Raw genomic sequence first — 288,358 nt, forward strand, 5'->3', positions numbered from 1 at the left:
TGAAGTTTGTTGTCTTCTGCTGGAGTGTCAGCTGCCCAGGAACAGGAAGCTTCATCTCTTTGTCCGCTGATGTCTCCCAAGCCCCTGGAATAATGACTGGCACATGGTAGGCATTCACTCAACCAACAGCTGAAGAATCAGTTAAAGGAAGGCCCCCCTAGCTTCGAGCTAGCAAGAAGCAGACCTGGATTCAAACTCCCAAACTGGTCATCTTGCTTTCCTATCTCAGAACCCGTGGCCTGTCCTGGTGGACAGCACATTATTGGCTGCTCAAGAGATGCCTGTTAATTAGATTTCCCCATCCGACGGCTCTTTTGTAGTAAGGAGACCAGACTTAGTCTGTGAACACAGGGCTTTGCTTTGTTTTTCCTGGGCGACAGGCTTGTTGGCAGCCTGCGTGTTCTGATGAAGTGGCATGCTCCTGGTCATAGGGCACCAAGCTCTGCGGTCCTTGGCAGTGTCCTGAATGGGCTTTCTGGAAACAGCACAAGCTGTTGGGCCCACGCTGAGTGCTCAAGAAACATGCTTGAGATCTCTCCAAGTCAGACACCTGTCAAATCCAGAATTGGCTCCTGGCCTTGCTTGAAGGATTTGCTCTCTAGGAATATGATGGAGGGAAGCAGCTGGGGCTTGTAAGGCATGAGCTGGAGGTGCCGGGGCAGGACAGGGCCTGAGAGGGTGCAAGGAAGAGCCAGGGGAGCAGGGACACCAGGCATTATCTAGGTGGCTGTTCTCTGGGCAGAAAAGCAGCTGAGGCCCTGAGTGTTGGGTTGCTTTGGTGATTTTGTCTTTTAATTAGGGTCTAGGGATGGAGGTGGTTTACTATGAAGAAACTCTGTAATGTCAAGGCAGAACTGGGCCAACCCTTCATCAGTTTCCTTAGAACAGATCCTCTCCTGAACTCCCATTCACCTGATCCTTATACTTGTTATGCTTAGGATTCTGGTTTCCATTTTGTTTTTCTTGTTTTTGTTCCTGTTGTTATTATGTTGGTATTAAGGACAATTTTCATCATAATCTCAATAGCTTGGCAATAAAAAGCTACACATGGTATGGATTCTGGGTGAAAGGAAACATCTATATTTATTTTCCTACTTAGCGGCTCAGCGTTAGTGTTTCTAGGATAGCCCAGGAATTAATGTTTTAATGAACACCCCTACTGCTCAGGAATCCCATTCTGGAACATATTAATCCAGGCAGAGAGCAGCCAGTTAGGCTGGTATTTGGTCAACAACAAGCATTTCTTTCCCACAAAAGAGAGTAATGGGATTAATTTAGCATTTCCTAGCTTGTGGCATCTATTTTGACATAAATCTCTATATAGAGATCGATTGCACATATAACTATAAAACAGAGTATTTGGGGAAATATTATGAGGAAAATTGGAACACAAACACAAATCAGGCCTTGGCTTATGATGCACAGGAAACCAATGCACGTTCTCAGGAACAGCACTTAGAAAATGGACATAATGAAAATAAATCACTTCTATATAATTTCCCATTGCAGGAAGTTGACATGTGTAGCTATCTCAGTATTTGGAATGACCGTGGCATTGTTTTAATTAATTCTGGATGATGCTGGCTGATTCGGTTTTGCTCCCAGTGGATGTACATTGTCTCCCCATGAGTTGCTTTGTAACAGAATTTTTCAAAGTCTGTCTCAGGATTTAGATCGTCACTTTTTGATTACCTAACAAATGAATAAAACACATCTTTTAAAGAGCACCCCAGTGACTTGAGAGACCATACTTGGCTTTCCAAAGTGTATCAGGATGCACTTTGCCCCTGGCCGAGCTTACCTGGTCTAGCAGAAAATACATAGAGTGTCACACACAGTGGCAACTTCCTTTTCCACATGTGCATCTCTTCCTTGGTATTCTAATAGAAGCTCCCAAATGGATAAAAAAAAAAAAAAAGGCTCACCTTCTTCACCATATGTTAACCAGAATCATGGAAGAGAAATGGGCAACTTCAGTAAAATTCTCCAGGTACAAATAAGGCAAAGAACCTACATTTGGGGAGCTCCTGGGTTAACTGGACCAACTATATTTACTTGGTGACTATAGCATCCATCTAGAATAGCGGTTTCCAACATTTCTCATCTTCTTTCCCCTTTGAGGGTCTGATTAAAATTTCAGATCCACATCCCTGAAAAATGCGCATACCCTCACAGGCCCCATCCGTGCATGGACTCTAGGTCAAAAACTGCTCATCTGACACCATACTAGCAGTTTCTTGTCTTTATGCTCTTTGGTGTGTACCCTGGATATGTGCCAAAATGTGCTGTTTACATTGAAACTTGTATACATACTACATACATACATGAATGACATTTTCTCCATTAAAATGATTAAAGGAAATAATGTATGTGAAGGTATGCCATAAAAAGCCAAATATGAGAATGTTGATATTATTATTATTATTGTTTGCATTGGGCATTTAAAAATTCAGCACTAAACCTGAGCGTTGATGTTGCAGCAAATAATTTATTTTATGGAAACTGCTCTGAAATATGACCTTTCCGTTCTCATAATCCAAATGCCTCATTCTTCTTCTTCTTCTTTTAAGATTTTATTTATTTATTTGACAGAGACAGCGCAGGAGAGCACAAGCAGGGAGAGTGGCAGGCAGAGGGAGAGGGAGAAGCAGGCTCCCTGTGGAACAAGGAGCCCGAGGCAGGGCTCGATCTCAGGACCCCCGGGATCATGACCTGAGCTGAAGGCAGACGCTTAACCCACTGAGCCATCCAGGAGCCCCCAAATGCCCCATTATTCTTGTTTCATTTTAGCGCTTCATTTAAGAAAAAAACAAAAAAAACGCAGCATGCCTATTCCCCACCGTTTGTGGGATGGGTACTTTTGGGTGCATACCATATGTAAGGCCGTTTGTGTTCTGTAAAAAGACCACTTCTCTGCAGTACTCTGATGGGCTTGCAACTTAATGTAAGTCCAACAAAAGTCTTGCCCAAAGCAATTAAATCCTGACCTGAATTAGTAATTTTATTAGTTATATTTTAAGCAAGCTAATTACTTCTTTAACTGATTTCTTGTTATAAACTGATTATAGACCATTAATGTTCATTAATATACCACATTAGATTTCACATCTCCTGTATCATAAACTGGAAATAAAACCAGTCAACACTTTGCTAGGATCGGTTATAAAGGATGTCTGTGGTAATCACCCTCTCGTTCAGGCTTTGGAAGCAGATAACCACTCAAAAACAATTTATGAGCTTTCTAATTCTCTTTTTCCCCCTGTGCCTTTAGCGGTAATAAACTCTGTTATGGAGAGCCCTCAGGAGTGTGGTCTAAATGAAATTCTTAGAGTTGGGTGGAAAATAACTTATGAAAGGAATAACTTTGTCCCAGCATATGGTTTATGGATAGTGAGACTTTTGCTTAACATTTGGGGAGGAGGAGTAAGGAATGGAGAAGCTGGGAATGAGAGAAACAGACTGTCTGAGGGAAGAGTAGGGAGAGAAACAATGTTTATTCCCCATTTCAAAAAATAGCATCTTAACTCAGTAGAATCACATTTGAAGGAGCGCATTCGTGCAAAATCTGATAAAGAAAGACCTTTGAATATACACATATTTATTGAATGCCTGAAAGAATGAGTGCCATCTATTGATATGGATTGAACTCAGAGAAAAAAGAAGAAGAATTATATCCATGCTGTTTTAGTCCGTTCAGCTTGCTATAACAAAGTACCATAGACTGGGTGGCTTATAAATATTTATTTCTCACAGTTCTGGAGGCTGGGAAGTCTGAGATCAGGGTGCCAGAAGATTTGTGTGAGGTGTCGTGTGAGGGCCTGATTCCTGGTTCCTCATGTGGTGAAGGGGGTGAAAGAGCTCTCTGGGTTCTCTTTCATAAGGGAACTCCTCCCATTCATGAGGGCTCCATTCTCATGACCTATCACCTCCCAAAAGCTACACCTCCAAATACCATCACACTGAGAATTAGTTTTCAACATGTGACTCTTGGAGGAACACATTTAGTCTAAAGCACACACTCATTTATTAGGCACTTATTATATACTATGAGCTAGTGTCAAGGATGAATAGGCATCATTATAATATTTTTCTATATTTTTCTTACACACTGTCTTCTAGCCAATCGATTTTGGACTTTGAAGTTGTTCCAGTTTGGCTCCTAATACTGCAGATTTGTTTCAACCAATCTCCTAAATTGGATATTTTGGTTGTTTCAACTTTTACAAATAACACAGAGTAGCAACAACTAGCTGAAAATACATTAGCAAAAATAAGAAAAGCTCCAGTCCTGGTTCTGAAAAAAATGACAAAAAAATGCTTAAATTCGGGACACACAAAGCATTACCCAAAACAACCCCATTCTGCAACAAAATGATCAAGCTTGGCAACAGAGACTGGGGGTTTTAATTTTTGACCAAATTATAGTGCAAACTGGACTTGTATTTGTCCAATTTGTGAAGTTAAATTGCTTTTGACAGGTTGTTTTGATCTAAATTACTGGTAGAGAGAGTTAGACAGGCAACAAATACTTCCAATATAATATTATAAGTACAACCATTTAGGCTTGTACAAGGTGCTATCAGAACAAAAAGGAGCAAGACAGAGAAAGGTTCAGAGGTGACATTTAAACTGGGTTTGGAAGAGAAGGTATTGCCATCGAAACCAAGTGAGGAATGCAGAACAGAATGCTCCAAAGCGTCTTTTCTTTAAGTACTTTTTTTTTTTTTAAAATCACAGGATTCTGTGCTCGTGAGTACTATTAAACTAATGGAGTCAGTGTCTTAAAAAAAAAAAAATCTAAGTTCTCTCTCTTGCATGATCATTTAGCTTTCATCATTTTTATGCTCCAGTAAGTAGGATATAAAACTAGACTGATGTATTTGGTTTGGCAGATAAAGGCTTAAAAAAGTGTTACAATCAGTCATATGAAAATTTGGAGTTAAGATCAATTGTGATCCAAAGCAGGGTGGCCAAAGTTTAATCACTGACTCCTTAGACAATCATTTTGATGGCCATGCTTTCTGCAGGTTTTATTTTAAGCCAATCTGCTCTTCTATTCTCTGAGAACAAACACTTCATGGATTCACAGATTTTCTTCCCTGAGTCTGTTCTTGGACTGAAAGCACTTGTTAAACTTTTTTGAACTTTCATGGATGGGCAGATGTGGCCATTAACTAGCAAATTGACTAGTGAGATATGAAGACTCGAAAATATGTCCAATATTTTTGTTGTGTAGCTCAGGGAGGATGCATGGGTACGTAGATCATTGTAATCAAAGCTCTCAATCTATCAGTTTCTAGCAGCTGGAAGTCGTGGGTTTTTTGTTGTTGTTGTTTTGTTTTGTTTTGTTTTTTGAGGGGGTGCAGGGGAAGAGGCAGAGGGAGAGGGAGAGAAGGAATCTTAAGCAGGCTCCATGCCCAGCATGGAGCTGGGTGGAGGGCGTCTTCTATCTTACAACCCTGAGTCATGACCTGAGCCAAAATCAAGTCAGAGGCTTAACCAACTGAGCCACCCAGGAGCCTCATCTAGCAGCTGGTAGTATTAAGGCTTGTTTTTTCAATGAAGACTCCTTAAGCTAAACAGAGATCCCAAATGGTGAGTCTAGCTATAGTCATTTTTGCCAGACATTTACCTGTTTTCTCTCATATCTATTTCCCAAACATCCTCAGTTTGGCTCTGCATTTCAGTGAACTACATTTCCCAGATTCCCTTGCTCTATTTTCCTAGTAGTTTTGACCAATGGAAGGCATTAGTAGAGACTGGAAGGTAGGAGACAGGGAGAAGCCAGGGTATTTGTTCCATTCATTGCATTTCTAGTGGTGTCTTAGCAGTTGCTAAGTCACCTTCATGATTCTAATTCCTGTTGGGACTGTTGTTTCCCTCTACAGTTTCAGTTCCTGCTGGAAAGTCCTCCGTTGTGGGTCTAGCTCATGCTTTGACCATTTCTGATCTTTGATGACATCACCTCCACCTTGTGTCTTTCCATTTCCTGCCCAAGATAGTGGCATCCTGCCACTGCTAATTCCTGACTTGAAATTAGAATTCATCATCCCATTTGGCTTCTCAGCTCTCCTATTATCTATGCAACTAATTCCCTGTGTTAAATTTCTTCTTTTTGAAGAAAAGACAGAGTGGTTTCTGTTTTCCTAGCTGATACACCACTTGTAATAATTACAGAGATAACGACCATAAAAGAACACTGGAGGAATTCTCACTTTAAATGATCTCTCAACAATGTGATGTCTGCTCCTGAGATTTCTCTCTAGGAATTTTGTATCTTAAGCATCAGAATCACAGAAGATGGAAGTTCTCCCTGACGCCTACTGAGGTGTGGGGCACATCAGTAGTTTAACCAAAGGTCTTAGGGCATTTCCTAATGTGTAGTGGGGAGCCACTTGCCACGTGACTTCTGCCCAGTAGAGTAGTAATTAGCACTTGATCTTGGATTTTTCTCATCGTCAAATGGATTTTTTTTCCTTCTGCCTCTAGCTTTTTATAGAAATATCATGGGCAAAAATGTGAAGTAACGAATATTTGCAGGGCGGGGAAGGGCACATATGTCTCATTTTTCCCTTTACACCTTTTACTCCAAAATAGAGTAACACTTATTTTAGAGAGTATTCAAGATTCATTTTAAACAGAATATCCTCTACAGTTAATCAATAGATAAAGACTCAGGAGAAGTCTTTTCTCCTGCCTGGACGTGCTGAAACTCCTATTTAAAGATTGAGCTGTGTACAGGAGCCAAGAATGCTTTTTGGTTTGGCAGCCTTTATCTGATCTTTGGGAGAGGTTAAAAGCCCAGATATACAATGTGGAAATTTTGAAACTTCTCCTTAATGTAATCATCATTGTATGAAGGAGACCAAAGGAAAAAACCTATCTATCCTATCCTTTCTTAAAGTGGCAAAATAAATCCAAGATCTTGTTAAAGTCATCATATTTATTTACCTTCTAATCATGGTTTTGACATATGGTTTTTTATCCAGCATTTAAAGAGATCCTGCATATTGATTTATAATAGTGACAAAAGTCGCTTTCAGATTTTCAGGGATCGATTAATCTCTCTAAGATCCTTTGTTTTTTTTTTCCCCCTCTCTGTTATTTCCTCATTTATATTAACACCTCCCCTAGAAGTGAGAGACAAGAAGATAAGGTGGATGAGGGTGAAAATTCTAATCAGTTAGTCACTGTTAGAACCATTGATGAAAAGACCAGCTTGGGAAAAAGGAGCTGAACTTGTTAGAAAAAATATGATCATATAATTATTAATGGATATACTTTAGACCTAGAATCCTTTGTCCTATTATTAAAGAGGACTACAAAAAGGCTGCAGACACTAGCGAGGGAGTTCTTTATCGTTGACATCACTGCTAGCGCCTCTCGAGTGTTTCACTGACCTGAGGAAGCCGGCCCCAGATGTGTGGGCATGCCGTTGAGCAGCCTTTATCTATGATGACTGAAATGACAAACAGCCCCTTAGCTCCAAAACAAACCAAACAAGCCAAACCCTAGTGGAATTGAGACTATGTGATGTGTCTGCTCATCTTAATGACAGCGAGTATTCCAGAAGCAATTGAAATGGAGAAACACAGCTTGGACTCCTATGGATTTTCCCTGAGACAACTGATATAATATGAACATACTAAAAGATGAGAAACTGTCCTATTTTTGGTGAGTTTGCTTTTGCAAGTACAATGATGCAAATTTTCTAATGACAGCTTATAATTAGGTATCTCACAGTTAAGGTAAACACTAGATTATCTGCTAAAAATAGAATCTGCATTCAACTTTGAGTTAGTAGGGCCCAGCAGGAGCTGTGTTCTGTTGGAGGCAAAACTTGAGATGAAAAATTATGCTTATATTTTTTTAACAGAAGTTTGAGACTTATTATCCATTTCTTAACAATTTTTTCATTCTTTACCAAGTGCTCTTTTAGCTTCTCCTTTGTGCAGGAAGGATGGGGGCAGTTGGATTGAGAACAAGTATGTGCCAAATGCCATATTAAGTCCTGCATTTATGTTAATGAATAAGCCCTGGCATCTTCCTTTTTAAGTTTTATTAATTTCTTGTGCATATTTGCCTTTTTTCTAGTCTTCATCTCCATGAAAACAAGAAGCAATTCTAACTTGCTCCCTGCTGAATCCCTAGGACCTAGGGTAGTGTCTGGAACATTCTTGGTGCTTACTATTTGTGGAATGAATGAGTGAAAACAAATAATGATACTATAGTATGATGCATGTGAATAGAAGTATGGCAAGAGTGTGGCATGCCAGGAGAGGTAAGGGGAAATTTGAGTACTTTCCTAAGCAGAATCTGGAAGCCCCTCTCTAAAAGCTAACAGTCTTGGGGGCACCTGGGTGGCTCAGTCGGTTGGGTGTCTGCCTCTTGATTTTAGTTCATTTTCTCAGGGCTGTGAGATTGAGCCCCATGTCAGGCTCTGCACTGGGCATGGAGCCAGCTTAAGATTCTCTCTCTTTCTCTTAAAAAAAAAAATCTGGGGTGCCTGGATTGCTCAGTCAGTTTAGTGTCCGACTTTTGGTTTTGGCTCACGTCATGATCTCATGGGTCATGGGATCGAGCTCAGCAGGGGAGTCTGCTTGAAGGTTCTCTCCCTCTGTCCCTCCCCTGATGTGAGTGTGCACTCTCTCTCAAATAAATAATCTTAAAAAAAAAAAGGTAACAGTCTTATGTTCTTGTCGTGGGATGTAGCAGAAGCAGAGGGAAGGGTACTCTCACATAATTCATGTTCTCAGTGCTGTAGAAACTAAGGCCTGTCCTTCTTTTTTCTTCCTTTCCTTCCTTCCTTCCTTCCTTCCTTCCTTCCTTCCTTCCTTCCTTCCTTCCTTCCTTCCTTCCTTCCTTCCCTCTTTCCTCCCTTTTCTTTCTTCTTTCTTTCTTTCTTTCTTTCTTTCTTTCTTTCTTTCTTTCTTTCTTTCCTTCTTTCTTTCTTTCTTTCTCTCTCTTTTTTTTTTTTGGTGGAGTGAGCAGACAAATTGACTATCAATCAAAATCACTATGTGCTTTGGATGGGATTTTGGATGGGATTAGTTTTAAGTCACTATCAGTGATTTTCAAACATATAAACTGATTTTGGGAGCAATACTGGTTCTTTCAGAAGAGTTATTTCAGCAATCCTTCCTAGTTCATAAAATTGAGTTTGTTGGTTTTCAAAGCTTCTCTGGGATGAAAATAAAACTACAGTTCAGTTTAAAAGGAGTTCTTAAGTTGTAGCCACTGTTCTATTTTCAAGGGTTTAATGAATACATCAATGATACAATTGATATAATGTTCTTACCAGTGCAACAATCATGCAAGGTGATCTCTATTTTTTTTCTTCTATAAATGTTAATATAACACTCTTGTGGGACACCTAGGTGGCTTAGTCGGTTAAACATCTGCCTTCAGCTGAGGTCATGACCCCTGGGATCGAGCCCCGCATCGGGCTCCCTGCTCCGTGGGGAACCTGCTTCTCCCTCTCCCTCTGCCTGCCACTCCCCCTGCTTGCCCTCTCTCTCTCTCAATCTGTCAAATAAATAAATAAAATCTTTGGGGAAAAAAAAGAACACCTCTTATTTTTCAATAAAAAAATAAGTGGAAAGGTCTTCAATTAGTGCATGATACAAGTGAAGAAAGAGCTGGATTATCTGTCTTCTCATGTCAGAAAATAAGTGCTAAATTCTGACCTTGGAAGATGAGCAATAACATGTGTTTGACACAGTCTGATTGAAGAATGGCATCCAAAAAAGCCTAGGGTAGTTGGAAACAGCAGGCAAAATAATAGCAAATGTGTTGTCATAATAAAACAAGCTGGAGGCTTCCTAAGGGAGAGGAGAGGTGATTCTTTCATAGGAAGTAAGAGCTGAAAATAGGGGCTGGAACTTATGGATTGAAGGTATAATCCTGCCAGGTATAGAGCCAAACATTGTACATTTATTAGCTATTTTAATTCTCAGGAAGTAGGTCTTATTACTCCCATTGTATAGATGAGGAAACTAAGGTTTGGATCCTTATATTTGGGTATAGTGGTCTCTAGTCCATACATGAAATGTTCCTACTGTTTCCTGTTCCAGCATTCACAACAGACATCATTCAGGGCATAACCTAGTTGCTACACATGGGCTAATCGCTCCTCTCCCTTTATAGATGAGGAAACTGAGATGTGAAGACTTTGATGCTTGTCCCAAATCACACAGGAAGTTAATAAAGAGCTAAGTTTGGAATTCAATTGTCTCAATTCCTAGCGAAGTCAATTTCCTATTGGCCCAACAGCAACTACTTTCTGTCCTTTCTATATTGCATCATATAAAGAAAAGAGACTAGAGGGACTTCATTTGTTAAATGGCAGATCCTAAAATGTATATAATTTTGCAGCTCTGGTTAGGACCACATAAGACACAAAGTTATCAGTTTGGCGATAGCAAGACAGAAGAGGAATGTGAATAGCAGTAAAATGTACTTAGGGTTATTTACTCCGGGACTTTAAAGTGTGTATGGAATAGAATGGTGATGAGATTTTGCACAAAGAAGGAAGAGCATTTGTTTTTCTGTCACTAAATAGAGGTCTTGGGTTACAGTAAGACAAAGTGGTCGTGTCCATGAAATTGGACCCAAAGCACTGTGTCTGCCTTAAGAAGTTGATCGGTGGTTTCTCATCCTGCTTTTAAGAGGTGATTCTAAGCCATGGGCTTCTACCATCCACAAAGAACTACAAAGGAGTGGCAAAGTCAGGAACAGAGTTCCAATGATTCTGTGAAGGAGGATCATTCACTTGGTCCTCCTGGGAGAGTCAAAAAGCAAAGCAAAGCAAAGCAAAACAAAACAAAACAGAACTCTCTGGTGCCAGTGGTTTTGGAAAATGCTGTTTGAAAGCAGTACATTTTATGGCCCTATTTACAGAATTGTGAATTAATATGTGCTCATAGCCTAAGGCCAAAATACCCCAGTATGTGGAGTTTTCTTTAAAAAAGCTACACATCTATTACTGTTTTCTAAAGTTTCATGGTAATTGGCATTCACTGGGGAATTAAATGGATCTGTGACACAAATTTACATTAATTTATTCAGTAAGTAATGGCATGTTTTAGGGGGTTCAAAGTGATCATAATAATGGCAAGTCAACAAATCTGATGATTAGCATTGTAATGAATGCAAAACCACAAGGCACGGGGTGGATAGAAATGAAGGTGCTCTTCGGAGGTCGTTTCCAAGAACATCTTATATATTTACATGACACACGGCCAAACTAGGAATTCTGTGTCGTTTGTGCAAGTGACAGTCATGTTCAAACTCAACCATATCAGAGGAAACAATTTGAGAACCGACTTTAGAAGCAGCTATTGGGAAAGGAAGAAAACAGTCACTGAATAAAACAGCAGGGATTGAAGTTAATACTTTTGAGAGTCCCTCAATAAGAATTAGGTTTGAAAATCCAATGTGAATCTGTTTCTAAAATGTTTAGGTGTATGGCTTCTTGTAAAAGGACAAATCTATGTTCCCAAAGTGATCCAAAATATGTTTCAAGTTGTTGTGCTTAAATCTCGAAGCAGACACAAAGTATGCTTGTCATGACTTGCTAACTTATTCATTATTTCTTCTGCTAGTTTTGGGACTTGCACCTCCCTGTAACTTCCAGTTGTGATTTCCAACTTCAGCGTGCCTGGGGAGAACAAAAAGTCTAGTTCAACATGGATATTCCAGGCCCCACCACAATTTTGATTTGCTAAATTTGGGGTAAGGCTGTAAAATCTGCATTTCAATAGGACTTGCAAGAGACTCTGATATAGGTGGATAGTCATACCTTGGGAAAGAGCCTTAGACCAATTTTCAAGGGTGAGCTCTGAATTTACACCTTTATTTTGGAGTGGCTGGATGGATACAACGTATGCTCTCCTATATTGTTCTTTTCTTATTAGCATAAATCTTACCAAATCCCTGTGTCTGGAAGCACAGAGCAGGACAGAAAGCAGTTCCTGTCCTTGGGAAAATCCCTGTTTTCTCATATTTCAAATAAGAGAGTTAGACTAAATGCTGTCTAGATTCCTATATAGTTCTGATACTTTATACACATATCTGATGCCTGGCAAATATTTCCTGAAGCTTATGACTCATGTGTTGGCCAGTGTGGATGGAATGAGCAGGAAAAAACAGAAATCAGTCTTTGGGCCATTAAATCAGTAAGATACCCCTCCCCAGTCTCACATTTCAGCCACAACGGAGGGAGCTGGAATGGCCATTAGATATACGAACTCTATGCTCAAATGAGAAAAGATGTGTCTGGTTTTGATAAAATTTTTAGCAACTGTCTACATATAATTATCAGAAATTAGATATTGACTGCCAAGCTGCCATATCTGTGTGGATGGTTGATGATTAGTATAAAGAAGAATCACATTTAGAATACCTTTTAATAATTCTGTCAGCAACAAGTAGACATCTTCTGTGCTACAAATGACTAAATTCAGAAGGTTTCCATTTGAGTAGCTATATGTTAAGCGAAAAACCAATTCCTTTACTTGAGACTGCAGAAACAGTTTTCTCATGAGACAGGGACTATGAGATTAAATCATAGAATCAACAGTAGGCTATTCAAATAATAACAGCGAAAAGCTCTATATTAGAAAAATTATGACTTACATTTTTCTGATAATGTATTTTACACAGGCCATTTATGATATAAGTGGTTTAAAAAAATCTGTTGGTTCAGAGTTGAATTTAGCCACAAACACATATTTACTCCATATTTCCGTAAAACGACTATAGGTAGTAAGAAAAAAAATGTTCATCCTTATGATTATTTAAAATAACAGCATGTTATATAATACTAATACCTAGTATTTTTAAAAAAATGACTGCTTTTTAGAAAACATTTGCAAATAGCCACAGCAAAACTTATGAATATAAGGTCCATTCATTCATTCAGTCAGTCACCCATTCACCAGACATTTCACTGTGTGTCACCAAGTGCTAAATGCTACTCGAGACACTGGAGATGGGCCACGTGGTGAGGAGGAGAGCCAAACAAAGCAACTTTCTGTTCTCATGGGGGTTAAGTTCTAAGGGGCTAGACAGACAATAAGCAAATCAGGAAATAAATATGTAACCCACACCTTGAGAAAGAGCCTGAGACCAGTTTTCAAGGATGAGCTCTTACATGCTAAGTGGAAAATAAAATAGAGCAAGGAACGAAGGGTGATGGGGAATTTTGTATTAATTTGTCAAGGAAGCCATTCTGATAAGGTGGTAAGTGAGCAGAGACCCAAATGAGGTGAGGAATGTGGCACAAAAACATTGGGGAAAGAGATGGACCTGGGGGGTATTTCGCTAAGTGAAGCAAGACAGATAAAGACAAATACCATATGATTTCATTCACATGTGGAATCTAAAAAATAAAACAAATGAACAAAGAAACAGAGCAGGAACAGACCCATCAACACAGAACAAACTGGCGGTTGCCAGCCTGGAGGAGGGTGGAGGGATGGGGGAAATGGGTGAAGTGGCGTAAGAGCTACAGACTTCCAGTTATGGGAGGAATAAATCACAGGAATGAAAGGTACAGCCCAGGGAATAGAGAGTTAGTCAGTGGTACTGTAATGACGTTATATGGTGAGGGACGGTGGCTACAGTTGTGGTGAGCATAGTGTGATGTATAGACTTGTCCAATCACTATGTTAGACACCTGAAACTAACACCACATGGTATTAACTATACTTCAATTTAAGAAAATTAAAAACAAACAAGCAAAAAAATCATCAGGGAAAGATTTCTAGGCAGAGAGAACAGCAACCAGAAAGTCTGAAACATTCTAAAAAGTCCCAACATGAATTTGAAAAAACCTAGGCTTTTTCAAAAATATTGGAGGCTCTCCTGTAGCTGAAGTTCTCTCTTTTCTAAGCTTCTTTGAACACTCAATCCTAGTGACTGCCTGCTCCCCTGGACTTCTATAGCAGAATTTAACCGGTAACTGAACACTTTTTTTTGGTGGTGGGCCGAGTCTGATCTCCTTGACTGGACTGTAAATTTAAGAACAAGGATCATACTTAATGCTATTCCTGCCATCAACTCCCCATCTCTACCCTACATGCCCTGCTGTTTAACATATATTGGAATTTTTTTTTTTTTTTTTACAAATTTATCTTTTGAGAGAGAAGGAGAGAGAGTTGAGGGGGGCAGGAGGAGAGGGAGAGAGAGAGAGTCTCCAGCAGACTGCCCATTCAGCATGGAGTCAGACTCGGGGCTTGATCTCAGGACCCTGAGATCATGACTTAAGCCAAAATCTAGAGTTTGGGCGCTTAACCAACCGAGTCACCCAGGTGCCCCTGTGTTGGAATCTTAATAAGATATTTGAGTAATCAAAAATGTATATGCAAAATTTTTTGCAATTTAAAGTTTTTAATGAGAATTGTTTCCTTGTCAAGATTCTCTGGGTATGGTATGGATTCACTACTAGGATTAATAATAATCACTATTATTTCAGTTTCCACCCCACATATACAAAAGCTTACTTAAAAGGAGAAAAACGTAACAAATGAGGAGATATATTAAAAGGCTTTATTCACAATAGAGAAATTTTACAAATATAGTTTTTAAAAATTATGTGTCAATCTATTATGTTTTCCATAACATTAGAGATTTATAGAAAGTTGGAAATGACAGAATAGACTTATGTACAAATTTAAAACAATCAATGAAAAGAATGGGTACTATATATGAAGGAGTCATGACAAACATCATTGAGTTCTATAAATTTTATACAACTTATATGTGTAATATTAATTGTGCACAGTATACCAAAAACATATGCAGAAACACAAACTTAAGTGCTATTTTAATTATTCGCCTTTCAGGATGTGAATACATATGTAAACTTAACTGCACAGTTTTGCTGAAAATGAAATGAAAGACAGTGCCTACCTAAGGACTTCAGTTGTTTAAAATAATTAACACAAAATATAAATTTAATTAAATTACATCACCATAATATTCTCTTATTTTGTATACATTTTTGGTGTTTTGGGACGTAGGTTAAAAAATCCGTGTTCTGGAATTGAAAAATTTTGATCTTGCCATTGGCAGAACAAAATGTAGTACAATCATCTTGCCTATTTATATCAGGACACAAAAGGTACATTATAGAGCAGTGTGTACACATGACCTGATTTTAATATCCTATCTGCTGCAGAAATATGCATCAGCTTTGTGCTCTTTCAAATCAAATTGAAAATCAAAGAAAATAAAGCAATTTAAATTGCTAGTCCAAGGACATTCATGTGAAAATTATCATCTAAATACATATGGCCCAATTTTTGCAATAATCTCACACGTTGCTTTTAAGTCCTGGGGAAAAAAAAGGACTCTCAACTATCCATTCATTTCATAAGGTGAGCTGAAGATAGGAGTGGAAGGAGTTATTCTGGGTCACAGGAAGTCATTAACATTGCAATAATGATGCACTAAAGGATCTTTTTCATTTACTAATTTTATTAATTTTTTCTTCGACATAAACCAATGTACAATATTGAAAAAAGAGCAGGTCACACAGATGGTCCTTTCAGACAAAGGAAATCTTTTGAAACACTTTCAAAAGGTGAAACAGCTAAAAACAATTGAGTCTTTTGAGATCTAAGAAAATAATTAAAAAACATTATGTTGAAGCATATGAAATTGCTGATATCAGACAGTTTCTCAACTACAAGCACAGCAATTCCATATGCTTCAGCCTGATTCGCAGGGTTGCACTGAGCTATCTGACCACTCTAGGTTGAAAATGCAGGTGTTCCAAGTCTCTGTTCCTCAGTATATGCATCATCACATTAGCCCTTTCTAGGAATATATATATATTTCACATATATGAAATATGAACTAATATGAGAAAGCACAAGGTGCCACCAAATGTATTCTTGAGAAAGCCACTCATATCTCAAAATAATGCTTATTCTTAATGAAGAATCATATAATTATTTTGATCTGCTATACAACTGTGGGGGATTAGGAATGTCTATTCCCATATATTGCTTTTAAGCTGGAATCTCTGTGTTGAGTTTGACCAGACAAAATGTACTATATTCTTATTTGGCCTGAAAGTTTATTAGATTTTCTTCAATTGACCATGAATAGACACATTAGCAAAGCTTCTTTCAGAGTTAAATCCTGCTTTCACAAATTGAAATGAAATAATTTCCTACATTTGAGAAAGGGCCCTTTTCAAATCTGAAAAAAAAATGTGGACCAAATGTAATGCTTTTTTTGAGAACAAGAAAAAAACCTTAAAGATGAAATACAAACTAAAAACCATGTTAAATACTCACCCTTTCTTTAGAGAGACTCAATTTCTTCAAATACTCCGTTAAAAGCAAAAGCTAACACATGAAAAGTTATACTGTTTTCTTTCAAAAAATATAATTCAGTAATAGCGGAGCTCTGCAAAACTTGAAAGCTCCATTCATGTGGTAGGGGATGGAAGAAATTAACCAGGACATGATCCAGAAATGACACAGGGCATTTAAAGTAAAATTTGAGAACTAATTCACAAATTAGGAAACACTAATATAATTAACCAACAAAAATATACTGTGGTTCCAATGAAATGAGGTCAACATGAGATGATCCTTTTGGGAATGACATTCTAATTTGAATTACAATATGAGTGAAGTATTTTAGAAGACATTCTATCAAATAATGATAGACCCGCATAAAGAGGCTGTCTGTCACAGTTATAAGATCTGTCTCTGGTGGATAGACAAACCAGATTAACATAAAATTGAAAAGGAAATAGCTTTTTTAATATTTAATTTATTATTATGGCTTTTTGCAACATGGCAAAACATTACAGCTTAAAGCAGACGTCATCTCCTCATAGAGGAGGAAAAAGTTTTGCAGTCAAATCAAAATTGTAATTAAGAGGTCACTGGTATACCATTTTATTTGGTGTAATAAAAATGATATACCTTCATGAACTCCAGAGATTACTTAAAAAAAGTAAAAACCTGTGATCCACTGACTGAATAATAAAGGATATGATAAGGAATTTAGGTCCATCTGTGCTTATGAAAATAAACATAAAAGACTGCAAAACAATTTTAGAACTTAGAATAATCACAGACCTACTGATAAAAATTCATCATGTGCCTGAATACCAGAAAAGGAATTATTAAGGTATGCAGTGAAGGGAATGGAGCAGAGTAAAATATAAAATGTCTTTTTATTTTTCATTGACTTCGACTTCCTTTTTATTCGTACAGAGTACAGGGAGAAGATGTGCCTCGGTATTGAAGATCCAGTGTTCCAGTGGAAGTAGATCATCATCAGAAAATATTAAGTACAAATATCTGGAGAGAGAAACATGAGTATATGAGGCCCAAGAGACCGTCAGGCAGTGAGAGCATAAAGACAGCAACGTCTCCATTCATCTTATGGAGAATCACGGACAAGGGCCAAGCATTGCAAAACCCTGAGGCGATACAGTCACGAGCGTGGAATAAAGAAGCTGCTTTGTGCTCGGGTGTTGGTGTAGGAAAACCTACTAAGCAGTCCCCAGGCATCAGACTTATATAATGACTGGAAACACAGGTGCAAACATGTGCCACGCATGGAGAGTGACCTTTGGAAGCAGGCACACTTGCTCTTATTTATTAGGTGTTCGTGATAAAGTCATCTGCAAAGAAGATCTGACCAGGTACCTCAGCCCCATACTTTTGGGATACATTTTACTTACTTGAGTGTCTCTGCCAGGAAGAAACTCTGCTGCACGTCGTCGTAACTCTCGTGTCTGAGGTAAACATCCCTTAGGCCTGAATAGCCTCCGTTCACTCGGCAGTGATTTTCCAGGGCCTAAGTTACCGGAAGAGGGAAAAAATGGTCACATTTCAATAAATTGCTTGTCACCAATTTTTATTATGAAATTGCCAAATTGAAATAAAATAAGGATTCAAATTGAATGATACATGTGGAAGAGTTTCAGGCAAAAATTAAAAAATAACACAAAATGCAAATGCATATAAAGCATGAAAAGTTGGGGCGGCTCAGTCGGTTAAGCGTCTGCCTTCGGGTCAGGTCATGGTTTCAGGGTCCTGGGATCGAGGCCCGCATCGAGCTCTCTGCTCAGCGGGGAGTCTGCTTCTCCCTCTGTGCTCTCCCCCCCCTCAAAGAAATAAATAAAATCTTTTAAAAAAATAAAGTATGAAAAGTTAAAGGGTATATAGACAATATATCTCATCAAATTAGAAATACTTCTACATTTAGTTCTGAAATAATTTTTCAGTGTTTTTTTTTTTTTTTTTTTTTTTTTTTTACCATTTCCTCCTGTGGTCTAGAGCAGGGTTCGTCAAACTATGGGTCATAGGCTAAACCCAGTCTGCTATTGATTTTGTAAATAAAGTGTTACTGAACCACAGCCATGCTCATCTGTTCACATATTGTCTGTGGCTGTTTTTTCATTACAATTGCAGAGTTGAGTACAGGCAAACCTCGGAGACATTGTGGGTTTGGTTCCAGACCACTACAATAAGTGAATATTGTGATAAAGTGAGTCAAGTGAATTTTTTGGTTTCTCAGTGCATAGAAAAGTTATGTATAGTGTCTAGTATAGTCTAGACTATACTAGAGTCCGTTAAGTGTGTGGTAGCATTATGTCTGGAAAACAATGTACATACCTTAATTAAAAAATACCATTGCTACAAAATGCTAAGCATCATGAGTGTTCAGTGGGTTGTACTCCTTTTGCTGGTGGAGGGTCTTTCTCTGATGTTGATGGCTGCTGGCTGATCAGGGGGGTGGCTGTCGAAAGTTGGGGTGGCCATGCCAATTTCTTAAAATAAGACAACAGTGAAGTCTGCCAAAGCAGTTGACAGTTTCTTTAACAAATGATTTCTCTGCAGCACACAATGCCGTTTGATAGCATTTTACCCATGGTAGCACCTCTTTCAAAATTGGAGTCAATCCTCTCAAACCTTGCAGCTGCTTTCTCAACTAAGTTTATGTAATATTCTAAATTCTTGGTGGTCATTTCAACAATCTTCACAGCATCTTTACCAGCAGTAGATTCCATCTCAAGAAACCATTCTTTGCTCATCCATAAGAAGCAACTCTCCATCTGTTCAAGTTTTATCATTGGATTTGGCAATTTAGTCACATCCTCAGGCTCCACTTCTAATTCTAGTTCTCTTGCTATTTCCACCACATCTGCAGTTACTTCCTCTACTGAAGTCTTGAACTCCTCAGAGTCGCCCGTGAGGGTAGATATCAACTTTTTTCAAAGCCCTGTTAATGTTGATACTTTGGCCTCCTCCATAAGTGATGAATATTCTTAATGGTATCTAGAATGGTGAATTCTTACCAGAAGGTTTTCACTGACTTTGCCCAGATCCATCAGAGGAATCACTGTCTAGGGCAGCTATAGCCTTATGAAATGTATTTCTTAAATACTTAAAGTCAAAATGCTCCTTGAACCGTGGGCTGCAGAGTGGATGCTCTGTTAGCAGGCATGAAAAATCCATCTCATTGTCCATCTCCATCAGAGCTCTTGGGCGACCAGGTACACTGTCAATGAGCAGTCATATTTTGAAAGGAATCTTTTTTTGCTGAGCAGTAGGTCTCAACAGTGGGCTTAAAATATTCAGGAAACCATACTGTAAACATGTGAGCTCTTATCCAGGCTTCGTTGTTCCATTTATAGAGCACAGGCAGAGTAGATTTAGCATCATTCTTAGAGCCCCCAAGATTTTTTGAAATGATAAGAGAGCACTGGCTTCAACTTCAAGTCACCAGCTGCATCAGCCCCTAACAAGTGAGTCAGCCTGTCCTTTGAAGCTTGGAAGGCAGGCATTGACTTCTCCTCTCCAGTTATGAAAGTCCTAGATGGCATCTTCCTCTAAAAGAGGGCATTTCATCTACACCAAAAATCTGTTGTGTAGTGCAGCCATTTCATTAATGATCTTCGCTAGATCTCCTGGAGAACTTGCTGTAGCTTCTACCTCAGCACTTGCTGCTTCACCTTGCCCTTTGATGTTATGGAGATGGCTTCCTTCCTTAAACGTCACGAACCAACATCTTTTGTTCTGCAGATTCCTCACCTCTCTCAGCCTTCACAAAATTGGAGAGAGTCAGGGCCTTGCTCCGGATTACGCTGTGGCTTAAGGGAATGTTGTGGCTGGTTTGATCTTCTATCCGGACCACTAAACTTTCTCCCTATCAGCATACTACTTTCCTATCATTCCTGTGTTCACTGAGGTAGCACTTTTAATTTCCTTCAAGAACTTCTCCTTTGCACTTACAATGTGGCTGCTTGGCACAGGAGACCTAGTTCTTTGGCCTTTCTTGGCTTTTTTTTGGCTTTTGACATGCCTTCCTCACTAAACGTAATCATTTGTAGCTTTTGATTGAAATTGAGAGATGTGTGACTCTTCCTTTCACCTGAACACTTCGAGGCCACTGTGGGGCTAGTAACTGGCCTGATGCCAGGATTGTCATACCTCAGGAAATAGAACGGCCCGAGGAGAGAGAGAGAAATGAGGGAATGGCGAGTCAGTGGGGCCATCAGAACACACAACATTCCTCAATAAAGTTCTCTGTCTTATTAGGGTGCTGTTCGTGGCACCCCAAAACAATTACAGTAATAACATCAAAGATCACTGATCACACATCACCCTAACAAATATAATAGCAATGAAAAGTCTGAAATATTGTGAGAAGTATCAAAATGTGACAGAGATATGAAGCAAGCAAACGCTGTTGGAAAAATGGCGCCGACTAGCCTTGCTCGACACAGGGTTGTCACAAACCTTCAATCTGTAAAAAACACAGTGTCTGCACAGCACAGTAAAGCAGAGCACAGTAAAAGGAGGTCTGCCTGCAGTTGCCTATGGCCCCCAAGCCTACTTCCCTCTGGCTCTTCCAGAAGATGCTTGCTGACCCCTGATCTAGAGAGACTGTTAATGTCAACTGGGATTATAAACCCAATAACTGAGAAAGTGTAGTGGACCAAAACCAGCTGCTGCTACACCCAGAACATCTTATTTTGTAAACACTGATGGTGGAGTACTAATTAGTGATATTGGTCACAGATATCAAAGAAGAAAATGGAAAGCGGTGAAAAAAAAATGTGGCTGATACCTATTTCTAAAATATGTTTTTCCTTTCTTTAGTATGGGATGGAAGAAAATGGGATGAGTCAATTTCTTAACTGTCTGGAGAGAAATGACCCTACATTCCTGAAGTTTCTCTGACTATAATGAGTATTTGGAAAAGAGATGAGTTGGGCAGTGTGGGAATGAAAATTTAGGTAACAACCGAACAACTTGCAGGCTACATGAACAAAGAAAATACCTCATGATTTGGTACTTTTTAAAAGCCACTGGGAAAATAAGATCAACTTAAAAACTGCTTTGATTATATTCTCTGTTGTAGACAACAAATCAAGCCGGGGGAAAGCTTGCAGAAAGGAAATTTCAGGTCCTATTATTTTTTTTCCTTCCTTCCTTTTTTGATAGAAGTTCTTTTTGATTAAAAAGTCAAATACCAGATACATTGGAGTAGGCCAAAGATTATTTGTAAAAAAGTTAAAAAAAAAACCCAAACAAACCAGGATTTAGAAGAAATGGACAAATTTGTTGTTATGGAACATAATTAAATCCTACTTCCAGACATTTCCTAAAAAAGATTTTAACAACAAAACTTTTTCTTATTTTCTTCCCTTGAAGTTCTTTGGTGATAAGCTAATGAGAGGACAAGGCAGGCACGATAAACTGCTAAATCCTCTCTCCCACAGAAATTTCTATAAGCTCCTTCTTTCAATTATAGGGAAAGAGTTGTTCTGTGGTATGGACAATGCCCAACCGTTTTTCCTCTCTTCAGTTCACCCTCATTCTTCTTCTCACTCAGTCTTAATGTGGTGAGTCAGAGTTGTCTAGCACGCGTTCTAACATCTCAGAAGAAGGGGCTGAATCCTGGCCCTGGACTCCTTAACCGGGGCCTCCGACATGCCTGGACCCAGGCAGTGTTCCTTGGTTCAACATGGGGTTGTTATGAGAATAAAACAAGATGAAGACATGCTTTGCAGAGTGACAGGGATCTCTCAGAGGTTTAGAGAGGCCTAGCTACTTTTATTTTTTGAGGCTTTTGGCAAATTTAAAAAAAAAAGGGAAAAATGCCAGAGGCTTTTTTTTTTTTTTAACTTTTAAAAAATGAAAAGCCATCATGTCAAATATAAATTTTAAAACTTTAGGAATATGAAGCTGGGGATAAGCAGCCCTCCTGGGCACCCATCACAGGCCCTGGCTTTACTGTATCTCAACAATGGAAGCAGTCATGTATTTATGCTGCATAGTCTGATGAGAACATCATTTTACTGCAATCTGTTCTTGGGACTCTCAGACTCTAGGCATAGGACCACCTCGATTTTACGTAAATGCTTACATTATTAGTGACCATATGTGGCTGGGATGCGCTAAGAGCAGAGAAAAGAAAAACAGGAAAATGTTTACAGTTACTGGAACTCTAAACAAACCCAGACCCCAAGGGACTGTACCTCTTTAGGGGGGAGAAAGGTAAGAGAATAGCGAGCAGCATGAGTTAAATCGTTAAGTCAGAAAGGGAGAGAAAAGAATTCTCTTATCTTTAGGTTAAAAGTGTTAGAATAATGGCTGATCCATGGAGATTTCCAAGAGTGGACTCTAGGGAACAATGCTCATAATAAGGCTGAATGGTTGAGTTTGGTCTGAGTTCATACGTAGAACCTAGCAAAACAGACATATCAAAGAGTCTGGAAACAGGGATCAAGCCTGGGGAGGGAGAAGCAGGAACTGGGAAGACAAATCACTTTCTGAGAGCCAGAATGTCCATATGGCAAAGGTCAGATTTAGGAGACCAGAAAAAATTGTCTGTGTGGAAAAGAAGGACAAAAAATCCCTATATAAGGCTTATCTGCTACTGTGGACCAGGGGAGACATCATATAATCCATACATACCTTTATAGACATTGTATAATCTATAACTACCAAGACACATATGAATACATAGGTATAATTTAGAGTAGAGCTTTATCAGAATATTATCCGTAATAGGGAGGAGTTTAATGAAGTTTTCATGACATTATTGAGAAAAACAAAAGAACTATGAGGTAAATGTTATTTTTGCTACATAGATTCACAAGTGTGTAAACATCTGTGATTAATGGATTGTTGGTAACCTGCGGAGAAGTTTCTAGTACCCTATGCTGGATTATATAATTTCATGTCTTGTTTGACATTATTATTGTGTTCAGCGTTACTATTCAGAAATTCAGCTAAGACACGGAAAGTAGGTTTATCGTATGAGTGCAAGAAGTCTGGAAAGGGAGTGCTTCGTTAGAAGATGGGAAGATGGCTGACAAATACTTTACAAATAGCAAATGTGGTTGAACACAAGGGTGAACAAAAGAGATGTCTCGACAGGAACTAATACAGTAGCTAATATCATTTGACCACAACTTCGATGTAAGCCAGGGGTTTTACAATCCACCAAAAAACCAAGTTGGACCATCAGCTGTGGGAAATAACACTCAGAAGAGAGGTTATTGGGTCACACTGCTCAGCCCTGAGAGACCACACACGTCATGAGGAGGTGGAGGGAAATGGTGGATGAGGATGGACCAGTGGGCAGAACGTGCTGTCTTCAGATAACTGAGGAGCTGAAGTGTAGAAGACAGAAGGGATTTTCCCCCAGTACCTCCAGAGCACAAAACACTGTAAATTCTGGTTTCAAAAGGAGTAAGTTTCTAACACTTTCAGCCATTAAAAAATGGAATTACTTTATTAGTAGTATATTCTTTTTTTAAAACTACAAAGTCCTTGAATTGATGAGGAATAGCCATCTGGCAAAGATGACAAGGTCTTTTCTTTGAGGGGAAGGCTAGTCTATGTGTTTTAGTTTGGGTTCCCCTAAAAATGGAGCATGAGGACAAGGGCCAGATGCAACAAGTTTTTTTTTTTTTTTTTTTAAAGATTTTATTTATTTATTTGACAGAGAGAGACACAGCGAGAGAGAGGGAACACAAGCAGGGGGAGTGGGAGAGAGAGAAGCAGGCTTCCCGCAGAGCAGGGAGCCCGATGCAGGGCTGATCCCAGGACCCTGAGATCATGACCTGAGCCGAAGGCAGACGCCCAACGACTGAGCCACCCAGGCGCCCCATGCAACAAGTTTTTAAGGGAGGTGACATCAGGAAGGGAATGCGCAGGGCAAGTGAACCGGGGGAGGGAGAAGAGCCCGTGAAATGTGCTGAGCAGGTGACAGCTGTGGGCCGTGAAGGCTCCCTCCCACTGGAAACCCTCTGAGGAATCATGCAGAATGCATCTCAGAGTTATTCTGCAAAGGGGGAAGACTGGGCTAGCTGTTCATCAACTCTGAGACCTCACTGGTTCAGGATTGCCCCTGCGGACTTTACCTCTCCCACCTCCCGGACCACAGCCAGCTACCTGGGAAGCAGCTCAGAGCCGGGGCAGCTGGGAAGCACAGGGGTGGGGTGGGGGTGGGGGGGCGTCTGGGGGGGTGGGGAGGTGCAGGGATGTGGTCCCTGCAGCTGTAGCTGAAACAAAGGAGGGCTGAGGGGATGCCACGCAAGGGAAAAGAGTGCCCCCACACTATCTCTGTTGATGATTCTGTGCTTTAAAGAAGGCAAGCGTCCCAGCACTCCCCCCTCCCCGCTCTACCTCAAGTTCTAGCAGAAGCACTAGTGGCAGAAAGCAAGGGCAGGGGGCGGGGCTTGGTTCGAGGGTTCAGACTGTGCACAGGGAGACAATCTTACATCATATGCTACAGTAGAAGTTAACAATAGACAAAAATCCTAACCCTTAAAACCAAGTTATTACCCACAAACATGCTCCCCTGAAGAACCAAGCAAACCAAAGCTTCCCATTCACACGGCTTATCTCCATTCTTGTATCAGTTCTCTCTCAGACATTTTTCACATTTTAACAACTCTAAAATTGGCATGTCATAACTTAATTGGTGGTGTGGTACTTTCTCAGTGGTGTACAAAATAATGGTGTTTCTTATCAATTAGGGTGTTTTACATTTGATGAAATACGTTATTCCTGATATTTGCAAGGTGACTATTAGCCTTAAATTCTTTTGCTGGCCTAGTGAAAACCGAAATAATTTCCTATCACCAAAGCTTAGATGAACCTCAATTTCTATACATTTTTTCCAGAGGAAAAAACATAAATTTAAAGAAATTGGAATTACCACCGACTAAACATAATTAGAAAACTTTGCAAGAAGCAAAAGACAAAAAGAGGCCTAAAGAATCGTTATTACTTAAAATGACTAATGACTAGGGATAAGGCACACACTACACGAAGAGGGTAATAAGCAAGATTCATCAACGGCTTCCTAAGATATTGGTCATAACTTACACAAAGGCAATATATTCATTTTAGATTTCCTGAGAGAAGTTATTTCTAACAGTCAGGTTTTAAAGACAGCTAACTTTGTAACAGCGAGTGTAATTAAAGTGTTGGCTTGTTCTTATCTCGTTGATGCTCCACCACAACTCCTTCCAGAATAATAGCTCTTAAAATTAACATTATTTGATGCAGAATCTGGAGAGAGTGGCTGCTAATTCTAGCACACAGTGTTCACCAGATTAGTTTGGGAAGATGACACGCCATGTTCTGTAGGAAGAGACCCAAGGGGTGACGAAGACAATTCAAACAGTGCATGGGATAGATGGAAAGCTCATAGATACTCAGAGAAACCTGAGGTCGGTGAACGAATATTGTTGCACAAGGTAGTTCTTCTAGAAGTCCTTTCTAAAAGTTAGATCTAAGTAGCTAATCTACTCTGTGGAAGAATTTCAAGCTAAAATGGAACTGGAACCGGAAGACAGAAAACAGAAAATCTTACGCATGTACCCTTAGGAAAACAAAACTTAAGGACCGTGAGACTGATTTCCTGTACATGCCAGATTTACAGAAAACTGATAATACTGGGATGATAGGGAGTTGGCCAGAGGTTGCCTTATATCAACCCCTTGGGAAGTTTTACTTATGGAATGAACAAGAACTGACCCAGGTCAGGCTGGTCTCACAAAATAGCTCAGTTGTGCTTTATTTGTATGACTCGACTGGTTTTGTCCAGTCAGGGAATTCTCAAAGCTGGTGCCTATTTGTTTTTTATTTTAACAGACTCTATCTGAAATCTCTCTTCTCTACATACAGCCCACCTTGAAACTTCAAATGACTCACTTGTGTTTGCTGAATTGCAATGCCTCTGCTGTCCCTGAATAAACTCTTTTTTATGGACAATTTTGAGTTTGTCTCGTTTACCTTTTTATTTAGGTTGAAACTAAGTAGAAGCACGTATTTTCATTTCAATGCCCAAAGACTCATAAAAACCAACCAACCAACCAACCAATGTAGCGGCTTCTCAAAACAGACAACAGGCAGAGGTCATTATCCCCAAATTGTCAGTAACTGTGGAATTAAGTGACCATTATTTCTATGGCTGTGGGAACTTAGTTTTATAATATGCCTTTCTAGAGATCTCTTTTAGTATCAAAGTAGGTCTATTACTAGCACCATATTACATAAAGCAAAGCTGAAGCCAGGGATATAGGATGACAACTGAAAACACTCATTCTTGAATTGGGAAAAATTCTAATTAAACCTTTAAAAATCAGGGGGCCCAGGTAGCTCAGTCGGAGGAGCGGCTGACTCTTGATTTTGGCTCAGGTCGCGAGATGGAGCCCCCACTGGGCTCTGTGATGGGCATGGAGCCTGCTGAAGATTCTCTCTTTCCCCCCTCTCCCTCTGTACCCACCCCTCAAAGCTTTAAAAATCCTAGAAAAGTTGATCAGCTAGATTTAAAGAAATCACTGAGCATTTTTCCCTGAGACATTTATGTATAAGAAATATAAGCGAATTAAAACATCACCTCTACGGCTTCCCAGGCCCATTTCCTGTACTTTGGATCATGAGTCAGTCGCCACATGTACATGTAAGTCTCAACAACCTCTGGCCGTAGGATGTAGTACTTTTCATTCTGCCTGGTGGCAATGGCTTCGACACCACCATCGAACCTGAAAGCTTCCGGTCCCAGCTTCATATCTAAAGGGCATGCAAGGGTGAGAAGGGTTATCGTCTGGATGCTGCTCAGTCCTATAACCTCAGTGAAATGAGAAAGGACTTTACACCATTCAAGAGAGATGTCAAAGCAATTGCTTTAAGGAATGGTTATAAACATCCTAGAATAAACAATACTCGATATACTTTTAAAATACAGTCATCTGAGAGTCCTTTTTAAAGCACCGCAAAGATCCGCTATTTTCTTTCATTTAACCAGCACTTGCTGAGTGCCCCCCAGGCAGGCACAAGGCACTACAGCACCCCTTATTAGTCAGCTGGAAAACCAGTGGTTGAGAATTCCAAGTCATTATGTCATGAGAGGTTACTTAATCTTTGGGCTTCAAACTCCTGTTTTATAAGAAGGGAGCCAGACTCTTATTTCACGGAGATACGGAAAAGGTTAATAATGGCACAAAAAACTAAGTTTCTTTTGCACCTGGGGCAGAGATTCTTAACCAGTGTCATTTACCTAAAGCAGGGTCAATAAATCAGCCTGGCTTAACCCTGTATGGGCTTCAATTCTTATCCCTTGGGAAAGCGAAGGGTAGATACTGTTATGTAGAAAAGCAGTGCTTCTTAAAGCAAAAAATATAACTTCCTTTAAAATAGTCATCACGAGCTTCCAGCTTCAGGAGACACACGGGATATTCTCTTGGTGGCAGCAGTGACAGTGGTCCTTACTGAACAAAATAAAAGCCGGTGGGAAGAGATCGAAAATGAAGAATCACAGGTACTCACAGGTGCGATTGTAAGATTCATAACAGGTTCGGGCAATTTCAGCCCCGAGCTGAAGGTGGTGCTGGGTCAGGCCCGGGGGAGCGTCGTCGGCCCCAAGCGCAAACATGCCTCCGGCAAAGCAGGTCAGGTGACCCATCTTGTGTTCCAGGAGGCCCCCTTTCCACTCGGCGATGTAAGTCAGCCCCGTACTAGACTTGCGGATCAAGTGAGCCTCAATTGCCTGCAAATCAGACTTATTTTCAGCATTTTTAAATCCCTTCCAAATTTATACTAAAAACATTCTCCACGCTAAGAGAGAAAAAGAATAAAACATCACTTGCAGTTTTGAATTTGGTGCCCTCAGTCTGACTCCACCTGGAATTTTGTTAATGCTTTCTGTATTCCTCCTCTAGTCTCTGCCTTATTAGTCTGGTTAGTTAGGATTATCGCTGCTGGGCCAGCCCAGTTGGTTTTGCCTGGTTCCACGACCACACATTTGTAGTCCTCAGACCTCAAAAGCTGTCCCCTTCTCAAAGAGAGGCCACAGGCGTAGAGGTTAATGGTTAATGCATTTCCATTTTCACAATGGAGAAATGACACAAAGTACAAGCCCATTATGGATGAAGAATAGAGTGTATTTGTGTATAAAGTCCAGGCGGGGAGTGTTACCCTGCCTTTGGCTCTCTTAGGCTCAGAGGGCGGTAAACTGAGGGGGAAAGGTGTGCCGTTCTTGAGTCAGATTGCTTGGCCTCAAATTCCAACTCTGACACTGTCTGTGAACTTGGTGGGTAATTTGCTTGCTGTATCCCTAAATCTCAGTATCCTCAACCATAAAAAGGGAATAGTAGTATCTTCTGAGAAAACTCTGCAACATTTAGTGTATGAAGCCGTCAATGCTGTGACTAGCACTTGATAAGTTTTACTTATCATCATCACTCACATCCCCACTGTGGTAACACTTGAATTAAATTCCTCCCTAATAATTCTATTAAAAAGCACATTAGTATATAATAAAAAAAGACATATAAAAAGATGCTCATCATCACTTATCATCTAGGGAATGCACAAACAAAACTACAATGAGTTATCACCTCACACCTGTCAGAATGGCTAAAATCAGCAACACAAAGAACAGGTTTTGGTGAGGATGTAGAGAAAAAGGAACCCTCTTGCAGTATTGGTGGGAATGCAAACTGGTGCAGCCACTGTGGAAAACAGTATGGAAGTTTCTCAAAAAGTTAAAAGTAGAACTACCCTGTGATCCAGCAATCACACTACTGGGTATTTACCTGAAGAATACAAGACCACAGGGCGCCTGGGTGGCTCAGTCGGTTAAGCGACTGCCTTCGGCTCAGGTCATGATCCTGGAGTCCCTGGATCGAGTCCCGCATGGGGCTCCCTGCTCGGCGGGGAGCCTGCTTCTCCCTCTGACCCTCCCCCCTCTCATGAGCTCTCTCTCTCTCTCTCATTCTGTCTCAAATAAATAAATAAAATCTTTAAAAAAAAAAAAAAAGAATACAAGACCACAACCTGCCTCCCAGCTCCACTGCTTGGGCACTCTACAGGCTCAGGCACCCCCATTCGCTCTGTGACTACTCTGGTTCTGAGACCACAAACTGAGGGTTACAGATGGGTGGGGGGTGGGACGATGTGATAGCTGGCTGATGGGTATTAAGAAGGGCACGTGATGTGATGAGCACTGTTATATGCAACTAATGAATCATTGAACACTACATCAAAAATTAATGATGTACGTTGGCTAACTGAAGATAAAAAAAAAGATTATAAAACCATTAATTCAAAGGGATACAGGCATCCCTATGTTTATAGCAGCACTATTTACAATAGCCAAGACATGGAAGCAGCCCAAGTGCCCACTGATTGATGAATAAAGAAGATGTGGCAATAATGGAATCATTCAGCCACAAAAAAGAATGAAATCTTGCCATCACAACGATGGATGAAGCTAGAGAGTATAATACTAAGTGAAATACGTCAGTTGGAGAAAGACAAATACCATATGATTTCACTCATATGTGAAATTTAAGAAACAAAACAAGTACAGGGAAAAAAAACGAGAGAAACAAATCAAGAAACAAGCTCTTAATTATAGAGAACAAGCTGATGGTTACCAGAGGGGAGGGAGGATGGGTGAAATAGGTGATGGGGATTAAGGAGTGCACATGTGATGAGCATAGGGTGATGTATGGAAGTGTTGAATCACTCTATTGTACACCTGAGCCTAATATAATGCTGTATGTTAACTAACTGGAGTTAAAATAAAAACTTAAAAAAAAAGAATAGAGGTCTGTAAACTGGGGAGAAATGATGTTTACAAGAATGATTTGCAAAATACCTTTTATTTTTGCCCTAGGACTGTTGATATTCTTTTATAATAGATAGAAAACATAAAATAAGCCTTACATTTTAAAAAGCAAAAATGAGGTATAACGGTTTGTAATTGCTAACTGTAGCTGCTGCTGTAACAGGAAATGTGTTTTTCCCCCTCCCAACTACTCCATAGAAGACAAAGAGCTCTGACTACATCCAAACACCAAGATGGTAAGAAATAAAGGAACACACTACTGTGCTCATTAACTGCGGTTAGCTAATTTTATAGATGGTCTAGTTATTATATTAATATTTCATTCTTATTTAACTGAACATCTTAACTATTTACATTTCTCATAGCACAAACTGCAATAAAGTTCTTCAAGCAGACACTTGTTCATCACCCAAGAAATCATTCTTTTTATATGGCAAAAGTTATAGCTTTTGAGCATGGACTAGAGAAATACTATTATCCTGTTATGGATCCTGAATAAAGTACTATATTATTTTTGGCATGATTCTGACCAAGATGCTACCTCTCAAACTACAATGAAGTTCTAAGACCTTCAAAGCGATGTTTGTGTGACTGTGGGAAAGTGTAAATAAATATAAAGGAGGAAAAAATAGTCTTTAGTGGTTCTAAAAATATGTGTTAAATCTGCAGGGAATTGATTAGGAATAAAGAATATCATGTATTTTGTGATATCAGTCCTCCATATTTGAAAAAAAGATGAGTTTGATGAAACCTTTAGAAACCTAAATGTCTAATACATCATGTGCCCAGGTACCATTCACTCCAGTGGACCCTTGGTACAATGAACATCTACCACAGTGGATTCTTAGTGTGGTCTCCAGAGAAGAACATAACAGCCAGCTGAAAGCCCAAAGTATTTTGTAATTAAAACAATCAAAGAAAACAGACCATGCTGGGATTAAAGGCTTTCCAAAATCTACTTGAAGCTAAAACTGAAGAACTGTATCTCCAGGAACTCAACTGTTCAGGATGATAATTATGGGATCTTCTCTTTAATGTTTTTTTTAGAGTACAGCTTAGCAGAAAGAAACTTTGTTATATAAGACATGGTTACTTCTCCAATCAGAAAGTTAAGTGTTCTAGCTTTCCTTTCTAAGTTGAAAACACAATGGATTGAAAATGTTTTTACTACTAAGAGAAATCGGTGTTCTTAATGGATTTTCCTGTCAATGGTTTATCTAAATACAATATATTAAAAGCTGTGTGGGTATAGTTCTAGAAACTGGGGGAAAATATTTCAAAGAACATTTTAAAATTGTCTTTCCTAGAACATCAAGATCTTAGGGGGCCACTTTAAGATTAGAATAATTAAAATATCTGCTAGGATAGTAATGAAAAAACGACATAACACAAACCATATTGTTTGGAGAATTCCCTAGCTTAAAACTTGAAACCTCATAGGAATGAAGAAAAACAAACCTGGCAGAGGCCATGTGGGCTATACCCTAGTTTGCTTTTCATGTTCATCATGTGCCTTAATTAAGGCTGTGCTAAATGAAAGCCAGTGTACTAACTAAGACGTTCTGGTTCCTATTTGTGAAACAGTAAAGAGTCTTATCTGCTGTACTTAGTGATGCTTCTTATTGACTGTGGGAGGGAACCACAGTAATAGTCAATCTGGCCCAACCAGAGCAAAGCAAGCTGCATTTATATTTAAATGAATAAATTGGATTATTATGTCTAAATTACCCAGACCTCCTCTCGGGGAGACTAACTTTAAAACAGTAGCTACATTACTGAGGAGTTACAAATTTCCATCCTCCCCACCTAAGAATTAATACTCTCAATTATAAAAAAAATTCTAAACAGTCAATAAAAAAGACATTTTTCTGATTTAGCCATACTTTTATAACATTATCTGAGATGCCTTGATAATATTAAAAAAATATGAGTTACCATACAAAATACTTATCAATCACAAAGGCACTTGGCTCTGCTAAAAAATTTGTTTCTGAAAAGTTGGGTGTGAGTTCAAGTATTTTACATGAAATAATATCCTTCTTTTGCATTATTTACTTTCAAATTTTATTTTCATTTTTGATTGAGGCTTACATTTGCTTGAGGCTTAGTTTACTCTTACACTGGCCACCTCCTATATATTTTGCTAAACAATTTCTAACTTATTTTTACGAACTTACTGCATGTAAAGAACACTTAAATGTAGTATGGAAATTCTTATTCACAAATAAATCCATAGTGGTGAGGTAAAAAGAGACAAGTGTTGACACAAATTTTAGTTTGAATTTTGGTTCCACACTCCTACTCCTTGAAGAAAAGTATTTCTTTTTTGGATATGTGAATCTTTACTGAGGTGGGATTACTATTGTTATAATTATATTAGCAGACACTGAGCTCAGCCTAACTGGAAATATTTTGTAACCCACTTGTGTAGTATTCCATTTCCCATTAAAGGCTGATTAATATGCAAATTATGTTACCTTAGTGTAAAGGCGATTAAATATTGGTTTACCTGAACAGCATCAAAATACATCTTCTTAGCTTCTAGATCCGTCTTGTCAGACATTAACCACGCCTTTAGCAAATATTCATAAAAGCTGTCTCCGAGTCCTCCAACTGATACATGATCTGCAAAGAGAGGAAAATGAATTTCAGAGTGATTCAGGCTTTAATTCAGATAATGCAGCAAAATCACATTAGTAACTAGGATGCAAAACCCTACGTCAACTGCAACTCAATGTTACATTTAAATTCCGACAAATCTCTTGTTTTCAGGAAGATATTCTGAAAAGAGCAGATGTGCTGTTAACTAATGTGATATACTCTAAATAATTACCAGGGTAGTTTTGTAAACACGGAGATAAAAAATATATAATCAACCCTAATTCCAAAAATCAGTTTCTCTAGTTAAAACCACCAAATTAGGGGCACCTGGGTGGCTCAGTCGTTAAGCGTCTGCTTTCGGCTCAGGTCATGATCCCAGGGTCCAGCCAGTCCCAGGGATGCGGGGCTCCCTGCTCAGTGGGAAGCCTGCTTCTCCCTCTCCCACTCCCCCTGCTTGTGTTCCCTCTTTCGCTGTGTCTCTCTCTGTCAAATAAATAAATAAAATCTTAAAAAACACCAAATTAAAATGTTTCACACCATATATTCAAATAAATTTTGATTGCTTTAGCGCTCAGTAACGTAGACTATGTCAAATACTATGAGTATTAGCAAACCTTAAAAAGAACTGGTTTGCAATAGAACAAGAAGCTCCTCAGCTTCTTGTGATTATTATTATTATTTGATGGGTTTTCCAGTGTTATCAATCTGCACGGTCAACATCCTTTGGGGGAGGCCAGTAAGAAAGACGACAGGGCAGGAGACATCTTCCTAATTCTCCATTCCTGCAATCCTCCCCCACTGCCATTTATTATACCCGATCCACCACATATACTGTCAACCACATGGCACGTAATTTATAGGGTAGGTATCCTCATTAAAAGTGAAAAATATTAAGACTAAGTGAGGCTAAAGGAGATCACAACGCTGGCAGAGGCCATCTGCCCCCACAGCCCCGCAGGATCTCGCACTTGGAATTGCTTGCTCTCTACCATGTAACACTAAATGTATTCTTCTGCCTACTGCTTGAATTAATTCTTTAATTTCCCAAGCATATCTACCTACAAAAACAGAGATATAATCTATTTGAAGTATCATTCTTAGAATTCAAAGAGAGTTCGCACACTAATGAGACAGCCTGATTTTGGAAATCTGCATTTTAAGTTTCATAACTCAAAACGAATTTTACGTATCTGTTTTTTAAAAATAAGACCTTTGTTGACTCTGTCACGTGAAAGTAAATCTGTTTTTGTACAACTATCGAGACAATTTTCTCCCGACAACTCCCCGACAACTCCACTTGGAGGTTTACATGGGGGCCTAAAACTGAACAGTTAAAACTGAATTCATTCTCAGGCACCTGGGTGGCTCAGATGGTTAAGTGTCTGCCTTCGGCTCAGGTCATGATCTCAGGGTCCTGGGATCGAGCCCTGCGTTGGGCTCCCTGCTCCTTGGGAGCCTGCTTCTCCCTCTGCCCCCCCCTCTCCTGTCTCCCATGAATGAATAAATAAAATCTTAAAAACAAAACAAAACTGAATTCATTCTCTTTTCCTTCTCAACCTTACCTTCTGCCATGGGTCCCTGTCTCAGTAAGTGGCCCCACCACCCTTCCAACTGTGCAAGTTAGACATTGGAGAGTCATTCTTTACTTCTTCGCTCCCTGGTCCCCAAATGAGCTACTGAGCTCTACTAATTTCACCTCTTATATATCTCATGAATCTATCCACTCCTCTTCCTCACCAATACGATCCTGGCTGAAGCTACCAGTATCTCCTGCTTCTGAGTCTGCAGTGGCCAATTATGTAGCCTTCTGCACTCTGATAGCATGTAGCTATTTACATTTAAGTTAACTAAAAAAAAAATAAAAACAATTCAGTCCTCGGCCATCGGCCATCTAGTGCCCACTAGCTACATGTGGCCCCGGGTTACTGTACCGGTCAGGGAAGATCCCGAACATTGTCGTCATCATCACAGAAAGTTCGAATAGCAAGGCCACTGCAGTCTACTCCCTCAGTAAGACCAGCGTAACCCCTTTAACATGTGAACTGGATCATCCCAACTGGAGGCCTTCAATGACAAAGACTCAAATGCTGGGTCTTTGGAGACCTGGATGCCTGCGTGGCCTCCATCTTCCCCATGTCACCATCAGTTCCTCTCTACTTGCTCTCTATCCTTCTGCCATATGACTCTTTCTCTGGCCCCTCAAAACCAGAGGCTTCCTTACCACCACAGGTGCTCTAAAGGTGTTGTTCTCTGTCCCATGTGCGTTCCCTGCCTCCTTTCCCCTTCACTGAGTAATTCTCACCAAACTTCCTGTGTAGGATTAAATATCACTTCCTTTCTCTGACTCCCTCATTATGCACTTTTTTTTAAAAAAGATTTTATGTATTTATTTGACAGAGAGAGACACAGCGAGAGAGGGAACACAAGCAGGGGAAGCGGGAGAGGGAGAAGCAGGCTTCCCGCTGAGCAGGGAGCCCGATGCGGGGCTCGATCCCAGGACCCTGGGACCATGACCTGAGCCGAGGGTAGACGCTTAATGACTGAGCCACCCAGGCACCCCCATTATACACTTTCTGATAGCACATGTCTACTACACTAATTTCCTAAACTACACTAACTACTACTACGCAACTTCTAAAATGGTAGAATTTTTTCTCTGTCTTCTCTACAAGATCACGATATAAGAGGACAGGGACTAGACCTATCATGCTTCCTGGTCCACATCAACCCCTGAAAGTAGCTTGCATATAGCAGGTGCTTAGTAAACAACTGATGAACAAGGAAAAATTCTTGTAAGTAAGTAAGAATAAGGACTATTCCCATTCAAGCTAGGAGGGCTATATTTTTAAGTAGTGAAATATGTGATTTTTGTTATGGCAGAAAGTCCGGTTCTAATTTTAATGTAAAATTAGTGTTTTACAATTGTAAGGCTGATTCTTAAAACAGCAGTGTTTGAAGTGACCTTTGCAATTTCCTAAATAAATTACCACAGAAACCTCTGACATTTACAAACTAAATACACTAAGTACTATCTCATCAATAACAAGCCCTGTTGTTATAAACATGATTGCAGGAGACAAATGCAAGTGATGCATGGTAACGCAAATCACTGTCCGGTTACTGTCAAAACAACAAGGACTAAATGAAGTAATAGGAAATGATGGCCGTGATCCAGACATGTCCTTCAGAGTTAAAGCAATGAGAACTGAAAGCTAACAGCCAGAAGCAGCTTCATTTTCTTCCCCTCTTGGGTTATGATTCTATAATGGATGGAAGAAGCAAGTTTGGGCATTTGGTGATTTTTAAAAAAGGAAAAAGGGTTACATAATAATACATTTGCTTGAATTAATTTTGGTAAATGCCAGTTAATTTTCTATATTTTTATTTCCTGCCTATAAATTTGTCATATTTGGAAAGAATGAAAATAAAGGAACATAGAGGAGAAACAAGAACAAGCCTTTTTGACAACTTAGCATATCACTCACTGTGCTTCCCCATATCTGGAGGACTATTTGTGTTGGCAACAGAATCCTGTGTAAATATTTAGTGGGTGTGGGAGAGAACATGCCTGATTTTATCAGCAGGAAGGAACCTCCCACTTCTACAAGAACATATATGGTATTTTTATTCCCAAATGTTCTAAAGGTAACGTGTACTATAATCACTCAAATATTATGCTCTTCTCTATAGAAGACAATTTACTCTTTCTTTCCCAAGAGGAATAGGTCCCATAAAAGGATTCCTAATACTTAAGAGAGAAAACAAGTAGCAAAATAAGACAAAAAGGATTAAATACTCAGAATCTTTATTTTTTATTATTTTGCATATTTCATCTGAACCTGAACTTCTCAAAGCATTCCCCCAATGATGCTAGTGACACTATATGTATGTTAATGTTGTTATATTAATCAAAGAAGAATGGGCGCCTGGGGGGCTCAGGCGGTTAAGCGTCTGCCTTCAGCTCAGGTCATGATCCCAGGGTCCTGGGATCGAGCCCCGCATCAGGCTTCCCTGCTCGGCGGGGAGTCTGCTTCTCCCTCTGCCCCTCACCCTGCTCATGCTCCCCCCCTCAAATAAATAAATAAATAAATAAATAAATAAATAAATAAATAAAATCTTAAAAAGAAGAATGATAATTGTTCTGTCTATAGACATGGAGTCCCACATCTGGCCTCAACAGTTGCAAGATCTCTTTATATTATCAGTGACTAGGACCTGATGCTGCCTCTCAGCCACAACTGAGGAGCAGAGAATAAATACAACCATTATTAAAAGCAGAGGCAGAAAGACAGACTGGAAACAGAGTGCATGAATACTCACAAAATTCACCTACTAGTAAGTAACACCTACTAGTGTAAGATACGGTGCGCTGGGTTAACAAATATCCACAAGACAATGTCACTGGCCTCAAAAGTTTTGGATCCCTGGGAAGATGGGGATGTATATGAATCATTTTGAAAAAGATAATGATAGATAAATCCGAAGTACTGGTGCAGGGGAGGAAGGGGTAAGTAGAGGATGAGTGGGTACTAACAAATCCCAACCAGGGTCTTGTAGAAGAAGGTCCCCCCAGAAGAAAGGGCAATTGGGCTGGAGTAGTCAGAAGAGAGGTAATAGACCTTGGTAGAGTCAGAAGAGAGGTAAAAGGGCTGAGGAAACAGCACAAACCAAGACCTGGATATGACCAAGCGGGCCTTGATTAAAGAACGAAAAAATAAGTGTGTCTCCATTGTGGCTGGAACGCAGGGTAGGGGTGGGGAGGGAGCGCAGACATGAGAGTCATCAACCCTATTTGTTTGCCATCAAGAAATTGGTCCATGAGCAATCCAAATATAACGGGCCCTTCGTACCAGGAAACATGGCCAAATACACAAGATACTGGTAACCAGAAGCTAAAACTGGGATGTTCCAGTACAATTGATACTTTTTGTCCCTCTTCACAGTGACTTTTTTTTTTTAAAGATTTTATTTATTTATTTGAGAGAGAGAGAATGAGATAGAGAGAGCATGAGATGGGGGAGGGTCAGAGGGAGAAGCAGACCCCCCGCCGAGCAGGGAGCCCGATGCGGGACTCAATCCCGGGACTCCAGGATCATGACCTGAGCCGAAGGCAGTCGCTTAACCAACTGAGCCACCCAGGCGCCCAGAGAATTTTTTTCAATTTTTAAAATCATTCAGGAGAAGGAAAATGCTAAAAACGCCTGTCCTTTTAGAGAGAATCTTATCTGGTCCTTGTACTCAGAAAGCTACTCAAGTTCTATTTTATCTCAAATACTCTTAATGGTTCTCAAGCTTTTAGTCTCAGCACGCTTTACACTCTTAACAACAAATAAATGCCCTAAATAACTTGTTTATGTAATTTCTATAAGTATTTACCATATTGGAAATGAAATTTAAAATATTTAAATTAAGTTAAAATATTTTATTAATTTAAAATAATAATACAACCATTATGATAACGTATCTTTCATAAAAACATTATATTTTACAACATAAAAAATTAGCTAAAAGACTGACACTGATTTATATTTTTGCAAATATTTTAAATTTTTGCTGTACTAGAAGACAGCTGGATTTTTGTATCTGCTGTATATTCAACCTGTTGCTATCTGTCATTTTGGTGGAAATAACATGAAGAAAATTCAGCCTCACACAGTTACAGTTACACAGTTGGAAAAGAAAGTATTTTACGAGTCTTTTCAGATAATTGTGGATATTTTTCTTTGACACTAAAACAAAACTTGACAAGTAGTTTTTTAAAGGTTAACATTTTTTAAAGGTTGGTTTTAATGTGGAATTAGAAATCCCATCAATGAATTTTTGTACTATTACATTAAAATCCATTGGTCTATCTTGTACTTTGAATGGATCTTTTTTCTCACATGATTTTGTAATAGCATGTATTGGTCATTTGGAAAATACTGGTTCACTTAATTATGCAGATCTTCCAAATGTTGACATAGTTCATTATATGATATAAAAAACCACCACTACTCTCAACAGAAAAGTTTTTTTTAGAGAGGGTGGGGAGTGGCAGAGGGAGTAGGAGAGAGAGAAAATCTTAAGCAGGCTCCATGCTCAGTGTGGAGCCCAACGTGGGGCTCGATCTTACGCCCCTGAGGTCATAACCTGAGCCGAAATCAAGAGTCAGATGCTTAACCAACTGAGCCACTCAGGTGCCCCGGAAAAGTCTTTCAGTATTGGTTAAAGGTGTTAAGGTCATGGTGGAATGGTAGAATTTCTTAAAATTCTAATTTTCATTTAGAAATTCAAATTCTATCATTGGCACAGATGCTGTCAGTTTTCTTTGAAGTGACAGGCCTGTTTTTGAGAACGTGGTTACCAATTACCCAAGTCCGAACAACCAAAGTTTGTCTTCAGTTGTTCTTTCAAGCAAAAATGGTAATCCATGCAGCAATAAGTGGCTGGTTCAGCTTGTGACTCAATCACACAAGTGCTTTTCTCTGAGGCAGGCGCTATCTTTTATTACACAGCAAAGAAGTATACTCGATGGCTGAGATTTACTAGACTCAATTAATTTTTTTTCATTAAAAATATTCACAAGTGGGGCGCCTGGGTGGCTCAGTTGTTAAGCGTCTGCCTTCGGTTCAGGTCATGATCCTAGGGTTCTGGGATCAAGCCCCGCATCGGGCTCCCTGCTCGCCGGGAAGCCTGCTTCTCCCTCTGCCACTCTCCCTGCTTGTCTTCCTTCTCTCGCTGTGTCTCTCTCTGTCAAATAAATAAATAAAATCTTAAAAAAAAAAATAAAAGTTCTCAGATCCTAAGACAAGTCTTCTACTGATGGAGCCATTAATTTATTTTTCAAGTAACTAGCACATCAGCCAATTTGGTAGTAAGGAGGGGAACTGGAGAGCTGGCAGACAGGAGGAGCTGTGTAAAGGGCTTGTGTTTCTCTTGATGGATTCTGCAACTGAATCCTCCATTGCTGGGGGAAGGGGACTGAGGATTAAAAACCATGGGACTGGGGCTCCTGGGTGGCTCAGTCGTTAAGCATCTGCCTTCGGCTCTGGTCATGATCCCAGGGTCCTGGGATCGGGCCCCACATCGGGCTCCCTGCTCGGCGGGAAGCCTGCTTCTCCCTCTCCCACTCCCCCTGCTTGGGTTCCCTCTCTCGCTGTGTATCTCTCTGTCAAAATAAATAAATAAAATCTTAAAAAAAAAAATATTCGTAAGTGAAATTGGCATCTTTTTATTTCTTATTGTCAGTGAAGAATACGATTATCAGTACTGTCTGGCTCCTCTGCCGTGGTTCCCCCTGTGGCCTCAATAGTTTTACCCACCACTGCTTTTGCAACTCAAGTGCAAATGTCAACACAGTAAAAAGGCAGAAAGCCTTAGTAGTATTATTATTTTTTTTTAAGATTTTATTTATTTATTTGAGAGAGAGAATGAGATAGAGAGCACATGAGAGGGGGGAGGGCCAGAGGGAGAAGCAGACTCCCTGCCGAGCCGGGAGCCCGATGCGGGACTCGATCCCGGGACTCCAGGATCATGACCTGAGCCGAAGGCAGTCGCTTAACCAACTGAGCCACCCAGGCGCCCCAGCCTTAGTAGTATTATAAAAATAGCTTTGACCTTCGGGACCCCGTGAACGGTCTCAGCGACAGGCAGTGATCTGCAGACCACGCTTGGCTAAGTGGCAACCTTCTGGTCTTACAGTCTCAACGGCTAGGCCTTCCATAGCCACTACAGACAGAGATTTTAGCACAATTTTTATTCTACGAAATTATTCTTTAAGAGAAGTACTTCTACAGTAACAGTGGGGCATATTCATCTAAGAATATAATTTGAAATATAAAGAAAATACTCAAATTAGAATTGTAAGGCACTGCTAACAGCCCCAGCACCGTGAGGCAGCTCACTTAGTATTCTGTACTCGCTCTCAGTTGTGGTGTTAATCTACCACTGTTTTTCCAAATCAGCTTGAGAACATTTCTTTCAACTACTCTGAATCTTCATACCAGAGTCAAAGTCCCTAAAGGATCTGAAGTGAGGGCTTCTTGCATAATGCTTTCTCCTAATCTGAAGATAATTCTACTGGGAAGAAACCATTATCTGCTGGCTTAAAATTAAGTAGAGAAAATACCCTGTATGCTCTTTCAATTTCCTAACCCTTAAAGATTCAGGTTCCTCTCTCATCTTGGAGCCAAGAAGAAAAAGAGAAAATGCTATACAGTAGAATGATCTAGCTGCTCTGTGCAAAACCCTGATTGCCTATAATAGCACAAAGGAACAATTTTCCCTTCCATCCACACGACCGGCTTGTTATGGGCTAACATCCCCACACAACCCGACCAGATCTTCCCTTCCTGATTAATAATTTAAATGTGCTTACATGTCATCATACTCACAGTTATGCACGAAAAACAAACAATCTAGATCCCTGGTAACATTTATAGTCTCTCTTACGAGAAGCCTATTTAGTAAAGGAACCATGCCCACTTTCCCCTTTTTGAAACATTCCCCAAAAAGATTTGTGCTTTTTTGTACTCCTTCTCTCTGTTACTAGAACAGTGCTGGGTATCATAAAGAGCTAAAACAATGCTAATGTTTTGACTTACATTGACCCCACTGTCCACTACTGGGATTCAGATAGTTAGGATAAAGGCCTTGTGGTTTTTCCAGGTTGTTCAGTACTGTTCGAATATTCATTACCTACAACAGAAAATGAGATGTTACTATGAAAATCTAAAACACAATTTTGGTGCCATTCCTCTCTTTCTCCATTATATTTTTCCATGTTAGGGAAGAAGACTGATTTAAAAGAATTAGAACAAAGAGAGTCGCCCCCAGCTTACAAAAATAATCGCAGTAAGTGAATACAGTCACACTCATCTGCCAGATGCCAAAGAAGGAACCAGGGATCTATCAGTGGATAAACAAAGTCATTACCCTCTTGGAATTTGCAGTCTAGTGGGAGGAGACAGATAATAAGCACATAAATATGTCAGGTGGTGACAGATGCTATGAAAAAGTTATAGAGAACAATGGGACAGAGTGATGTGAGGTCGTGAGGCTGCACGCTTAGTCAGGGAGGTCTGGGGAGCCTGATGGGAGAGGGTCTGAGCCAAAACTTAAAGTAGCAAAGGAATAACCATGCAGAAAGTTGGAGGAAGAGCAACCGGGGCAGAGGGAGGTGCAAGCACAAATACCCTGAGAAGAGAGTGGGTTTGGCAAGACCACTGAGGCTGGAGGTGAGGAAGCAAAGGGGAGAATGTCAAAGAGAGAGGAGAGGGAGAGTCAGGGCCCACATCATGCAAGCCTCACGGGCCAAAATGAAGGCTTATTTTATTCCAAGTGTCATGGGAAGCCATTGAAGTTTCGTGTGGTTGAGGGGACAAGAGAGGAAGCAGTATTCAGGTGAGTACTGCAGAGTCCAGGTGAGAGATGTTAGGGTCCCAGGAAAGGGTGGGAGCAGAGAAATAGGATAGAGCCAAAACATCTCCTGATGGATTCAACCTAAGGTTTCCCCAAAAGAGAGGAACCAGATGACCTCAAGATCCATGGTCTGAGCCACTGGGTAAACTGAGGTGGCATTTATCAAGACAGTGAAGACTCCAGTAGAAACAGGTCTGCGGGTTGAGTCTGAGGCATTTGGAGTAGCAGGTGTCTTTTAGACCTCTTAGTGGAAATGTCGGATATAGAGTGTGGGACAGGTTGGGACTGGAATGATCAATTTGGAGTCAACAACAGCACATAGACCGTATGTGGAGCCATGAGACTGGATGAAATCATGTAGACAGTGAACATAAAAAGAAGAGGTCCAGGTTTGAGTCCTGAGGCTTTCTGATATTTAGAGGTTGGGACATTGGGGAAGATCCAACAAAGAAGGCTGAGAAGGAGCACTCTACTGAGGAAGGAGGCAAACCAGGGTAGTACCATATGCCTGAAGCCCCGTGCAGGGTCTCGGAGAAGGAAGTGACCAAGTGTGTCAGCTGCTGAGAGGGTGAGGAAGACGAGGGCTGAGAATGATCACCAGACCTGGCAACACAGAGCTCACCGGTCACTGAGACAGGTGTGGCGGAGAAAAAAGCCCGACTGGAAAGTGTTCAAGAGCGGGGGGCACAAGAGGGAGGGTAACAGAGACAATTCTCTCAAGAAATTTTGCTATAAAGGGGAGTTACAAATGGGGTGAAAGCTAAGGGCAGAGTGGTGGGGTGAATATAAATTTACTCAAATATCTATGGGTTTGTTTCTTGAAAATTAGAAACAGATTCAATTTGTATTATACTCGAAGTTGTATTATACTTTGAGTTTAAAAGGTCTTTCCCATACTTGCTTCATATAGTCCAGACATTATCTATTTTTAGATAAGGAAAAAAATTCAGAGAGGTAAAGTGACTTGCTTGAGGTGTAGAGAATCTGACGTGTACACCATGCTGTCTCACACAGAGTTAGATGATGCCATGGAAAGACTGTGGGTTTACAGTTTGGTAAAATGAAATGCTGCACGTAATAAAACTTCATAAGGAACTGTATTAAACTTCGTTGTTCTTTTCCACGTCTAATTTTACTAAATCTTCAAGGAGAGGATACTGTTTCTCACAAGTACAGCCCTGCAATGCAAGGTGTATTGGAGAATCTCACCTTTTCAGCAAAAATGGGGTTTCCTGATAAGTGGCTCAGGTGTAGAAACTCCAAATGCAGAGTTCCAAATTCTGCCAAAATACTGCTGCCTCCTGAGGCCCAGGGCCAGTTCCTTCCAATCCCACTAAAGAAGAGAAGAGATTGAACAGTTATGGGTCAGACTAATTCCAATTCTTGCAGCTCTAAATAGTAGAAGTGAAAGAGACAGCTTTTGAATAATAGCACCTCAGCTAATTATCTGGATATCTTTGGCTGCTGGTTTCAGGCTTTGACTCTTATCTACAAATTGAAAATCAGTGTTGACTTAAGTCAGAAAAAAAGTTGCTATGTGCTTGCTGTTGATTAACAGACAAATATTTTGGAAGGTACAGGTGTCATATAGAGATGCACACCCATTCCAAATAGAATACAAAACACCCCCCCAACATACCCCAAATCCCACATAAAGCCCTCCAACATTTTAATTAATTTCAGCCTCAGAGTCCATGGACTATTATAGATATTCACATTATATTTAAAAGTTTTCTTTGATATAAGATAAATTTCAAAGATTCATTGATTATATATACACTCCACCTCTCCCCAAACCCTCCCTCCACTTACTAGACTTTGTTTTGTTTTCCCCCACACTATTTTCCCTATTTCTAAGTATATTTCCCAGGGCACTCACTTATTCCCTGACACATTTAATCTATGTTCAAGAATTTCAACACAATTAATGTAATTCAAATCTGAAAGGGGTCAAAAGGCATGAGCTTCAAAAATTACTGCCTCATGCCTCATCTTGGAGAAATGGTTTTGAGTCCTACACATCCACACACACACACACACACACACAAAGTGGCTTTTGAGACATGGTCATACTCTCTTGGGTACAGTTTATTTTTGGAGAGCCACTTAAAATGTCAAGACTTAATGTGATAATTGAAATAAAGAATAAAGTCAGGGATTTGACCAGTAAATTGCCTTGCAGAAAGCTGAAAACCCATATTTTGGTTTTAGTTTAGATGCACATTTATTGCATGCCTACCACTTGCCAGGGACTCTGCATGGCATTGGGTTACAAAGATGATTATAATGAATAAATCACCTTTCTCTTAAAGACCTTATAGTGGAATGTGAGAGAATGACCTAAGCATAGATAATTCCAATTAAATATGGTAAGTGCCAGGATAAGTGTGTGAAAAATTCTCTGAGCACCTAGCCCAGGGCATGCAATCCTTTATGGTGGGGGCACAGAAGGCTTCTTCAAGGAGGAGACTCCTGAGTTGATTGCTGAAAAATGAATATGAATTAGTGAGGAAAGAATGGTGAGAGGGAGCATCTGGACACTGAGAGCACACAGAAGGGCTAGCCAGAACTAAAAGAAGCTCCTGATGCTGTTGAATGGAGGGAAGGGAAGGTGGCCCAAGAGAAGGCTATGAGGTTCAATTGGGGCCAGGTCTTGGCGGCTTGTGGATTTCTCACTTTCTTCCATTTCCAAGTTGGCTCCATTTGAATACTGCTCTTGGTGTCCCCTAGATTTCCTTCCCTGTTTTTTTGCTTTAGATCATTCACAACTCTGGGTAAACCCTTCCAGCTGTCTTAACTTCTGCTCAGGAATGTTTAAGGAAAGGAAAACAATAAGGACAACTGGTATCTAAATTCTAGGCTGGCCTCACTCTTATTCCATGTCTTTTTAGAGCAAAACCTAGATTTTATCTTCAAACATAGATTTATAGTAAACATAATAAAAATGTAAACAGAAATAAAAGAGATCTAAAAATCACATATTCATTTATTTTAAAAAATGCCTTATATTTATTCAGTTCTGGGAATGTAAATCAGTTTTTCTTTTCATGGTTGGCTTAGATGAAAGGAATAGCCAACCATCCAAATAGGATGAACAACTACTTTCAAATTTTATTAACATATGGCAAGTACACACAGTAATTGGTCATTAATTTGTTGTCATGACATTTTTTTTATTCCAAACATTTTATCACTGACCAAAGTCAATAAACCAAATTAAGCAAAACTAAAAATTTCTATGTTCTAGAGAAACTATTAAAATCAAAGCCACAATATCAGAGTTAAGAGGGAATGAGGACTTTGTCATGGAGAAAGAAGAGGATAGTATACTAGGAACCCAGCCTAGTTTCCAAATCTTCAAAGACTGGTTCTTTTCAGTTCAGGGTATGAGGGTGCGTTGGCACACTCAGATGAGAAACTCAAGTAATATATATGTACAAAAATAAAATGCAAATTACTTTTGTATTCATGCATTTGTTCCCTGCTATTAATGTGGTTAATTAAGAGAAAACCAGTGATATACTGAAAAAAGTTCAATAGATTAAAAAAAATTAAGATTGAAAAAGGGTTATATATATATTCCCTCTTCCTCCTCGGCACACATTCAGATCTGAAGGAAAACAGCACACTTTTTTATCACTGTTTAATTATATAGGGAGCAAGCACAGTAAAAGCACTAGCAAAGGATATGTCAGGCTAACAGAAAGAAAGCTGGGTTTAGAATACAGGTATATTTATATGAGAGAATGGCTTTGGTTACCATTCTTTCAACCTACAGAATTAATGTATTTCAGTAAAATTGTAAGATAGATAGTTGTGCTAGCTCTTAAATATAAATGAAAGCAGGGTTTCAAGAAGTCAGAGAGGGCATCATTATATCTAGATATTTAATAAGGTCATTTGCCTTTTCTTAGGCAAAGCTGCAATGACTGGAGATTGGTCTCGGGGAGAGTATGGGGCACACACCATAGGCCATCACAGCTAAAATACGTGTGTAATAGGGGAAATGGCTGCCTGTTTGCACAGCACATGTGTACTGAATCAGAACCAGTTTTGGACACTCACAGAATGATTTCTAAGGTCTTTTGTCTCTAACTTCTAAAAGTCTATTGAGGAACCTATATACTTGTATGGCTCTAATTTCTAAAGTGATATATATAGACATTGGGCATTTGACATCAAAATGATGGGTTTATGACAGGAAAGTGAGTGCAGAGCGAGCTTTGCTCGTTTGGTCTGGGGCCCTGGGCATCCCATGATACCAAATGCTAAAGCTTTCTAGACCTCTGGGTTGAGATCAATCTCATCTGAGAAAGTAGGGGATTTAAAATGTCTTCAACTTTAGTTCCCTTATCACAATATTTTAAAGGCAGTCATGGTGTTCTTTATTTTATCTTTATCTATTTTACAAACACTAATAATATTTTAGAAAAATATTTCAAAAATAAAATAAGTTTGTGTTCAGAAACTATTAGTTCCATCAGGCAGGCATAAAAGGGAAGAATATTTAAATATTCCCAATCTTGTTACAATGATTGCAGCTTAAGCCAAAGCGATGAGTCAGCATATGGAAATGTATACACAAAAAGGCAATTAACATGATTTGGGAAACTGCCGAGTGGTTCAAAGAATCCTGGAGTCGAACTTCAAACTTCTGTATCAGTCTAATTTCACTTATGTCTGTTTCCTCCAGTCCCCAGTTCTTCCATTTTAAATTGGAGTACTATTTAATACATATTTTTCAATTTTTAATTTAAATTTTCAGTAGTCTACAAAGGTAATAATTCTTTGAAGATAAAACATCACAACAAGAAATAACTGATTTTGTCAAATGCAACTAGAAACGTGTCTTTAAAAAAAAAATGAGTCACTATGATTCTTTTGAAAATGTGAAATACTATTCTGTTGCTTTAGAGAGTATAAGTTGAATGTAGTTTATTAGCAGTGGTAATATACTTCCACATCCTACTGCACTTAAAAACAAGAAGGTATAATTATTTACTGACCTCATAGCTCTGATAAGCAGTGGGCATTATGCTTGTTTTCTTTTCCTAGGAATGGTTAATAACACCAGAGAAAGGAACTACCTTACTAGTATTGCTATTCTATTCACGTTTGAATCCCATGGGAGAGCTGCTAACTCCTCCTAGAGCTTGTAATGAATCAAGTAGCTGGAGGGTTGTTCTGGATTGATGGTATATCCCTTCAAAATAATCTTAAATTGAGGTACCCAAAGTGGTAGGTTATAGTCACTGCCCAGACACAATTTAGATCATCAAAAAATACATTTGGCTGCTTAGTATAATCAAACTCAACAAGTAAAGAATTTACAGAACTGAAACAATTCTAAAAAATTGCCAGATGAATATATAAACAAAGCACTAAATAGTTATACAGTCTTGATTAGCTATGACTTTCAATTTATTCTTCCTTGCTGCTTGCTATTTTATGCCAAATGGGAAATGGCCCAATAAACAATTTTCTTGAGGATTCTTGTCTGAATAATTTCTGATTAGCTGATCAGTAAACAAATGCCCTTCAAGCTAAAAGTCCAGGACACAGGTTACTCCTTGTGGCTATGGAGTTAACAAGTTGTGGAAGAAAAAAATTCCCCACATTCTTTCTATTATGGGAAAGCCTTACTTACATATGCAAATAGAGGGGCACACAGGGATATTTAATTCAAAAGAGCAGATAATCCAATATTATTCCTTTTGGATTTTAGCACAAATTAGGAAAGAATAATTAGAAAGTTCATGAACGATTGTTTCATTTAACTGTATTCCCAAAGCTAATTGATTTTGAGATTAAGCCATTTCAGCTTCACTTATTACAAATGCCTCCTTCCTGAACAGATTCACACAGTGCTGATCTTCCAAGTTTGTAGTCTAAGACTTCACTGAGAGTTGGACTAATAATTCCAGGGAATGGAATTTTAGGACTAGTCAAGATTCTATTATAGCTCGACCACAGAAAATTCCACTGGGGAGGACTACTTCCCCAAGAGCTATCCACAGGGAAATGGTGGCTAATAAAGGGCAGCCGTATGATTGAATTAATTCACAATTCATGGTTTACTGCTCCTGAACAGCAGCATGTGGGTTAGATCTCTAAAGAATCTCCACACTTAATTTTTTTAACCAAAGGCCAAAATAATGTTTTAAAATTAGCTAGCTTGCTTATGGGTAGTTATTTTAAAGTTTTTTTTTTATTTATTTATCTGAGAGAGAGAATGGGAGACAGAGAGCATGAGAGGGGGAGGATCAGAGGGAGAAGCAGACTCCCCGCTGAGCAGGGAGTCCGATGCGGGACTCGATCCTGGAACTCCAGGATCATGACCTGAGCTGAAGGCAGTTGCTTAACCAACTGAGCCACCCAGGCGCCCATGGGTAGTTATTTTAAACAGAATTGAAACTAAATACTTATTATTTTAGTTTATTCTGACAATACTGCTGTCCTTGTACTTGACAATCTAGTATTAGAGGAGAAGTTGGAGTTTGCAAAAATATAAATGGTGAGAAGCCCTCTTTAATTCCATAAATAATCTGCTCCACAGGTACAAAGATGCTAAAATTCTGTTTTCCAGCTGTCCTTTGGGTAAGATCTCCTTGCTAACCACAATCAACAGACTGCAAATAAGTTGAATGTAGTTTCTGCCCAGTTATTGGGCAAACTGGGATACCCTATCATTAGGTTTGGGGAACACTCCAAAAAGGCTAGTAGTACTGAATAGAAAGCATTATAACACATTTAAAATGTGTGGGCATGCATGCACATTTACTTTATTGTACTTAAAAAGAAAGAATTATATTCTACATGTTCTTTTAAACATACATCACATTTTTCATGGATATTTCCCATACTGATCAATGTACATCACTGCTATTGAGTGAACAGTACCTGATTGAATGGATATACAGTTGACCTTCAAATAATACAGGGGTCGGGGACACTGACTTCCTTTGCAGTTGAAAATCCACGTATAACTTTTGACTCCTGCAAAACTTACTAATAATAGCCTACTATTGACTGGAAGCCTTATCAATAACATAAACAGTTTATTAACACATATTTTGCGTGTTACATGTATTATATATCGTATTCTTATGGTAAAGTAAGCTAGAGAAAAGAAAATGTTAAGAAAATCATTAGGAGGAGAAAATACATTTACAGTACTGTCCTGTATTTACTGGAAAAAGATCCACATATACATAGACCCACGCAGTTCAAACCCATGTTGTTCAAGGGTCAACTGTATTCTAATTTATTTTAATGTATACTTATTGATAGACATTGAAGCCAATTTATTTTTTATTTTATTTTTTGTCACTGCAAACAATTTGGTGGTAGGTCTAGTTCTTTTTTAAAACTAACTATTTTTCATGTAAAAATGTCTACATAGATTTTAGCTGGAAGATGTTAATTTATCTAAACTGATAATGAGGATGGATTTGGGAATATGTATTGGAGGCATAAATGTCTATTTTTTACAGAGTTATTTCTTAACCGTGTGGGCCTATTACATCTTGCCACATTTGGTAGCCTCTAGAATTCTTGGGATAGCTCAAATTCATCTGCTGTAAATCATGGCATCAAGTCCTTTAAAACCGGGGAAAGAGGAGCTACAAACAAGCATTTATATCCAGACACTTTCCTAATAAACCTCAGGATGGAATAGGAGCATACTACATTTCACCTTCAGAAATGGTAACTCACTAATATTATTTTGTCAGACATTTAGAAACATTGTTTCATTACTTTAACACATATCTTTCTAAGATGTTACTTAAGATCCAAGATTGCAGTGAAATTTGGCTGTTTATTTATCTCTTTGCCTTTCATTCTATGGGTCCATGGGTCATCTATGAATCAAGATAAATGAAATCAGTACAGATTCCAGGTTTTTAATCCTTCAAATTCTGCTCTTCAGCTCTTTCTGTAACCAGAATGGCCAGGATTGCTCCCTTCTAGATCCTCAGGGACAACGACTCTGCTTTATACACCCAAAGTCTAGTCCCAAAGTCTAAGCCAGTACGAAGAAACAAAGGTGTTTAATACATGCTTCATTTAATAAAATTTAAAAAATAATGAAACGTCTGTTATTGGCTCCTACCCCTAACTTATATCTAAATGATAGAATCCTGTATTTAGCATTACCACACGCAAGTCCCTTTATAGCCAATTTAAGAAAAACTTCTTTTCTAGGCTAACTAGCTTTCTATCACAAACTTGAAGTATTCTGAAGTTGTGATTTCTGAGAGTTGAGATATGGTGAAGTGAGGAAAAGAAGGACAGGGTGGTAAATAATTATGAAGGCTAGATTTTATTCAATTTAAATGATTGTCTTTTATTCCAATTTATGTCTTTCCTAGTTTGTGACGTTAAGCTTTTCCTTGTTAAATAAAATGATTATGATAATAGGTAGGGTTTTGTTCTGTTTTGGTATGCTTTTCTTGATGAAAACACTGGCAATCTAAAGCCAGCCTCTCAATAATTATGGCAATTTTATGTGGTCCATGAAAGCTAAAAGTCTGGCACCATTGATCTCCCCATCCCCCCATGTCTGTCTTTCTTTTTTTTTAAATTTTATTTTATTATGTTAATCACCATACATTACATCATTAGTTTTTGCTGTAGTGTTCCATGATTCATTGTTTGCATATAACACCCAGTGCTCCATTCAATACGTGCCCTCTTTAATACCCATCACCAGGCTAACCCATTCCCCCACCGCCTCCCCTCTAGAAACTTCAGTTTGTTTCTCAGAGTCCATTGTCTCTCATGGTTCATCTCCCCCTCTGACTACCCCCCCTTCATTTTTCCCTTCCTACTATCTTCTCTCTCTCTCTCTTTTTTTTTTTTTTAACATATAATGTATTATTTGTTTCAGAGGTACAGGTCTGTGATTCATCAGTCTTACACAATTCACTGCGCTCACCGCAGCACACACCCTCCCCAGTGTCTATCACCCAGCCACCCCATCCCTCCCACCCCCCACCATTCCAGCAATCCTCAGTTTGTTTCCTGAGATTAAGAATTCCTCATATCAGTGAGATCATATGATACATGTCTTTTTCTGATTGACTTATTTTGCTTAGCATAATACCCTCTAGTTCCATCCACGTCATTGCAAATGGCAAGATTTCGTTGTTTTTTTTTTTTTTTTTATATTGCTGAACACCAATATGCCACTTTATTACTTGGATTTTTTTTTTTCCCATTTGTCACATACCTATCAATGTTTACACAATGAGGAAAATAAGATTTTGGGTTTTTTTGATGGCTGCATAATATTCCATTGTGTATATATATATATATATATATATATATATATATATATCACATCTTCTTTATCCATTCATCTGTTGATGGACATCTTGGCTCTTTCCATAGTTTGGCTATTGTGGACATTGCTGCTATAAACACTGGGGTGCAGGTGCCCCTTCAGACCACTACATTTGTATCTTTGGGCTAAATACCCAGTAGTGCAATTGCTGAGTCATAGGGTAGCTCTATTTTCAACTTTTTGAGGAACCTCCATACTGTTTTCCAGAGTGGCTGCACCAGTTGCATTCCCACCAAGGGTGTAGGAAGGTTCCCCTTTCTCTGCATCCTCGCCAACATCTGTCGTTTCCTGACTTAATTTTAGCCATTCTGACTGGTGTGAGGTGGTATCTCATTGAGGTTTTGATTTGGATTTCCCTGATGCCGAGCGATGTTGAACACTTTTTCATGTGTCTTTGGCCATTTGGATGTCTTCTTTGGAAAAATGTCTGTTCATGTCATCCTGGCACCCTTGATCTTAAGACCCAGACATGGCTGAAGGTGTGGAAGAGTTACAGTTCACTATCAATTATGCCAAAACTAATGTTAGTTTCTATTCTGAGGTATAAGAGGATAATAGTAAATGATTTTGTCCAACAGGTTAAAACATAAGTACTTTGGGGGTACATCTTGCCAAAGTCAAGTCAGATGGAGCCAGTCAGTCAACCATAATTTACTTACTGCATTCCACGTGCCAGATACTGTGCAATGCCAACATCAAACACTATAGGAAACACTCTAAGGTTTCTTCTTTTTTAGATGTCAATACTTTATTGAACTCAATTAATAAAGGAACCAGTAAGATAATAAAACAGAGAAATTGGTTGTTTTTAGGAAATGCTAGGAATATCCCTCTAGCCTAGCGACAACACTAAGTCATGTCCAAGAGAGTCACAAATTGTTACTCTTGGATTATCTTTTCCACCAAATTATTTGCACCTCTACAAAATCTATATTTCATCAAAATTCTACAACTTGACATGTTACCTCATTAGCTCTAGACCTTCAATCAACATATACTGATTTGAATTAAATACAATTCCCTGGATAATCTTTTACCCTAACATGACATGATAGCATACCCACCTTTTTGCCTTATTATCAAATTTCAGGTAACTTTTCTCTGAAAGCATAGCATATATATAAGAAGAGTTTTGGGAGTGATAATGATTTCATCTGGAATACAGGCTTAGAAAAGGAACACTGAAATAATAATCCTCAGTTTACTAAAGAACCACCTGACTTTGGAGTTGAAATAATTAATGAGATTTCTCAGTGAGCATGTGTGGAGGGTCTGGCTTTACCTATCCTTGCAGCATCTTACTGGCCAAGGTGGCTTGCTCTGAAATTTTGGAGGGTTGGGATATCAATTGCAACTCAATTAAATTTTTGTTCATGCACCTGAGTAGAAGCAAAACAATTTTTGGTGAACCATTTCTGTTTTTCCTTTGGGCATTCTTCAAAGAGGTCTTTGGCAAAGAAATCAAGTGGGTCTAATTAAACTTTTATGAAAGGAAGTGAGCTTCATCTGACTGGTATATGAAATACATTGATATTTCATTACCAAGTTCAACAGATCCTCACTGTAGGTCTTTTCCAGATATTAAACTAGTTGGGAGTAACTAGGAAAGATTTGTTCCCTGATGTATACTTAATAAATTAGTTATCACTATACTTCAGAGTGGGCAATAGATTCTTTTTAGGTCAAGATAAGTAAAATAAATGCTAAATTAAGGAACCTGTAGTGGGAAAATGTAGCTAAATGCTACAAATGCTATTCAAATTCCCAAGGATGAATTGATAGTGAGAAAGTTGAAGAAAACAGATAATGCCCAAGTGATCAGGGCCAATAATTAGTGTGTTCTTTTAAGCTGCATTATGTAAATTCAGATAGTCCTTTTAACATGTAATGCAACTCTAGCCAACCAAAAGAAACTCTGTGGTTAATTAAACCACCTTACAATTTAAAATGGTAGCTTTTCTTGGTTTTGAATTTTACGTAAGAAGTATGGCACAAACAAAAATATGTGCATAGCTTGTGGTAAGAACAAACACATTCAGGGATTACTCTAAACAGATGCTGGAGAATAAAGCTATCAAACTACTTCATTCTCATTTTCCTGCCTTCTGCCTACAACTTATGGTTTAGAGGCTCTGGAATAGGTGTTATGAAACAGTTTGGCAACTAAAGTCTTAAGAACATAAAGATAAGAAAAAATCATGACAAGAGAATGAAGAGGCCAGTGAGAATAAAGAGGAAGAGTACTTGGTTGAGGGAGACCAAACAGTAAAGACAGGTATCTTTCTCAACAGAACCACCGCAGTTGAAATCAGTGTCTGTTCTGTTTGGCTGTCAGTGACATCCTTATATAAATATAGTCAGTGCTAAAGGATCATCTGTGTATAATTAGCTGTCTGCTGCCTTGTGACATCTTCTCTGTTATTTAACTTTTTACATGCTTTAGCTTATCTCCCTAACTGGAGAGTAAGAACTAAAGGCAGAGATACAATTCAATTTCTTTACTGCCTCCCCCACCCACATAGATAGTCACACAAATATCATAATTTGATGTTTGTTGCATTTATAGATCTCAGCAACAAATCCATTTCTAACATTACTGTAATCCAAATGTTTTCTATAAAATTCAGTTATTACTCTAAGCAAGGTTTATTACTCATAGTTAAAATATTTTGTATGTATTCACTTTTAATTTATGCTTAACTTTAACTAACATGTTTATATGTCTTCAGCAATTAAGATTCTTTATATTATAGGAAAAAGATACTGAAAAATGTAACTAAACTGAGAAACAAACAGGGTTTTAGAGGGGAGGGGGTGGGGGAATGGGTTAGCCCGGTGATGGGTATTAAGGTGGGCACATACTGCATGGAGCACTGGGTGTTATACAAAAACAACGGATCATGGATCACCACATCAAAAACTAATGATGTATTGTATGGTGACTAACATAACATAATAAAATAAAATTAAAAAAAGTAACTAAACTAACTTTACAAAGTGAGAATAATCAAAACGGATAGTTTACATAATCTGAACTTTGTGGTAGCCTCCTAATGCTGATATTAAAATTTAAAAATGTTTCAAAATATTAAATAAATGGTTGGAGGAATTTCAACAGTAAAACTACCTGTTATCCAGAAGAAATATTCAAAATATATGAGTGTTGGCAGATACAATCATGGCTTTTAAAAATCTTTATTTAATGTGTGTTAGCTAGGTAAAATGCAAAAATTAAAACATCAAAATAGTACTTTGAAATTGGAAATGATAATCATCCATTTTACCTATAAGAAAAAAGAGAAAAAAAACCCTTTCTTTACCTTCTGGCTAATGGACCCTGGGCTTTACATTGCAGTGGGTACAGTGTTGGCCCAGAAAATTTTGTGTAGTAATTGGGCCCCAAACACTAGTTCTTAACTCACTGAGGATGTTTGGTGATGTCATTAAAAGAATCTCTGTGAGATAATGCAATCTGGAATGGAAGGGGAGAAGCTTCACTTAGGACGAATTAGTCTAGGACTAAGTAAAACCAGACTTCCAGGTAGATCTGGTCTGAAATGAATTGTTGTGAAATAAAGCAATGAACTAGAAGGTCCAGGTTTTTATGGATTGAGACCACTCTTGGTATAAAATAAATCTTACAGCTTTGATGAGTGCCTTCTTGTTCCATGAATGCCAATTTAAGAACAATAACAATATTTATGGGCTATGCCCACCTCTCTATTCAAAATGAAAATGTTCTCTTGTATCCCATGGGGAAAATGTACATTCTTGGAATTTAAGATTACCTACTTCAGTTAATAGTAGAATGCCAGTGTGAAAAATGGCACGATTATCCTGTAATGTGAAGCGCTAAGAAGAAAATAAAACAGTATGATGTGACAGAGTGACACAGAGCTGCTTTAGACGGGCTCATTGGAAAGACCAAGGGGAGATTTTTAAGCTCAGACCAACAAGATGAAAGTGAACCTATCAGTAAGGACCTGGGAGTGGCTCCTGAAAGTGACTGAAGGTAGGCAGGACTCTGCCAAGTATGCAAACAAGGGGCTGACTGTATGGCAGAGGGACAATCAGTGAGGGGACTCTAGTGACAGGGACACTAACTAGTAAGACGATAAGGCATCTGTAAGGCCAGGGCAAGCATCTGGATTTATTTTAAGGGCAATGGGAAGTCCCTCTAGGGTTTTACGTGGGAGGTGATGGTATCTGATTCACATTTTTAGAGTTCACTCTGGACACCACGAGAAGAATAAACTATGAGAGCAAGAGCGGAAGCAAGCAAGCAAACAGGTATTCAGGCAAGAAATGGATGGTGGTGGAATAGGTGCTAATAGATGGACAGATGTGGAGGGATTTAAGCTCTGTCTGGAGGTAAGCGTTGCCAGAAGAATTGGATTTGGGGATGAGGGAAGACAGGAATCAAGGATGATTTCTAGTTTTTTTGGTTTTAGCAGCTGGGTGGGTACTGGTGCCATTTAAGAAGATGAGAAAGACTGAGGCAGGAGAGGGCATGGCAAAGAAAAGCTGTACTGTTTTTTCTGATTTGGCTATTAACAACCACCATTCACAATTAAAGGAAAAATTTTCCTTTTTTTTAGCTTTTTATAAAAAGGATCAATTTATTCAATGTGAGAAACTTTTCTTTTGCTACGGCTTTTCTGAAATTATTTAAAAATTATGAAAATAACATGTATACAGCAAAAAATGTGAAAAAACACAAAAGATTATGCAATGAAAATGAATCTGCCTTTTCTTCCAGATCCTATTACTTCTGAATGAACTTCATTAATAATTTCCTGGAATCTCTCCCAAAACTTCCTAGCACATGGTCACTAGATGAAATTTTTAAAAATATAAATAGAAGTATACTGTACATGTTACCATAGCCTGTGTTTCATGAAAACGTGAAGTATTTAGTTGTTCTGCCTCATTATAGTGGCCCAGTATCCCAGTGTGTGGGTGTACAGTACCTTAACCACTTTTTTGGTCTCAAGTTAACAATGGTGCACATTCATGAGCAGGTCTCCAGAATAAGATCCTACAAGTGGAATTTCCAGGTGATAAAGTATGTATTCAAATTTAATAAACATCTCCCAATTACCTTCTACAGGGTTTGCCCCAATACATATATGGGAATATTCTAGCTGCTAACTCAGGGCATTTATCAAATTTTAAAACTTGGGGTGGGAGGATGAGTGAAATAGATAAAGGGGATTAAGAGATACAAACTCCCACTTACAAAATAAATAAGTCATGGAGATGAAAAGTGCAGCACAGGGAATATAGTCAATAAGACTGTAAAAACACTGGTGACAGATGATGATTACACTGATAAGGATGAGCACTGAGAAATGTATAGAATTTTTGAATCATTATATTGTATACCTAAAACTAATCTAACATTGTATGTTCATTATACCTCAATAAAAAATAATATGTAACATATAAAGAAAAAATTTTTAAAAACTTGATCAAATGTGCTAGGTAAAAAATAACATCTCAATGCTATTTTAATTTGCATTTTTCTTTTTGAGCTTCTGATGTTCAATGGCCAGTGCATATCTTTTTCTGCAAAGTATATGTTTATGAACTTGTCTTTTTTATGTATTGGGTGTTATCGTCTCTCCCACTCTATTTTTTATAAATTAAAAAAATACACAATTGAAAAATCATACAAATTTAAAAATGAATTTTAAAAAATACATACCATTATGAGTGAAACAATAGAAAGATGAAGTGAGAAAAATGTCTCCCACCTATAATGTCTCCCACCTGCCAATCCTAGTTAGCCAATGTTCTCATCTACATGCATACAAACCTATGGGTGTGTACATGTATCAAGGATTTGTTCTTTTCAATAAAATAGGATTATGTTATGTACTTTACTTTGCAAGGTACTTGCCTCAATTAGTAGCTCATCAAAGAAACCTTTCTAGGATAATAATTTTTAACAGCTGCATAATAATTTTCCATAAAATGGATAATCACATTTAATTAAACCAGTCCTCTAATGACAAACAGGTAGACCTCTCTAATTTTCAAATACTGAAATCATGCTACATTAACCAACCTTAGTTATATTAAAGCTCTTAGAGTTATTATTTTTTTATTATTATGTTCAATTAGCCAACATATAGAAATCATTAGTTTTTTATGTAAAGAAAGAGGTTTTTCTACATTAAGAAAGCTTGCCTTTTGGGGCGCCTGAGTGCTCAGTCGGTTAAGCGGCTGCCATCGGCTCAGGTCATGATCCCAGAGTCCTGGGATCGAGGCCCATGTCAGGATCCCTGCTCAGTGGGGAGCCTGCTTCTCTCTCTCCCTCTGCCTGCTCTGCCTACTTGTGCTCTCTATCTCTCTGTCAAATAAATAAATAAAATCTTAAAAAAAAAAAAAAGAAAACCTAAATTAAAAAAAAAGAAAACTTGTCTTTTATCTACCGTGTGTTTTGCAATTTTTTCCCCAAGTTGCTGTCTTTTAATTTTAGTCATTTTTTTCCTATACTAATTTTTATTTGGTAGACATTTCCATTTTCCCTATATATGTCCTGGGTTCTGTGTTCTATTTCCAAATACAGCAAAGTCTTCTTCTCCCCTTACCCAAGATTATGTTTTAAAAATTGTGAAAATCTGAGCAATATCTTCTTTAAATTGATTTAACAGTGAGCATCACAGTATTATTGTATTTAAGTATTGTGTATTTTTAAACCATAAATATTTTTGTTTCTCACATCATTTATCACTTTTTAAAAAAATTATATAGGCTCTCCTATTCAGTAGCTTAGCTCATTTCAGCTAATGAATATCTAAGTATTCTAAAGTTAAGTTCTCTTAGCATTTCTCTTTTTTTTAAAAAAGATTTTATTTTCAAGTAACCTCTACACCCAACATGGGGCTTGAACTCACAACCCTGAGATCCAGAGTTGCATGATCTACTGAGCCAGCCAGGCACTCCATTAGCATTTCTCTCTCTCTCTCTCTTTTTCATCTTACTGCAAAACTAGAGACTTAGTAGTTTCATTAATATTTCCCAACTGAAAAAAAAAAAGGTTTAATTTAGTCAACAATGGAGAACATTTTGAAAAATTTAGACAACAGAGAAGCTACAAGTAAATGAGAGAATGGGCCAGATCATTTTTGAGTATTATTTATATATTTAGAGATTTTTAAGGTGTGACCTTGGGCAAGTCTCTTAAACTCTCTAAGGCAGCAATCTCCTGACCTTTAAAAGAAGGTAATACCTGTACAACCCACCTCGTAGGATTGTCGCAGGATCAAATGGGATAATACACATGAAAGTGCTTTGAAACTATAAAGAGTTTAGCCCAAGAAAGTATTTTTATCTTTTGCATTAAGCAACTGACATTTAGCTAACCAAAAGAAATATGGTTTTGGGTTTTTCTCTTCAATTTTAGAGATGTCTACTCAATAAAAATAAATTCACCAAATGTTCACTTGGAGATAGAAATTATAACACAAGTAATAATGAAACAACGTAAGGCATTCCCAAGAGTTAAAAATGTAACAAATTGCTACTGTTAACAGCCAACTTTTTTACAGCAATTTAATTGCTGTTCAACTATCAAATATGTAGCACTTCAAGAAACCTCTTACATGTCTTACAAGTATTCTAGAAAAAGGTAATTTAAAAAGTATTTCTAGTGGTAAGAGACAGCTACACAGACCAATGACATTTTATATGCATTAATTAGGAAGAGTACAAAAATCCTGTCCAGTGATTTTTTTTTTTTCCTGTCCAAAGGTACAAAATTTTAATCCGTTTTGGACAAGTGCAGTATATCCTTTTGGCAAGGTAGCTAAATAATTAATTATGAGTCTTTAATGAATCATTATTTAAAAAAAAATCCATCTACTTATGAATATTCATATACTTAGGAAGTTAGGAAAGATTATTCTCTCAAATTATCTCCTGCCAAAAGAGGACTTTTGCCACAACATTCATTCTAGAATGATTTTTAAAAGCCTACCAACAGAAATCTTTCTTGGGCCAGACTTGCTCATTATGCCAACGACTTTATTATAGATAATATGTAATGCTTATAAAGGACATCGTGATTTCCATAGCCGCTGATCCAATCAACTGTGCGTCAATGGGTTAAACCCAAAGAAAGTTTAAAGCTTTATTCTAAAGGGTAAAGACTTGATGACTCAGAAATTTATTTTACTTGGCAAGTTTGAAGAGTCATGTAAAATAATTTTTTAAAAGTTAATCTAAACTTTGGGGCACATGGGTGGCTCAGTTGGTTAAGCGACCGACTCTTGGTTTTGGCTCAGGTCATGCATGATCTCTTGGTTGTGAGATCCAGCCCATGATGGTCTCCCTCTGAGCAAGGAGACTGCTTCAGATTCTCTCTCTCCTCTCCCTCCACCCCACCCAGTACACTTGGGCAAAGGCACGTGTGTGCACACTCTCTCTCAAAAAAAATTAATCTAAACTTTAAATTTAATTAAAATTACTTTCATATAATGTCTTGTTTGCATGTAAAATGGTTTAAATTTCTTTTTTAAGATTTTTTTTTTTTATTTGACAGAGAGAGAGACAGAGAGAGAGGGAACACAAGCAGGGGGGGTGGGAGAGGGAGAAGCAGGCCTCCCGCCGAGCAGGGAGCCCGATGTGGGGCTCGATCCCAGGACCCTGAGATCATGACCTGAGCTAAAGACAGACGCTTAACAACTGAGCCACCCAGGCACACCAAAATGGTTTAAATTTCATTATTGTTAGAATTACCTGTAAATAAATGAAGCAATGAAACCAATGTCAAAAATAATAGTTCTTCGTACTTTAAAAATACACATGGAGGGGTGCCTGGGTGGCTCAGTCACTTGGGTGACTGACTCTTGGTTTTGGCTCAGGTCATGGTCTCATGGGTTGTGAGATCAAGCCCCATGTCAGGCTTCTGCTCAGTGGGGAGTCTGCTTGAGATTCTCTCCCTCTGCCCCTCCCCTCATGCACACTCTCTCATAAATAAATAAATCTTATAAAAAATATCCATTGGGTACCTCCTTTAAATGAGGGCATGACAGGTAGGATATTGTTTATATAATTAAATTAATCTTTACAATAACCAGGTGGGTAGTATTATCTTACTGTTTACCAGAAGAAACTGACACTCAGCAAAGTTCAGTGACTTGCCTAACGTTTTCAGTTAAGTGACAGAAACAGGATGGGATTTCATATTAGGTCTGATTATTTTTACAGTGTACGGGTCACTCTTCATATAACACATCATGTTATTTTTCATGCTCTTATGTAAGTTAGGGGTTAATTAGCTAATTTCCAGAATCTAGGAGACTAGGAGAGCAAAAGGAATTTTTAGTAGTGAAACTGAGGTACTAACAATCAGTATTTATTTGAAACAATATATATTAAAACAGAATAATATATAAAGATTAGACTCATAATATACTTTTTTCTTTAAGATAAAACTCCTCAGTGCAAACAGGCTATAAAGAGATAAAAAGAAAAAAAATTGATATGTTGTAACTAAATAAAACAAGTTCTGTTTTTTAATACCCCAACAATGAACTCTAAATGTCCAAGTCAACAGTAGTTACTAGATCCATAAGCCCAGTATTTTATCAAAACGACCTGAAAGTCTTTTGAAATGAAAACATTATTTTTCTACTTTTTAAGGATCTGATTCTTAAAGGCTATATTCTTTCTCCCTCAATATGTATTTTTATTAGATACAAAACATTTCAAAATATTAAAAAACATTAAAAAAATAAAGTTTTACTCCAATTCTTGTCCTATCCACCTTGTCCTATTCTTTCTTTTTCACAAATAATTAGCATCATTTGTTTCTTGATTCATTCCAAAGATAATTTTTTGTGTGTACCACAAATGTGAATAAATATCATAGAAAGTCTCTTTACATACATAGTAGCAGACTAAACACTGTTAAAACCACATTCTTGTTTCATGTCTAGAATGTTCACAGACTCATCTTTTAAAACTTTATTTTTAATAGAAAAATTCAAACATGTAAACTAAAGCAAAAGTTCAATAGGCATCTAGATTTACTCATATACCCGCCACATAGGTTTAACCACTAATAATATTTATATTGCCATATTTACTTCACGTATCTATTTGTAAGCCTATTAGTATTCTTTTGGGGAATTATTTTAAAGAAATCGTAGACATCAAGCTATTAAATATTTCAGCATTCATCTCCAAAAAGTAGAGATATTTTCCTACGTGAACATAATATCATATGGTACCAAAGAACATTAATAATTTCTTCAAATCATCTAATGCCTACTCTTTGGTCATTTCACCAACCTCAAAATGTGAAGAACCATTACTTTTACAGAGCTCTTTTGGCTACAGTATTGCTAGCATAAGAGAAATACTATAGCTTTTATCTAACATGGAAAGTTTACAGTATTTATTTTTAAGTTGTGGTGGTTGTTGTCATTTTATTTTTATTAGTGCCTTTCACCTCTATCCAAAAGCAAAAACAAGGAAGAGATACCACTGTCTGAACTTCATTCTGACATTCGCCTAGGAAACTTTTTTCACCATGAATAGCCTTCCATAGTTTTACATGCACAAAATTGCCAGGATTCTATCCTCATCTTATTATTCAAAAGGAAGGGAAATCAGTTGTGATGGTTGCACAACTCTGTGAATATACCAAGACCACTGAATTGTACACTTTAAGTGGGTGAACTTTATGCTATGTGAATTATATCTCACTAAGGCAGTTTTTTAAAAAACAGAAGGGAGGGAATACCTCCTTCTAAAATATTATCTGAACAAAATTAGTTCTCTAAAGTAGAATTTAAAAGTTTTCTTCGTATTCTTATTAATAAAATAAAAGCCTAATAATTAAATTAAATAAACTACTTCTCACTCCTACTCACTCTACTCTTTTGATTATGTAACCATATTACAATTTTGACTTTTGCTAAAGTAAGCACAGTATGTGGACGCAGTTTAAACAAAAAAGGATACATGAGAAATAACTTTATAACCCTTTTAGCAAAAAGAAAATCTCATAATACATTTAAACTTATGTGACTTGAAGGGAAATAAGTAATCTTGTTTCATAGGTGGCACTGACAACTAGCACAAGCATTCTGTGGGGAAGTTTGGCAAAATGTATCAAAAGTATTAATAATATTCACACACATGAATTTAAAAATTCCAATCCCAGAAATTTACCCTAAAGAAATAATTATAATTTTATCCCCAAGTATAAATATTTATATCCCCAAGTAAATACATGGGTTGTACATTCAAGTACTATTTATACTAATGTAAGACTGAAAAGAACTTGGCTATCTAACAAGAGAAAGGTTGAAAACTTACAGTCCATTTAGAAGACCCAATAGTATGCAGCCATTAAGATCATGTAAGAAAGTGCTTAATAACATGAAGAATTTCTTTATAACATTTTTGTAAAAATGGATGGACTTCTGGCTTCCAGTAATGATGAAGGATATTGGCTGACAAATACTCCAGTAAGTTAGGATTATAAAATCTGGCTGCCCCCTGTGTGTGTGTGTGTGTGTGTAATGCAAGTGTTTTAAAGGCACTAGAGAGTGACCAAAGGCAAGCATAAACTAAAGGAGTGTTGACCACTGAAAGACAGTGACTGCAATGGGTTAGAATTTGAGTTAGTGCCTTTTTTCCATAATCTCAGAAAACTGCAGGCTTGTTTACAGTTAAAGTTGGCAGAGCAGCTGACAATTTAGTGAGGAGGAGGGAGGTGGAGTGAGGGTAGTCCTAGAAACTTATGAGCCATAGAGGGGTGGTACCAAAAATCCGAGTATAACCTCTGCCCAAATCCCTGGAGGACCACTAAATAAGATACCAGTGGATCACCAGGAAAACAGTTGGCAGAAACCAGAAAAACCTTGTGAGTTTACTGCTTTTTCTGACTCAGGTACTCCTATATCTGTGCCTAACTCAGGAGACAGAAAGCAAAAGCCTTAATGATTTCGTGTATCAGAGGACAGAGCTTGGTGATGGTTTGCCACAAACATTACCCAAATCCTTGACCAAATGCTGAATTGCACAGGTACAGGGAAGACCCCCAGGAGCCCAGATTTAAAAAACAACAACAGGTGGAAGTGAGAAACTGCACAGAAATCTCAGCTGTTGCACACCGTAGGGGAGACAGAGTTTATGGTTTGAATCTAAGAGAGTTAGCAGCCTGATAAGCAACAACAAAATAATTTTCAGGATAACACATCAAGGTTGCTAAACATATCAATAATATCTAGTTTTTAGCTAAAAATTACTAGATATGCAAAGAAACAGGAAACCGTGACCCATATTCAGGAAGGACAGTTAAAAGAAACTGACTCTGAGTAGGTCTAGATGCTGGATTTAGCAATGTCTTCAAAACAACTATTTAAATGCATTCAAATAATTAAAGGGCAACTTGCCAAAGAAATGGGCAGAAGGAATAGCATACTTGAAGATATCAATAAAATGATCATATCTGAAGAACAGAGCAAAAATAGACTAAATAAAAACGAGCAGAGCTTTGGAGACTTGTAGAATAACATTTAGAAGTCAAACAGAATGTAACTGTAGTTCTAGAAAGAGGGAAGGAGAAAAGAGACAGAAAGAAAATCAGAAGAAGTAACAGGTGAAAACTTCCCAAATTTTGTGAAAAGCAGGAAGGTACAATCTAAAAAACTCAGTTAACTCAAGCAGGATAAATACAAAGAGAACTACTCCTGACTAGGTACATCAGAGTGAAACTTCTGCTAGCCAAAGACCATGAGAAAATTTTGAAAGCAGGCAGAAAACAAACAGCAAATTACATACAGGGCAACAATGATAACATAATGGCTGACTTCTTAGAGAAACAATGGAAGCCATGACTTACAGGAATTACATATTCAAAATGTTGATAAAAAAATCTGAAACTTAAAAATTCCATATCTGATGAAACCTCCCTCCAAAGATGAAAGGGAGATAGGTATTTTTGGATAAGCAAAAGACTGAGTTTTTACAGCAGACTTGCAGTAAAAGAAATACTAGAAGAATATACTTAGCTGAAGGGAATGACTGTGGATGGAAACTCAGATCTAGAGGAAGGAATTAAGGGCACTGGAAATGGCAAATTACGGAGATAAATATAAGGTTTGTCTATCTATGTATGTCTAATTATCTCTGTTTGTCTCTCTATCTGAATTTTTTCTTTTCCAAAGGATAGGGAGGTTAAAAGACCAATACTGTTAAAAGGTTCCTGTATTTTACCTGAAATGCAATATAAATTCTAAGTAGGTTATAATCCCTAGCACAAATCTATACATCTATATACATACCTAAGTATATAAAATATACATATAGATATATATGCAACACCGTATTATACACCTGAAACTAATATGACACTGTATGTTAACTGGACTGAAATTAAAAGAAAATTTAAAAATATAATAATGCAGAAAAGGAGAAAAAGAGGAACAGTGGGTAGCTTGAGCTCCGTATGTGCATCAGTTCCCTCGCCCCCATATCACACAGGGGGAAGCAAAGTGGCCTGTGTAGACGCTGCACATGTAGTTGAGGAAACCTTAATCTTTTAAAGGAACTGTGGACAAACTTGCCCAACTGTTGCTCCAGAAGGGGATATTATCTTTATTACCTTGGACAGCAACAAAACAAAACAAAATAATACAAAACAAAGACAGATTAGATATTTTATCTTCTGAGGCTGTATAAAACATCTTTGGAAAGACAAGAAAAAAGTTGACAAGATCCAACAATTCTACCTCTAAGTATTTACCTAAGAGAAATGAATACATAAGATGTTCACATAAAGACCTGAATGTGAACTTTCATAAGCAGCTTTATTCATGATCACCAAAAACTGGAAAGAACACAAATGTCCATAAACAAGAGAATGGAAAAACTATGGCACAGCTATACAATAAAATACTATCCAGCAATAAAAAGGAATGAACTATTATATACAGAATAATATTAATGAACCTCAAACACTGTGCCGTATGAAAGAAACCAGGCAGAAAAAAGCACATACGGTATGACTCCCTTTGTATAAAATTCTCGAAAGGGCCAAACTCATTCATAGTGTCAGCAACATACCAGTGATTGCCTGGGGGGTCAGATGAAGGGGACTGAATGATTGCAAGAGTCACATGGAAAGTTCTGTGAATGATGAAATGTTGTATATCTTGATTGTTGTAGTGGTTACCATAGGTGTATGTTTGTCAAAATTCACTGAAATTTACCTTTAAAATTGATGCATTTTTGTATGTAAATTATACCTCAATAAACTCGATGAAAGAAAAAAATGGCACAAAAGTGTATTTCATTGTTGTCTCTTTAAAAATGAGAACTGAGTCTTTATACTGGATTAGAATTCTATAATCAGAAAAAATGAAAATTTATTTAAAATAATATTTTAAAAAATTTAGAAAAAATAAAGATTAATTTATTCATCAAAATTATAAGAAAATTTGTCATTATAGGGAAATACGCCTGTAGTATTCATTGCTCCATATTTTTAAATCCTTACAAAACCAAAATTTTTCTAGATATGTGAAAATACCTATTGGAGTGAAAAGGAGACTAGAAAAGTGCTTGATTTTCTAGCTCTTAGTTTAACACATTCAATGGAAAGTTAAGCAATGTTGGAATATTAAACTTATCAGACTTGTGAATGGTTTAAAGAGACCCTTGAAATATACCTTTCTGGTAAGTATGTACTGATTCTTTACTAGCATATTTATTCCTTGATAACTTCATCAGAGAAAGTTTTATCTTTAGTTCAAGATCAAATAATCTGATTAACCCTATTCTAACCCTATAGGTGGTTTCATGTGTTTACAACGTATCCAAAGCTTTGGTCAAAAAAAAGTCACACTAAAAATATCATGATATTGTCATATTGACTTAGGGTTTTCTTTAATATAATACCTGACCCTTGGGGCCGGCTGGGTAGCTCAGTTCCGTTAAGTGGCTGCCTTTGGCTCAGGTCATGATCCCAGAGTCCTGGGATCGAGCCCCACATCAGGCTCCCTGCTCAGGGGGGAGACTACTTCTCCTTCTGACCCTCCTCCACTCTTGTACTCTCTCTCACTCTCAAATAAATGAATAAAATATTTAAAAATATATATATAGCTGACCCTTGAACGACGTGGGGGTTAGGAGTGCTGACCTCCCAACACAGTTGAAAATCCTCATATAACTTTTGACTCCTCAAAAACTTAACCTACTGCTGACCAGAAGCCTTACTGATAACATAAAGAGTTGATTAAAACATATTTTGTATGTTTATGTATTATATACTGTATTCTTACAATAAAGCAAGCTAGAGAAAATGTTAAGAAAATCTAAGAGAAAATATACTTACAGTACTGTACTGTATTTATAAAAAAAATCCACATATAAGTGGACTTGCACAGTTCAAACCTGTGTTGTTCAAGGGTCAACTGTATGTTAATAATTCTTAAACATCTTTTAATGATTCCTTGAACAAATTTTCTTACTGAGAAAAACCATCTAGACTTGCCACTCAAATATGCATCTTTGCCTTACCTTCCTCTTTCCCCACACAGAATTTCCCCTACATGTTCCTCACTGCCTGGATGGGCCACTCCTCTTTACCTCGATCTCATCTACACATCTGCTTGGTCTCAGCCTGAAACCACTTCTTCAGGAGAGCTGTCTCTGACCCCCCTGCAATTTGAAAACATTTTTGTGATTGATTAATGTCTGCTCCCATAGACTATAAATTCCCTGAGAATTTGTTGATTTGTTTGTTTTTACCAGTTTCTGCCCTGCCCCTGGCACAGGAAGGGTGTTCAGAAGAATGGTGGTTATCTGATGTTTGCTGAATAAATGAAGAGGTTCCTTTAATAAGTGAGCCGGTTTCCTTAGCTTGTCCCAATCAGAGCACTGGTCTAGCTCACCAACTAACGGACTCCTCTCCCTGAGCAGCTCCTCTGTGTCGGTGGCACACCCACATTTAATATAACTATAGCAACTACAGTTGGATATAAAATATAAAACTGGACCTCAGGTAATAATCGCAAGAACGTATCTTGGGCCACTTGGTCTTTCTGCTGATTATACCATTCTATGCTCGCTCTACACATGAGCATGCTGCTTTCTTGTCTTGCCAAAACTTATTTTACCCTGTCATTAACCCTTGAAACTGCTTATCAAAATGCTAAGGAAAACTAGACTATGATTGGGTAAAGTTCCCCGAGTGTTAGAACTATATTCCTGAGTCTTAAAAAAATTTCACACAAAAGGTATTTCCCTAGAGTTTAAAAGGCAAAGCCAAGAGAACTGCACTGCTGGGCTACAGTCTGGGCAGCTGGTCAGTGATTCATGGGGAATATTTGCCACACTGCGCTGTAATAGTCCACTTTTATCATTCCAGACTCACTGGACTAAAGATCATGTGTATGCATTCTTTTTTTTTTTTTTTTAAAGATTTTATTTATTTATTTGACAGAGAAAGACACAGCGAGAGAGGGGACACAAACGGGGAGCGGGAGAGGGAGAAGCAGACTCCCTGCCGAGCAGGGAGCCCGATGCGGGACTCGATCCTGGGACTCCAGGATCATGACCTGAGCCGGAGGCAGTCGCTTAACCAACTGAGCCACCCAGGCGCCCCATGTGTATGCATTCTTAATAGGACTTACTTTCTACCTCATCATCTAATTACAATGCTTTCATACTAGAAAATTATGAAGAATGTTTTCCCAAAGTGGTATCTCTACTTTAAAAATCAGCCTACCTGAACAAAACATCCTCTTCCATCTCTTAGAGTATCCAGACGTAATTTAAATCTTTCTTATGATTCATATCTTTGGGAGTCTTGTTTTCTTATCATGCCAGAATAAGAGAATCTAAACAGTATTTAGATAAATCATGGGACCTGGTACATCCAATTTTAAGGTTTAGATAATGGGGAAGCCTTAATCTCTTATCTAGCAATGGAAAACAGAAAAATAGCAAATACCGAAATATCAATTTATAAAAAGATGCCTACATTATTTTCACTAACGAATTAAAGCCTTATTTACAGAATAGAGATTTGCCAAAAAGATACTTTTTCCACTTATACCTCAATGCACTGTTTTTTGTTGTAGGGGAAAAATAATTGATCATCTTACTTTTTAATTCACCCAGAGACTTTCATCTCCATGCATTCAACACACACTTATGTGGAACTTTTTGAAATCTCACAACTTAATGAAATAGCTTTTATCTGCAGGAGGAAACGGAGTGTTCGGAGAACAAGGAAAGGAAGATGATTAAACTTGTCCAGGGTGGGAAAGGAACAAGGTAGAGAGAAAGAAATTGAAGGACTCTTTGAGAATGGGTGACATAACTGGACCTTTAAACATAGCAGAAGTTTCTGGGGGCTAAAGGGTCTGCTTCGGCCAAGGGCCTCTCTAGGCATGAACACGGGGGTTTGAGAGCAGAGAGCCTACTTGAAGAAGAGCACTACAGCTTTGGGGAAGCTATTAAAGACTCTTGGTTAAAGGGAGAATGTGTGAGAGCAGAAGGGTAATATGTTTTAAGGAGGTGACTATATATATCTCACAACTATATCTGTAGCTATATCTATATCTATAGTTATATAAATACAGTAGAATTGGGGGGAAGAGAAATTGGCAGCAGGGAAACTATTTCCAAAGCTACTGTTCTAGCTCAGGACGGAACTGAGGGGTGCCTAGACCTGGGTGATGAATGAGAATGGGAAAGAAGCCTGGCTGTGAGAGGTGTCAAAAGTACTATGGAAATGAAGTAGACAGGATCTGATGACAGACTAGCTGTCAGGGAGAAGCATTTAAAGACCTCAGGATGTTTGAACTGAGGTTATTGGTATAACAAAAGGTCAATCTGGAAGGGAAACTCATTTGGGGGTTAAAATACCGCAGATGATTTTTGACAGATGAAGTTGAGGTGCTATCTGGCACTCAGCGGGATATAGGGATTAAATTCTGGAGTGAGGGCTGGGCTGCGGATCTGGATTAAGGGGTGGCTACTGCCTTTTAAAATCTAGGGGGCCTCTGGATGTGCTTTCATGCAAAGGGTTTGAAAGACAGCCACAGTTGTTGATTCGCTCATACATACCTACACCCACCTTTGTGCAGACAGTGAAGACTAGAAGGCAGAGGTGAAACAGCTACTCCCCACCTGAACTGTCTGTGTCATGGAGTCAGGATCACACCAAAATGTATGTCTAGCACCCCTGCCTTGCTCACAGCCACAGTCTTTACTGCTTACCTAAAGGTGACTGTTTCCTAGCATCTTTTGGGCCTCTTCATCTGTGCCCTGAAGAAGGACCTGGAAACCTGCCACTCATTGTCACTGCAAGAGCATTCCCAGCCTGGGAGGACAGAGACAAGTCAGACCACTCCATCAGGGCAGTATGGGATGCTGGGCACACTAGGGCAGGACCGCAGATGCAGGAAGAAATGAGGAAAGCTTCTTGGAAGTGGTGCTGCCTATGCTGTGTCTTTCGGGGGATGGGGAAAGGGGGACTGTTCCAGACAGAGATAATGTAAATAGACAGAGACAAGAGAAACCAGGACATAATTGAGAAATTACACAGCTTCGTATGACAGAAATAGAGACTACAGAGCATCTTTTTGCCTGACTAATTTTGATTTTTATTTAAGGTAATGAGTAACCACAAAAGAAGAAGACACAAGGAAGTGAGATGATAAACATTTGAAAAACATTTCCATTTAAAAAACATTTCAACAGGGCGCCTGGGTGGCTCAGTTGGTTAAGCGACTGCCTTCAGCTCAGGTCATGATCCTGGAGTCCCGGGATCGAGTCTCGAATCGGGGGTCCCTGCTCAGCGGGGGGTCTGCTTCTCCGTCTGACCCTCTTCCCTCTCGTGCTCTCTGTCTCTCATTCTCTCTCTCAAATAAATAAATAAAATCTTTAAAAAAAAAAACATTTCAACAGTGTGGAACTTTGGAAAATGTCTTGGGAAACTGGTGCAGGAAGATCCGTTAAAGGTAACTGCAGTGGTTGAAATAAGTGATGATGAGGGCCTGAGTGGAACAGAAGGAAGACAAGACCAGAAATAAATAGACAAAAGAACTGAAGTGAAACATTATGGACAATGTATCAGCAAGAAAGAAAAAGGATGGAGGGGTTGGGGTGGGGGGGAAGGGGCCCAGAAAACAAGCTCCTGGAGGAAGGAAAAGGGGGTACATTCAGGAGTACAAGTGATGGTATCAGATACTCTTTTTTGAGGAAAGAGGAAAGAATGGGATTCAAGTGATTCAGGTACAAATTTAGGACTTAGTAACAGAACACCCAGATATTCTTATCTGGAGAAGGCTCATAGGAGACTATCTGAACCTCTCCACAAAGTAGGGAGAATAAGGTGTTAATGAGTAGGTGTGTGAAAGAAGAAGAAGAGAGAGGGACTGATGCCTCCAAGAGTCAAGACAAGGTGGGAGAGGGGACCAAAGACCTTCTTCACTCACCAAGGGCCTGGTCAATGTACTAAAAGAAGCATGAGTGACTGAACTGTAGAGAAACACTTTTGCTCTTCCTGTATCCTAAGACTCTTCTTAGATCCAGTCTCAAACTTTGACCCCATTATCACAAAGATGGGGAGAAAGTACAGAAGTAGAAGAATCACTAAGATGGCAGGAAGAAAGAAAAATTGGTTCTATCAAAAAAGGTTTGAAACAATTCAGGTTCTTTATTCTTTCTTTATTCTAGAAGAGAAGATGAAGGGGAGATTTCCATAATCTTAGCTTGTATATCCAGATAAGAAAGATGCTATGCATATAATTTCCCATTTTTAACTCTTGGGAGAGGAGATTCTATTTGTTTACATTTCTTTTTATCTTTAAATAGTGGAAGTGAGCTTAACAAAGGGTTCTTGTATATATATCAAACCCTACAGTTTTTGGTGAAATTCAGTTCTGGGAGGTATGTGGAATTCAATCAGACACACCAAAAACTTTTTTAATAACCTGAAAGTGCTTAGTCATCAACGTAGTACAAATAGACAAGCATCATGCTAGCCTATTTGGCAGTAAAATAGCAAGACATCTCCCCCTGGTTTTCCACCAGGTATCAGGAAATTGAAAAGCATAAAACTATTATTATTATTATTTTTTAGTTCAAATAATTCCAAATGCTTTCGAAAGGAAATTCAAATGACAGAATTGGATATTTATGTCTGTGCCAGACTAGATTCAATCAAATTAATGAAACTTTAAAAATATACATATAGGGGCGCCTGGGTGGCTCAGTTGGTTAAGCAACTGCCTTTGGCTCAGGTCATGATCCTGGAGTCCCGGGATCGAGTCCCACATCGGGTTCCCTGCTCAGCGGGGAGTCTGCTTCTCCCTCTGATCCTCCCCCTCTCATGCTCTCTGTCTCCCATTCTCTCTCTCAGATAAATAAATAAAATCTTTAAAAAAAAAATAAAAAAATATATATATTTGGAACTCCTCTGGAGACTACAGAGAATGGCAGAAGCATAAGGCATTAATAATAGCTTGTCTGGCTGCCTATAGCTTATACACTCATAATTCCTCTTGCTTCCCATTTCCTCCTCTTTACACTCTTTTCTTTTGGGATAAACATAATAATAAATAAATTTTGTAGCACCTTTTGTTTGAAAAGAGACCAAGGTTTTACTGTCTTTAGAAAAACTCAAAAAGTAAATGTAATCTTTACAGATTATTCTATATAGAGCCTACACTTTACAAATTCCAGTTTTTGAAACTTCTTTCTCAAATATAAATATGAAATCATTACTCTCTTGATTATAGGCCTCAGAAACTCAGATTAGCAAATTCTGTAATTTGAAACCCTTTGAATTTAGCAAAAGTTTTGGATACTCAAACCAAATATGCTGTTCATTTTATTTTATTATTATTTTTAAAGATTTTATTTATTTATTTGAGAGAGAATGAGAGAGAGCACATGAGAGGGGGGAGAGTCAGAGGGAGAAGCAGACTCCCTGCCGAGCAGGGAGCCCGATGCGGGACTCGATCCCGGGACTCCAGGATCATGACCTGAGCCGAAGGCAGTCGCTTAACCAACTGAGCCACCCAGGCGCCTGCTGTTCATTTTAAAATATCACTCTTCCAGGATAAAATGACACTCACAGCCATTTTAGTGCTTACCCAATCAATATTAAATATTAGTGTCTTTAAGCACTTTCTACCTATTTCATATGAAAATCAATATCTCACTTTTGAAAAGTTCTTGATCTAATTAGCAATCTTTTCACAGCTAACCCACTTTAAAGTGGTGAAAATTAATACAAATAACGGAGAGTGTGCCACAAGGTTATCCAGTCTTATAATATTTAGAGCTGGTTAAAAGTAATTTAGAACTTCCCTTGAAACCAATTTAAAAAATATTCTCAAGAATAATCTAAACAGGATCAAAGTCCACTTAATATAACGAGACAATATGCCTATTTTAAACCGCCACATGATAAGACATTGGTCTGCCTGACAAAGGTAAATGACATTTAGATGTTTATTGTGTATGGCAGTAGACTTTGAAGCAGAATGCAAGAGTCTTAATTAGAGCACAGGAAAAAACTATCAAAGCTGCTATTTCTAAATTTTTTATCTGGAAGGAAAAAAAAGCTTTATCAAATTAAATATTCAGATATCCACTGCTCCCCTCCCTTGGTACTTATGTAAAAGGTTTCATACAAGATACCCCCACGATGTTCCTGCTGAGACTACACTGTGAGAAGAGATCAGCAGGGGACCTCACTTGTTCCACTGCTGTCAGCGACTCTCGAGGCATCATGGCTTATGAGCTGTAGAATGTCATCAATGCAGTTGATTTGAAAATCTAAGACCTTTCACAGTAATTATGATATTACAAATACTTTGTAAAGAGATGGACTGTGACCATGAATGTATTTTTCAACAAACAGATTTTCTCATTGTCTTGAGGCAAAGTATTTAATCAAGAGTTGACATTTCAGAAAAAAAAAATGTGCTTATATGCTGACATTTTCTGAGACAAGTGGTAGTCAGAAGAATGCTACCTACCAGATAATTCAGAAGAAGGAGGAGGAGGACGAGGAGGAGGAGAAGAAGAAATAAGAAGAAAATAACACTTGTTACTTAATCTACAACTTGAAAAAAAAGTCACAATTTAACATGGATAAAAGAATCTAAATTTGGAAAGAACTCTAAGGAAAGGCCACTTAGAAATTGGACATTTATGAAAATATTTATGAAAGTGGTTCACCTTCTAACTCATATTTGTATCAAACTTAAGAATGAAAGTTTTTATTCTGCTTTAAAATCTTCTAAAGGAAGAGTTCCAGAGGTTTTTCTATCTTTCTATTAGTTTGTAAGAACAAAGGATGGTATCAGGAAAGACTGACATTTCCTGACAGAATTACAAGAATATTCTTTGCATAACCAAAGGATGGGATTTTAAAACAAACACCATGGTTAGGAAGGCCAGCCAGTATTACACTTCTCGCAACAACGCAACTTTGTTATCTTTTCCTCCTGGACAGAGTTAGAACCAAGTTTTGAAGTAAGTAACAGAATAAGACCTTTGACTACTCATTGTATCACAAGCCTTAAACTGAAATGAAAAGACCAAACCAAACCAAAACAAAACAAATCACACTGTTCTGACTAAAATGATCAATTACTCTTAACAAAATATTTTATTTCCTCATCTATTTCTTATCCTTTACAATTTTATTTTTTGAGTGTTTTTAAATATATAGGACATATTAATAGAGTGGTGCATGTATACATAATTTACAAATAAAAGTACATGTTCTAGGGTGAGTGCTCAAAAATATTTTACTGATAAGAGGGCAAAAAAGCTGAAAAACCATGGGCTTACGGTCCCGATGTAAGAGTGGGGTGCAAATTCCATCATGTAGCTAGCTATAATAAATGCATGTAAATTAAGTGGCTAAAGTGCTGCCTTTAAACAGTGTTAACATGAATTTTTCAAGAACCACAATTTTAATGCCTCACAATTAATGAAATCACCATAATTTTAGTCCTTATTGCAGTCCTTATTTTAGGTTATTCCAATAATTTAAAAATAACTCTTCTTCAGCTGGGCAGTTAGATCGTGTACTTTACTTCCCTTTGTTGTTCCAGATGACAATTACTATGAGGACTCTACACTGCTTCCCTTGTTTGAGGAAGACTGAGTTATAAACTGAACGCCCGGGCGGCTTGATAGAATTACAGATGTATGTACACCTATTATACACACACACTTCTTTACATTAAAATCCATGCTTTATGCTAAGGTCTAACTTAAACACAGGTGGTAGGGACGGACAGTATGGATGGCTACCATGATGATGTCAGGATCCTAAAATTCCACAGTGATCCACACTTTCAGATCTAAAAGACCCCCAGCTTCTTGAATTCTAGGGTTCTGTTATAAACATTTCCCCAGTAAACCTGATACACCTCATTAATCCCACTTCAACAAATGAGAAAACCAAAGCTTAGAGAAAGAAGATATGCGATCATGTTATTTTTTTATAGAGTTATATTCAGTGAAACACAACATCTTAAACACATAGTTTGATATGGTTTAAGAAATATTTATATTTGTCACACTGTTCTTAAAGTAGGGGAAGCAGGACTTATATTCCTGTTCTTTCTGCTGCCATTTTCTTAAACACAATCAGCAAAGTTATAGAAATTGGCACTGTCAGATATTAAAAGATTATGACAAATCTGTAATTCATAATTCATTTATTTCCCAAAGTCCATTTGCAGAGTGCCAATGAGGTATAAAAAGGCACTATGCCGACAGCTCTTTGGGACGGAGAGTGGGACAGGACATTCTACAGCCTCTGAGGAAAGAGGGTACCAACCCCAAGGGCATGGGCAAAGAAAAACAGAGATGAGAGAACCTTAGAATGCATCTGAATCATTTTGTCCAAGCCATATAGAAAATTTCTTATAAAATACACCTTAGGGTGCAGAAAGTAGATTCACTGACCTTTGAAATAAATGTAGTCATATTTAAAAAGAAAGAAACACACAACAAATCCAAGGTATTTGTATGATGTACTCACACACAACTATTAGAAATGATATCCACCCTAAAATGGTTTATGTAACTTTTATTGTACTTCCGGGGGTAGAATAGATTTATGCTTAAATTTTGGAAAACTGCTCACTGATAGAACCATTATAGTAATTGCACTGGATCTGTTTATTAATTTGTCACAATTAAGTCAATAAGAGCTTTACTAATGTCCTATTACTTGATTAGTTTTGAAAGTGATTATCTTAAGAACTCGACTTAATTGGAAGCCTCTCAATTTACAAGGTACATTAAACTCTCAGTACCATCTTAAGATTATTCAACATATGCAGGTCAATTACCAGTAATCACTGTTTTGTACAAATGTTCCATAAAAACTATAGCATGACATGACAAAGAGGGAAAGTAAGATCTAATTAATAATGCTAAACTCCAATTGACATTTCCAGGATAAAAGGGCAACATGAGCATTCATATATAGTCTGCCTAAAACTAGGTCTGTTACTAAAAATCAAATAAAGAAAAGCTAGCAACTCTCTACCTTACATATGAAGATAATTTGTCATGATTGCTAAATCACCAAATTGCATTGCCTGTACTCATGCCCAGCTGCACATTAATTTCCAAATTAGTAAATTACAATTAATTCTTATTATTGCTCCATCACTTTTCTCTTTCTAGTTAATAAAAGGGACTGCAATCAATTATTGTTCACCCCATTTTTTAGAGCAGATCAACTACAACTATTACTGCACGAGCAGGAAATATGGAGTGGTTAATGTACCCACTGAGATTGGAAAGCCTTTAAAAACTATTGGCTGTAGTATAAATACTTTATATTGACCTTCCAATTCCCAAAGATTCAATGTAGTTAGTTGAATATTTATAATGATTAACAATAATAAGGGTTGAGAAAGGGTTTTGACACCTAGGCTGATTTCCAAACATCTAATCAAACGATTTCATAAACTTTCAAATTAAACTTTATTAATCAAATATTTGAAAGGTTTGCCCCACACTAGAAACATGAGCCTGGTCTTGAGATTAATCACAGAAAAAATTGATTGCTGCTTCATTAAAAACCCAGGATAGCAAGCTCCTTGAACAGATTATTCCACTGCTGACCTGTAAAGGCACTGTATGTGTTCTGACTTGTTCCTAATTTAAGTCCCGTACACAGAATACATTTCAAATTGCCACGTCTGATTTGCCACTGATTGTGTGAATACAGTGAACAAAGCTGAATCTGTAAAATACTAGTTCTGCGCCTTTGAAAAACTTGAGATGAAAGCCATTTTGAGTTTGTTGCATTCAAATAACTACAATTGTCCTTAAAATTGTCCTGGTGAGTTAACTGCTTAACCAGTGGGGATGCTGTGGGGGAAAGCAGTGGTCATATTTAACAATCCAGTATGTGGGTTTTGTACCAAGGATCTATCTGCCGAAAACTGAAGAGTGAAGAAGGCCTCTTAATGGACTTCCCACACACCACAAATCATTTTTTAAGGGATTTAAGCAGTCCTCTTGGGATAGATTGTCTCTCAGTTGCCTCCATGTCACCTTTGATAAATTTCTGCACTTTAATTACTCATATGCTGTAATTCAGCCTTAAATGTAGGTACTTAAGGAAATACAGAAAAGAAAAAAAAAAAACATTTTTCAGCATCGAATCCATGGTTGAATAGAACCATGCCACTTTACTGCATTCACATGTCAATTTTCTGCCATCGCCCTACCAGAAGCCCAGCTGAAGTGGTCTGTGGCAGACGGGAATTCATGAAGCAGGAGGGTGGGGTGGTGCACAGAAGTCATGAGGATTGTGCAAGCCTGTGTTCAAAGACAGATGTAGTCTGCTCCTTCCCCCAGGGAATAAAAGACACTGAAAACCTCATTCACTTGGGTATGAACTTCAGTTATGGCCAGAGGAGTGGGAAGAAATGGAAGAGTTCAGGCACCATGAGGTTCTTCAAATTCTTACTGCCTCACAATGCATGACTAAGAAGCAGCAAAGCATCCTTTGTTCAGAACTGCTTGTCTCTTAAGTCTCAATAAAGGAGGACATACACAAAGTATATTTAAATTAAGTGCTGCTATCCTTATTGTCCACTGGGAATACATAAAGACCATTAGTTTGGTCAAGCGCCTGCATGCTTGGCATAGATGTAATAATCTGAAGCTTGGTAAGAGAATTAAATGATCCAGAAGAAGCCTAGGTTCCCTCCTCCTCTCCCGATGGGAGGATGATCACAGCCTCTTTTCTCTGGCTCTTGAATGCCCTCAGGTACGGGCCAGGTCACCAGCAGCTTAAAATAAAGTGCTTTGCCTGAGCCACAGGAATGGCTTTTACAGAAATGGCTCTCCTTTCTAAGTTACCCCGAAGTCCTTAATTAAGAATGCCTTTTTTTCCTCTCCCCCTATGCTAAAATGGACCAACATTTGCTTTCTAGTCTTACTGCATTAAAAAAATAATAGTGCAAGGGGAAAAGAGAACACGTAAACTCTTGTTGGGTACTTAATGTCTGGAATTAGCTGCTTTTCAGAAGAAGCAACAAACTGCTTAGAGTTAAGTGAAAATGTTGGATAACTATTAACAAAAGTAAATTAGTCAGAGAAACAGAAACCTTCACAGTCCTCCTCCCTCCCTCTCCCCAAGGATGTTTGGAGTTGGGGGCCTCACTGAGCAGCTCTGAGATTTAAGATTCTACATGGTTCTGATGGCTCATTTCTTATATTACAATGGTCTCAAGGTGTGGTCCTTGGACCAGGAGCATCAGCTTCTGCATCAGCTGGGATCCAGTGAGAAATGCAGATTATCGAGCCGTACCAAAAACCTGTCCAATCAGGAACTCTGTGGACGGAGCCCAGCAATATGTGTTTTTAACAAACCCTCTAGGCAATTCTTACATACTCTAAAATTTGAGAACTACTGTTCTATTAAAGCTGGATATTTTCAAACCAGTTTTCTAATATTTTTATATTTCAATGTTAAATTGAGCATCAGTGGACAGGGAAATGTTTTCAAAGGTAATTGAGAAGAGAAATGAAGCTGGAATCCTCAGGATATACATACTAGACTTAGAGCAGTGAGTCTCAACCCCAGCTGAATATTGGAATGGCTGAAGAGGCTTGAAATGTGCCAGGACCTTATTCCAAGCCAAATGAAACAGATTGGGGGAGAGGGAGGCAGCGATAATACACACTTTTAAATGCCCTAGTTATTCTAAGCACTGGAAAGATTGAGAATCACTGACAGAAAGTAACCACAGCAGTTGGACCCTCAATAGAAGTTGGGCAGCCTAAGAATTAGGAAAGAGGGCTCTGTGGATGTTTACAGCAAAAATATACACATATTTTCACAGACAAGGTTTGTGCCATATTAATTGAACACGAGCTAATATGTGGGACTTGGGAAAAGAACAATGCATTTTATTGCCTCGCACTCCTCTTAAATCTTATGGATGGAGCAGTCCTTATTTCTAGAGGAGATAATTCACCAATAAACATAATTTTAGAGAGAAAACTGGGTTTTGACCCTATAGGCTAATTCAAAACTAATCTAAAAAATAATAAATGTTTGAGTATGGAGCCACCAGAATCCTACATGTACTACATTGAGACATTTTCTCCACACTTCCAGCTGATTCTACCAATACCCATTTCTCTTCCTGACCTGGAAAATGGGACTTGAAAATGGGTTAGAAGCATTGAATGGCATAAAAACTGCCATAAAGAGGCATTAAAACCAAATTAGTTTTAACTACACATTATTTTATCATATATGTGTATATGATATGTACACATACACACCCCCACATAATTTTATAATGAAAATTGAGAACAAGACCATAAATAAATAATAATTTCAATTTACATTTATTTCATATCACTTTAAAACGATAAATCTCCTCTTACAATTAATTCATTAGATTTCCACAAAACCTTCTGAGATCATCAGTATAAGTACGATTATTGCTATTATTTTAGTTTAATTTATCAGAAGACAAACTCAGTTTAATGAAATTATCCAAGATCAAGAGCTATACTGACAATGTTAATAAATAGCAGCTTTAAGTATGGTACTAATATTCTAATGTCTGATATTAATAACTTTGTACATGTCTGTATTAAAACCTTAAAATACGGTTATTACTATTTCCAGAAATGTGTAAGTGGCCAAAGGAATTAAAACAGATAAAAGAGGGAAACCCAATTTAATAAAATATTCAGTCAGAAAAAATAAAAACAGAGTAGGTTAGCTTAAGATGCTTGGAGAGACTGGAACTTCTTTCTTTCCTAGAGTTGGTTGGACTTCTCTTTGAATCCCTAACAGGTCCATACAACGTATAAATAAAAGACAGTATAAGACACAGCCCTGATTTTACACTCAGGCCGTATCACTTCTGCAGAACCTTTTTTAGTATAACTAACTGCTTCAGAGTATGAGCAAATCATTAAATGAGTTTGCTCATGCTAAAAAATGTGTTTCTTGGTTTTTTAAATCTTACTCTTATGATGTTAAAGTATGAAATTGTACCCTGCATTATCTTAAGATTTGATAAATTTAATAATGTGGACATCTATATTTCAACTGGCAAATAAAACACAGGGAGATATATGGAAGACATTTAAAAAATATTTATCCTAATTAGACTGTCTTTCATAATTTGTGTCTATTAAAACCAACTATAATTAATATTTAAGCATTTTACACCACCAACATAAAATGCAATAGAGGGGCTACTGCTTTTTGTTATAATATACACAGTACATGCTTCACACAGGATGATCTTTCACTATTAGAAAAACTTAAGCTATGTACTATTCTTAATTAAGGTCCCATTTCAGTTAAAGTAAAGCAATTTGCAACTTAATTATAATAATAATACAAATCGCAATGTAACTAATGATGTAGTATGCATTTGTGTTGGTAATTAGACTAGTCAGTAAATAAAGCTTTACAAAGCAGGAAATAAAAACAGGTGAGGGAGTTGTGCTCATTCATCACCTTGCGGACTAATGAGAGCTGGAACGGAGATCAGTCACTTCCGGCACATTCCTTGATGTGCGCCACAAAAACGCACGCTGTAGACAGTTCCACTAACCTAATAAAACCACCAGGCAAGTGTCACCAAGTGTCAGTTTAGAAAAATCCACAAAGAGAAACAAGTGATAAAACAGAATATAGCTAAAACTAACTCATTTATCAAAAAGGCAGAATAATTATTAGGAATGCCCAGACTGTATGCCCTGTGATAGAAATGAATAATGGGAACATTAACTATATTATTTTAAATTAAGAACACACTGGAGAAAACTCCAAATCTAATAAGTTAACTCTACCTAGGCTTGAATTACACCCAGGAATATGGAAATGGTAAAATGCTTGATTTTACAAACCACAGAGGTGATTTTTCTTCTGTAGCGTACAGGAAAAGAATGCAGAGGGCCTCCTGTTCACAGTAATAGTAAGATCAGACATCAAATTTTGATATTTTCACATTAGAGAAATTGAGTTCCACCAAAATTCTAATCTATAAAAAGGCAATGCTTTCCTTTTAGCAGAGGTGTGATATAACTTACGCATCTTCATTCTACTATCGTATTGGTGAAGCCGGTATGTTAGTCGAGTCAGGTCCCATGTGTAACACTAGGTATCTGTTTAAATTACCACTTGCTATTAAATCACAATTCCGATCAACTTACAACTTACTACAGCAGCTCTCGAATTAAGATTACAGATGTAGCGAAAGAGATAATTATATATATTTTTTTCTGAACAGATTTTGGGACAGAGTTCCTAATGTAGCATACGAGTAAATTATTTAGATTCTCTGCTATTCTCAGTTTGTACAAATGCTGAAATCCAATTTGGCTTATTGGTGTTTTGGCTCCAAATGCATCAACCTCCCCAACTCCAACTACTGCTTGCTTTAAATTCAACTCGGGGAGTACTTATTATCTCTCCTTGGCACAGACCATCTTACATTGTCAATTACATGAGTGAGTGTATAATATAGTAACATATAAAATATACATTCTGCTTTACCAACCAGGATGTGAATACCCTGAGGGAAAGACCATGTCTGTTATCTTTTTAAATAAAGTGGAGAGAAACAGAAAATCTTTCCCAGGACCTAGCACAGAAACTTCATCACAGCAGGGACTAAAATAAATGTTTATTTCTTACAAAGAAAAGGTAAAGAAACAGTTATCTTCAGGCAATAATCTGAATACTAGGCAGATGTGAATAGATGACACCCACAAAGTTCACATTTTTTGTTAACATATAGGTGTTGGCAAAGAGCAGCATCCATATTTTCAAAATTGAGAGGGAAGAGAACTATGTTATTACCGACAGCATATTCTATACTTCTCCCATTATAATTATTGCCAAAATTGTCAAAGCCAGTCAACAGTGAGTATGTAGCTCTTCTAAAAAGCATCCTCAAGCACTTTATTCTTATGGGCATCATTCCACAGACACTCCCTTATTCTGAGAAGATAATTAAGAAAATATGCTTTTGTCAGACATATTTTTTCTCCTCTCTTTGGAAAATTCTACTGGTGACAGTCTTCAAAAAATGAGAAAAGAAGCTCCATGCCCACTGTCCCTTATCTTCTGGCCCAGACTGTAAAAATACAGATATTCAGAGGAAACAGCATGGATGTACATGTTGACAGGAATAGCACATCCTGAAATGCTGTTATTGCAGATCAAATAGGAAACTCTGTCTTCTTCTCCTAAAGGATATTCTTTAAGGTGATAAATAAATCTCACAGCTGGAGGGAGAATGGATTCAAAGGGATATAAGGAATGTTAGTGGATTGATAGTACTATTAATTTTGCCATGGCTTTTTCTCTGAATTTGGGTAAGTCACTGTGATTTAGTAAGTGGGCCTGAGAATGGATAAAATATATAATAAAAAATTCATTCAGATCACCAGGAAGAAATTAAAAGTGTTCCCATCAGTTGTCAAAGGGTCACCTAATTTCCTCTAGTTTGACATGAAAACATTAGAGAATACATAAATAAAATGGCACATTAGTTTTTACCATATACAATTGCCCTGCAATTCTTGGAATTAAAAAATTCTAATGTAAAATACCGTAAATCCAAATAAGGTTTTATAAAAAAACATAATGCCCCACCTAATGAGTTTCCAAGAGGTATAGATATGAAAGATAACAGGATTCAGTATTTAAGAGTTTTGAGAAGTATTCCTTTATGTACTGAAACATATCTCCCCTGTACACTAAGGATAGATTTAACTAAGGAAAAGTCCTCTTGGCTGTTAGAAGTAAACACTAAGTAAAATTAAATAGGCTTTAGAATAATCTGATTTCTTACGCTTATTTTAAGAGAGGCTAGAACTAACTGGATGATATCAACACCTTACAATAATTGGCTGAACTTTTGCAAAGATGTAGGTGTACACGTCTCTCTGCTAGTTTTAGTAGGGCCTTATTTAATTTCATTAGCTTCCAGGAAGCAATAGGCGCTAGCTCCACAGAATCTTAGAGTAGAAAGTTGCAGTGATCGTTCACTCCAGTATTTTAAACTTGGGGTTCTCAGGTTCTAGGTGGGCTCCGAAAGTACTGTCAGCTTTGGGAAACTGTGTAAAAATATGCATACTCAGGAATGTGCATTTTATGAGGAGAGGGCCATGTTTCATCAGAATTTCAAAGTGGCCTATAAGCCTGTAAAGGTTCACAAAATAACTACTGAAGTAGACTAACTGCACTTACAAATAATCCTGGGGGTGGAGATGATCTCTGAAGACACCCAGAGTAGCTGTAAAATACCTAGAACCAGGTCTCCTGTTAACCACCTAGCTCAGTGTATTATTGTGCCCATATTATTCTTCTCAGAGGGTAAGGAGGAAGAAAAAGAGTGTTAAACGTGCACAGTGTTTTCATAAGCAGGTCTTATTTCAGGTAGCAGAGTTGCTTCTAGGTCAGAATACTATCTATAAATACAAAGTCCAAAGATATGGAAGGTTATTATAGGTGATATACCTGAGCCAAATAAAAAACTCGTGGATCTCAAACAAACACCATACCGCCTCCAGGCCTAGCACAGACCAACTCTTGCTTTAAGTCCCTGCAGCGTATGTTACTACCTTCAGGGTGACAGAGAAAACCATAGGACCCCAACAGGGAAAAACGGATCCTGAGATATCACATCATATAATAGAGAACTACCTCAAGTTAACATGGCCTAGTTATGTGGTCTCTCCCTGTCTCACTGCTCAACGACACCCCTGCCCCAAACCCAAACACACACACACACACACACACACACACACTTACTATATACAGTACACAGGTATGGGGTGATTTCAAGGTATAGATATGTAACATACAAATGAAAATAAAGCATGACATTTAACTGATTTATTAACCAAATAAGTAATTTCATGATTATTTAAGATTAATTTTAGGAAAGAAAGTCACTAAAATAAATAATTAAGAATAAATGTGCATTAATCCTGCCAAACCACCCTGTACATCCTCTTGGCATTTCTAAACCAAGAAAGCTGTTAAATTTGTGTCTATGCATCAATGTGTGTATAAATGTGTAAGTACATATTCTATCTCTACCACTTACATACAGTATGCTGTTAGGCAAATTACTTAATTTCTCTGCAACACAAGTTCCTTATTAGTTTCCATTAGTAAAATGGAGATAACAACAGTATCAACCTTATTGGGTTATTGTGGGATTGAATGTGGTAATACAGGCACAGAGCCTAGAACAAAGCTTCATATTTTATGATGATAAATCATCATCATCATCATCATCATCATCATCATCACCACAAGGAGGTACGTAAGCAATTGATTACTTACGGGGAAGAAGGAGTTAAAAAGGAGGCTTAAGATAAAACTGTTTATTGACAAAATGTTCAAGCTATCATGAAAATTCAAACTACTCCCTAGGAAAATACCAGAAACTCTGTTTAGCCTAGGTTTACTTGAAGCAAAATTCCCATGGACGTGGCTTAACAGGTTCTCCACCCCAATGGCATGGAAGGTCAGGTTGATCTGGGTCAGCAGGGCAGTTCCCTTCCCTTCCTTTACAACTGTGGGCAGGGCAGGCCAGGTGCTCCCTGTGTCTGTCACACCAGCTCCGTACATGGGAGGTCTGGTTAGTCCAAGGTTCTAGCTCTGCAATATCTCTGCCAGCAGCTTAACCAAACGAAGTAAGTGCTCTTAGGAATTGGATTCTTTGGAAGTGAAATGTTTTGATGACAATTTTAAAGACAATGGGATGTTCTTGGTATCTTTAGAGAAAAAAAATGCAACATCACCACGAAATAGTGAAAACCTCAAATCACGTTTGGCTTGGATGACTCTGTTGGGGTCATGCTAGCCTATGACAGGGACCCATCTAAGGCTGAGGAACTCTGGAAAACGTATAGCTTCCAACACAAGGACAGATGCCAAGACTGCCAATGGTACTGGTCACTGACATCGTGCAAGAAACCATCCATCCAGTTAAACCACAATATTGCATATTCCAACTTCAAAAATATGTTGTTAAAATGAAGAGTTTTACCTTTTTAAATTCAGCAATGCCCAAGGTATTCCAGAGGGAGTATGAAATGCAGGTAGCAATTTTACCCCAAGTTCCACTGCTTTCTTTCGAAATATCTGAAAAGTTAAACAGTTACGTAAGCTACTATTGTAAGCAAAACAAATGGTGTTATACTACCATCTCACATTTGGCACTTATCTACTTTAAAATTTTCTTCATATGAAAAAAATAAAAGTTTCTCAAATTAACAGAATTACCTAGCAAAGAAAGAATGGTCTAGGGGCCATGTTGCTGTGGGGAATTCATTACCAATCTTGGTTGCACAATTAGAATCATGTTGGGAGATCTGAATAATGCTGATGTCTGGGTTGCACCCCTGAGATTCTAAATTCTATGGGTTGGGGCTTCCAGATTAGAATTTTCTAAAGCACCACAGGTGATGTCAGGTGATTCCAAAATGCAAGCCAGGGGGAGAACCACTGCTGTTGGAGGTAAGTCCTGGGCTGAAAATTGGGAGAACTGGTCCTGTTCCAACTTCACTTATTTACTAAGGTACAGAGAAAGGAGAAGTTTTAAGAAGACATTATTACAAGTAACCTGTATGTTCCCTCAGCTCTTTGCGGTTTTAACTTCCTCTGATGTTAAGCGTAGGTGAAATGGAAGATACAAAGTTAAATTAGGTACAAATTACACCCAGAATGTATAAGGAAGATAATATATGCACATAAATATCTAGAATGTAGAAAAATGAGAACTGGCAATAAAATCACCTGGGAGTCCTGATGAGCTCAGTAAGGCTGCGCGGTGGAGAGCACATTTGGACGAGGACTGTGTGCAGTATGTCAGGGGCTAGTGATACTAGAGATTGGAGTGGGAAGTGGGGGAGGCATCCCTGGAGGCATCAGTGTAGACACAGACAGGCAAGAGGGGGCACGTAGGAGCAATGGAATGGGTCAGCTTGCCTGACCAAAAAGGGAAGGATTACTGGTAACAAAGTCGGACACACATAGCATGGGCCCGAGTCATGGAAGGTCATAAATCTAAGGCTAAGAATTTTACTCCGTTCAAATGGGAAAGATTGAAGGTTTTTAAGCAGCCAGTTCACTTGAGCAGATTGCGCTTCAAGAAGAGTAATTAGATGACACCCATTCACAGTCCCCTTGAAGGAAGACCTGCTACAGCTTTCCCTGTGACAGTTGAGGCAGCAAGCAGGTGCCTTGCCCCTTCTCCTTCTTCTACTGTAGGACTGAGCATGGTGCGCTGGGAACTCAACTATTTCCACTTGCCTCTTCCTTAAATAATGGAGATGTGAGAAAGGCTGGGGAGACCCTGAGAAGCATGGAAAATGAAAACAAAGTCCTCTCCCAGCCAATGGGAAAGCATCCCTTAAACCCACTGTCAAAGAAGTCTTGTGTAGCTTCTCTAGAGGAAAGGGTTCTAGTCCGTAACTCCTGCTCTAAGTCCTGAGACTCCCCACAGACAAATCCAGGCACTTGGGCTCCCAGACTGAATACACTACAGTAATGCCAATGTTGATGCTATTTCAGAAACCCTACTCTTTTACATTCTCTCATCTATTAATGAAAGTTAAGAAAGTAATGAGTTTGCATGTAAATTTTTGGTTGACAATTTAGATAAACTAACATTCCTGGTATACAAATAAGAAACAGACATTTATAGTATAGAGAAAGCACTAGAAAACAGAGGTACCATTTTTTCCATTCTCTTTAAACTGGACAATTTTCCCATTTCAACAACAGTATATGGAAGGAGAGAAGAAAGAAAAAAATAGATCAAAAGATATATTCTTCCCTTTCCCTCCCTTTCCCTAGAGAATTCCAAGTTCTCTTCTACTGAAAGGGACTATCCAATCACAGCCCAGCCATCTGTTGACTTCCTAGTTTCCACTTTTTAAACTGTTAATTAATTAACTCCTTTTCAAGAAACTTACATAAGATGGAAGTCAAACGATGCAATTAAAATACCATCGTGGATATTATAACCATATGGCGTGGGAGGTTAAGGATGCAGGCTTTGAAAAACACAATGCCTATGTTTGAATCTCAGTTCCAACTTTTTCAGATTGGGTAATCTTGGACAAATTGCTTACTCTCTGTGCTAAGCTTCCTCATCTATAAAGTGGGGATAACAACAGCATTTGCTATTTTAAAGGTTGTGGAGGGGAATGCGTTTTTATATTGAAAGACCTTAGGACATGTAGTCATCACATTAAAAGGCTAGTTGTATCATGGGGATAATGATAGCAGTATTTCCCTAAGAACTTTTCCTATTTACTGCCTGAAATTATTGTCTTGGCTTTTATCCCACTGCTGTTTTGGTACCTTCTACTCAGGTTGTGGTGTGTGTGTGTGTGTGTGTGTGTTTGTGTACTGTGACCCCATTACACATATTCTTATCACAAGCATTCATTCTCAAGAGCTAACTCCTCAGTTCTCATCACCTGTTTGCATTTCTTAATTTGACTTTCCATGTTAGCGCTAGTCTGTACTTCTACTTGTGTGCTCACATCACAATTTGGGTGTCCTGTTGTCATCTGAAACTTAACATGTCCAAGATGAAATAATCACTTAATATTCCAGGCAAACTTCCCCAGTTCCATCACTGACACTGTTTGGCCAGTCCCTGGGGCTCGAGAGAGAGCAGGCATTTTGACTACTGATTTATCACTCTTTATTCATCAAGTGTCAATATTCATTTCCCCCAAAAGTCTCATATACAGCTCATTCCCTGATATGAGCTAGTCCATGATATGAGTGTAGTCCTCATTTCCATCACTGGGTATGACGAAATGGCATGATAAAAAAAAAAAAAAAAAGAAGGTCCTCCTCCTACCTAGTCTCCCATTCTCCAGGATTTTCCCTCCTGTCTCTATTCATCTGTATCTATATTACTAAATTGTTCTTTTTACCATACAATTTTCTTGTTCAAGAAACATGATTCCCTCTTGTCTAAAATACCAGGTTAAAAACTGATATACTGACTTTTCAATGACTTCTATGAATCAGACCAATCTATTATCTTCCATTCTCTCAAAGACCACTCTGGCTCCAGCTTGAGCTGTCATGGTCTCAAGCACTCATTCAAGTTCAGTCCACTTTAGTTATCTTTTTTTAAAAAAATGATTTTCCTCCCACCTTTCTTGAGATATAATTGACACGTAACATTATGTACAACATGATGATTTGATTCATGTATAGACTGTGAAATGATTTTACCAGAATAAGCTTAGTTCACATCTCGTTCTGCATAATTACTTTTTTTTTTTTTGGTGGTGCCACCTTAGTATACTTATTTATATAGTTCTCTCACCCTGAAGCACCCTTTACTGCCCCTGCTGGCCAATCCAAATTCACCCACTCCTCAAGGCTGAAGCCAAGTCCCAACTCCAGGCCTGGAGGAACTCCTACACTGACAACTGGTGTCACACAATGCAGCATTTGATTACAGAAAGCAAGATACAGGTCTCTAAATGCTTCCTGGTGTGACTCTCTTGTACACCCAAGTAATTTTTTCTTTCTAAAAGTAGAGAAAAAGACTTCCATCTCTCCTTCATTGCTTATTATACATATCCAACCCAGATTAGGCCTTTTTTTTTTTTTTTTTTCAGATCAGGCCACTTTGTATTTAAATTTATTGATATCACCACAGCATTCCTATGAATAGGGTATGGGAGAATATTCATATTCTCAGTTAACAGATAGGAAACAGCTTGAGGTTCCCTAGTCGGCCTTTGCTGGTTCCCTAGATCTCTGTATGCTTAGTTCATTCTTAGCTTCAGGAATCTGCTTCCATGTCCCTTTTTATGAGAGGTCTTTCTTAACAACCCCATGTAAAGTTTGCCATTTTCATTTACTGTTCATCATGTCATCTTGTTTATTGCTGTTCCACTATTTATCACATCCTTAATTAACTTATTGTTTATTGTTTGACAATTCCACTAGATGTAAGCTTCATGAGGGCATGGACTATCTTCTTTCTTGCTGTATATATCTATCTAGTATCCAAGGAGAGTAGCTGGTACTCATTAAATGTTCATTTCATAAATGAATGAATCAGTTGAATATTAATAAATATACTTGGGGCACTGTATTGAGAAACCACTGAATATTCTAGTGCTTGTAAAGTACTCCATCCTATTCTCTTAGTTTCTATTGTTGGCAAATAATTAATTATGTCAAATATTATGGAGTCTCAACCTTGGGCACAATTACAAAATAGTTGTGGGTGAAACCATTAAATAACATGTTGATGCTTTAAATGAAATCATATGTGAGCCTGAGTCAATCCCCATTCTTAATGTTTGATTTGTTATCTGCTCCTGAGATATGAAGAGAGGTTACTTGGAGGACGAATCCAGATTCTCAAAGAGAACATCTTTCTACCTAAAATGGTGAGTATGTAATAAAATTGAAAAGTAGCTTGTAAAGTTAATACTGTTAAAAGAATGAAGGAGAAATGTCGTCAATCATTCTCAAGAACAGTTAAGTTTTAACACCCTGGACATTGTGCTGAAAAGCAAATGATCATAAAAAGCATACTTAAATGGTATTTCGGTGTTCCTTCAAATGGGACAGGCAAGCTGGAGATAGTCCTGGACCCAGCCTGCACTTGGACACCAGCGAGGGCCCTGCTATGGTTTTAGTGCGGGACCTGGGTGCATCACTTAACTTTTCTGGTTCTTGGTTTCCCTAAGAAAATGGGAGATGAGGGCTGGTAATTTCTATTTTTGATTTACAGAAAAACTAGTACTCAGAAGTCACAGAGCTAGTACTAAAATGAGACTGAAAAAACCCAAAACTATTATCATTTTTACAAAGAGAGGAAGTGTTAATTTGCCACCAAATTCTTAGTCTTGGTTTCTAGGGTTTACTGGTACTTGTATTTGGTGGGGAGGATTTTACAAAGAGAGCAAGAAGAAAAATGACAGTTAATAAAATGCAATCCATGATGCTAATAGAAGATATTTTCTTTTTAAAAAAAATGACCATTAAAATTAAATAGTTTTTTTTTTTTTTTTTGGTGCAACTTGCACCAATCAATTTGAGATGGGCAGACATCTTAGGACCCAAAGGAATCTTCAAAAAGATCCTGCATCAGAGAGATTCTGATTATATCCATAGCAAAAAAATCAAAACTAATATAATTTGCTGAAAGAAGGGTGGTAAAATATGATGGCATAGCTTCTAAAATAATCTTTCAAGCATGAAGCTAACAAACAGGTTTACGTAAAAAAACTTTTATGATCTCAAGTTAGGAATTTCAAAATAACTGCACCAAAACTGTATCTTTTCATTACATTTAAAGAACATCATCACAGTCTTATTGCTGTTTTTGATCAATGTTTAAAAAACTTCAGATTTTACAATCTATCAAATAAAAACATTTCTCTTTTTACTTTACCCTGACAGATAGGATTAGACAAGGGTGTAAACAAGATGTATGGCTTTTTTTTTTTTTTTTTTGCTTTTCTAGTTTGCAGATCCCTGAAGAACTATACAGGAATATTTACATGTCAGAGCAAAGAGTAAGGAAAGAGGAAAGGAGTAAGAACAGACAGCTCTGGCTCTGGAAAGAACCCGTTTCAGTTCAGACATGCTTCAGTTTGAAGAGCACAATCAATATCAAAGCCTTTCTTCAAATGCTTATGCTGAAAACCTCACTGTTAAAAGATCAAACACTAATTCCCCATTAGTAGAAGGAGCGTGTACCTATTACTCATTTTTGTTACATAAAGCTTTCAGCACAAGATGCCATAGATATGATAAATATCTTTGGCTGAAAATAACTGAAATAACCTATATATTGTTAGCTGAGTTGATTAACACACATTATATGGGCCAGATTTAATCATTCAACCAATAAGTACTTATTGAGCTACTCTGGCTTTTTAATATAGAGTGGAACTGCTAAAGGTTTAAATATTCGAATAAGGATGTATAAAAATTTAGAGGTAGAGGGGAAATCAGGGGTCATCCAGATCCATAATCTTGGTATAGAGATGAAACTCAGGTTCACAGAGGCCCTGTTCACCTAATTAAATGCTCTGATGTGGGATAGTTCCGTGCTAGCTGTAGCCAAGGGAATGCCAGCTTCATGCCACCCCAGACGCAAGTAATTCTTCTGATCCAGAGAGACTCTCCTCTCTGAGTTTCTTATATGTATGAGCACACATCTTTCACTGCCTTTTTCTAATCTTTGCATTCTCTCTCTAATTCATTAAAACCCAAACTGAGGTTTTTCTAAATAATATGAATTATTTGTTGTATTTGTCAAATTACATTATGAACTTCATTTTTTGAATTTATAAATTAGATGAATACTTTTGTCAACTGTTTTGTTTTTCTTCTCTATGATTCAGTATAATTCAATTTTTAGTCTTTAGGCAGTTAGATGAAGAGAGTGTTCTTCATTTTCCTGAAAAATTATCTCCCCAACTGGATTATTCAAAATACAAAGGATATGCATGCTCATCTGCCAGGAACCATGAGTCACAGTGAAGAAGAATCAATGTAACTGTACCTTAGACTGGATTTTCTAATGCATGAAAGCACACAGTTTAAGTGAAATGAAAAAAAAATTCCGGTAAGTATAATTTTAAAATCTGGATATAGAATGACCTAGTGAATAAGCATTTTTGACCTAGCTAGCTTTTTAAAAATATTTATTCTCATGAAAAAATTAACCATGAATTTTTTTTAAAAGTTTGCTTTTATAGTGTCCCCTAGTCAAAATGAATGAATGTTGATAAATGAATTAATAAAATTGCATCTTGGTACTAATTTTTTCCTGAGGGCTCCAATTTCATTCCCAAGCTCCCGAATAGGGAAGATATTATAAAGTTAAGAGAGCAAGATGAAAAATAGGGAGAAATCCTAAGGAGAATTTTAGGCTGTTGTTTAAGGTAGACATTATCAGTATCCATGTGGGCAGAAACCACTGCTGCCTACTGCTGGAATTGGTCCTACGCTTTCCCAGAGCATAAGCCAGAGTCAAAGTCGCCTGGTAACAGGCAGGCTGAACAGGGTCTGTTTTAGTTCAGGGTCTGCTACTTTTCGGTTCTGTCACAATGAAGATGGGTCATTTCACTTCTCTAATTTTCTGTTATGTACAATGCGGGCAGTAGACAAGACACTTTCTGAGGTACTTTTCTGCTCCATAGGATCTGGTTTTAAGACTTAAGGGGCACTTACTACATATTTCCCAATGAGATAAAAGCTATAAGAGAGACACACAAGAAGAAAAAAAAAAAAAAGATCCTTGATCTCAAGGAGATTACAACCAGGAAGGCAAGCCAGGCATATAAAACTATATAAACATAAAATATAGACCATAAAACAGTAATATGAACTAACATATAAGTAGAGGCTAAGTTGAGTGATACAGGCCGTAACTATGGGAGTAAGACAAAGCAAGAGATTGAGTTAGGTCCCAGGGATAAGGTAAGATTGGAGAGGTGGCAGGTGGGTGTTTATTTGGGGGTAGGTATGCACTTGTTTGTGCACACCCTGCATTAATGTGGTGGAGGACAGGAGATAAAGCAGAAGGGGAGAGGAAGGAGGCTGACAGAGAACAGGGTAGAGAGGTAGATTAATAGGATCTAGAAAATGGTAAGAAAGAACAGATGAAATAAGACAAGTTCATTAATCTTAAATATCAGGGACAGATGTTGAAGGGTTGGGTAAAAGAGCACCTCCTTTGGTCAAGGAAGTCCCAACACTTACCACCTTAGTGCCTCCTATTTACAACAAGTGTAAGAATTTCTGAATTAGGGTCCTGCAGAATGGGGCAGGGAGAATGGCAGTAGTTCTCACTGCTTATGGAACTTTTCTGAGTTGTAAGGGGCAAAGATACATAAATGACATCACCAATAAACATTATACTGGCTGTGTGATAGAGGAAAGATCCTGAGAAATGATTAGGGTCCTTTAAAAAACTGTTTCTCAAGAAGAAAGTACATTTATTGTACAGATAAATGGTGCAGTATGGGGGCTGGAGAAAGTAGTATGATGACAGAAAGTTATAGGTCCCTCTTCTAACATACATTCAACATGCAAGTTCTAACAGCTCTTGCACTTAGAATTACCCTTAGGTGTACCATATATCGTGTTACCTTAGATATCTAACTTCTAAAACATCGATGAACAATAAATAACAGCATAATAGTCCACGCCATTATACAGTGCTCAGAGATGAGCTATTCAGCTGCTCATTCTACCTCAATTTAGGTTTAAAAAATGGGCAATTCACCTACATGAAGTTTTGAAAAATACGCAGTATATTGCTAATAATACTTAATATTAGTTAAGTGTGCCACATACTGTGTGAACACACATTTCACATAAAAAAGAAAACACCTTTTTAAAGAAAACATAGTGCTTGCTAAAGAGACAGGAAATTATAAAAACATCTACCCTACCTGGCTATGAATTCTAATAGAATCTATGGAACCCATAAAGGTTGTTGGTATGTGTTATCATAGTGTTAAAACAGGACCGTTCTGTTTACTATTACATTTGCAGGTAAATATCACAAATCATTTAAAATATACAAAATCCCAGCTTGGTAACCTTTGCCCAATAGAAAGATGAGAATTAGAAAATGACAGCCTCATCTATCCAAGTATATAGTGATTCCTTGGCATTTTTGAGTTATAAGACATCCTATGGTAGGGATTTTTCCAGATACCGAATCTCACCTCTAAAACACATCAAAATATTTATAGTTTAAACTTTTTATTTGTATTGGCTTTAAAAACATGATGATCTGTTCTTTTGATTTAGTGAAATGTAGAGAGCTCCTGTCTTGCTGACTCAGCATCTGCATCACATGCAGACACTGAGTTGGGACTAAGAGATCTAGTTCCCCTGCCATCTGCTGACAGAGCTATAAGATCTTGAGCACTCAACCCACTCTGTGCCTCAGTTTCTAAATATGTGAACAGGGAATCATTTTCCCAAATCACAAGATGATTAAATGTGATTAAATGCACACATGCTTTTTAAAGAGCAATAATAGTTACCATCATGATTGTTCTTTGCTCTAAGATAGTGGTTCCTTCAGGAATAACTGAAGGATATTAGATTTTTTTGTCCATACACTAAATGGTCCAAAAACTGCTGAGCTTTTATGTCTGCTTTCTATAGTCATATGTTTCCTTCTGTTTTTAGCTATCAGTTCATTACAGTGAAGACTTCTCAATGTTGTAGTGTATTTGCTCTCCTTCTAAATTGGTGACTAATTTTGTAAATAGTTGTCTGTACCAGAGCCTGAGGATAAGTCAAATGTCTCTTCTGTGTTTCTCTTATGGTGAAGGGCATGAGCTTCTGGAAATGTGCTCTTTTTGTCTCAGGTGACTGAATTTGAACTATTAACTCTATAGGTGTGAAAAAGCAGTGATAGTTTGCAAATTTGCAAAGTGAACTAAATACCTACGTCTACATAGGTTTTGTTTGCTTTTTAAAAAAAAAATGCAAAATGTAAGCTACTCTGTTTTCCTTCTAAGCAAATGTAAACCCATCTAGTTCTACATCTAATCCCATTAATCTGGTGGTTTTGATTTCTGCATAACCCTCCTGTATCATATGAAGGATACCTCTGGATTGCCTTTGGGCACAGAGTTCATAATTAACTATGTCAGCTGATGGATGAACATTTTAAGTTATCAAATGCTGATGTTGCTGAACAAAAAGTTTGGCAGCATGGGCGCCTGGGTGGCTCAGTCGTTAAGCGTCTGCCTTCGGCTCAGGTCATGGTCCCAGGGTCCTGGGATCGAGTCCCCACATCGGGCTCCCTGCTCGGCAGGAAGCCTGCTTCTCCCTCTCCCACTCCCCCTGCTTGTGTTCCTGCTCTCGCTGTCTCTCTCTGTCAAATAAATAAATAAAAAAATCTTTAAAAAAAAAAAAGTTTGGCAGCAGTGCTATTTTTGTTTTACGTTTGTGCCCCCCTAAGCAAGGTGATTTAATTTCTTAGCCTCAGCAGCCTCATCTGTAAAATGGATAACCATACCTTTGCACCTGAGAACTCAACAGTTCCTTCTTGTTCCCCATTCTTTTTACCTAACACCAAAATTAAATTTTTAATTTTTCTTATTTATGACACAACAAATATATTTTCATTATTGAAAAATCATAAACAGACAAAAGAGTCCCATTAATCCTAGCCACCTAGATACAATGATTGTTAACATCTTAAATATCTATCCTTCTAAATGGTTTTATTTTTGAAAAATGGCATTATTCCATATATAATATTTTATAATGTGTTAAATCCATCCACAGCAACTTATTCTACATCAAACACAACATTCTATATCAGAGGTCAGCAAACATTTTCTGCAAAGGGTCAGATAGTAAGTGCCAGCTACATACTCTCTCTCTCAGGGGTTTTGATTATTTTCTTTTCTAATCCTTTAAAATGTAAAAACCATTTTTAGCTCTGGTAGTAAAAAACAGGTCTCAGGAGCAATTTGGCCAGAGTGCTGTCTTTTGCTGATCCCTGTTTGATATAAATATATACATTTCTATAACATCTTCTTAAAAAAGCTACATAGTATCCCAGTGTGTAGAGATGCCAGAACTTAGTCAGCCAGACTCCTATTCTTTGACATTTAGTTTCCATTGTCTTGATATTATAAACAGCAGTGGAATGAACATCCCTGTACATACTTATTTGTATACATGACTTACTTCCTCAGGGTAAACGTTTGAAAGCAGAATTTCTGCTCAGAGGGCTTTCACTCATTCATTCACTCACTAAGGAGAGATGTGGAATCAGAGCAGTCATAGACAAAATGTAAATGAATGGGTGTGTCTGAGTTTGCCACCCCTGTGATACGTTAACATTACTGAGAGCACCTTAAATGTTTTTAAAAATTTTTTTTTATTATGTTATGTTAATCGCCATACATTACATCATTAGTTTTTGATGTAGTGTTCCATGATTCATGGTTTGCATATAACACCCAGTGCTCCATGCAGACCGTGCCCTCTTTAATACCCATCACAGGCTAACCCATCCCCCCACCCCCCTCCCCTCTAGAACCCTCAGTTTGTTTCTCAGAGTCCATAGTCTCTCATGGCTCATCTCCCCCTCCGATTTCCCCCCTTCATTTCATTTACAGTAAGAGGTTTTAAAATATTTTCATATATCCTATTACATGACAATGCTACATGTTTTAATAGACTCGTGTTATATTCTTACACGACCATAATTCAATGCCTGTATTAATAACAATCATCATCAGAATATCAAAATGTTACATAATTCAATACTTTTCTATTAGAAGAGCTTAAAAAATCTCAAACTGAAATAATCTGGGAGTCATTTCCTCTTTAAAATACAAACATAGTAACTAACAGGAAACATAATTTATCTTGTCCATTGTGGCCACTCTTGCACTATCGAATGCTATTTAAAGCTATTACATGCACACACACACTTCAACATAGTTGAAACTTTCTAAATTATAAACTTTCAGAAAGAAACCTCTTTTATAATTCTGACCTTTAAAAAATGTCAATTCATTTATTCAACAAATATTTATTGAGTGCCTTGTAGTACATGCCAAGTTGCACAAGGCACTTGGAATACATAAGTAAATGAGACAGCTGTGGGGGCGCCTGGGTGGCTCAGTCGTTAAGCATCTGCCTTCGGCTCAGGTCATGGTCCCAGGGTCCTGGGATCGAGCCCCGCATCGGGCTCCCTGCTCGGCGGGAAGCCTGCTTCTCCCTCTCCCACTCCCCCTGCTTGTGCTCCCTCTCTCGCTGTCTCTCTCTCTGTCAAATAAATAAATTAAAAAAAAAATCTTTAAAAAAAAAAAAGACACAGCTGTGGTCAGTGATTCATAATAACACTTGTTTTTGAAGTGTAACTCTGGAAAAATGTCCACAGAGTACAGTAGGATTTGATGATACACAGGAAAGGATCAAGTAATAACTTCCATTTCTTCTCCAAAAAGAAAATGAAGAAGAAAATAATATTGTTGTGAGTACTGCACAAGATAGTAGACAAATCCTTGCCATCAGCCTGACCATTAAAATCAGTGAAAGTATCAGAGATATGTAGATAGACAACTATATAAAACTATAGAGAAAATCATCATTGAGGTGTTTTTAAAGATCTTACATTCAGCTTGAGCCAAAGCAGACTTCCCCCAGTATGATCTATCTATGTATAGTATATATACATCTTTTCTTTTGTGACTGGTCAACATCTTGAAGGTGATCATTCAGATGGGAATCACCCTTCGTAGCAAAGGAACTGATTAGACCTGTTCAGAAGAACTAGGTCTAACACAAAGACCAAGATAGTAGCACTTTGTGTTTAAAAAATAAAACTCACAAGGAAAAATAAGTACTATGTGATATCATTATATGTGGAATCTATAAAGGCTGAACTCAGAGAAACAGCAGAGTGGTGGCTGGCCTGGGGGCTAAGAGGGGAAAAGGGGTCCAGAAAATGGGGAGATGGTGGTCAAATGGTACATACATACTTCCAGTTATAAGATGAATAAGTTCTGGCTACCTAATGCACAGCATGGTGATTGTAGTTAACAATGGTATATTATACACTTGAAAGCTGCTAAAAGAGTAGATCTCAAATGCTCCCCCCCCACAAAAAAGAAATGGTAACTATGTGAGTTGATGGAGGTGCCAACCAATGCTACTGTGGTACTCATTTCACAATACGTAAGTGCACCCTCGTGTCATAAATCTTACTTAATGCTGTAAATCAATCACATCACAATAAAGCTGGGTGGGGGGAGGCAGAAAGCATGACTCAAAGATCTGAGGTAAAGCACGGTCGGTGGAGAAAACATGGCATTCAAGGATAAAAGAGGAGTAAAACAGAAGTGATAGAAGACGCCTTGTAGTTCTAAGTCCAGTCTAAGGGCCAGGCAGTAGACCCACAGGATCAAGGTGAAAAAGAAATGGAGTCAAGCTCTTCTAATATAAAACGAGGAGTGATGCGCTAGATTAAAACTTGAGATGAACGCTGAAAATTTCATCTGTTAACAAAATAGAGTGAGAGTGGAGTGCTGTAACTTTGACCCTAATTTTAGTCACTCCAAGGCAGTACTGTTGAAGATAAATGATGAATGCCATTATCAAAATACCTCTTCAGCACTTTAAGACATGTAGAATATTTACATATACTTTATATTTCAATTCTGCTTGTTTTATATCTGAAGTATAATCTACAATTTATATGTGTCAAGCTAACTCAAAAAAATTAAACATTCTTTTAGAGAGAGAAAAAGACCCAAAATAGATTCCAAGATCCAAAACTGACTATCCTTCTGGGCAATTTTTTGGTTATTAATTTATTTAAAAACTTAAATTCTAAAAACACACAGAGATACAGACACCCTCCGCACACACACGTACAAAATGTATATAGCCTAGTGTAATATCATAAGACACACATCCTAGTAATTACCATCCAGGTCAAGACACAGGATTTTGCCAGCCCCACAAGAGGCTCTCTGTATGTTCCATCTCAGCCACAGCTCCTTCCTTCTCTCCAAAAGTAACCACATCCTGGTACTTGTTCTCTTCTATTTCTTTATCAACCAAGTGTTCATCCTTAGACTTAAAAAAAAAAAGCTACAATTTTAAGCCTCTTTTATTTTTATTTATTTTTAAAGATTTATTTTTTTAGAGAGAGAGTGCATGCAGGCACAAGTCAGAATGAGCATGGTGGGGATGGTGCAGAGGGAGAGGGAGAGAGAGAATCCCCAAGCAGACTCCCAGCTGAGTGTGGAGCCTGACACGGAGCTCGATCCCAGGACCCCAGAATCATGACCTGAGTCGAAGTCCAGAGCCAGCTGCCCAACTGACTGAGCCACCCAGGTGTCCCTTAAACCTCTTTTAAACCGCAGACTCTCCCTTTTCCCTTTTCTTTTCCTTCTAATTTATTGGGACAAATTTCAGTTATTTGAACAATAGGAATCACATTGTCACATGCATGTGTAGTATAGTTCAACATATTCTTTTCTCTGTGTTTTTGACAAACTGGAAGCTGGATCCAGAGACTTGATCTCTTTGGCAAGACTCAAGGTGATATATTCTTTTATCAGGAGGCACATATGTGGTTTGCTCTCTTTTTGAGAAATTAGCAGCTGTTGAAAATCATGGCCTAGATCCATTAATTCCTCAGGGGTTGTAAAAATGGGTGATTTTCTACTTTGATCATTTTAGTTTTATTAACAGAAATAATTTTATTAAGAGACGCTTTGCTTATCTACTACTTGGTTGCCAGTGATACAGTTCATACAGAAAGGGCAAGATAAATACTTTCTTTTCCTTTATCAATTTTCAAGGTCATAAGTTGCCTCTGTCATTGTTTTAAAGGTGATCAACTGTTTTTGCTTTTTTTAAAAAAAAGATCTTTTGTTTATTCATTTGAGAGAGAAAGCAAGCAAGAGCATGAGCAGGGGGGAAGGGCAGAGGGAGAAGCGATGTGGGGCTCGATCCCAGGACACCGGGATCATGACCTGAGCCGAAGGCAGACGCTTAACCGACTGAGCCACCCAGGTGCCCCTGTTTTTGCTTTTTAATATCAGTATGAACTTATTCATTTAAACACACTTAATGGGCTTTAATCTGTTACATTTGTTATTTTTACTAAAACAAAATTCTCATATTTGCCAGGGGAAGCCTCTTTTAAGTTTTAAGGCTCTTGAGCCCTTTTGACATTATTGTAGTAGTTTTTGTTATCTGGTTTAATTAGATGTTTCAAACTAGTCTTGCACATTTTCTATTTTAGCCATTTCTGCAAGAAGCCCTGGTTAGTAAGAAATAGGAATTTAAGACGCAGTCTGGGTGCTCATGACCACTAAATTCATCATTATTTTTAGGCTTCTTCAGGCCTTAAAAAAATGTGTGTTATACAGGTACACATACACCTACATAAATGCGTATTTATGTATTTTAAGACAAAAATATCTCGTAAGTTCATACTAACATTTCCAATTAAAATTCAGAACTACAATGTTTTTCTTTTTAACACTTTCATCATACAATTTGCCTATTTAAAGTGTACGTTTCAGTGGTTTTAGTATAGTCACACTAAATTGATCCACCCCAATAAATTTTAGAACATTTTTATCACCCCTAATAAAGAAACGCCATATCCATTAGCAGTCACTCCCCATTTCCCCCCAATCTCTTCAGTCCTAGGCAACCTCTAATCTACTTTCTGTCTCTAAAGATTTGCCTATTTAGGACATTTCATACAAATGGAATCATACTATGTGGTAGTTTGGTTGACTCAAACTCATTCTACAGTGGAGTCACCAGGAAGGGCTTCTGGAAACAATATTCTCTAATTTCTTGCATGTTGATAATAATTCACCTATATCCTCTGCACCTGAAAGTCGGTTTTACAAAATATCAAATCCTTCTTTCTGATTCTGGCTACACCTGCCAGAATTCCCCTTGAGTTTGCCATTAAAATGGGATATCTGTTTATAATGGAAAGTAATCTGCATTCGAATTTTGGGTAAGGAAGGAGTTAAGACTGTAACTATTCCATAAGAATCATGTCCTAATTGCCTCTCTGTCTATAGCAGTTCATTGTTTTCTTTGCAGTGCTTCTCTGCTTTTTAGCATTTCTCTTTCACAGAACACAAGGTTTTTCCAGGGCATGAAGATGTCCAACTTTCCTACTACTTCTTCATTCTCAGGGATTTACATATCCGGACTGCCTAAGCATTGTATAACAGAAAGCATAAACATATTACACCAGAAGCAGTCATTGTGTTTACACTCAAAAAGGAGTTAAGAACATCTGAGATATGGGGAGAAAACTTCCACCACACCTCTATTCCAATTTACACATTCTGTAAACTTGAAAATCAATGTATCATAGTTCTAGAACACTGGATTTAGAGAATGTTTAAAAGACATTACCCATTTATTTTAAATCAATGAAAAAATCTGAAAGTGATAAAAGGGCTTGCTCAAGGTAAAGTCAATATGCAAACAGGATTTCAGATTCTAAAAACAACGTTCTTTCTACTCCCTAAGAGCTACTTCTTAAGTTTATTAGATGGACAACTCCAGTACAATGAATATTTCAAGTAGCTCATTTACAAATTGTTTATCTAAAGGCAATTTCCCTTACAAATACAATTTTAAGTAGTGAGAGGCTCAGGATCACTACAGAAAAGTCTACTCCCATTACAGACAAGTAAATAGCCCATAGCTGGAAGGAAAGGCAGAGTTTTCAGGTTAGGAGAGAATCAAGTGAGAAAAGACACTTTTGGCTTTTTATCATATCTGCAGATACCTCAAACATTTTTTAAAAATTTTATTTCAAAAATATAGAAATTTCTAGTACTTATGTGCCTATAACCAAGCTCTATCGATTCATATCATATAGTCATATAATCACAATTGTTTTGGATTTTAAAAAATTAAGCAAAATAGTTCAAGTTTTAAAAATATGTTTGTTAATCACCTTGGGTTTCCATCATAAAGTGAATCTAGATTTTGATTTGAGAAGCCTCAGAGTGTCTGGTAGACTGAATGCTCCCCTCTTTATAGTCACCTTCCTTATCTCTCAGAAAAGGTTTTCTTTTTCCCCTGGCTCATTACTGAACAGCTTTTCTCTTTCTTCTTCCTCAAACAAGTATGCATGGCTTTTGAAGTTTCTTAAGGGATATCTACTGCTGTAACAACAGGAGAAAGGCTCTCTGCTATGTCTTCCCTAATACCTTCTTTCAATTAGACCCTGTAGAGAAAAACAAACTCACAGATTGTGCCAAGTGCCTCAGTGTTCCCAGAATTCTATGTTAGTAATGAACACAAACTTTATTAATGAATCTATCTATACACTCCACAAAAATAATTCTGTTTTGTCTTGTAAATGGCTGATGATGGAAAATGCAGAGAGCTCCCATTCACATATATATATTTTTTGAATATGGAATAGTCTGCACACTATTTTATATCACACATTAGGTTGATTTGTGTGTGTGTGTGTGTGTGTGTGTAACAAAAAAATCTTGTTACTATAATTAGCCTTTTTCTTTTTATACTGCTTTGGTAATTCAAAGACTAGGAAGTTGGATCTGAGACTGCAAGAGTTTATGACCAATCTGTTTACTTAAGCTTTGAGTCACCTCTATCTCCGTGTGAACTGAGGATACTATTAACATCCAATAGATGTTGTTGTAAATAAACCACTACCTGAAATGGAAATCTATAAATTGACTATAAAGAGGGAAATTCAATTATCACTGAGTAAAGTCATTTTCTTTATGAAACAGATGTCAGAATGGGAAAAAGGTGACTTTCAAGACTCTACAGGCTGGATTCTTGTAAGAAAAGTAAAAAAAAAATTAAATCTAAAGAGAGGCAAGAACAACTGAATCCTGAGTAAGTTTAGAGGCAAAGATTTGGTAATGATTTTATTTCCCCAAGTCTATTGCAATTTTTAATATTTTTCTGATCATAAGATTATTACTAACTAGTTCATCATCGAAAATCTGGTAAGTACAGAAAAACAAAAGGGCAGAAGAAAGATCATATACCAATCAGAAGCAAATATTATTTATATTTAGGAAGTTTCTTATGTAATCATTCTCTGTTCTCCATAGCTGAACTCATATCATACACGAAATTTTGTATTTTGCTTTATTTATGATATCAATAATTGTCCATGCCATTAAATAAATGAACAAGAATAAAGTGTAATGGCTGCAAGGTATGCATTCGTGTGGGCATTTCACAATCCGTTCCATCATTCTCTTACTACTGGATATTTGAGATGTCTCCTATTTAATGAGTACATAAAATATATCCATTAATTGCTTCAGACATAATAAGATTATGTTTTGGATTATTTCCTTTGGATAGATTCCCCAATGTGGAATAATTGAAGCTAAATAAGTACCTTTATTAAGGATCTTCTTATATGCATATACTTGATAGCTTTTCAGAGCAATTATATCAAAGTACATTCCCTTCGGCAATGCCTGAGTGAATTTTTGCCCTACTCTCACCAAACTGAGTATTAACATAGTTTTTAGTTTTCGCTAATTTGATAGCAAAAAGGGGAGGGGACAGGGGAGTTGAAGTGTTGGTATTTTACTTTGAGTATTTATAGAGTAAATTATTATTCTGCATCTGTCTGAACATGGAGGAAAAGCACTGAAGTCAAACTAGTGGAAAGTGTAACTCCAGGCACTGGTGAAATGAGATTGGCAACACTTGAAAGTGTGAGAACTGCTCATTTATCTGCATACTAATTAAACTCTATTATATGAGGTGGCACCTTGAAATTCCACAATGGATGGACCCCCAGGAAAAACCCTTAGCGGAATGCCAGGTCACTGGATGTAATCGCAGTTAAACTGTAGGGGCCTCCGTTTTGAGTCTCGTCTTTTGACAATAGTTAACAGAATTAAAGGACAACATTCTATTAAATGCTGGTTCACTGCAAATCTTTAATGATTTCTTAAGTAGATATCTTAGTCATTTTTTTGCAGTTACGTTTATGATATATGACAATAAATCTGAGTTTTCCTTCCTCTGTTTAGTGAATACAATAAAAAAAGAAAATAGACAACAGGACTCCAAATTTTTATTCATAGTCAGGAGAAATTTATTGAAGTGCTGCCAACATATGGTAGACTTATGAGCTATTTTAAAATTCTTTTTGGAATTCTCTAATTACATAAAACCATTCCAGTTTTATTGGTAAACCTTCACAATTTATGTCTGTTATTAAAGCCAGAATATTTTAGTTTCATTTGAAATGATTAGGTACTACTTTTCTCCTTCCTATTTATCAGAAAATATGATTCAAAATTGAAAATATGATTCCTTTTTCTAAATTATGTAGATGTACATTATTCAGTGCTCTCAAATATTGCCATCCTCAATACATGCCTTACTAAAGAAAAAGTTGAATGTACACCTTAATCATTACAGTGTCACACTGAAATACAGACATAAATTTTATCAACATTTTGAACTGTATTTGATGCTAATTCAGAGTAAAAAGAGAGATTGATGCTAAAAATCATATTTTTTTTATATATTGCAAGGTTTGGGCTTCATGTAGTCACTGGACAATGAGAAGTGTTTTATTCTACTGATGAAGAAGGTGAGGGAATGAAAACGTGGAGAAGGAAAATAAGAATGCAACTAAAGAACTATTTGGAAAAAAATTCAAGAACTTTTGTGTCTGGTTTCAGAAAATGACATGAATGCAATGAATAAATAATTTCAAACATAACTTGAATAAAAATCTGTTATAATCTCACAAGTGTTAGGAATGTATCACACAATTTGGTTTTCATGCCTTAATTATTTTTTGTTGTTCAGGAAGTGAAAGATTTCACAGATTATAGAAGATTGCTGCTGGCTCATTATATGAAGTTTAGATGTTGAAAAAATGAGCAATTTTACATTTTTCTTACTTATACAAAAAATGAGTAAGAAAAAAAGATTGTGGTACGAACCCTGGCAACTCTGGTTTTGGGAATACTATGTGGGCAGGGTCACGAAGCAGAGAGAGCTGGATCTAATCCCAGTTTTATCACCTCCTGTATGACTCAGGAATCAGGTGCTCAGAGCTTCAGTGTATCTACAACGTGGAGATTATGCAATTTCTCCAGTACTGATGTTGGCACATGATAAACCCTCAAAAAACAGTCTTATTACCACCATTATCATCACCAACACCGTCTTCCTCCTCTTCTTCTTCATCCCAAAGTTAAGAGAAAAATCTATCATAAACTCAACTCTCAAGTTCCTCTAGAATGTTCTTTTCTCCAAATATTCAGTGGTGTCACTTAGATCCTGGCTCCAATTCAACCTAAAGTAGACCTCATCATCCTGCCCCTCTCTCTACCACTTTTTATCCCATAACTGTCTTGCATTTTCTTCACAGCACTTATTGCTATCTGAAATTATCCCGTGAACCAAATTATCATATCAGTAATACGTCCATTTCATGAGAGCCAGAATTTTGTTGAATTTGTTCCTCGCTGAATCCTCCAGAGACAAGAACATGGCCTGGCACATAACAGATGCTCAAAATAATCATAGATGGCACATAATATTTGCTGGATAAAGATGTAAATCATAAGTGACTAAATGTGTTAATAGCTGTGTGCCTGATGAGATGACAGAGCTTTAAGGTCCACATAACCGAGTTAAACTCTGGGTTAGTATTCTTCTAAGCCTAAGTCATAAAGCATTAGATAGTCATAAAGATTAGATAGCAGAAACTCAACATAAATGCTACAGTTGTTATCTCTATTAGCAGTTTAAGCCTAAATTGAGTGATAGGTGTACTTTCTAGTCAACCAGAGGAAGTCTGTGAAAGAAGACTAAAGTCAGAAGCCCCTATTTAATAATTACATACCAGGTTAGCCATAAGAATTGAGACACAGAAGTTAACTGATTTATAAATCAGAACTGTGGCTATTATTATATCAATAACTTAAAAAAACCTATTAAAATAAGATCAAACAAGTAAATGCCTCAACCACATGGAATTTAAGGGAACAATGTGACAATCTACTCTGCTTATCTGGTCTAACCCTGACCTTCTACCTAATGGCAAAAATGAAAAACAGAACAAAAATGCTTAGAATAATGAGCTGGGAAAAAACTCTTGTATTCTATGCCCATACCATAAAGCTCTTAGATTTCCTCATTTTTCAGGACCCTGGAATTAATCGCTATTTGTACTGTTTTAGAGGAATTGGATACCTCAAATTAAAATAAAGATCAATTATTAAGTTAAAAACAAACATTACCCTCAAGCCTTACATTTATTTTATCATCAATGTAAAAGAACTTTCAGTAAAGTTATAAGATGATCTGTTTGCTTTCAAATGTACAATTAATGGTAGCATATTCAGATATATCAGCAGATCTCTCTTAGAGGCACTTCATAATGTAATAGAAATGGATTCAGTTACTGCAATGGTTAACTCTACAATTTGTCAGTGTTTCTAAACTGTTTTAAGGATAAAAACTTAAAAAAGAATACATAAACTATAAATCTACATTATAAAAAGGTAACACAAGAAAGCCTTGTAAATGAAATCTTTAGAGGACTTAAAGAAGGCACCTGCTACGAACCGAATGTTTGTGCCCCCCCCAAATTCATTTGATAAGTCCTAATACCCAATGTGATGGTATTTAGAAGTAGGGACCTGGGAGATGATTAGGTTATGAGGATGGAGCCCTCATGAATGGGATTAGTGGCCTTATAAAAGAGACCTCCCAAGGGCTCCTTCACCCCTTCTGCTATGTGAGGACACATGGAGAAAATGGCTCCCCATGAACCTGAAAATTGGTTCTCACCAGACAGTAAATCTTCCAGAACCTTGATCTGGACTTCCCAGCCTCCAGAACTTGGAGAAATAAATGTTTGTTGTTTGTAAGCCATCTTCTCTGGTATTCTGTTGTAGCAGCCCAAATGGACTATGATAATACCTAAATCCCCAAACCATAACAATTTTGCCAAAGCAAATTTTTGTAAATAAAATAGTTTCATACACTAGGTAAGATATAATTTTTAAAGAAAATCCAAAATAAATTCACCTCACCATGATCAAATTTACTGTATTTATCATAGATAAAATTTCACCTAGTTGTAGTTTAAAAGAAACAACTCTGCATAGGTATATAATAGGTGCATTAGATCCAACTAATTAGCTAATATGTGTTGTTTATAGATCTACTGCCAACTGCAATCATCTGTACTAACTTCTTAAGACTCTAGAGTCATGAATGTTTGTCCAACAATCTTACATTTAAATTTCATATTCTGTGAATACTTCCCTCTTTTTTGTTTAAACAGCAACCTTTGTTCAGTACATATTTTCACACACATTTATGAATAGAATGTAAACAGTGTTTATATCTTATCAAATTTAAAAATAAGTTCACTGATGCTTGGCAGTTTTCTTTAAAAGGCCGATTTTTACACTGGATTTTTTTCAATTAAAATGTATTACACAGTTAGCCATGCAGATAGATTCCGGCAAATTCCTCCTTAACCACTTAGTCTCGTGATGTTATCCTGGATCATGATATCACTCAAAACTCCCTCACTGTTAAAATCTCTTATTCATACATCCCCCTATATAGCCTTTACTTCCAGAGCTTCTAGCCACCTGTAAATTACTACCTGCCCCGGGACTACTTTAACTAAGCTTCAGGCAATTTAACCAGTCCATTTTCTACCCATCTCTCACCTGCTGTTCTTCATACTGTTTTATACTCATTTTGGACACTGTAGTCTGTAATTTCAGTAAGATTTTTGCCAATACCCCCAAACCTATACATTTCTTTGTCTCTGTCACATCTGGCTAGCAAAACCCAACTAAAACCAACCACCTACCTTCTCCATACTTGCATATGAACTGCTGAGCAATAGACACCTGGGAGGACTGATACCACCATGTATTCATGGTCACCAACCTAGACACCGTCCAGAAACTCTACCATGTTTCTCTAGTCATCCCTCTCTAGAATGACAGTTCTATATTACACACACTCATCTCAGTGTCTGTTTTCTCTCTGAGTCTAGGTAGATGTCCTTGTCTTCTATTTCTTCATATAGCTAACAGGAGCCATCAGATGATAATTATCTCACTTCTCCACCACCAAATCTACCAAGTCACTGACATGTGCCAATTTTCTCCTCCACTCTCATTCTGCAATGGAAGAAGGACCGCTTCCTGAGGCCATCTGTCCTCTGAATCCCATCTTCCTTCACTGTCTTAAAAACCTTCTCCTCTCCAATCAAAACCAATTTCGATTCTGTGCTATTACTCTATCAAAAGTATTTTTGGTAAAGTCACCTATGACCTCTGTATTGCAATGTCCCAAAGATACTTTTCAGTCCTTGTAACAACTTGCCCTAGCAGAAGCCTTTGACACAGCTGAATACTTCATTTTTCAAAATACGATTTTCTCTTGGCTAATCACATTCTACTGGTTCTCCTCCTACTTTTGGGACCACCACATCTCAGGCTCTTTTTCTAGTCCCCTCTTCTCACTAATGCTTACATGTTAAGGCCCTCTTCTCAGTCTGGTATGTGCTCTGGGTAACCCCATTCCCTTCCACCCCTTCAGTTGTCATTTAGCTGTCGATGACTCATGAGTTCAGGCTACAGCCTACTACATCATCTCTTGTGTATGTCTGACATCCCTCATGTCTAGCTGTTACTTGCTATCTTGTATCTAAAATGCCTGAGTTTAAAGCCCAGCCACTTTGCAGGCCTTTGAGCAAGTTACTTAATAATCGGCTCTGTTTCTTCCTCCATAAAATGAGGATAAAAATACCTATTCTTATTTTATAGGGTTGTTGCAAAATCTACATGAATTAATATTTGTCAGTGGAGATGGTCTTTCATTTGTTTCTTCAGCACCAACTGCAGTGCCTCAAAACAGGTATTCTGTAAACATCTGCTGATTCACTAAGTAAGTGAATTCACCAGATGGCAAATTATCACAACTCTGAAGAATTTGCTTCTAGCCCTATTACATTTTAAATTCCTTGCTATAGCTACCTCTTGGTACCCTTTTAAAGGACACCACAATTTCAAAGAAAAAGAACACACGGGAATATTCCTGGAAAAATACAACTTGTTTAAAATACACACACACACACACATCTAGTACTAGAAATCCATGTCGATAGGATTCAGGCAGTAAAAAATGATTTGGAGTATTGGTTTTAACAAACATTGTGAATTATGAAATGATTCGACATAAATCTAAATATATTACCTCATCTCTTTCATTAGACTTTTGTAAAACAAGAAATGACTGGCCTGGGAAACACTTAAATCAAAGAGAAAGTGGTTGAAGGAGAAGCACCAGGTCCTCAATGTCTGATCAACACAGCAGGGTGCTGCCAACAAGCAATGATTAACTCCCACATCAGACAACAGCAATGGGGGCAACAGCATTCTTTTTGTATAGGGTAGTGTAGGTCTGTCAACATTACTGTTTAAAATTTGGAAAATTAGGGGAGAAGTCTAGAATGGAAGATATTTCTTGGAGAAGCAGATCTTAGCAGGCAAGTGCTAGAGGAGTAGCCTTTTACTTGAAAAGTTACTGAAGACTAGTATTTCTATCCCGAGGCACAACACTGCACTTACTATCTTCGTGCCACGGGGAGGAAGTCTTGTCCTAGTGCTACAGACGGATTTCCTAGTGCTACAGACGGATTCCAATTTGGAGATTGTTGGAAAATTTCCTCTCTCCTCACGAATTCCTATCTTCTGCTGCTCCCGGTGGTTGGGAAGGCTATACATTTAAACCCAAGTCAGTGGCCACTGTGGCAGTCATTAACACTGTCCACTAAATTTTCCTCCCAGGGATAAGGTGGTACAATGCAGCCCCTCCCCCAACCTTTAAAGTTACAGTGGCCATGTGACTTGCTGTGGCCAATGAGACATGGGTTGAAGTAACTAGGGTCTTTCTGACATATGCATTATAAGCCAGTGTGCATTTACTAGATTCTCTTTTGCCACCCCCACCCTCCAACTCCCTGACTCCCATTTTGGCAAACGGAAATGGTTCAGATGGCAGCTGCTCCATCAGCTGGGCTCTGGATGCAGGATGATGAAAAGCAGTCATGGGCAGAGCATGTGGCGTGGGCAGAACATAAACAATGTACAGAGCATATTGTCTTAAATCACTGAGATTTTTGAGGTTGTCACTATATCCTAACCTAGGTCTACACTTACTGATGTGAATTTGTAGTTTGCTTACTATGTGCAAGGCACTGTGCTAAACTAAAAGGGATACAAATATTTCATTAGGAAACAAATTCGGGGCGCCTGGCTGGCTCAGTCGGTAGAGCATGCAACTCTTGATCTTGGGGTTGTGAGTTCAAGCCCCATGCTGGAGTCAGAGTTTACTTAAAAGAAAAGAAAAGAAAAGAAAGAAACAAGCTAATTTTCTTACTTTCCCTTTCCTTTGGGGGCCAAGCAGTCTTGTTTGGTTTATAATCAGATAGAAATCAGACCACCAGCTTCCGCCATTTATACATTAGCATGAAAAAGTTTTAGAGCTGGAATTATTAACAAACTGTAGAATTGCTTTTGTGAATTGTAGAGATGAAGTTCTTACAATTGATAAAATTCTATGCTTTTGAAAACAATTATAAATACAGGATAGATTTGTTATAAATAGAGAAACACATACAGCAAACCTGAGTTAAGGAATAGATACGATTTTAGTAATTCACTCTAGGACAAAAAAAAAACATAGTCATTTCATTTGACTAAAATATATATTATTTATAGTCAATCCCATATACTCCTAGATCTCTTTTAAAGTACAAATGAAACTTCTAATTGTATATTCAATGAGAGACAGTTGGAACTCATTAACCATGGAAATTTAATAAGCAAAATTACTATAATCTAGTATGACTTTGAACCTTAAGTGAAAATACTTATTCAGTATATCATATTCCTTTCTTTTATAAAATTTCAATAATAATAAATGCTAAATAGTAAATTTAATACCTAAAGTATATGTAAGGATCAATCTAAACTTCTAAGAAATCACAGGGTCAAACACATCAGTACAAAATAACATAAGGAGACAATACCATTTAGTAAATATGATTAAAATTGTTCTTTTTCAGGAAAGTAGCATAAGGGTACCATTAAATGGTTAAGAAAGTTGTAGCTGAATAGTTTCCTCAAACTAGAGCAAATATACATTGTATAATCCCTTTCTCATTCACTTTTATAATTTCTTCTTAGATTTACAATTTCACAAAATGCTTTAATGTCAATTCTATTTAAAAGGTCCACCAAAGGGGCACCTGGGTGGCTCAGTCCGTTGAGCGGCCGAGTCTTGATTTTGGCTCAGGTCCTGATCTCAGGGTGGTGAGATCAGAGCCCAATGCTGGGTGTGGAGCCTGCTTAAGATTCTCTCTCTCTTTCTGGGTGCCTGGGTGGCTCAGTTGTTAAGCATCTGCCTTCGGCTCAGGTCATGATCCCAGGGTCCTGGGATCAAGTGCTCAGCGGGAAGCCTGCTTCTCCCTCTCCCACTCCCCCTGCTTGTATTCCCTCTCTGGCTGTCTCTCTCTCTCTGTCAAATAAATAAATAAAATCTTAAAAAAAAAAAAAAAAGATTTTCTCTCTCTCTCTCTCTCCCCCTCTGCCCCTCCCTCCGTCTAAAAAAAAAAAGGTCCACTATAAATGACCAATAATATCTGGTAATTAATTAAATTTTGGTATTGCCTCTAGGCTCACTGGTTTTCAAAACTTTCTCTTTCACAGAACCAGCATTTCTAGAATAGATTAAAAAAAGTAGATGTTCCTCTGGGGTTAGTAGGAGAGGTTGAGGTAGGGAGTGGGGTGGAGTTGTAAGGGGTTTACACACGGGATTAGAGATTGTGCATATTTTTAGTCACCTTATTATATTTTTGTCTCCGCACACTACCTCAATCTCCCAGGCCACTTGCTTATTTGTGTTATCAATGTACAGATTTTGCTTTAAAAGTTAGGAGACTTTTCTGCTGGGGTTTTAAAAAACAAAGGTCACAGAAAGCTTAATAAAGGTTTAGGCACAAACATTTACTAAATATTTTCTAGCGCTAGGCACACAGTGCTAAGCAAAGGGCTATAAAAACAGCAGAAACAGAATCCTTATTTCTGAACTGTACAAATTCTCCCGGGGAAAGGGGTGATGAAGAAGTAACAGGGCCATAAACAAAGCATGATAACAGCATATGCAGAGAATGCAGAGAAGGAAGTCCCTGGCTCCCCCTTGCAAGAGTGGAGCTGGCCTGACCACGGCAGTCAGGGAGGGCTTCACTGCAGGGTGATATCTGGGTTGGGGCAGGTGGAAGGAGCAGGTGAAAGCCATTCTAGGGAGAGCAAATGTGGATATAAAACCACACAGATGTGCCTGGAGTATTGTAGGGGGAAAAATGCACGTTGTTGTTAGAGAGGAAGGGGTGTGAGCGGCATAAGGAACAAAACCAGAAAAGGTAAGCTGAGTCTGGGCTATAAAGGCTTTCTTTGTAGGCCAAATCAAAAGACTCAATTTATGAAGGCACAGGGACCAGTGGAGGTTGGCAAGAAGGGTTGTGTGGCACGATTACAAGCCTATTTGCTGTTAAGGTGCAGAACTGGCTGAAGAGCTAAGAAGCTGGAGACATGGTCGGGTCATGTGGATATCCTTAAGTCAGTTTTCTGCCTTCTCATCCTATCACAGCAAAAACAAAACTAACAAACCAAAACACAAACCTTTTTTCTTACAGGTCTGTCCAAGTTTCCCAGTTTGGGTTTATGAGAGTTACATTTCCTCAGCAGAAACTAAAATCCACAGGGCAGGGATTTGAGGTGCTTTTATTTTCAGGTATGTCCCAGTGCAAAGGACACTGCATCACGTGGCCCGAATGCATCACTGAAGAGCTACTTCTCTCAGGTTGTGACTCAGTGTTTTATTTGCACGGCTGTCCAATCTCACCGCCATGTCAGTGTGCTACGCTGCCCAAACACACACACACACACCCATGGGAGCTTTCCTGCTGATGGAGCCCCTCTAACCACCTCATCCAATATGGTTCTTTCCCGGACAATTATTCTCAGTAAGAATACTGATGCTTGCCTGGGTGGTTCAGTCGGTTAAGCTTCTGACTCTTGATTTAGGCTCAGGTCATGATCTCGGAGTCTTGAGATTGAGCCCCCCACTGCACTAAGCAGGGAGTCTGCTTGAGATTCTTTCTCTTCCTCTCTCTCTGACCCTCCCCCTCTCTCTCTAAAAAAAAAAAAAAAGAGAATATTGATGAAAAGGAGTGAGAAAAAGCTTTGTAAATCCAGCCCTTTTCTCATTTTACAATGTATTTAATGTTCTTAATTTTATTTCCCTTTCTTCTTGATTCTTTTCCTCTAATAGAGACTCAGTTAACCATATAGTAATTTTTTCATAACATAAACATTTAAAATGTATTTCTCTAGAAAAACATGGGCTACTTTCCACAGAATTTAAAGGGATGCTTATACTTTAGTTGTTTGCTGAGTAGTCTACCTTAATATTATAGATTCACTCCCGATCCAGTTAAGAGATGATTTTTAAAATTTCAAGTAGTTTCACAATTTTAAATATGTGTATCATTATGCCCAGTGTTATATTTTGATTGTGGCATTATACATAAATTTTACTAAAAAATTTTCATTGTCTATCACATATAATAAATATTGATCAAGAATTTGGTTACCTAATTTTTCTATTTCATTATGCCATTATTTCAAGCCTTCTTTTTAATGCATTGCTCAGATCTGTCATTTATTCATTATACAGGCTTAATTTTTTTAAAGATTTTATTTATTTATTTATTTTAAAGAGAGAGAGAGAAAGCATTAGTGGGGGGAGGGGCAGAGGGAGAGGATCTCAAAAGCAGACTCCACACTGAGTGTGGAGGCTGAGATGGGGCTCGATCCCATAATGCTGAGATCATGACCTCAGCCCAAGTCAAGAGTCCCACACTTAATTGACTGAGCACCCAGGTACCCCTAGGCTTAATATATTTTGCTGTTAGGGTATTATGATCATGTTTTTTAAATCTTTGTGTGTGTGTGTGTGTTTGCAAGTACGCCCTCTATTGATATCTTTGCTTCCTGGATTCCAATCAGCTTTATTAGAGACCATGATTAAACTACTATCCAGACAGGATAAATCTGAGCCCAATTTTTACAGGCAGGATTTGGGGAATGTTAATGTATTTCTGGTGGATCTGTTTGTTTTTTTTTCTCCTTCCTGTTTATACCAGATAGTTCTACATTTTATGGAAAATTTAGTATGTATAAGGTGATATTATTTGTGGGTAATTTTATGTTATCCAATTTTTAGTGTTCATAAAAAAAGGAAAACCAAATTACTATTAATTTTCTCCCCTTTTTTGCTCTGGCTGCTAGGAAACCCAAAGACAAATTTCTGCCCAAAGCCTACTTGGCTGTACCAGCTGTTTATTAATCTTACCTGCAACTTTAATATTCTCTGACTTTATCAGTCAGACAAAGACAAATACCACATGATTTCACTCATATGTGGAATTTAAGAAACAAACAAAAAAAAGGGAAAAAAACAGAAAGACAGAAAGAGAAAGAGAGAGAGAGACAAAGTAAGAAACAGACTCTTAATTATAGGAAACAAAGTGATGGTTACTAGAGGGGCGGTGGGTGGGGGGATGGGTGAAATAGATGGTGGGGATAAAGGAGTGCACTTGTCTTACTGAGCACAGACTGATGTATGGAACTGTTCAATTACTATATTGTACACCTGAAACTATTCTAACATTGTATGCTAACTAACTGGAATTAAAATAAAAACTTAAATTAAAAAATATAGTCTGACTTTATTCTCTGTTTTCTACAGCTCTGTGCGTGTTATGCACATTTCTTATAAGTCACTTTAATTTCTTTGCAGAATAAGGCAGGAGGCGGATGGTCTGGAAGATGACTTTATCCTCATGGACTGTGGCAGACACAGTTTGAAAGGCAACACCATCAATACATCCTGATTTTCTAAGAGATTTCTAAACACTTTTATAATTATTCATCACTAAATACACTCTACAAAATCAAGGGCTAGCCCCCTAGATAGCCCAAATATCTGAATCCTATTACGTGAAAACAGTAAATCCTTCTACCAATAAACTCACATTCTCCATCTTATTTCTCTCTTCCCCACTCCAAAATCCTACCCCCCTCCTATATGTTTTCTCCCTTGACATTCCTAAACTTAGTGGCATTAGCTACTTCTCTTTGCAGGAAGCCCTTTAGCAATCTTTTGTACGGGTGTATGGAGCACTGGATTTCTTTTGGTGAATTTGGGGAAAAATACTTTTGCTCCCTTTGAAATGAAGGATATCCTGGCAGAGTAAACTGATCTAATGTAAGAATCCATTATGTGTGTTACCCCAGTGTTAGATCAGATGTCTCTGTTATCTTTTTTTTTCATTGAAAGCTAGTTCTTCAGTCGTTTTAGCATCCAGGAGTTGGTGTTTTGTCTTTCTAGTTCACATACATAAAGCATACTAGTCAAATGTCTCCTCTGAGGAGTAATACCTTCGTAGTTCCAAATGTTCTCTCTTAATTTACAGAATAAAGTAGTTTTGCAAATCAGGAAGAGTGTTTTCAAGCATATCATTAAATTATCAGTTTCCATATGGCTTGTTTGTTTCCTCTGACACCCTTACTCACCAAGTCTTTTTTTTGGCTTCCAAACATTTATTCTTCCCACCCTTCTAATAAGGCTTCAATTTCATGTTCAGGAATTATCTATACTCAGTGTTCAAAGGATACTGAATTCAAACCCTATAGACGACTTCTATCATATCCTCTCTTTCTTTCCCCAAGATCCTTAAGGGGCCACATGTAAACCAAACTGTCAGTTGATCTCTTTCTCTTGGGCCTTTGTGTCTTGACAAGGGTAGAAAAAATAGGGCATGTTTATTAATTCTAGGATGCCCCAGAGTGATTACTGAGCCACAGAGATTCTCTGTGGCCACTTGAGACTTACTTCCAACTTGTTTTTCAGCCCTTACTAGGAGGCTGTGGCATCACTGTATCCTGTTAAATTCACTTCCTGCTTAATAAAGCCATTGGTTTCTACTGTAAAACAAATAATATGTGGTATATTCATACATGCTACTTTGCACATATATCAATTGCTCTTGTAATGTCTTGTTTCGCATTTGCCAATTTTCAATATCATTTTTGCTTAGGTTACTCTTATTCCACATTGGGGTTTCTCAAAATTTGTTCTGGGAAACAGTATTTGTAACTCAGGATTAGCAAATGTTAAATTAAGAAAAAAGGAGGAAGGTTACAGTTAAGGAAGTATGTTAAACACGGGGATAAATAAATTCAATTAGTTTCTTTTTCTGTACATGGTGAATTTCTAAGACAGAATATAAGATGTAGCTTTTTCTGAACTTATTTTTAGTATGTATACAGATACAGACTTATCCTCACATATCTAAAGAAACTAGTGCTCTGTAGAACATATTTTGGGTAATGATATTCTAGATACTGCTATTTACTGTCTCCAATGAGGACTTTGGTTTCCCTTGAGCTTATAATAGAGCAATACTATCTCTTTTATTTCTATTTAATACTGATCATTCCTATTTGGTATTCATTTTATCTCCATCCTAACTGTAATTCTTGAGATTGTTTGCATTTCTTATATAGACTGAAAATCTTGTGGCTGATTATTTTTTGGCGTCCCGTGGCTGACTGTTTTTAAGGCACTACAAAATATTTTAAATGAGCTAGGGTGTTTTAAAATTTTTTGAATATGTCCCTATAGTCAAACTACTTATCAACAGGTATGTCATGTTACCATTGTAATTTTGGTTGGGTTTACAGTTCCACTGGCATTATTGATTACTATTGAGTGTTTCTAATTATAGTTTTCCTGGAGCATGTAACACAAACCAGTGGTACTTCCTCTTCTGTTTTTGCAATATAAATTTAAGAATTTTGCGCTTATATCAATGTGGGGCTATCTGGTTCTGATGGTGATTTATATGATGTTCTCAAAATACTCCTGAGCCTCAGCAATGAAATGAGAATGTCAAATTACAGTAATTTAGTAGCCCCACTATAAGGTAATCTTGGAAGATGAATTTGCCTAGACTATCTTAGTAAATACCTTGATTTACATAAAAATGTATAGTACAGAACTTTATCAACAATCTGAAACCAAGTAATTCATAATTTGGCTATGTTGATGTTTTTCTCTATTAATGAATTCTCCCCCCCCTTTTTTTTTTCATTTGGATATGGAGATAAATAGCTCAAGTACAGACTTGGAGTAAAATAGTTTTTCTTGACCACATTCCTAATAGCCAACTCCTCTGAGCGCACTGGTCAGAAATTGTCAGTGATGAGGTAGCTGAGAGGAAAAAAGATGAAACGATGTTAAAACAGTCTAGTACTAACCACTTCTTATCCAGCAATCCCACTTTAGAGAATAAATATTTATCAACTGATTATAGCTACCTTGTACAAAATACAGGAATACTGGAAACAAGCCAACATTTAGGGATGGGTTATGCAAAAACTATGCTGAGTAGATGAATCCTTATGAAGTAAAGTGTATTCTATAGAAACAGAAAAGTATATAATGTAAGAAGGGAAATACCTTTAGTAATTTTTATAAAATTACAATACAGAAAATCAAGGCGTAATAAAAACTATGTTTTGCGTGGGATTAAGGACAAAGCAAATACATTAAAAGAACAATTATTTTCAATGGAGGTGTTCTTTGTAGTACTTTCTTTACTAAAGTTAGCTAAATACGGAATAAAAAAAGTACCTTTACAAGATCTGAGGCAAATGATTTTATCTATAGGCAAAATATCTGTGGGTATATTTATATAGTTTATATAAACTCACAGATAATCATGTTTAATTAGGATATTTTTTCACTTGCAACGGATGTATATAAACTTAAGACACCATTACAAGTGAAAAAATATCCTAATTAAACATGATGCATATTTAAAAGAAATGTTATTTGTTTCGCTTTGTATGCTCAGTTATCCTATGTGAGCACCGGTAAAGAAGGATGCAGTTCTTATTTCCTCCAAATTATCTCACTGCCACATAAATGATGAGAAAGTTAAAACCAAGTTCATCCTAAGTATGTCATGTCAAAAAGAAGGAGAATACAGGCACTGGATACTCAAAGACAAATATTCTTTTTTTTTTTTTTTCAAAGAAAAATATTCTAAGAGCAGAAACTTTCTAGCTAAAATAATATTAATTTTCAGTATGACTTTTTAAAAATATGGCTTCCCTGGCTTAAGGCTTGGAACATCCTAAACCAAACTGAACAAATGAAGTGATGTGGGCCTGGAAAAAGAGAAATAATGTGCCAAGTCTCTTTACCCTGGCTGATAAGGTGACAGGGTCCATAATGAAGAAAAGAACTTAACACTTAAACAGGACAGATATAGAGTCATTTATATTCTTTCAAAATATCTATGGTAGAGAATAAAATCTCAAGAAAGAGAGAACGTTCAGATTGTGCAGGCTGTTTTGTTATGGCTAGGAAAGTACCTGGGAGACAGGAACAAAATAAAGCAGCTTTTCTTATTAAACATTTATTGCTCTGCTTAAATCTGTTTTGAAGGAGCATAGAAATACATGAAATACTATACTGGGTAAGATCCATTCTTTCCCCAGCCAGAATGCTGAGGCTCACACAAATCTGATTGACATGCAATTGAAATATGTGACTGTTTTTCCTTGACGTCAGCTTTTAATACTGTCCACATTAAAGGTGAAGTCCATTCCAACAACTCTTAGTGGACACTTAGGATACTCATAAAGTTGTCCAAACCCTTTCAAGAAAATAGCATCTGCGCTCTTATAAGGATGATACAAAAATCCTTTCTTAATCTATCAATAAAAGGCAGCTAAATTAAAAATTGCTGCTTTCCTCCGAGCAGATAATTAATTAAGTCTCACTCTAGGAAGAGCTCCAAAGCACTTTACACACGGACACTGGCCTACAGGACTTCTCACTGGAAGGCTGAGTACCTCACTTACCTCCTCAGTTTCTTAAATACTGTAATTTTCAGACCGTACTTGTCAAACCTTCTCCACCTTCAAAAGGTTTTAATTAAACTAACATTATGCTAACATTAAAATAATTTTTAAAGAAAACAAATTCATCCACAAGCCTGTCACTGCACTAAACCTCTTTAATTTGTCCACAGGCATATCTAATTTATAGCTGGAATCACCTCACGCCTAACAGAACAGAGCCAGGCTTTTTAAAAGGCATTGCTTACCGTATCCTCAGAACATGTTGTGCCCAACTTTCCCAGTGTGCTCGTTTAATGAGTATATATTATAGGAAATTCAGTGTATGCTAGAGGTCCATCAAAATATGAGAATAGATGCCACAAAAAGCAAATTTTACCACCAAAACATAATTTTAACAGTTTCATCTTACCTCTTCACCAGACAGATAGTAAGCTGAGAGTAGTCCACCAACAAAGCGTATATTTACTTCAAAAACAGAAACCTCAGCATTCTGTGGAAACAAAATAAAGGAGGTTCATACATAAACGATAGTACACAATTGAGAAAAATACCATCATGATAAAGTAGACTAAATATTTAAATTTTGCTCACTCTTACATGCTTGCCCAGAGCAATTTATAAACAAGAGAAAAAGTTCTGTCTTTTAACAGTGTCAAAATACATGTAAATAGATGAAATTATTTTGACTATTAAAATAACAATTATAGGGCACCTGGGTGGCTCAGTCGTTAAGCGTCTGCCTTCGGCTCAGGTCATGATCCCAGGGTCTGGGATCGAGCCCCGCATCGGGCTCTCTGCTCGGCCGGGAGCCTGCCTGCTTCTCTCTCTCCCACTCCCCCTGCTTGTTTCCTCTCTAGCTGTCTCTCTCTCTGTGTGTCAAATAAATAAAATAAAATCTTGAAAAAAAAAACAATTATAAAATATTTGTAAAATTATTTCCTCCCTCTGTTCAACAACAAGATATGTAGTACTTAGTATTCTCTATTTGTGCAGATGACACAGGGCCAGGACATTTTATTTTTCTATTCTGTGTTCTCCTTTTATTTTATTCATTTGCCTGCTTTTTCTTCCTGAAAGGCCATTCAGACCCTTTGTATTTTGGCTGGTAGTTGAACATCATTCTAGCATTCTTCTCATATCATGTTAAAGCAGCACAGCTAGAATGCAAATAGAATTTGGAGTTGGAGGGACCTGGGTTCGAGGGGCTGGTTCCCAAATTCCTGCCTGTGGCGTAGGATGGTCACATCTTTCTGAGAAGAAATTTCATCTGCATAAAGGAGTTTGCCTTTATTATTCACATTTATTATTCCTGTGCTAATCTCTTTATGTGGACTGTGTCCTTTAATCCTTGCACCAACCCTGTGAAATAATTACTAGTCTTATGTCCATTGTACAAATGGAGAAACTGAGAGCGTGGTTACTGTGACATCAGACAACTAATAAGAGTAGTTGCATCAGAATTTGACTGGAGTCCTCTGATCCATAGCTCTGTTATCCTGACTCCTATATCTCCTCACATAATAATGCACCAAGTCTCTTTATTAGTGGTCATATAATTGTGGCATATAATTAGTAACTACTACCAATACTTGTATTATTTTACAATACTTGACATGCTGTTACTAGAAAATTTAACATAGCTAACCTACAATAGGTGTAAGATACACGTCAATCTGCAGTTAGCTTCTTTTCATGTTGACTGGCCTACTGAGTAGTTGTTCACTTTTGCATAAGGTCAAACCATTCACTGATAATCATAGGGGCTAAGAGCAAACTATACTATATGGAGTCAATATCTGACAGATGAGCTTAGTTAAAATCATCCAAGATATTATTTCTTTTAAAAAATATTTATCAAGCAACTACCATGTGCCAGGCACTGTCGTAGGCTCGACGGTCATGGTAATGAAGACTGACAGGGTCCTCAAACTCAGGGAATCTATACTTTAGTAGGAGGAAACAACCGCAGAAAAGAAAAATGGACATATATTTTCATTTAATTCCCACATGCTCTCTCTAAAAAGTTGTAAGGATCTAACAATAAAGGTAAAATATTTTTCAAAAAGTTTCCTGCAAAAGGAAGATTATGAAAACAACTTAGGAGAAAGAATTACAGGGAACCTGGATGGCTCAGTCTGTTAAGCGGCTCTTATTTTTTGCTCAGGTCATGATCTCAGGGTCCTGGGATTGAACATCTCCCTCTGCCTCTCACCCGCCCCCCTCTCTCTCAAATAAATAAATAAATCTTAAAAAAAAGGAAAGAGAATTACTGGGCCAGAGTTAAACAAAAGCATCATAATATAAGACTCTGGTGAGTTTAACAGTATTTCATAATTTGCAACATGCACCTGATATAATTTGACTACAAACACTCTATATAGGTGCAATTTATCAATGAGGTGTATCATTCTGAATGAGCATTGTATAAATATTGGTAAAAGTTTTTATATTCCACAAGATTACTGATAAGGAAAAAGGAAGGGAATTCGTTAATTTTTGTTCACACAGCTATATTTCTTATGTCTAAAGATAACAATGTCTTATAATAAAATCTAATGAATTCAAACCCTCAAATCATATCACTCTATTTTTACTTGTGTTTTTCAGTTTGTTTTTTTAAGATTTTATTTATTTGAAAGAGAGAGAGCACACGAACACAAGCAGTGGGGGTAGCAGAGGTAGAGGGAGAAGCAGGCTTCCTGCTAAGCAGATAGCCTGATGTAGGGCTCAATCCCTGGGATCATGATCTGAGCTGAAGGCAGCTGCTCAACCGACTGAGTCACCCAGGTGCCCCTGTTTTTCAGTTTCTAAACCTGAGAACAGTCTTCCACATTTCTGCCTATTAAACCCTGTAAAAGTGATTTTATATTCTGATTCTGGCTATGGGTTCATTAGATATGCATTCTCTTCCTCCTACAAAAATTTTGGATAATCAGGACTTTTATAGACACCTGATAAAAATTATTGCAAGGTGGAAGACTGAGCCATGTCAAATACCATCAGAAATATATCTTCAGCTAGACATCAGTCACCTATTGGGTACAGTTATTCAACCAGTTATTGATCTAGCAATGTATTCCTGAACCTAAATTCTGTTTATCTTGCTCTGTCTGTAAAATATTGAGAAATGACCTTGCAAAGTACCATGCTCAAGGTCAGTTGCTTTGCCTTTTGAATTTCATGGATCTAACAGTCTGGAGAGCCTGTCCAAGAAGCAAATCTGGCTTGTTAGTGAATCCATGAAGCTTTCCAGTGATTGCTGTGTCTTTGTCTTTAAAAGTCTTCCTGAGAAATGTCACATCACCATTAGCAGTACTCAAGAGGCATCATATTTTCTCCTTTTGAAAACCGGAATGACGTTATAATTCCCATTATTTTTCCTACTTCTTTTCATCAAAGTTAAATCTAAATTATTTTGAAACCTTGATTTGAGAGATCTTTCAACATTCTGGGCTGCATTATGTTATAGGTCAGAAGATTGAGATTTAGACACTTTTGGTCACTCTTTACAGATCCTTATATGAAAAGGACTAAGAAAATAAAAGTTATCCCACCATAGCAAATTGGTTTTCTATATTGGAAACAACAGACCATAAAAACACTACCCTAGAGTCAGAAAGACCTGGGACTGAAGGCTGCTTCTAGAACTAGCTGAGCGTGAGATCCCAGGCAAGTCACTTACTCTCTTCGAGTCTCTGTTTTCTCATCTGTAAAAAGGGACGAGGCATTCTTTACAAGGCACTATGAGTCCATGAATATAAAACACTGCGCATGGCACATGGTGGAAAGCACTCAGCAGAGAGCTGCTGTTGCCCACTGCACAGTAACTCAGCCTCAATCAACTAAGGCCTAGCTTAGCTTATTTCTGCAGGGGTTACTCGAAAATCAGAAACTCCAGAATCCTAATATTCTAAATTCTAGAATGCAAACTGACGCATCTACTCTGACCCTCACCGGAATCCTATTTCTTAATGGCTAAAAATCCTCTTTTGAAATATAGTATCCCAACCAAACTTCCTTTTGGGTTTGATCTACTTTATAGGATATCTGGATTTTCAAGAGGGAATTTCAACAATCAGGGTTTTAGGTTATTTTTATACATTTCTGATTATGATTTCCATTAAAATAATCTTACTAAATCTAAAGTGAATATATTCATCCCATCAATATTCATGCAGTGTCTTCTAAGATGTTCTGGAACTTTTCCAGTGACTTAGCCTAAAGACAGAGAGGGGTTAGAGCAGGGAGAGGACAGTATGTCAAGAAAGGGAGCCCCAAACAGCCTATAACACTAAAATCTTCTGTGATTTTTTTCTAAGAATTAATGTGAATTTTGCAGGTTCCTTAATCTTGTGTTTATTTTAAAATAGAATTTCCTTCCTTAAATCTGTAAGTCAGGTTACGTTGCAAGAATATACTCCATGTATTCTAGGGCTAATCCACTGTTATATGTGAGTGCCAGTTTGAGAAGAATATCCAGGCTTCTGGCTAAATTGTATGCACCTATTCGTTAATATCACACTTGATAAACAAGTGGAAGTTGGAAATTTTGGCTGAAGGCCTAATCACAAAAAAAAAATCTGGATTGGAGAAAATGCTCTTTCACTTTGACTTTCTGTCCCCAAAAGCCTTTGAATCGAAGGACACACCTAACCACATTCATATATAAATTTAATAAAATATATGGTATAAATAAGGACACATCTAGAACCAAGAAGGGAGTATGACAAATCATGGAGAAATTAGCCCTCAGTACTAATCTCATATTGTCTTGGGTGTCTGAGACTTATAATTTCTGTAAGTTTATCCCTGCATATTTCTGGCCTCTGGTTCACTACACATAAAAGTGAATTATGTGATAAACTGATGAAAAATGCTAAAATGGATAAAAGTTTAATCAATAAACCATTTTATAAATCTCCTTCTCCCAATCCTTAACATTATATTCCATATCTCTATTGGGAAAGGCTTCCTTCAGTCAACAGATTTGATTCATGAGCACAAAGAACCTAATTCTCTCTGGGCAAGAGGGAAAGTGAACACTTCAAAATTCTTGTTTCAAAACCAATGCCTAAAAGACTAACTTTCTCCCACCAGACAAGACAGCATTTTAAACAACTCGGAAAAATTTATTAGGTATTTATCAGATATTTTTATAGGCAATTTATTCACCAAAATTTTCTGTAAAATGATAGATTTTAATAGATCTCAGTAAGTGAAATAATGGGCCTGGCCATTAGAATAACAAATTTATCTTATAGCAGAGATTTAGCCATAGTTTTCTTTTGATGGAGCAGTTACAGAGGCAGAAACTTCCCCTGAAGAACTTTTATTTCTTTGCACAAGACTTACAATTATTTGGAATCAAACTTATACCAAGTTTAAGGAATACTTAGTTCTTATGATTCCACAGGGCATGACAGATCTGATTGCACTAAATTGAAAAAGACCTCTTGGAAGAGGACTTTTATTTTCAGAAGTATTTTAATAATATTCTGAGTATTTGGTCCCAATTCTTAGACTTTTTTAAGGATAATTCTCTGAGCCCTCAAATCAGAGACTACTTCTTTGCTAGCTATTCTTCCAAACTCCCTGCCAGTTCATTTTACTCAGTGAACTATAAGCGAGAAACAAGCAAACATTAGTAACTGCCCTACAACAATGCAGTAACTATGTTTAATAATAACTGCTCTGCTACTAACATATATGATTTTATTTATTTATTTGAGAGAGAGAGAAAGAGAGAGTGAGCAGGAGGGAGGGGAAAAGAGAATCTAAAACAGACTCCAAGCTGAGCCCAGAGCCCAAAGTGGGGCTTGATCCCACGACTGTGAGATCATGACCTAAGTTGAAACCAAGAGTCCACGGATGCTTAACTGACTGAGCCACCTAGGCGCCCCAAGATGAGACTTTCCAAGCCACTGATTAAGAGTGGTTAACGGCCTATACACCTTGCCTATGTTTAAGCTTTAGCAGACACCTTTATTTATAAATAGTATTTCAAGGTGCATGTTGCATTAATATTTCAAGGATTAAAAGCATAAACTCCTTTTTAACAGATTAAATTGCAATATTAAACAATGTAATTTAGTGTAACATATGTCCTAGTAGCTTTTAGTTTCATATTTAAGTAACATGATATACCCTTAAGATGAACAAAGTGCAAGTTCTTTAGGCAAATAACCATCTCTATGTGAATAGGTTGGTTTTGCTATGCAGGCCCAGAAGAACCCTTGAGTAGCAGTCCAATCTAACCCTAATTACTGTCAGAGAGAACAGCTCAGTATCCTTTTAAAGTCAAAACGCAAATCATCACCCCTGGCAGGCGCTGATTAGCATTCAGATAGAAAATACTGAATAACTCCATTCAACAAGATAATTAACTTATCTGCACCCATAAGGATATAATGCTGCTCTAAAACAGACCAAGGCAAATACCAAGATAAAAGTCACTTCTTTTATGGTCTATGGCATAGAACTCTGGACCTAAGTCAAGTATTCATCCAGGCATTTGAGAAGATCCAAAATTGCTTTTTGAGGTCAATTTATTTACATCCTTCCAAAAGGGAACCTTATTAACTTATCTTCCTGAAAAATAGGGTGGCATTCTGTCTGGATAAAAGAACAGTCTGGAACATTAAACTGTTGGTGGGAATATAAATTGGTGCAGCCACTGTGGAAAACTGTATGTTGGTTCCTCAAAAAAATTAAAAACAAAATATCATACGATCCAGTAATTCCACTTTTGGGTATTTACTGAAAGAAAATGAAAACGCTAATCCAAAAAAGACCTTTGGTATGCACACACACACACACACACAAATACTACTCAGCAATGTGAAAAAGGATAAATCTTGCCATTTGTGACATGAATGGACATAGAAGGTATGATGTTAAGTGAAATAATTCAGATGAATACCAAATATTTTTACAAATACCATTTGATTTCATTTATATGTGGAATCTAAAAGACAAAACAAATGAACAAACAAGAACAGAAACAGATTCATAAATACAGAGAATAATCTGGTCATTGCCAGAGGTGAAGGGGATTAAGAAGTATAAACTTCCAGTTATAAAATAAATAAGTCACGGGAATGAAAAGTACAGCATAGGGAATATAGTCAATAATACAGCAATAATGCTGTATGGTGAGAGAGGGTGCCTATACTTAATGTTGTAAGCATTGCATAATGAATAGAATTGTGAAATCACTGTATTTGAAACTAATATAATATTGTATGTCAACTATGCTTCAAATAAAAAGGGGGAAAGAGATAAAGTTACTTTTGCTACCAGTGCCTCTGTTATCTTAAACATACAGTATTCATTACAGTCAAAGATACAACGCAGGTGGCTTGTCAAAGCCCCGCCATCTCAATGTGTTGCTAGGTAAGTGTTTGGGATAGGCTAATCATCTATCCTTTGTCATTCTCAAAGCTCGGCCACTCATACAGAGGTCTCACTTCACCTCAATGAAGAAAAATGCTTTTTAATAGTAATTTTAATATAACTTTGGCATTCACTGAGGTTTTATATATGAAGTTATTATCTGGAGAAAATTTCTAATATTCTATAAAATTCATACTGAAGACAGTTTTCAATAGTTCCCATCCAAGGATGTAGATAAACAATACTTCTTTGAGGTAACAGTAAAGAATGGGAAGCTCAAAACTGAATTTAGAAATGCCCAAGTATGAAACTCTTGATCACTTGTCCTTATGTTAATGATTTTCCTATACCAGGAGCCACCACAAATCCCTTCTGGAAGTAGGCTAGATAAAAACAAGTAGATCAACTGCACATGAACTCCAGATCTTTCCCAACTATTTCAAAATATGACACAGTACAATTACCTGTGCACCCTGTCAGCTTGTCTTTAGCTGAGTCTAGCACAGTCTATTGGGAAGAAGGACAAGATAGCTTACCTTCTCATTCATTTAATTAGAATTTATTGAATACCTATGGAAAAATGCACTCTAATGAGTACTGTGATATTAAGATTACATGCCAAACCTTGGAGGATTCATTGTCTGGATGCCTATATATTTCTCAACTCTTTGTATTTCCTCTCCAAAAACAGGGTCACTGAGTTAGACAGACCCTGTTCACCCACAGCTCTTACTTGCTGCACGATTTGGGGCTGATTAAATAACCACTCTTCATCTATAAAAACAGGGAAAATACCCCTATGGTTGTCACAAACACTAAACAAGATAACCTATGGAAAAAAATCACCTAGCATGTCCCCATACTCTTTATCTCTGTACTCTTTAAATGGTGGTTTCCTCTTTCCTTTCTTCCTTCCTAAGAGAACCTGGCCCCAGCTAAGTACTCTGTTTTTCCTTCTAGACTATAAGCTCCATGAGGGTAAGTAACTGACCCTTAAAGGGTATTTGGTAAATAATACATGAATGAAATAATGAATAATCAGTAACCAAGAATTTGTCTTATATTCTTTGTTTTAGGATTACTTCGAATTAAAACCACAAAACTCACCCATTGGAGTCTACCCTTAGAGGTCTGCCCAGATCTTTGTGCCTCTACAGATACTTGAATGGAATACAAAGCTCCACCTGGGAAGCCCTTGCTCCTACATATTATCCCAGTGATTTATTTTAAGCCAGTTATTAAAGCCATTTGAACTCTGTGCTACCAAGTATGCAAATTGAATCAACTTGCTATGCCTTAATTAAAGAAAATGAGTTTTAGTTAATGACCATATAAACCAATAAAAAACATTTACTTTACACCTTTAAGTGATGCAAATTGAATATTTCACATACAAACAAATTTATTCTTGACTGAAAGACTGGTTTATACTCAGGAGCATCACAGGATAAACCAACTCTCAACAGCAGTGTTCCTGTTTCAGTTTCCTTCTTATTTTTCCCTTGTAATAAATTTGGATGCATTAACTTTTTTTTGCAATACCCTCACTTTGCCAATTATAATACTTTATCAGGAAAAAGTGTTAATTTAAAAGCAAGCAAAAATTTATGCAAGCTGGAATAATATTACATGTTATCCCTAAAAATAAAAGAAATTTTCTCTTTGCTTAAGCTTTTCCAATCTCTCCACCCATCAAATAAATGGAAAAAGTTTGTGTTTTCACAAAGAAAGCTGCATAATTGTTGATATAGTCACCTGAATCTATGGGTAAATTGAACGAATATAAAACAAATTCTCATAAAAGACATATTAAAACCAACTACAAAACTGTAAGCTGAAGAACTTTATAAAACAATGATTAGGAGAGTAAAACAATATAACTTTCCTCAACTTTATTTACTAATTTTAATATAAAAAGTACTATCACTTAGATGTTATTGATGAACTTTTTTTAAAGGAAAATATGACAATACCCAAAGAGAGAACTATTAACAAATATGTCTGAAGACCTCTCACATTAGCAATAGTATTATATAATAAGCAGAAGCTTGAGACCTGTGGCTATGATTTTTAAAGTATATTTTGAACGCTACAAACCAAGATTATCAATAACAGTTCTAAAATGGCATTTCCACAAGTCTGTCAATTAATTGGATAAAACTCTTATTAAAAAAGTAAAAATACAATTTTGAATAAACAACATTAAAGGTCAGTAGCTTAGCAATCACTCAGCAATAGTCCATTCACTTTATCTTGTAAGTAAGGAAGCAAAAAAATTGGCTCTTCTCCACAGTCTGATATCCCCTATCAGATTCACTCTGCTTCCTCACAGGTCCCCATAGTCCCCAGAACACATTCATGTCACCTAGTAGTGGTCTGAGGTCAGCCAACTGCCTTCTGTTACCTTGTCTGTTAGCTCGAGAGGCCTTTGTGCTTTAGTTCTTTTAAATAAATGATCCCAAAGTTTCTCAGACTACTGCTGGGTCATGAAAGCAAAGAACTGTTGCAGTATTTGGGGAGGTTTGGGGAAGCCATTCTTTAATTATCAGACTAGGGACCTGGATACTATTCAGGTCCAGTAGCACTAACATCTACTTTCTTGTCTTCAATCATACAACTTTAGATAAATGAGTTCAATAAAGATGCAGGATACAAATTAATATATAGAAATCTGTTGCATTTTATACATTAACAATGAAGCAGCAGAAAGAGAAATTAAGAAAACAATCCCATTTACAATAGCACTAAAAATAATAAAATACCTAGGAATAAACTTAGCCAAGGAGGTGAAAGACCTATCTATACTCTGAAAACTAAAACAGTGGTCCAAGAAACTGAAGATGACACAAACAAATGGAAAGATATTCTATGCTCATGGATTGGAAGAGCCAATACTGCTAAAATGTCCATACTACCCAAAACAATCTATAGATTTAATGCAAGCCCTATCAAAATATCAACATTTTTCATAGAACTAGCACAAATAATCCTAAAATTTGCATGGAACCACAAAGGCCCCCAAAGAGCCAAAGCGATCTTGAAAAGGAACAAAGCTGGCAGCCTAACAATCCCAGATTTCAAGACATACTACAAAGCTGTAGTAATCAAAACAGTATGATCCTGGCACAGAAACACACACAAAGATCAATAGAACAGAATAGAGAGCCCAGAAATAAACACATGCTTATTTGGTCAATTAATCTATGATGAGGCAAGAATATGCAATGGGGAAAAGACAGTCTCTTCAACTCATGGTTTTGGGAAAACTGGACAGCTATATGCAAAAGAATGAAACTGGACCACTTTCTTATACCATACACAAAAATAAACTCAAAATGGATTAAAGACCTACATGTGAGACCTGAAACCATAAAATTCCTAGAAAACATAGGCAGTAATTTCTTCGACATTGGCTGTAGAAACATTCCCTTAGACAAGGGAAACAAAAGCAAAGTGAAAGGATTGGGACTACACTAAAATAAAAAACTTCTGCACAGCAAATGAAACCATCAACAAAACGAAAAGGCAACCTACCGAATAGGAGAAGATATTTGCAAGTGACATATCTCATAAGGGGTTAATATCCAAAATATATAAAGAACTTTTATAATTTAAGACCAAAACACCAATCTGATTAAAAATGGGCAGAGGATCTGAATAGACATTTTTCCAAAAAAGACATACAGATGGCCAAAGGACACATGAAAAGATGTTCAACATCACTCGTCTTCAGGGAAATGCAAATGAAAATTACATGAGATATCACTTTACACCTGTCAGAATGGCACAATACACAAGAAATAACAAGTGCTGGCAAGGATGTGGAGAAAAAGGAACACTTGTGCACTGTCGGTGGGAATGCAAATTGGTGCAGCCACTGTGGAAAACAGTATGACGGTTCCTCTAAAACTTAAAAATACAATTACCATATGATCCAATAATCTCACTACTGGGTATTTACCCAAAGAAAATGATAACACTGATTTGAAGATATGTGTACCCCTATGTTTATTGCAGCATTATTTACAATAGTCAAGACATGGAAACAACCCAAGTGACCATTGATAGATGAAGAGATGTAGAAGATGTGATGTTTACACTTGGTATATTACCCAGTCATAAAAAAATGAAATCTTGCCATTTGCAACAACATGGATGGACCTAGAGGGTAAAATGCTAAGTGAAATAAGTCAGTCAGAGGAAGACTAATACCATACGATCTCACTCATATGTGGAAATTTAAGAAACAAAAGAAAAAAAAAGAGAAAAGAAACCCCCCTCCCCCAAAAAACCAGACTCTTAAATACAGGAAACTGGTATTAACACAAGGGAAAGGGGTGGGAGGATGAAATAGTAAAGGGGATTAAGAATATATTTATCTTGATGAGCACTGAGAAATATATAGAATTGTTCAATCACTATATTGTACACTCAAAACTAATATAACCCTGTTAATTGTATTTGAATTAAAGAAACAAAGAAACAAACAAATACTGGTTAACAATAGAAAAAAAATTATTTGATTTAGGAGGACTCCAGTTCCTATTCCCCCAACCTTTTTTGAAAAGGCTATGGGGAGGGAACCCACTACCCATTTTCTCTCCCACAGACAGCTGAAGACAAGCCCTATTTAAAGGTAGGTAGCTGAATTTACTTATACTTAACAAGGTGGGACAGAAATATTAGTAAGAGACAACAAATTCTCAAAAAGAAACAGAATTTCTTTTTTCATTGCTTTAATTTTTCATACTCCATTCTATTGATAATATTAGAGCTACCACAAGTCATTCCAATCAAATAGCTATAGAACCTTGAGGAAACCACCAGCTCCCTGGGTCTGTTTTCTCGTTTTTAAAATAAAAGAGCTGAACACATTGATCTCCAAGGTCCGTTTATATTGGAATATGTCTTATTTATATTCTCAATTGAATTATAAGGCAGATTAAACATAGACTTATCTAATTGTCCTTTAAGGCAATGATCTCCAAAATGGGGCATATAAGGCAATTAATAAGAGGGCTGGGACAAAATATTCAAACTTTTAATTTATACAGGTTTCTAATGCACAGAGTTAGGAAAAACATTTAGTTTTACTGATCTTTAATATTCTGACACTGGTATCCTCACTGGGCCTGTGGGAGATCAGAGCTCCACAAACTGGGGGTGTTGACAGCGAAACACTCTCTTTTTGTCCATTCTCAACATACAGCATGTTGCTTGTGTCTGGTTATGGGGATTTACAGGTATTGGATGCATACCAGATGGACAAGAGGCTTACAATGCTTTCTTTGAAAGGATCTCAGATTAAAAATAATACCAATTATGCAAAATTAGTGAATGAGTAAAAAACAGCTGGGCCAACACTCTTCCTTTTCTTAAAACAAGTTTTTTGGTCAGCCTCATTATATGAGGTAAAACAGTGACTATGGAATTAGATTAGCTCTGACATGACGTTGTCCTCCCAAATCAAAATTATCAAGAAGTACTGCGAGTGTCCAGTCTCCTTAATTCTGAACCTTTTCCTTAGTGTATAATGGGTTTTGAAGTATTTGTTAAGAATGATAGCACACATACAAAGATTTTTTAAAAGACTTCAAATACACAGTGACGGAATTTTATACAGCTAAGGGTATACAGTGAACAAAGGTGGAAGCCGTGTATGTGCGAGAGTGGACGCTACTGCTGTTGGATGCGTATTGAGAGTTTAGCGGAGTGCCTCCATGGTATTGCTGCATCAGCGTTCAAGTGGCCTGTGGGGCCCTCCAACAACGCTAGCCCCTTCCTCATGCAAGCGCATGTCCTGCAGAAGAGCCCGCAGAAGCGCAAGCAAATGCAAGTCCCTGATGTGATTCCCCGCCCCCCCATTTGCCCTTGTGATCAACAGTCTCCCTCGCCTCCCAGGGCCTTTCTCCCTTGTGCACTCCTTAGAAAAGACCCCTGTGGCGCTCAACCAAAACCTCCGCTCTTTTTGGTTTGATTTGACCATTCTGGCCTTAGCCTAGGGCCTCAAAGGACTACACCCGCCCTAAGGAGGGCAGGTACCCCAGGTCCCCTCTGCCTGGACGTCTCTGTGTGGCCCCAAGAGGCTGCTGCGTACCTCCTCATGACCTGTGACTAATAAATTTCTCTATTTTAATTTCTCTGTGGTCTTTTGTTGAACTGTAGCTCATCACCTGGCACCTTGTGCTCCGTTGAACAAAATCAAAACAATGTGCCATGGCACAGTGCAAAACAGGATCTGTGTGGAACCACACAGATCTGTGCCGGACTCACAGCCCTACCACACAACTAGCTGTCATCTGGCTAAGTCTCTGAAGCTCCGGTTTCTAAACTGTGCAGGCAGGAAAACAATGCCCATCTCATAGGATGGTTGTGAGACTTGAACAGGAAGGTCTCGATAAATTTTAATTCCTTTTTCCTTACTCTTAATTATGCCAAAAAAACAAAACAAAACAAAGACGTACTTGTGTAGTAATGGAGGGCAAGAATTTAGTGTGGTACTATTTAAAATTGCATTATTTGTTTCTGTTCGGTCATATAACACAGGAATTGGCCCCACAACAGAGTTTGTCCGTGTTAAGCTGAGATTTAAGAACTGAATTGGCAGCTTTTGTTAAACTCACCACATTAAAATCTAGATTTTCTTCAACCCATGATTTTGCCTCTTCAAATTCCTCTTTCATTTCCATTATAAAAAGTGTATCCAGGGCATCTACTATTGTTGCTCCTTTAATACTACCTGAAAATATCAGAAAAATATTTATTGATTAAAATATTTGACAGAGACATACAAACAAATTGACCATACTTGGAAAGGGAGAGGAAGAGGATAATACTGAATTTATTAATAAACATAATACTGAACACAGTCTAAGATTCTTTCACTGAAAGAAAATTTAAAAGCTGCATTAAAACCCAGCTAATAATTATCACAGGCTATGGATTGATACACTAATCTTTAAAGTTTCTTCTGAGCTGTAGAAAATATCCCTTAGAAATTTCATTTGTGACTGCATTCTCTAGCAAGAAAAAAAGGATCTGAAACAAAGGAGCAATGCACATATTAATTTTAATGTAATCACATCCAAGTGCACCTGTGCAAAACTTTTAACTATAATTAGATCTAAAATTATGATAGCTCTAATAAGTCATTATTCAAAAATGGAATTCACCCCCTCTTTGAAAACCTGACTGATCCTAACCTCCCCTCCTACCCACCCAGCCCGTCTTGACTCTATGATTCATTTCCTCCGAACCCCCTTGACGTCAAGATTTTACACTGGTCTTGCACTTATCACTTTCTGCCTTTCAGTGTAATTACTTGTGTGCATCTCTTTTAGTCTGCAAACTTCCTCAGAATGGAGAAGTCATGTCTTCTTCATCTGCACATTCCATACTAAGAGTCTTAGTATGTTTCAATGCTTAATAATAATTTAAAAAATCATCAACATATTAACAGAGAACCAAATAATCTCTTTGATAAAGATTATGACAAATTTACACAAAACTGAATTATTAACGATACAAGCAACTTTCATAAGGATAAAAGCAAAAACAGAATTAGATTTTAAAAAGTTATAGTAAATAATGAAAAACTAAAGGCTTCTGAGTCTGTATGAAGTTTCTGAATTTGTCCTCAATTCCTGTGTCTTACTGCCCATGCTTACTGAAAACACTACTTTATAAAAACATCTAAAATCACTTCTACTGCCACTACTCCAGGTTTGGGCTCTCTTCATCTCTAAACTGTGTCACTGTAATAGGCCCACCAGCCTTTCTTCCACTCTGCCAGCTCCTCCTAACTATTCTTATAATTCCCTACTCCCTACCTGAATTCCTACTTCATATGAATATCCGTACTTGAAAGATGAGTATCTACTGAACCATCTAATGCTTTGACAGCTATTTACACACAGGTCTTCTGCACTAGGCCAGGAACTCTGCAAAGACTTGCACTGTGTTGATTAACACCAATGCTGGAAGGAGAGCCAAGCACATGGAAGATCCTGAATAAATGGAGAAGCATAGTGTGGTGATTAGGACCGTGGACTCTGACCTTAGCCACACCTGGGTTCTGGCCCCAGCTCAGTTAATATGTGGCTAACACGAGGCAAGCTATTCTGAGGTGCATTTTTCTCATCTATAAAATGTGTATAATAATGAGGTTAAGTGAGATGTCACACAAATGGCACTTGGTACATAGTAAGTGTCAGTTGATACTGTTGTTTGTTATATGATTTGATACTGTTTAACACCTTCAGTTGCAGTATAAAAAGTCACATTTTCTATGGGGAATTAAGAAGTGTCAGAATGACTCTATCCCCTTCATCCTGTTACTTACAGGCAAAACTGTGCTGGTTAAAAAAGAATCCAGTGCAATAAGAAGGGCACTGGGTACCTCTGTGACCCAAGGAACCCAACATTTCTGTTACCTAGCTTCCTCACCTCCACAGTGGGAATGTTATTAACACCCCCAGGACCAATCACCAAGGCATGCTGTGAGGACCAAATGCAATAAAGCGTGCCAAAGTCGATAAATGGAAGTTCAGGTAACTGACCTAATCCATTCTCAATTTCTCTTCCATGGCACAAACAGGAGAAATCCAGAGCTAAAGTCGGGAGTCACCAAGATACAGTGAAGATCACCATGCAGGCTGCCTTGGCCCGCTTATCAATAAAGACACTACTTTTACCTGACAGGAAGCAGTTAATGGGGCTGACCAAATGTTCCTCAGCTGGGTCTCACCCCTGGAGCTAACACTCATGATGCTGTGCCTATATCCATTAAATGAGAATCTTTGGAAGTGTTCCCAGGCATTAGTATTTTTTTCAAGGGACGCAAGTGATTCTAATGTAGAGTGCTCTGTCTGAAGGACATACTATGCACAGTCGTTGCAGGTAACTCCAATCAGGTATGCAAGTTTCCTAGTAACATGGCCAGAGGGGCATACAAACATCACCACCCACAAGTTCTGTCAATTGCAGAAAAGTTACTGTCACTAGGAAACCAAAGCATACTCTACTCACCAAACAAACTGCTCGAATGGCCTTCTTTTGATATAGGTTTCAGTTCATTTAATCCCCAGGCATACCGTTTATAATTATTCCAAGCATGTTTCATCATCTGGGAAAAGAAATGAAAACAGGATTATAATTTGAATTTGAGAGGTTTTTGCTACAAAATAGATCATCTATTGAAGACCTAAATGTTAAAGCCTTAATACTCACTGCTTAGTTAAAAGGACAATTATTAACTAGGTGACAGTGGTACGAATACATTAGCACACACACACACACACACATACACATCGCCTCTTTATATTTACAAAAAATTTCTTTAAAAGAGCACATATTATTTTTTTATTTAAATTCAATTAGCCAACATACAATACATCATTAGTTTCAGATGTAGTGTTCAATAATTCATCAGTTGCACATAACACCCAGTGCTCATCACATCACATGCCCTCCTTAATGCCCATCACCCAGATACCCCATCCCCTGCCCCCCAGCAATCCTGTTTGTTTCCTATAGTTAAAGAGTCTCTCATGGTTTTTCTTCCTCTCCGATGACTTCCCATTCAGTTTTCCCTCCCTTCCCCTACGATCCTCTGTGCTATTTCTTATATCACCAACATCTGTCATTTCTTGACTTGTTAATTTTAGCCATTCTCACTGGTGTGAGGTAATATCTCATTGTGGTTTTGATTTGTATTTCCCTGATGGCTAGTGATATTGAGCACTTTTTCATGTGTCTGTTGGCCATTTGGATGTCTTCTTTGGAGAAATAAATGTCTGTTCATATCTTCTGCCCATTTCTTGGTTGGATTATGTTTTTTGGGTGTTGAGTTTGGTAAGTTCCTTATAGATCATGGATACCAGTCCTCCATCTGATATGTCATTTGCAAATATCTTCTCCCATTCCATAGGTTGCCTTTTAGTTTTGTTGACTGTTTCCTTTGCTGTGCAAAAGCTTTTTATCTTGATGAAGTCCCAATTGTTTAGTTCTGTTTTTGTTTCCCTCGCCTTTGGAGATGTGTCTAGCAAGAAGTTGCTGTGGCCAAGGTCAAAGAGGTTGCTGCCTGTGTTATCCTCTAGGATTTTGATGGACTCCTGTCTCACATTTAGGTCTTTCATCCATTTTGAGTCTGTTTTTGTGTGTGGTGTAAGGAAATGGTCCAGTTTCATTCTTCTGCATGTGGCTGTCCAATTTTCCTAGCACCATTTATTGAAGACACTGTCCTTTTTCCATTGGATATTCTTTTCTGCTTTGTCAAAGATTAGTTGACCATAGAGTTGAGGGTTCATTTCTGGGTTCTCTATTCTGTTCCGCTGATCTCTGTGTCTGTTTTTATGTACCGTACTGTCCCGATGATTACAGCTTTGTAATATAGCTTGAAGTCTGCCATTGTAATGCCACCAGCTTTGGTTTTCTTTTTCAACATTCTTCTGGCTATTTGGGGTCTTCTGTGATTCCATACAAATATTAGGATTATTTGTTCCAGCTCTGTGAAAAACTTTGATGGTATTTTGATAGGGATTGCTTTGAATGTGTAGTTTGCTCTAGGTAGCATAGACATTTTAACAATATTTGTTCTTCCAATCCATGAGCATGGAGTGTTTTTCCATTTCTTTCTATCTTCCTTGATTTCTTTCATAAGTATTCTGTAGTTTTTAGAACACAGATCCTTTACCTCTTTGGTTAGGTTTGTTCCTAGGTATCTTATGGTTTTTGGTGCAATTGCAAATGGAATCGATTCCTTAGTTTCTCTTTCTTCTGTCTCATTGTTAGTGTATGGAAATGCAACTGATTTCTGTGCACTGATTTTATATCCTGACACATTGCTGAAGTCTTGTATGAGTTCTAGCAATGTTGGGGTGGAATCTTTTGGGTTTTCCACATAAAGTATCATGTCATCTGAGAAGAGTGAGAGTTTGACTCTTTGCCAATTTGAATGCCTTTTATTTCTTTTTGTTGTCTGCTGAGGCTTGGACTTCTAGTACTATGTTGAACAGTGGTGAGAGTGGAATACCTGCCATGTTCCTGACCTTAGGGAAAAAGCTCTCAGTTTTTCCCCATTGAGAATTATATGTGCTGTGGGCTTTTTGTAGATGGTTTTTATGATATTGAGGTACATTCCCTCTATCCCTACACGGTGGAGAGTTTTAACCAAGAAAGGATGCTGTACTTTGTCAAATGCTTTTTCTGTATCAGTTGAGAGGATCATATGTTTCTTGTCTTTTATTAATGTGATCTATCACATTGATTGATTTGCGAATGTTGAACCACCCTTGCATCCCCGGAATAAACCCCACTTGGTCCTGGTGAATAATCCTTTTAATGTACTGTTGGATCCTATTGGCTAGTTTCTTGGTGAGAATTTTGGCATCCTTTTGGTGGGGTCTTTTTCTACTTTTGGGATCAAGGTAGTGCTGGCCTCATAGAATGAGTTTGGAAGTTTTCCTTCCCTTTCTATCTTTTGAAACAGCTTCAGAAGAATAGGCATTAGTTCTTCTTTAAATGTTTGGTAGAATTCCCCCGAGAAGCCATTCAACCCTGGACTCTCCTTTGTTTGGAGATTTTTGATTACTGCTTCAATTTCTTTGCTGGTTATGGGTCTGTTCAGGTTTTCTATTTCTTCCTGTTTCAGTTTTGGTAGTTTAAAAAGAGCACATATCATTTTTAATTCAGTTCCCAGTAACAGAAATTTAGCTTTTCGTAAAAGGATAAACCATTCGTACATTTATCTATTCCATTCTCATGAAAAGTTAACTCTGCAAAGAGTTTATATTTAAGATTCTGGTTTTTGCACAAGTTCTTTGTATTTTGTCAACCTCATAGTATATAGACAAATATACAAGGTTATCACTTTAAACACTTTGATGTATTTTGACCAAGTCTATGTGGAGAAGTCTAGATGATATAAATGAAACTCTATGATTATATCTAAATTTGGGGAAACTTCAGCTTGTTTTAATATAATCAATCTTGAATTGTATACATGTGTGTATACCTGTGTAACTGAAGACTGATTTTGTATACTCCCAATCTAGACTCCTTGTACCAAGAAGGTTTTTTTTTTTTTTAAAGATTTTATTTATTTATTTGAGAGAGAGAGAGAAAGAGAGACAGAGAGCATGAAAGGGAGGAGGGTCAGAGGGAGAAGCAGACTCCCTGCCAAGCAGGTAGCCCGATGCGGGACTCGATCCTGGGACTCCAGGATCATGACCTGAGCCGAAGGCAGTCGCTTAACCAACTGAGCCACCCAGGCGCCCCCAAGAAGGTTTTTAAAGGCCAAACCTCTCTGCCACAAATTATATAAATTATTTTTAAATTAACTTTAATAAAGTTAATTTATCTACATATAATGAAAACCAAATTAATTTCTCCTGGCTTACAGATAAAGTTCTGACTTATTGTGCTAAACATTAACTCTAGTAGAAAGTGAACAATTTTCAAGGGGAGAAATTGTTCTAAAAGCCTGTCAAAATAGTTGCATAACCACTGTATAACAGCTGTAGAATTTTTTTATGACTCAAAGAATATAATTATTTTTGTATAAATTTTTTTAAAGAGGGCAAGGGACTCTTTATGTGTCTAGAATTTATTCATGCCACTATTCCCAATCCATTAGCAACAGTAATCAAAATGTGGACATAATCTGACAAGGTTCTCCTCTGGCTCCAAATTTTAAAATATCTTAAAAAGCATCACCTAAAGTTACAAATACCACATGAGGGCTGTTTATCACTAAAAATCTTCAGTGAGATCAATATAATTTTATTAATAAGTCTTCATATGTCCCCGAACACAATAATAAATGTCTTTCTTTAGCCAATTTGTATATTATCTTCCTATCTCACTACCATTACTATGAATAATAATTACCAAAAATCTGTACAATTTGCTGGGTACTCTGCTAAATGCTCTACATTCAGTATTGTACTCAGTTATAATTACAACTCTGAAATGTTGTATTACTATTATTTGGTACATAAAGAAACTGTGGCTTGGAAGTTAAAACCCAAAGTACTTTATTCAAGGTGATGTTATTTCTTCACAGCTGAAGAGCCAGGGTTCATCCCTGTGTTGGCCTGACTCCAAAGTCATGGCATTAACCAACACATTGCATCATCTTCCTTTAATGAGTCAGCATCAGAATCTTTCTTTGATGAATCAGACTGTTGATCTTCCACCAGTCAATAGAATGTGGACAAGGTAGCATTTTCAAGATTTTTTCCTTATAATTTTATTGGAAAGTATAATAGATTTAAGGATAAAATAACCTGATTTATAATCCCTATTATGCCACTGATTAGTCCCATAAACATGGATGAGTCATAGTTTTTATGAGACTTTATACGAAAAAAAATGGGATCATAATTTCTCATGGGTGTGTGTAAGGAATACATGAACATAGCCTGTGATTGCACCTGCTGTACTGCTTCCCACATGGTGGGTAATCACATGTGTATTGAATTTAAACTTATACTGAAACCAATTAAATTCACATCACAGAAAAAGAAACCAATGAGCCTCTGAAAAGACTAGGGATATGAAATCCACAAAAACACCTTGAGATTACATCTGAGTTTGATTTGGTTTTCCTATTAAATGTACTACATTTGGTAAACTTCATTCCTGTAAATTTCCAAAGACACTTTATAAATTCAAAAGCTTTTGAAATATACCTGACCCAAGATCAACCACAACAACAAAACTTTATGATGATTTGTTTCAGGTCTAAGTCTGAGTAGAAACCAGTGTCATATACTATTAATGACTCAAAGATGGCATAAATCATTCCCATAGAAGAATGCTGCTTTATCAGAAATTATCATCTATACAATGTACCACTAATACAGAACCTCCTTGAGTTACCTCTGTAGTATATATTAACCTTTCTCATCTTTTTTCCCCAAGGGAAAATCTGACACTAATTGCTTGGTTTCCTACATTTCAAAAGTTGCTGTGACACATTTCTCAAAATGGGTTCCTCATCCCATGGGATTTCTAGGGTTAGAGAGCGAAAAGAAAAAGAAAAAGAAAACCATGTGGTCAAAATACCTTGACTGGAGCATAAAGAGTGGTTTCTCCAGGACCTTGTGAAATGAGAAGGAATGGCCATGTTGTTAACTGATTCCAGTGGCTGATGACCTCTGGAAATGATTTACCAAGTTAAAGCCAAACAGAAGATATGGTGTGTGTGTGTGTGTGTGTGTGTGTGTGTTTAGAATAACAGAGAGAATGAACTCACAAGTCATATATAAAGTCGGCTTTGTAACTATGATTTATGACTTATACAAATATCTGAAAACATCGAAATGCTACTGGCTTCTAATTTTACAGTATTAAGCCACTAGCCAGCTGAGGGACCATGGGGATGAAGGCATTTAATCTCTCTCGACTCAGTGTGCTTATGAGCTGATAGGACAAGAAGGTCAATTCCAAAATTCAACTACTAACAAAGAAGTCCATGGATAGGATTAATCTTCATCTTCACATGCTCCTTAATTTTGTTTTGTAGTCTTTCATCAATTTAATTAGAGTTGTACAGCCTGACATCCCAAATAGAAGGATTAAAATAGCCCTAAACTAGAGGCTGATTAGGACTTCAAACACAGTAGTGAAACCCTCATGAAAAAAAAAGTCTTGAAAGCATAAGAAAGATTTATATTTTCCTGAATGCTTATAGTTGCATTAGTGAGGGGTATAGCTAACAGATGGTGTGAATGGAAACAGAAGAGAATGATACAAAATTCCAAAATACTAATCCATTATCTTGACCCAGAGAAACTGAATTAAGACATGAAATATCCAAAAAATAGCATTTTTCTCCTTGACTCTATGCTTATTAAAGATTCTTCCACTAGTGATTTCTTCTCAATTGGCATCAGGGCTAAGTAATTAAACAATGTCATTTATTGAGTGTCTGCTACACTATGAATAATAAGATGCTAAAGGATTAAAAGGAAAGTGTACATGAGTCTATCATGCTTATAATCTAATTGATAATGCGTGGAAGCTTAACATTGTCTCTTCTTACATACCCATAAATGTTTATAAATATAGCAGAATAAGAAAACTAATGTTGTACCCAACTCTACTGTTGTACCTAATGATTTATTTTCAATTTTACTTTATGACATATTCAAGGGCATGAGAAGCCACAACCAAAAAAAATGCTTGAATTTTCCCAGGTATGTATAGATTTCATAACTTACATTTTTATTGCTAGGAAATACCCTTCCAAATATTTTTATTTGCTGATGCTTTAGTCATATGATGTTAGGTTAGTCACAATAAATACATTAAAAATCTTTTTGAGAATCACACTGTTTTTGCCAGACAGATCTTATGAAGACTTGAGCTTTCACTGGCCCTTTAAAAAAGCCTGCAAGCTCAAGTCCCACTCATAGCCCCCTCCTGTGTGGCCTTACACAAATTTCCATCATTTGTACAGCATGATCAGAGTAAGTCCCTGGCCCCAGCTGACTGATCTAGGGCCTGATGCCCGACCCAAAGGCAGACAACTAAGGGCTGCCATGAGCCCTGGAGATGAGGTGCCTGGATCTGAAGCTCTCTCTAATGGATGGACCAACCCAACCCTCTACCTATGGAAGTATAACAGATATTCACAGAGAATCCAGAGGCCAGAGTGAGGGAGAAGCAGAGAAGTGCAAATACGCAAAGGGAAAAGGCCATAAAAAAGGAGTTATGAGGCAGATGAAACCAGAGAAAAGCAAGAGGAGGCTGGGAAGCAGACGTGGTGTCCCAGGGGAGTTAGGTTAGGTCTGTAGAGCTTATGTAGCACTACAAACAATGCTGCTGAATTCTGAATGTTGATGAATTCTCTTCTACTCCGTGAGGTGTGGCTCTGCCTGCTGAGATTGTTTACTTACTTCCCCATGTGTCCTTATAGAAAATGTCACTTATTGAAGAGGAATTTGTGAAAGAGCAGGTCACAGGTGCAGGCATCTGACAAACTGGGTTCATATCCCAGTTCCACCATCATTAATGTGACTCTAAGAGAGGCAAGGAATCTCTCTGAACCCACTTGCCACACCCATAAAATATAAATAAATAAAAGAACTAGCCTCATTAGTTACTATGATGATTAAGTAAAATAATGCATGTAAAGAGCCTAATACATTGCCTGACAAAGTAAGTGCATGATAGATTATAGGCACTATGCTTATTTTTATTAAAAATCTAAGCATGTCTCTGATCACTGTAATCTGAACAAGCATCATACATGTTCCTAATAACATATATAAATAGGAGGGGCAAATATACATAAAACCAGGCAAACTTATTTAGCACACAAACTCTAAATCTCTACATTTAAAAATATATACAACTATTTGGTATCCAAAAGGAGGAAGAAGAAAGAATGATGTAAGGCAATATGGGTCAACTTTAATTCTAAAGATTCATATACTGGCTTTCTCGAAATCTTAGTTGTGTTGGGTATGCTTGTATAGGGGGTTTGCTGGAGGGATTTGGGGGCTGATCTAGGGCATAGATATGCCCACAAGAGGCAGTAATGCACGAGCTTTATTGGCTGGTGCCTGCACAGGGCTGCATGAAAAGTGGAAGTCCTTCACAGCAAGACTGTCCAGGGGCACCTGGGTGGCTCAGTCAGCTGAGTGGCCGACTCTTGGTTTCGGCTCAGGTCGTGATCTCAGGGTTGTGGGATCAAGCCCAGTGTAGGGCTCCATGCTCAGTGCAGAGTCTGCTTGAGATTCTCTGTCTCTTCCTCTCCCTTTGCCTTCCCCAGCCCCCACTCGCACATGCACACTCTCTCTCTAAAACAAATAAATATATAAAATCTTAAAAAAAAAAAAAAGGAAAGACTGTCCAGAGGCTTAAGGAAAAGAAGCCAGCCTCCAGAAAGAAAGGAGAGCAAGGGAACTCCTGGGAGTTAGCTTACATGCTAAGTGACTTCGCTCAGAAGCATGAGAGGGAGTCTCTGGGTCAGAGAACTCCAGAAGGGAGTAGCAGCCTGAGGTATTAAAACCACAAGGCCCTATCTTATCAATGGTCAACAGATGCTGGGTAAGGTTTCACAGAGTATGTAAAGCAGGCAGGCTGTAAATGGCTAAAACTCTGCTTGTATTTCTTTCTTTCTTTTGTAATTAGATGTGTAAAAATGTGAATTTAGTATGAGTGGGCTACTGAGCTAACAATATTTCAGCCTACATACATGAGCAACTCAAGGGCCAAAAGACAGAGGCCACCTTTGGCTCATTTATGTAACAGCTTGCCATTTGGCACTAAAGGGAAGAAACTGTAGTCCAGTGACACTCACATTCCCCTGTTCTAGAGGACATGAGGGGCTGTGCCTGGTTCAGGCGAGGTCTAGGGTGTGAGGTCAACCCACCTCACTGATTGTTAAAGCAGAAATGGATAGCCTTCATTCTTAAAATTATACTTTAACAGTTGATTCTTTGAGAAACACGGATCTTAAAAGCCTGACAGTAGATTCTATCAAACTGTGCCCGAAATTTGATTGTTCCATGAAAGTACCTTCTGGAACTTTCAGATAAAATCTCAACACAAAACACTTTTAGATCACTGTATCAATTTTCCTTCTTTTAGCCTTTGAAGGACTGGGAAGTGGCAGAAAAGAAAAATACAAAGTCATTTCGGGGAATCAAGTCACAGCTTCTCTAAAACCTCAGTTATCCACCAGAAAAGAATTTCTAGGTGTGTGAACACAAGACAACAATCTAGCCACGCCTTCTTCTTATCTGAAGCGGCAACGCTGCTTACATTTCCCTGTGGGAATGAAGGCTGAGAGAACTGGAAGGAGCATCAGGCCAGGGAGAGATCTGATGCTGAGAGAGAGCAAAGCAAGCAGGCTTCCCCTGGGAAAGACAGAGCCCTGCCACCTAAGAGTCTGATTTCATAAACCCTTAGTTTTCTCATCTTTAAAAAATAATAATCAATTGTAACAAAGGTACCACTGTGGCGCCTGATGTTAATAGTGGGGTGTGTTGGGGCAGGGATAAATGGGAACACTCTATATTTTCCATTCTGTTTTGCTATGAATCTAAAACTGCTCTAAAAAAATGAAGTATATATTTAAGAAAAGAGTAACATCACCTTCCTCACAGCATGGTCAAGATATCAAATCAGATAATGCACCTGGCTGGTAGAAGAGGTCCAATGAACACTGCGGGCCTCCATCCACACTACCTCCTCACTGCCCTCCTAGGCCACAAGAATTAAGCAGAGATAAGGGAGAATAGCTTGAAAAAAAAGAGGACACTTAGCTACCCTCAGAGTAGGCAAGGCAATTCAAGAAGTGAATTAACAGGATAGAAAAGGAAAGAGGCCAATGTCACCTAGAGATGACAGGATGCAGAGCTGGGTATAACAGCATTTACAGAGACTGCAGGCCTGGAGTGTACCACAATTACAGCATTTAGCATCCTCTAATAGGCATCGAGATGCAGTGAAGACAGTCCTGGGAATGATGCTCCTCTTGATGCAGTTCTTCACTGAGCAAGGCCTGAGTCCAGTACCCTTCTATCTGTCATTGCCCAGCATGAGAAAAACCGCCCCAGCCATGACAGTTTCCAATTTTACCCCATATCAAATTAAAACATTCATTCATGAGCCTTGCTCAATTTATCTCTTTCAAATGCTGAAATAGATTAGTTCTCTGTCCCTTTCTCCAAGGCTGCGAAAGTGTTCTGTTTCCAAGATTCTTTTTCCAAATGTTAAAATGCCAATTGCTACTTATTGAGTACCTATTGGTGGTACGATGTGAATTATAAGTGAGGCTAGAGTAGGATGCCAGATTTAGGAAATAAGAAGATTCCATGTGACATAAACTTACATATAATATATTATGTTTATCTGACATGCAAATTTTAACAGAATCCTGTATTTCATCCAGCAACCCTAAGACGGAAGGACAGAACACATTCAATACCTGCTTCCGTGTCCAGGACCAGCTCCTCGCTTGTGCCCTGCTCTACCTTGGGCCTGAAAGAGGGACTAAAAACTCAAGGGCCAGACAGAAACAGAATGGCCAGGTCCAGAGCAACTGGAAATGATAGGGCAGGTGGTAAAACAGGAGTGAAGGCCCTGACTAAAGCAACTGATAAAAAATACTAAGCTTGCTTTTAAAAGTTTGAGCCAGGTTTTGAGAGGTCTAGAGAAAAAAAAAAAATAGTTTGCTAGCTAAGGAAAAAAAATATCTGTGAGCCACAGATCAGCCCACAGACGAGCAGTTTGCAGTGCCGTCTCTGGTTTACAGGCACATGTCTAGATCTGACCGCACTGTGTTTCGGTCTGTGGGCATAGTGCTTACCCACGTGCACTCAGCGGGCAGCCCCTGGCCCACCTGTGGCAAAGGCTGCCCTCGCCACCTGCTCTAGGACTGTGCTGGCCCCACCGTCGGTGCTGTCTCTTCGCCAAGAATGACTGGAGTTAGCAAGGTCCTTGAGACCCGAGATGTATAAAGCATAATGCATACACATCTCCGCAATTCTCTTCTGTTGGATTTCACATTTTAGAAAGCATTTAGAATTTTAAATGCTCTGTTTTATAAATCGAACTGCAGGAGTCGAAAAGGAAGAAGTGGCTGAAACCTGCCAATCATCTATCACAGGGCACCATAAGGGGAACTTGATAGCAATTTACCACACACTCTTCACAATGTCCCTGTGAGGTATTATTACCCCATTTTACAGATGAGAAAGCTGAGGCCAAGCACAGGTGCAGAGGAAGAGCAAGGCTGTGAACTTACTGGTTCTGATTCTTGTCACTATACCATTTAAGAGAGCCCCCCCCCCCTTTTTTTTTGCTCTTGTCCACTTTTTTTTTTTTTTTTTTTTTTTTTAAGATTTTATTTATTTAGAGAGAGCACACATATGTGTGGGAAGGGGCGCGGGGAGAGGGAGGGAGAGAATCTCAAGCAGACTCCTTCGAGCCAGACGTGGGACTCCATCTCACAACCCTGAGATCAGGACCTGAGCTGAAACCAAGAGTCGGATGCTTAACCAACTGAGCCACCCAGGTGCCCCCGCTTCCTGTCAACCTTAAGGCCGTCAAACCCAGCCTCTAAGCCTTCCCGCTGCTCTGCATATCCAGGGCAGCCCTCTCTGGGGTCCAAGGAGATGGCCAGGCCTGGCACCAAATGGCATTCACCAAACCAAGCTTGTGAGCCAGCTCAAGGAAAGAAGCTTGCAGCACTGCCTCTCCCTGTCTGCCTTGCATCTTTCATGTCCTTCCCTCCCCTCCACCTCAGCGTGCCTTCTGTCCCCAGCTCTCCTCCTGGCCCTGGAGACTACCTGCGCAGAGAAGATGGACGCCCCGCTCCGTCACTGGATTTGTGGAGAACCGTGGATCCCTCTCCTTCACACCAAGCAGCCGACTGCACCTACACCTGTTCTCTTCAGCTGCGCCAGTTCCTGAGCTCTATCACTAGCACTTGGGTTTCCTTGGCCAGTTTTTCTTTCATTTTCACCACCACTCTTCTTTCTTGTCTCTGTGTGAGCAATTTGTTTGTCACCAGGTACTTGGAGCTGCTCTTAACCACTGAGTGGGTATGTACGTGTGCGTATTTTCTTCAGGGTCAGATGTCCTGAATTCTCCCACAGCCAGTTTTGGTATACCTTTTTTTTCTAAGACAGCAGGAGATACATAAAGGAGGAGTGATTATTTAATGCTCTTGTATGAACCCCAATGGGCCACTGAGCATTAATTCCCCAGTGAGCTGAAAGAGTGGTGAGGCAGTAGCAATCTCTTCATAAAAAGAGTCAGAATGCTTGACAAAGCCAGTTTTAAAACAGGAGAATTCTAGTTAATCGCTACTTGTGAGGACAGATTGTCCCGTTTCTAAGAAGTATCTTATTCCCTAAGAAAGAGCCAGTTTTTCTAGATCAGGGAGCTGGATCATATGCTATTTAATGGTTCTCTTTCTTTGTGACCAAATTCTGACATTACTTTATAAAACTTCTGTGCTGTTACTAAGTGGAGGAGGGTACAGGGCAAACAACAACAATAGCAACAAAACAAACCAAAACAAACAAAAACCTCCAAACCAAAAGAACAATGCCCAAACTTGACTAAAATGTTTAATACATATCTCTAAAATTTCTATGGGATAGTAAGTTAACATATCAAAAGAGGTTAGAAAAAGGTTTGTCGATCTGCGAGTATCTAGTACACACCTTTCTTGGGAAGAAGCACTATTACTGAGAACGTTTTGTACATCAACAAGCTCTGCATCAGCTGAGGGTCTATCACTGGCATTTACTTCCTCACCCAATATATCGGTCTGGTGGTTAAGGACTACGGCCTCTTTATACAGAGGTGTCCCTCGAGTTCAAAGGTTCAACCTCAGGGTTTTGAGTCTGTTTGATGGTTTTTAATTGACCTAAAACTGCATTCATTAGATTACCGCTGCTGAGACCTCTGGGGTCACTGGGAGGCCAGCAAGGGTTCCTGTGCTGGCCCGATGCCAGCTAATCCTCCCTGCCTGGTCCCCAGGCTTTTCCAAACTGGGAAGCATCAGCAGCTACAGATCGTGGTGAGCAATCAAGACAAACTGGTGTCCCTTGTTGGGATATCACGAAGCTCTCTTTGTTCTAAGAAGGAGATCTAAAATATTTTTCCATAGAAAACAAATACTAGTCTCATGGAGGGTCTCATCTCAAAAGATTTAAGTTTTAATATTTCTAATAAAAAAGCAAGTCCACACATTCTTTTAACTCATGCACGTCATTCTACAGCTTCAAATTTTCACTACATTTATCTTTTTTGCACTAGTCACACAATGATGTTTTAGAACTGAAACATGCTCTCTTTAAGGGACTTGCTTACAGATTTGTCAAGTTCCTAAAGACAGATAACTTTTTGTTTTTTAATATTCCTTTTTCATTTTTATTTTATTTTATTTTAAAGATTTTATTTATTTATTTGAGAGAGAGAAAGCACATGAGAGGGGGGAGGGTCAGAGGGAGAAGCAGGCTCCCCGCCGAGCAGGGAGCCCGATGCGGGACTCGATCCAGGGACTCCAGGATCGTGACCTGAGCTGAAGGCAGTCGCTTAACCAACTGAGCCACCCAGGCGCCCCTAATATTCCTTTTTTAAACTTTACAAATACTATGAGTTAGAACATAATTAATGCAAAAGATTAGCTTGAGATTTATATAAAAATGGGCAAAAATCAGGTATTTATTTAATTGTATTATCTTTTTTTTTTTTTTTTTTTGGAGGTAAACAAACTAGCCTTAGATAGTCAAACCCGATTCTTCTTCAGTTAGCAAAAGGGTTACAGGGCATAAGTGTTCCCTTTTCTTTTTTTTCCTTTCTCATGTATTCTTCAAATAGGCTTTATTTTTTAGTGCAGTTTTAGGTTCACAGTGAGACTGAACAGAAAGTAGAGATTTCCCATATACCCGCTGCCCAAACACCATACAACCACCTCCACTATCAGTATCATGTGGCAGCATGATGTATTTGTTGTATCAATGAAGCTACATGACACATCATAATCATCCAGGTCCACAGTTTACATTAGGGTTCACTGTTGTTCTTGCACATTCCATGGATTTTGAAAAATGTATAATGACTTGTATCCACCACTATAGTATTATACAGAATAGACTCACTACTGTACAATCCTCTGTGCTCCAGTTATTCATCCCTACCTACCCCCCCACTCCTGAAACCAATGATCTTTTTTACTGTCTCCCCAGTTTTGCCTTGTCCAGAATTTCATATAGTTGGAATTATATAGTATATAGCCTTTTCATATTGGCTTTTTTTTTACTTAGTAACTATGCATCTGAGGTTCCTCTGTATCTGAATTTGCATGGCTTCATAACTCATTTCACTTTAGACTGAATAATATTCCATTGTCTGGATGTACCACAGTTTACGTATCCATTCACCTTCTGAAGGATATCTTGATTGCTTCCAAGTTTTGGCAATTATGAATAAAGTTGCTAATAAAAAAGAAGTGGCAGGACACAATTGTTTTCTTTTCAAATTAAAACCAGTTAAAGGATTATAAATTGTAATTTTGTAAGTTAGTATTATTTGAAGGTAGAATGTATTAGTTATAAATGTATTAGTTATAAATGTCACACAGTATAGGAGAATAATTTTTAAACCTTCTGAAATGATTACCCTTAAAATTGTTCATTATTAATGAATAGTTGGATGCCCATTACATTCTAGAATCCATGATTTTATATGATTCTGAAAGTAATCCTTCTGTATACTGGAAGTAACAGTTTTAGACATTAACTGGGCATAGCAATAATAAAAATGTTGTTATTAAAAGGTGGTATTTTAAAAATTACTTGTGAAAAGCAATATTTATGTATTTTAAATACCAGAAGTGTTGGTTCCTGAGTACAATCTTGGAGTAGCAACTAGTAATTCTACAAGATTTATAATCCATAATTGGCACATCACATAAGGTACTTTCTTATCATCCTTAATAATAGAGCCAGCATGTATGGAACATTTATGTGGCAGGAAATACGTAAAGCATTTACATACTCACAACAACCCTGCAAGGAAGGTAGTCTCCCCACTGAGATTCCCACTGCACAGATGAAGAAATCAAGAGGTTATGCCATTTTCCCAGGGTCAGACCTCTAGCAAGTGGTGGAGGTTGGCTCTGAATTCAGGCTGATTCCAAAGCATATGACATACTGTCATGTACGCTGTCCTGAAGTAAACATATGACCCCTGCAATCTGGGGAATTTGCCTTTCAAATAAGCTTCCGAAAAACTATTAACTCATGTGTTACTGATACACATCTTTATATGTTTTCTATTACCTATTAAATCATTCTAAGGAAATTAAACTTTTTAATAGTAAGACTTTCAGAAACATGACATGCAAAACCACCTTTTAATTTTTCTTTTTTTGAAAACCTTCCGGATATAGAGGAGAAACATTATATTGGTAGAGTAAGGAACTGAAACGAAAATGAGACAATCTCTTGCTTCTAGTGCCCTGTAGGATAAAGTTATTTTACATACATTGAGAAAGAATTTTGCTTTACATTAATTTTAACCCAAAAGTTCCTTCCCTTGAAAGACGTTAATTCATCTCTACTTGGACATCCTACAGTGTTAGCGCATAATTTTATTCTTGGTTCACAACAGATGACATTTTATCACCAATGGAACACCCTAAAAATTTTGTTTTGTGGCTACTGAAAAAAGACATATTACTCAATATGAGTTTAAATGTCAATAGCACACTATAAATTGCCCCTAAATTGGCAGGATCAGATTTCTCACTAAACACCTGCATTAAAAAAAAGTACAGAGATATTGATCGTTTTTCAATGCTCTTTCTACTACAGATTCATTTAGACTTTAACTACGTTACTATGGCTATTACTAAAGATGGAAAACAAGTATCTTGGACTATATGTGATACGATTCGTAAGGTAAGCATTAACATCTAATATGCTTGTATCATTAACCACCCTATAAACTAAGATTCTCTATGGACTGAAGATCATTTGATTTGTTTTGTAAGTGATGGCAAGTATTTCTTGGGCTTGAAAATGCATTACTCTAACCATTCTGTTAGAGCTTTAAAATCTGATAAAGCCTGATTTTTTTTTTTCAAATGTTAGAAAAAGATAATAATCATTCATCATTCATTCTGTTGCTGGATGGCAAGTGTCCAGCATTAAATATATGGCAAATTCAGTGACCTGTTAAAGTAGACTGCATTACTTAGTATTAGCTTTGGGTACCAATGACTTCCAATTTTCTTCAGCTATTTTACAGCTTAAAAATCAGGCAAATACCTTCATAAATTTAAGAAGAAGGAAAAAAAAAAGATACCAAGTTTATCAGCAGAAGTCAAATTATTTTACTACTCAAAAAGATGACACAAAACAATAGTAAAAATGGGAAAAATGAATATATAATCTACCTATTGCAGATAATAAAGGTTGATTTAACCCATATCCAAATCTTCTTCTCTTGTTTGTCTGCGGACCATGAGATATCAAAGCTAAATGTATGCTTTGCTAGCCTCTCCCTGTACAGCTAGAGGTGGCTCTGTGACAAAGTTCTGGCCAATGAGACATTTGCCCACGTCTGCTGGTAGCTCTGCTTTCCCTCTTCTTTCCGCCTTGAATGAGGCCTGATGGGGTAGATGAGCTGTCAGAGTGGCTATTCTGCTCCCATAAATGAATGAAGCTCAGGAGCACTGCCGAGGCATCATCCTGACGGAGCGGACAACCATGGCCTGCCCCCCGGTTATGCTTTAAGTTCAAACTGTGGTTCTTTTGCTGAGCATGTAAGGGAAGGATCGTTATCATCAGGGAATGGAGAGGTGACACTGAGTCTGTCACTTGCCTTGCCCAAACAACCTGGGGCTGTGTCAATGTGAGGGAGGGGAAATGAGCCTATTACCTTTGAGAAGATGGCCAAAATCTTTTTTTTTTTTTTTTTTTTTTGCCTAGAATATCCTAAAAATGGAGCCCATGATGAACTGAGGAAAGGAGCAGAGTTTGGGAACAGCAACTCATGTTAACTGGATAACTGAATTAATTTTTACTTTGGGACTTGAGTGTGTGTGTGTTCATGTATGCATGTGTATTAATGTTTGGTCAAAAAAATGTGCCACCATAAAACAGACTCTTAACTATAGAGAACAAACTAAGGGTTGCTGGAGGGGAGGGGGGTGGGAGGGATGAACTACATGGGTGATGGGTACTAAGGAGGGCACTTGTTGGGATGAGCACTGGGTGTTTTATGTAAGTGATGAATCACTAAGTTCTACTCCTGAAACTAATATTACACTATATGTTAACTGAAATTTAAATAAAAACTTGAAATTAAAGGAAAAAAACAACAACTAAGGTTATTGTTATTTAACTCATAGACTATCAACCACCAGTGAATTTAACATTTGAGTCCCTATCTTTTGATTGTTTTTGAGTGATCAGATAAAAACTGGACTTATACATACCCCCAATTAAGGGAAATAGGAAGTTTTTCTTTGCATTATTTCTTCAAAGATTTTATTTATTTATTTGCTAGAGACAGAGAGATAGAGAGAGAGCACAAGTAGGCAGAACGGCGGCAGAGGGAGAGGGAGAAGCAGGCTCCCCGCTGAGCAGAGAGCCCAATGCGGGACTTGATCCCAGGACCCTGGGATCATGACCTGAGCCGAAGGCAGACGCTTAACCGACTGAGCCACCCAGGTGCCCCTTTCTTTGCATTATTTATTTTCAAAATATTGTTTGGTAGCTGAAATTGCTCTAAACAGTTGCATAAAAATAAATCATATGATTTATCACAGAAATTATGGTAGCTGAGTCCTCTGTCCAAGTTTTAAATGACTGATGTGTTGCAGGGGTTATAGGGAGGGGCATAAATGGTTAACAAAATAGGTATGTAATCAAGGTTCCTGGATTCACCTAGAAAACAACTTTACAGAAGAATTTGAGTTTCTTTCCTCTACCTTGCTTGAAAAAAGTAAAATATTTCTTCAGAGTGGGATAAATTATTCAGGTAAACATTGTTATCAAAGTAGACTACTACATTATATTTTTAGATGTAAATCTCAAATATTAGTTAAAGTATCTTCTATAATATAATTACCCACAGCGCTGGAAAAACAGAATTACTCTAATACTTGCATCCATTCTTGTTAACTATATTACATAGCTTAAGCTATCTGAAAAGGCCTCTGGTTAAAAAATATGTAGAAAGGTATTTTTACTTAATACTATGCTTCGAGTTAGTAAAACTAATAACACTAGTTGAAACGTTTGTTATCCACTCTTATAGAGTTACATAGCTGAGTTACAATTTCTTTTTCTCAAATGTAAAATTTCTCTCCCTCAAATATGTATATATATACTTATATGTGAAAGAATATAACTTTCCCCCTATGTTTTATTATAACTATACCAAATCTTGTTTTAAAAGGTCAGTATACTTGTGATCTTCAACTATCAATTTCCATATAAAACTGACCCTCTTATACTATGTATTTTCTTCTCATTGTTTGGACAATATTAGAATTCCACATCTTTCGTTTCTGGAAACGAGACTGTTATTCCAAATAGAGAAGTATGACCTTCTACATTGACAGAAAATACCTTCCAAGTACTGAATATAAAATACCGTCCTTGGCTTAGGACTCTTTAACTTGATTTAAAATATCCTTGTTTAAAATGCTCCTCAGAACTAGGAGACTGTTTTGCCTTCTCCCAGGATTCTCTGTCGGATTTACGAGGAATCTGTCCATCCTCCCTGCTTCCTTAGACCTGTCTTAGAAGAAGGATGCCCTTCCAGCAACTAATTACTCACCTTTGAATTTACCGACAAAGATCTGAGGTCCTGGAATCTAATGGATCAAATGCATGGCCTGCAAATATTTATCCATGTTTGCCGAGGAAACAAGCTGAGCAAAGGTGAGGGTGTTAGAGGGGCCTCAGCCCTCCATCACACTGTCTGGCTCCTGTAGAACATGCTCTCATAACAGGAAGCAGACCAAACTTTTGTCAGTCAGGCAGAGAGAAAATTCCAGAACAAATTCAGTTAGCTTCGGGGTGCAAGTGCCAGCCTGTTCTAGTACTGGACTCTGTGGACCCCAATTCCAACTCCATTCCCACAGGTTCCTTTGTGCCTGGCCGAACCGTTCATTCCTTCCAGAATCATCTGAGCATCTACAGCTACATGACCCACACTGCCTTCAATCCCTGTCTACCAGGGGCTAACCTTTGCACAGCCATATGTCTGTAAGTCTTATCAGTGCTACTAAGTACCTCAGTTCTGGTTCTACGTCTGCTTTTTCTCCTCTCTGACTTGGATCTTTGGGTACTAGGCTCTGTTCAGCTTCGACCCATGACTACCATGATACACCACGCTGGTATTCTTTGAAACCCAGACTCACATCTCAACTCTATTCTCAGGATTACTGGTAACCATCTCTTGTAAAGAAACTGCCCTCCTGGCATGGTCTCTAGCCTTTGGGCCTCGTTAGCCACTGGCCTAGTCCATCAGATAAAATGCCACTACACATGCTTACATGTATGTACACTTCCACAAGCCAAGAAGCACAGTGCTGTGATGCTTGCTACCGAGCTAATCCCATTTACAAGTTTTTGTTGGTTTGTTTGTTTGTTTTTACTGAGTAACCTATATAGATGCTGATTCATTATAATTCAAGGTACCCTTCTCCTAAATCAAGTAATTCTTGACAGAGAAACTTAAGCATTCCTCTATGTTTTTCTAAGAGTTTTTCCAAAATATCTTCAGCACAAGGCTCTAAATAATGAAGTGGCAAAAGATGTGGGTAATGGTCATTTCAAAATTGAAGGATGGCTTCTACTACTTTTCAACTATTATATAGCTTGATCTTTGGCATGGTGCTCAAGGGCATAACCAAGGCCACAGTGAGGTGGCTGCTGACAGATAAGGTTCTCTATTCTAACAACCTGAGATCACAGCAAACAAGCTGGACTTTGTCCAAACCCTTGAAAGATGCCAATTACACTTCATCCCTCTTAATCATGAAGTCTGTGAAGAAGTAATCACTGTTCTACCACTTCTAGAGAGCATCACAAAAACAAACCTGTGAAGTTTAACAAAAGACCACATTAAAAAATGTAGTTCTCTTGTAAACTGCTTTACCCAGTTTCTAGCCCCGATGACAAAGTATGGCAGATATATGATTTGTATGGAAAATGTTTTGTTTGCTCCTTTTAAGTGAAGTGCCTGGGTGTTTCGCTTTGTACCCATAGATTCAAAGTTGTAACATAACAACCCAAAAAAGGATGGAGTGGATGTCACCCTCACTTCAGTGAACACTTTCCTTTTGCTGACATTTATATAAACCAAGAATTTGTTAGCTACAACAAGAAAAATGCATTTCTATTACAATATGATCACAATCATATATTTTACCAATACTTAGCAATTATATCATGTGACATGAAATCAATTATCAAGGTATTTCTGAGTACCTAACTGGTGCCCAGCATGTCGGTTTCCTTCTGCTTAACCCATAACAATTCGTATCTGCAGCCTGTTGCGGTGTTTGTGTCTTGTGGTTGTTTCTCCACGTAGACAACAGAGTGGAAAGCATGGGAATGTACCCAAAGTCTTTCCTTTCCTTCCCAGGACGTCAGGCGAACCAGCTTTTTATACCCAGTGGTAATGCAGGTATTGATGACTAATGGACCCAGTCATTAGAAGGACAAATTCTGGGACAAATAGGTAGTGAGAAAGACAACTCAAATAGCTAAACTTGAGGTAGAGGTGATAGGGGGTAGGGGTGGTAGAGAGAAAAGATTAGTTGGAGAATATTCTAAATCACTAGTTATGTATAAGAAGGGGATGGGAGGGAGTGAAGAGAGCAAACACACAAATCTTATATAATGGAAATAAAAATGACACTGGCAAAATATTTCAGGGCTTCCAAACCATACACTACAATGTAGGTAAGTTCAAAATAGGTTAACTACAATGGGTACTTATCTTTTTTTTTTTTTTTAAAGATTTTATTTATTTATTTGAGAGAGAGAATGAGATAGAGAGAGAGCATGAGAGGGGGAGGGTCAGAGGGAGAAGCAGGCTCCCTGCCGAGCAGGGAGCCTGATGTGGGACTCGATCCAGGGACTCCAGGATCATGACCTGAGCCGAAGGCATTCGCTTAACCAACTGAGCCACCCAGGCGCCCCACAATGGGTACTTATCTTGACTATTACTGTGTTCTAATGTACACAGCAACAGCAAGTCCCCAGAGTCAAGTCATTTCTTTCCTATGATCTCCAGAAGAAAACTCGCTGGAAAATAGGAAAGTAAGAAAATTAAAAATTTCACTCAAATGCTTGCTTCGGCAGCACATATACTAAAAATTTCACTCAATTTTTCACAGGAACAGAGTTATTTCTAATCCCTAATTGTGTATTCAAGGGGTTAAGCACACTCTTGTGAAATCTGTGTTACATATAAAAGTAGACAGATACACAAAGGTTTGTTTAACACCAGAAGATGTTTTTTCTTTTTATTTTATTGTAAAACTCAGAGCCCCATGGCTGTCAGGCATGAATATCTTCAGTGTCAAAAGTCACTAAGGAAATACGATTATCTTATTTGCAGATGCAGTTGGTCCTAAAACCATAAAACGCCACTGGTTTAAAACATGGTCTCTCAACCTCAGCACTACTGACACTGGGGTGGATAATTCTTTGTTGTAGGGGCCGTCCTGTGTTCTGCTGGATGTTTACCAGTACCCCTAGTTTCTACCCATTAGCTGCCCTGTCGCACGGACCCCCAGATGTGACAGCCAGTGTCTCCAGACATTGCCATATGTCCCCTGATGGGGGTGGGGGAGGGCAAAATAGCCCCAGTTGAGAACCAATGCTTAAAACAAATAGTTACATTAGAATAATATTCTGAATACTTTTACAGGACTATGTACTAGGCACAATTCAATTTAATCCTCAGTAATAACTCTTATGAAGTAGGGTCTATTTTGGGGCGCCTGGGTGGCTCAGTTGGTTAAGCAACTGCCTTCGGCTCAGGTCATGATCCTGGAGTCCCGGGATCGAGTCCCGCATTGGGCTCCCTGCTTGGCAGGGAGTCTGCTTCTCCCTCTGACCCTCCCCCCTCTCATGTACTCTCTCTCATTCTCACTCTCTCAAATAAATAAATAAATCTTTTAAAAAAAAATGAAGTAGGGTCTATTTTAGCCCCCATTTTACAGATGAGAAAATTGAGGTACAAAGAGATTAAGTTACTTGCCCAAGGTCAGCGGACACATAAGTAGCAGAGGGGGAAATCAAACACAAGGAATCTGGCTCTGGAGTATGGACTCCTAACTTCTACATGATACCTTTCCTTCCCAGGATGTCAGGCTAACCGGCTGATATAGGCAGAATACATATAAATCAGAATTATTTTTCATTCAAGATTTTTAGTAGTCTTATAACATTGGCCATCTTATATACCCCTAGTGAGTTCAGAAGAGTCATTTGTAAAACAGGAATAATAATGAGATTAAAATAAGATACTTTATCAAAGGTACTTAGGCCTCAAAAAGTTCTAAGAATAATGAATAGAATATTCTTATTTATCCCTACTCTTTACATGTGGATATATCTTTGGTTTCTCTTCCCTGTTTACCTGTGCATAGCGATCAGAATCAGTTATACAAAGAAACTACTGTAAAACCTGGCTTCTTCTGCTTTGGGTTACCCCCACCCGTAACCTGAAGCAGAAAACACTGCCTGACTGGGTCACAGCCTGACTGATCACAAACCACAGCAACAGGCCACACAATTTGCCAATGGCCATTGAGTAGCCCGATTATGCGCTTCGCTGGGCTTCACAGACTGCATCATGCATAGTATCCATAGATAGTAAGTAGAACCCCGCCCCCCAAAGATGTCCACTTCCTAATCTCTGGACGTGTGAAATGTAATTTTAAAATGCAAAAAGAGAGTTCACAAATGTAATGAAAGTTACATCTAATTATCTAAGGATAATTAACCTTAAAACACAGAGATAAGCCTAGATTCTCTAGGTGGAGCCCAACTGAGGCCTTGAAAACAGAGAATGTTCTTTAGCTGGAGGCAGAAGAGATGCAGAAGGGAAAGTCAGAGATTTGGCTGAGTGGCACTCAAGGTGACGTCAGTTTGAAAATGGAGGGGCAACGGGAACAGGAATGCAGGCAGCCTTGAGGCGCTGAGAGGCTCCTCGCTCACAGCCAGCAAGGAAATTGGGACCTAGGCCCTGCAGTTGCAAGGAACTCAATTTTACCAACAACCTGAATGAGCCTCTGAGTGGATTCTCCTCCAGAAAGTCCAGGTAAGGGGCCCAGGCCACCTTCGTTTTGGCCTTATGAGACCCAATGCAGAGAAGCCAAACAAGTCCACTCACTCTGACCCACAGAATGGTGAGACATTAATTATATTGTTTTAAGCTTCTACGTTTGTGATAATTTGTTAGAACACCTGTAGAAAACTGACACAGCACACAACATGCTTGAACAAGGACGAACAGTCACTCACCCACTGCCACATCATGAATTTACCAAGTGGCCCACAAGGGTTTAGAAACCCGGTCTTTCAACCCCCAAACTATTTCTTTCAATAATTAAGATCTGCGTCATCCTGGAAGCAAACGGTTTTACATCCGTTTACTCACTGGCTCCTCACTACAGCCAGGAAAACCGTTCACAGATGAGAAAGGCTCAAAGGCATTGTGTACTTAACAGGGTTGGACTGTTAATAAGTGACAGAGCCATATGCTCTTTCATCTCTTTGCTTTTGAATACATTGCCTTTAACAGTAAAAATGTAATAAGTATAGAGGATTAAACAATGCAAGGCATAAAAGCACAGAAAGACAAATGATTTTCTGCTGAAGGGAAACAGGTAAGAATTTGTGGAACTAGTAAGATTTAAGTTGGGTCTGGATGGACAGGTAAGATTTCCAAAGATGAATGCTAAGATGCGATTTTTTTTTTTTCTTTTGAAACATGGAATCAAATTCTGGTGTGTGTGTTTGTGTGTTTTAATCGGTCACCATTAAAGTTAAAGCGTTTGGGCTTTATCCCATTATGAAGTAGCACTATGAGAGGCTATTAACTAAAGAGCATCTCTGGGTATGTACATTTGATTAATGAACTAGTATTTCGCAGGTATGTTTGTATCACAGTTAATTGAACAACGTGAAAATGCTGGTGAATTGTCATTTCAAGGACACAGAATTTTCTGTAGTGAATATAGAGCGGAACCCCAGACAATCTGCCTCTAACAAGTAGTCCTATGACAAAGACACTTCCAATAAGATAAATGCAGCTGGATGCAGCAGAGATGGAGGGAGACCTCTGTGTAGCCAGGCAACCCTGTCTTCTCCAACACTCAGGAGGCTCCGTGCCATGGCTATATTGGTACTAAAAATCAATACTCCACCCCTTGGCCACAGCTGATTAGACACCTAACTACAGCTGGGTCAGATTCTCCATTCTGGGAATTTGGAATTGAGTCTCTGAGACGCTTTTTGGAATATTAGTACTTGAACTCATTGGGCATGTAAGCTGAAGAACTGAGCCGTAGAGAGCTTGTTTGTAGAAGAAAGAATAAGGTAGATTTATCTAGAGACAAAAGATAAGTAGCCTAGGATAAGAAACTGGAGGAATAGCAGTCTTAGTTCCAGTGGCTTCCAGATTCCTTGTTTTAGGCCCTGTGATGTCTTGCTGCATTTCTTGACTTGGATCCATGAGATACCCTCTCTTATCTTTACAATAAATATCTCTCCCCACTTATTTTAACCTAAATTGAGTGGATTTATATTCTTACAAACAAATGATCCTTGCATCAAATTCTCAAAAAAAAGCACCTGGGACCATGTGTCTTTTCTCTGTTCCAAACACTTGGGAAAACCTCAAGACTAGGTCAATCTACTTGTCTGCCTTCTTCAAATATGTCGGAGTGGCTGAATCCTGCTAAAGAAGATCAAACGAGTGAGCAGATGGGGCCATCACAAATCCATGGCTGCAGCCCCCACTGTGTGCCAGCAAGCCGTCTGTTTCTCTAGTCAACCTTCTTGTTGCCCCTAGTCGTCCTGCAGCTACCACCCCCTCCTCCAGTCCCAACCACTGTGGTCTTCTTGAAAGAACAGTCTCTGTACTTCCCTACCTCGCCTGCAGTATGGATTCCACTCCAAACATGCCACTGAACCTGCTCCAGCAGGGGCTCGATTTCTGCCAGCTTGTTACCAAATCCGAAGACCAATTCTTAGTCCTTATCTTGTTTCTCAGCATCATTTGACACTGCTGAGACTCACAGCTTAAAATGTTAAATATCCAAAAATACTCCCAGGGTGCCGCACTCTGCTAGTTTGTTCTTTCTGTGCTTCTGATGTCCTTGCCTGTTGTCTTGTCCACTGTGAATCCCTTACATGTTGATGTTCCTCAGGCTTTAGGTCCTGGACTCTTGTTAATAGGACACTCTATCCCCAAGGGAGCTCATCTACTACCGAGGCCTAACGGTCTTAAAGAATAGTATCTCTAGTTCGGTCCTGTCTTACTGTGTACTTCCAACGGCCTGCGAGAGACCTTCCACACTTGGACATCTTTCTCATTTAATGCAAAACACCCCAAACCAAATCCATCTCACCTCTCCCCTCTTCTCCTTTCCCTGGGTGCCCCCCATGACCCCCAGTACAAAAACCAGGAACCCAAGCACCGTCTTTGACTCTACTTCCTCCTTCCACCTCCCTATAAATGTTCAAAGTTCTGTAAACGTTGTCTTTTAAATATGTCAAGGATCTGCCCACTTTTGCTTTCCCACCATCCCTATGTTAAGTAAGCCATCTCACCAGGATTACTACAAAGCTTAACATGTGCCCGACTCCAGTCTTATCCAAAAATGCAAATTTGATATTATTTGTCCAGTGTCACCATCACTTAGGACCAAGTAAACATGCTTTGTTGTTACTTCTACACAAAATCTGAGTGCCAAGTCAGTAACAATGCTTACTTTGACTCACAAATCTTTTTTGGTAATATACCACATTATGAATTTAAAATTAATATTTCACTTGTGTTAAAATGGTCATACTTTATGAAATGTCTCCCTTAAAAATTAAATAATTGCAAGATTATTTATTCTAAAATTTAGAAGTCATAGTTGCCCCAAGACTAGGAGGTAAAAAGGAAGCATATTTAGACTTTCTTTCAGACTGTCCTCTTTCTCTCCATCTTGACTTAAACAACTTACCAGAACTTCCAATTATTTTCATTAATGCTCCAAGTATTATTTTAGATAATTATATACACACGCAGAATCATGTATATATTATGTATAAACATGTCATTAAGGTATATACACATACATTAATACATACTAATAAACATGTGCTTCACGTTGAACACAATATTATTAAGAGAAGCTTTTCCAAACAAACTGATCATGGGTTTTACTTTCAGAATAAGTGTAAAAACAAACCAAAACAACAACTAAAGAACTAAAAACCAAAATGAAAATAAACGAAAACAAAACGCCAGCATGTTGTTTGCCACAAGCTGAGACGGAATATCGTCAACCCTTAAGCTCCTGTTCCCCCATCACCTTCTCAGGCAAAGGAGTGACTTTGTGACTGCCAGTTCTTTAGACAAAATGGGTAAGATCCTCAAGGGTGCCAAGGCAAGGGGAGATGGGTGCGTTCGCCAGGAGTGAATGCAGTCATGGGAGGAGGATGTGTGTCAGACAGACTCAATGTCAAAATTCCAGGTGAAGCACCCAGGACCTCTGGAACCCCAGGCAATTCGCATGACCCTTCTTGGCCTCAATTTCCTATATGTAAATGAGGAAAATAATACCGAATTCACAGGGTTGTTCTGAGAATGAAGTGAGTTTAAATATGTTAAGTGCCTAGCCGGTACCTAACAAGAAACAAACCCTTAACAATGGTAAGCTGTAATTACTTTCATATTTTTCACCACTCTAGAATTAAAATTACAGATAAAAGAGACAAAAATCTATGCAAAGATGAGACTGTAAAAATCTAGTTACTGGTTGTTTTAATTATATATAGATCAAGTTACACAGAAAATCACTGAAAAAAGACTATTCTCAGAACAAGAAGAATAACATGCATTCTACTGGGAGAAAGAAGGAAGCATATTATAGAGTATAACTAAAATGCAGTATTTTTTATTAAATGTGTGGTCTTAACTGCTCCCTCTATTTTAAACCTGGAGAAGAAAATTATCAGGTATTATTGTTGTTGTTCTTCAGCAAATTAATAGCTAAAGTTTTAAAAGTCAATTAAAGAATAAATAAGTTGTTTTAAATATTCAGGCAAAATTCTGTTTAAGAAAGAAATATCTAACTGGGGTCTTCTTATATAATGAAGGAAAACTCCAGGATTCATTATTATACAGACCTTCTCTTTTATGACCACTAATGTGCTCTGCGCCCCTGGGGTTTGCGAAGACAGGGTACTCCAGAGTGCAGTACGGGAGTGGTGATCTCACCTCGAGATGGAGGAAGAGCCGTCCCTCCCTGCCAGTTTAGTTTACCACCTTCAGATCAGCTCTTGAAAGTGCTGTCTGCAAAAATCCCCCAGTCCTTTGGACAGCCCTAACAACTCTATGGTGATGCCTGAGATTTCAAATCAATCAAAGGCATTCCTTCCTGAGACAGTCTTTCAGCAATTCCGCTGACAGCCAAAGGCCCACATATATGCTAACCAATCATGTAACTAGACAGTTTCCTCCCTTACAAATTCTGAAACTAGCAGCAAGTGTCCCACAGGTCAGGGAAAAGGTGATCTGTCTGTGCACCAGTGTTAATGTCTGGAGTTCACTTCTCAAGCTTCCAGGAAAGCGAGAGTGCTCTTAGTCCCTGCTGATAAGCACAGTCACTTCGTGATCATTAAGGTGACTAGTCCCACATACAGTCCCACTTCTGCTACTCTTCTGCTATCCACCTTTGTGTCATTAGCTCCACCTCTCTGTGAGAGAAGACACAAAAGGACGGAAGATGATTAATAGCATGGGTAAAAAATATGAAAGAAAAAGACAGCTACATTAAGACAGCTAAAATGAATACTTGATTACCTGTGGCATATTTGGCTGTAAAATCCTAAATCTCTATTACCACATTAAAGCCAAAGTAGGGGATTTAGGTCAAAGCTTTTACTTATCAAGAACACATACATCCAGATTAGTTTTCCTAATGAGAAATCTACAGTCAGTTAACTCAAACCAGGTATTACAGCTTGTTAAACTTCTAGTCCCCAAAGAAGTCCCTTCTAAATGCCTACATTCTAATGTCTTTACCTTATGAAAAGGTGGGGTGTAATTCTCCAGATCACAGGTGGGTGGAGAACTACAACCACAGAAGCAATTACACTGAATCCCAGATTTACAGGCAGATTCTAATGCAACTACATTAAAGAAGCATTAAGAAAGAAATAGATGAACAGCATTTACCCCAAGGTCAACTGTTTTTAAACCTCTGTATTTTGGTTCATCACACTATGCTCTATCTTGGAATAGGACTCTTTCCTATTTATAAAATTACTGTTTATTTGATTTCAATAAATTTTAGAAACATTGACAAGGCTTGGGAAATGCAGGTATCTTGATTTTAACTTTTCCTATTTTCCTCACCACCAACGGCAAGCAGATTTAAAATTCTAAGACTGAAATAAAAAAAAAAAAAACAGATTGAAGGGGCATAAAAAAAAGGCTAGAGAAAAAGGAGATTAAAACATACTCGTGGTCAGCAAAGGATACCTTTACCTGTCTATATTAATCAGTATTTATTAAATAAATCCTACTCTGAAATCTAACATGAAATAACTTACAATTAAAAATAATATCATAGGTCAAAGCTTTCTATTATTTTAGGTTGAATCATAAGAACTTAAAACTAAATTCAGCCAAAATGTTCTTCAGAAAGTCTTTAAGAATATGATGTTCCAATTAAAGGAAGTAAACTTTTAGAACATTAGTTGATGTTCTGTTTCCAAATCTAATCCTCCAGGCATAAACTACAAAGTTAATAAAGACCAGATTAAAACCAACCAAGAACAAATTATTAATTCCGTTTTTCCATTTCACTCTTCAATTCTTGTTTTAAATGCACTAGGAGTCTCTGCTGCAGACGTAGTTAAAGCTGCAGCAGTTCTAATAATCAACGGATTTATCACAAAGGGTGTAGATACTTTCTAAATGAAAGCACCATATGCCTAATTATTGAGCTAAATTTATACATGTAGCTATCTCTGAATGAAACATTTTCAGCCTTTCGGCTCACAGAATATTTCTTTCCATGCCCTTAAGGTATTTCTCCAGATTTCATTCTTCTTTTTTCCCTCTCCCCCAGTCTGAGTGCTGGGTGACGCACCAGGCCAGGAAGCCAGAGGGAACTGGACACTGATGAATGGTCACGCTCTCTATGGTCTTCTCAAGGATGAACATCACTTCTATGAGATAACAACTGAAAGGAGGCAAAAGAATGCTTACTTTCCTGCCACAGGAAGCAGGAATTTTGGCAACAACAACTGAGTAGGGAGGTAACAGCAGAAAACACAAGCTTGTATTGCAGCCCAGGCTTCCTTTTCTTTCCTGGAAATGACTTCTCAAACCCAGTTACTTACTGAAAACCCCTTTCTCAACAAAAGGCCGAGCTTATTACTCTAAACAATCCCTAGTTACTGATAAATAAATACTATTTATTGAATAATGAATGCTATGTGCCAGGCATTATGCTGAGAGATTCACATACATTTCCTACTTCAATTCTCACAATGACTGTGCACAAAGAGAAACGTTAGCCCCATTTCACAGGTATGGAAAGGGACGTTCAGATGGTTTGTACTCTGTTACAGTGCCTCACAGTCAGACTAGAATTTTGGTGATATACTTAAATCGTTTCTCAATTTGGTTACATTTAAGACAAATTGCCTTCCATTGTTATATTCTGGGCTGTGACCTATGGTATAAAAAAAGGTGTCTCCACACTTAAGGGGTCTAACATCTAGTTGGAAGATAACATATATGCCCATGAAATTAGCAACCCACAGGGCAAAGCCAGAAATAACAAATGCCATGGAAATTTGGAAAACGGAGAGAGATCAGTAAATGTTGGGAATGTGAGAAAGGGTTTCATGGAGGACATGGATGCTGAGCAAGTAAGAGGACTTCCGACTGAGAGGAATAAACTAAACAAGGCAAAGCCCTTAATTAGTTGTGTTTTGGAGATGGTATCTATGCAAGTTTAGTTCAAACAGTTTAGTTTAGTTTAACTAAAGCTAAAGTCCCTCCTTATTTAGGAGCTATGACTCAAGAAGCAAACTGAGGCGGAGAAGACCGTGAGTGTCAGCCTAAGGAATGGACACTTCATTCTAGAGCAATGTTTTTCACACTCTAGTCACTGGACCAGACGTATCAGTCACCCGGGAACATGTTAATGGGGCCCACCCAGATCTCCTGAGTCAGAAACTCTGGGGGCAGTGCCCAGCAATCTGGGTGCGTTAACTTGCCCTCCAAGGGATTCTGAAGCTGGCTGAAGTTTGAATCCCTACTCCATAAGTGTACTTGAGAGATAGGTGACTTGAAAGAAGTGATATTTTAGGAAAACTAATCCAATAGTGAACTACAGAATGAATTGGAAAAGGGACCATTTACAAGTTCATAAAATTCACAGAGCTTCTACCATGCAATTATTTATACAAGAAAGCCCTTTTCAGGAGCTACAAAATACTTAATTGGGAAACAGAAGACCAAGATTCTTTCCCAAAATATCACTCCTTCTTACAGAGAAAATTTTTATTAAATTCTAATTTCTCTAGTGGAAAATAACCCCTAACCTATTACTTTTCATTTCTGTGTGGTACTGTAAATATTACTTATAAAAACATCATTGTCTCAAAAATATTTCCCGGGGAGGGCAGGGGGAGACCCAAACCAACCTTAATTAGGTGTCTCATGTATAAAATTGAAACCTAAGAAAAATGACAGCTCTTATTAAATGTAGTCCACAACTCTAGATAATAATGAACAGAAATGAATGAGGACTCTACCTAATTTCAAAATCACATACCTGAAAAACAAAATACCAAGTGTAAATATAAAGCAGGCTAACTTTTAAACAAAACAAACTTTTATATTCAATTAAGTGTTGACTTTCAAAGGAATATCACAAGTATCTACATTTATTTCAGCAATGTTGTATCTTCCCAAAAAATTTTTTATGAACAACCTGCACAGCCAGTTTATGAGTCATACAAGAAAATGAATACAGTTTTTCATTTTATAAATCATTGTGAAAACAACTTTAAAACAGGAAAAGGTGTTTCCTATGTTGATCTTTATTCACTAGATCTGGTTCTGAATGACTTTTGACTGTTATAAAGTATCAACCTTTCCCTCAAAAGACAATGGCTTGTAGCCTATGAGGATACATAGAAGGGGCTGCAAAGATGGGTGGACACCATTTTTGGATTCTGTGATTATATAAAGTGGGGTTATGTGTGTCACACTTAACCTGAATAACTCCTCTTGGTATGTTTGCTTAAATAAGCACATTTATTCAAGAAATATTTACTGAGTCCTATTATGGGCAAGGCCCAGGGTTAGCTGACCCATTGGGTGCATGAGGGGGAAGCTCTTTATCTCGTTCTCAAGATGGTAGTCCTGGAAGAGATGCAGGACTATGAAGAGCCAACGTCACAAAGATTCTGTACTCTTGGAGGGAGAGAAAACAAGTACTTCTAACCTGTGCTATGGCTTTATCTTATTACTGATAGAACACTTAATAGATAGTAATTTTTATTCACCCTAACTGCTAAAACAGCTTAACGCGGTAGTTAAGAAATCATCTTCATTTTTTATGCTCCTCAAATTGCCCAACCCATCCGACTTTTTTTGTTGTTGGTAGTGTTGTTTTTAAGCTACTGAGTTCTTCATCACACATTCTAAGCTAAGTAACCCTAGGAGGCATAAATAATGAAGACTAACCAAAATGCTTAATATGAGTAAATGTACACAATGTATTAAATACACGCCAATTACTATATAAAGTTCCTTGTACACTTAATAAGAATGCCTTATAAAATTGCTGACTTGGGCAAATAACTCCTGAAAACACAGTATGGACTGCTGAAGCATTTCTAATTATGAGATGAAAACCTGTAGTTGACTAGATACATTATAACATTCGACACTGCTAGTTGACTACAAAAATAACATGTCTCAGAGAACAGCATCCTAAATATTCTAAAATTACTATCATTTCAAGCCACAATTTATAAAAATAATATAGTACATTTATGTCAATCATTATTCACCATGTTAATGCAGTCTCAAAGCCAAATTTAAACAGTTCTGGTATTTGGCAGACTTTTATGAATTACCAAGGTCAGAATAAAAATACATTCTGAAATGTGCAACTCCTCACTATCTTAAAAATGCATGACTAAAAACACATTATTTGAAGGAGTAGCAAAAAAAAAAAAAAAGCCCAAACTCATAAACAAATCATGCTTTTCTTTTATTCTCAAGATTCCTTAAACAAAATGCATATTTATATTTAAAACACTAAAGGCCTCTAACATATGACATATAATATAATCTTCCCTCTGTAAGAATTCAGCTTTCTCAGACTTGCCATTTTCTGGCATCCCTAAAATCATTTCTGAAATTCTATTTGGACTATTTTTGATCTTCAACTATAAACTTAAAATATTAGGAAACCATCCTGATGAATTCTAAAAAAAAAAGAAGGATCCCTCCCACCTTCCCCAGATCTTCAGAGAGGCCAATACTTTCCTCAAATATCTGATGCCAAAGCCCAACTATAACCTAATAACGAATATGAGCTGACGGGAGCTGTCTGGGTCTTAGCTGAGGAAAAGTGGACTGTTCCAAGGTGCTTGGTAAGTACTCCCATCAATAAAGAGTACTTTTTATCCTAAGTGACCAACCCAGGGAAGAAGCAAATTTTGTTGTAAGTTTTTTTTTTTTTTAAATAAAATGCTGTCTATCACCTTCCTGGCCCTTGCCTCTTTTGGGAGCCCGTGTCCCACCAGCCAGCTTGTTAGATCCACCCTCTCCAATGGACACCCTCCTCCTTAAGCTTCCATGCTTTGCCTTTTCCCCAAATCCTGCCCCTTTAATAACTTCCTTGTTCTATCCAACTCACAATGAGGAAATGCAACTAGTCAACCAACACAGAAGAAAATGTTGCTCAAAGAAAAGCAAATTAAATATACAAGATACTGTTTCATCACCTATGAAATTTACAAAGATTCAACAGACTACATTCACTGTATTACAAGTGAAAGTATAAATTGTTTCTGGAAAGTAATCCCTCAAAATGTACTATGATCCTTTGACCCATTCATTTCCTCTTTCAGGAATTTAAGGGGAAATCCTACTTATGGGGGTCAGGGCAATGAAAAATAAGATGGAAACCTAATGGACAAAGGTGTTTATCTCAGCATATTTTTATGAAAACAAAAAACTGGAAATAACCTAAATGTGCAGGTCCAAGGGAATGGTTAAATAAACTATGATGCTTCTATTTCATATATTATGCTATCATAAAATGACACGTCAAAAGAAAACGAAAAATCACGTTTATATAGTGTGGTTATAACGTTGGGGGGGACCCCTATTTGTTGGGGTGAAGTAGTGTTGGTATTACTTGTGACTAAGTGATAGGAATGTGAAGGATACATTTTTCTTTTTTCTATTCCTGTGTACTTTCAAAATGGTTTTTCCTAAGCCAGCATTGGTTTGCAATGAAATAAGACAAAGAAAGACACTTCCTTCTTCTACAAACCTATTCTCACCTTGCTAAGACAAACCTCAAAGGATGATAATTTCTGCTGGGTAACTTGAGTGATATACTTTTAACAGCAGCCTTTAAGAAGCAATACATCTGAAACAAATAATACATTTATGTTAAAAAAAAAAAAAGGATAGTAGGAAGGGAAAAATGAAGGGGGGGAAATCAGAGGGAGAGATGAACCATGAGAGACTATGGACTCTGAGAAACAAACTGAGGGTTCTAGAGGGGAGGCGGGTGGGGGAGGGGTTAGCCTGGTGATGGGTATTAAAGAGGGCACATATTGAATGGAGCACTGGGTGTTATATGCAAACAATGAATCATGGAACACTACACCAAAAACTAATGATGTAATGTATGGTGATTAACATAACAATAAAAAAATTAAAAAAAAAAAAGAAGCAATACATCAACAAAAGGGAGGCACTGATGGTGAAATTTCAGGCAGCTGGGAATGAGATTTTGCGACTAGGAACACACCCCTGTGCTTCCTTAATCATTCTACAGGGCTGTCCTTTTGCCTTATGCCCTGATAGAGATCCAGCGGGGAAACACCCTGTAGCAGCTCCAGCACAGATTCTTGTGAAAGGGGAACTAGGGTCAGGCAATCATGCCCAAACATCAGTTCAGGGAAGCTGGACTGAAGCTGGACTTGGCCACCCCCAGCATGGACCGTAAGCCCTCACCGCCTATCCATGGGCCCTCTGGTCCCTCAGAAGGATCAAGTGCTCCTCGGAGGACTTTGAAAAGATCGTTCAGTGAGTAAGGGTTGGGTAGATAGTTTCCAGCAGTAGCTCACGGTCTTTGCCTGGCCTGAACTCACTCTCCCCCACAGTCATTCACAGGTCTGTGTCCATGCCCCATGGCCACACCCTGTCCTCATAACCCCTAGCCTCAGCAAACAGGCATCCCCACTGCACAGTGGCCAAGAGGCTCTTCGTGGGCGTGGTGTGCTCTTACCAGCAGCAGAAGCAGGCGACCTTCCTCAGGTTCTCATCCCTCTCTTCCATGCTTCCTCTCCCACCGAGCACCCTCACAGGAAGGACTGGGGACAGGACAGTCCAGTGGGAGACCCACATACAAAAGCATGAAGACGTGCAAATGGAAGTTACTATATTAAGGTCGGCGTGTCACTAAAGGAAAGGATATAGAGCAAGAGTGATGAGAACACAGTGGGGCAGTTTGGGGACTGAGCCTTTGATAAGCTTAATAACCAGGGAGACAAAGGACTGACAGAAAAAAGGAAGTGAAGGAGGCATTCTAGTTACAAAAGACAAGCGAATACAAGGGATGGTGGGCTTTTCAATTTTATTATCTCTGTTCTGGATTATCTGCAGGACTGCTGGACTCTAATGTACCTAAAGCAACTGCCAGAGTATTCAAGACAGAAAGGAGGGCTGCGCCTTTTAAATGCTCTTAAGCCTTAATCTCATTTGGTTTTCTTTCAAGCATCTAATGATCACAGAAGTCTTTATCAGGACCCAGGGCAGGTAGGGCAGTGCTGCCCCTTCTCCAGAGCCAAGGAATTAACCAGCATTGCTTTCTCAAGCAAAGATGTTCCTCTCCCTCTAGGATGGTCTCAGTGGGGCTTCTCACTGCTGGCCTGCCATTCAGGGCTGAAGAGGTGGGGCGGGGGCGGGGGCGGGGGGAGGGCAGGCCAGCCAGCCACCAAAACATAGGTTCTCATTAGAGTCAAGAAATCACAGGCAGAGTGCGGCCTTCAGGCTAAGAGGCAGTTCCCAGCTCTGACGTTAGTGCGTTGGGGGAATCTCAGGAAGTCATGGCTCACCGGGCCCTGGCTCTCACCTGGAAAATTAGGACTGGGCTTCAGGATCTCAGAGGTCTTTCTGGGCCCGAAACCCTAACCAATCTCAATTTGTGGCTCTCAAGGAAGGGCAAACTCTGAGTTACAAAGTACAGCTGATTTATCTGAATTTTGATTATTAGATGATAGACTGAGCTCTGACTATAGCACTGATCATAATTAAGTAAATTTCTGTCAAGTCTGAAGTAATTTTCTTCTCACTTCTTAAAAACATTCCTCCAAAGATAAAACTGGTTCAAATGCACTTTCCCCAATTTCTCTTTTTCTTTTGGGGAACAGTTTCAATGCCTAAGGGGGTAACTCAAGCGCTGTGATTACTCTGAGAAGGAGCCACTTCAGGAACGGGCGCATCTGACTGCGAGAAAGAGACGAATTCTTTCTCAAATACTTGAAATACAGAAGCTGAAGAAGTATATCGTTTTAAAGATACCTAGAGTTTTTTTGGAATTTGGAAGGAATCTGAGAAAATCAGAGTTGACAGTAACACAATAAAATCATAGCCGTCTGGAAAGATCATCGTGATGAACTGGAAATGTATCCTTTTAAGCACCAAACTTGAACTGTTTTTGGTAACCTTTTGAAACTTCGTTATCCACTTCCTGATTTACCAAACATTATGAAACAAAGTAATCTTAGATTGATGGCTTTAGGGAACAACTAGTAGCAGTAATAATAGCAGGTAGCATTTATCATATATTTGCAACTTGCCTGTTATCATTCTAAGTGCTTGCTGTGTGGATGATCACATTTAAACCTTCTGATCCAATGAAATGGATGCCCATTTTTGTCTTCATTTTACAAATGAGAAAACCGAAGCTCTGAAAGAGTCAATCGCAACTTGCTTAAGGTCACTCAATGGAAGGGATTCAGGTCCTGGCCATCTGCCTCCAGACCAGCCCTTCTCATCCCCACCGTAGTGCTGCAAGTGGACGGAGCAGGAACAGGCAAGGGTATCCAGAGACTCTCTAGGACCTACTTGGGCAAAGAGAACTGTGCTCCTACAATAAAGAGCCCATAGATTGTTGTAATTTTTAAATGTATGTTTACTTTTTAAAAAACATAGTCCTTCAGGCTAGCTGTCAATTCTTCTGTTACACATCAGGCAATGTCAAAAGAGTATGCGCACTTAAAGTTTGAAGTAGCTCCCCCATGCCATCACACTCCTCTAAGCTGCCCCTCTTCTTGTCTCTCTTCTTTTCGCTTCCCCACCTCTCTTTGTAAAAAATGTCCAACTGAATGATTACAAATGCCTCTGCTTCCTGCCGAGATCTGTTTATCAACAGAAAAAAATGTCATATCAAACTTTTCCTGGGTGGCTTTAAAAAGAAGGGGTCTTCTAAATCATGCCACTAATAAGATTTAAAAAATGACTATAGTTAATGTAACTTAACTAATACAAGGTCAAATTTATAATACTGCAGAATTGTGTTTTGTACTCATTCTACATTAGAGTCTGCAAATGATGAATATGGCCAGTCCATTTGTATACTTCTGTGGCATTTTATTTAGGAGGCAAGCCATGTTAAGACAGTGAGCAACACTCACCAAGGATCCGGCTTCCATCCTCAACTCTAATCTGATTTCCGGAATAATCTCTGTCTCAGTTGCATCTACTGTAAAATGAACAAGCTGAGCTATCTCTAAGGACTCATACAGAACAATATGACTTAGAGCATATGTTTACTTTTAAAAATCAGAGAGTTATAATTTTTATGGCATATTGTTGGTAAAAGAAAAAACCTGCATAGTTTGTATAAAGGATCTTTAAAAGCAGATTTGGGAGTGAGGGTTAAGGCAGGGCTGATTAGAGGTAGTCCAATTACTTAACACTAAACAAGACACGAGGCTAAGAATTGGAGGAAAAGTCATGACTTAATTTTCCCAAAGAAATAATTCTCTTCCTTAAACTACCAAATATTGGTTTCTCTATTACTCTTTTGTCTGGTTAGGGGAGAGGCATTTCATAGTATCTCTGGAATCCATGGGGTGGATGGTTCTATTTTGATCAATCGATACTCATCTTTGACAAAAACACACATTTTTATGGTTTTGTAGGTTATGAAGAACTTAAAAGGTCACAGGTTCTCTATTGGACTATGGGCTATATGCAGGTTCCAATGCAGTTCTGATCTACCCATGTATATTTATCTCTCATCACTCACACTGATCTGTAGGTATTCCTCCCTTCTGACCTTGAGACACATGCTGGAAACTCTCTTTATTGAAGAATTTGTACTACCACAGCTTATGGAATAATTCAATATAAATATATAAGTTTCCCACTGAATTCCAACAAACTCACATTTCATACAAAGGCACTTACTATACATGTGAAATACCAAGATAAATTTCTCAGGATGGTTTATTTGATCAGCTCACCTAAAAAATACAGAAGCATTGACTCAAAAATGCATTTTTTTAACCACTTTTCACACCTTAACTAGGTTCTAAGGCCTATGAATCTTAAGTTACCTAGTAAGAGGAAGACAGAATATTCCTCTCAAACAAATTATCAATAGCTACAGAAAATTAAACTGAACGTAATTGATCATCCATTAACAATTTTTTCTTGCTTTCATGTATTGAAGTTCAACAGTCAGGATCTACTCTACCACTTACACTGCTGAAATCGTCATTTATTCATTTACCTATTAAAGAGAAAAAAATTTTACAAATACTCTATGACCTACCTGCTCTGGGGAAAAACCTAAGAGTGGGGGAATCTTGCCTTTGCCTCTAGTCAATGTCAGGTATGTTTCAGAGTAGGGTGAGCAGAACAGGCAGGGTAACTCAAGGGTATTGAAGTTCCTCTGGAGTCAGGTCTTCAAATTCTGGCTTTTATTATTTTGCAAATATTATTTTCCACATCAGAACTACCCATACAGATAAATTGGAAAGTTAAGTCTTCAAAATAAAAGTATTAGTCTGTCTGGGTAGATTATTCCTACATCTGATCTTTAATAAAAGGGTTAATCATCAAAAGTTAACATAAATGATAGACTCAAGAACAACATAAGGCTAGTGTGTAAGGCATAAAAATACATTTTAACCATTAGCCATCAATATGAACATTTTCTTTAAACTTATGATCATATCAGTAGGTCTGGAATAAAAAACTAAAGAATGCTTTGAGAAACCTATAGACAACTGTGACTGCCATGGCTGACCAATCCTAAAGCCTTGCCTGAGAGACCCCAAGCCGAGTGTCAGACCCTTCACTCCTACCCCATTTAGGTTGGTGGAGACTCCAGTTTGAGAAGGGAGGAATCCCCTCTGAGAAGATGTCTTCAGCCCCTATTACTTAAGGACTCCCCATAATTCCAGGAGATGAAAACCAAAATTATTCATCCTCTAAATTAGGATTATGGCTCTAATCCTAAAGGACTGTACAAGTTCTTTGTACAGGCTCAGAACAAAAAAAAAAAAAAAAAAAAAGAAAGAAAGAAAAGAAAGAAAGAGAAAAAGCTTCCTGATTTTTAAGAAAGGGTTAAGGTAGAAGAGGAACTAGACTATTCGTTTAAAAATTCCATGGTGTTATTTTAACTTTGGTCCTTCATTATTTTAACACTGCTTTTTAAAACTAAGGATAACTTGAATACAATTTTAAAAAGATCAAACTCATGAAAATATATTCTATGTATCATAAAATTCAGGGAAATTCCAGAGTTGATTTTTTACAAAGTTTTCATGGGGCGGGGGGAGCATCTTGATTTCAATTTTAAGTATTACATCAAAGTTTTACCATCCATCAAATTAGTACTGGAAAGCATATAATGGCTTTTTGTGAAGGGAGCTAGGTAATATCCTATTTGAAATTATGACTGTCTCCTCTAGGCACAAATTTGTTAAAAATTTACCAAAGTACCAGTAACACAATTGTGTTGGCATTATAAAAATAGTATTAGCTGTCTTTAAATTTACAAATTAAATGTTTGGCTCAGAAATTATAGTCTAAGCTCTCAACATATTAGACTTGCCTATACTTTCTAAATTTTAGCTATAAAACTGTTAATACATTCAGGTGTACTAACACCTGAGAGAGCTTAAGTATATAAAGAGAACTAGAAAATACAGGGACAACAAAGATCAAAACCAAGACAAAGATCTACTGGTCCATGACAAAAAGTCCACGGTGGTACCAGAAACTGAATATAAAAGTGTGAAGTTAAAGCGCAGTGCTCTATTTACAATAGGTAACCACTCTTTCCTTTCTAAAACTGAACATTTTCAGCACAGTTTTAGAATAGCATTTTTTTTTTTTTTTGGTTTACAAAGGAACGCATCTGCCTGAACTAATCTGATGAAAAACCATAATCCATTTCTTCCCATTAGCTTTTGACTAAATACTGAAGCTAATTATGCTAGCTTTTCTGGGTTCTCACGGCAACACGGAATTTTAAAGAACACATTACTTCCACCACTTTATGCAAGACTGGCAGTTTCAAAACATCTAAGTGCTAAGACGTTAGCACCACACAGATACAAAAGGCTACGTCAATTTTCTTTACATGGCTAATTAAGACCTTTTGATTTAGAGGGCGCCTGGGTGGCTCAGTTGGTTAAGCGACTGCCTTCAGCTCAGGTCATGATCCTGGAGTCCCAGGATCGAGTCCCGCATCGGGCTCCCTGCTCGGCAGGAGCCTGCTTCTGCCTCTGACCCTCCCCCCTCTCATGTGCTCTCTCTCATTCTCTCTCTCTCAAATAAATAAATAAAATCTTAAAAAAAAAAAAAAGACCTTTTGATTTAGAGAGACAGATAACATGGATCCAGTAGGGGCAGATAGGCATACTGTTAATATGCTGTCCTCAATTCCCACTGCTTTTGCTCTTGACGCACTTTTAATCACTATTGGTTGGTAAGGATAGCTTTTCAACATCCATGCATCTTTAGTATTTAAAATCATTTCCTTGGACAACTGTGATCTGCACTAACTGGCAGCTCACAGGAATTTAGAGGCAAGAAATGTGTGAATTACACTGTTTTAAACTTAAGGGAAACATAAGCATATAGATTTACGGTTGATTTACCTATGATTTTGTTTGGATATTTTTAAGGAGGATGGGAGATGAAGAGATGAGGGAAATTGGTGAGAAATAGAGCTTTTTATCCATTTTCCTGGTTTGGTATCCCTGACAGGATTTCATGGAGAAGGCAATCTGCTAGAGAGAAGTTGTCCGGGGACATAAAATATATTCCTCCAAGTCTGGGAGGTTCTATGCCTGAAGAAGGGTCCCAAAGCAGAAAGGCTGATGGGCTTGAAGGAAGCTATCTGCACAGAAGGATGAAGGCACCCTCTTTGTGCCTAGGGTAAACTGAAAGGGACCCAAATCTACTTTAACTTGCTCAATTACAGCTAAGCCAAATTCATCTGGTTTTATACTAAAGTCACAAATCCTGTAACAATCAAGCTGCCTCCATTCTGTAGGTACTCAAGCTAAATACCTCTTCACCAACTCAAAATTGTTTACTCTCTGAAAATGGGAGAATGAGGCCACTTCCTTTCCTGATTACCTACCCAATGTCAAAACATAAAATTTATTTTCACAGAGACTCTGACATTTTTTGAATGCCAAAATATTACTTCCACTTATAACACATTTTAGAAATCTGAATCAAGATTTGGGATGAAATGCTTTTAATATGGTTCCTCCAGCTCTTGGATTGTGTTAAAATTCAGGCTGGTATAGTTTCACACAGGAGAGTAGCTGTGGAAGGAAGCACGTCCACAAAGAGCCTGCTGACTGGTGAAAGGTGACCAGGAGAAGCCCTGGCTTCAAGTCCTAACTTGGTCACTAACTAATTCTGGGGCTTTGGGCTCCTCAAATTTCATCTTTAAATTGACAGTCTTAAATGACTTTAAAGGTCCCCCTCAGCTTTAAGCCAGTTAAGTGGCCATATGCTACAAGTGCTAACTGAAAATTACAAGAAATAAATTATGAAAGACTTATCGAAGTCCATGTTTGTCTTGGATTAAGTTTGTCATTTTTGTGTTGCTGTGGAGGCAAACCTGTTGCATCACATAAAATACTCTTTCTCACTACACCAGAAATACAAGAGACAATTGGCTGGCTTTTTAAATTTTTCATTTTTTAAAATGTAAATAAACAACAGTGTGCCCCCTATGATAGAAAGTTCTCAAGTTTCACCTTTATAATCTATAAGTACACACAGGATGCCACCTGGGAGCATAAGGCCACATGACTGAAGGCCAGGGAGTGCTGGCTTGCTGTTAGAACCTTTTTATCCTGCATGAGCAATGCTTTGTGTTTACGTTCAACCTTCATTTCGAGCCACGTCCAAGCCTCAATAGGGGGCTGTTTGGGACCTTCACTGTCAATGTTCTCAGGCAGGGACGATTACCCGTGAGGAGGCCCATGAGAGAGGAGGTTTGCACGCCACCTCACCTGCCCATGTATTTAATACCTACCTCACGTGGTTTATGCTTACCAGAGCACGCAAATTAAAAGCAACGGGATTCAACCTCAGATCTTAATTGGCCACATCTACTGTGATAGTAAAAAAAGGAAAACTAAAGAGCCTTTGACATTGCACCTGGTGGAAGCTGAAAAGCTCTCTGTCCCCTTACACTGTAATGTTACAGTCGTACGAGTTTCAAAGGTTTGTCTTTTTCTCCCCAAAAAACGCTGCCAGGCAGGAGGGGTTTCCAGTACGGTGCACTCACCTCTTTGATCTTTGCCCTCTTGTCGCGGATGGCAGCGTCGCCCGGCTCTCGGCCAACCGCCCCGATTGGGGGCACGAAGTCTAGCGGGGGCAGCCTCCTGAACACCGCCTTGTCACGCAGCTGGTCCTGGGCCACCTTCTCCTTCTCCAGCAGGATGTCTCTTTGGATCTCCTCGGGCAGCTTCTGCAGGGTCTCCTTGGCTTCCCTGAGAGCTCGCTCGTGGTTTTCGCGGATCCTGGCCAAGTTGTCCTCCAGGGCGGCCGCCGGGTCCCCGGGCGCGCCCTCCTCGCCGCGCCTGGCTCGCCCATCTGCTGCGTCCTCGGCGCGCGCCCCGGGCCCGGGCTTATGGTCGGCGGCCGACTGCAGGGCGGGGCTGGAGTGGAACAGGACCCCGCTGAGCAGCTTGGAGGAGTCGGGCAGGAAGAAGATCGCCCCGAAGCAGAGCGTGATGAAGGCGCTGAACACCAGCAGCAGCACGAACTTCTCTGTCAGGCGGAAGGCGGCGGGGCCGGATCCCTTCCTGCCGCCGCTGCCGCCGCCGCCGCCGAGCCCCCCGCCCAGGCCGCCGCCCAGGCCGCCGCCCGCCGGGCTGCTGAAGAGCGGCAACAGGCCCCCCACCGGCATCCCTCCAGCCGCCGCGGCCGCTGGGGTGCCCGCTGTCCAGTGGCCCTGCGCCGCGCCGCTCAGCAGCCAAACTTCGCCGCCGCCCGGCGTCAGCGGCTGCGGGGCTGGGTCCTGCGCATCCAGGCCGCCCGAGCCCCTGGGCTGGGCTGCAGGTATGCCCTGGGGAAACAACGCTTCTGTGGGTCTTCTCCCAGGGGCAGCTCCTTTGGCAAACAAGCACGCGCGACAGACCGCTGGCCGCAGCCCCTGCGGGGAGAGAAACAGTAAAATGTAGTAATTACGATGATGGTGATAAAGTTTCCAGCGGTCTCCGCCCTCCGACGGCCGTTTTAGCCGCCGGGACAGCTCCCCCAGCGCGGAGTCGGGAGTCTGGCTCCGGGCACCGCCCTCGGAGCTCACTCTTTGGACTTGGGGTGAAGTTTTCTGGTCCCGGGGGGACTGCGTGTCCTGCGCACACTTGGAGCAGGGCCGCGTGCGGGCACCTCCTGGAGAGGGCAGCGCACCTCTGGGGCAGGAGGGACGCAGCGCGGGTCGGGGGGCTAGTCAACTTCGCCAGCTCCCCATCTCGGAGCTGCGACTAGCTGCCACGGCTTCCCAGGCGGCGGCTGAGCGTGCAGCCCGGCCGCCCCGCAGCCCTGGTCGCCGCTCGTCTGGGCTAGCGCGCCGACCCGCGGGCGAGTAGGAGCGAGCAGGGCTGCACGGTGCCCTCCACCGCGGCCCCGCGAGCACTAATACCACTGCCGGTCTCCGGGCATTCGGAAACGGGGGCGGTGACGCGTCCGGAGAGTGATGGCGCGGCCGGGCCAATCACGCACCGCTCAGGGACCCGCGGGGGCGGGGCCGAGGCGGGGAGGGGGCCGCGCGGGGCGGGGAGTTTACGGGAAGCGCAACCTCGCGGGGGCCCGGCCGGGGGCGGGGAGGTCGCCGGTCTGGGAGGCGCGAGGCCGGCGGGAGCGGCAGTGGGGAGGCCGCCTAGACCCGAGCCGGAGGCAAAGGGCGCGAGGAAGCGGGCTGGGTTCGGGGTCGGGAGTGTATCCTGCGCGGTCCGCGGGTCCGGGTCGCAGGGGCTCGTTGGCCTTGAGTGGCCCGGGAGGCGCCGGGACTGACGCAGGACCTCCCTGCCGCCCCCTCGGACCCGCCCCCCAGGCCGTGCGAGGCCCGCTCCGAGGGGTCCCGCGAAGGACAGGTCTCGCTGAGAATCGTCCGATGCTGGGTCGTTCTGAACGTGTCTTTTTCTCCAGTTCCCTCTTTTTACCCAAGACGGGGATTCCCCCGGTGCCTGGTAGCAGTCAAACCAAAAGTCCCCCGTAGAGAAGCTGTGATCGGAGAGCGTTTGAGCTCTCTGGTCTAACATCCTTTTACGCCCTGAGATACTCATCGTTTTGTGGTTGCTTAGGATGCTTCTTCGTCTGCATCCTTTCTCCACCCACTTGAAGAAAAAAAGTTACATACCTCCCCCACCCACTCCCACTTTCAAAATTCATTTATCTCATAGAAGTTGGTCAGATTTTCCATTTAAAGAAGACAGTTTTGGGCGCCTGGGTGGCTCAGTCGTTAAGCGTCTGCCTTCGGCTCAGGTCCTGATCCCAGGGTCCTGGGATCGAGCCCCGCATCGGGCTCCTTGCTCGGTGGGAAGCCTGCTTCTCCCTCTCCCACTCCCCCTGCTTGTGTTCCTGCTCTCGCTGTCTCTCTGTCAAATAAATAAATAAAATCTTTAAAAATTAAAAAAAATATAAAAATAAAGACAGTTTTATGCCAAAGCTTCAAGTAATAAATTTGAACACTGTGTTGAAATTAAGTGTTGGATGTGATTACTTCCAGGGAAGTAAGGACTTGGTCCAATAGAGATTGTTTTCAAGACAGCATTATTTTCCAAAATGTGTTTGCAATTTCCCTGTTGCTCTGAAAAAAAAAAAAAAAAAAAACACAAAACACAAAAAACAAAAAAAACAGTTATCAGAGGGGAAAAAGTTGACTACTGACTTCTCATTTCTGAAAGCTAGTTTGTAGCAGCCTTCGCCTATGCCTCCCCCTTCTCTGGAAACGTGATTTTCGCTCTGTTTTGGCTTGCCATTTATAAAACAAAGAGCTGGCAGTTTACAGCAAGATGCCTACAGTACAGTTGTTTCAGATGCAGACTGTATGAGAAAACACAAAATTAAATCAGAAATCCTTATTACAGTTTTCATTTAACTGTTCATTTAAACCATCATTATTTGTTGTATATTTGTTTTGTGTTAACATGAGTTATACCTCCAACGTTTCTGTTAATGGGAAATTGTTTGATAAAACTGACCTATGGCTTGGTTATTCTCATAATTGCTATGAAATTCTATGCCCAGAAGAGTGCAGCATGTCCAAGCAGGGTAACAAAGTTTAGAAGGACTGAAAAAGAAAACAACATTTTTTTTAAATTAAATGATAGAATAGTAATTTTTATTTCAAACTACATTTGCAAGTTGTGGATAGGCTGAAAAGTTTGAATCAGTGTGAAATAATACTGCTTATTTTCAACAGCTTTAAAATTCAGTTACCTCATGGATAGGTAATAATTAGGGTTAATACCCTAAAAGCTAATCCCTTTATGATCTTTTCCCCAAACGATTTATTATCTTAATTATTATGTTTTAGGAATGGAATTATCTCTTATAGCCATAAAAATATTTAGAAACTTTAATTTAAAAATAGTATACTAAGTATTCCAGAAAGGCAATACAAACTACTTTTAAGTGTATGTTAAAATGGTAATAAAAGGGGGTTGTAGGCCAATTCTACTTCTGGCGCTCTTTAATTTTGATACCAAACCAGTTTGGACATTTAACTCATCGCCTATAGTGGAAATATTCAAAATTTAGCATATGGTCTTAAAGATGATTTTTTTTTCCTAAAAGCTTTAAATTTGATTTATTTATATTGTGTTTACAGCTTTTAAAATGATGGCTCTGTTTATTTCTGTTCCCCTTTATGAAGGTTACTTTAAGATTACTTTATTAATACCTGTATTTCTTATAAAACAGAGATTTATTATGAGTGAAGCCTAGCTTTAATGATTTGTTAAACAGGAAAACAGCATGGGTGATTGATTATAGGATATGTTTTAAATGGGGCCAGTCTGTGTTAGGTAGGATGAGAAATATGTGGGAGTGCTCATATTTGGGCTATAGCAATTAAAAAAAAAATCAGAGAGAAGGTATTTGAAGGGACATATCAACTAAATTAACCATGTAAAAACTTTTAAAATAACCACACAAAGTCCTGTATATTCATGGTAAAGGAAGAATACTGGATGGTCAATAAATTAGAAATTGTATTTTGTTGAAGCAAAATCTGACACTTTGCCCCGATTTCAATACCATAAGCACTTCTCATTCCACAGCTGGAAAAACAATGTTTTATATCTTGAGATAAAGCAAAAATACAGGTGATGGTTCTGGTCCCCAAATAATAAAACCTTGACCCTGTCCCATAAATCCATACTCACCCACCACATCTACTTGAAGATATGTTATGATCTCTGTGGATACAATGATTGTGACAAAGTTGCTGTTTCTTCATTATGAATAGTCTAATGCAAATTTAGCAACCTTAGTAATTCTGTGTGGTTTTTTCTGTTTAAATACTTGCTGTGTGTTCTGATTTGGCCAGCTAGTCCTGAAGTATGATTTCCTTGTACCTTTTGCAAGTTTGCCTACAAACCTAATTCTTACTTTTTCCTTTTCCAATGCTTATATCTCTGTATCTTTTTTTCATAATTTGTAAATTTTGTGTTTCAAGATAAAATCTTTAGAATCAAGTAATTTTTTTAAAGTTGGTTCTGGTTAGAGATATCCCCCCCAAGGTGCAAAGAAATCCCCAAGTTATTTGACTGTTTGGATTTCTGTGCTTTTAAAATATTTAACAAAGGGAACATTTATTTTTTATATTAACATGCCAAAAATTAAATATAGTAATAATTATAAACAGGGTTGGGGGAGGGACAATGTTTTTATAAAAACTATGGTGAATGAATATTTTATAAAGTTGTAAGTCCCAAAAAATTAAAGTGCAAAAATATTTCTTAATAGGAAGTTTCTAGAAGGTACTAGGTAGAAGTTTATGGAAGAATCCCTTTGAGAATTTTTCTTTGATTTAAAAAGTATAAAAAAGTAATACAACAAAAGAAATACACTTAACATACATGTGTAACAGTTAACCATTGAAATTGTCCAACACATTAGATTTCTGATAAAATTTTCCTGTTGCTGATTTTCTACTTGTCTTCAAATTTTAGGTCAGAATAGGTTTTGGCCTTTATTTAAAAAAAACCAAAATGTAATATGTAAAAAAAAAAATAGTTCATTGTGAACATTAATCTTGAATTTTCAGTACTTCATTGGGCAACTCTGAATTTTACATGAAGTTTATTAAGATAGGAATTAACCAAAATTACAAATAAACTGTTAATAATATTTGTGGTCATTTGAGGAGCTACAGTTACAGCTCTGGTTCTTTTTCTCTCACTCCTCAATTTACTTTGGAACTGGCCGTAAATAGATTATTTTTATAAGGACTCCAATCACCTTTGTATATGTGTGGGAGGGGGTGGTAAGAGGCTGAATCAATGAGACCCCTCTGTCCTTGCATGTTCTGTTGAAATATGTTTTTGTTTTGAACACTCATTTCGTAAGCATTAGCAGTCCCCAACTTAAAAACATTGTGTTCCACCAAATATTTGTACATTAGCTCTTTGGAACTTTCAGAGTGCCTCTCTCCATAGAAACAAAGTTGTAAATGCTGCTGTGGGTTGTAGTCTACACTACAAAGATCTAAGACTCTAGGGAAGGAAGAATGAAATGTTGGAAAAACACGGTTGCAATGCTAGTAATCAAAGTAGCATTAAATTAGAAAGTGTTTTATTTATCTTGAATGTTGGAGCCTGAGGACAAACATTTATTTGAAAGAAAAGGAGACAGAATGATTATTTCAGAAAGATTCTGAACCTACTTTCAAGGTCGGAAAAGTTTATGGAAGTTCTTAGTATAGTTTTCCTTCATCATGTTAAGTTTTCTTCTGGTTTCAAGTGTATCACTAGAATTACTTTTATGATGTTTTTGTTTTGTTTTGTTTTGACTTGATTAACAAAAGGACTGAAAAAGATAAGTACAGGGAGAGATTTTTCTGAGTTAAGTGGGCAAAAGTTTGAATGAGAGAGTGATTTATTACAGAGGACATGTATGTCCTTGGCTGTGTGACCATGGGTGATAATTTATCTATCTTCTACATCTCTCATTCTTCATCAGTAACATTGCTATGGCTCTTAGATTAAATGATATAACTAATGTGTTTGGCACAATAGGCATTTGAGAAATTTAATTCAATTTTTCTCCTTCCCTATAAAAGGAATTAATGTCTGGGGTAGTCAAAGAACAGTGTCTAGAGGATTCTTAAAAGGAAGAACCAGAAAAATGTAGTAAGCAAGAAGTTTAGGATTATGTGGTTCTTCACATGGTTGTCACTTTTCAACTTTTGTCCTCCATTTAAGTAATATCCATTAGAGGTGTTGGGGGAACAGCCTCAGGTTTGGTAGGCAGCGGATCCTATGCGTGTCTCCACTCTTTATATAAATAGGACCAAAAATTTGCCAGCTAACCAACTTTATAGTTCTTTAAGCCTTTAGAAAATGTTTATGATGGCAAAGTCTCAAAGTGAGGAGAATGATATTACTGCTCAGTGCTTGAAGAATAAGGAAACCAAGGATTCAGGGCAAAAAGGCTAGGCAAGCCATGTCAACAATGACCTTTAGGAGCTCTTGTATCTGAAATGTTTGAAATTTATGACTTGAGGCAAGTATATTATTTCAACTGAGTGAAATGAAAGGAAAAAGTTTCTTTCTATGACCAGAGAAAAATATAAAATATTTCCTTAGTTTTTAGTTCATTAGATACATTTAAAAAAAATCACTTTTTCTTAAAAAAATGTTTCCCTCTTCATACTTCATTCTCTGTCCCATAAAAGATCATACACTTTTCCAGAAAAACCAAATAAACTCAGAAGAGTTATAAGACATTATTCTGCCCAACTGAAAATTTTTTCATGAAATAAAATGAAATGAAACCACATGTGCCCGTGCCTGTTTTGGAGGAATGATCTACAACTATGACACGACAGCATTTGGTTTCCCAATTTCATTGCAAAATAATTGTGCTGTTTGCACTACATACTCAGACTTTCATATTGTCCTTCAAGGTAGAACTTTGTCGTAGCCCTGGGTTTCTATAAATGGATAGGAATTCACCTATGGTTCTTTGTCCACTGAACTTATTTTTCAAGTTCACTTGGAGAATTCTTCTGCAATATATAGCTTCATTATGGGCTAAGGTAAAAGCAGATCTGTGTTGCAGATCGTATCTGAACAAATTGCATCTACTAAATGTGTAACTGGTAGTCTATTTATTTAGTACAATTAATACTGGTCTTGGCTGTGGGAATGAGAGGGACATGTTGAAATTAACATAGGAAAAGTGAAGCGAAGAATTCCAAACCTGTGACCCATATATCCGGTAGACTTAATAGTCTGGAACTGGCAGATCGAGTTTCTACAAATTACTACGCTTAAAATGTGTTGAGTTTGAGATACTTAAACTGGCTCTTAGATTATAAATAGTTTTTGAACATCCACTGAGATTGTTAGGTTTTCCAGTTTCTCCCAAATATTAAATGGGTATTATGTCTTCCACTATTATGATACTATCATAGATTGAACAGTAATGAACAAGAAATGAAATATCAGGTGCCTAAACTTTTTAAACATTTTATATTCTTTATTTTTCCCAGTTTCAACAAATAGCAATTTATAGGTAATCTGTTTCACTTACAACCTCATCTAGTGCCTTCCCCAACCCCACTTCTAATATTTCAAACTATAGTTGACCATTTCACTCATATTTCTTAAAAACTTAACCATTATCATCAAACCAAAGATTAACTCCTTAAAATAAAAAATCCAGTTGGTTCATTTTAAACCAAGATCTTTCGATATATTCCATGTGGTTGCTCTTTTTCTTAATTTCTTTAAGTCTTTAAACATAGTTTACTTTGAAGGCAGAGCCTGCACTTTTTTGATGGATTGAATGTGTAGTGTGTAAGAGAAATCAAGGTTGAATGTTGTATTTTGCCTGAGAAATCAGAAGGTTGGAGTTTCTATCAAGTGAGATGGGGAAAACTGCAGGAAGTGGGGGTGAGGAGAGGGGAACCCTGATAAGTTACTCTAGCATGGTAACATATTTAAAATGTGACCCATGGAATTAGGAGACTATGGAAAGGTTATCAGTTTCTAAAAATATCAAGGACTAGCATACGGGAATAAATAGCTGAGGTCGGGTAGAGAGTAAGATTGAGAGGATCCTGAACACAAATTAAACTTACTAAGGCTTATCACTTTGTTCCTCTCCTTAGCTGCCTTTTCACAAAAAGTTACTGGTATCCAGACAAGTGACTCAAACACACTGACCTCACAAATATTCAAATCCATGACTCTGCAAAGTTAGACACCTTTAGGACCGCCCCCAAAAGTTCCTCATCCAATGGTGATCAGCCACATGGTGTGGCCTATTACTGGTACCATATTCCTCTTGCTGAAATACCCTTAATAATTCCTTCAAAAAACTAAATTCAAACCACTTCTCTCATGAAGTTTTACTAGAAAAGACTCCTGTTCTCTTCTTTCTGTTACTGTTCTTGGCACACTACAATTTACTTCTGAATGGTTTACTTGCCAAATAGTTGGAAAGAATATTGGTTTAAGAAAAAGCCCCAAATCAATACAGCTGTTATTGCATCTTTAAAATATCACAAATAAGTCTGAAAAATCATCCGGCATCTTGCTGTTTCCATAGCTGGATAACTTAGATCTTACTCCTCAGCCTACTGAACTGTTCCTTTTTCAGAAACAAAGACACTATCCCCAAAATTTCTGATATCCTTGTTTTTAACTGTTGTGGCTAGCTGAATCAAAGCAGCTGAGTTTGATACAAGTTCAATGTCATTCCCTTCAAGCATTAAACTCATCTTTCTGGGCTTGAGATACTGAACAAGCAACACCTGGCCTCATCCAAACCCTGTGGATGTATTTTTCACCCAAGAAATCTTGGATTTCAACAAGAGAACCATTCTCCTGAGTAACAACATTGATGGGGAAGTGAGCACACACAAACCTCATCTTGTAATGGGAGCCCAGTGTAACACCCTTGACCATGTTCTGTATATGACTACAGATAGTGTGAACAGTAGCCAGTTCTTTTCTATTTCCCACCATTTGTCAACTTGGAGCCTCTTCTTTATCTTTCCAAGGAGACTGAGTTCTACATTGATGTGACTGGAGTCCCTTTGCAGAGTTCCTCCAGGGCCCTTCACGATAACAGTGCGTCTCTTCAGAGTGATGTCAACATTTTCTGGAATGTCAACAGTCTAATTGCTGAGAATGGTCTTTATTCTCGTAGTAGATGCGACAAAGAGAGCCCATTTTATAGTCTCAATATTAAAATCCACATATATCTCTGGGGTGCCTGGGTGGCTCAGTTGGTTAAGCAGCTGCCTTCGGCTCAGGTCATGATCCCAGGATCCTGGGATCAAACCCTGCATCGGGCTCCCTGCTCATTGGAGAGCCTGCTTCTCCCTCTCCCTTTGCCTGCCACTCTGCCCACTTGTGCTCTCTCTCTATCTCTCTGTCAAATAAATAAATAAAATCTTTTAAAAAAAATAAAATCCACATATATCTCTATCAAGAATTTAATTTCAATATTCTTAAAAGTAAGTAGCCATTATAAGGAATTTAGTTTACTTAAGTAATCCTAGAGCTAATTTCATTATTTCATAGGTGTTCATAAGGTAGAATAAATTACTGTAAGAATAAAGTTAGGAAATGTAAATTTGTAAAACTTTTTCAGTTAACTAATAGGCTATATATAATGTTCCATTAAGTACATTAAAAAATTTTTTTTTAAGATTTTATTTATTTATTTGACAGAGAGAGACAGCGAGAGAGGGAACACAAGCAGGGGGAGTGAGAGAGGGAGAAGCAGGCCCCCCGCAGAGCAAGGAGCCTGATGTGGGGCTCGATCCCAGCACCCTGGGATCACGACCTGAGCCAAAGGCAGATGCTTAACAACTGAGCCACCCAGACGCCCCCCCATTAAGCACATTTTATTAAGTGTATTTGGCATCATCATTTCCCTCTCCTTGAAAAAAGTGTTTTAAATTCACATACACGGCTGGTGGAATGAAAATGGTGCAGCTGCTTTGGAAAATAGTCTGGCAGTTTTTTAAAAGGGTAAATATAGAGTTACCAAATGAACCAGCAATTCCAGTGCTAAGTATATACCTAAGAGAAGTGAAAATATCTGTGTACATAAAAATCTGACCATGACTGTTCATATAACACTATTCATAATACATAGCATTATTTATAATAGCCAAGGGTAGAAACAAAATAAATGTCCATCAACTGATAAAATATGGTATATCCATACAATGAAATATGATTTAGCAATAAAAAAGAATGAAGTACTGACACAAACTGCAACATGGAAGAACCTTGAAAACTTTATGCTAAGTTAAAGATTGCAGGCTGCATATGCTATGGTTCCATTTATAGAAATGTCTAGAATAGGTAATCTATAGGGACAGAAAGTAAATTAGTGATTGTCTTGAGCTAGGGTGCTGGGGGAGTGGAAGGTCACAACTAAAGGGTACAAGATTTCTTTTGGGGGATGATAAAAATGTTCTAAAATTAATTGTCATGACAGTTGCATGGCTCTGTAAATATGTTTAAAAATATTGAATTGTACACTCTGGGTGATTTTTATGGTATGTGAATTATATTTGAATAAAGCTATTACAAAAAGAATGTTTTCCTTTCAGAACTAGTTTACAAAAAATCTTTCTCAAGAACCATGGAATGTCTTAAGCAATAAATAAATAAATAAAGCTGACATCATACTAAATTGTATTATTAAATATTTAAGCTGGAAAAGTAGGAAGTAGAGAGTATAAAGTCAAGAAACATTTTCAAGACGACAGAGGAAAACACTAGAATTTCTCAGCTTGAGAAATACATACTTTTATTGAGAAGTCAAACCAAGGGAATGTTTTTAAGTTATGAATCACTTCTATACTCCACACTCTTTCCTATTAAGTAAAACATAGACAAGTAATAGCATTCATATTTTTTGATGTGTGGAAAGTTACTATTAAGTTAACTGTACCTCACAGCACTATAGTGAAAAAAATGTTTCCAGGAAAAGTTAACTTGCTCAGAGTAGGCAGCTTAAACTAAGCAAAATGATGCAGGGGCAGCAGAGTTAGATTAAAAATCAGAAGATCTATTTTTAAAACTAGCTCTCATTTCTGTGGATTAAACATTGAGTCTCAATTTCTTCTGTAAAATCATGCGGACTCCTAATTGAAAGGGCTGTTGTGAAGATCAAATTATATGTTGTATGCATATCAGAAAATGCTCTACAAGTATAAGGTATTATAACAACTATTAATAATCAATAATATTAATTATTATGTCATATTAGTTAAATATTTGTTATTAATTCAATATTACATTATATTAATTAAATTCAATAAAGTATTATGTGTATTAAAATAATATTAATTATTAATATAATAGTATTTTATTAATATTAGTTAATTATTATTAAGTACTTGAAGAACCTAGTATCAGAATTCTAATACAATAATCACTACTGGGAAGACCAGAGAGATAGAATTCGTATCTATCTATTCTATCTACCTACCTGTCATCACCAATATCTTTAAATGAAAAATATTTTGAAGAATTGACTATTCTATTTTGTAAAGAAATTATGGATATTTAATAGGACATATTATCAAATTCATAGCAGAATCTATATATGACTATTCTATGTTCAGTTAATCCTACCAAAATAAAAACCATTATCCTGCATGCCTTCAAGAAATAATAAAAACCAGGACATCCTGAGAAATTTTCTATTTTTCTCCTTTCTTATAGTATTCATACTCCCATTAAACTTACATTTTTTCCTCTTTAATTGATTTTGTTTTTTGTATTTCTACAATTTTATATTCTTATCACAAATATAATACATATTTACTATAGAAAATTTAGGAGATATGGACCAACAAAAAACTGAAAAGTCTTACAACGACAGTGTGTACATTTTGCATAAGGCGGCAGAGTTATGCTCTCTTTCAGTATGTTCAAATACACATTTTTTTTTTCTGGTTTGCCTCCCTTCTCCTCTGTCCTGCCTTTAAAAACTTTATTTGTGGTGAGTGATATATCTCTTTCCCACTTGACCTTGAAGGCAGATGTGTAATGCTTTTGTTAAATCCCTAAATTTTCTCATTTAAAAACATGGAAACAAATGGGAAATGGAAGAGGTTTTATCACTGATTCTCTCTTTCTGGTCACTACAGTTTTCTGTTTATGCTGACCACCTATTTCTTTACTTTCTCTTGATGCCAAATCATCAAAATGCGGTAACTTTTAATTTAGTACAGAGATGTGTTTTTGTAAAAATTTGGGGAAAAAAATGAAGGAAAAAAAGAAACCAATTCTTCCCTCCTCATAGACAATCATATTTAGTATATTTTATATCTTCCTCATCATTAAAAAACATACACATAAAGGCAAAAAATTTTTAAACACATAAATGTAAAATAGCTAAACATTCAGGTGCAATTTCTTTTTCAAGCTACAGAAATATGGCATGTGGAAAGGATTATCTGAACTAGTCAAAGAGGACTTTTCTCAGCATTGGCTGCCTCTTCTACTCTTCTTCGTAGATTCAAATTATCCAAACCCTGTTTGGTTGATTAGAAGATGTAGTTACTTTCCAGTTTGGGTTATGATTTGCTTTCCTCTTTGTTTGGAAGTTTTTAGTTCAATTTAAAACAGGGTTGCTGGCTTTTTTTTTTTTTTTTTTTTTTGGCTGTTGTTTTGTTTTGTCTTACCCCTCTCATGCTATCTATGGTTAAAAGAAACTAGCTCATTGGTTCTTTCCATCTCTCAAAGTAGACTTTGTTGTCATTAATTTCCTTCTTCAGTGTTACTGATCTCTCTAAAAAATAAAGATGCAATTCTGGGCACTGCTCTGCAACTGCCTTTCAAGACATTTTGGTGACCAATCTTAAGGAAAGACAGAGTCCTTTGTCATATCCTAAGTGCCTCCCTGTTTTATGCATTACCTGTAGCCAAATAAGGGACTTGGAAATTTGAAATGCAAACGTAAAATTGCAGCAGCTTTCAGATCTAGTTCAGGAGAAACTGAACACAGAAACAATGTGTTCAAATTGGGATACAAAGTAAATGGAACTCATTATTTTTATTTATTCTCATTTCCTTCATTTAGTACAGGAAGAAGTGATGATGTAAAACTGTTTTTGAAATAAATGTGTGTGGGGTGTGTGTGTGTGTGTGTGTGTGTGTACATGTGCATCTGTGTGTCTGTGTATCTCAAAGATGTTTAGGCCAAAACTTCATTTCTAGCTCCTAAACTTATTACAGCATTCTTTTTTTTGTTTTTAAGATTTTATTTATTTGAGAGAGAGAGAGAACAAGTGGGGGGCAGAGGCAGATGGAGAGGGAGAAGCAGGCTCCCCACTGAACAGGGAGCCCGATGAGGGACTCGATTCTAGGACCCTGAGATCATGGCCTGAGCCGAAGGCAGACACTTAACAAACTGAGCAACCCAGGTGCCCCTACAACATTCTTCTTTAAAAAGATAATTTTTCATTTGCCCTTTGCCCCCCACCTGCTTAGATTCTGTGATTCATAATTTTGATAAATATTTTGCCAATATCCTAAACTTTTTGTCCCTCTGTCTTTTTGTCACATTTCTCTGGCAAAAACCTCGATCCCTGAGGAACACAAACATCTACTTTTTCAGTGCCTATGCCCCAGCTGCCAGGCCTTGGTAGGAAAAGTACAGTATGGCAGATTGATTGCACCAGAATCCATATCCAACTTCAAGTGGGCCTCAGGACTGCCCTTCAAGCCTCCCGCATCTATTTGGTTCATTTACTCTCCCACCCAACACAACACTTTCAGACCTTCCCCATTTTCTCCTACTCTCTCTAGCCCGGTAATTCCCAATCAGGGACGATTTTGCCCCCAATCCCAGCCCCTAGCAGACATTTGGCAATGTCTGAAGACAGTTTGGATTGTCACAGCTGGAAGGACCGGGGTGGGGTAGGGCTGCTCAAAATCCAATAATACACAGGAAAGACCTATATAATACAGAATGGTCTGGTCCAAAATGTCAATAATGTGGAGGCTGAAAAACTCAACTCTAGCACCTTCATGCTCAGCAGATGCTATTCTTCCTTTACAGAGAAAATAGCAGGCAACTTTTGAGAACTCCCTTATCTTTTCTATTTCAGACTCAAAATATACATCTCTGCACAGGGTCTCCCCCCTCATTACAATAGAGGGACTATCTCCTCCAGGCTGAGACTAACCCGCCGCCTGTGCTTTGGACTTCAAAGCCTCTCACTTTCTCTGTAACATTATACTATTTATTATTTCTCTTGCGTGTATTAGATCTCGCCTTCTATATTCTTCCTTTTTGATTTTAAGCACAAAAGTTTCTTCAACTAAACAGACCCCAAAAACCCCACAAAGAACAAACCCCTCCCCTCCCTTCAGGTACTGCCCTGTCCTACTCTCTCTTTACAGCCACATTTCTTCAAGTAGTTGTTAATGACACCAGCGGTCTACAATCCTCACCTCCCACTCATTGCTCAACCTACTCCAGTCTGGCTTCTAGCCTTGTCACACCAAGAAAACAAGCTCTACTGAAGGTCACCGATGTCCTCCACATCATAGATTCCTGAGATAATTTTAAATTTTCATTTGACTTCACCTCTTAGTAGCATTCGCCGATGTTTATCATTCCGTGCTTTTTGAAACATTCTTCCCTTGATTTCTGTGACACAACAATCTCTTGGTTTTCAATATCTCTGATCAATTCTTTTGTTTCTTGCTTATTCATCCTCTTCTTGACCTTTAAATGTAGGCATGTCCTTAAGGCTCAGTACTGGAACTTTATGTCTTCTTAATCTTCATTGTCTTCCTAATGCATGTCATTCAGAATCATTGTTTCATTTAACATACATATGCAAGATATATTTTTTTAAGATTTTATTTATTTATTTGAGGGAGAGAGTACATGAGAGTGCACAAGTTAGAGAGAGATTGAGAGAGAGAGAGAGAGAGCACGATCAGGGGTGGAAGGAAGGGCAGAGGGAAAGGGAGAAGCAGGGCCCCTGTTGAGCAGAAAGCCGGATGGGGGGCTGGATCCCAGGACCCTGAGATCATGACCTGAGCCAAAGGCAGACCCTTAACTGACTGAGCCACTCAGGCATCCCAATATACAAGATATTTTCAAATTAATACTTCTGGTCCAGGCCTCTCACAGGTTTTAGATCTGTAGACCTAGTTCCCTGCTTCTTTTTCATATGTCTCGAAACATTTCAATCTCAACATATCTCTAATTGACATCTGCCTCTTTTCTTAGACTCTCTTCCTTCCAACATTGCCTTTCCAGTTTTGGTGAGACTCCTCAGTCTTGAGAAGAGGAAATTCTCAACCTCCCACTGCTGAATCTAGAAGAGCCTGGTCCTCATCCTCTCCAATGTCAAGGCAGCCAGTTCATAGCACCTGATCAAGGCTTTTCCTACAGCTTCTTTGCCTTTCAATCAGTTACTTGAAACTGATTGTTAACTGATTGTGTAACTAATAAGTAACACCTACATTATGTTATGATTTTTTTTTTTATCCCAAGCTTAGATGGCAATAATGGTATTCTGCTGCAGTGGTTTTGATGTTCTGGCCAGAATATTCCTCCTAAAATATGTTTATGATCCCCTGTGGCTCTGAGACCTCCAGAATGACCTCAGTTCTTGTTGATTTCCCAAGCCTGACTGGGGTCTGAAAAGTAGGGATTGCTTTTGAAGACAAGAGTACTTACTTGGGAGGGGTCTGAGGAGTGTTTCCCTATGCCCTCATCCAAATCCTTTTGGTACCACTTGTTCACAATCTTATTGTCATGTGAGAACTAGATAGATGGACATTAAACTGTGACAACCCCAAAAGAATTCATGCTGGGAGGGGTGAAAGTCTGATTTTGGCTGAGGTTTTGCCAGAGATGAACTGTTTTTTCAGTCAGAATGGGAATAGTCACTTCCAGAACAGTCACTAGATGTTCCCAGGTTTTAGTTCATACCGTGGCACAAATATTTAGGTATTTGAATTCAATTCTCTTTTTTTAAAGATTTCTAACGCTATTAACAACACTAACTTCTACCCATAGTCACTGACCTGGTCAAATCCTTCACTGGTGGTGGCAGCAATGTCCCCTCAGGTTTTACCCCTATTGGGTACCAGAGTGCAGGTGACCAAAGATGATAATTTAATTACTTTTTGGTCACTGTATACCATGAACTTCCAAATGATCTTCCTATAACATCAAGGACGCTTTCATGCTTTTCCGTAACACCCTACTTGCTGGTTCTAAATTCTTTGATTTTATAAGATGCTTTTGATTAAAAATAACAGAAAGCATTACTGGTCTCCTTCAGCCAGCAATAAAAGGGCAAGGGAAGGATTTATTAGAAGGATGCATAGAGTTTATGGAATCAACATGTGACTATTATTCCCTCAAATGAGACCGTTATGCTGCTAGACGGAATCAGAATTATTTGCAGACTTGTATTCAGAGTTAGAACACAGAAAGCCCCAGGACACCAATTATAAAAGTGAAATCCAGAAAGAGAAGGCTTAGACATCAAAATATTGGAGGACTTTACCAAATCACATCAGCAGTAATTTGGAGAACACATATAATAATAGAATTTTAGTGTATATGACCAAAGATGGAGAAACAATTTTAGATTAGGCTGAATATAGTTATTGATATGAGTTCATTTTTAGGAAATTCCTAATTCCTGATACTGTGTGATGGAAAGAAGTTGCCCTGGGTAACACTAAACTAGACTTACAAATGAACTTGAGATGTCAGAAATGTCTTAGAATAATGTAGAGAAAATAATTCAAATAATTGGGAGATTGGAATACTGGGTTTGATTTATCATAGGTGTCCTGTTCACCTGGCCATTAAGTACATTCCTCAAGCAGTCCTAGAAGACATTCCATTTACTAGGGTTTGGAGACATCTGTTGTGATTGAAGCTCTGGCATATTACAAAAGGGGTGTAGTGGCTGTTCTTTAGAGGCTGTGGGAGAAGGTAAAATAAAAATGGGTTTCCTGATTTCAGTAGGAACAGTGAGTCCCTAAGATGGTAGAAGCCAGACAGGTCACTCACCACTGGAGGAATGATGGGCCTGTTACTATAATGGCAGCAAGGTGTGAAATGGGGGTGACTATAGGCATCTTTGCCAATTGACTAATCCATCACAGAATCCTTGGGGTTCAAATAGAAGAACAGTCCCTTAAGATCACATTTTATTTCTCCAGCCAAAAACTACTGGTCTGGCGAAGAGTTCTTTTCCCTATACTCTATACTAGAGTATAATATATATGGCTTATCAATAATGGTTAATCCTAAAATTTAGCTTTCAGGGTAAAGATATATATATCACAATGAAACTAGAGGAGGAAAAGACATTACCTGGAGTTCATAGACTTATAACTGGATAGAGTAATGAGAGACTTGGGATTATCTTCATTTGGAAAAGAAGTGTGTTTGTGGCATAAGTAACACCTACATTATGTTAGGAGGAACAGTCTTTGGGAAGTGTAATTTTGGGAAGTAGTATATGAGTGAATGTTGGTCTGCCAAAGATGTGGACCATTGTGTACATTTTTTAGTTTATTTCTGACTTTCTAGCATTTTACCACATTCCTATTGGGGCAGTCCTCAGAGAATACAGTCTTGGGAAGGATAAGTGCTCCACCTCCCACTAATAACATTGAAGATGTCAGTTCCTCTCTTTCCCTGCTCTTGGAAGACCAAACTTAGGCATATGACTTAGTGAATTAGACACTGCTACCTTGGAGTGTAAATTTGAAAATGGAGCACATACATGAAGATAGGATGAGGATTCATGTTTGGTTATGGTGGCATGGTTCTTACAATGTCAGGGGTATTCTGGGCAGATGATTCTTGTCAAAAGACACTTCTTATTACCACTGATTCCTGGACTTCGGGACCTGGTTTGATTCCTGTCTGGTTTCCGGGTCTTGTGCTCCAGCAGCCTTTGATTTGGTGAGTTCATAACAGCATTTCTTCTCCATTTCTTTGCACTTACATAGTCAGAGTTCACTTATATAACTTTCATATGTTGGTTGTATCTTAATAGACACAGGACTTAAATGCTCAGTGAATGGCAACATCATTTATCTAGTTGAACAAGTAAAAAATCCAGGGTAAATGTTTGACAATCCCTCTCCCTCCACTCCACATCTAATCCACCACTAAATTTTATTGATTTTCCTTCCCAAATATCCCTTGAGTCTATCCACATCTCTCCAGCTTTATCACCATCAACATCAACACCCTAGCCTAAGCTACCACTATATCTCACTGGGACTATAACAACCTACTTGGTCTCCCAGAACTTTTCCCCTCCTCTAACCCATTCTTTTCTAACTGTAAAATCTGATCATGTGGGGAGCCTGGGTGGCTCAGTCGGTTGGGTGTCTAACTTGATTTCAGCTCAGGTCATGATCTTGGGGGCTGTGGGATCAAGCCTTGTGTTGGTTTCATGTTCAAAGCAGAGTCAGCTTCTCTTTCTCCCTCTCCCTCTGCCCCTCCACCCCCTTGTATGCACCCATTCTAAATAAATAAATAAAATCTTAGAAAATTTGATCATGTTGCACACTGCCCCACTACCCAGCTAAATCCTCTTTCTTTTAGTCCCTGGGAATGTGCCTTGCTGCTTCCTACCTGCGGGCCTCTGCATATGCTGTTCCCTCCCTCTGGAACTCTCTTCTTTCCCTATTCCCTTCACATAGTTAACTCCTACTCATCTTTCACATCTCATCATATCTTCTTTGTGATTGCTTTCTTAGTCTGCTCAGGCTGCTATGACAAAATTCCATAGACTGGATGGCTTATACACAGATTTTTATTTACCTCTCACAATTCTGGAGACTGGAAAGTCCAAGATCAAGGTGTTGGCTGATTCAATTCCTGGTGACGGCCCTCTTCCTAGCTTTCAGACAGCTGAATGTTCATTGTGTTCTTACATGGTTTTTACTTGGTGCAGATACACGTAGAGGGGGGATCTCTCCCTCTGACCACAAATGCTATTAGATTAGGGCCCCACTCTTAAGACCTCATTTAATTTAAGTACCTCTGAAAGACCCTATCTCCAAATACAGTCACACTGACTGACTTCGACAAATGAATTTGGGGGACACAATTCAGTCCGTAGCATTTTTCCCCTGGTACCCCAAAATTCATGTCCTTATTACATGCAAAACATACTTATTCCATCCCAACAGCCCTCAAAGTCTTAATTCATTCCAGCATCAACTCCAAAGTCTAAAGTCTGAAGTCTCACCTAAATATCATCTATATCAGATATGGGTGAGATGCGAGGTATGATTCATCCTGAGGCAGAATTCCTCTTTCTCACTGTGAACCTGTGAAACCAGACAAGTTATGTCCTTCCAAAGTATGGTGATGGGACAGGCATAGGATAAACATTCTCATTCCAAAAAGGAGAAAAAGAAGGAAAGGATGATGGATCCCAAGCAAGTCCAAAACCTCATAGGGCAAATTCTATTAGATCTTAAATCTCAAGAATATTTCTCTCCAGTTTGATGCCCTGCCTTCCAGACCCTAATCAGGGGTCACATCCTCATGTCAGGCAGAGGCCATCTGACTTGTTGAAATTGAGTTAGTGACCCTGATGATATCTGAATCACCTTTAGGACCCTTTTTCTCTTTTCTCAAAGGATAAAGTATGTCTACAGCTGAATAGCTCTATGGTTCCATCCTATAGAATCCAAGAAGTCTGAACAGCCTTTCTTCATTCTGTTCCACTTTCTCTGCCCCTTTTGGTCCAAACTGGCAGTATCTCTGCTGGTATAATCCCATCTTTATTCCTTGCTTCTGCTGAGATGACCAATGAAATCCAGGAGCCACATCTATGATCTCTTTATCAAGTGGTTGCTCAGCCATACACTTAGCATTCTCCTCAGAACAAGCTTTTTTATTCTTTTGCAATATGAGTAGGCTTAGACTGTTTCTAATCTCCAAGTTTTTGACCTCTGCAGTCTGGGTGGAGGAGGGTTTGAGAATTTTCATTTCTCACTTTGAGAATCACTATTATAAATTATGAAAGTGCTTCTCAAACTTTAAGGTGCATGCAAATCCCAGGTCGTCTTGCTAAATGTAGATTCTGTTTCTATAGGTCTGGGTGAGGCTGGGGATTTTGCAGTTCTACCAACTACCAGGCCAGGAGCAAACTGCCTCCAGGTGGCTTGCATTTGCCTAATCTGGAAGCTTGTTAAGAAAATCTCCATTTGATCACCAGCCCTCCAAATCTGAATCTGCATTTCACGACGCATGTTAACATGATTTGTGTCAATTAATATTTGAGAAACACTGCCCTAGCTGCTTGTATCATCAGGGAATTTAGGGAAACTGCCATGGAGGTTATGATAGGCTTGAGTCACAGAAAACTTGTGAATACTTTGTCCACGACAGGCGGTGTTAGATAGACCATTTACTTTTAATACTGTTACAGTTTATAAGCCACTTTGAAAATATTACTACTTTTCATCTTGACAGCAGCATTGTCATATGTGTAGTGCAAGTATTCCTATTCTTATTTTATAGTTGAGAAACTAAAAATTAGTGTAGGTAAATCACTTATTTAAGGTTACACAGCTAATACATGGCAGGTCTTTAGTTTGAACCAAGAACTTTGCTCCAGGTCTGGGATTATTTTCCATTAAATCACATTTCCAGATCTATCTATTAAAAAATATGGATTTGGAAATTGTATTACTTAAGAGGGAATTGGTCCTTCCAAAAAATCATTTCACATGATCTGTCAGCCTGCTCCTTCAAATTCTCTAAAAATACAGCTTTCAACCCATCATCACCATGCTCTTCTAAGATGTTCTTTTCTGTATATTTTACTTTTTTTGACATTTGGAACATGGCTGGAAGTCAGGAAATAAAGGGAGCTCTGCACAGCCAAGGTGGGAACAACAAGATCAAAATGCCAAAGTTTACAGAATTTACTCATAGATAAATAGTCTCTTATATAGAAAAGCTCCTGGAGCCCTCCCTGAGAGTTGGAACACTCTGGAACAGGTCATAGAAGTATGGAAATTTCTTTCTTTCCTCCACCTCTTTCCAAATCTAAAGCATATAAAAAGCAGCATTTGAAAGGGGAAGAGTTTCTGTCACAGGCAAATAAAATGACAGAGGTGAAAAAAAATCTTGGACCTTTTACAACAGAAAGGAGACAGTAGCCACAAAAGAAGAAGGAAGAAGAAGGGAGGAGAAGAAGGAGAAAGAACACAGGAAGTTCAGCAACACACAGTCCTATGTACCACAGCAGGCCAGGCAGGCATCATGACTTTACACTAGAGTGGAATTTTATTTCCAAATAATGGTGATCGTACATCATTTAAGAAAAGGTTAAGTTATATTTAGAGTACTTTGTTGAAGAAAGCAATAAAATATGCAATACGATTCAGAAAGATTTCTATCAAGAGATTTAAGTGAGCAAATCTTCAACATTTCAGAGTGACACATCCTCAAAGGGTTCCTGATAGATGAGATTTCATTACATTTTCTTTCTTTTATCTCCCTTTCTGTTGTAGTGTTTTAGAGTATGGAAAAGACATATCCACTTGCATTTCACTTACCTGAATTCAACTATATGTATCAGGCCAAAAAAGAAAAAAAGACAAAGAAAAGGAAGAAAAAAAAAAATCTGGGTGGGGGGGTTCCACCAGCCATCCCACTCAGTGAGCACATATTTTGGCATGAAAAGGGTAGGGATGAAGGGAAGACAGGCCTGTGCTGTTACTTCAATCTCAGTTACTCTCAGAGCTCTTATGAAGCCAGGATCTTGCTTTGTGATTATAGTGTCCAAAGGCATGTATTTTTCATGCCCCATTACCAACAAAGTGAGAAAACATTAAACTCTTCAAATGCTGGTGTCAAACCTGGTTGTACTGTACTTATTGAGAGATACTGTATTGGTGTCCAGTGTTTAGTGTCAAATAAAAAACAAATCTGGATTAGTAAGGACTTTATCTGAAAGGATTATTGTGAGATGTGGAAGGCAAGCTTCTCAAGATGAGGCAAAAAAGGTTGGTTTTTATTTTATAGAGAGGAATAGGCTGGAAAGAATTAGGTGGGGTTAAGTGGATGAGTGTCATGATCTGATGGTAGTTCAGAGAATGTTTTACCCTGACACCAGCCTGTTTGAGGAGGGTTGTGTGCTGGCTCAGGATGAAAGTGAACCCCAGTTCAGGAACCTTGGGAAAGAAGAGGGGTTTAACCAAAGTTTGGTTAAGAAGCATTCTGTTCACATTGATCAGTGGGATGAGCAGTTCTGCTGATCATTTATGAAGCAAAGAATGAGAATTTGGAGGGACATTGTCTGGTCTCCCTCTAGGTAACTGGGGGCCATCTGTAATTCTTATTTAAGTCATGGGGGGAAGGGTCCTTCTTTACCCTTCCATTTCCTGGAACACAAAGGAACAGGGATTTCTTAACCTTTGCTGTTTTTCAGGAGCACAAGGCTCAGTTAAAATTCAATATTATCAATAACATATAAATATTACAATACACACTGAATTTTAGGGGGTAATTTAAGGAGTTTTCCAAGGTAACTTTAATTATAAACCATAATCAGGTGGCAACTGCAGTATCTAACTACCGTACAAAATGACTTTAGTACAATTATAACCACATATGTAAGTTTGAAATTTCAGTTCAGATGCAGTATTTAAAAATCCCTAAAGGCATGAAATTTTATATATTTAGGTAAAATAGCAAGTCATGTCATTTCCTCAAAGAATCCTTTCCCGATCCAGATGGACTTTAGTTTAAAAGCCAATTACTTGCTTGCATTTCTCCTTATTAATATTCATCACATTTGTAAGTCATTCACTTAATATTTTTCTTTCATGATAGGTTGCAACCTCAATGGGAACAGGGAAACTGCCTGTGTTGTTTGCTACTATGTTCCAGCACCTGGTCTATATTATATTAGATGCTCAGGATGTGCTTTTGGATGAATGAAAGATATTTCTATTAATCTCTCACTGTAGAATAAACTGAGGAAATAATAAAATTCTTTTTGTACCTAAAAAAAGTACTTTATTCTATTGTCCTCCATTGTGTATCATATATTGTTTTGACTAGCAATTCCTTGTAATTTAGGTTTGTGAAAACTGGAAGGAGTGCCTTGAGAATCATTTTATAATATTTTGCATAAGATAAGTTTATGTACATGGAAAACCATCATTTATTAATCAACAATACCTAATATTTATTACTGCCTATTATATGTTAAATTCTTCACATACGTTATTTTTTAATCTTCAAAATAATCTCATGAGTGAACTGTGGATTGTATAGGAATAGTTTTAGACAATTTCTGTATAAACAAAGACTAGGGTAGTCAAAATATCTAATTCTTATTGTAATCATGAATATTCCTGGAGCATAGGAAAAAATGGATTCCAATGGTATCTTTATTTCTTGCAGTTATTTTGCATAATACTTCTGAAATACGTAAATTATGAAAACATGGTGTGGTAAAAGGAATTTGGGAGATAATTCTTGCTTATGGAACCCTACCCCAAATTTACTATCATAGTAGTTTATAATGGTCTTTCCTCTGATTATAAGTATGGATATTTTTGTGGGTGAAAAAAATAAAAAATAGGAAGTTATTTGCATTAGAATTTATACAGCATAAACTCATCTCTATAAGTCATAGAAAATTATGACTGAGAATGGTGTAAGCCAAAAATATTAAGCATAAATTAGGGACTAATACTATAACTCTAAATAAGATCCCTTTGTCTTAGCAGGGTACCCAGAGCACAGAAATAATGGGTGTAGATGCCATGTACTGAAGACGTTGGTGCTAGGTCCTTCAGCTGGGTCATCACTTAATTCATAGCCAGTTGAGTGGATAAAATAATTGAACAAGCCTCTCAAACATGGAGCAGCTTCACAAACTTTATCCACTTCCCAAATCCTTGGACTCAAATCTGTTTGAAGCTCTCAGGCCATGATGGTGGGAGTAGGGGTAGGTTGGCAGCTCCTTCCTTCTTCCAAGGAAATTTGGCATTTCATCCTCCCCTCCTTTCTCTCCTTCCTAATGCCTTTGTATACTCAATAAATGTGGAGGTTTTTGGGAGGATGAGGGACAATTAAGAAGAAAAAGGACTCTCTTGTCCTTTGTTCTTTACCCTCTATTGACCTGAGGTGGAACCTTAATTATAGCTTTGAAATTAAAAGCTAGCTTATTTAGATTAATAGAAAAGGAATTGCAATTTCAAGATCGCCAAACTTGTGTATTATTCCTGAATTCTTTCCAGAATCCAGCCTACTCTAAATCCTCTTTTTCAGAATTTGTTTGACATAAGATAATAATGGTTATCAGAATCAACTCAGGCAGTTGCTGATGGGCAATTTTTTTCTAAGCCAGTTCTATGTGTCAGCCACCACTGTTCAAAGCCCTGGAGATATGTGGGTGAACAAAACAAAGTTCTTATCTTCATGGAACCTAATTCTAATGATGGAGCTAAGAGATAATCAACAAAAACATAATATGATTTCAAGCGGTATTATGTGCTCTGAAAAGAAATACAGTAATATAAAGCATAAGAAATGAAATGTGTGTGTGTCCTTTCTGATGAGATGATATTGGAGGAGAGATTTCCATGGAATGAGAGAGCAGGACAAGTGATAAATTGGGGAAAGAGCTGCCCAAATAAAGGGTAGAGCAACTATAAAAGCTTTGAGAAAAGCATGTACTTGGCAGGGGGCCAGGCTGACTGAAGAAAACTTAAGGTATGAGTGAGAGGAGAAATTAAATCTGAAGGGTAGCCTGGAACCAGATCATCTAGAATTCAGTATGTCATGGGTTAGAATTTTGGGTTTTATATTAAGTGTGATTGGAATCCATTGAAGAGTTTTTGTGGAAGAGTAATGTAATCAGATTTACACTTGTAAAGGAAGTTCTTCTGGCAGAAGAAAAATTATAGCAGATAGAAACTTGGATCTATGCAAAGAAACAAAGAGTACTGGGAATGATATCTATATGGCTACATATAAAATACTTCATTTTTTATGTAAGACTTTGAAAAATTGACTTAAGCAAAAATAACAATAATATTTTTTGGAGTTTATAACATATATAGAAGAAAAACATGCATCAACAATAGCACTAAAACAGGGATAGGAAAAATGAAAGTATGTTGTTTTAAGATTATTATACTACATGTGAAGTGGTAAAATAGTAGTTGAAGGTAAAGTGATAATTTAAAAATGTATACTATAAGCCATAAACAGCCACTAAAAAAAAAAAATTATAGCCAATAAGCAACAAAGGAGATAAAATGGGACTACAAAAAAACCAGTTAATTCAAAAGAGAAAGAGGAGAAGGGGAACAAACAGCATATGTGAAAAATAGAAAACAAATAGCAATATGGTAGATTTAAAACCAACCCCATCAATAATCATTAAATGTAAATGGTCTAAATATTCCAATTCAAAGGCAGAGATCATCCGATAAAAAGCAAGGCCCAATTACCTGTGGCTTATAAAAAACACACTTTAAATACAAAGACACAAATAAGTTGAACAGAAAAGGATGGAAAAAGATAATCGTGTGAAGACTAATCAAAAGAAAGCTAGACTGACTATATTATTTCAGAGACATTTCAGAGCAAGGAATATCATGAAGAATAAAGAAGTATTAATTCATCAAGAGGACATAACAATCCTCAATATTTATGTATCTAGTTACAAAACTTCAAAATACATAAAACAAAAACTGATAGTACTGCAATGAGAAAAAGACAAATCCACAATTATATTTAGAAATATTTTAACTCCTCTTTCATTAACTGGTAGAAAAAAATAGAGAATTAGAAAATATATAGAAGACTAGAACGGCACTGTCAATCAACTTGATCTAATTGACATGTATATAACATTCTAGTAGACAACAGCACACACATTCTTTTCCAGTGTATAGAGAATATTTACTAAGATTGGCCATATTCTGCACCAGAAAACAACTAAATTCAATAAATTTAAAAGAATTCAAATTATACAAAGTGTGTTTTCTGAACACAGTAGAATTAAGTTAGAAGTAAAAACAGAAAGACACTGAAAATCCCTAAATATTTGGAAAAAAATAACTCTTCTACATAACCCATAGATCAAAAAAGAAATCAAAGAAAATAGAAAATATCTTGAACTGAATGAAAATTAAAATATCAAACAAAAAATTGTGGAATGTAGCTATTCTAGTAATTAGAGGGAAATTTCTAGCATAAAACATTTATATTAGACAAAAGAAAGGTCTTAAATCAAGGACCTCAGCTAACAGTAAATGAAACACAAAGTAGAAGAAAGAAAATAATAAAGATTAGAGAGGCAAACAATGAATTAGAAAATAGAGAATCAGTAGAGAAAATCAATGGTATGACAAGTTTATTTGTGAGATCAATAAAATTGATAAATCTCCAGCTAAACTGGTCAAGGTAATGATAGAAGATATAAACTCCAGGAATGTGAGAATTGATATCACGATAGATTCTACAGATAGAACTTTATAACAATAAAGTTGACCATTTACATGAAATGTTTAAATTCCTTAAAAAACACAAACTACCAACGTTCACTCAAGAAAAAATAGGTAATTTCACTACTCCTATATTTGCCTTAAAAATGAATTTGTAGTTTAAACCTTCCCACAAGGAAAATTCCTGGCTTAGATGAATTTACTGATGAATTATACATTTAAGGAAGGCATGGTATAAATTCTACACAAATTGTTTAAGAAAACTGGGGGCAAAGGAATAGTTCCTAACTCATTCTATGAGGCTAATATTATTCTGAAACCAAAAGCAGACAAAGATGTTACAAGACAAGAAAACTATAGACTAATATCCTATGAAAATACTCTTAGGAAAATTTTAGCCAGTTGATCATACAATATATAAAAATGACAATACATCATGGCCAAGTGGTGTTTATCCCAGGAGTGCAAGGTTTAAGCCAACCTTAACATTTAAAAATTAACGAAGGCAAGTCAACATATTAACAGACCATTTTAATCAGCTTGTACTTCTATAACAAAATACCATAGATTGGGTGGCTTATACAACAGAAATTTATTTCTCACAGTTCTGGAGGCTAGGAAGTTCAAGATCCAGGTGCTAGCCAATTCCCTTTCTGGTAAGGACCCTCTTCCTAGCTTGAAGATGGTTGCCTTCTCTCTCTGTCGTTATGCGGCAAAAAGAGAGAGGTCTGGTATCTCTTCCTCTTCTTATAAGGGCACCAGTCCTGTCAGATTAGGGCCCCATTCTTATGACCTCTCTTAACCTTTATCACCTCCTTACAGACTCTAACTCCAACAACAGTCACATTGGGGGTTGTAGTGCTTCAACATATAAATTTTGAGGGGACACAAACATTCAGTGCATAACACAGACTAAAAAGAAAAAAAACTATAAGGTCATCTTAATTGACGCAGAAAAGAAATTCACAAAATTCAACATCCACTCCTGATAAAAAGATATCAGCAAACTGAGAAAGGAAAGGTCCTCAAAGTGATAAAGGGCATTCATGAAACACTTACCTAACATACATAATGATGAAAGACTACTTGCATTCCCCCCAACAACTCAAGGAATTTTGCTTACCATTCATTTGTATTCAACATTCTACTAGAGGTTCTAATCAGACAATAAGGATTGGAAAGGAAGAAGAAAAACTGTCTTTACTCATAAACAACATGATCACCATGTAAAAAAATCCTATAAAATATACAAAAAAGATACTGAGAGTAGTAAGTGAGCTTAGCAAGATTGTAGAATACAAGATTGATATAAAAATCAATGTATTTCTATATATCAGGAATGAACAATCAGAAATTGATATTAAACAATGCCATTGATAATGTCATCAAAAATATCACTTACTTAAGGATAAATCTGGCAACATGAAGGAATTACAAAAGGGATGAGGAAACTTTTGGGAGAAATGGTTATGTTCATTATCTTTATTGTGATGGTGTTTTGAGTGCATGTTAAACATTAATTGTACTTCAAATACAGTGATTAAAAATATAATTCTATAAAGCTGTGATGAATGTACTTTTGTTTTTGGGTGTAAAGTAAGTTGTTTTACCTGAATATTAAATATTAAATAGCAGAGTTATATATATAATAATTTTTGCACTGAAGTGTTAGAACATGATATATTATTTCATTTTACATCTATCCACTGAGCATTTTGTTGTATGTGCTTCTCCTATCTGAAGAGATTATTTCACTTTTCAATTTTGGTTTGAAATAATCTAATAGATCAGTTGAAAAAATTATGATACATTTACTCTATATAATATCACACAATTCTTAAAAAGAATTAATTAGGACTATAATTATAGACCTGAAAGAATATCCATAATGTAATGTTGCAAAAACAATTTGAGAGTAGTATAATAGAACCCCATTTGCTGTAAAAACAAACAACAAAACCTTATGTGTCATAAATTAGTGTATATATTTATGAGATAATGGAGAAGGGTGTGGAAAGATTCACACCAGCTGTCAATATACATTGCTGTTCATGGGAGTGAAAGGTTTTTTTTTTTCATCATTTTACTGGTTACAATGAGTGACTATTCCTTCTGTAAGAACAATAAATTACAAAATTAAAAGAAACAATTTGATAATTTTTCTATGATGGTACCTATTGATTTTTAGGTAAATCTGCATGAATTATTACTTAAAAACACTTTAATTATGAATACCATAATTTAATTCAGTACCTTATAACATAAAATTTTTAATATTTATCATAGTGATATATTCCTCTTGCCCTACACATACACAGAAGCTAAAGGCATGATTTTAGACAATCTTGAATTTCCTCCTAAGCTTATTTTTGAGAATTAAGTGAAATAATACATTCTATGTCCATACTAATCCATATTTAGAGCAATGACTGACACCTAACTAATACTTAATAAATGCTAGTTATTAGTACTAAATGAGGCAACCTTTGTTTTACACAACTTACTAACAAGTTGTGACAGATGTGTTTTCCAAAGATGGCTTAAATAATATATATTTTTAAGATTTACTTATTTACTTACTTACTTACTTACTTACTTACTTACTTACTTTATTTATTTATTTATTTATTTATTTATTTATTTATTTATTTATTTATTTATTTTAGAGGGAAGGTGAGCAGGGGGAGGAGTAGTGGGGGAGGGAGAGGGAGGAGGGGAAAGAATCTCAAGCAGACACTGTGTTGTTGTGGGGCTCAATCCCACGCCCTTGATATCATGACCTGAGCCCAAACCAAGGGAACCAAGAGTTGGATGCTCAACCGACTGAGCCACCCAGGTGCCCCAAATAATATTTCTTAATTCACATGCTCTTCTCTATTGCTATATCAAGAGGTAGAGTCTATTTCTCTGTCCCCTTGAGTCAGATTTGGCCCTGTAACTGCTTGACCAACAGGTTAAAGTGGAAGCAAGATGATGCATCTGTTCTGGGCAGAACACTTAATTAATCTGGCAACTTTCATTTTTTGTCTTTTGGAATGCTTGCTCTTGGGATACTTTCTTGGAAATTGGCTGCCATTCTGTGAGAAGCTAAAGCCATAGGGAAGACCACATGAAGGCACTCCAATTGACAGCTGCATCTGAGCTCCCAATTGACATCCACCCATCATGGCTGTCTAACTGGGTTGAACCTTTAGCTGCCTCTAGACTCAGCAACCAACTGGGTGCAATTTCGTAAGACACTCCAAGTGAGAATCACTCAGTTCAGCCCAGGTAACCCCTAGAACTATGAGCGATAATGATAAATTATTGTTTTAAACCATTTAACATGAATTGTAGTAAAATTTTCTTACCAAATATTGTACTTTAATAAATATACCTTTGCATTTCTAATACAGTACACTATTTTAAAATTCTTAAAATTATGACTGTGAAACCTGTGAATTATTTATTTAAAAATTAATTTATAGAGATCGTTAAAGGTGCTGTCTCATGGACCAGTTTTGCACCTATTTAACTTGACCTAGGCTGGTGTTATTTTAAATTAGCATAATGTCTTTAGTAGAACAGAGTTATCATTTTCCTTTTATACATGCTCATTTCTCAGTTCACAAATATGTACAACTTTTATCTATTTCTTTTTTCTTATTTTTTTTAGAGAGAGAGTGAGGCAGGGGTATGGGCAGAGGAGAGGGAGATAGAGAATCTTAAGCAGGCTCCACACCCAGCATGGAGCCCTACTCTGGGCTCGATCTCACAATCCTGAGATCATGACCTGATATGAAATCAAGAGTCAGATACTTAACCAACTAAGCCACTCAGGTGCCCCTAACTTTTATTTTTTTTAAAGATCTTATATATTTATTTGAGAGAGAGAGAGAGAGAGAGCATGAAGGGGGGAGGGGCAGAGGGAGAGGGAAAGGGACAAGCCAACTCCCTGCTGAGCGCGAGGCCAGATGGGACCCAAATCCCAGGACCCTAGCATCATGACCTGAGCTGAAGTCAGATGTTTAACCAACTGAACCACCCAGGTACCCTAACTTTTATCGTTTGTTTTTTTTTAAATTAACATATAATGTATTATTTGTTTCAGGGGTACAGGTCTGTGATTCATCAGTCTTACACAATTCACAGAACTCACCATAACACATACCATCCCCAATGTCCATCACCCAGCCACCCCATCCCTCCCACCCCCCTCCACTCCAGCAACCCTCAGTTTGTTTCCTGAGATTAAGAGTCCATTATGGTTTGTCTCCCTCTCTGGTTTCATCTTGTTTCAATTTTTCCCTCCTTCCTCTATGATTCTCTGTCTTGTTTCTCAAATTCCTAATATCAGTGAGATCATATGATACTTGTCTTTCTCTGGTTGACTTATTTCACTTAGCATAATACCCTCTAGTTCCATCCATGTCATGGCAAATGGCAAAATTTCATTTTTTGATGGCTGCATAATATTCCATTGTATATATATATCACATCTTCTTTATCCATTCATCTGTTGATGAACATCTAGGCTCATTCCATAGTTTGGCTATTGTGGACATTGCTGCTATAAACATTGGGGTGCAGGTGCCCCTTCGGATCACTACATTTGTATCTTTGGGGTAAATACCCAGTAGTGCAATTGCTGGGTCATAGGGTAGCTCTATTTTCAATTTTTTGAGGAACCTCCATACTGTTTTCCAGAGTGGCTGCACCAGCTTGCATTCCCAACAACAGTGTAGGAGGGTTCCCCTTTCTCTGCATCCTCGCCAACATCTGTCATTTCCTGACTTGTTAATTTTAGCCATTCTGACTGGTGTGAATATGGTATCTCATTGTGGTTTTGATTTGTATTTCCCTGATGCCAAGCGATGTTGAGCACTTTTTCATGTGTCTGTTGGCCATTTGGATGTCTTCTTTGCAGAAATGTCTGTTCATGTCTTTTTCCCATTTCTTGATTGGATTATTTGTTTTTTGGGTGTAGAGTTTGATAAGTTCTTTATAGATTTTGGATACTAGCCCTTTATCTGATATGTCATTTGTGAATATCTTCTCCCATTTTGTTGGTTGTCTTTTGGTTTTGTTGACTGTTTCTCTTGCTGTGCAAAAGCTTTTTATCTTAATGAAGTCCCAATAGTTCATTTTTGCCCTTGCCTTTGGCAATGTTTCTAGGAAGTTGCTGCCTGTGTTCTCTTCAAGGATTTTGATGGATTTCTGTCTCACATTTAGGTCTTTCACCCGTTTTGAGTCTGTTTTTGTGTGCGGTGTAAGGAAATGATCCAGTTTCATTCTTCTGCATGTGGCTGTCCAATTTTCCCAACACGCTTTGTTGAAGAGACTGTCTTTTTTCCATTGGACATTTGTTCCTGTTTTGTCAAAGATTAGTTGACCATAGAGTTGAGGGTCTATTTCTGGGCTCTCTATTCTGTTCCATTGATCTATGTGTCTGTTTTGTGCCAGTACCCTACTGTTTTGATGATTACAGCTTTGTAATAGAGCTTGAAGTCTAGAATTGTGATGCAACCAGCTTTGCCTTTCTTTTTCAACATTCCTCTGGCTATATGGGGTCTTTTCTGGTCCCATATAAATTTTAGGATTATTTGTTCCACTTCTTTGAAAAAAGTTGATGGTATTTTGATAGGGATTGCATTAAATGTGGAGATGGCTCTAGGTAGCATAGACATTTTCACAATATTTATTCTTCCAATCCATGAGCATGGAATGCTTTTCTATTTCTTTGTGTCTTCCTCAATTTCTTTCATAAGTATTCTGTTGTTTTTAGAATACAGATCCTTTACCTCTTTAGTTAGGTTTACTCCTAGGTTTCTTATTGTTTTTGGTGCAATTGCAAATGGAATTGATTCCTTAATTTCTCTTTCTTCTGTCTCATTGTTAGTGTATGGAAATGCAATTGATTTCTGTGCACTTACTAAATTCCTGTATGAGTTCTAGCAGTTTTGGGGTGGAGTCTTTTGGGCTTTCCACATAAAGTATCATATCATCTACAAAGACTGAGAATTTGACTTCTTCTTTGCTGATTCGGATGCCTTTTATTTCTTTTTGTTGTCTGATTGCTGAGGCTAGGACTTCTAGTACTATGTTGAATAGCAGTGGTGATAGTGGACATCCCTGCCGTGTTCCTGACCTTAGGGGAAAAGCTCTCAGTTTTTCCCCATTGAGAATGATATTCACTGTGGGTTTTTCATAGATGGCTTTTATGATATTGAGGTATGTACCCTCTATCCCTACACTCTGAAGAGTTTTGATCAAGAAACGATGCTGTACTTTGTCAAAAGCTTTTTCTGCATCTATTGAGAGGATCATATGGTTCTTGTTCTTTCTTTTGTTAATGTATTGTATCATGTTGATTGATTTGCAGATGTTGAAGAAACCTTGCAGCCCAGGGATAAATCCCACTTGGTCCTGGTGAATAATCCTTTTCACGTACTGTTGGATCCTATTGGCTAGTATTTTGGTGAGAAATTTTGCATGCATGTTCATCAGGGATATTGGCCTGTAATTCTCCTTTTTGATGGGGTCTTTGTCTGGTTTTGGGATCAAGGTAATGGTGGCCTCATAAAATGAGTTTGGAAGTTTTCCTTCCATTTCTATTTTTTGGAACAGTTTCAGAAGAATAGGTATTAATTCTTCTTTAAATGTTTGGTAGAAATTCCCTGGAAAGCCATCTGGCCCTGGACTCTCCTTTTTTGGGAGATTTTTGCTTACTGCTTCAATTTCCTTGCTGGTTATGGGTCTGTTCAGGTTTTCTATTTCTTCCTGGTTCAGTTTTGGTAGTTGATACATCTCTAGGAATGCACCCATTTCTTCCAGATTGTCTAATTTGCTGGCATAGAGTTGCTCAAAATATGTTCTTATAATTGTTTGTATATCTTTGGTGTTGGTTGTGATCTCTCCTCCTTCATTCATGATTTTATTTGTTTGGGTCCTTTCTCTTTTCTTTTTGATAAGTCTGGCCAGGGGTTTATCAATCTTATTAATTCTTTCAGAGAACCAGCTCCTAGTTTCGTTGATCTGTTCTACTGTTCTTTTGGTTTCTATTTCATTGATTTCTGCTCTGATCTTTTTTTTTTTTTAATTTGTTTGACAGAGAGAAACACAGCAAGAGAAGGAACACAAGCTGGGGGAGTGGGAGAGGGAGAAGCAGGCTTCCCGCTGAGCAGGGAGCCCAATGCGGGGCTTCATCCAGGACCCTGGTTTCATGACCTGAGCTGAAGGCAGACACTTAATGACTGAGCCACCCAGGCACCCCTCTGCTCTGATTATTATTTCTCTTCTCCTGCTGGGTTTAGGGTTATTTGCTATTCTTTCTCCAGCTCTATTAGGTGTAGGGTTAGGTGGTATATTTGAGACCTTCCTTGTTTCTTGAGAAAGGCTTGTATTGCTATATACTTTCCTCTTAGGACTGCCTTTGCTGTATCCCAAAATTTTGGACAGTTGTGTTTTCATTTTCATTTGTTTCCATAAATTTTTTTAATTCTTTAATTTCCTGGTTGACCCATTCATTCCTTAGTAGGCTGCTCTTTAGCCTCCATGTATTTGAGTTTTTTCCAACTTTCCTCTTGTGATTGAGTTCTAGTTTCAAAGCATTGTGGTCCGAAAATATGCAGGGAATGATCCCAATCTTTTGGTACCTGTTGAGACCTGATTTGTGACCCAGGATGTGATCTATTCTGGAGAATGTTCCATGTGCACTAGAGAATAATGTGTATTCTGTAGCTTTGGGATGGAATGTTCTGAATATATCTGTGAAGTCCATCTGGTCCAGTGTGTCATTTAAAGCCTTTATTTCCTTGTTGATCTTCTGCTTAGATGATCTGTCAATTTCAGTGTGTGTGTTAAAGTCCCCCACTATTATTGTATTGTTGTTGATGTGTTTCTTTGATTTTGTTATTAATTGGCTTATATAATTGGCTGCTCCCATGTTAGGGGCATAGATATTTACAATTGTTAGATCTTCTTATTGGATAGACCTTTTAAGTATGATATAGTGTCCTTCCTAATTTATTATAGTCTTTGGTTTAAATTCTAATTTGTCTGATATAAGGATTGCCACCCCAGCTTTCTTTTGATGTCTATTAGCATGGTAAATGGTTTTCCACCCTCTCACTTTCAATCTGGAGGTGTCTTTGGGTCTAAAATGAGTCTCTCTCAGACAGCATGTCAATGGGTCTTGTTTTTTTTATCCAATCTGATAGCCTGTGTCTTTTGATTGGTGCATTTAGTCCATTTACATTCAGGGTAACTATTGAAAGATATGAACTATTGAAGTAACCTTGCCTGTAAGGTGACTGTTACTGCATATTGTCTCTATTCCTTTCTGGTCTATGTTACTTTTAGGCTCTCTCTTTGCTTAGAGGACCTCTTTCAATATTTCTTGTAGGGCTGGTTTCAGGTTTAAAAATTCTTTTAGTTTTTGTTTGTCCTGGAAGCTTTTTATCTCTCCTTCTATTTTCAATGACAGCCTTGCTGGATATAGTATTCTTGGCTGCATATTTTTCTCATTTAGTGCTCTGAGTATATCATGTCAGTCCTTTCTGGCCTGTCAGGTCTCTGTGGATAGGTCTGCTGTCAATCTAATGTTTCTACCATTGTAGGTTACAGACCTCTTGTCCCAAGCTGCTTTCAGAATTTTCTCTTTGTCTTTGAGACTTGTAAGTTTTACTATTAGATGTCAGGGTGTTGACCTATTTTTACTGATTTTTGAGGAGGGTTCTCTGTGCCTCCTGGATTTGATGCCTGTTTCATTCCCCAAATTAGGGACGTTCTCTGCTATAATTTGCTCCAATATAGCTTCTGCCCCCCTCTCTCTTTCTTCTTCTTCTGGGATCCCAATTATTCTAATATTGTTTCATATTATGGTATCACTTATCTTTCGAATTCTCCCCTCGTGATCCAGGAGTTGTTTATTTCTCTTTTTCTCAGCTTCTTTATTCTCCATCATTTGGTCTTCTATATCACTAATTCTCTCTTCTGCCTCATTTATCCTAAAGCAGTTAGAGCCTCCATTTTTGATTGCACCTCATTAACAGCCTTTTTGATTTCAACTTGGTTAAATTTTAGTTCTTTTATTTCTCCAGAAAGGGATTCTCTAGTATCTTCTATGCTTTTTTCAAGCCCAGCTAGTATCTTTATAATCGTCATTCTGAACTCTAGTTCTGACATCTTACTAATGTCCATATTTATTAGGTCATGGCAGTCGGTACTGCCTCTTGTTTTTTTTTTTTTTTTTGAGGTGAGTTTTTCCATCTTGTCATTTTGTCTTCCAGAAAGTGGCCACTTTTCTGTTCATAGAATTGCTGCTATTTTCTTTGGTCTTCTGTTGGGGTTTCAGGTGTTCTGAATGGTTTGATAACTATCTAGCTGAATTCTTGGGACCAGACAAAATTTAAGTCTCCTACTCCTCCGCCATCTTGCTCCTCCACCGCTTTTATCATTTTTAATACAATTTGTGGATCCACTAGGAATTATATTACCTTCAAATACATTCTGAAAGTCACCAACTACTTGGAGGGTTTTAATAAAAGTAATTTGAGACTGAGTGGGTTTAAGTCATTCTTCAAATTCTCTTTAATGTAGTTGGTTTGTGAATTTATAATTCTTACTCCATCCCAGATCAGGGAACAGATTTTATTTTATAAACCTCTGCATGTCATAGATCTTGTAGCTCATAGAAGGCTTAAGAAGGTAGCAGAGTGTGTGGAGCAGGTCCCTAGACTAACACTCAGAAAAACTGGCTTCTGTTGCAGTTGTGTGACTAGGTTTAGTCATTTCACCTTATTTTCTTCCTTTGTATTCAGATATTAATTCTTCTTTAAGTTCTTTCCACTCAAATTGGGGGCAAATAAGGCATTTTGATTCCCAGACACATCCTCTTTGCCTGCAATGATCTCTTCTGGCTCTAGCTTTTGAGAGGGGCCAAGTTCTGTTTTCTGGATCGAACTGATTTTTAGCTTAGCTCCCAAAGTGAGCCAGGCACTGTCAGATGCTAATCCTATGTGATTGCAACTTTGAGACGCTGGTTGTAACATTAGAAATGCACAGATTTAGGAGGACGGGCACTGATTAATTCTAATTGTTTTATTTATATACATACACAAAAATTCATAAATTATAATCTAGGATTTTTCCAATATTATAATTTTCTTGATTAATATAGATATGAACAGAAGAACTGACACAAGATAATAATAGGATGTCTAAAAATAGAGATGTTTGCACATTCGATTCCTTTGTTTTTTAAATTATTGTGTGCATAGCCTTCAGTTTTAGCCAACCATGAAAAACAAGGTGATAATCTCACCCATCCATTCATAGAGCTGTGACAAATACTTCAGGACAATGCTTACACCCACATTGCATTGTGCTTATGAGTAAAGATGTAGGATGGATATAAAAATTGTATTTTTTTTAAGAAGATAGAAAAATGTCACCTATCAAATTGACTCAAGAGGATATAGAAAACCTGGATACCCATGTCTAGTACAGGGTATAGGCTGGTAGACTATGGTACATGGGCTAAGTCTAGCCTGAGGTCAGTTGTGTATAGTCTGCAAGCTGAGAATTGTTTTTACACTAAAAAAAAAAGGAAAAGAAAAAGAAAAAAATAAGAATATGTGACAGGAGAGGACATGTACAAGGATATTCATTGCAGCATTGTTCATAGTAGAAGAAAACAGAAGCCCACCTCAATTCCATCAACAGTAGAAAGGTTAATATAGACGGTGGAATACTTGTGTGATAGAATACTGTACAGCAGTGAGAATGAATTAGAGTAACATATACCAACATGGTGAATCTCAGAAAGAAAGGCTGAGGGAAAACAAGCCACCAATGAATACATGAAATATGAGTTCATTAAATAGAGTTCAAAACTGAGGCAAAATTGAGCTGTATTATATTTACTGATACATTACCACATGGCCAAACTATAAAGAATAGTAAGGAATGAGAACCATAGCTGAGAACAGTGGAGGGCTGTAATTGGAGACAATTATCTAGGGAGTTCTTAAAAAACTGGCAAGACTGCAAAGCTGTTTGCGTGGTGTATTGCCACTTCGATTTTAAAAACACACACAGAGAAGGCTACAAAGAATTATACCAAAATGTTACCAGTTGTATTTGAAGGGTGACTTTCCATCTGATTTCTGTCAATTTGAATGTGAAATGAAGGAAGCAAAAGCAGAATCAGTGACTTTATTTCTTGTTTTAGTCAATTAACCTAATTTTGATCACAAACATTTCCTCAGGCTTTATCATTTTTTGTTAACAATATGGATTTCTCTTCTGCCTTCTTTTTTGGGGGTATATTTTAACTTAAAAAAAAAAAAAAAACAGAGTATGTTGGGGGCACCTGGGTGGCTCAGTCAGTGAAGCGTCTGCCTTCTGTTCAGGTCACAATCTCTGGGTCCTGGGATCGAGTCCTGCATCGGGCTCCCTGCTCAGCGGGGAGTCTGCTTATTTCTTTCTCTCTCTCTCCCTATGCCTCTCCCCTTGCTCGTGTTCTCTGTCTCTCTCAAATAAATAAATAAAATCTTAAAAAAAAAGTATGTTGTATTTATAATGATAAACTTTAAAAGTAAACTATATTTTTCCCCCCCTTTTTAAAGGCAAAACAAGCTATCAAAAAGACTTTCAGGACATCCTGATCTGTTTTTATGGGCTAGAAAAAACCACTTTCTCCGTCACAAGCATGATGGCAACATCATCCTTCAAATCGCACAGCCTAGCAGGGAGATCTGACCTGCTGCGTGCCTGGGTCAGAGGCCAGTGTAGCACGCGGACATGGCGGCCTAGCCCTACGGCAGCTGTAAGCACCTGCATCGGTGGGAAAGTCTTGGCTTTGATGTGCATTTTAATACCTATGTTGCTGGGACTCCCTACCAATCCTGGATTCTGCCAGTGCTGCCTCTGTGATAGGGAACTACAATCTGGGAGTCTGGGAGGCCTAAAAGAACTGCTGTGTCTTCAGTACTTAGAAACAGTACTCAGGACAGGATGAGCATGGAATGGTTCCTGCTGTCCTGTGTTGTGGGAATCTGCAAATCTGGTGAGTTCTGAAAACTAAATATAATATGATGAACTGGAAGAGGAGAGGGCCCTGTGCACATGCCCGTAGTGAGCTTCCTTCTTGTCCTGTCTAAAGAGAAGAATGGATGTGGAAAGCTATGTAGATTTTTCACTACCTTCCCAATGTTAATTTTACTCTACATTCTTATTTCCCTTATGACAATGGATTTGTTTTTCATCAGTAGTAAACTTGGTCCACAGGATAGAGGAACAACTTTGGAATTTCCTATTTTATAGGGAAAAAAATGAAGATGATGGGTGGATGAATTTAAGTTTAGTGAATTTAAGTTGAAAGTTTTAGGTATAGATTTAAATTTTCCAATAAAAAATAATATGAAATGCTTTTTATTATCTTTTACGGCATATTTAGTAAACCCGACTATTTGCTTTGCTTTACCTAGTTTGTCTTCCCTGAAAACTGGGTAAAATTTTTAGTTGAGCCAGCTGGTTTTTGGTAAGCTTGCTAAAGACTCGACTAGCAGTTATATTTTCCTCCCTTATTTGTTCGTGTATAAGACACCAAGGAGACAAGGCCTGCTACTTTTCCTCTGGAGAGAGGACAAATGCACTAGAAAGAAGACAGTTTCTCAAATAAACTACTGGCACGGTTAAGATTTCTCAAACACATAAACAAAACACAAAGCCTGAGCCATAATTTTTGTTGGGGTGCATAAATGTGAAGCTGAGATGGAAATAAAACCTCTTGCTTCCCAAACCAGGTTTTGAAGAAGATCTTTCTTTTGAGCTAACTTGCTAGTAGTGACCTTTGTTCCCGAGACTGTACCGCCTAAAAGGATAGGACAAAAGTCTTCTGTGCTCTAAGCCATCTACAGTTGTAAGGTCAGGGACTGGAAATGAAAAATTATGATGACTATGATGGAGACTATAACCCGTATCGGAATACCCTGTCATTTCTCCCCTTCCTCTCTGCTGCGTGGCCTTGACTGGGTCATCCTGGGGTCTTTGTGCAGAATTGGGACAACAGGTATTTGTCCTTGGTCACAGACAGAAGTGACCTCGATTTGCTTGATTGAAAATGGATAGAGCAGAAAATTTCTTCAGGATAAAAAAAAAGACTGGATCCGAGAAAGAAAGGAGAAAGAACAAATCAACAAAGGCTAGTTTTGAGGGGAATGATTTTGGGGAATTTGGGAGTAGGGGTGAAGGAAGCGCTCTTCATGCTATGTGAAGCCCTGGGAGAAGGAGGGAGTGAGGGATCATTTGAAGTTTTGCTGGATATTATAAATGTAATGACTCAGACATCTTTGAAAGACTACAGTAAAGGTGTTAATTACTTTTAATATTTTTGGAGGTTGGATAGGTGAATCTTTTGAATGGGATACTGTACAGAAACTATCCTTAAAGGAGGTGGGGGTGAAGATACCCCACCTTTATTGCAGCTGTAATCCCTATGTCTGCCTTGAATGTGTTGGTGTGTCCACCTTCAAGGGAGTTGATAAATGCACCTGTTTGTTCTGCTAATCCCTAAATTTAAGAGAACTGAGGTGGGAGTAGGAGGGTAAGAAGAATGGAAAGTAGGAGAGAGAAGTAGCCTTTTGTTTTTGATCTCTTTCTGCACTGTTAGCCATGTCTTCATCATGTCCTTGATTCCTGAGCATAGCAAAGGGCAAGAAGCTATTATGTTTTCCTCTAATTAACACACGACCGACGAGATGTTTCTAATGTCAGAGAAATAGATTCAGCTGAGAAGAGGAACAGTGTAAGTGGCAGGAAGTGACCAGCACCTGGGAGTGAGAAGCCAACACAGACCCTTGCCTTCTGTCTTTACCTCCACTTGACGCCGAGGTTGGTTGGGAAAGATGAAAATGGAGCGATTGTGATGTTGGGATGTTGGAGTCACGTCCCTTCCCTTAGGACCGTTCTCCTCCTCTCTGCTTTTCCCTGGGTTTATCCCTTCATTTCTTGGCTCACATTTTCTGCCAGTATTTTTATTCTTTGACTTCCTTCCCCTGCACACACATACTTTCTCTTTTCTCCTTCTTCATCACTCTCTTGTTCACATTCTCCTGTCCCTTGAAGCCCACCCGCACCACTGTTTTTTGCCTCCTGATATTCATCAGGGTTGATGTTTATCAAGACCTAGTATGTGCTGTTTGAAAATGGAGACAGTGGAGTGTCTGATTCCATCACTACTCCTTCATTTTATACTTTTGACACAGCTAAAAATCCACACTCGTTGCTCCTTACTGAGCTAAGAGTTTACCCATTCTAAAGGATAGGCCTAGATGCTCTGAGTGCCTGCCTGATGATCGCGCCTTCTGAGGAATTTTATTATTTTTTACTTTTATTTTATTACAGGCAATTTCTCATGATTTGTCCAACAGCTGACTGGACAAAGGACTGATAAAGGCACCATCCTTGGGCAAGTCAGTGACCTTGCGTGAACCTGGCAAGAGAACTCTGTCCAGCAAGAATGCTCTTTCTGGATGCTGTCTGACTAACCCATGCAGTATCTCTCTCTTGGGAGAGAGTCTGAATGGAGGTTAGCAGGGTAGGTGGAAGTAGTTTAGAACGCATGTGTATCCAGAAAACAGAAAGCAGGAGCCATGAGGCAGTGGAGGCTAATAGGAAAAGAGAGAAAGTCATAGGTCAGAGGGAAAAATGCTGTCGAGACAGAGACAGAGAAGCTGGGAGAAGTTATAACTCCAGGTGCTAGAGGAGGGAGCAGGGGCTCTCACTTTGGAGGGGGTCAGCTGCTTCTCTCTCCAGGAGGCCTAGCACTATAGCTGTTGAGAGTGAAGCAGCCAGAATATGCATCCTTTCCCCCTGCAACTTGAAAGAACTTAATGTGCATATTACTTAATTTAATGTTAACAATTCCAAAAGGTTATTCCCATTTTATTGGTGAGACAAATTCAGAAAAATTACATGGCTTGATTATGATCCTGTGAAAGCCCCCAAATACCTCCTTCTAATGAAATGCTTGCTTCTAATGAAATGCTTCCTTCTACTGAATAGTAGTGGTAAGGTGGAGTTTTTGAAGTCTACGTTCAAGTAGAAAAACATGAGATTTTTTTCTATTGCAATTCTTTTCTTCTGTCCACAGTCTAATATAACTCTTAATGCTTTGTTCTCTCCTTTCTCCCATCTGCCACTCCCTCTCTTTTTGTCTAATTAACTTGTATCACATACAGGCTATTTCAACCATGTACTATTTAATGTCCATATTTAAAAGACTTGCTTTGATAAAACCAACTTGGAATGTTTTATTTTGACACAATTTATAGAACAAAATAATCTGGAATTGTTCAATCAGGACCACACCTGGTTTGAGTTAGTTAACAGTGTAGCAGGGATTATGTATAATTTGTGACCTGGAAAATTTAATTCCCCAATTAGGAACCAAGAGCATGATATATTCTGTGGGGTCCATTTTGGTTTAATATATTCATTTATAATGCTTGAGGTTTTCTTTCTTTTAAATTCAGGACATTAAAAAACAAAAGGAATTATTTGAGAACTCAGTACACTATGTATAACAAAGAAGGTCTTATTTAATTACTATTCCCTCCTCAAGATAAGGCAGATTTTTTCTATCTATGTATTGATCGATCTATCATCTATCTATCTATCCATCTATCTATTTCCCTCCCTCCATTCCCCTCCACCTTCCTCATCCTAGGACTAAAGGCCAGTTCTGAATACTAGACAGGTACTCTTTGTTTCCCTTTGGTTCTCACATGCTTTTCACCACTGACACAGAATTTCAGTTTTCCTATGGGCCCTTTTCCTTCCTGATTGGCTTAGTATGACTGACTTGCTACCATGCCTCAAATAAATTGTCTGCAGTCACTGCTGCTACTTTCTGTTCTGAGCTCTGCGTTGCAAGCCCTGTGTGGGGCTCGGTCTCCCTCATGCTTGTTTTGTGCTGAGCTATGTAACCTAAGTATGAACATTCTCTTCAGCCTCTTGAGCTCAAAAAGCAACTCTGAGGCCTCCTCGATTCGGTTGCCAGCCACTACCATTTTAGCTCAGACTCTTCTGTGGTGTTTTACTCTGACCTGTGTCCAGTGATTCACATGGATTCGCCTCTTACCGTAAAGGGAGGAGCCATTATCCTGTGCCTGGGTTTTGGGTGGGGAGGAAATGCCTCCAGGCAGAATGCCTCTGGACAGACAGTTCTTCAGGAAACACGGGCATCCTGGTCCATAGTAATTTTCTAATTTCTCCCCCTTTCCACATGTGGCTCAGAGGATTTAAACCATGCTGAGGCTCATGGCCAGGGTTGTGTACAGCTGGAGAAGAGCTTCATACAAATCCTCTGTCTCTGTTTATACTGCATAATGATTTCACTGATGAGATAGAATTATAGAAGAGCTATTTATTTTAAAGATTTCACTTAATTATTTATTTGTCAGAGAGAGAGAGAGAGAGCACAAGCAGGGGGGAGCAGCAGGGAGAGGGAGAGGCAGGCTCCCCACTGAGCAAGGAGCCCAATGCGGGACTCCATCCCAGGACCGTGGGATCATGACCTGAGCCGAAGGCAGACACTTTAACTGACTGAGCCACCCAGGCGTCCCTATAGAAGAGCTATTAAAGAGAATAATGAAAATAGACAGATTTGGTCCCAAACTGGGCTATGACATTTGACTCTTCCTTGAATTTTCCCCAAAATTAGATTTTAAAAGGTATCCTTCCATTCTAGAAGGTCCTAAGTTATATCACTCCTCAAGGATTTCTGAGGAAAAAAAAAGAGCCATTTGGGCTGTTTCTTTTGACTAAGGCCTGGTTTTGGTGCAGTGGGTGTAGTTTCTGTTTCAATTTCTAAGGGCTCTAGAGACATTAGGTCTGGTTTAAACTTCACCTGGGGCAGTGTTTGTAAACTCCCAGCAGAGCCAGCTTCATGGGCATGAAGGCCATGTAGTTACATGGGCCCTTCTGCTCTTGGTTTAACACTCTACTGTTGTCATCTTGAAATTTCCAATTATTTTTTGAAGAAGCAGCTCACATTTTCATTTTGCCCTGGGCTCCACAAATTATGTAGCTGGATCTCCTCCCTAGACCATTTGCCTTAGAATTACCTGGTATATGCATATAAATCAGATTCCTACTGTATGGGGCCCACTAGGGCTAAGACCTCTGAATCAGCATTTTTAAAAACATCCAGTTAATTCTTTCACAAAGTTTGCAAAGCCAGAGGACCACTGGGAGAGAGTCAAGGTATCAGGTTCTTGGGCATTGCTTGTTGTAAGATTTAAAAAGGATTCTTGGCTTTTATTTCAATGGGGGGAAAAAAAAGGAGCATTCATAATTAAAAATGTTTTATGTAAAATATATTAGGCGGTTTTGTCTTATTGCCAAGTTAATTATTTGGAAATATGCCTAAATTGTGGATTTAAGAATTCTCACATTCTTTGTTCATTCTAGCATTATTTATTTATGTTTATTTTTATTCATCTCCCATTAAGTCAGGGCAATGCATCCCCTATTTGTTAACTAATTAGACCCACTTAAAGGGAGTAATATTGCCCTGATAATAGTTTCAAACAATTTCCTCCAATCCCCTCAACACCCTGACAAATCAGAAAAGAGAGTCCTCATCCATGACTGGTAGGTTTTTGAGAAATGCTAGTTGACATTCTCAAACGCATATATAGTTTTTATTCCAAACTAATTTCAAGACAGGAAACAGCTTCAGCATCCCAGACAACTTTACCAACACATGATAACCTGGCTCTGGAAGGTCAGGCCCTGGATTGAGGGTGACAGGACTGTTGTCTTCTTGTGGATCTTTTTGGGACTGCGAACATGCAGATAATCAGTGATTGTTGTGCTAAGATTGTAGCATTAAATATTTAATCTAGACTAACTCACCATAGAGCCATTAGAAAGAAACAGTTTTTCATTACAGTGCCCAGAACACAATTTTAGCCAGCGCTTAGTGATGAAAAGTCTACCTGACACCAGAAAGCCCCAGACTCATCTGACTGCAGTGCTCTTTGAGGTCTAGGCTTGAAATTTCACTCTTTCTGGACAAAGCAAGATCAAACTATGACTATGAAGTATTTTGCTAATCCATACTCTTAGACACTTGCTGAGTCAATAGACTGTTTTCACTGACTCCCTGTGTATTTTAAAAGTAATATTTATTATGCTTTTTCCTTCTTATGAAAATAAGAGAATTTCATGGCAGAAAACTTAGAGGAAATAAAACCTATGAATTTTTGGACAAATTCTTTGATGTCTTTTGAAATTTCATTTTACTGACTGCATTTTACTTAATACTTAGAACTATAGTATATAGCTTTCATCTTTGATTCAGACATATGAATAAGAATTTTTAGAAGTTAATTAACAAGACTATTATTTTAGACATTTTACCATTACTGATGTCCTCTCATTGTATGAGTTTGGACTTAAAATTACAATCTTTTAGGATGGAGTTCATTCTTTTTAAGAATAAATTCTTTTAAACCTGAACTTTTTACTGTCTTTTGATGAGTAAGTTCTTTAAAGAGGAATGAGAAGATAAGTCATAGCCCCATAAATCAGACCCCAAAGACAAACGTTATGAATGACTTTTTGGGAGCCTCACATGTTTCTGTGTTTCCCTCTCGATTCATCTGCCTCCAAGCTCAGGGTGTGGGCAGCCTCTCAGTCCTGCTGCTCATAACCAGCCTCATCCTTAATGCAAGCCTCATTCGAACCTCTCCCAGAATGGCATTCAGACATCTGCTCTGCCAGGACATAGGCCAGAGAAACAAATTGAACTGTACTAATTGTCTTGATTGCTAAAGTGCATCAAACAACTGGACACGAGCCTAAAAGGTACAAACAAATCTTCACAAATATCTGAGATGTACTTTTTGTTTTTGATGTTATTGCCCAGTTAAATAGTGAAAATGGTTTATGTATGTGGTTATTTATAGTTTTGTTTGGGCTCTTTCTCTATAAGAGATCTGTCTGATTATTAAAGAATAAACACAAGGTTCTATTAAACAGATTTTATGCAGGTTATAATTATTTGGTTAAAAAAAGGTAAACACTAGCACGATCTGGGAGAGAGATTTGTGTACTCAGGTACATTGTGGTATTATTTACAATAGCCAAGAGGTGGAAGTAACCCAAATGTCCATCGAGGGATAGAAGATAAAGGAAATGTGATATATGTATTAAATTGAGTATTGTTCAGTCTTAAAAAAGAAGGAAGTCACATCACATGATATAAAATGGGTGAACATTAAGGACATATATGGTAAGTGAAATAAGCCAGTCACAAAAAGAAGATGTTGTATGATTCCTATTTATATGAGGTATCTAGTCAAACTCCTAGAAATAGAGTGGTGGTTGGGAGGGGGTGGTGGGGGGAGAGGGGTGCATGAAAAAGGTGTTCCATGGGTAGAGATTCCCTCTGCAAGAAGAAAAAGCTCTAGAGATCTGTTGCACAACAATGTGATTACACTTAACACTGCTGAACTATACACTTAAAAATGATTAAAACGGTAAATTTTTAATGTTTTTTTACAATTAAATTTTAAAATTTTAAAAGTAAAAACTACATGATGGCTGATTAGCTCAATTATAGCAGCAATAAAGTTTAACCCTGGCCTTAAATAATTTTAATCCAAAACTTAAACAGTAATTGCCTTTCTCTGAGCCAGTTGGCTTTCCCTCCATTGTAGGTCTTGATACTACATGGCTTAGTCTGGTCACCTATTTTCTGGATGTTTACCCAATGTTTCAAGGCATTGCTACTAGGCTGAATGTTTAAAATGGTGTACCTTGATGACAGCTTTATAAACCTGAAGGACAGCGCATTTGCTAAATACTTCGCAGTTAGTGTTATATAACCTGCCAAAAGCACAACTACTTAATTTTCTTAAGTGTAAAAGTTGAGAAAACACACAACACAAGCTCCCCATTCTCCTTTCATTTCTGCTTTCAAATTTTTCCAATAATTGTTTTGACATTTAAAAAAGTATCTTACATTTATAAGTAATAAAAACTAGGGAACTGAAAGGGAATTTTAGTTGAAATTAACGCTTTTGCTTAAACCGTACATTAGTATTTATTAGGTAAAGTTCATCAGCAGATTGCCCATTTTACAACTACAAATTCATTTTCTATTACCAGGCACTGCACTATAATTAGGGGATTGTTTGTGTAGGCTTTCTGTTCACCAACCTAGTACAATTCTTATAAATACTAGAAAGAGGCATTGGGTTAAATGTTTAAATATTTTTGCCAATGACTAATCCTTGACTGTTGTCAAATGAAAATGGTTTGAATTCAAGTTGATATAGTCCAGTTACAGAAGTGCTTTGGAGGGTTAACACCAAATTCAATCTATTTAACACCTGGCACAGCTGTATTATTCTGTACCAGTATTACTCTGATTGACTGATCTTTTGTTGTTCTCAGGAGCCGTTTGTCTTTTATAGGAATGAAACAGATTTTTTAAAAATGTATTGAGCTAATTTATTACTTTGAAAAATGTCCAGCTCAATCTTTGTAGGTGATATTAATTTACAGTTCATTGCATTTACATTCCCAATGAATTACTGGGAGACTTCCACCGAAAGTTTTTGCTCAGATAATTACTTTTGGCTTAGGAATGTGACTCCATAGAAATTCAACGATTAACCCCATATGAAATACGTTTTTTTTTTCCTTAATGTCTCACTCATGTAGCATATTTCAATGACCTCAGTTATATATCATTGATCTGCAACCCAAGCTAAACTACTGCTGTGTCTAAATCATTGCGTCATTTATTTTATTTTATTCTTCCCTTTCAGATCATCAAAATGCAATTAAAGTAGAATTAAAACAAAATGACAGGATAAGAGAAAATTACAAGTGGAAGTGTATTATAATATAGCTCTTTGTTAAGGATTTAGGTATACTGGGGTTACACTGTATTCCCTTCCTGCAAAAACTGAATTTACAGTTTTCCTATTACCATAGACTTAGGCTGGTCTCCCACTACCCACTAGTATTAGAAAGGAATTCCACTGTTTTGGAAAAGAGTGGAATTTACAGTAAATGTAAACATAAGGTAAATATATTGGGACAATATTTTTTTTTATGTTTGCTCCAATAGTGTTGCAATTTACCTAATAGAAAGCATATTGCTGATTGTGTAGAATATGGCAACCGTGCCATTTACTGGCAGGGAATAAGGACTCAGATGAAATTCAGAAAACAAGAGTTAGAGAGTGAAAATATTCAGAAGAATAATTTTTTAACTCTTTCCTTTAGACAAATGTTTTTATTTGTGAAATTATTGTTTTTGCTTTTTTTCCCCCCCAGTAAGCTATAATAGGCAGGCAAGCATATCCATAGTTTGTTCAGCTCTTTCAGACTTTTAACATTCTCCCATGGCTTCCCCATTGCTCCCAGAAGGTGATATTCTTATCTCCTGAGTCACAGAGAGTCTATCTGGAGGCAACTTCCTCAACTTCTAATTTCTTTTCTAATCCCCTCTATTTAGGGGATTAGACCCTGTTTCGACCAGGACATAACTTACTTCCTCCATTTTAGAGGAACTGCTTTTAAAAATTTTTCCAGAAATTTAATCTCCATTTGTTCCCTTGGTCCCATTCCTCTTTGTGTCCTTAAGTATCTTGTACCACTGATTCTCCCTTCTTTCCTCCTCAGTCTGCAAAAACACTGAAGTCTGGGAATCAAAAGAAACAAAGGAAAAACTTTCACCCCACTCTCGCCCCCAAATCCCCCATTGCCTCTATAGCGCCCTCTATCTACTAGCTTATTTTCTAATTCATTTATAGCTGAAAAGTTCCCAAGAAGGTAATACTTATCCCCACTTCCCTGTTTTTGCACCTGAATTTATTGCAGTTCAACATCATTTAACTAAAATTTCTCTTTCCAAGTCATCAGGGTCCTCACTGCTAGATCTGAGACATTTCTGTCTTTTTCTTACTGCATTGCTCCTTAATATTCAGCATTATTGTCCATTTTGTCTATGAAACATTCTCATCTTGTTTTCCATTATACTAAACTTTCATGGTTTTCAGGATACCCTTTTGGCATCCTTCTTTGTTTATCTTTCCCCTAAACATTGGTACTCCCTAGTAGTCTATGCACAGACCTCTTTGCTTCTTAATCTACACACGTTTTATGAAAAGCCTTCTCTACTTTGCTGGCTTCAGCTGTAACCTGCATGCTGATGAATCTCAAACCCATATCAGATCCTAGAATTCTCTTCTGGACTTTTGTCCTTGACTTTGTCACAGGCACCTCAAACCTAACTTGAGACCTCCAAAAGTGGAGTCTCCAGTGAATCTGGTTCCCCTCTGTGTGCTCTCCTATTTAATGGACCTGCAGATATCTAGTTACCCAAGATAAACTGGGACACAGTCTAGGTTTCACCTTCTCCTTTCTTGTCATGGCTAGGTAGTGGCAGAGTCTTGTCCAGTTTATGCTTTTAGTATCTTCTGAATTCATCCCCCTCTCTGCTCACTAGTTGAATTTTGACCATTATTCTCCTTGTGTAGAGGCAGTCACCCTACTACTCTGAATCCAGTCCTGATGTCATAAAATCCAATCCTTATCTGAAAAAAATAGTCATTTTTCTAACATGCAAATCAGATCATGCCATTCTGACTCTAACATCTTTAATAGTTTTTTAATGCCCTTAGGAAAAAAATCCTGACTTATTAGCACAGTAAAGAAGTTCCCTTTTTGGTTCCTGACTCTCCAAATTCACCTCTTAACACACTGTGCCATTAATTTCTTGCGGCCTTCACTCAAATCATGTTAAACCTCCTGTTTGTGGAAGGGCCAAGTGTTCTCCTGCCTCTGCATCTTTGTGAATCCCTTTGCTGCTGTTTGGTACATCTTTCCTATCCCTTTTACACCCATGTGTCTTTTAAAACCCAACTGGACATTGGCTCCTCAGAGAAATTTTCCAGCAGTTTTGTTGCCTTTCTTGTGAGCTCATTTTAAATCCTGTGCTTAGCTCATAGCATTTTTTCATTTATATTGAAATTATTTTCCTCTTCAAACTCCTGGAGGTCAGGGACCTTTATCTCTGATATCTCAGTGGCTGGAAACACAGTAAGTGATAGAGTTGGTGCTCAATAAATGGAAAAAGAATGAATGAAGATGGAAAGAAAATTAGCTGTTTTGTTAGAGCCAAATAAAGAACTCAGATCCTGTTCTAGCTTATATTGAGATTTGAGAGAGCCACTCAATTTTATTATCTAGGAGATAGAATCTATTGTGATGATGATTTCTAGTTTTCCTTCTGAAAGGTTTTGACAATAGAATTTCCTAAGAATAGAATTTTAGAACCAGAATGTGCTTTAAAAATTTAGGTTGTGTCTACTAGCCACACATATTTCAGATTTTATAATGTCCAAGAAAGTATATAAACATTATTAAAAGACAAGATGCAAGATCCTCTGATAATTACTCTTGAAGCCATTCTTGCTTATTAAAGCATTTTCAGGGGTGTAAAGTATGTAAAAGTGAGCAAAACAATCTTTGTAACTATATAGTTTCAAAATCCAAAGAAAGGAAGTTCCCTCTTTTTATTTTCAGTTTTCTGAAATTCCTTAAGTTTATCAACCACAGGCAAGTTTCCATTGACATTTTAATATTGTCTCTACCTTGTCAAATGTAATGGTTAAAAAGGAAACCAGTTCAGTCACTCAAATGTTTTGTCTACTTAACCTAAGACAATGGGTTTAATTTTGCCTCTATTACCTGGAATCCTGAGTAAATCAGCCACTAATTTTGATATCCTGCTAAAAACACATTTTTTTTTTTAAGGGCTAAAAACACATTGTTAGGTGTTGTAGTTGTATACATTCATGTCTGTTCTTTAGACATTATTGGATCTCTGTGGAATGGTTAAAAAAATTCTTATAATTCAAAGTAAATCTGAAAAATAGTTGAATAAACTGATATGCTTAATGATGATTTGATCTAAAAGGTTAAAAGTAAACAACTAACAAAAATATAAGCAACCACCACAAAACCCATAAATCCTTCTAAAATCCACCACCCAAATATTTCTCTTGCTTTTGAGAATTTCCCCCAGTAACCTTATCCTATGCTTATGTAGGACGCTAGCCTCTTATAAATTCCTTTTTCCCAAGAATTTCTGGAAGTCCTGACCTGTATACACACACACTCATCAGTTACTGAGTAGCCTCAGCCTCACTCCTCCACCTCAGCTGCTTCCCAAGATTTGTCTTCTTTAAGCCAGTTTGGGAGACATCCTTTCTTTATTTTGATGTAAGACTCTGTTAGAAAGTTGCCAAATTACCACTGCCTGTGTCTCAATGTTCAATGAGGCTTTTAGGGCAATCAGTTCTTAGACCATAGGAGATGGGGTTAGAAAAAATTCCATTTTGCCTGTTGTCCTTGTTATATGGGTTATCACTCAAAACGCAAGCCTCTCTATGTGTCAAGAAACTCTTGAACAGAGGACTCACATCTTAACTTGGGAGCTGGGTTAAACGGGCAGTGTTTAAGGCAAAATCAGAATGACTCTTGAAAGTCCTTTAAATTATCCACTCAGGACAGTGTATGTGGTTTTGAGGATACAGTTCTATACAGCAATTCTTTGAGAACCACTGAGGTGGACTAAAGGAAGGAACAAAGGGGAAATATATAGGTCAGTGTATCTGACTTGTCTCCTTCAAGGTAATCATTACATCCTTGGTGGTAAAAAGTTGGAGGTTTCTGAAGTATTCCAGTTTATCTGCTGACCAATCCACTCTGTTTTAATATTAAGCCTTTACAATCTTAATACGCATATAGTTCAATTTGTGGTATTGGAGATAATAATTGGAGGATTAAAGGAGATAATATATATGAATGTACTGACTTCAGGCTCTGGCATATAGTAAATGCTCAAAAAAATATTTGTTGGATTCAAGGCTAACTCTTGCTTGGTCAGATTAATGTATACATTGTTCTTTGGAAATAGGCCGCCTGTTTCCTGTTTTTGCAAGTTGCTCTTCCTCTCTGGACAGCTGTCACTTTCATGGGCATTGGTCTTATGACCCCTACATGGAGTCACAGCTTCCTCAAGGGTTAAGATCTGAAGTCAGCCTGAGATAAGTGTGTGTGTGTGCTCTGAGTCCCCACTGGACTCTTAGCCCCACCATCCTCCTCTGTACATTTCTCTTCAGCTCCGCTCAACACTTCCCATTACCGTCACTCTTGCTTCATGCTTTAAAACTCCTCTTTCTTGAATAGCAAACTCTTCAATATTTGTGGCTTTTTCTCTCTTTTCTCCTGTTCCTTTCCTTGCCTGGCTCCCAGTTGGGCACTCTGAGTCAGGATTTTTATTCTATTGTATTGTATTTTTTGAATTGGAGTCTATTAACACACAATGTTATATTAGTTTCAGGTGTACAACATATTGATTCAACAGTTTTGTACATTACTCATGGAGAATTTTCTAACTTTGTTGCAGTATTTTGTTTGTTTGCTTCATGCTCCATGTTCTTCAAGGCCAGAAGTTGGGTCATTGTCCTCTTTGCTTCTCAGTGTTGCTTCCAGACCATTACTGCTTCTTATCAAAACCCTGCTCTTTTGAAGTCAACCTTTTTCCTCTCATCTAACCCTCTCGGTTAACATTTATTGAACACTTCCCCTGAGCCAGGGAGTGTGCTAATCATTTGCCTAAATTATTTCACTGAAAACCCACCATGATCCCATTTAGGTAGAAACTATCATTGTTATATCATCATGAGGTTTATAGAGGCCAAGAAACTTGTTCTCATCTGCATAATGCATGTACAGGAGTGCCTAACTCATTGGGTTACTGTGAGACAGCAGTATTTGTAGGGTGCCCAGTAAATACCATGCAAATGTTTTCTGTTACTTTGTTGCGCAACGGGGTTCTGTGAAAAAGTGGGGGATCTGGGATTCAGACTCTGGGAGTCTGACTCTGAACAAACATCCACAATCATTATGCCTGGCCGGGTGACCTTCTACTGACCTCTCCTCTTTCGGTGATGATATCCTTGGGTCACAGCCTTTGAAGCCAGTTCTGCTTCAGTTCCCCTAGGCTTTTTCATAGTGCAAGGGCTGGCTCATTCTCCACCCTTGCTCCCTTTTCCTCTGTCTCCTTTGTCTCCTCTGCTGTAGCTCCTTGCAGGGACTCAGAGCCAGGGCACCTCTAGAGGCTGGTCTTTAACAAGAAGAGGGACATTTCCTCTACAGCAATAGGAAGGGAGGAAAAAAAGGAATTGATGCAGGGGTGGTTTTGTGGGTCTGACAATGGGAAGTTGAAGGAGTTTCCATCCTGTTATCTGTATTTTCTTAATAAAGTTAAGGAAGGAGGTCATCAGTGAGAGTGATGTGGAAGTTTGCACTGGTGACACTTTGCTCTGTCAGACTGGCCAAACCCACCCTAGAAAAACATGTCTGTTGGGCTTCTCACAGGGACACTTCCAGTTTTCACCATCAGTATGCTTCACCAGGGGACCACAATAGCTTAGTGGCTAGATGACAAAAGTCAAATCTGCAAATAACTTTGACCCAAACATTGAGGATTTCAGAAGACTAGAGCCAAGATCTCTAGCATCTCATTCTTCACATTACCTCAGCCCACCCACTGCCACAACACATCCTCTGTCTCACTTCCTCTGAAATCAGTACTAGTATATTTCACTATCTCACCACACCCTGGGGCTCCATGGGTGCATCCTCACTGAGATACCTACTCCATAAATGCCACCACGGTTTTATCATTCACCAGTGATCCTTTACTTCTTTGTAGGGCCTCTGTAGAGCCAAGTGCTTGTAGAGCCTCTCGACATTTTACTCACCTCTCTGCCCCTCAGATCCACCTGGCAGAACTGCACTTGTTGAGCACAGCTATCTTCATTCTTTGTTCCTACATCTGAGCAATTGTGTATGGTTGGAGAAAAATCAATAGCCAGGCTGCTTGATTTTTATAATAAAGGAATTCATCATCATATTTAAGTGCCTTCGGCACTTGGCACTGCACAACTGTATAGTGTTTCCCTAGTAAACTGAACCACTCTTGAGGTAATTATTTTATACTCTCCCCCATTACTTCACATCTTACACACCGTTTCTTTATCCTCACTCTCACAGAGGACCTCATTTCTTACTTCATTAAGAAAATAGAGACAAGAAGATGGGAACTCCTCCAACTTCCCACTGTCAGACCCATAAAACCACCCCAGCATTAGTTTCTTCCTTTCCTCCCTTCTTATTAATACAGAGAAAATGTCCCTTTTATCGTTAAAGACCAGCTGGATCCGATTCCCTCCTCCTCCTGCTCTTTTCTCCATGTCTGACTCCCTCTCAGCAATGTTCCGTGATGGAACCCTCCCATAGCTGCACATACCCTTCCAATTTCTAGCAAGCTTTGATCTGAAGTGGACTGCTATCTGCAATCATTATCTCTGCTTCCCCATCCCACATTCACTGTATCCCCACCCATCAGGCTGCTCCGCTTACCATCTATACCACTTCTCCACTGAAGCTGCTTTTCCTAAAGTTGCCAATGAGTTCCATGCTGTCAAACCAATGAATGCTATCCATTCTTTAGCTGACTCACTCACATGATGGCTCTGTTTTTTTCATTCAGATTGCATCTCTTTAGAAAGACCTGCTCTGATGACTCAAGCTGAAATAGTTCCTTCCCCCCATAATAGTGCCATCACATCACTCTGCTTTATTGTCTTCATCAAAGGATTTATTATCTGAATATATCATGTTCATTTATTTGTTCATTTGTTGACTATGCATCTCATGTCCTCACCTAGAACAGTGCCTGGCACATCACAGATGCTCAATGAAGATTTGTTGAGTGATAGACACAATGCTGTATTTAGAATCTTCTCTTTCCTCCAACAAATAAGTTTTTGTTAACTGGATGAAGTTTGTCTGCCTACTCTCTCTAATATTGGTCTAGCTGTCTAGTCCCTCAAAGGAACGTTCCTGCTGGGCCCCCTTATTCTTGGACAGGTCTGAATCCATTTAGGACCAGCTTTATTTTGGCTCTGTGCTTCCCATCTTTCTCCTCCTCCTTTTCTTCCCGGGCATCCATACCATTCTGGCCATGCATTTCTAGCCTCTCACCTTTTTTTCTTTTTTTAAAGATTTTATTTATTTATTTGACAGAGAGATAGAGGGTACAAGTAGGCAGAGAGGCAGGCAGAGGGAGCGGGAGAAGCAGACTCTCCGCCGAGCAGGGAGCCCGATGTGGGGCTCAATCCCAGGACCCTGGGATCATGACCTGAGCTGAAGGCAGATGCTTAACTGACTGAGCCACCCAGGCATCCCTAGTCTCTCATTTTTCTTTTTCAATATGATCCTCAGTTTTAAAACCTCCTTCTTCCTAAACTCTAATTACAGGTAGCTCCATTGGTGGTGATTGGTGAGCATCTCTGAGCCAGTTTGGGAAGGTTGCACTGCTACACTTGCTCTATAAGTCTGGAAAACTTCCCTGTTTGGGGCCAGCTAGATAAATTTCAGAACTTGTCTCTAATCTTCCGAAATCCTAAGTGTCTGGGTCAAAGTTACTTATAGACTTGACTTTTTTCATGTAGCTACTAAGCGATTGTGGTTACCCAGTGAAGCATACTGATTGTGAAAACTAGAAGGAATGTCCAACCTATATGTTTTTCAAGGGTGGGTTTGGCCAATGCAACAGGGCAAAGCATCACCAGTGCAAAAAAGAATACGCAATTTAAAAAGTCCCCAACTTTCAGCCAATGTTATGCTCCATTCTCTTATTGTTAAACAAACATGAAAACAAAACAAAGCCCACAAAGGTATTATTGAGAAACATTTTGGATTCTAATTTTATCATATGTTTTCTTCAAGTAGTCAAATTCCTTTGAGTCAAGATTTAATGATAATATACACACAGGTATAATCATCTCCCTGAAACCTGGACTCAGCCTGGATGTATGCTAGAAACCTAAGGCCCAGAGGGGGCAATCAAGTGCCATTGGCTATTCAATTTCAGCTCCTACTTTGACCATACCCAATAAAGGAGCCATATCCAGGGTGATCATTTAATTTACCACCCAAACTGGAGTACTATTAATAATTATGCTGGGATAACATGAACAAACCAGGGCCATCCTCAGGAAATGGGAACATGTAGTCATTCCAACCATAAGCTCCTATGATGACTGTGGACCAGTCCAGTCCACACAAGCCAAATGGAGGCTCTGGCCCCTGCAGCTGTAACTTATTGCTGCCCTTTGTCCACAGGCTTAAAGGTGTACAGGCACTGTTAGTCATGAATTTGGGACTTACTTAATTGTTATAAGTGCATTTAAATTATTTCATTGTTTGTGATAGCACTGACATATAGTTTCTGGTGTTTTCTACCCTATGTCTCCAAAATAAAGCAGATCCTTGATACATGTTTTTGAGAAAGAAGGAACTGAGAGAGAGGATGAACTAACTTTCCTTTCCCCAGCCCAACCACTGTTCAATTCAACACATAGTCTGCTATGGCAAGTAAAATTGAGTCCTTTACAGAGAGCATCTTACTTGCAATGCACTTGCAATTTCGAGCAGAAGCAAAACGTGTGTGTGTGTGTGTGTGTGTATGTATGTATGTATATATATATATATTCATATATATGATACACATGAAAAATAAATTTCTTAGAGAAAGGTTATTATATACACACCCAAAGCAAACCAATCACTACTTTCTTAATGCTTATATTCCAATAAAATTTTAAAAGGCAGGGACACTGGAAGGCTCGCCCTCCTTTACGGTGACTTCTGTGAGCTGATTCTCCTTTACTTGAGGCCCTGAGGCTGGCCCTGAGGAAGGGCACCAGCACTGGTCTCTGTATTGGCTTTTAAGTTGTGAGCAGTCAACCGTGAGAAAAAAGCTATGAAAACTGAGACTACAACGCATGCTTGGAATTAAAGAAACTCTTTTCTTTAAAAGAAAAGAGCTTTGGCAGCTCACAGAATTATCTCCTCATTTCACGTATGCCTTCTACATGTATGAAGTCCCAGACTCCATAGGTAGGCTCGCCTTTGAAAGTCATCAATTCCCACCTCCCTTTTAGTGTCAACCTCGTGCTGAGCTGAGAGTGAGCCTCTCCAAACAGCAAACTCATGACCTCCCATTGGAGAGCTCGGTTAAAAGGTGTCTTCCTTTCATTGAATCGAAATCTGTCATCCCAAGTGACCAACTATTCTTGTTTGCCCAGCAATGTCTTGGTTTGAACTGAAAACTCTGTGTCCTGGAGGACCCTTCAGTCCTGGGCAGACCAGGACATTTGGTTGCTCCATCTTTAGTTGTCATCTGTTGGCCCTCTGCTCCATCTTGGGCTATGCAAAGAAATGCTATTATTTCCTTCAGATGATATCCATTTTGACACATTTCAGGTACATTTCTCTAGCTCCAAAAATTTCAGCTGGCATAGCTTTAAATACTGTATTTTCTACATGATCTCCTCAGAATGTGTTGTCCTCTGTTGGGGGAGGAGCTTTCCATTTCTATCCACATATTTCCATAGAGGAGAGGAATTTTACTTCCCTCTCCATGTGGGGCTGAGGGGTGGGGTAGGAGGACGGTGGATAGGAACACTTTTGTTGTTTCTCTATCCACTTCTCCTTTTATTCCACTCAGAGGAAGAACTGAAGCTCACCTGACTGTTGAGAACCATAACTTTTGGGCCAAGTTTCTCACAATGGCCAGGATTCCTTTTCCTCACGGGTGATAAGGAGGGTCTATCTTTTTCACTGCCAGCCTCAGCCTCACAGATCACATAAAAGACCTGACTTTCCTCCTTCCCTGTTCTTGCTTCCAGTGAGCAAGCCTTGTCTTTTAGAGGCAGCTAAAAATTCCTTGATTTTGCTTTAATTTCCAATTTCCCTGCTTTCTGGGCAAATAGGTCCGGTCAGCCATGCCCTGTAAAACATGGCTGTTTTTAATTTAGAGTGGATGAGAGGGAGGTGGGCTATCACTTCCTCGCATTTTTCTAGAGAGCCCAACACTTGTTATAACCATTAATTAGTCTAATTCTTTGGTTTCTCCTTTGGCTTAATTCCTCATATCTTGTCTTTATCCTTTGCAATAGTGATGAAAAAGAGGAGTGAATCCTCTAATTTATTTTTTTTATTTTTTATTTTTTTAAAGATTTTATTTATTTATTTGAGAGAGAGAGAATGAGAGAGCACATGAGAGGGGGGAGGGTCAGAGGGAAAAGCAGGCTCCCCGCTAAGCAGGGAGCCTGATGCGGGACTCGATCCCGGGACTCCAGGATCATGACCTGAGCCGAAGGCAGTCGCTTAACCAACTGAGCCACCCAGGCACCCTGAATCCTCTAATTTAAAGCCCCATTAAGCTAGAGTTGAAGGCATGGTGCCCAGAAATGAGTGCAATAATGTACATGTGACAATTTTTTTGTTATAGATGTAGCCCTTCTTTAATCCAGCCTACAATCACATTAGTTATTTTACTGACTTTATTCTAGATTCCTAGTTTTCTTAGTGATGACTGAAACCCCTGATAAGGAATGCATTTGTCCTCACACTTCTGCACTTGTTGTTTGTACCAAAGTCCAAAGGTTTGACAACCTCTGTACCCAACATTCACTTTGAACTCACTGTTGTGAGCCTCCTGCCCCCCAGTATGCCAGAGCAATTGTTGTCATTAAGGTTACTGATGATTTTCCAGTGGACAATGCTATTAATTCCTGGCCCTCTGCCTGATCACTTGCCCTGGGTGACCTCCTTCAACCCAACGGGCTTTATCTATCACCTAGATGTTCATGACCCACAGCCCAGACCTCTCTCCCAAACTCCATATTCAGGTAACCCAACTACCTGTAAGATAGCTCTATCTGGATGTCCTATTTGCACTTCAAATTCAACATCCAGCAATCAATTCATTATCTTGGTATAGGATTCTGATTTTACTCCAGAATTCCCATTTTCTGAGACTGGCACCACTATTCACCTAATCTCCCAAGCCAGAAACCTGAGTACTGTTCTTAATTCTACTCTTTTTCTTTCCTTTTTTTTTTTTTTTTTTACCTTCAATTTATACTGTTAATCCTGCCTCCCAAATATTGTTTTACATCCCTCTCTTGCTCTTTGGTCTCATCGTCACAGGCTTAGTGCCCTTTCTCATTGGTATTGCTTCAATTGCTTCCAAACTGCCCTCTCTGCCTCCAGTCCTACCTGCCCTCATTCTCCACACTGTTGTCAGAGTAACCTTTCTAAAAGGGAAATCATATCATGTCACATGCCTGCTTTTAAAATCCTTGAATGAGCTCCCATATTCTTCAGAATAAAGATCAAACTTTCGGTTTAACACAGAATGTCCTTCATGGCTTGTCTCCTGACCATGTGTTTGCCTCATTGCCTGCTATGCTCCCCACCTCTGGCCCTCATTCCTGCTCAGCAACATGCAAGTTCCTGAGTACATTATGCGGCTCCATGCTCCAGTGCTGTTTCCATACACTACTCCCTCTGCCTGGAATGCCATTCCTCCCCTTCCCCCATCAAGCCCCAGCCCACTTGTCCTTCAGGATCATATCAGGGGTTACATTCTCTAGAAGTCTCTCCAGGCCCTATTTTCCTCCATTATCAGCCAGTTTCATTTCTGATGCTCCTGTTGCAATCTAACTAAAACTCACACCTGAATGAATGGTCATTTCAATATTCCATGGAAATGGCGCAAAAGATCTATGGGTGGAGTGTACAATTTTCTATAGAAAGCCCCTCTATCTGCACCATTTTATCTGCACCATTAACAAAAACAAATGAGTGATCAATGTCCCAAAGCTGTATACTATAGAATGCAGGTGATATAATATATCCCGGAATATTTTCAAAGAAGGAGTTGCCAATTGCCTGTCACAGTCATAGGGAGTTCTTAGTAGTTTGCTCAAGAAACACCTGGTTTGGCAAAACTGAGCTACAGAGCTTCTAGTGAAACTGCCAAGGTCCTAAGCAACCACATGAATGATTTGTTAGATGGAATTATTGAATATAAACTAATTGAACTAGGGAATAGCTGCCCAAAACAATGATTTTTACCTTCAGAACTATTGGTCATAACCTATTCTTTCTAACAATCATTAGACAGCTGAACCAATGAATCGTCTATTGCTGCTATTAGTTCATGACAATAAAGCTATGTCCTCAGCATAGAGGAGGGATATTTTTCTCTCTTGTGGTGAATAATGTGCTTCAAATCATCCTGAACAGGTTTTATTTTATTCAAGTATAAGTTTAAAAGAAATTTGGATTATGATTTGATCATATAGGTAGTTTTCTACAGACCCCAAGTCTCATTGTGGTGCTAAAGAGAAGATTTTATGTAAGAATTACCAGCTTGGAGACCGACAGCTTAACCTGTAATTGCTTCTGGTCTGCAGAATTAAAGGCCAAAGACAGTCAACAATCTTTCATTTGTACTAAAATGACTGCTCATGTGGCCCATACTGTGTTGTACTTTTGTCTTGACAAATGTCTTTGCAAGATGATTAGAGATTAGAGGTTCTACAGTGAAAGAAGGGGATGCTGCAGATTCTCAGCTCTGCTCATCCTCTTTTAGCCTAAGAGTTAGAATTAAATTGTCTTTAGGGTTATAAAGAGTGCCTAACAACAAGTGTGGTTGTAATTGTGGAGAAATACAGAGTTGTTTATTTTTATAAGTGAGATAATATTTCATACCCAGCCAGCTAGACTGGGTGTCATGCCTAGACTTAATAAAGACCAACACATAAGTTCTCAAGAATTGGAAACCATGAGTGAGAACAGACAAATTCATTTCTTAAACATGGATTATAAAACAGAAAAAAATTCTCCTGTGTATTCAACACATCTGGACTTCCGAAGGCTTTATCAGATCCACACCACAGATGAATTCATCTCTAAATCATACCTAAATGCTTAATGTTTAATTAAATTAATAAATGCCAAAAAATTGTGTCAAAGAGTAATTACAAAAATTCTTACCAAATAATAATGAAAAAATAAAATGTTTGGTGAAAAATTTAACAAAAGTCTATGTAGTTTGATCTTAATAAAAAAAAAATGCATATGGGGCACCTGGGTGGCTCAGTCGGTTAAGCATCTGACTCTTGATTTTGGCTCAGGTCATGATTTCAGGGTCTTGAGATTGAACCCTGTGTTGGGCTCTGCGCTCAGAGCAGAGTCAGCTTAACATTCTCTTTTTCCCTCTCTCTCTGCCCCCCCAATAAATAAATAAAATCTTAAGAAAAAAACTTGCATAGATCTATGAAAATATTGGAGGAATATTCACAAAAAATTTTGTTTATTTTGAAGAATTAAAATGAGGGGAAACGTTTAGAACAATCTGACCACATTTCAAAATCCATCCTAAGGAGTATGGTAAGCAGGTTATGGGCAAACTGTGCTACAGACCTCCAAGGATGAGTATACGAATGGCATTTCCTTAGTCTTCTCAGGAGCAATATCAGTTTCTCTTTTTGACTATTTTTAAAGAGGAATTTTCTACATGAGTTGGAACCCTTGATGCTAGAAGAACGGCACAGGGGAAACAGCTTCCCTCTGCCACACTGATCCTGGTGGAGCATGGTACATTGTGGATAATCAGGCTGCACAGAGCAATCTTCAACTGTACTGCAATTGTTCATCTGTATTCTCCACTGTACAGTTGTGCTCACTATCTCTAGATGAGCATGTGTCCGGAGAATTGCAGAGCTTCTGACTCCTACACAGAAGCCCCCATGCAGAAATGTGTGCCATTTCCACGGGGCAAAGGGCACTGGGATTGCTTTTGGGAGGCGAAGTAATGTTTTCCCTTGTTGGTAATGGTAGTGTGGTAAGTGGACACATAGAAGAGTGACCACCCCTGATGTCACTGCATGCGTGTGTGCATAAGCCTATGTGTCTCTGTGTGTTTGTGCCTTATGGGTACATTCACTGTATGAAGAGGATGAATGGGATTTGGTCTCTAGGATCAAAGGGCTTGAGCGGTGTGGGTGAATCTTGCCCACCATGATCCCATTTAATAGGGATAGGAAAAGGAAGGCTTTTTCATTTCTGATGGCTTTTCCATTAGATGATGGGCTCATTTGAGCCTCTTTGTGTCTTAGGGTTAAGTCCTGATAATTTTGAGTGAGCAAAGATGTGGGGTGGGGTGTGTGTGTGTGTGTGTGTGCGTGTGTGTATTTCCAGATGCTACTGTGGGAATCCCTTGCTAACAAGCCTTAAATAGGAAACCTACTAGGGATTCTAGTCCAGTATCCTTTTTAGATATGCATGAGGAGAAGAAGTTGGGAAACACACATTCAGCTGGCAGAAAGTTCCTTTCCTTTGCCCATTCAGACATAGTTGAAGAGCCTTCTCTATAGTATAGTACTTATGGCACTCGAGGCTGCAGCTTTGAAGCTTTGCCTCATTTCAGCTATTCAGAGCGGAGCTGATTTTTATAAGAACAGAAAATGTATTCTTGAGGCCAACCTTTCCTTTTGGTTCTTTAAGGTTTCTTGAAAAGACTTAAGTCTTTAAGGTTAAACAGTAACTATGTAGCCATAGAGTGAAAGTCATAACACTGTTTAGAGTAAATAAGGGAGTCTTTATGAAAACACCATGCTGCATATACAGTGGTTTCTGCATGAATCAAATTGCATGCTTTCAAAACATAACTGATATTCTTAGGTGGGGTGGTGGCTTGGTCCTGTCAGAATACTGAATGGACTGGTGCCAGCCTGTAAGGGATAATGATTAAATCCAAAGAAATGACACCAGCAGAGGAGTACAAAGAATCCATACTAAAATACCTACACAAAGTTGGGTTTGGGAATTATTTATAACCTTGAAATTCAAAAGGAATTGGTAGGGTGCACATACAAGCACATACAGATGATTTATCTCAGCATCTATTGGAAACTTTGCTTTTTCACTGGTTTAGGAAAACAGTAATTCTTAGGTGGAATTGTGTATCTCTGTTAGGAAGATTAGGATAATTTGCCTGGTCTTGGAAATAGTATGAATAAAAAAGAGCATGATTCATAAATAGAGGCCCTCTTTCTCCCCTTTTACTTTTTCTTAGCAAAAATTTTTTAAAAAGTAACTATTTCAGAAAATAAAATGGATAATTTATTGCAGGAGAATCTTTCTGAGTTTACAGTTCCTATGGGAAGAAATGCAAAGTTCTTTTAGCTATTGAAAAGCATTGGAGTGTGATGGCAGAGCTTAAATAATATTCGGCGTTCAGTCAGGGAGGGCGTTCGCGATGTCCCTTGTGAGCCATGGTAAGAACAAATATACAAATACTTACGAGACACTGGGCTGTCTTCCTCTAATTTTTGTTCTGTCAGTCGTGTGAAAGGAAAAAAACCCTGTAACTCATAAAAATCACATTTCTCCATTCAAGTACAAGTTTTGTTCCAGAGACATATTCAAAATGGAGAATAGGACAAAACGTGTTTTATGTTCCCATTCATCTTTAAAATAGCCTCTCAACACTGTTAACTTGCGACCGGACAATTACTTGGCACATAACCCATGCAGACACCAACCTTGACAGAATTAGAGGAAATCCTACTCCAAGGATGAAGTGTTCTTGAACAATTCATTGGAAGCATTCGGTACAAATGCGCTCTTTTTTTACACCTCATGCACGCCACTCTTCTTGCTTGCCCATTTTCATGTGTTATAAATGGTTTTGTTTGTGTCATGTTTCCTGTTTTATTTCCATAAGTATCCTTTCCCCGTGACCGAGATCAGTTGAACAGATAGGGAGGCATTCCTCACATGTGTAATTCAGGTCTCAGAGAATTTTTCTTATGTTTTTAGAGGGTGCTTACATGGCATTAACGATAACCTACATCATTCTTCAAATGTCATAAACTCTCTAGAAAAAAAGGCTTTATTTAGCTCACTTGTCTCTTCTTGCTGAACAAAATAAATCCTCTGAGCATGGATTATTGATAAGAACAGCACTGATTCCAGGCCAATGCTGGGCCTTACCTTATGCTCAATGATGACTGAGTGAATGACTTGCTACTTGGGGAGATTGTTAGGTGCCATTGTGATCCTTAAGGAAGCAGATAGAAACACCCTTCTCAACACACACACACACACACACACACACACACACACACACACACACACCCTCATATGCTTAAACATGTAAAGAACTGGGAGTGCAATCCTGAACATGTCCTGACAAGCATGATGCCCTTAACTTCTCCTTCCCAACTTTCTGCCTAAGAAAACATACACACAGGTTCTCACACCCTGTCCCTGGAGCATTGTGTCCAGGACATTTTGGGGCTCAGTCTCCTAAACTCACCCTCTTGGTCTTATCTGGTCTCATTCTTTTAGACTTCAACTTCTAAAGATCCCGTTTTGCTGTCTGGCCTTAGCCTTGATGCTTTAGAGCTTCCCTTGCTTTCCAGAATGTCCACATGTAATACTGTGATTTATAATAATTACATGTTTGGTCTTTATCCTTGTTTCTGGCACAGAGCTCCTAAAACCTTTGGAGTTTCCTAAGTGAAGGGAGCTTGACAGATAGTGTCCAAATTGAGTTGAATTGTAGGACACCCAGCTGGTGTCCAAGAATTGCTTGATGGTGGTGGAAAACCCATACACACTGGAACTGGTCAGAATTGTACCATATCTAGGATGCTTGCTCCTCCTTGCTAGTATGTCCGGCCTCCATGGGAAACCTACGTATTTGCTTGGCATCAGAATTTACTTCTCTGTGTTCCTCATCCAGCAGCCAGCTAACTGCCCACTCCTATAATCAGCCATAGCCCCAGGTTCTGTGCCTAGGGTCAGAGCTAAGGGAAGGGGTGTCAGTAGAGAAAATAAAATGTTTTTTCTCTTCTCTCCTTTTTTCCAGTCATGGCCATGGGTATCTGTGAGCATTTGGTGGGTATCCAAAAGGAAAGCGATTTAGAGAAAGGAGCTTTCTTGCCCATTTACCTAGGACCCATTTTAAGTGTACTTCCCTGGGGTGCCTGGGTGGCTCAGTCATTAAGCGTCTGCCTTCGGCTCAGGTCATGATCCCATGGTCCTGGGATTGTGCCCTGCATCGGGCTCCCTGCTCAGCAGGAAGCCTGCTTCTCCCTCTCCCACTCTTCCTGCTTGTGTTCCCTCTCTCTCTGTCTCTCTGTCTGTCAAATAAATAAATAAAATATTTAAAAAAAAAGTCTTCTTTCCTTTCACTCCATAATGTATGACACTCCACATGATATCCTGCATTTATCTTTTATTATCACCCACTCAAATGTAGCCTCTGCATGTTAGTGACAATTTGAGAAAGACTGAACAAAGTGCTGCTCCCCATTTGCCTTCTATGGCCTTTCCTCATGCTCAGCTTTCTCAACAAGGACATGGCCACCAAATTATCATCTTCAAGGGAAGCAAACATCAGGAGAGGAGCTTGGGAAAGCCCATCCATTCATAGCAACCGTGCTCGTGAGTGCTCTCCCTTTGCCACATTTTCAGGTGGTGAACATGGCGCCTGTCATGCTCCTGGGAGAGGCACAGAAGGTTGGAGGTCAGGATCAGGCAAACCAGCACAGAAAGTGTTCCGAGTCCTTACAGAAGTGGGGCTCAAAAGTTCACATTTTAAAGTTGCAAAGAATTAGTGACTGAGTTTCTACTGCCACAAAGATTATCAAATGAAAGCGTCTTGCTGCACAGTGTTATAATAAGCAGAAATCTTTTGAATGTATTGGGCAGACTTCAACATAAATGATGAGAGTGGGATCACTGCTCTGAGAGAAATGTTAGCTTGGAATCCAAGAATTGTCAAATTATTATACAGTTCAGATAGGTATTGAATCCATTCATTTTTGCAGTACAAAAAACCAAAAAAAAAAAAAAAAGCCCATTAATGCCTTCCTAAAGACTCCCACTAGCAACAATTTTAACCACGGTGAAAATATATTTAATTGTGTGATCTAAGGTTTCAGATTAATTTTGCTGAGGGAAGACCTTTCTGAAGAGTAATTGTTTGTTTGAAGCTTTTAGATAATTCAGAACGTATTTTATTATAATTTCAAAGGGGTTGTCTTTCTTTTTAACCTTACCCAAGGCACAGAAGACATTAACATTCCCATGCAGCCTTAGTAATGCTCGTTTTTTGTGTGAGAGGCATACTTATGCATAATGCAGGTTTGTTCTCTCATCTCTATTAGTAGGGATTGCTTAGCATATTGAAAATGCAGGAGAATTATGAATTTATGTAACTCGGACAGAGGACAGACTTTGGCCAAGTGGGTTGACTTAGCGCGGTAGCGTAGTCTCCACTTCGGTGTTTGCCCTTGAAATCACTGCTAATCACTGTGTGCACACCCCTGCTGGTCCATTAACAAGAAAACAAACAGAAATAGTTGAAAACACTGATGTTTGATTGATTCACTATGAATTTCTTGAGCACTCGCTATATGCCAGGGCTGTTCTGGGCCCCAGGGACAGAGTAGTAAAGTTAAACAGATGAGTTTCTGCACTCATGAACCTGTGAAACAGCACAACCAGATGAATCAAAGCCATGATCAAAATAAACCAAAGGTTTGCTCCAAGTTTTGTGTACTTGGCTTTTTTTTTTTTTTTTTTTTTAAACTCTCGGCTCCACACCCAAACGTTGGCTCCAACCATTTGACATTTGGGCAGAACACCATGTTTAATGCTTTTTACACTCCCTTCTGGACATTTGGGGTCTTTGCACACCTCAGGTCCTCCAGTTTTGCTCTTCCCTTTGACTTCTGCTTTCCCCATTGCTTCAAGCTGGGACTTAATTCTGGTGACCCTGGCCCTAAGAAACCTGCCCATTTCTACCTCCTCATGCCCTGGCAGTCTTAGAGGCCACGCAATCTTCTGCAGCTACCTGCATGGTGATGGCATCTGCGAGCACAGAGGCTGCTTGGAAGTGATGTGGATTGGTTCTACTTCTATGATCTCAGGTCAGAAATGATGTGGAAACTTTTTTGGGGATTGCAGCTGAAACCTTATCATGACAGATTTTCAAATATAATGAGACAATGATAATAAATTGGGAGAAAAACATCTGAGAATCCTTGACTTGCCCTCCTGACAGTTTTGTTTCTTAGAAGTGAAAAGGGGACCTGCTGCTCTGAACCAAGTTCTGATGAATAAAGGAAGATGAGCTGCTGAGGAGGAAGTGACTGTGTTATGATACATGTAATAGCCAGAGGAGGAGAGAACCTTAACTTCTATGGAGAGGTAGATTTTTCAAAAAGCATAATCCCCGAATCCGAGACTCTGAAAGAGCCCAAGAGGCACAGGTAGCTATCAAAAAAAGAAAAAAAAAAATCCGACAGTCCTGTGAGAAGTGATTCTTATGAGGGATCAAATTTAGTTATCCCAAGAAATAGGGAGGTCTCAGGTGAGTGCATATTTCAAAAGAATGTGCTCCCAGCATCAGAACCGGCAGAATATCAATCCCATTCTGGAATCTGAAGTGAGTGTAAATAACTAGTAGTTGTCTTTCCTACTCACCTTTGTTCCGTTTCTCGTTTGCTTTTTAATGTTTCCTCCGTCTTTTGGTTTCCTTCTGCCTGTGAATTCACCTTTGTGTTTAAATTAATCTCTCTAGGGATGCCTGGGTGGCTCAGTCATTAAGTGTCTTTGGCTCGATTCATGGTCCCAGGGTCCTGGGATCAAGCCCCACAACCGGCTCCCTGCTCTGCGGGAAGCCTGCTTCTCCCCCTTCCACTCCCCCTGCTTGTGTTCCCTCTCTGGCTGTGTCTCTCTGTCAAATAAATAAATAAAATCTAAAAAAAAAATTAATCTTTCTCTCTTATTCCTGTAATTTCCTCTTGTAGTTTCTCTTCTTGGACTTCAACCTACACTCACAGGAGTCCTCTTGCCCCTCACAGTCCTGGTGTGCTCCTGGTCCTATACTTTCACCTCCCAGCTTTCTTTTTCCCTTCCTTAGCCCCCTCCATACCTTCCCATCCCCCAGTAACAATGGCCAGAGAGCCTTTATCAAAAGACTGTACCCCCAGTTGGGGTGGGGGCTAAAAAGCCCACAAACTTTCTATAGTGATGCTTCCTTCCCTTCAACCCCCATCATTCCCAGCCAATTTTTTTTTTTTTTTTTGCCATTAGTAGCAGAATGCTTACTTGAAAATTGGAAGATAAATTTAAGAGTGGATTCATTCACTTCAAGTACAGAGGGATCAGAGTCCGTTTAAGTAGCATCTTCTCAAGTGTTTGTTTACAGATCATTAAATACTTAACTTAGTGAGAAACTAAAAGCTGAAATGTTCCAAACCACTGCTGATTAAATAGCAATCTGGAATTAAGATAAGGCAAATCTAAAATTAAAATAACAACAAATTCGAAAGGTTCAGGTTATCAGATAAGAAGCTAAAATACTTGACTCTCTGGTTCAACAGGAGACACCTGGCCAGCCCAGATCTTGCTTTTTCTGCTTACTGAGATCTGATGTCAGTTTCTGTATCCTTCTTTTTATTTATTTATTTATTTATTTTTATTTTATTATGTTATGTTCATCACCATACCTGTGCTGTTTGTATTACTGGGGATCTCCCCAGGGCAGGAGACAACTGCTCTATTCTCAGCCTGGCCCCCTATTCCCTTCCATCTCTACCCTGGTCTCCCTTAGCCAGAACACAAAAGACTGAAGGAAGGGATCATTGCCAAAAATGAATATTCCTATAGTGACTAAAAATGTAAGAATCAAATCAGCAGGTCTAAAACTCATCATGATAAAAATGCTAACGGTAATAGAAAAGGACATTCAAACCCATATTTCTAACTAAATAATCAGGATGGGACAAAGGCTTGATGGAGTTGGGATGGGTGATATAAGGCTAAAGAATTGAAAGAATGTCCCTACCAAACTTTGACTTCACCTCTGTCTTTTTTACAAGAATGCCCTCCAAACTAAGAAGAGTAGAACAAGTAGAGTTAAAAAGGAACAGAAACCCAAGATGGGGAAGCAATAGTGAGAAAACACTTAGGTCCCTTAAAAGTGCTCAAGTCTCTGGGCAGAGTGCATTCTAGCAGAACTGAAGTGTTTACGGGTGTGATTATGAAACTACTCTTGGTAATTTTGGAGGATTTATGAAGAGAAGTATGCAAAGTTTGGGATGGGTATATATTATTAATTATTAATAAGGAGAGTGAATTTGAAATCAAGATTTAGAAAGGGAAGTGATGACTCCTAGCAACAGTGTGGATTTAGGAAATAATTCATTTTCTTTTTGTTTTGTGAGTGTTTCATCTCTTTTTATGAAAGTTACTGGACAATAGGACATAATTCACTTTGTTGATTCATGCATTCAGTAAATGAATCCATTATTAAGTGCTTACCTGGCTCTGAGGCCAGGTATGGAGATCAGAGATAATCAGACTTCATCTCTGACCTTAAGAACTCACAGTCTATCTGGGAACATAAGGAACCTAGAAGGAGGAAGAGATCTGGGCAAGCCCAATGAGTGTGGTCTTTGGGTTGTGTTGAATTTGAGGTCTTCAAGTTGGGACATCTAGTTGTCCTCTGGAGATGTCTGAGGTCCAGAGAGCTCTTGTCTGGAAAGGTAGCTAGGTGGTAAGTAATGCTGTGGTCTGGAGTGAGAAGAAATGAAGGTGAATTGTGGAGGACACTTGAAAGGCAGGTAGTGGCAGGGAGGGACCAGTTAAAGAGACCGAGACAGAATCAGCAGGAAGGTAAAAGGAACATTATGAAAGGGGGGCTATGTGGAAGCCAAAAGAGGTCACCAAAGAGCTGAAAGAGAAATGTCCCAAAAGAAAGAATACAGAGACTAGAAACAAGAGACAAGCAGAATCTACCACTTTTGGAATTTGATCACTGATGACCTTAGCAAGGCCACTTTAGTGGAGTGGTGGGGACAGAAGCCAACAGCAGCAATCTAAAGAGTAATGAGATGTGAGGAAATGGAGACAGACGATAAGAGATTTTTATGGGCTTGGCTATAAAGGTGAGAGTGGGACATAGGGTGGAGGGAGGAACTTTTTTATGATGATAAATACAGCCTCCATTTATTGAATATTTAGGCATTGTGCTGAGTGCTTTACCTACATTATCTCATTTAATCTTTATTACCATCTACAGAGGTGGGTATTAACATTCCCAGTTTATAGATTAAAATACTGAGGCTTAGGGATGGTAAGTCAAGTGACCTCAGTACACAGGAAGGGACACAACAGGGATCAAAACTCAAATTTCCCTGGCTGTAAAGCCCTGTTTTTACTCAATATGCTGACCAGTGGTTCTCAGACATTGGTGTGCATGTGAATCACTTGGAGGGCTGGTTAAAAGATTGCTTGGTCCTAGTCCCCAATTTTCTGATTCAGTAGGTCTGGAGTGGGGCCTGAGGTTGTGCATGTCTAACCAGTTCCCAGGTGGCGCTGATGCTGCTGGTCCAGGGACCACACATAAGAACCATTGGAACTTAAAAATGCAAATTCTTGGGCCCTAGAGACCTGTGATGTAACAAGACTTCCAGGAGCTTCTGATGCCTGCTAAACTTTGAGAGCCACGGTGCCAGGCTAAGGAAGAGGTGGAAAACAAAGAGAGGGGAACAATGGTGCTTTAGAAGACCTAGAAGGGACTGGAAGTGCTGAGATTCATCATGGCACAGGCAGAAGGAGTGGCCCTTGGTAGAAGGAGTAACTTTGAGGTGGGAGGAGGGGGAAGGAGGAGGTGAGGAGGTGAGCATTTGTGCAGAGGTAGCTGAGTGTGTAAGAAGGGAGTGGAGAGTGGAAAATCAAGGGCAGAGCTAGAAATTTCAGTGTTTCGAGCCTTTAGCAAGACATTCGACATTACCTTTTTTGATGCTTTTGTACAAAGGTGAAGAAATGGGGGCTCGCTGCGAGTGTCTTCAGTGGTTTTGAAGCTGGCTATCTTCTAGAGGAAGATTTTTAGGGATGTGCCACAGGGTTCAATCGAACTTAGAATAAACCAGCGGCAAAGCATGGAAAGCACACTCATCAAATCCGAGGATGACACGAAGCTGGGAGCCACAGCTAATTACTTGGATGACAGAGTCAAGATTCAAAAAAGATACTGACAGGCTGGACTAGTGAGCCAAAAGAAACGAAATGAAATTTAATAGGTATAAATATAACTTTGTGCACTTAAATTTAAACGTGTCAGCCTAACCAGTAGAGGGGCAATTTCCAGAACCTGAGTCCAGTAGTTCAGGCAGCTCAGCATTGTACTGGTTCCAGAACAAAACTGTTGCCTTGTTTCTTATGCCAAATTCTTTTCTTGTATCTTGCCTCTGGTAACATGTCCCTTCTTCTCATTTCCTCCCGCTGGGTACACCCCAATACCGCAGAAATTAAGTAACTGTGGAGATTTTTTAATGAAGTTTCTTTTTGAAGGAGTGAGAGCTTTAGCCTCGATTTATGTATAATTGCTCACAAAAATAAGATTCTGCACTCACACTGCACTGTAAAATGTATGAAGTACGTTCATGTACTTTTTTTCCCATTTAAATGTGATCATAATCCTGGAGATAGGTATTGCCATCTTCATTTCACAGCTGAGGAAATTGAAGCTCAAGATGGTGAAATGACTTGCCTAAAGCCACACAGCTTCTAATTGGTAGGAAGGAGATCACAACTCAGGCCTTCTGATGCCAGCTAGCCTCTCACAGCTGCACCTGTTAATCAACTTGTAAGAGAAACTCGAGTTGTCTCTCAAGTATTAGCTTTTCCTAAACATATATTTTGGGAAAGTGGCAAGTAGATAATGACACCAGTACAGGAAACAAAAAGGATGGCAAGGCCCCGAGAAGGCAATTTTAAGTGTAGTATATCAGGGTCGTTTTCATTATTAACAGCATCAGCAACTACTTCGCCACTTCAGCTAAATCACTTAAACAGGTAAGTGTCCTAAGGAAACACAAGAAATGCAGCTTAGTCCAGTGCTGAGCCATCTTTCCCATTTCCATCATCCCTGTCTAAGCTCTCATTAGTTCATACTTGGATTTCTGTACCCATCGTTGGCTGGTACATCTGATTTCATTCTCTTTTATTTATTTTATTTTTTAATTTTTTTTTTTAAAGATTTTATTTATTTGACAGAGCACAAGCAGAGGGAGAGAGAGGGAGAAGCAGGTTCCCTACTGAGCAAGGAGCCCGATATGGGACTCGATCCCAGGACCCTGGGATCATGACGTGGGCCGAAGGCAGCTGCTTAACCGACTGAGCCACCCAGGTGTCCCAGATTTCATTCTCTTTTAGCTGTAGTTTATCTAGTACCACGCTGCAGGGGGGAACCTTTCTGAAACACTGCTTTTACAATTGCTACAAATATTAGAACCAAAGGCCTTTGCTGCTTCCACTTGTCTGAAACATCAAGTTGAAACTACTTTCACGGTGTTCAGTGCCCTTCCTAATCTGACCATATCCTACCTGGCAAACCTATTCCTCATACAGACCAGTCTCCTCCCTCTGTTTTATCCGTGCTAATTGCTCCTCATGCTCTCTGAACTCTCCAGATCTAATTCACTTCTTCACACACTTCTAGTGTCTACCATGGGTCATGCCCTGTGCTCAGCCCTGCATACTTGAGAGAATAATGTTATGGTGACTGATTTAACTAGAGAAAGCATTTGCTACATAAACCAAGTAACCATGGGGGAAAGAGAAGTTCTCAAGCTTGAGCTGAAAAAATTTCCTTGGAAAGAGCACAGATTGGGAAATTAAAACCCACTCTAATAAACAAATCTGACAAAGAAGGGATATTGTTTGAAATTTATGAAAATGGTGATTTTATAGAGATCATAGAGTCTCTTACTTTTAGATTTGCAAGGGATACAAAAAGTCAATTATTTTAAATGAGAAATATAGTGTGGTAAAAAGAACATGGGACTTGGTGTTAAAATTCATTTCGAACATTAGGCGCCTGGGTGGCTCAGTTGGTTAAGCAACTGCCTTCGGCTCAGGTCATGATCCCAGGGTCCTGGGATCGAGTCCTACATCGGGCTCCCGGCTCAGCGGGGAGCCTGCTTCTCCCTCTGACCCTCTCCTCTCTCATGCTGTTTCTCTCTCACTCGCTCTCTAATAAATAAATAAATAAAATCTTTAAAAAAAAATTCATTTCGAACATTTATCAATTTGTTAACTTGGGTCAATTGTTTGCCCTCCCCAAGCCTCATTTCCCCTATCTCTAGAGTAGAAATAATAATAACTCTTATGTATATACATATGATAGTCGAGTGAGTTAATAAGTGAAGTGGATTACCTAAGTGTGGCTAAAATTTACTACACAGTGTGGTGCTTAATAAAGGGAGCTATTATAATACACAAGACATGTTAATTTTGGATGAAGTTATAGTGTTTTTCTGGGAACCTAGACCCTGAGCACCCTAAACCTGTCTTTTTCTTTAAGAAATACCTATACAAAATAAACAACCCAAGGAGGATACACATAAGGCTACTGCCCTCAAACTCAGTGTGCAGGCCTTCCAAGGGGAGTCCTAAGTCCTTCCTCTCAGGCACTGAGGAGGATAAAGAAAGAGGCACTTTCCTCAATACAGGGAAATCCTTCACCTCCTAAAGACATGTGCATTTTATGCTCAGCGTATCCCTTCCTGGGCCAGTGTGCTGTGTATGAACAGGGTAGTGTGTGTCTCCTTGCTTTGTGGAGAGGGCTTCTAAGTTCCCTCAGATCACACTGATACTAACTGTCCCCCATAGACTCAAATGATCTGGAATGGAAGAGAAAAAAATGAGAGAAAACAAAAGGAGAGACAAAGGGAGAGAAGGAGATGTGTGGAAAGACAGAGACAAGATTAGGAAGAGAGAGGGAGGTGGGCTGTGGGGAGAAAAAGCAAAAGGAAAAGCCAGCATTTTCTTCTGCTCACTCCATTTCCTGCAGGCCACATGCCAGCCCCAAAGTATTGTTTCCCTGCAGCTAAGCTGCTGTTCAGAACATACTTCTAGGTGTGTGGAGGCACCCGTTCAGCCCTCTGCCCCTGTCCACAGCCCCTTGAGGGCACCATCCCCCCTTCCTTCCTCACTATCTTGTCCCATCCACTTCCTGGGCAAGCTGCCCCAGCACCTGGACTAGTGCCACAGAGAAGGGCCTCAGCTCCCAGAGACAGATTCGGAGCACATCAGCCAGAGGAGGAGGGTGCTGGGTTGGGTGCCCTACGCACTTGGAGGAATGGATACAATTGGATTTGATGAACTGTCTCTAGGAGAACTAGGAGATGTCCAGTTGATGTTTAATTTCAGGAGATTTGCTGAATGAAGCCTCCCCTTGAACCACTGGAGGGAGTGGGGTCCTGCTGACACCTTGATTTCAGATTTCTGACCTCCAGAACTGGGAAAGAATACACTTCTGTGGTTTTAAGCCACCAAGCTTGTGTTCCATTGTGACAGCGGCCACAGGAAGCTAATGCAGTGCCCAAACCCATCTCGCTAGAGATCCACCTCCCAGAGCAACCCTGATCAAATGCTCTTTTTCTCATACCTGAGGGTGAACGCTCTTCACTTATTTGAAGACTAACACAGAATGACAGAATCTGGAAGTAAAAAGGAGATCTTAGAGATAGTCCAACTGCTTTACACATGAGGAAACTGAGGTCCCCTGCTTGTGGCTGACAAAGTCCTGGCCAAGCAAAGGTGAGAATCAGGTCTCTGCACCCCACTTCAGTGCTCTTTCTCTGCCCCTGTGCTGCCTCCTTTTAAGGGTAAGGCTGTGTCCTCCATCTTTTTGTTTCATATATTCCTCTATCAATTATGTATTAACCACAGACGATGGACATTCTTCTAGGTACTACCGATGTGACATGACAAAAATATCTCTCCCTTATAATATATTTTAGTGTGTGTGTGTGTGTGTGTGTGTGTGTGTGTGTGTGTTGGGAGGGAATGGCAGGAATGAGAGAAAACACAGACCACAACCCAAACACAATACTTAAAATGTAATCAGAAATTAACTTGATATTCAATTTTCATTTAAGCATTTAAAGTCATATATCCCCAGCCTGGTATCTCTAGCATTTCTGGCATCCCATGATTTGTACACATAAGAAATATAATCATTTCCGAAGCATAGTTACCTACAGAGCATAGTTACCTACAGAGTAGGTGTTCGGATCATTGTTTATTAATATTTATTGATTTAAGTTCTCTCCTTCTACCCCCAAATCCTGAGGAAACTCCAAGGTCCTTTGTAACTCTAGGAAGCTATATTCTCTGGCTCCAGGCTCCTAGCAACACTTCCTTCATGCATGACTGTGGTTTCTCAAGAATGATCTCCTTCAAAGCAATATTTATATTACATCTTAAAAATGTAGTACTGGCATTTGAAAGTCCAAAGACAGATGTAGTCTCCTTGGACTCACCCATTAGATCAACAATGATCAAATTCTCAATGTGGAAAACATGCCACATACGTGCTTAATAAAATAATGTTCTTAACAAGACTGCACATTAATTAGCAACATTCTGAATCATATTTATATGTTCCCAGGCATTGCACTTGATTTTAAGTTTTTTTTATAGTGGCTAAATACTCTCTCACATATTATGGTCTATATTTTAGTCACTCTTAAACTTCAGTTATGTTTCAGGTGTCTTGCTAACTGAATACACAATATTCCAGCTTTCTTAATACCACTTCTAACAAAATTATCTGTTAACCTACTTTTACTTGTAGTTAGCACACTTCACATTTTTTAAATACCAGAGTTACATTAGTATATCTAATAGAATTTCATTTTAATCCACCAAAAGGCCATTAAAATTACTTGGACAGGGAAATGATTATATTTCTTATGTGTACAAATCATGGGATGCCAGAAATGCTAGAGATACCAGGCTGGGGATATATGACTTTAAATGCTTAAATGAAAATTGAATATCAAGTTAATTTCTGATTACCTGGGTGGCTGCCAGCTTTTGGACAATTTTACATTTAAACATTTAATATAGTTTTAAAATGTTCTAGTAAAACATCTTCTATTTTGTAGACTGTAAGCACCATGAGGACAAGGAATAAATCATTACTATTTATCTGTGTGACTTCCAAACATTACTTAACCTCTTTGTGTCTTAGTTTCCTAACCTGTAAAATTGGAATATCAACAGCATGTACTTCGGAGACATTCAGGAAAGACAAAGTGACATAAACATGTAGAGGAAATGGAGATAGAGCATTGGCATTTGGCATAGGCTCTTTATTGGCACGCCTGCTGCTTTGCCCAATGACTCGGACATAGGAAGCACTTAGTAAATGTTTGTAAATGACTATATATAGAGAGAAGCATTTGCTGAGACCACACCCCAAAGAAGATGGCTTACACACACATTTACAAATATGTTTCTTTATCTTAATGCAGCAGATGTATTTTTTCCCCAGTCCACTGCCTGATTTTTAGACCCTCAGTAGATAGGGGACAGAATCAGGAAAATTTCACAAATTAACCTTGTAATCTCTTGACTACTTTCAGGGCAAAAGTGTCAAAGAAGTGAAGTTTACGGTTACTCTTCCATCTGCTGATTTAGTGTCCTTCTAGATCTTTCTGTGCCCCTGTAGGAGTTACTGTGAAAATGTCAGTGGGCTAGGATTAAAATAAAAATTGCTAGCAGTTATTGAGTATACCTAATGTGCTGGGCATTATATTAAGTGTTTTACCTGTTTTATCACATTTAATCTTCGTGGTAAACAAAAGAGGGAAGTATTATTACTTTCACCACTTTACAGAAGAGGAAAAAGAGTTTAGAGAGTGTGTGTGACTTGCCCAAGATCATATAATTAAAAATTAGCAATGGATGGTCTTCACTCCACTCACTCTGAGCCACTGCAGTTCATGGTCTTATTTGCTGAGTGTCCTGCACATGAATGGTTGCCCATGCCCTTACTCTCGAGAAAGTTGGGATCTCTCCCAAATTTTCTCCCCAGGTTTAAAGAGTCAGGAGCTGGTTGGGGGTTATTAGATACCCAGGGTTAGCTGTGAATACACTTATGATTACTGCCTCCATTTCACTCAGTGTGGCAAACTGGTTTTGCCCATAGAGAGAAAATGAGATGGACAGGTGCCCAAGGGAGTATTGCATACAAATACATTAATTTTTTGGTGTGTGATTAAAAACATTCTTACCACAGTTTAGAAGATAGAGTGAGTACCTCAAGTTCAGGAAAATATAACAAAGCGAGTGTGTGGAAAGTGGCCTTAAATCTCTTTTAGAGTAGCATTTCTGCTGCCTCTTCCTCTCCCTATCCAGGGGGACTGGTTATTTGGAGGAAAAGGAGAGATAGGAACCAGGTGGGATTTATGTAAAGTTGTAGAAATACAATCCTAAGGCTGGTCAAGAAAGAACAGCTTGTAGCAGATGAGAACTCCTAATGAGAATGACTGAAAAGCTGGATGAAACATAAAAATCATCAGTATGGTATAGGAAGTGAAAACAGTACTAACTGATGTTAGGTTCTTTTAACTCAAAATGCATGTTATAATCTCTAGGGATAAAAGAAAGCATATCTAAGAAGCTAACAGAGGACAACAAATGGAATTATAAATCAAATACTGGATCTATCCAAAGAAAAACAAAAAAATAAAAGGGAAGAAAAACAGATGAAATAAATAAAAAACAAATGGGTATATAATAGTTATAAATTTAAGTATTTCAGGAACTATAATAAATGAAAAGGATCTAAATTCTCTAATTAAAAGACAAAAATTTTAAAAAAGGCAAAAATTGTCAGATGTATAAGGAAAAAAAAAAAACACACCAAAGACCGTTATTTACAAGAGACAGGGATGCGCAAAGCCTGAAAGTAAAGAAGGCAAAAAGACCTAAGTGTATATTAGTTTGCCATTGCTGCTGTAGCAAATTACCAAAAATATGGTTTAAAACAGCAAAAGTTTTGGAGGCAAGCAGTCTGAAATGGATCTTATGGGGCTAAAATCAAAGCATCAGCAGGGCTGTGCTCCTTCTGGAGGCTCTAGGGGGGAATCTGTTTCTTGCCTTTTGCAGCTGCTAGAGGCCACTTGCGTTCCTTGCCTGTGGCACATTCCAGCAATCACATTGTTCCAACCTCTGCTTCTATTGTCACATTTCTTTCTTTGACACTAATTGACATGTATGAAACACTGCCCCCAACAATGTAACCACACATACTATTTTCAAGTGTATATGGAGCATTTACCAAAACTGATCATATGATGTGTCATAAAATAAATTTCAACACATTTGAGTGAATTAAAAGCATTGACAGTATGGTGTATGATCACATTGTAATTAAGCTTGAGGCCAATAATAAAAAGATAACTAAAAAATTCCCAAATGTCTGAAAATAACACATGGGTTAAGAAGGATTTGACAATGGCAATTAGAAATATTTTGAGTTGAATGATTCAAAAAAATATTTTGAACTGAAAAGTTGGCATCTTAAAACTTGTGGGATATAACTAAACCTGTGTTAAGAGGTGAATTTATAGTGATATGTGCTTTATTATAAAAGAAATTCTGAAAATTAATTACCTAAGTACCCATCACAAAAGTTAGAAGAAAAAAGGAAATTAAACCCAAAGAAAGTAGGAAGATTAAAATAATAAAGATAAAATTAGACATTAATGAAATAAAATAGAGCAAATCACTAAAATCAGGATTTGGTTCTTTGAAAAAGATTAGTAAAACTAATAGACCCAAGTAAGATTAATCAAGGAAAAAAAAAGTACAAATTCCCAGAAATAGGCATGAAAGAGAAGATATAACTACATTTCCCATAGATATTTAAAATATAGTTAAAAGATATTAAAACAATAATATATTATTACTAGATTTGACATATATATGAAGTGGACAAATCCTTTGAAATCCACAATTTCCAAAAAATTACACAAAAAGATACAAAAATATAAATAGTGCTACATCTACTTGTAAATAAACATTTTCCCAAAGAAAAATTTACAGATCCAGAGGCTTCATCTGTGAAGGTGCTGAAACATTTAAAGAAGAAATAACATGAGTCTTAAGAATCTCTTTCAGAGAATAGAATGAGAGGGAACGAACGCCTTCCAACTTGTCTTATGAAGCTAGCATAACTTTGATAACCAAATGGAACAAAGATATTACCAAAATAGAGGCCCATCTCTCTCAAGAATATAGATTCAAAAAAATTCTACAAAAAGTACTAGCAATTTGAGCCAGCGATGTAAATAAAAGGATAACATATTATGATAAATAGGGTTTATTCCAGGAATTCCAAGGTGGTTTTACACTAAAACAATCAATGTAATAAACCACATTAATAGAATATGAAAAAAATCATCCAATTATCTAAACAGATGCAGAAAAATATTTGATTAAATTTAACAACCCTTTATGGTTACAAATTCAACTCTTAGGAATCTACGACTAGAGGGAAACTGCTTTAATCTGATAAGTGACATCTACAAAACATGTGGTACATTTCCTACTCTATGGTGAAATATTGAAAATTCCCTTGAGATTGAATTGATACAAAAATTATGTTACTGTCTCTTCCATTTAACATTATACAGACATTTTTAGCCAGATCAATAAAGCAAGAAAAAGGTATTAATATTAGAAAGGATGAAACAGAATTGCCTTTATCTTCAGATGACATAGAAATCCAAAAATTATAGAAACACCAAAGAATCTACAATCAAACAACTTAGATGAGGAGGGCCTGGGTGGCTCAGCTGGGTAAGCATCTGTCTTTGGCTCAGGTCATGATCCCGGAGTCCTGGGATCAAGCCTTGAATCAGCGAGGAGTCTGCTTCTCCCTCTCCCTCTGCCGCTCTCCTTGCTTGTGCTCTCTCTCTCTCTCAAATAAATAAAATCTTAAAAAAAACAAACTTAGATGAAAAAGTAAATTTAACGAGGTCTCTAGCTAAAAAGTGAATATACAAATTCGATATGCAACAAAAAATTTGAAATAAAATAATAAAATATATATTTACATCATCACCAGAAAACATCAGAAGCCTAAAATTAAATCTAATGAAAGATGCACAAAGACTTTTTACAGAAATATACAAAAACACTGAGAGAAATGAAAGCGGACTTAAACAAATGAAAAGTTATCCATGTTTGTGGATTAGAAGATTCAATATTGTAAAGATGTCGGTTCTCTACAATTGATCGACAGATTCAATGAAAACCCAATCAAAATCCCAGGAAAATATTTTTTCTAAAAATTAAAAAGTTGAATCTTAATTATGTATGGAAATGCCGAGGTCCAAAAATAGTCAAGGTAGTACTGAAGAAGAAAAAAGCTGGGAGACTTACACTAGCAAATTTTAATATTTACTATGAAGTTACAGTAATTAAGGCAATACTGTATTGTCTGGGGGATAAACAAATAGATCAAATAGTAGAAAGTCCAGAAATAGACCTATCAATCCATGGTTAGTTGGTATATGACAATGTTGACATAGTAGAGGAGAGAGAAAAGAATGTTTAATAAATGGAATGGTTCAATTGGATACCATTTGGAAAAAAAGTGAATCTGACTCTTACCTAATGTCACACACAAAGATAAAATCCAGATGGATTGTATATCTAAGTGTAAAAGGTAAAACAGTAAAGCTCACAGGAGATAACAAAGGAGAATATATTTATGACTTTGCAGTAGGCAGAGAGTTCTTAAAAAGGACACAAAAAGCCCTAGCCATGAAAGGAAAGATTGGAATTCATTAAAATAAACAGCTCTTCAGAAAAACACATAGTTAAGAGAGTGAAAGGCTAGTCACTGTGAGAGCATATATTTAGAATAGGTATATTTAACAAAGATCTCATATACTCTGTATAAAAACAACTCATAAATTAATAAGAAGATGATGGGCAACCTAATTTAAAAATGTGCATAGGCTTAGCATGCATTTGAAAACAGAGGATATCCAAATGGCCAGTCAACAATGGGCAAATAAATTGTAGAATATTAATAAAATGTAATAGTATATAAAAAAATGAGAATACAGGAATTACTGCTATATATATATAATACTGATGCATTTCATAAGCAGACAAAATTAAGTGTGAACTGTATGAATCCATTTATATAAAGTTCAAAAACATGCAAAAATTATTGATGATAACTGATGTCGGAGTAATAGTTATCTTTGGGGAGGCACACTGGTGGGGAGGGAGCAGAGGGTAGGATTCTGAGGTGCTGGTAATATTCTACTTCTTTTTTTTAAAAGATTTTATTTATTTATTTGACAGAGCAAGAGAGCACAAGCAGGGGGAGCAGTAGAAAGAGAGGGAGAAGCAGGCCTCCCGCCAAGCAGGGAGCCAGATGTGGGACTTGATCCCAGAACCCTGGGTTCATTCACTGAGCCAAAGGCAGATGCTTAACCATCTGAGCCACCCAGGCACTTCTTGATCTGGGTGATAAGTTACACAGATGTTTTGCTTTGTGAAAACTGAGCTGGACGCTTACAACTTGTTTCTTTTTTCTATACACATGTTACATTATAACAAAAAGACAACTTAGAAAAATAAAATGAAGTGATATAACACCTGAATGCAAAGCTGAACTTAGACTAAATATTGGTAATATGTTTTTGGGACAATATAGATAATTTGAATATTGTCTAGATATTAGATGACATTAAAATGTTTATTCGTCTTTTGAGGTGTGATGGTGTTGGGGTCTTTTTTTTTTTTTTAAAGATTTTATTTATTTATTTGACAGAGAGAGACACAGCGAGAGAGGGAACACAAGCAGGGGGAGTGGGGGAGGGAGAAGCAGGCTTCCTGCAGAGCAGGGAGCCCGATTTGGGACTCGATCCCAGGACCTTGGGATCATGACCTGAGCCGAAGGCAGACGCTTAACGACTGAGCCACCCAGGCGCCCGCGGGCGTTGGGGTCTTTAAGGAGAACATTTTAATTTCTATTAGAGGTAAGCTGAAGTGGTTATGAATAAAGGGCCATGATGTTCACAATGTACTTTCAAATGGTTCAGTAAAACAAATATATACACATATATAAATATATTCCTAGGTATATCAGTACACACACCAATAAAGCAAATATGGTAAAATGTTAACAAAAATATTAACAACTGTTCCCTTTAGGCAGTGACAATACTTATGATCAATGTACCAATCTTTCAACTATTTTTTATGTTTAAAAATATTTATCATAATAAATTTGGGGGAAAAGCCTTAAAGCATCAGTTAGTGTTCAGCTACCTGTGGCTTGTGGGCTTGGAGTCCTATGGAATGGCTATGCCTGGCCAGAATGAGGTGGAATGTTGATTTCTGTGGTCCTCCCAATCTTTCTAGCTCATTCTGCACTCCCAGGAGTCAGGAGGCAAGGCCCAGGCCAGATGCTGCCTTGCTCGGCCACTCATGCTACCAGATGTCAGGCGTCCCTTCCCTGCTTCATGCTCAGCAACCTCTCCATTTTCTTGTCCTTCTCTCCTTGAGCACAGCCTTCCTTCCCTCCAACCCCTGCTCACGGCACCACACGGTCCAACTCCATTGTTTTGGAACCAGGAAAAAGAGAAACAAGGAAATCAAATAAATATATCACCCCAATACACTGGAGGAGACTCTAATGGAGCAGAATGAAGACAGTTTCTCTGTAGCGAGCACCACAGCCAGAGCTGGGCTCTCCACCACGTGCGAAACACTCTGCATGTAAATATTTCCAAACGGCCTTGTTAAAGAGAAGAGGAAACCCAGGCAGAGTCATACATCGCCCAGATGTATTAGATCAGAAAAATGAGAGTGGGAAAGGTCAAATACTTCTTCTGTAAAGGAGAGAATATCCCTATTACTTATAAAGGATAGAACAAAGACTATTTGGACAGGGAGACAGATACCAGCAGGCTGCCTCTGGAAAATTAATGGAGCACTGCAAGGTCTAAGAGGACAAAACCCTGGCACGTGTGAAAGTGGGATGGAAAAAGGAGGAAAGACTTCGGAACTGCTCTTCTGTAATATGCGGGCCGGAGGTTGTCCTTGCAAGTACATGACTGTTTCCTAGTCCTAATGCCCCTTATGAACACTATTGAGAACCAGCAATAAAGAAAGTTTGTCCGACAAAAACATTTTGATGTCTGCCCCTCACTCAGTTTTAACAATTTCAAGATGGATTCTGGGGCCAGAATGTCTGGATTTGCAGTTCAGGCACCACTGCTTACTTATTAATGATGTGACCTTGGGCAAGTCCCTGACCCTTGTGTGTCTTCATTTTTTTATTTATAAAACGAGAGTATTATTAGGATGTACTTCATCAGTTGCTTTTAGTGTTGAATTAGTTAATATGTGTTAAATGCTTAGAATGCTGCCTGGAACAGACCAAGGGCCATCCCTTGTAGACTATGATGATGGTGATGGTGTTGATGAGGAGGAGAAGCAGGAGGAAAAAGAGCAGCTGCAGGAAGAGGATGACTTCATAGGCATTATCTTCTCTTCAATCATCTTTTCTCACCTGTTTCTATTTTTGAAACCATCATTTCAGCCTCTAACCCCAAATCTGAGAGTCACTGTTGACTTCCTATTTTCCCTAAGATTTCCAGAACTCAATCAGTTGACACTTTCTGTTGATTTGACGTTCTATGTTTATCATATCTCTTACCTCATTTCATCATCAAGGCCTTCACTCTTAGTTTGCTTCTAACTTGAGAAATTGCCAAGGACTTCTTGGTCTTATTATCCCCCCAGTTCCCTCCACTCTATTATGTCTATGATGCCACTGACTTGGGTAATGTCAGAACCTGCTCAAAACCTTTCAGTGGCTGCCCATGCTGTCTGGCAACAGAGTCTTTAATCTAGTATTTGGGACCTTGGGAAATTCTGACCTGCATTTCCGGACTTATTATTATTTAGTTTAGAGATATGCACTAAAAGCTCCATTCAAACTAGATTCTAACAGGTACTTGAAACATTCTCAGTTTCAGATGGTGCTACTTTTAGCTATATGGTCCTGGGCAATGAACCAGAATTTCAGTTTCCTCTTTTGTAAAATGCAGACAATAATAGAATCTGCAGTGTGGTTTGAAGATTAGAGGCATTCACATGTGGAGAGAAGTTAGCTAGGTGCCTACCATGAAGTGAGTCCTCCGTGAATGCCAGTCTGATGATGATGATGATGAGTGCTATTGTTTATGCTGCTGTCCTTTTACAGACGCTTTCCTCACCTCTGTTTCCTTTTGACAAAACACTAGCTATCCTCCAAGTCTTGTCTTTTCTCAAATCTTCCCATTTTATAAAGTGTTTTTTCATTCCATCCAACCAGATATCTTCTTTCCCTCCTCCGAACTCTCATGTACTCCCCTTTCTTTTGGAACAAAACCCTTTTCCTGTAGCCACCCTATCTCAAGAGCCACAACACAAATCACCAAACAGACAATGAACCCCTTGGAGGTCAAGACCGCTGCTTTACTTACCTTTGTGTCCCCTGCAGGATCGCCCATGATCCCACGCAAGATCCTCCAATACCCCTTTAATGGACAATTTAAGTGTTATTGATAAATTAATTATTAAGCTTAACTGATAAGCCCCTTTTTCTGGATTACATGTCATAACTCCCAGAAATTCTGCATTTTGATTTGATAGCCATAGAATTGAGTGTTAACTACTTCCCAAAGCCCCTCGCTCCCACAGGGGACTACTTAATAGGAAAGTCCATCCTTAGGACAACCATAAAACTGTGGCATCCAAAACTCTTCGGAAAAAGTTTCCTATTTTATATTTCCCTGTTAAGAAATACAGATCAAAGTAATCAAGATGAGGTATCAGAACTTTGCTGATACTCTACGCATATTGGGGGTGGTGGAAGGATTGCATTTTAATTTTTTTTAGTGTTTAAGCTGTAAAGCTCTCTCTCACTTTGATCCTATTTTTTACTCTTTCCCCAAAAGGAACTTTGTTCAAGCTTACCCTTTTCTTCTCTTTATTCGTCTGCGCTCCGTGTTTCACGTGGGTGTGGGGTGGCGGTGGAAATGTTTCCGCAACCCCAGGAGCTTCGCTGCTGTAATCTGAAACTGGCCGCCAGACACAGGGGGCAGGGAGAGACGGAAGAAGGAGGCAGCCCCCCCCCGATTGGTAGGCGGCGGGTTTAACAAGCCAGGGCGCTTCCATCCGGGGCATGTCCCGAGCGCAGGCGATTGGAGTAGACCTCCGCACCTGCCCACCAGCAGCTTACATATTTACCTAGAGGCCGTGACTCGCTTGGTCACGTATACCGCCCCGGGGGCCGGAGGGAACGTGCTCTCTGACTCTAACAGCCTGTTTCGAGGCGTGGAGTGTTGGAGGAGGTCATCGCGAGAACGTGACCGCTGGTTGACTCGAGAGCTGGATCGGCGCCATGCGGGCCCCTCACGCCCTCCCCTCCCCTTGCCTGTGCTGTCCGCCCTTCCCGAGCTGGGAGCCCCTTTCGTGGGCGCGGCCTGCAGAGAGTGCCGTGTCGCTGAGACGCTCTGTGCGGGATGCAAACTCGGAAGATTCTGGCGGGCAGGGGAGGTGATGCGCTGGAGTCGCGGCCGCGCGGCGCAGGCCTGGCATGGGAGCTCCCTGGCTGATTAAACCTGCCACCCACCGATGCGGGAGGCGGCTACTCTTTTTTCTTCCGTCTCTCCCTGCCCTCTGTGTATGGGGGTCAGCTTGAGAACCAAAAGGAAACTGTAAGGAATGAAGAGGGAGTCCTTCATTCCCTTCTCGTGGGGAGACTGTCTTAAGTTACATTCCCTCATCTGCACTCTGAAAAGCTTTAGCTGCACGTAGCTGCTGATTCCAGGCTTCAGATGAAAAGCAATAGCCTTCCTCGAGTCAGCGCAGGGACTGTTTCTCTCAGTGGGCTGTTAAACCCGGACCCTGGGTTCCCTGGGGCACCCTTAAGCAAACCAGACCACTTAAGCAAGGTTCTGAAAAACCAAAAAGGTAAGAAAATGGAGGACATAATTTGTTTTCAGATTTATGTTTTTAATGCTATTCTTCTGTAGATTGCGTATCTAAGAATCCATGCCCCATAAGCTGGGTAAGTGAGGACAAATCTGGCTTAGCCTAAGGAAATTATTACAGATTCATGGACTGGTAATTAGAAAGATCTTCATGTTTTAACCGATGGTTTGCTTATGTACTCTCTACTGCAATAAGGCCGGGTCACAGCACCTCTTACCTGGAGCTGGTCTACACTCAACGCTTGAAATTTGCTAACCGACGCAGGTAATAGAATCTCTTTTAAAGATGTCTTTCTAATGTATTTACTTTCCAGACAGCCAAATACCAGGCTGCTAACAGATGAGTTGTTTGTACTTTAAAAGTTTACTGTTCCAGTTTAGGACATTCTTGATGGCATTTTATATTCTCTTTGCTGTGCAATCAGCTGATTCATGCTGTATTCTGAAGGTTACGAGTCCCCATGTGATGTTAAGAACTATACGTCTGAACCATTAAAGAAGTGTATAAAATGCAGTGTTGCTCAGTGGAAGTATATGAACCAAAAGTATTTCATCTTATGCCATGGCTCTAGCTATATTTGTAGCTTTTGAGCACTGATGGTTCTACTTTCTTTTACTTTTGGAAGACATTAGCTGTCTTCCATGTTGAAAAACAGAGCAAGGGTACTACCAGAACTCTTTATATTTATTATGTGTGTTTTTAGTTTGACTTACAAATGCCACGGGTTGCTGAGTTACTGCCATTTGTCAGGTTTTCTGCTAGATGCCAAGAGGGCTACCAAGATGATTCAGGTAGAGTCCCTACTCTTCAGGAACTTTTAAGTACACCCATGACTGAAATGCTTGGTAGAATGTGCTAGAGATTATTTGAAAAGTATAAAGCATTAGAAAGATTCAAAAAAGGGAGAGAACATATTTGTTTGGGAGAGCTGAAAAAAATGCATAAAAAGGGGCGCCTGGGTGGCTCAGTTGGTTAAGCGACTGCTTTCGGCTCAGGTCATGATCCTGGAGTCCCTGGATCGAGTCCCGCATCGGGCTCCCTGCTCGGCAGGGAGTCTGCTTCTCCCTCCGACCCTCCCCCCTCTCATGTGCTCTCTCTCTCTCATTCTCTCTGTCTCAAATAAATAAATAAAATCTTTAAAAAAAAATGCATAAAAAATCTTTTGAGATGTGCAACTGAAAGATAAACGGATGGAGCTTGTTTCGGGTACAGGAAATCCAGGAAAGGGAAAATCATGGACTAGGCCATACAATCTGGGAAAGTTTGGCATGCCTTTAAAGACCAGTGGGTAGTCAAGGGGGCTTGTATAGGAGTAGCACGGGCTTTGCCCTCCGGTATATTGTTCCTAGAGAGTGACTACCCAAACAAAGGTAGTATTTCCCAGATTCTCTTAGAATAGAGGCAGATGTGATGGATTATTTCCAGGCCTCACCTGCCAGTTAGATCTTGATTCTGAAGGTGGCCTTGAACGCTTCATGCTGCAGTTGGCATAGTCCCTGTCAGCTTGGATTCTGAATGAGTAGAGGAGAGCACTCCTTATCTTCCCTTTCCTACCCCAAGTGGGAACACTCAAGTGTACTTAGGGGAGCAAGAAAAACAATTCTTCAATGTGTTTAGGGTTTTTTTTGTGTTTTCTTAAAGAAGCTGGAGTTTACTTTAATCCAGTGTGGTAGTTAAAAGGGAAAGGTGGTCCTGGCCCATGTTTTTGAGACAGCATGAGATAGTAGAAACATCTCTAGGCTAAAAACATGGATTTCATTTATTCATTTATTCACTTATTCATTAATTCATTCATATTTACAGAGACTTTTATAGCCTGTTAAATCTTGAACTAAATGCTGGGAATGCTGTGATTAATAATACATAGTTCATGGCCTTATGAAGCTTACAGTGGAGTCCAGGAGAATTAAGAAAAAAACCCACTGGGCTGTGATGATCCACTAGAATGCCTTAGACCAGCAATATCAGCATCACTCAGCAGCTTGTTAGAAATGCAGAATCTCAGGCCCTACCCCAGATCAATGGAATCATAATCTACATTTCAACAAGATTCTCAGGTGATTTGCATGCACATTAAAATTTGAGAAGCACTGGTAAAATGGGTGCTTGATAGACATGCACGGGGGCAATGGGAAGCCCAAGGAAGCACAATTAGTCCAATCTTTTATTGAGACGTTTTAGAAATTTTCTAGACCAAATGATGGCCAAACTGACTATTGAGCAGCATGTTTTAGTCATAACAATTGTGTGAATTTGGGTAAGTTATGTGCTGTCATCTTTGGTTTCCTTCTCTGCAAAAATATGGATATATTTCAAGGTCGTTTTGAGGTTCAAGACTTTCCAAGGTTGTTTTGAGGCTCAAATGAGCAATATGTAAAAGTGCTTTGAGTACACTAAAGCTGTACAAAAAAAATGGAAAACTTACTTTTTTGGCTATATTTCGAATATAGGGAAACATTGTCTTCTTTGGTATAGTAATGTACTGTAGACAGTATTTAGTAAGAAAAAATTATCCTATATGGATATGTTCTGAGTATATGCAGAACTGAAAGATAATTTTTTCCCTCCTACTTATTGTGGAAGAGTATATAATATCTGAAAAATAGATCAAGTATGTTGGTCAAAAAGGATGTCTCCTGGGGTTGAAAATTGCATTCCCTTGGGGCTCGTGGGGTCTGGACTTTAACCATTTGTGCCCTTGTATAGAGTTTACCCAAAACACAGAGATAGTGGGAAGGGAGTTTCTTTTGACTAGGACAAATATTAACTCCTTGGCACAAACAGAAAAATCAAACCAAATGAGTTTATTCAGAATTAATAGGACTGCAGAAGGTTAATGAAAAATAAATAAAGAACAATAATTAATTAGTGATGTTAGTGATCCAGTAATACAGTCTTCACACAGAATTTCCTCACTACCAACAAATATTTTTAGTGTTTACCAGGTTTCTAGTCATGTATGGTCCAGTCACACAAAATGACCTATTCATTGATGCTTCTATCCTTTTGCAAATATTTTTTTCTTTGCCTGGGATATTCTTCCTTTTCTGGACCACCTGGGCTACCTGGGCCATTTGATGATTTTCCTGAAAACATCATTTAGACATCATACCTGACAGTACAAAGCTTTCATTGACCAGTGTAGGCCAGTTGAGACTCACCTTCCTGTATAGTCCCATGAAAAGTATACTGAGTCACACTGGGATCATTACTCCATGTCTTATTCACTTTCTATCCCTAGCATCTGGCACAGTGCCCAGCACCTAGCAGTACCTAAATAAATGTTTGTCAAATGAATGTGAGAAAGGCTAGCAATTTTAAGAATTTTAAGAATGAATACATAGGGGCGCCTGGGTGGCTCAGTTGTTAAGCGTCTGCCTTCGGCTCAGGTCATGATTCCAGGTCCTGGGATCGAGCCCCGCATCGGGCTCCCTGCTCCGCGGGAAGTCTGCTTCTCCCTCTCCCACTCCCCTTGCTTGTGTTCCCTCTCTCGCTGTGTCTCTCTCTGTCAAATAAATAAATAAAATCTTTAAAAAAAAAAAAAGAATGAATACATAAACAAAAGTTATACTAATACTGATAGAAGCTTGGTTACTTGTTGATACCACTTAGGGAATTCTGTCAAATAATAGTCTAAGAACATGTAAAAAGAGGTGGTTATTCACAGATTTTAGATATTCTATCTAAAATCTAAAATATGCTTAGATATTAACATATATGTAAATTAAAAATACTTTAACCCAGAAATTCTACTTTTAGGAATTTGTCCTAAGGAAATTAAGAATGTGTACAAAGGGAGTGCCTGAGTGGCTCAGTCAGTTGAGCGGACTCTTGATTTTGGCTCAGGTCATAATCCTAGGGTTATGAGATTGAGCCCCGTGTGGAGCTCTGAACTCAGTGGGGAGTCTGCTTGAGGTCTTTCCCTCTTCCCCTCCCCCACTCTCAATCTTTCTCTCTCAAATAAATAAATAAGTCTTTTAAAAAATGTGCACAAAGATCTAGCTACAAAGATGATCATTTTATTCACTTTATAATCACAAAAAACTGTAGGTGAGCTAAATCACCAACAATTGTGAATTAAATAGATTATGGTACAAAATTAAAAGTGAAAGTGTAAAATATATTTATTAATTTAGAAAGATATTCATATTATTTCAGATGTAAAAAGCAGGTTATGAAGTAGTATATTTACTAACTTGGCATTTTATTAAAAGGAAAAATTTGCATGCTTAGACAGGGAAGTTTGGGCAGAAATATTCTTTAAAATGTTAATAGACATTTTCTTTGGTTGGTAAAATTATGGGTCACTTTGATTTTTGTTCTCTTCGCCTATAATTACTTAATATTCTCACACTGACATGTATTAATTGGATAATCAATGTTTAAATTATAAAAGGAATCATAAACATTCTTGGAACAAATCATCCCCCTGAAGGCTTCTTGGGAACCTCATATCTTTTAATGTTCCCTACATTCTATTCTTGCAAGAGTTTTTCTCATCCTCCAGTGGGTTCCCCAGATTATTACAGGCTGATGAAGGGGGAGGATGGAATTAAGGACCAGGAAGAAGAGGAGTCTAATTCACTCTTTCCATGTTGCCCAAGTTTATCTGCTGAATTTCAACCACCAGTCAGTTTTTGGGCTGGTTGGGTTGTCCACTTGGATCACCGATGGCAGGACTTGGAGTGGAGAGTAAGATGTGAACCAGGTGCAAAAGATGTTGACAAGTGAGGGGGTGTGCAGTACAGTTCTTAGATCTGATCAGGAGAAAAGGAAGAGGATTGAACAGTAGAAACTCATGTTCTTCAAAAGAACATGGCTTTTTCTCTTTTTTCCAGGAAAGTGAGGGAGTGTGGTTTGGAAGTAGCAATGAGGAATAAGACAGACACCAACCACATCTTCAGATCCTGAGGTACATGAGGTGTGAGAGAATAAACAGGTACCCCTTCAGGAGGTCGCAGGGGATATGGAGTCCTGGGAGAGTCAGGTTTCATTTAAGGCAAGGATGCTGTTGCTATTAGACCCAGTAATCTTAGACCTCAAGCTCAAGGACCTTGGGTGTCCCAGAGGTTGCTCAAGAAGGATAAGACACGGTTCCTGGCTTTAGGTAACTTGTTCCAGCTAGAAGGCCACACTTGGCATACACAAAAAGACCTGGAAAACATTCTGATGCTGAGCTATAGCAATTGGCTGTTAGCCTTGGTCTTTTTTTTTTTTTTAAATTTTTTTATTGTTATGTTAATCCCCATACATTACATCATTAGTTTTAGATGTAGTGTTCCATGATTCATTGTTTGTGCATAACACCCAGTTCTCCATGCAGAACGTGCCCTCCTCAATACCCATCACCAGGCTAACCCATCCTCCCACCCCCTCCCCTCTAGAACCCTCAGTTTGTTTTTCAGAGTCCATCGTCTCTCATGGTTCGTCTACCCCTCCGATTTCCCCCCCTTCATTCTTTAAAACTAGCCCAGCTGGATCTAAGGTGTTGAACTCGGTCAACCTTTGAACACAATCCCTGCCTCTAAGTCCTTCTCTCTTGGCAAGCTCAAATTCCATGTCATGAAGAAGGAGTTACACTGCAACTCTCTGTGCAGCCAGGATTCAGAGAAGGCAGATCATAGTGGCAGGCAAGAGATAGAATGGGGTTGATGCATGAGACTGACTTAGCCAGTTCTTAAAAAATGAATAAGATTTAATTTCTAGATACTGGAAAACAACACAAGCAAAGATAGAACAGTGGGAATGAGCATGATATGAATATTGTAATATTTTTGTATGATAAAGTTGTTTCTATTTTTCTTAGCCCATATTTTAAAATTAAGTTTATTAAGGTATAATTTACATTCAATAAAATTCACCCTTTATAGTGTACAGTTCAAAGAATTTTGTCAGTGTAAGCATTCATGTACCCAATATCACAATCAAGATACAGAACAACATTGTCCAATAGAAACATAATATAAACTATATATGTAAATTTACATTTCTAGTAGCCACATTAAAAAAGTAAGAAGAAACAGGTGAAATTTATTTTAATAATATATTTTGTTTAACTACATAAAAGTATATCACACTTCAGTGTGTAATCAATATAAAAATTATTGACATAATTTACATTATTTTTTCATACAAAGTTTCTGAAATGTGATGTGTCTTTTATACCTACAGCACATCTCAATTCAGACTAGTCACACTTCAGATGCTAATAGCCTCATGTGTCTAGTGGCTACTGTATTAAACAGTGTAGACATTGATTATTCTCCTCATACCAAAAAGTTCTCTTGTGCTCTTTTGCAGTCAATCTGTTTTCCCCCAATTCTGGCCCCTGACAACTAATTTGTTTCCTGTCCCTACAGCATTAGTTAGGGTTCTCCAGAGAAACAGAATCAAAGGGATGTATCTACATCTGCCTATCTCTCTCTGTCTCTATCTATCTAGAGAAATTATTTTAAGGAATTGGCTCATGGGATTGTGGGGTTGACAGGTCTAAAGTCTGTGGGGCAAACCAAAGACTGGAGACCTAGAGTTGATGTTGCAGCTCAGATCTGAAGGCATTCTGAAATCAGAATTCCTTACTCTCCTGGGGACCTCAGGAGAGGTCTTCTTTTAAGGCCTTCAACTGATTGGATGAGGCCCACCCACAATATGGAGGATTGTCTGCTTTAATCAAAGTCAACTGATTTAAATGTTAATCACATCTAAAAAATACTTCACACCACAAGATTCAGCAATTCCATTTCTAAGCATATACCCAGAATAACTGAAAGCAGTATCTTGAAGAGATATTTGTACACTTGATAGCATCATTTAGTAGCATCACTATTCACAATATCCAAAAAGGTGGAAGCAATGCAAGTGTCTATCAGTAGATGAATGGATAAACAAAATATGGTATTTACATATGATGGAATATGATTCAACCTTAAAAAGGAAATACTGACAGATGCTACAACATGGATAAACCTTGAAGATCTGCTAAGTGAAAAAAGCCAGTCACAAAAAGACAAATGCTATATGATTTAACTTCTATGAGGTACCTAGAGGAGCAAATTCATAAAGACAGAAAGTAAAAGTGTGGTTGCCAGGGGCTGGGGACAGAGTGGAAAGGGGAGTTATATATTATTTACTGGATATAGAGTTTCAGTTTTTCAAGATGAAAAGAGTTCTGGAGATTGGTTGCACAACAATGTGAATGTACTTAAAACTACTGAACTGTACACCTAAAAATGTTTAAAATAGTAAACTTCATGTTACATGTATTTTACTACAATAAAAATATGTATATACCTTCACAGCAGCATCTAGAGTGATGTTGGTACCTAAAACTGGGTATGGTGATGTATAAAATTAACTATCCTAGCCATGGTGATGTATAAAATTAACTATCACACTATCGTTTTTCCTTTTCTAGAATATCAGATAAATTGAGTCATACAATATATAATCTTCTGTGGGTGCTTCTTTTGCTCAGCATACTGCTTTTGAGATTTATCCATATTGTGGGATATATCAGGAGTTTCTTCGTTTTTACTACTGAGTAGTATTCCACTGAATGGATATACTGTAATCTTCTTAACTGTGTACCAGTTGATGGACATTTGGGTTGTTTTCAGGTTTTTGTTATTATTATTAAGGCTGCTATCAACATTCACCTACAGGTCTTTGTTTCTAGTTCCTTTTGAGCAAATATTTAAATCAGTGCATCATATAGAATGCTTAGAGCTGCAAATCACAGAAAGTTGCCTCAAATCAACTTAAAATATGGAAGTTTATTATCTCATTGATAAAAGTCTACAAGAAGAGTGGCTCTTAGGGTAGTTAATTCAGCTGATCGGCAACATCATCAAAGACCTAGGCTCTCCCTCTCTTTCCTCTATTTTTCTGTGTTTTGGTTTTGTCTTTGAGCTGCCCTCACTCTTGGTCACAAGATAGCTGTGACAGCATCAGACATGATACCCAGATAGAATAATGTCCAGAGGTCATATTTTTTCTGAAGGTCAAGGAATCTTCCCCAGAAGTCCCCCAGTGGACTGTCTCACATTTCATTGGTTTGGGTTGCATCGAATGCCCAGAATTGCATCAAATGATTAAAGCCACTAACAGCAAAGAGAGTGGGACCCCTTTAGTTGGCTTAGAGCATTCAGAACCCAATCCTTTGGGATGAGGCTTGTATAACTTCCCCTAAAGCACATAACTGTGCAGAGGAGCACAGACACCTGAACAAAGTCAGAGTCTGTCAGCAGGAAGAGTAAGTCAGTGTTGGATAGACAGGGTCCACGTCATTAAGTCTGTCCCATGCTACTTACACACTGGTTCTACTGTTCCTACCTAATGCACCCTTCCTGAAATACTTTCACATCTATTACTCTATTTTTACTAAAAGGTTAACAACAACAAAAAGAAGCTCCAATCCCACCCTTTAGAATAGATAACTGAAAATTGTACTCATTCCTCCTTCAAGCCCCGTTTTAAATGATTTCAGTCATTTATTCAACAATAATCTGCTGAACTCTTATTCCGTGGAAGGCTTTGCAAGGCAAATAAGGAAGGATAAAATTAAGATTCCTGCCCTTATCACTTTACAATATAGTTTAGAAAACAAATTAGAAGTGCTGAGTTAAATAGCTGCAGAAGGTATAAACAGTGGCTCTACCTAACTGCAGAGCTGGCACAGACAGGACGATGATTAATAGTTAAATGACAGTAAGTACCGTGGCAGTTCCGAGGAGGACAGCATGCCTGCAGGCTGGAGCAGGCTGAGAAAGCTTGCCAGCAGAGGGGGGATTACAGATGGGTCTTGACAGATAGGATTTACAGAGGCAGACAGGAGCGAGGGCGGGCCCCCAGCTGGAGCATCAGGAACTCTTGGGACAGAGTGGTGGAATAGTATATTTGCTTATATCCAAGATGTACAGCAGACTCTCCAAATAGGTTATTTTCACTCGTTCATTAGATAAATCTTTTTTGTGTGCCTGTTACGTCCCCAGCTCTGTTCTCGGCAGAAAGGATATCTCAGGAAACCAAACAGACACAAATTCCTGTCCTCATAGAGGCTGTATTCAAGTAAAGGAATATAGACAACCGTACAAGAAGAAAAATACGTCTCACATCAAATGTAGTAGAGAAAAATCAGGGAAAGGGAGGGGCAGGATGATGGGGGAAGATATAATTTCAGGGATATGTCTAGACCTGGAGATCTGAACTGGCCTCTCTCACATATGTACCCAGCGATACAGGGCAAGGCGAGATTGCCCTCAAAGGTTTCGAGGCAGATGGTGGTGGCAAGGCTGTGAGTGTGGCAGGGGAGGAAGGGTGGAGGTCTTGCCAAGATCATGCAGGGACAAAGTCTCCTCCTTTATTCCTGCCAGTGGTGAGGGGGAGGCTGGGGGAAGGCTCAGACTTACCCAGAGCTCATGGGACTCCTGGCCTCTTCCTTACTTCTGCCATTGGAGAAGGGCAGTTGGGAGGGATAGCCTTATTTTTTACCAATAGTAGGAGTTAAAGTTGGAAAAATAGACTGAAGCCAGGTTGTGGAGGGCCTTGAAAACCAGTAAGGACCAGGTGGCGTTTTGGTGAGCTAGGGGATGGTTGAATTCTTGTTTGCTTGAATTTCTGTTTGTCAGCATGATGAAGGCAAAGTATAGAACGGACCCTCTCAAGTACCCCTTAAGTCAAGTCTCTCTTAAAGCTTTTGAAGTTCCTGATGTGTTACAAAACAGAAGAAAATCCAAACTAGGTTAGCAAAAACTGTGGTCTATTTAAGTTGTTTAAATTTAATAAATTACTGTTTCATCAGACATTAATGCCATGTGATATAGCTGTGTTTCCTATATTACAAGATTTATTAAAGAATAGTTCAAAATGCCCTGGTAGGTTTGATCACGGGACTCTTATTTCAAGTTATATGACAAGTACCTTCTTTCAGTCCTGTCAGTTTATCTCTGCATCTGTATGTGCAACCTCATCATTTGGGTTTACTAACCCTCTACTTTGGGCTAAACTTCAACTTCATCTGATTTCCCATTTGCTCATTGTTGGGTCTTTTATCCTTCTCTGTCCTCTGCTGTCAGTGTCCTTTTACTTTTATTTGTTTAATGGCTTTTGACCAACCCTGTTACTGATGTGACCCTCATGTTTTGTCTGTATCCCGGTTTCCTGATTCTGGCTCCTTGCCTGGATCCCTCAGCCTGCTGCCATTCACAGCCTGGCATGACAGATGGCCATAGGCTAATGGCAAGGGCACTCCATCAGAGCCTTGCCACTGCAGTCATCTAAGATGTGAGGCACGCAGCAGAGGAGAAACCATGAATAGGTAGCTGGATGCTTTTCTTGGTTTCTATATAGTGCCAAGTTTTGCTGGACTGCTTATTGTCCACCTACATGAATCACTGTAAGTGAGACCTTGGGTAAATGGAATCTCCCTTTAGGTCATATTGCAAAGTAGTTTAATTCAGCGCATGCTTGTTATAGGTCAGTCCTGCACAAAGCTGTGCTGGATACTGAGGGGGATACAAAGATGACATAGCACTGTTACTGCCCTTAAGGAGCTTACACTCCAAGAAGGGAGATGCCCACGTAACTAGCAAATGATAATATAAACTAAGATGGGAAAGTCCTGTGGCAGAGATCCAAACCAAGCTGCCTGAAGCACACGACAAAGCCATTAGCTTGACAACATGAAGGCTTCACTGATGGATTTGGGTTGTACTAGTTGTGATCTGTGTGCCTCTGGGTCTTGCAAACCACACACACAACATCAGTTTCTGCTAATTCTTTTGATCACTTTTTCAGACTCATTATTTCAGGAGTAAAAGGAATGTTTAGATACAATTAGCACAATAAGGAATTTATTCTCTAGATAGGATTCAAAAGTGCATGATACTTATAGAAGAGGAAGTGATGATGAAAAAAAGGGTGAAGAAGAAATGGCTCATTATGGTAAAACCATGGCAAATAATACCTTTCAATGTTTAAGGTCAAACAGTATGTGGAGTATTTTGGTCATAGGTCCAGTGTGTCAACTTCAATAGTCACTTAACCATTTTCAGGTGCAACTTACTCACCTAGAAACAAAAAACAGAACAAAACAAAATAAGTCCTCTACTTATTATATGTGGTCACAATTGATTAGGAAAAACTCTTTAAGGGGCGCCTGGGTAGCTCAGTTGGTTGAGCGCTGGACTCGATTTTGGCTCAGGTCATGATCTCAGTGTCGTGAGATCGAGCTCCTGATGGGGCTCTGCACTGGGCGTGGAGCCTCCTTAGGATTCTCTCTCTCCCTCTCCCTTTACCCCTCCCCCCTGGTTGCTCTCGTGATGTCTCTCTTAAAAAGAAAAAAATAAGAAAAACTCTTTAGGGACGCCTGGGTTGCTCAGTCATTAAGCGTCTGCCTTCGGCTCAGGTCATGATCCCAGAGTGCTGGGATCCAGCCCTGCATCGGGCTCCCTGCTCCGCGGGAAGCCTGCTTCTCCCTCTCCCACTCCCCCTGCTTGTGTTCCCTCTCTCACTGTGTCTCTCTCTGTCAAATAAATAAAATCTTAAAAAAAAAAAAAAAAACTCTTTAAAATGCTTGGAAGTTACAGTAAAAGACTTTTTTCCTTGGAGAAATACACCATATCAGTTCCTTTAAATGTTCTAGCTGATATTCCTAACATTTATTTAAACTGACTGTATTAATATAAAGAACTACTTTATATTTTTGATAAAAACAAACAAGAAATAATGACAATTTTAATCCCCCAGGAAAATATACAGAAAACGGTTTTTTTTTTTTTGTAAGATATAGGTTTTAAACATTAACTGGCTTCTATATTTCCTACCAATATTTGCTCAGAGAAATGTTGTATATACATGAATTTTTGTAGATAGGCTTGTGCATGTGTATAGAAAAAACATCCTGCTTCACATTCTGATCCTCCACGGATATAAATTAAGGTGTGCCGGTCATAGAACTTTATTTTTCTAAAACTGTAGTTTCTATTCCAACCTTCTATTTTTTTGAGATGGTGCAAATTTAATTTTATCAATCTGGAGGTTCTTCTTATATCCCCCAGAGTCATGACTAAGGTCTGGGGGTCCCAACTCTGTCAAGATATTAGAAAGTTTGTCTAGTACTCAATGATATCTGTCCATCTATATAGGTATCAGAAAAGATACCCTTTATTCCTATCCTTAATTACCCTAAGGAAAAAACTCAATTTACAGCTTAAATGATCCCAGTGCATTAATAATGTATTCACTCTTTTATGTATTTCATTAAGTATTCCTCCAAAAGTTCTGTACATATGTGATATCTTCGTGAAACAAAATGAAACTGTGGTAAATACAATCTGAGTTTCAAATTATTTTTAGATATACCTGATGGAGACATTTAAAATCCTTTTTGGAAGTAGGTATGGATATAAATAAATAAAAATTGCTTTATGATTGATGAATTTGTAAACTTAATTATTTATAATCTTATTTTCTCCAGAATGGATTTCGGGAAGCTAACAGGAATGAATGCAGTAATGTATCATGATAAAATAAAGAGATAAGAATAAATCATACAGTAAGTTTATGGAAAATTGCTAGAACTGGATTGCAAATTTAATCTGAGTTTTTGAGAGGCCAAAGCAAAGAGGAGATCACAGTTTATGGAAGGATTCATGTATCAGCACAATACTCTTCAAGAGTTGCCCTAATGCCAGGGTCTCAGAGAAGGGGTCTCTGGTAGGTCTTCATGCATGGGACCTTATGATGTCATAGGCAGTGTCCTCAAGGCCATCCTTAAAACTAGTCAAATACTGTCAGGGGCAGTTCATGAGCAGTTACTGCATAAGGTACCAAAGCAATGTTGCTTAAGTACTGACTTCTCTGCTGGTGTGACTTCAAGGGAACAGTATTTGAAATATCCAGAGGGATAGAATTGAAGTTGGCATTTGGCTCAACTGAACACTTTCGTCTGTGATTGAATGAAGGCAGAGGTTATACATCCAACGAAAACATACTCAGGCATAGTTTTGGTGTTTCGAGGTTCCTCTCCCTCATTAGTTGAAACCCAGTTGTTGACACACTTAGTTTCAAGTGAAAAACATTGACTATGTGACCTTAGAGTTCAGAGCAGAGCAGTTTTGGGGCCCAGAACAAGCAGAAGGGAGAGCAGACTCGTCACCTGTGTGATTTGTGATGTGGCTTTCAGACAGCGCTATTATCAGCAGGTGCCATCTGGTTGCTGCCTGTTTTTGTTATTTTTGCAGCTAGGTGCCGAGCTCACTTGTTTCTGAGCTACTGAAAGGGGTGTATACAGTAAACATGTAAATGTCACATATTTTAAAAGGAGCAAATTTAAAAATATTATTATTCTTTGCTTCCTATACATTTTGGTGGTCCAAGACAAAGGCCTACGTGCTGTAGTACACTGGGGTCACATTCCAAAGTAAGTTCATTAGGGCTTTAGGAATGTCTCCTGCTTCAGATCCAATCTCTTGTAACCAGACACACTGGTACCTCAGGAATCTGAGAAACAAAGTCTTTGCTGGTATCATGATCCTGATGAATTAATTGCAAACATTTATTTACTTGTCTGACTCTGCATTATTTTGCAAACTCCCTGTGAACAGGAACTATTTATTTGACTTAGATATATTTGTAAAAATGTTTACTTTAATATATTTTAGAGGTTTTTGTAAATACAAGAACATTCAGAGAATAACTCTTTACCGTATATCCACCAATCAGCATTAACAAAGGGTCATACTTTCTTAGTCCTTTGTTGGCAAGGCAGAATGTTGAGGTATAATTTGTATACAATAAGGTGCACAGATCTTCAGTGTGCACTGTGAAAGATTTTGAAAATTGTACATACACATTTAACAACCACCCAAAGCAAGATATATGACAGTCTCAGGAATCCAGAAAGTTCCCTGAAGCCACTCTTCCATCCATAGCCTGTCACAAAAGGGCAAACTTTCTGATTTTCTTTCTGATTTTCTAACAGCTCAGATTAATTTGCCTGTTTTTGGACATCGTATAAATTAAATCACACAGTATACACTCCTTTGTGTCTGGCTTATTTCACTCAGCATAATGTTTTCTAAATTCACTTGTGCTGGTACATATTACATTAATTTATTTATTTTCATTGATGAATTGTATTTCATTTTATTTGTTCATTCCCCCTACTGATGTGTGATATTCAGGTCATTTCCAGTTAAGGCTCTTGTGAGGATTCTTGTAAAAATCTTCTTGTGAACATAGGTTTTCTTTTCTTTTCTTTTTTTTTTTTTTTGGAGGGGGTAATAATTTAGGAGTGGAATGCTGAGTCAGAGGGTAGGTGTATGTTTAACTTGACAAGAAAATGCCAAATTGCTTTCGAAAGTGGCTGTAGCATTTTACACTCCCACCAGCAATGTGCAGGAGTTCTGCCTGATTCACATTCTCAAGAGTAGGTGTTGTCAGTCTTTTCAATTTTAGTCATTCTAGTGGCTTTATTTTGCATTTTCCTGACAATAAAGATGTTGAATACCTTTTCATGTGCTTATTGGACATTTGTGTATCTCTTCTCTTGAAGTGTCTGTTCAAGTCTTCTGCACCTTTCTGATTTTTCCTTTTGTTTGGTTGTTTTTTTATTCCTTTGTTGTAGGAGTTCTTTATATTCTGGATACAGAATGTCAGATATGTATTGCAAATATGTTTTCCCCATCTGTGGCTTCCCTTTTCATTTTTTGCCTCTCATAATTTGTAAAGATATTCTCCAGTGTTTTCTTTTAGAAACTTTAAAGTTTTAGCTTTTCTTGTAGGTCTAAAATTCATTTTGAATTAATTTTTGTGTGTGGTATCAGAGAAGATGGGTCTCTTTTTTTTCTCTATCTCACATAGATATCTAGTTACCGTAGAGCCATTTATTGAGAAGTTTTTCTTTCCCCATTATGGTGCTTTTGTGCCTTTTTTGAAAACCAGTGGACTGTGTAAGTGTGGTCTCCTTCTGAATTCTCTATTCTGTTTCACTGATCTACTTATCTGTCCTTATGCCAGTGCCACTCTGTCTTGATTCCTGTAGCTTTTGATCAAGTCTGAGGTTACCTAGTCTAAGTCCTCCAGCTTCGTTTTTCTTTTTTAAGATTGTTTTGGCAATTGAGGAACATTTTATTCCCAAGAAAATTTTAGTATTGGCTTGTAAAGTTCTCTAAAGTCCTCTACTCTAAGGAATTATGATTAGGATTGCATTGAATATATACATTAACTTAGGGAGAATTGACATCTTAATTATATTGGCTCTTCTAATCTACTACCATGGTATATCTCTTCATTTATTTAAATCTTTTAAAGCTTTTCACAACAATTTTTTTTGTCATTGTCAGTGTAGATTGATACTATTGTAGATACTATTTCTCATACTATTGTAGATGGAATTGGTATTTAAATATACCTCATAGTCAGGAAGTAATAAAATTCTAATTGGGTGATGAATTCTGAAAAAAGGAATTTAGTGCAAAATTATCCAAATAAGTGAATTGCAAGTAAATTCAGAAGTGACTAGTTATTAGAAGTTCCAGACTAATTTGCAGCGATGCAACGATGTGGATGGAACTAGAGGGTATTATGCTAAGCGGAATAAGTCAATCAGCGAAAGACAAGTATCATATGATCTCACTGATATGAGGAATTTGGGAAACAAGACAGAGGATCATAGGGAAGGGAGGAAAAAAATGAAACAAGATGAAACCAGAGAGGGAGACAAACCATAAGAGACTCTTAATCTCAGGAAACAAACTGAGGGTTGCTGGAATGGAGGGGGGTGGGAGGGATGGGGTAACTGGGTGATGGACACTGGGGAGGGTATGTGCTATGGTGAGCGCTGTGACTTGTATAAGACAGATGAATCATAGACCTGTACCTCTGAAACAAATAATACATTATATGTTTAGAAAAAAAAAGATAGTAGGAAGGGGAAAATGAAGGGGGAGAAGTCAGAGGGGGAGATGAACCATGAGAGACTATGGACTCTGAGAAACAAACAGGGTTTTAGAGGGGAGGGAAGTGGGGGGCACGGGTTAGCCTGGTGATGGGTATTAAGGAGGGCACGTATTGCATGGAGCACTGGGTGTTATACGCAAACAATGAATCATGGAACACTGCATCAAAAACTAATGATGTAATGTATGGTGACTAACATAATAAAATTAAATAAAAAAGTCAGAGAATGACAAATACCATATGATTTCACTCATATATAGAATTTAAGAAACAAAACAAATAAACATAGGGGGAAGAAAAAATAGGAAAACATTGAAGCCGACTTTTAACTATAGAGAACAAACTGAAGGTTACCAGAGGGGAGGTGGGCGGGGTGATTGGTTAAATGGGTGATGGGGATTAAGCAGGGCACTTGTGATGAGCACAGGGTGTTGTATGGAAATGTTGAATCACTAAATTATACACCTGAAACTAAATTTATACTGTATGTTAACTAACTGGAATTTAAATAAAAACTTGAAAAGAAAAAAAAAAGAAGTTCCAGGCTATTTCTAAGGGTACCTTGACATTGCCTAATTGTGGAGATTTAAAAGTCCTATAAATTACAAGTCATTGAGATAATGGTTTTATTTGGTTCATTAAAACTTTAAGTCGATATGAAAATTTTGATCATTGCAGCAGATGCTCCCTCATATCACAGTAATTATGAGGAAGGCCTTTTCATTCCCATACAAAAAATTACAAAATATGTTTTTTTGCATACAACTTGTAATTATAATTCTACCTTGAAATTTATAATTGATTTAATTAATCGATTAATGTATGAGGTGATATTTTCTCTAAGTTAATTTAGATTTATTATAGAAACAATAAAATCATCATATAATAAATTGAAATTGTTTTACCAATATGTAATTCATAAAACAGAAATCTCCTTGATGAGAAGGAAATACTGATAAATTACAGAAAGCTCATTAATTTTATTTAATTTATAAGTCTATCCAGTTATCTATCACAGTTAATATTTACAATAAAATTAATATTAGTATAAACGTACCAAGATTCAACCTTTAGATACAATTAATTCTATTTTGTAAAAATTAGTGAGTGACAATGAAAAATTTGTAACAAGGAAAAAACTCATTCTACATCCTTTTTCTTTTTTTTTTTTTTTCAAATTTCTATTTAAATTCTAGTTAGTTTACATAGTGCAATATTGGTTTCAGGAGTAGAATTCAGTGATTCATCATTTACATACAACACCTGGTGCACTTCACAAGTGCCCTCCTTAATATCCATTGTCCATTTAGCCCATCCCCCACCCATCTCCCTCCATCCTGAGTTTATTCTCTGTTTTTAAGAGTGTTTTATGAGTAATATTCCTGTGTGTGTGTGTGTGTGTATATGATATATATTAAATATATACAGTAATATTCCTGTATGTATACACACACCACATCTTTATCCATTCACCAGTTGATGGACATTTGGGCTCATTCCTTAATTTGGCTATTGTTGATAATGCTGTTATAAACATCAGGGTACATGTACCCCTTTGAAACTGTATTTTTATATTCTTTGGGTAGATACCTAGTAGCACAATTTCTGGATCATAGGGAAGTTCCATTTTTAACTTTTTAAAAATTAATTAATTAACATATAATGTATTATGTGTTTCAAGGGTACAGGTCTGTGATCCATCAGTCTTATATAATACCCAGTCGTATATGATGTTCATTACAACACATACCCTCCCCAATGTCCATCACCCAGTTACCCCATCCCTCCATCCCTCTCCCCTCCAACAACCCTCAGTTTGTTTCCCAGGATTAAGAGTCTCTTATGGTTTGTCTCCCTCTCTGGTTTCATCTTGTTTCATTTTTTCCCTCTCTTCCCCTATGATCTTCTGCCTTGTTTCTTAAATTCCACATATCAGTGAGATCATATGATAATTATCTTTCTCTGATTGACTCATTTCACTTAGCATACTACCCTCTAGTTCCATTCACATCATTGCAAATGGCGAGATTCATTTTTTTTGATGGCAGCATAATATTCCATTGTATATATAGACACACCACATCTTCTTTATCTATTCATCTGTTGATGGACATCTAGGCTCTTTCCATAGTTTGGCTCTTGTGGACATTGCTGTTGTAAATGTTGGGGTGCAGGTGCCCCTTCAGATTACTACATTTGTATCTTTGCAGTAAATACCCAGTAGTGCAATTGCTGGGTCATAGGGTAGCTCTATTTTCAATTTTTTGCGGAACCTCCATACTGTTTCCCAGAATGGCTGCACCAACTTGCATTCCCACCAATAGTGTAGGAAGGTTCCCCTTTCTCCACATCCTCACCAACATCTGTCGTTTCCTGACTTGTTAATTTTAGCCATTCTTACTGGTGTGAGGTTGTATCTCATTGTGGTTTTGATTTGTATTTCCCTGATGCCAAGCGATGTTGAGCACTTTTTCATGTGTCTGTTGGCCATTTGGATGTCTTCTTTGCAGAAATGTCTGTTCATGTCTTTTTCCCATTTCTTGATTGGATTATTTATTCTTTGGGTGTTGAGTTTGATAAGTTCTTTATAGATTTCGAATACTAGCCCTTTATCTGATATGTCATTTGCAAATATCTTCTCCCATTCTGTCGGTTGTCTTTTGGTTTTGTTTCCTTTGCTGTGCAAAAGCTTTTTATCTTGATGAAGTCTCAATAGGTCATTTTTATTTTTGTTTCCCGTGCCTTTGGAGACCTGTCTAGCAAGAAGTTGCTGCGGCTGAGGTCAAAGAGATTGCTGCCTTTGTTCTCAGGATTTTGATGGTTTCCTGTCTAACATTTAGGTCTTCCATATATTTTGAGTCTATTTTTGTGTGTAGTGTAAGGAAATGGTCCAGTTTCATTCTTTTGCATGTTGCTGTCCAGTTTTCCCAATACCATTGTTGAAGAGACTGTCTTTTTTCCACTGGATATTCTTTCCTGCTTTGTCAAAGATTAGTTGACCGTAGAGTTGAGGGTTCATTTCTGGGTTCTCTGTTGTGTTCCATTGATCTATGTGTCTGTTTTTGACACATAATTACAGCTTTGTAATAGAGCTTGAAGTCTGGAATTGTGATGCCACCAGCTTTGCTTTTCTTTTTCAACATTCCTCTGGCTATTCGGGGTCTTTTCTTGTTCCATACAAATTTTAGGATTATTTGTTCCAGCTCTATGAAAAAAGTTGATGGTATTTTGGTAGAGATTGCATTGAATGTGTAGATTGCTCTAGGTAGCCTAGACTTTTTTTTTTTTTTTAAAGATTTTATTTATTTATTTGACAGAGAGAGACACAGCGAGAGAGGGAACACAAGCAGGGAGAGTGAGAGAGGGAGAAGCAGGCTTCCCTCAGAGCAGGGAGCCTGATGCGGGGCTTGATCCCAGGACCCTGGGATCATGACCTGAGCCGAAGGCAGATGCTTAACGACTGAGCCACCCAGGCGCCCCGGTAGCCTAGACATTTTAACAATGTTTGTTCTTCCAATCCATGAGCATAGAACATTTTCCATTTCTTTGTGTCTTCCTCAATTTCTTTCATGAGTATTCTATAGTTTTCTGAGTACAGATCCTTTGCCTCTTTGGTTAGGTTTATTCCTAGGTTCTATTTTCAGCTTTTTGAGGAAACTCCATACTGTTCTCCAGAGTGGCTTTGCATTCACCGGTTTGCATTCCCACCAATAGTGCAAGAGGGTTCCCCTTTCTCCACATCCTTGCCAATACCTGTTGTTTCTTGTGTTGTTAATTTTAGCCATTTTGACAGGTGTGAGGTGGTATCTCTTCATGGTTTTGATGTGTATTTCCCTGATGATGAGTGATGTTCAGCATCTTCTCATATGTCTGTTAGCCTTCTGGATGTCTTCTTTGGAAAAGTGTCTATTCATGTCTTCTGACTACTTCTTAACTGGATTATGTGTTTTTAGGGTGTTGATCTTGATAAGTTCTTTATAGATTTTGGATACTAACCCTTTACCAGACATGTCGTTTGTAAATATCTTCTCCCATTCTGTAGGCTAGCTTTTAGTTTTGTTGATCGTTTCCTTCAGAAGCTTTTTATCTTGATGAAGTCCCAATAGGTCATTTTTGCTTTTGTTTCCCTTGCCTCTGGTGTCTTGTGAGAAGTTGCTATGGCTGAGGTCAGAGAGGTTGGTGCCTGTGTTCTCATCTAGGATTTTGATGGTTTCCTGTCTCACATTTAGGTCTTTCATCCATTTTGAATTTACTTTTGTGTATGGTGTAAGAAAGTGGTCCAGTTTCATTCTTTTGCATGTTGCTGTCCAGTTTTCCCAATACCATTTGTTGAAGAGACCGTCTTTTTTCTGTTGGATTATCTTTCCTGCTTTGTTGAAGATTAGTTGACCTTATAGTTGTGGGTCCATGTCTGGGTTTTCTATTCTGTTCCATTGTTCTGTGTGTCTGTTTCTTTGCCAGGACCATACTGTCTTGATGATTACAGCTTTGTAATATAGCTTGAAGTCTGGAATTGTGATGCCTCCTGTTTTGTTTTTCCTTTTCAGAATTGCTTTGGCTATTCAGGGTCTTTTGTGGTTCCATACAAATTTTAGTATTGTTTTTTTCTAGCTCTTTGAAAAATGCTGGTGGTATTTTGATAGGGGTTGCATTAAATATTTAGATTGCTTTGGATAGTATAGACATTTTAACAATGTTTGTTCTTTCAATCCAGGAGCATGGAATGCTTTTCCATTTCTTTGTGTCCTTTTCCATTTCTTTCATAAGTGTTCTATAGTTTTCAAAGTACAGATCTTCTACCTCTTTGGTTAGGTTTATTCCTAGATATCTTATTGTTTTAGCTATCATATGCCTTGACCATGATGTGTTTTGTTGAATTTAGTGGGAGTCCTCTGTGCTTCCTAGATTTTGATGTCTGTGTCCTTCTCCAGGTTAGGGAAGTTTTCAGCTATAATTTGCTCAAATAAACCTTCTGCCCCTTTTTCTCTCTTCATCTTCTGGGACTCCTGTGATATGAATGTTATTCCATTTTAATAAGTCGCTGAGTTCCCTAAGTCTACCTTTGTGATCCATTACCATTGTTTCCCTTTTCTTTTCAGCTTCATTATTTTCCATTTTATCAACTGTATCATTGATTCATCCCTCTGTTTCATCCATCCTCATAGTTATGGTATCCATTTGGGATTGCATCTCAGTTATAGCATTTTTCATTTTGACCTGACTAGATTTTAGTTCTTTTATCTTTGCAGTAAGGGATTCTATAGTGTCTTCTATACTTTTTCCAAGCCCAGCTAATATCCTTATAATTGTTTTAAATTCTAGTTCAGACATCTTATATCTGTATTGATTAAATCCCAGGCTGTCATTTCTTCCTGTTCTTTCTTTTGGGATGAATTCCTACATCTTGTTATTTTGGAGGAAAAAAGAAAAAAAAGGTAAAATAAAATAAAAATAAAAATAAATTAAAAATAAATTAAGGAAGCTAGATCCTAGGTGTGTTTTAGTTTGTTTGTTATAAGAAGCTTTCATGGGTCTTTTTTTTCTGTTTGTAGGCATGCAGCTTTGTTCTCTAAGACTTTTGATCAATTTCATTGGTGTTCAGAATGACTTGATATTTATCTAGTGTTTTTCTTTTTTTTTCTTAAGATTTTATTTATTTATTTGAGAGAGAGGATGAGAGGAGAGAGAGAGCACATGAGAGGGGGGAGGGTCAGAGGGAGAAGCAGACTCCCTGCCGAGCAGGGAGCCCGATGCGGGACTCGATCCCGGGACTCCAGGATCATGACCTGAGCCGAAGGCAGTCGCTTAACCGACTGAGCCACCCAGGTGCCCTATCTAGTGTTTTTCAATGGAGGAGGCAAACTTAGGGTCACCCTACTCCTCTGCCATCTTAACCCTTCCCTCACTCATTCTACATCTTAATATTTACTATTAATGTTCAGTTTTCAATATCTATTGCTGACCTTAACTGTGTGAGGATCTGTTGCACCTACATATAAAACACATAGCCTCTAGATAACGGTTTTCATCATTGCTGTTATATTAAAATTATCTGTGGTACTTCTAAATATCTGGATGTTCTTCCCTGTGTGACTTATGATACTTGTCCATATCAGTCTCTCCCCATCCTTGTCACTGTCACCAGCTGTATTAGTGTGCTATTGCTGCATAACAAATTACCATTAACTTAGTGCTTAAAGTGACACCCATATATTAACTCACAATTCTGTAGGTCAGTCCAGATAAATTTGATTGGGTTCTCTGTTAGGGTCTCACGAGACCAAAATAAAAATGTGATTGGCTGGGCTGGGCTCTTTTTTAGTCTCTGGGGAAAAGATATGCTTCCAGATTCATTCTTATCTTTAGCAGAATTCAGTTCTTTGTGGTTGTAGAACCAAGGCCCTCTTCCCACGCTGGCTTTTGGAAGGGAGTTGATCTCACCTCTTGAGAGGCTTTTCTCAGGTCCTTTCCTTGTGGCTCTCTCCTTCTTCAAGCCAACAATGGAGAGTTTCTCATGTACTGAGTCCCCTTTATGCTGACTTTTCCTTCTGCAACTGGCTGGAGAAAACTCTGTTTTTCCAGGGCTCATGTATAGCTTTGGCTTCTCTGGCTAATCTCCCTAGTTTAAGGCCAATTGATTCATACACTTAAATACATCTGCAAATCCTTTATATTGTGTAATGCAACACAATCACAGGGGTAACAACAGGGAGTGGAGATCATGAAGCCATCCTAGAATTCTACCTACACCCCCTGCACCAACCTCCAGGCCATGTCTCCCTACCTACTGACCACTTGAGCATCAGTCTCTTTATCTTCCTCTCTATCATACTCTGTTGTTTTTTGGTTTGTTTTTGTTTTTATTTTTTGTTTTTCTTTACTAGGCTCCATGTGAGACTTGAACTCTTGACCCTGAGATTGAGACCTCAGCTGAAATCAACAGTCAGATGCTTAACTGACTGAGCCATCAGGTGCCCCTCTCTATCATACTCCTAAATTCACATGGGTGCTCAGCATTTGTAAAGAGACCCTTGTTACACATTTACCCTTAAGATCCTTAACTCTGTGCAAATGGTATTCAGCCCCAGACCTTATCATTATCATTCAGAAATATATGTATGAAATCTGAAACCTGTTCTCCACTCTTGGACAGCATTCCTCTAATGTTTTTAATATATCCCATATTGATTTTACCATTAGACATAGTGGGAAAGAAAGGGGAGGAAGCTAGCAATGGGCAGGGCCAAGGATGTGGGGACTGACTTTGTAAGAGGGTTCAGGGTTTCGGTCAGCAGAGAAATAGTAGGTCATTCACAATGATCAAGGAGGCAGGGCTTGGTGGTGATATCAACCCTTACTGAATGGTTAGGGCTGGAGTTTTTAGCTTTTGTGATACTGAAATCAGTGAGGTGGTCATGTTTTGGCACCAAAAGTCAGTCTGGATTTAGGCTGGATCCCAAGCCAGCAGGTGATAGCATACCAACGTGGTCCCTATGTTGGGTGAAAGACGGCTGTAAGGGATTAGGTACGCTGTTAGCATTGCAGGCAATCATTTGGCATCAGGCAGAACTCTAATCTCTGTTGGAAATCTCAGGAACCAGGAACTGGGACATAGAACTGGGCGATTGTGGAGGATTTGGGGGAAGACCTTGGCTGAGGCCAATATAGAAGGCTAGGCTTTAGATAGCAAGATTATTTTAGATGCCACATGCTAGAGAGGTGATGCTTCTAATTGTTTTGTGGGCTGAACTGGAACTACATCAGTGTAGGCTAAACTTCCAGTTCCTGCAAGGGAATGGATGGAGCTGGGAAAGCAGGATCATCTTCTGGCTTTCTTGGTCTTACCAAACCTCTCACTCTGTAGTCACTTGCCCAGTCTTTTCCCCGTGTGGGAACTAGAGAAGAGTTTCCTCTTCCAGTTGATCCCATAGGGACTCAGTAGGGTGTGAGGTCCTGAGGCACTGTATTCCATGGTCTCACAAGCAGGAGATCAGCAAGAGGGTGACATGTCAGGTCCTGGATGGATGGTGCTAAAGTCAAAACACAGTGAATCCAAACCCAGGTGCCCATCAAGAGGAGCCAGCAGAGCAGCAGTAACAAGGATACAGGGTAAAGGGAAGAGGCTTAAGGATCAGGACAGTTAGGGCAGCAGGGGAATGGGCAGCAGACTGGATGAAATGTAGTCCTCTTCCCTCCTCCCTCCCTCCCGTCCCCGCTCTCTTCCTTCTTTTCTTCTTTTTAACATTCTCGGCACATTTTGACCTGAACCAATCAGAATGGGTGGGCACTAGTCTACTCTGGTCTAAAGCAGTTTGCGTATATGTAACTTTTATATCACTGTGTCCTCTAATACTTAGAACAGTTTTTTTTGTGGGGGGGGGGATTATTGAATAATAACATTAATTTAAATAAAAAAGAAATGTAATAAAAGAGGGAAAAAAAGATCTTGTTCACAACTAGGGCAGAAACATTAGCTAAGCCTTGTATGGCTAGAATTTTACTAATATCTTATTGAAAAATGAGTCGCAGCTCACAGTAGACCCAAGGTGTAATGACTGTGGGTGTTATGTGTATTTTGCTTTGTGAAGTTATTGAGTTAACCATTGTCAATGTATATGGTTTGTTCTCTCGCAAGGCTGAAATTCCTTTCAGCCTATCCTGTTCTTGTTCTTACAGAGTGTCAAAGTCTCCTCAATATTGTTACCGAGTAGTATTTGAACAGCATGTGCTCCATTGATTGTTTTAGGGGCTTTGCTGATGTCCAGATCAGTACAACCCCTTCCTTTAAGGATGAGACTCTGGTGGTGCCCATGAAGAGTCATAGGAGTACTCTATGCCCTTCAGAACACAATGAATGAAGTGTGGTTACATCACAATAATATCTTGTCATGCCATGTCCTATGGGACACACAGTGTTCCAGTAAGGGTCTTAGAAGGTTTGCAGAGCTGCCTAGGTTGGGCAGGTCGATAAAAGTTCATTAAGAGCTTTACTGTTTTCTCTAAGCAAGAATATTGGAAAACGCAGAGACCCCCAGGTGGCTCTGGACCTGCAGCATCAGTGCCCTGTTCCTGCTGGAAGTTTGCTTCAAGATCACTCCTGAATCTCACTGGGCCAGAGCAGGTGGGCGGATGTGAGAGTACAGTCTCCAGTCTTGCCTGGCACTCAGCAGCGTTGTCAGAAACATTTGTGTATCATCAATCCCCTCATCATTTCTGAGAGACTGATGCATTTCCGTAAAAAGCCTGATTTACATGGTGTGACTACAGATTTAAAAGATGGATTTTGTCCTGGCTTGTTGAAATCATTCTTTAGAGGCAATGTTTGAAACAAAATTTATCAAATGGTCTGTGGTCTACTTACTCCCAGATATCAATCTCTGCCTACCAGTGCTGGGAGTCTCTTTTCCTCCTGAAAAAATTCCATTCTTATGAATTTAGTCCATTCATGTGGAGTCAACCTTATAGGACTATTATTGCCTTCTCTTTTTTGAGGCAATAGAATAAAAAAAGAAAAGGCATTGGCAACCAGTTGTGTGGCCCGGTTCATAGAAAGACAAATGATCTTTTCTTACTCTTTAAAAATATACAAAGCTCTACTAAAATAGAACTTTTTTATATATTACAGGTTGCAGTTATAAACTTAGGAGTTAATGGGGTTTCTACTTTCTCATGATGAAAGCTTCCCATGTTAACACCACCTATTGCATAATGTCTTGGCATGATGTGCAGAATTTTCTTTGTTATATAGTTAGTGAATGGCAACTTTTCCCTCGTGAGTTCCAATTTTTAGGCAAAGATAACTCCATGAATTCTTTTTTTTTTAAAGATTTTATTTATTTGAGAGAGAGAAAGAGAGAGAGCACATGAGAGGGGGGAGGACCAGAGGGAGGAGCAAACTCCCCGCCGAGCAGGGAGCCCGATGCGGGACTCGATCCCGGGACTCCAGGATCATGACCTGAGCCGAAGGCAGTCGCTTAACCGACTGAGCCACCCAGGCGCCCCAACTCCATGAATTCTAAGAACAAGAGCTTGTGTTCTCCTTAGAAATAGTAAGCAAGGCAGTAAAAGAGATACTATTTTTGGATTGCTTGTTAATCTTCTGTTTTATTATATGCCACACATATATTATTCAGAAAACTTCCCTGAAACATGAACATGAATAAACATTGTAATTCTTTACCATCAACCTTAATATTTCTAGAAAAGTGTATGG

General features: G+C 38.3%; 1 protein-coding gene and 1 pseudogene across 2 annotated transcripts; both read right to left on the reverse strand.

Moving 5' to 3' along the window:
* Positions 1–14,532: 14,532 nt before the first annotated feature.
* MAN1A1 (mannosidase alpha class 1A member 1) lies at positions 14,533–178,282 on the reverse strand. Of its 2 annotated transcripts, XM_034990408.1 has the most exons (13): positions 177,995–178,212; positions 176,868–177,737; positions 135,056–135,152; positions 132,652–132,767; positions 119,046–119,126; positions 85,066–85,160; positions 43,348–43,471; positions 41,322–41,415; positions 32,648–32,763; positions 27,834–28,053; positions 26,905–27,077; positions 17,714–17,829; positions 14,533–17,327 (listed from the first exon to the last, which is right to left on the reverse strand). In XM_034990408.1, exons 2-13 carry the CDS (start codon positions 177,489–177,491, stop codon positions 17,201–17,203), a joined length of 1,983 nt encoding a protein of 660 aa, XP_034846299.1. In that variant the 5' UTR covers positions 177,492–177,737; positions 177,995–178,212; the 3' UTR covers positions 14,533–17,200. The 2 variants fall into 2 exon arrangements, with proteins under 2 accessions (XP_034846299.1, XP_034846298.1); XM_034990407.1 differs by having other exon boundaries at positions 176,868–178,282.
* Positions 178,283–185,393: 7,111 nt separating this feature from the next.
* Positions 185,394–194,756, reverse strand: LOC118001356 (annotated as a pseudogene).
* Between the last annotated feature and the right edge of the window lie 93,602 nt (positions 194,757–288,358).

The sequence above is a fragment of the Mirounga leonina genome, unplaced genomic scaffold (genome assembly GCF_011800145.1).
Source record: "Mirounga leonina isolate KUSES-001 unplaced genomic scaffold, KU_Mleo_1.0 Mir_53, whole genome shotgun sequence".
NCBI classification, from domain to species: Eukaryota; Metazoa; Chordata; class Mammalia; order Carnivora; family Phocidae; genus Mirounga; species Mirounga leonina.

Excerpts from the sequence above, each read along its gene's own strand:
- MAN1A1 (XM_034990407.1), bottom strand. The coding sequence starts at position 177,491 with ATGCCGGTGGGGGGCCTGTTGCCGCTCTTCAGCAGCCCGGCGGGCGGC. Across the intron at positions 119,127-132,651 it reads AAAATCTAGATTTTAATGTG|AATGCTGAGGTTTCTGTTTT; the intron begins GTGAGTTTAACA and ends TTGTTTCCACAG. Across the intron at positions 28,054-32,647 it reads TGTATTTTGATGCTGTTCAG|GCAATTGAGGCTCACTTGAT; the intron begins GTAAACCAATAT and ends TCTGATTTGCAG.